The following is a 288,358-nucleotide window of genomic DNA, read 5'->3' as shown; positions in this document are numbered from 1 at the left end:
CTGGAGCTGTGAAGCATTGATGCTAACCACCATGCTACCGTGCTGCCCCTTGAGGGGCAATTTAGCATGGCCAATCAATCCACCTAACCTGCACATCTTTGGACTGTAGGAGGAAACCAGAGCACCCGGAAGAAACCAACGCAGACACGAGGAAAGCGTGCAAACTCCACACACACACAATCGCCCAAAGTCGGAATTAAACCAGGGTCCCTGGCGCTGTGAGGCACCAGTGCTAAGCACCGTGCCTCCCCTTTTGTCTTTTCTCTTGCTAACTTGGGTAGCCTTACGGGATATTGGGGCCAGTTGATGTCCTGGCATCATAATATATGCTGGCTCACCACATGGCAGGAATCAAAACCTGGCGAACCAAATGGCTCACTACCTTACTCTGTGTCTGTGTGTAGCCGCAGAGCCATTGAGAAAATCACTTCCCCATGATAAGTAAGAATTACACTTCAGAAGGTTTGCATCATTGGGCAAATGTAATTTGCCAACCATGTTGTAATTGAACTGGACTATGGACATTTAGTTCTGTCTGTTTCAAGGGAAGTTTTCAAGTTCCTGTTAGCACTCGTACTCTTAGTCACACATAATGCACGTCACCCCAATTCCTTCCAGGGAGAACCAAATCAAAAGACTTTATATAAATATTTGATCCCAGAAAACTAAATGACTGTTTTCACACAGCAACAACTTTCATTTATAAAGCACAACATAGGAAAACATCCCCAGGTACATCACAGGTGCATTATAAAACAAAGTATGACACCGAGCCTCATAAGCTGATATTAGGCCAGGTGACCAAAGCTTGATCATAGAGTTGGGTTTCAAAGGAAGAAAGTGAGGTAGAGCGATTTAGGGAGGGAAGTCCAGAGTTTAAGGCCCAGGTCGATTTTGAGGCACAGTCGCCAACGGTGGAGATTAAAATGGGGGATGCTCAAGAGGCCAGATTTGGAGGAGCGCTGAGATCAGAGAATTTACAGTGCATATGGAGATCATTCGGACCATCGAGTCTGCACCGGTCCTTTGAAACAGCACCCTTTCTTAAGCCCAGACTTCCACCCTAACCCAGTAAACCCATCTAACCTTTTTTGGACACTCAGGGCAATTTACAGTGGCCAATCCACCTAACCTGCACATCTTTGGACTGTGGGAGGAAACCGGAGCACCCGGAGGAAACCCCCCACAGACACGAGGAGAACGTGCAGACTCCACACCGACAATGACCCAAGCCGGGAATCGAACCTGTGACCCTGGAGATGTGAAACAACCGTGCTAACCACTGTGCTACCGTGCCACCCCTTGGAGCATTGTAGGACTGGAGGATATTACAGGTAGGGAGGGATTAGGCCACAAAGGGATTTGAACACTGAGAATTTTTCGAACGAGGAACCAATGTGGGTCAGCGAGCATGGGCGATGGGTGAGCGAGGCCTGATGTGTGTTGGGACACCAGGAGCAGAATTTTGAATGACTTCAAGTTTTGGAAGTGGGTAGCTGGCTGGGTGTGCGTTAGGATAGTCAGGCCTAGAGGCAGCAAAGGCATGAATGAGGGGTTTCAGCAGCTGAAGAGCTGAGGCAGGAGCAGAGTCCAGTGATGTTATGGAGATAGAAATAGGTGGTCTTAGACGTGGTGCTTTCCTGGGTTCAGTTATCAGTTTCTATTATGCTCGCTGATCTTAGCCAGCGTGGTGGAGAGATGGGGAATAAAACAATAGCTAACAAAAACTTTTTTTTTTTTTTGAAAATATTTTATTGAGACATTTATAATTTTAACATTTTAAACGGAGAAATCCAACACATGCAAGAACCTCGCAATAACACACCCAACTGCCCCATCCCTAAACCCTAACTAGCCATAACTTAAATTCCCTGCCTTTATCCGTCCCTTCCATGTCTTCCCTTTCCCCCGCCCCTCCCCTTTGCTGGTGGTCAATTTTCCTTGAAGAAGTCGATGAATGGCTGCCACCTCCAAGGGAACCCCTGTAACGAATCCCTTAAGGCGAACTTAATGTTCTCAAGTTTAAGAAACCATGTCACTGACCCAAACCCCTGACTTTGAAGGCCGCGAATCCCTCCATCCCAACAAAATCCGTTTCCAGGCCACCAAGGAGTCAAAGGCCAAAACCCCCCCCACCCCCACCCTGGACTCTGAGTCATCCTCCCTACGGGGCTGGTTTAGCACAGGGCTAAATCGCTGGCTTTGAAGGCAGGCCAACAGCACGGTTCAATTCCCGTACCAGCCTCCCCGAACAGGCAACGGAATGTGGCGACTAGGGGCTTTTCACAGTAATTTAGTTTGAAGTCCACTTGTGACAATAAGCGATTTTCATTCCAGGGCCTCTGACATGACATCTGAAAATCCCTGCCAGAATCCCCTCCGCCTCGAACACGCCCAGAACATGTGTATATGATTCGCAGGATTTACCCCACACCTCCTCATCTGGGCCGCAGTCATATCAGCCCTGTGCACCACCTTGAACTGGATCAGGCTAAACCTGGCACACGGCGTGGATGCATTGACTCTCCTCAGGGCCTTTGCCCAGAGCCCGACTTTCAACCACCCTCCCAGCTCTTCCTCCCACTTCCTCTTCACCTCCCCATTTGGGACCCCTTCCCACTCCATCAGTTCCTTGTATATTTCCAAGACCCTCCCCAATCTCTGTTTTAGACAATACTTTATCCTGCTGCCCTCTTAGTGGGAGGCAAGGAAAGCTCGGGACCTGCCTCCGAACAAAGTACGGTACCTGCAGGTACCAAAACCCGTTCCCACCCGGCAACTCAAACTCCTCCTCTAGCTCCTCCAGGCTCGGGAAACCCTCCTCAATGAAGAGGTCCCCAAATCTCTCCATCCCTGCCCGCTGCCACCTCCTGAAGCCCCCGTCCAGCCCCCCTGGAATCAAACGGTAGTTATCACAAATCAGTGACCATACCGACGTCCCCTCCAGTTTCATGTGCTGCCTCCATTGCCCCCACACTCTCAGGGCTGCCCCTACCATTGGGCTTGTGGAGTACGGAGCCGGTGAGAATGGCAGAGGTGTCGTGAACAAAGCCTTCAAACCCGTGCCCTTGCAAGATGCTTCCTCCACTTGCTCCCACACCGACCCCTCCCCCACTACCCATTTCCTCACCATCGATATATTAGCCGCCCAGTAGTAATTAATAAAGTTTGGATGTCATGTGAGAATACCTTTAAGAAATGGGTGTTTAAGAAATGTATCTTTACGAAATGGGTGTTTATTAGTGATGTCAGAGTGTGGGTGGAGCTGGGTTGTCTGTCAGCTTTTTACTTTCGTTTGAGGCTGTTTGCTGCAGGGTGTGTTTTAGTTTTGTTTTCAGAGCTAGATAGCTGCAGTCACAGCCAGAAAGGGTATTAGTCTCTCTCTCTGTAATCTAAAGACTGTAAATCGATCCTTTGGTGATTTAAAACTAATATCTGCTCTCAGTAGTGATTTTAACCTGATGTGCTTCTGTTTAAAGGTTTTTTTAAGTCTTATGGATGTTAAAAGGATAGCTTAAGGACTACTTAGTGTTATACTCTTTGGGGATTGTATTTGAATTAATGGTTGCTAAGATGTTCACTGTTTGTTTTAAAAAGGTTAACTTGAGTTAATAGAATAAACATAGTTTTGCTTTTAAAAAATACATTTCTGCTGTACCACACCTGTAGAGTGGGCCGTGTGCTCCCCATACCACTATCTATTAAACTTTCTGGGTCAGGTGAACTCCATGATACACTTTGGGGTTCTCTAAACCCTGGCCCATAACAGATGGGCCAAGCCCCCCTCCCCGCACCCCCGTTCAAGAAGGACCTTCTTCATCCTTGGGGCTTGACCGGCCCATATAAAACTCGAGATCGCCGCATTCATCCTCCTAAAAAATGCCTTGGGGATAAAGATTGGAAGACACTGAAACATGAACAGCAATCTCGGGAGGACTGTCATTTTTAGCTAACAAAACCTTAAATGCCTTTAATCACCCAAGGTTCTTTACCAGAGGAGAGGAATACAAAAAAACAGACTTTTAAAAACAAAAGGTTTGCGACAGTGGGGTTGGAATGTGAGTGAGAATATTTTTACGTGGATGTACTAAGCACCTGTAACCAGCCCACCAGGGTGTTGGAAGGGGAAAATAATCAATGATTTTAAAAGGAAATTGGACAGGCACTTGAAGGAAATAAACCTACAGGGATCAAGCCGGGAAATGGGGCTGACTGGATTATTCTGCAAAGTGCCGGCATGGATTAAATGGGCCGAATAGCCTCCTGTGTGGTATGCCTCAGGAAGAGACCCAGACTTTGGGTCCTGAGGTTTTGAGATCAGGGCAATCCATGTTTCAAAGCGTCTTTAATACCGTGCTGGGGTTACCAGTTCCCATCATGCTGGCTGTGTTTAGCTCAATGGGAATCTATGAATAATAGGAGGTAGTATGAATATAAGTGGCTAACTGTTGAGCTGGATGTAAAGATAAAGCTAAATTTGTTGCAGTCACTAAGGCAGAGTCCTACTGCTGTGCGTGTGGACTAATCTGCCAAGTTCATCTTTGGTGTTGTCACCAGCTATGTGATGGCCCTGTGTCGGTAGCTGACGAGACTAACTTGGCACCAGAGCAATGCCGTTAAACTTTGTGAAGTTTGCCAGGGGTAGTCAGGACAAATAACCTCTTTGCAAAACTTAACGGTGCATCCAGTGTTCCGACGCCAAGAAGTAACGCTTTGTGTGTGTGTTTACACCTTAATTTATTGCAGCAGATTGAAAATATTGGCAGCTGCGCTTGAAGTGGGAGAAACATGGCCCTTCAAAGGTGCCTGGGCTAGTCTCAAATCATTTTAATGCCCGTCATCTGCAGCAAACAGCAATTAACATTGCCTTTCTAAAAATAGTTCGAGTTACTTGACCAAAATTAAACACCGAAGATTAAAAGCATATGCAGCTGGCTGATGAATGGCTTTCTAGTTTTTGTTGAATAATGGGAAGCAGTGTGAAGACAAGTGGCTGTCTGTTCTGAGAATGTCGATGTCTTGTAAGAACACCAACTGCAACTATCAAACTGAGGTCTGGCCACTTCCTTTGGAAATAGATGAGCTCGTTTGTTTTTCCTTGAATGGATCCTTTGCATAATTTGAGCAATACTTGCATCAGGCTGAAATACGGACTGCCAGTGACTTTGAGTTAAGTTTACTGAATTCACATGAGCAATGTACAAGTCAGCACTTCATAAGAGATGAGTCACCACATGATTGCGGGTGGCGTTTTGTTAGAGTGCTGTTGGAAAATGTTCTTGTTTATGTCAACTAACACAAGACCAATGAAGAGATGGGCTAAACGAACGAGTTGTGCAGATCACCTCGACCAAGTCCCATAAAAGGTTCCAGATAGAAAATGAAAAGCTGTGTCTCAGTGTTGTGTTGTAATAAAGGAAGTAACCAAATAGTACTGGATGATGCACCAATATTAAATTTAGAAATCCGTGCGTTAGTAATAAATGACTGGAGAGTAGCTCATGGTTTTATTACTGCTACTATGTGAGAATTAAACTAAGTGAGATTTGCAGCTGTCTGGTTCACTTGCTTCAACTCTGAACTTTATTGGCTCGTCTAACTAATACAGAGCACAGAATTATAAAGCCAGGAGGAGGAAATTTGGCCCAAAGTGTATGTGATGACTTTGATGAAGCTTTTCATTTAGTCATGGTCTTCTTTCCCCAAAACCTCTTCATTTTGCTTTTCAAATGATTATCGAATTCCCTTTCTTCTTTACGTTGATTATAGATTTTGTGACAACCATGCTTTCTGGGAGAAAATCCCATTCCTGTGTCCCTCTGCTTTTTTCAATAACACTCCTAACTTCTTGCTTCATTCTTTTTGACGAGAGTCTTAAAATTTAGGGTTTGTCTCACCATTGGCAGTCGTTCTTTTTTCCTGTTTATCTTGCTTAACCTCTTAAAATTGTGAGCACCTTCATTTTCCCTGCTCTAATAAAAGGAGCATTAGTTTCCCATAACAGGCGCCTTTTAAACTTGGAGACATCTTAGAGGATCTCTCCTGCATCTTTTCCATGCCCTTAGCATCTTTCCTAAATCCCCCAGCGATGTCCTGGAGATTGATCTTCAATCCCTGGAGACTCCAGGCCAATTGTAGAGGGTTGGCAACCTTATCTCTAGTTTTTCTCCTATGTCCCCTAATGCCCTCCTGATCTCATCTTGTGCGGGATTCTCCAATCCCGCATCCGAGTATCCACGCCGTCGTAAACGGCGTCGCGTTTTGCGATGACATGAACGGGCCACTTCCAGCACTAATTCTGGCCTCTACAGGGGCCAGCACGGCGTGAGCTGTGTTTTGTGGGATCGGTGCATGCGCAGTTGCGCCGGCGCCAACGAGGACATGCGCAGAGACGCCAACGCACGCATGCGCAGTGGCCTATTCAACGTGCCGGCCCCGACACAAAATGGCGCAGGACTACAGGGGCCGGCGCATAGGAAAGGAGGCCCCCAGCCAGAGAAGCCGGCCCGCCGATTGGTGGGTCCCGATCGCGGGCCAGGCCACATCAAAGGCCCCCCCCCCGGGTCGGACGCCCCCTCCCCCTCCACAGGTCCCCACCCGACCCTTCAATGCCGAGGTCCCGCCGGCCCACAGCAGGTTAGAATGACGTCGGCAGGACTCGGCTCTTTTCTTACGGCCCATCCAGGTCGGAGAATCGGCGGGCCGGCCGCGTAGAGCGGCCCGTGGTCGGGGCGTCGTTGCCCGTTTGCGGGGATTCACCAGCCCAGCCCAGGGCCGGGGGAAACTCGCCCCTTTTCTTTTCAAAACATCTTGGATGGGATCCTCCGTTCCCCGGCGCTGATTCCGTAATTGGCAATCGGGCGGAGAATCCCTTTTGATGCCGAAATCGGTGGGGGGGGGGGGGGGGGGGCGGCGCCTGTTTGACACTGGTTTGGTACGCTCCGCCCCTTCCAAAACGCCGTCATCGTGGCGCGTGCCGGACACTGTCGGGACGGCCTCAGCGCGTCACCTGAAGGTCCTCCCCCGATGGGCCGAGTTCCCGACGGCGTGATTCACTTGTGGTTTCAGCCGTGAGGAACCCGGCATAGCGGCTGCGGATTGTGTCCAGCGCCTCCACAGTCCGCCGCCGGCCGTGCTGCTGGCCGGGGGGACTTCAGCGAAAGCGGGGGGGTGGCCAGGGGGGGCACTATCTGGGAGGTCGGATCCGCGCAAGGCCGGCGCCATGTTTTACGGTGCGACCTCCGCAGGTCATTGCCACGTGGCCACGGACCAGGCTATTCTCCGGCCATTTAATTTGTGGAGGCCAGGGGTTTTGCGTGGCGCAGCTGTTAGCCTCTCGCCCGTCGCAGCGTCAGTGAGGGGGCAGCGCCGATATTTTTCCCATGTAAAATGCCACAGATGCTCCGCACAGCCACAGAATCGGAGAACCTGGCCCCTAGTCCTGAGATCTACCAGCTGGTGTGTCAATGTCATTATTCACTAAACTGCTGATCACCCATCTTTCAATCCTGTCCTGGAATATTTTGTATCCCTTAGAGGAGAGGAGCCGAGAGAAGATTTGATAAAGATATACCAAATCTTGAGGGCTCTGGTCAGAGTAAATAGGGGAGATATTTTCCCCAGTGGTGGAAGAATTGAGAACCAGAGGGTGCTGGTTTAAGATCATCGGAGTGTGTCGTTGGGAAACTGTTAGAATCCATGATTAAGGAAGTAATAACAGGACATTGGAAAGTCAAAATACAATCCATCAGAGTCGACATGGTTTTGTGAAGGGTAAATTGTGTTTGACTACTTTGCTAGAGTTCTTCGAAGATGCAACAATCCAAGTGGATGATGGGGACCCTGTAGATGTAGTATATCTGGACTTCCAGATAAAATGCGTTTGATAAAGTGCCGAGCAAAAGGTTAATACACAAGCTAAGATCACATGGGATTAGGGGTAATTCATTAGCTTGGATAGAAGGCTGGATAACCAACAAAAGGCAAAGAGCCAGGATAAATGTGTCTTTTCTGGTTGGAAAGATGTAACTAGTGACGTGCCACAGCATTCAGTTCTCGGGCTCCAACTATTTACAATATATATTAATGACTTGGATGTAGATAGAAGATATAATTGCCACATTTGCAGGTGACACTATAGTAGGCGGGATAGAAAAATTGCAATGACGAAATTAGAAATCTACAAACGAATATCGATAAGTTAGGTATGGGGGGACAAAATCTGGCAGATGGAGTTTAACGGAGATAAGTGTGAGGTTATCCAATTTGCTCAGAAAAATGGAAAGGCAACTTATTATCTAAATGAAGAGAAACCTCAGAGTGCTTCGGTGCAGAGGGATCTGGGTGTCCTTGTGCATGAATAGCAGAAAACTGGCATGCAGTTACAGCAGGTAGTAAGGAAGGCAGTTGGAATTTTAGCCTTTATAGCTAAAGGAATAGAATATGAAAATAGGGGAGTGTTGCTGCAAATCTACACAGCATTGGTGAGGCCATACCTGGGGAATTGTGCACAGTTTTGATCCCCTTATTTGAGGAGGGATGTATTTATTTGAGGAGGGATGGAGTTGCATTCGAGGCAGTTCAGAGCAAGTTCACTAGATTGATTCCAGAGATGAGCGGGTATGTCTTTTGAAGAGAGATTGAGCAGTTTATGCCTACACTCGAGTTTAGAGGAATGTGAGGAGACCTAATGTGAGGGGCAGCATGGTGGTTAGCATCAATGCTTCACAGCTCCAGGGTCCCAGGTTCGATTCCTGGCTGGGTCACTATCTGTGTGGAGTCTGCACGTCCTCCCCGTGTGTGCGTGGGTTTCCTCCGGGTGCTCCGGTTTCCTCCCACAGTCCAAAGATGTGTGGGTTAGGTGGATTGGCCAGGCTAAATTGCCCTTAGTGTCTTAAAAAATAAGGTTAATGGGGGTTGTTGGGTTACTGGTATAGGGTGGATACGTGGGCTGGAGTAGAGTGATCATTGCTCGGCACAACATCGAGGGCCGAAGGGCCTGTTCTGTGCTGCACTGTTCTAATTCTAATTCTAATGGAGGTATATAAGGTGATAAAAGGTATTGACAAAATAGACATCTAGCGGATGTTGCTTCTTGAAATGAAATGAAATGAAAATCGCTTATTGTCACGAGTAGGCTTCAATGAAGTTACTGTGAAAAGCCCCTAGTCGCCACATTCCGGCGCCTGTCCGGGGAGGCTGGTACGGGAATCGAACCGTGCTGCTGGCCTGCTTGGTCTGCTTTAAAAGCCAGCGATTTAGCTGAGTGAGCTAAACCAGCCCCTCTTGTGGGGCAACCTGGAACGCGAGGTCATAGTTTCAGGATAAGGGGTAGCAGATTTAAAACCGAAATGCGAAAAAGTTACTTCTCTCAAAGGGTCGTGAATCTGTGGGATTCCTACCCCAGATATTGGTGGATGCTGGGACATTGAGTACATTTAAGGAGGAGATGACAAATTTTTAATTAGTAATGGGTTGAAAGGTTATGGAGAACGGCAGGAAAGTGGAGTTGAGGCCACGGTGAAATCAGCCACGATCGTATTGAATGGCGGAATGGGCTCCAGTGAATTGCTGACTCCTGCTCCCAGTTCTTGCGTCACATGAGGAAATTATTTTTTACAGTGTGAGTGGTTAGGGTCTGGAATACACTGCCGGTCAGAGTGGTGAAGGCCTTAGTCAATCGTAGCCTTCAAAAGAGAATTAGATAAATAATGGGGGAATATTGGTAGAGGCACAGAGAAAAGGCACCTGATGAATTACGTTTGCAGAGAGTCAGCACCGACGTCAAGGACCTCCTCACAAAACCGCGGTCATCGCCCCTTCCTCATAAGCCCACTTTCACCCCCAATCTCAGTGAACTGCTGCCCCATTTACAGTACCTTATCCATCGCCAAATGCCTTAATGTATGGTCACCGACCAATTTCATACTCCTTTTTTACCAAGGAGCCACATTTCAATCTCTCCAGCTCTCTGTTTCTGTTCATGCCGCCGCACGAAAACAACCCTGCTGTGAATGGCAAGTGAATCAATCTGCTTTAACAGCGCGCCAGTATGGTTATTGCATGGTCCACAGCGATCATGCACTCAAACTGGTCCAACAATACCGTCCCCACCATTTCTCCATTAAAATACTGAACATGCTGTCTTCTGACAAGCCAGCTTTGGAGGCAAGGAGTTAATGCTGCTTCTTCACAATTCGAGTGGACTCGACCTGGAAATTTTGCATGCCCCCTAATTTGTTTTAACTGAAATTCTAGTGACAACACTTCTTCTAATAGAGATAAGTGGGAGAATACATTTTGCATACCGAATCCTGACAGAAATGTAAATTGTGCCCACAGAGGAGCCAATGGACAATTTGGTTTGAATTCTCCCCCCCCCCCCCCGTGTTAAAATAAGAAAAGATTAAAATTGGTTTTGTTACCTCAAACAATTCATCTGTCGCTTATAATCTAATCAGGGAATGCTTTGAAGTGTCTCCAGACTTAAAGTCTAGATCTACTCTCTCTCTCTCATTTTTCACAATGAGTGCCAATTATCACCTGGTGATTTAATCATTCCCATTAATCTGAATGCACCCCTTCACCCTTTGCACCTTGCTACTTGACATTTTGCTTCACCCGTCGCGCAGGAGCTGTCTGCAGATGTCAAATGAACCTGTGATTCCATTCCTTTCAGTGAAATGCATGCTCTAATTCTGCTGTTAACAGAACCTGGACGCAGCAGGCCCAAGAAGAGAATCTCCTTTTCCTTGAACATATCTCCACTTCTTCTTAAGCCTAAAACTGTCTTTTCTCTTGGTTCTTCTTCAAGTGATGATGAGTCACATAGTAAGTAAACCTTGGAATTAAGTATCTACCTTGTTGTAATTTGTTATTTTAAGCATTTACTTACAAGTATTTCAAAGGACTGTGACATAAATGAGGCTGAAAAAAAAGTCCTGCTTAATAGGCCTGTGAACTCTGAGATACTTTATCATGGCTGGTTCTATATTTCTGGAATTGTGCTAATATTGATATATAATTGATGTTGCGATTTGCCTACACATAGAATACATTCATCCCATGACGTTCGTGTAGAATGATTTACTCTTTTGGGATCTGTTGCAAAGTACAGTCAGAACTCCAACTCATTTTAAGGGTGGAAGGTTTCTTGAACCTTGTGTTGCAAAATTATAAGTGCATTCTTCTTAAATGGTTTTGCACTTTACTTGCACGGACCACCTAGAAGAATAAGACTCAGAAACGCCCTGCCGATGTATTCCACTTTGTTCCAGCTTAATGTAATTTGGAAAATCTCATTATTCAATGTCCTTCTCGTCTGGGTGTTTCACTGGAAAATATGTCTAATGTCCGAACTCAGTTTAAGCTGCCAGCGCCTTGGTTATCACTGAATGATTAAAGTCTTGGGTGATCCAAAGTTTGGGTTGGTACCAACTGAGAGAGTACAAGGTTAAATTGAAAGATTTCCGAGCCTGAAATTAGCTCAGGTAGCCTACAATTTTCCCGTGCCATTTTCAAGAATGAAATATTCCATTTTCCGAATTAACCTTTATATATTTAAAAAAAACATTTTTGGTTCATGTCTTGGATTTTAATATGTGGGTAAAAGAATATAACAAAAATGGCGCTATCACTGTTGAGATTATAGATGATTACGAGATTAATTGCTTACATTAACACTGCAATGAAGTTACTGTGAAAAGCCCCTAGTCGCCACATTCTAGCGCCTGTTCGGATACACAGAGGGAGAATTCAGAATGTCCAATTCACGTAACAGCACATCTTTCAGGACTTGTGGGAGGAAACCGGAGCACCCGGAGGAAACCCACGCTGACACAGGGACCCTGGCGCTGTTATGCAACAGTGCTAGCCACTGTGCTACCGTTCCCACCCGTTCTAGATGGTGCTTCATTTATACTTAATTATTCTGACTTGAGGGGAATTGTGTTGAAGTTAAAGTCACTCCTGGGCGAGGAAGATGGAAATATTTTGCCAGTAGTGCCACTGTAACTGATTATTCCACAACTCCTGCTAGAAAATGGGTGCAAAGATTTGGTGGTGATGGGTTGGGGCTCAGCTGTCACGCCTTGCATGTTTGGATAGCCTGTCTCGGCTCACTGGATATTTGAACAAGAACCAACATTGTATCCCAGCAAAGAACCAGGGCCTTTGAAATGGGGGAGAAGAAAGCTGGCAGAAAAAACATATCCATATATTTTACTGGCCATTAGCTTGCACTGGCTGCCAAAAATCATAAATTAAAATCCTGGCAATGAGCCATGCTGCAGTGCCTGATGTGCTATATAATGTACCCAGAAGATTGTTTTTCAGCAATAATTTCCCAGCACTTCTCAGGGCCAGTGAATGCCTGGATAAGCAGTCCAACAGAGAAACCCTGTGCACATAAACCGAGCTTTTCTCAATTTTGTTTCAGTACAGGGAGCATTGTTTCCAAGCCCAGTAATGACCGCGCTTCAGAAACACTATTAAATTAGAGTCATTCATGAAGAGGTAATATTTCATGACTTTTAGCGAGGCTGGAAGAGCTCTCATTCCACTTGTAGAGTAGGCCATCTGTTTCGTTCAAAGGTCTAAAATGTACTGCCTGTGAGTTCACTCCTGCATGACTGGACCATTAGGTGGTTTTCCTATGATTACTTTAGTTCCTCTCTCCAAGCAGTAGTCACCCTGAAAGGGGCAACACCAGGTCCCATACCACCAAGTGGTCTATCCAGAGTACAGCAAACTATATTTGGTGAAGTAATTTGATTTGTGCAGCAGTGTTGTAATAAAACTGGGGTGATAAAACCCCTACGCCGCAGAAGGAGGCCATTCGTCCCATTGAGTCTGTACCGGCACTTGGAAATGGAACCCAACTTAAGCCCACACTTCTACCCTATCCCCATAACTCAGTAACGCCTTTTGGACACTAAAGGGCAATTCAACACGGCTAATCCACCTAACCTGCACATCTTTGGACTGTGGGAGGAAACCGGAGCACCCGGAGGAAACCCACGCAGGCATGGGGAGAACGTGCAGGCTCCACACAGTCAGTCACCCGAGGCCGGAATTGAACCCCGGTCCCTGGAGCTGTAAGGAAGCAGTGCTAAACACTGTGCAACCTGCCGCCCTGTGTCGCCAACAACACAAATTGTTGATGTGCTGGTGCTGAATTGCTGGAAGGTAGAGCTTGGGGGAGGGTCTCGAGCTTGGGCTCCGACATGATGCCTTAAAATGTTGAATAGCTTGCTAACTCTCAGACTGTAGGGTTCCACGTGGACAATGACCATTTGGGTTTGTCCTTGCAGACTTTACAAGTTGGAAGAAGAACTTGGGTAGACATTTAGGGCGGGCCTACCGACCACCACGCCGCGTGTTTTTGGCGCCGGATGCGGTGGCCCGCCAGCGGGGTCGGTAGATTGTCAATGGGATTTCCCGATGTCAGCGCCCCTAGTAGCTGGGAAACCCATGCACCGGCGTGGGTCCGGGATTTCCTGCTGGCGTGAACAGCCGGTAAATCCCGCCCTATCTTCTGCAAAGTACCTCTGAATTGGGAAAATCCTTCCCAACTCAGTCACATCTGAACTGCACAAACCCACTTCTCTGTGTTAAATTCCATCTGCTACATATCTGTCCATTTCACCCACCTCACGTTGCTTTTTAAGTGGAAGGCTACACTGACAGGGGTACGTGAAGAGGGGTGGGAGCAGACTCATCTCAAACATGAACACCGGGATCGACCAGTTGGGCCAAATGACCTGCTTTGCTGTAAATTCTATCTAACTGGAAGGCAATTCACAAACTGATGACGCCATTCTATATGTGCTGAATTGAAAAGTGCATTTGGATGGAAATGGAATGAGGATGGATTGATTGCTTCCATTTGCACATTGTTTGCTGCAAGGCCAATGTATGAGTTCCCTTGAACTTTTCCACAAAAATCACAGACCGGAGGTCGTGGAATCCGAGGTTCCCTCGAGTGACTCTCTCTGGTCACAAGCTCAGGTAATCATCCAGCTTCCTGGACAGCACAGATTCTCATCCGTCACCAGTGGCAATACGACTGTGGCGATGATAGAGGGAGCTCCGTTGGTGAATAATTATTCTGACCGAAGTGAAAATGTATAGAAGCTTACGTCACTCCTGGGCCAGGAAGAAGGAAGTATTTGGCTCATTGTGTCAGTCAATTATCAGCAGCCCCTGCTGGAAAATGTATGAGAGGTGATGAGGGCTCGTGTTGAACTCTGCAGTCCTCCTTAGCCGTGAGTCTCAGCTCACTGGGCATTTGAGCAAGGATGGACAGTGGGCGGGATTTTCTGCCCCCCCCCCCCATATTAACCAACGTCAGACGTGATTCACCATTGGCGAACGCGAATCTCCGCCCCTGCCGATATTAATGGGGTTTTGCATGCCTGCATCTTCTGCCTCCTGGGAACCTGCCACCGGGGGAGGGGGGTCGCCACATTGGCAGATCCAGGACGGGAAATTTCACCCTAAATCTCAGCGAAGACCCATCGTATCTCCTGCTGCTCACCCCTTTTCGCATCCCCAACGCCAACACCCTCATCCTGTGTGTAGCTTCTGAATGGAATGGTATTTGTAAATAGTCAATGTGTTGCACAGGGGAGATCCAAGATTGTATGGTCTTCAGGTTTTTAGCAGGTAAGGGCACCATAATGGCCATGTGGAGGTGCACCGATTTTGAGTTTTTTAACAATTTGAAATATTGGATGCTGCTATAACACATTTTGCTCGAAAGAAAAATGTGCATTTGTAAATCTCATTCTGATTTTCTTTCCAGATTTATTTGTCTTAAATGCTTAACTAGACAATCAGTATATAGAACTCAGAACCAGTACCGTATCGATTGTCAGTCAATTTCTTTGAATGGAGCTATGCTGAGTGTCCAGTGGTTCAGTCACTCTATTATTCCCCCATTATCTATATAAACGTGTCCTCTACAGTAACGCTGGGGTGTAACCACTGACTGCGTATGCAAGCATTGGTTTAGAGCTGACCATTTCAGTTGTCCCAGCTCTCGCATCTCTAAGTCTTTTTGAGTTTTAACAATCATCAAATTCCAGCATTTTTCCAATATTACTTCTTTCTCATTTTAACCATTTTTCTCCCTAGGTTTCAGATCATCTACCAGTAACTCCCTTGGCCCAAGGTAAGTGACTCAAATTCATTGTTAGTAAGTGAGGCTTAGTTTTCTTTTTAAGTAACTTATTTGGTCTGGGAAACAGGCTCAACTTCCAGCAAATCATTTCTTCTCCCGTCCTTGAACGTGCTGTCGTTTGTCGAGCATTCTTCCTGCGTGAAGAATGGAGAAAAGTCGGTCACAGAACAATCGCACCTCCGAAGGATGCCATTCAGTCCACCATTTCCATGCTGGCTCTGTGGGGGTAGCTCACTAAACCCACCCCCCTGCCTTTTCCCATAACCCTGCTCATCTTTTCTCTTCAGATAATTATCTAATTCACTGTTGATTGCCATGATTGAATCTCCTCCACATTCTCATTCAATTCAACACAGTTCAACAAACTCACCTGCGCGCGTGTTTGCACGATTTCCAGCAAGGATCCTTGGGGATCACCTTGGAATACTGGCTTCTTGGTGCCAGTATTGTACCCTGACCCAACTGAGGGCATTGAAACCAGTTGTAGTGCCTCAAGCTCTTCTGCAGTCCCACCTGATTAAATTCAGATAGAGATTGAAGCTGGCACCAATCCGTTTGTATGCTTAGTACCTAACGCCAACTGGGAACTTAGTATGGCACTACCTTACGTCAGCTTCTTACTCAACAAAAAAAAAACAAAGAACAAAGAAAAATACAGCCCAGGAACAGGCCCTTCGGCCCTCCAAGCCTGCACCGACTATGCTGCCCGTCTAAACTAAAATCTTCGACACTTCTGGGGTCCTTATCCCTCTATTCCCATCCTATTCATGTATTTGTCAAGATGCCCCTTAAACGTTACTATCGTCCCTGCTTCCATCATCTCCTCCGGCAGCAAGTTCCAGGCACCCACTACCCTCTGTAAAAAAAAAAAAAAAAAAAAAAATTTTTAAATAAATTTTTAAAAAACTTGCCTCGTACATCTCCTTTAAACCTTGCCCATCGCACATTAAACCTATGCCCCCTAGTAATTGACCCCTCTACCCTGGGAAAAAGTCTCTGACTATCCACTCTGTCTATGCCCTTCATAATTTTGTAGACCTCTATCAGGTCGCCCTTCAACCTCCGTCGTTCCAGTGAGAACAAACCACGTTTATTCAACCTCTCCTCATAGCTAATGCCCTCCATACCAGGCAGCATCCTGGTAAATCTCTTCTGCACCCTCTCTAAAGCCTCCACATCCTTCTTGTAGTGTGGCGACCAGAATTGAACACTATACTCCCAAGTGTGGCCTAACTAAGGTTCTATACAGCTGCAACATGACTTGCCAATTTTTTATACTCAATGCCCCGACCAATGAAGGCAAGCATGCCGTATGCCATCTTGACTACCTTCTCCACCTGTGTTGCCCCTTTCAGTGACCTGTGGACCTGTAAATCTAGATCTCTCTGACTGTCAATACTCTTGAGGGTTCTACCATTCACTGTATATTCCCTACCTGCATTAGACATTCCAAAATGCATCACCTCACATTTGTCCGCCTTTCCTCTTTTTTCCTCCACCCCCCTCCCCTCTACCCCTAGGTCCCCCAAACCCCCCACACCCAACGATCCACTGTTTGTTACTCTTAATAATTGGTACAGAAATTCCTGAGTAAACGTTTTAAACCCAAAACATAAACCACATTTTAAACCAGTTGCTTTTGTTTGAATTGCACAGCATTTCAGAAGAGGATTACAGCCAAATGCCGCCAAGTCCGACGCGAAAGGATTTGGAGGGGAAAGGCAGCACTAAAGTGTATCGAACTTTCAGCTACCTCAAAAACAAAATGTCCAGTGGAAAACACAAGAACAAAGTACGTACTGACCACGTGACTAACCTCACCAGTCTTTTCTGTCTTTGTCCGTATGTTAGTGACCGGTCAGATGATTAAGGCGTTCTGGGAGAACTTGGGAGGAATGCGAATGTAAACCTGAGAGCTTGGGACTCAAATACATCATTTCCTGAGGGTTAAAGTGCAGTTAGATAATGCCATAAAAAGGGCAAGTAACCACTTAGGTTTCATATACAGGCTTAGAGCACAGAGACAAAGAAATAATGAAAATATATGCAAAGCTCTGATTGGGACACGGAAAGAGAATTGGGCATCCATTTAAGGTTTATGTGTGGATGTGCTTGTGTTTGAAGTCTACTGTACTTGGACTAAATCCTTCTGGAGCAAAACAGACTATTGAGAAGAAAGAACATTACATTTTTAATTTAAAATTGCCACAGAAAGGTTAGGAGAAATATCTGTGGACTGAGGGTGTTCAACATGGAATGATTTCATAGAATCATAGAATTTACAGTGCAGAAGGAGGCCATTCGGTCCATCAAGCCTGCATCGGCCCTTGGAAAGAGCACCCTACTTAAGCCCACACCTCCACCCTATCCCAGTAACCCCACTTAACCATTTTGGACATTAAGGCCAATTTAGAATGGCCAATTCACCTAACCTGCACATCTTTGGACTGTGGGAGGAAACCGGAGCACCCAGAGGAAACCACGCAGACACGGAGGGAACATGCAGACTCCGCACAGTGAATCGGGAATCGAACCTGGCACCCTGGTGCTGTGAAGCAACAGTGCTAACCACTGTGTGATCGTGCCGATCGATTTAGACTGCCTGAGGCAGAGTGTGCAGCATTTTTAAAGGGAAATAAATTGAATTTTTGAAGTGGAGGGATATACAGGTTTAGAGAGTGCAGATCAGCGGGATTGGTTTGTGATATTCTTGGTTCGGGTGAGGTGGGCTGAATGATCACCAGTGCTATATACCTTCGGTCATCGGGACCTCAATTCAGTGTTGCTGTTGAGTTGTCAGCTTTTCCAGACACTCTTTCCCCCCCGCCCCCCCTCCGAGGACTGTGGATTGTTAACACGGAACTGATGTCATCTGAAGCAACACCATTCGTTACTTTGTGAACTTGTTGGATTTTCACAGTTCTGCGCATCTTGCAATCCCCAACTGAGTTCTAACGAACTAACAACCCTGCCAGTGGTCGTAGGAGGTGTAAATGTGCACTGAGGCATTCAGGGGACATTTTAATCAATGAGAGTGAAGCCATCATCGGGATACGTCCCGTATGTCACTTCCTGGACATGTGAAAAGGGTTACAGAATATTCACTGTAGTTGTGCAGTTTCAGGAAATACTCCAGCTGGTAATCTGATCAATTATTCCTTCTCAAACCCTCAATTTTCTTCCCTACATCCCTGGCAACACTCACTCAGAGGGGGAGGATACAGTTTCAACAGTGCTGCACATCTTCAGTCTTTTTGCTCACAGATCGCTAATGATTTGTGAGCTAAGATTGAGCGTCAGGAAGCAATTTGACTGCTGTGGGCTTCAGAGTTGAGCCCAGTCATTGCCCTAGCAGAATAGCCGTCACCTGCACTTGCGCCAGGAATTAGCGGCCAACAATTAGCAACAGGAGCCTTTCCTGTTTTTCTCTTCTCGTCCCTCGTTTCCAGCCCTTCTGTTCAATTCAACCTCATTTTGGGTTTCAAAGCACCTGTTTCATTAATCGGCACGGTGATGCTCTGGCCTGGTTGCGTGCCAGCATGACTCGGTACTGACACACTCATTGAATCAGAAAGTCACAGATCACATCCTAGTTCAAGGACTGATCTAGATGAACGCTTCAGTGTAGCATTGACAGGGAGCTGCATTGTTGGAGCTGTTGTCTTTCAGATAAGACTTGAAACAGGGGCTCCATCTGCCTTCTTGTCCAGGTGGACATACAATTTCCCAACACCATCTGATAAGGTACTTGGGGAGTTCTTCCAGATTCCTGAACGAAACGTACACATGTACTTATGCACGTTTGAATTAGGCGCAACAGTGGACCAATGGGCCCCTACGGTAACCAGGGTAGCAGAGTGGTTAGAACTGTTGTTTCATAGCGCCAGGGAGCTCCGGTTCTATTCCCGGCTTGGGTCACTGTGTGCGTCAAGTTTGCACTTTCTCCCCGTGCCTGCGTGGGTTTTCCTCCGTGTTCCTCCCACAGTCCAAAGATGTGCAGGTTAGGTGGATTGGTCACGCTAAATTGCCCCGTAGTGTTCAAATGTTAGGTGGGGTTGCTGGGTTATGGGGATCGGGTGGAGGTGTGGGCTTGGGTAGGGTGCTCTTTCAGGGGCCGGTGTAGACTCGATGGGCTGAATGGCCTCCTTCGGCACTGTAAATTTTATGATTGTGGCTGCTCTGTCATTTAATAAGATCACGGCTGATCTGACACTAACTTCAACTCCACATTCCCCCGAAAATCTTTCACCCTCTTGTTAATCTCCCGAGCTCTGCCTTAAGAATATTAAAATACTTTCCTTCCACTATCTTTTGAGCTAGAGAGTCCCAAAGACTCTCGCAGCTCGAGAGATTTTTAAAAAACCTCTCCTCTTCTCTGTCTGACCCCTTATTTTTGTTTCCTGTTGCACCATAAAACTATAGGGTATACAGCTGCGTTTTCCCTGGGTAATGATTCTTATCTGCACGGGAATAGCGAGCAGAGGACAGACACTGCTTTGGTGGGGAAAAGGGAAAATTGAAAGCAAAGTAAAGCTTGGCCAAGCCCATGTATGCTTCCCATGTTCACACGCTCCTCCAAACCTCTAAAATCTTACCATCTCGGTGTTGCCCATCACCACTGTGCTTGCTGACCCACATTGACTCCTGCTCCAGTGAAACTTCAAGTTCAAATTCCGGGATTTCAAGTCCATGCATAATCTCACTTGACCCTATCTCCATAAACTCCTTCAGCCCGACAGCCCTCCCATATCGTGTTCCTCTATGTGTGGTGTTACGGCACCCACGGTCAATTCCAACCCTACGAACCCCGGAGTCACAACCCAAAGGTTTTGGCCAATAATTAGTCACCGGGTTTGTAAATGGAAACACAATTACTGCTTATTTATACCAAGACCTAAAATGGAGTATTCAGCAAATGGTTAACTATTAATGAACTAATTCCCACTTTAAATTGCCCCCACCACCTGTAAATATACACAAACGCGCACACACACGGCAGACAAACACAAGAGGGGTGGAAAGGGGTACAAATCGTAAGTGAAAGGAAAAAGAATCTTTGTTCTAGATGATGTTTCTTTCAGCATACCGTCATTACAGCACGCTTGCAGGTTAAAGTCATTCTTTTGCAGCCTGTAATGGCCTTCACTGTAGATTCATTCACTCAGGTTCTCTGTAGTGTATAAATGCAATACTTGCAGCTTCTCTGGGGAGAGATGGCCTTCACTGCAGACTTTCTGGAGAGAGAGTTGGTCGGTTTGCATCTGCATTTTCTGCGGAGAGTCAGCAAAGTCCTGTCTCCGAGCTGCCAGAATTGAAACTGAAACCTTGGCATTCGGAAAAGCATTCCAGTGGGGTAGGATCCAATCACCTCCTGTTACCAGGCAGACCACAGCCTTCTGGGCCATTTCATTGGCCACGAGCCAATCAATCGAATTGAGTGCCAACCCTATCTCCCTCACTAGTGCTGAAATGTCTGCAGCTCAAGTTCAAAGCATAGCACAGACTAGCAAAGTTCTTCCCTATAACCTCTGCATTATTCTTCTTGAATTTAAGATGCAGGCTGCTTGCCTTAGAGAGGCATGTCCATTAATCATCCATGGATCAAAATAAGAGCGACAAAATAAAAGAAAGGGGAACTAGGGGAATAAAGAGGAAGGACCCTTACAGTGGCTCTTGCACATCCCAAATATTCATCTTTCTGTTATTTACAACCACACCTGTAAACTCTCGAATTCCCTCCATAAATCTCTCCGCCTCTCTCCCTCCTCTCGCAAAATCATTCTTAAAGCCTACCTCTTCACCAAATCTTTAGTGATTCGAACCAACACCTTCCTGTGCAGCTCCATGTTAAATCCTGTTAAATAACGCTCCTATGAAGCAACTATGTAGTTATTACTGTGTTAAAGGTGCTATATAAATGGTTTTTGTTGTTGTGCCTCCAGACATTTGGTGGTGGATTGGTGCCAGTAGGAGGCCATGTGGAGGCCGCAAACCAGTCCCTCAGCCAAAAGCACCCAAGTGATTTGTGGATGTTTTGAAAAGAAAGATAACTTTACATAATCAGATATTGATTTGCTGCACTAAATAGTACTTTTAGCTGCACCCCAGTAGCTCTATTCCCCAGTCACTATCTTCATTCAGCAGGTTGAAAGCAAATAGGTAAATGAATTCTAAAGTGGTTTTAATGTTGTCACATTAACCATTTCAGGCTAACCACAGGACACAGACGGTGAAAGGTTCAGGAATTTAGTTGGAGGTAGTTAGTTTTATTTGTCAAACGGAAGTGTCACCCAAAGTTTAGTTTTCAGTTCGATTTAGAAGTTAAGATGTACGATCATTTTTTTTTAAATGTGTGGGAGAACCTTTACGAGGCATTAAAAATGCTTTAGTTTAAAATGAAGGGAAGAGGAAATGTTGCTTTTTTTTCTCTTTAAAGATTAATGCCTCCAGACAACTTACTGACCGAGACCCTTTAAAAGGCCAGCCCTCCCCTCCTCCCGACCCCAACTTCCTCTGACTGGGTTGTACGTCATGGGCAAAATTGAGACAGTCAGCCCATTTTTTTTTTCCTGTTACCAGCATGTGAAAAGCAGACTTCTCTCCAAACTGAGTTATGTCGTGGCTTAGATTTTATGTGCCGCAGTCGAGTCCATTCAAATTGGTAGGTAACGGGTCTTGTACTGTACCGTGTGTGCGCTCGGGACGCGAGAGCTTAAAGATTCACGGCTGTTAAAGCCTCCGTGTTGGCTGCCTTTGCCTGGTTTCCTGTTTACGATCTGTTGTAATAGACTCCCATCTTCAATCTTAGTGTCTTAACTTTTCAGTGTTTTTTTTTTAAAACAAATCCTTTGCACATGTCTTAGTTTCTGTTCCTTGTTAACGCAGTTGAAGCCGTAGTGTTGTGTATATTGATAGAGATTTAAGTTTTTTGATGGAAACAGGCGAGCAGAAGAGCAAAAAGATTCTTAACTTAATCTGCAGTTTGGTTGCGTTCCAGTAAAGACGAATTTCATTTTGTTTTACGCCGAGTCCAAGAAGTTGGTGAAAACAAAAATATTCATAACATTAAATTGAATCCAAGTACTTGTTTATGAAACAGCAAAGACAGCTGTCTTGCATTAAGCTTAAGTGATGGCAGAAAGCAAGGCAATATATAGGATAATTAGCAGGGAAAAGGGGCCAGTTGGGATTCTTACTGTGCGCAGATAAATTATTGAGGCACGGGTCAGATGTAACACTGGAAATTGGTAGTGCTTTAGGAATAGTTCCGGTTTATAGAAGGAATTGGAGATCTTGGGCAAAGAGCAACGTTTAAAAGATCGCATTAACCTCAGGACGTCTCACGTAGTGGTGAGGATGAGGTGTGCCATTAATTCCTGTGTTATGCTTTTCTGTTGGAATAACTTGCTACATTGGGGAGTTTTGGCTCTACTTGGGTTTTGGTTTTGAGGTTTAAGACAGCTCAGGATGAGCGTTGCAGGAATGGGATTATTGCTCATCCTGATTCAAAGCATTGCTGTATCAACGCCCTAAAATCATGCACAGTCTGAGCTCGCTGGTGTATAGATCACTTCCCAAGTACCTCCCCTTGTGCAACATTCAGACAAGCACCCAATGGCCTGCTCGCTGGGCAAGGCAGCAATGTCTCTGCCTGTTAAACACCCAACTTTGTATGGGTCCCCTCAGTTGGCCATTGGAGGCAGTGGAAGCAAGCAAGACTAATTCCGACAGAAACCAAATATTCTGGATGCTGGAAAACTGAAGGGGGAAAAACAGAACACAGAAAATATAGTGCAGAACTGGCAGCATCTGTGAAAAAAAGAAACAGTTGATGTTTAAGGTCTGTGGCCATTGATCAGAACTTCTGATGAAAGGCCACAGACTTTAACTGTTGACGCCATTTCTCTCTCCACAGACGCTGCGTGTTTCCAGCATTTTCTGTTTATTTCCGTTTTCCATCCTCTTGGCTGACCGAATTAAAACTGAGATATATTTCAAAGTGGACCATTGTCCTCAGCAGCAATCCCCCGCCCCCACCCCTTCTACAAGGTAACTGTGGATGGGAAAGGTCACTCAGCCCATCTTAAAGTTAATTGAGCCAGGAGGACCCCCATCCCCATTACCCACATCTATTTATTTTAAAAATCCAGGATCTTGGCCTCCATTACTTGTGGCAAGTTTTGATCAATGTGTGTGAACTTCAGATATCACTTCAAACTCTGCCTTTTATTGGTTTGAACCTCTGTCCTATTGAATGCTCTTGGCAGTTTGTATCTGGAAAAGGTTGCCTTCATACACAAATTTATGCTCTGTGGGGGGGCTCCCTGTTCCATGGCACTGAAGAACATTCAACTCTCTGGACAAATTCTGTTTGTTTTCTTGCGGCTGCTAACTTGTTACAACAAACACAGCTCCACTATGCCTCTGTTGACTTTGCAAATAAACACGGGAACAGCTTCCGTAGCACATGGGTAAGGAAGAGTTTTGAGAGATGGTTTGGGGATGTTGCAGCAGATGTTTGCACAGTTAGCAAGGAGGGGGAGGAGGTTGATTGGCAGGAAGCCTGGTTTAGCCTTCGTTCAGTGTTGAGGTTACTTGTTTTCTCGGAACTCGTATGGTTAACATCCCAGGGTCCTCCACAAAGGGGAATCATGACCCAGCAGTTAGGAGAGATGGCAGAAGGAGGCTTCAGAGAAGCAGCTCGGGAGGAAGTTGCGGAGGGTAGTATCAAGTCAGCTGGGGATGCTGTGCAGAGATCAGGGGGGAGTAAGGAAGTAGGCTATAGTTAGGCTGGCTCATCGAGACAAAGGTTGGTGGGGACATATACAAGAAGTTAACAGCAGAGAACTTTTTAAAAATTTATTATTTTGTGTGATTATGGATGTTGGCAAGGCCAGCATTTGTTTCCCATCCTTAATTGCCCTTGAACTGAGTGGCTTGCTAGGCCATTGCAGGGGGAAAGTAAGAGTCAATCACATTGCTGTGGGTCTGGAGTCGCATGTAGGCCGGACCAGGTAAGGACAGAAAGATTTCCTTCTCTAAAAGGTGTCAGTGAGCCAGATGGGTTTTTATGACAATTGATAATAGTTTCATGGTCGCCATCACTGGGACTAGCTTTCAATTCCAGAGATTTATTCATTGCATTCAAATTCCACCAGCTGCAGTTGTGGGTTTACCAGGCTGTTACCTCCACCGTTTCCCATAGTACCAGCACAAGAACTAGACCTTGTGGTTTGCAGATATTTGCAGACGTAGAGTGAGTGAGGAGATTTGTAACTGGGGATTTCGAATTCAATGCAAACTGAAATGAACAGTAAGCATGATACAAGGTTCTACTCTTTTTTCCAGACTGTTTGTCTACCATCTGATGGTAACCCTTTGCAATTCAGAGAATTTGATCATCAAGCTGTCCTGTGAAAATCAACTAGTTAGAGAGTGTATACATCCCCTTGATTAATTTCCTGTCATTTCCATTTGCGCAATGTGTTTATTTACTGTACTGGACAGGCCCTGCCTTTACAGGCATTAGCGAGGTCAATGTATCAAAAATCGTGAAGTTGTAATGTGTTGGATTGATGAAAGCCAATTTAACTCACTTTCAGAATCACTAAGTGTTTTTAATTAATAACGTTTTGCAACTTTTAAAGCTGGCAAAACTCTGCTTACTTCTCTGTGGTTTGTCTCTTACTTCTGAGTCATTCTTTCACAAGGCCTGAAAACTAAAACCAAACCTCTCTGAATTTTGCCTTTCTCATATGACCTTGGGGGTTTTAAAGTCAAGGCCCAGCATCATGTAGCCGCTGCTCCTGATTTCTTGGTTCAGTTTCCCACATTGGTTGTACCCAATTGTATGGGCTGTGGGACTTTGCCCAAGGGCTGCATTCGGCAAAGCAGTGGTTGTGATCCTGGACTTGTAGTCCGGTTACATCCTGAGCTAATCTCCGGAAATGGAGTTCACATTTCACCATGGAGGTTTAAGGTTTTGAATTCTGTTAAAGAGAATCTAGGTGTGAAGATCCCAATGATAGACTAATGTCCAAGAGGGGAGGATGTCTGGCATCTTTACCTGGTCTGCCTGGCCTGTGAATGATTTGAAACCTACCCCAAAGTGGTTGATTTCTTTCACAGAATCATAGCATTTACGGTGCAGAAGGAGGCTATTCGGCCCATTGAATCTGCACCGGCCCTTGGAAAGAGCACTTAAGCCAGCACCTCCACCCAATCCCAGTAACCCCACCTAACCTTTTGGGCACTAAGGGGCAATTTAGCATGGCCGATCCACTGAACCTGTACATCTTTGGACTGCGGGAGGAAACCGGAGCAAACCCATCCAGACACGGGGCGAAAGTGCTAACTCCACACAGTCACCCAAGGCCGGAATTGAACCTGGGACCCTGGAACTGTGAGGTGGCAGTGCTAGCCACTGTGCCACCCCTTTACCGCCTCTTAAGAAGCCTAACAGACCACTCGGTTGTAGAAATCGGAAATGAGATTTTAACTGGTTTGACCACTTGAGTCTTGCTGGTAGGCGAGTTTATGTCAAACATCCGCAGAGATAATAGTAGCAGTTAATGCAGGCAGGGAATACTGTCGCAAAACATGGAACTGATGCAGTAACCACAGGGAACGGAAGTACATTTCTACTGTAATGAGAAATTTACAATCACTTTACTTGTGTCACTAATGTTACCCCTTTAATTTAGGAGAAAGAGAAAACAAAAGAGAAGGAAGGAAAGGACAAGGACAAGAAAACTGTAAACGGACACAGTTTTACTGCAATCTTAGCATTTCGTGCTCCACAATGTCACCAGTGTAACAAAGCTATCACCAGCCGAGAGGCATATCTCTGTACCAGTAAGTACCTGGTTTGCAGTTTCTTTGAGTTTTGGTGTGAGTAATTAATCTAATATGCACTTAATGTGATGTAATCATTTCCATAACCTCTTTCCAATGCTTCATGCTGATGGTGTCGTGTTTTAGTGTCGGCCCCTCACTGCTTAAAGCCCCCTCTGATCCCGCACGGCCAACCTTCACAACAATGTAATTTCAACTCGAAAGAAACTTGGAAAGCCAAATCTTTTTCCCATGAACTCTGAACCCGACGTAGAATATCCCTGGATGCGAGCCTCCGTGTCAGATACAGATACCTGATACTCAAATGGAGAATGAAAAACTCCCCACTCTCCAATGGTAGTCACTCAGAACAGGCCCAGGAACGAATAAGGACTCGAATACAAAGGAGGAGTAACAGCGACTCCTGACCCAATTATCTGCCTTAAGCAGCTGATGTAAAATTATGGGTGTTGCTCTATGTCTACATCAACTATAAGAAAGATGATGACTGCAGTCAATATAAAGGCCAATTCTGTTTCGTTTTGATGCAGGGTTCATGAGTATCATCGTTAAATGGTTGAGATTGAATTTAAAATTTCTCTTCCTTTCAAATCCCTCCATGTCCCCACCCCTTTTCCCTCCCTGCAAATGCCACGGGTAACCCCGTGGCCACTGCGCTCCTCCAATTCTGGCCTCTGATTTGTTGACCATGGTTTCAGCTGCCTCGGCCTGGAACTCTGGAATTCCCTCCCAGGTCCTCCACCTCTCTATCCTTCTGCGCCGCTCCTCAAAACCTACCTGTTTGATCACGCTTCTGATCAGCCGGCCAATTTTTATTTGGTAACACCCCTGTGAAGATTCTTGGGGTGTTTTGCTATGTGATGGGCACTAAAGTTGTTGTAAAGGGAAAAGAGAAGAAAGTAAAAGTGTGGGGGGTGAGAGTCAAGTCTGGGTCTATCATTGGGTATTCCGACCAAATGTGCTGAACTGTCTGTCTCTCCATGTGCATGCGTACATATATTGTGTATTGTGCATTGAACTGCAACCCAAGAGTGTAAATGTTCTGTGTGGCACAGTACACTGCTCTCACTCATTTTTTTTTAAGTATCTTTACTAAAATGCATTTTAAATGTAAGATATAAATAGAGGATAAGTCTGAGAGCAGCCGATGGACTGGCATTTTATTTTACACACAGGATGCTGACTCTAACCAAGGAGCAAGCTGGTGACTGATTAGTTCAGTCCAGCTGTAACAGAGTTAGTCTTGGAGATATTGTGACTCTTAATAAACTGGTGTCATTGGCTAGCATTCTGCTCTTTGTGGGTGTCTGTTGCCAGCCTTGATAGATTAACCCCTCACCCCACCACTTTTTTTAATGTGGAGATGCCGGCGTTGGACTGGGGTGGGCACAGTAAGAAGTCTAACAACACCAGGTTAAAGTCCAACAGGTTTATTTGTAATCACGCGCTTTAGGAGCGCAGCTCCTGCATCAGGTCACCTGATGAAGGAGCAAGGCTCCGAAAGCTCATAATTCAAAATAAACCTGTTGGACTTTAACATGGTGTTGTAAGACTTGAGACTTTTTTTGATTAAGATGCATACAGTGAGGGCAGTACAGTGGCACAGTGGTTAGCACTGGGACTACGGCACTGAGGACCTGGATTTTACTCCCGGCCCTGGGTCACTGTCCGTTTGCACATTCTCCCCGTGTCTGCGTGGGTTTCACCCCCACAACCCAAAGATGTGCAGGGTAGGTGGATTGGCCACGCTAAATTGCCCCTTAATTGGAAAAAACATAATTGGGTACTCTAAATTTGTTTGTTTTTTTCAAAAAAGGTGCATAATTATACAGTGTATAATTTCTCACAGGGTTATATGTACAAAGGAGTAGCTTATAGCCTCTCCTTCCCAACATGTACACTATTTCACACCCTTCGGTCCTTGCTGTACACTGCATGCCCCTCTCCTGAATTTATACTGTGGTATTTTAGACTCTTCCATTCCCCTATATTGCAGTTGTAAGGTTCTGATGGAGCTTGGGAGGCTGAATGCTGAGAGGCTACTTCCCCTCTTAGGGGGATCTAGAACTTGGAGGCACAGTTTCAGAATAAGGGGTCTCCCGAGGAGGAATTTCTTAAGAGTGTCATTAATTTTTTGAATTCTGATTGGGATCTGTCGATGAATTCGTCTCGGGGACAGTTGTGCTGCAGGAGGGAGCTGGATTCTTGATGTCGACAACTGCCATTTTCACCGCTGCTCTTTGCAACCTCTGAGCAGGATTAAGCAAATGAGCTTTGCACAGAGTCCTTTCTTGTTGTCTGTTGTAGGGAGATAATCTAGGGAGAGACATAAAGATAACATAAACACTGAACAGATACGTTGAGGACAGAATAGCACACCGGGAATCAAGAAGAAGACGATTAAAGAGCTGAAAGCTGAGGTTTATGCAAGAGACAGAGTTAAATGGAACAGTATGTTTTCATGTTTTATATACATTCTCTCTGTTTCCCCCTCCTCCTAGTCTGTGGCTTTAGTTTCCTATTTATACACCAGTGTCACTTACAGTTGTGGCATAACAAAGTTGAACACTTTGAAGCAGCATCAAAATGCAAAGAGGTTTCTGAGCAAATATCAATGATATAACACGCCAGGCTCCTGTTCCCTATTTACCCCACTGTGAGAGAAGCGTTGAATATTGTCTCCACACAAAACAAAATACTTGCATTTATGTAGAGTCCTCTATCACCACAGGACGTCCCAAAGTGCTTCACAGCCGATAAAGTACTTTTCAGGTGTCGTCATTGTTGTAATGTAGGAAACACAGTAGACAACTTGCGCACATGAAGCTGCCACAAAAAACAATGGGATAATGACCTTAAAATCTATTTTTGAGATGTTGATTATGGGATAAATATTGACTAGGGTATGAGGGTTAAAAGTAAGAAATCTTACAACACTGGTTGAAGTCCAACAGCTTTGTTTGGAATCACTAGCTTTCAGAGTGCAGCTCCTTCATCAGCTAGTGATTCCAAACAAACCTGTTGGACTTAACCTGGTGTTGTAAGACTTCTTACTCCAAAATTATGCCATGGGATCTTTTAAGCCAATCTGTGAGGGGAGACAGGGCCACAGTTGAACATCTCATCTGAAAGATGACAACCCCGGCTGTGAGGAACATTGCAAACAGCGTCTCAAATCCAATTTCCCAAAATGGGAATTTTCTGGAAACCAAACAAATAAAGTAAAATAAAGAAAGACCGTAACTTTGCCGGATGATTCGCCTCGGTGCTGCATGACTAGTTATCCCCTTTACAATTTGCTTATTCCCACGCTCCCAAGCAATCTATGACCCTAACTGACCTGGCTTGACCCAAAGTTCCAGCGGCTCAAACTGCCCAACCCAAGGTTTTGAGATGCTGTACCTGTACTAAGATTCTTGTTGAATGAAATTAGCATTATTTTCTAACGAAAATCTGATTGTGGAGTGATCACTTAGGGTCAGTGTTAAGTCCAAACTATGCAGTTAAATGATGGGGTGTTATCTTCCCATTTCCCCAGCTTCTCTCTTTACTGATATCTGCATTTAAGAATTAATGATTGTGGCTTGGATCAGCAATTAGAATTATGTGGATTTGGTGGAATGTATTCCAAATGAAAACTGCCCAACGACTAAACACAAAAACGTCTTTGTAAAGTTCCATATCCAACTCCAAGTGAAAAGAGGATACAGAGAGGAATTTTGAGGAATATAAATAAGTGATCCATATCGAGACACGGAACTGTGAAAGTTAAACTACAACCAGACAAATGGCACTGACTAAAATTGGGGAAAGACAAATTTCAGACTTTGATCCAAGATTTTTGGAGCGATCAATGCATTGAATGAATGCGGAGAGTTGAAGCCAAAATATCCTTGGCATTATATAAAAGCCCATTGGATGATGTCGGGGCCAGTGCAGGATTTTTCCAGACAAATGAGGTAGGATGAGTGGAATGAACTTTCTAATCTGTGCTGAGCTTGTGAATGGAAAACTGCGAAGATCACCATAGTTTTAATTTGAGGTACAGTGTCAAACTCCTGTGAACTGAGCAGCGCCCCTTGTGCTGTGTAATACTCTTCAGGTGCTGCCCCTTGATATTTTTCACAGCTGATTGATTCATTGAATTAATTTCCATGGTGAGTGTTTTGATCAGGTTGTGGTTTTTGTGGCAATGTCCCGAAGCTTGATTGTGAAATGTGCATGGGGCAATTCAGTTCCTCTTTCTTGTAGCGTACACGTGTCTCAGATTTGGTTGAGGCTTTGGGAATCTCTTTAATTCCATGTTGACAAGTCTACATGACATGAAGATTTGGGTGCAGGTGAGAAAGCAAGCATTTTTCCTCCGGGGAAGGGAACCGAGGTGGGGTTTGTATACATGCCAAACCCACCCCTGGGACGAAACAGTCACCAGCCTCCATCTTCATGCAGACACCCCTTATTTGACCTGCAAATGTAGAGAGCCTCTAAACCTGCCTGGACACGGGTCTTGACCAGACTGCCGTCAAAACGCCATCTCCCGGAACTTAAACTGGCCCCCACCACCTACTGAGACCTGAAGGTCAACGGCGAAATTTCATTCAGCCTCCTTTCATTGGCTTCAGTAGAGTGTCAACTCCCTGCTGTGTGCAACAACAAAAGAAGGACAGAGGCGGGATGGAGTGGGGGGAATCGGCAGGCTGGGATGGCAGAGCTATTTTTAGGTCCCAGCTCTTTTTGATTCTGACCCCAGCCTCCAAGATGGCTCCAAGATCTGCCCAAAGAGTCTGCTGATACGGAGATGATTGGGCAGAGTTTTGGCAGATGTGGAAAATGTAGGAAAATGTGAGCTTGTCCACTTTCACAGGAAAAATAGAAAAAAAAGTAGTGTTTAGATGGAGGGGAACTGTGGAGTGCTGCAGTACAGAAGGATCTGAGTGTCTTTGTACATGAAATACAAGCCACCAAGATACAGGTGTAAGTATTTAGGAGGGCAAGTAAAATGTTGGTTGTTATTGCAAAGCGATGGAAGATAAAAGTAGCGAAGTCTTGCTACAATTCTACAGGGCATTGGCTAGACCACACCTACAGTTTCCTGTGAACAGTTTTGGTCTCCTTATTTAAAGCGGGTTACACTTGCAATGACGGCAGTTCAGAGAAGGTTCACTAGGTTGATCCCTGGGATGACGTGGCTGTCTTATGAGGAAAAGTTGAGAAGGTTGGGTCTGTACTTATTGGAATTTAGTTAAATAGGAGGTGGTCTAATTGAAACTTGTAAGATTGTGCGAGGGTGTTACAGGATAGATGCATCCACTTGGGAAGGAATCCAGAACTATGGGACATAATTTCAGAATAATGGGTCTCCAACTTAAGGTATGGATGAGGAGAGATTTCTTCCGGGGGGGGGTCGCCAGCTTTTGGGATTCTCTCCCACTGAGGTCAGCAGAGGCGGTCACTGAATGCATTCAAAGCTGAGATGGACAGATTTTTGACCTTCTAGTAAGTCAAGCGTCATTGAATCTTTGCCAAACCAATTAAGTCGAGGGTTATGGGGAACAGGCAGGAAAATGGGATTGAGGACACAATCATATCAGCCATGATCTTATGGAATGGTGGATCAAGTTTGATGGGCTGAATGGTCTATTTCTGCTTCAGTTTCCAATGTGGGAGATCTTTGCAAACTACAAGACTGTAATCTGTATTAAAAATACAACTGTACTGCATGATTTGTCTTTATTCTGTGCATTTCCACTGTCTCTTTACATTCTCCTCTCTATCCCAGGCTGGGATACATCTTGTGACTGTCAGTCACCTTTCAGTCCCCTGTTCAAGTACCTAAGGCACACAGTAGAGCCTAGATTTTCTGCCCATCGTTAATTCATGGCCCAATATCTACACCAATTAGAGACGCCCAATTTCCCTGAGAGGTTCCCCAGAGAGAAATTCAGGGACATTAGGCCAGCAACGAATACATGTGATAATCTTTATTAGTGTCACAAGTAGGCTTACATTAACACTGTAGTGAAGTTACTGTGAAAAGCCCCTAGTTGTCACACTCCAACGCCTGTTCGGGTACACTGAGAGAGAATTTTGGGAGTTGTGGGAAGAAACCGGAGCACCCCGAGGAAACCCACGCAGACATGGGGAGAACGTTCAGACTCCGCACAGACTGTGACCCAAGCCGGGAATCAAGCCTGGGCCCCTGGAGCTGTGAAGCAACTGCTACCAGCTGCTCCCAACGCCACTGTTGCTCAATTTTTCATCACTGGCGAATGGAACCTCGTGTTGTGAAGGAACAATGCTAACCACTGTGCTACCGTGCCATATGGGACAGTTAATTACTGGACCAGTAATCCAGAGACCCGGACTATGTTTCAGAGTCATGAGTGCAAGTCCCGCCATTAATTGTAGCAATTCTGTGGTTTCGTGATCATTATAATCCATTTGATTCAACAATGTCCTTCATACCTGCCATCCTTAGCTGGTCTGGCTTTCCTGTGATTCTAGAGCCACACTGGTGTCGTTGACTCTGAAATGGTCCACCAACTCACTCATATGTAGGTGACGCACCACCACCTGCTCAGGAGTATATGGGGATGGGCAATAAAAGCTGGCCTGGCCAACAACGCACAGACCCCGTGCAGAGTCGCCACTTGTTAATCTGCAAACCAGCAAGAGACAACGTCTTCAGCAGAGGAGAGGAAAGAAATAACAAAAACATGGAGAAGCCAGGGTCAAGATCGAATGGATGTTGGAGCACTATCTGTGCCTGTGATTGTCCCCATTTAAATTAAGCACGTTTAGTTTTTTTTTTAAAGTCTGTTTGTTTTGGTTACTCTTTCACTACTAGTGCAATTAATTGTAATGTGAAGCTCGTGACACATTTGGTCCCGATCACATGCGATACATTCGGTGCCCAAGCAGCAAGTCGGTCCTTTTTTAAATTCTTCACAGCAGCTGTTTAACCACAGACATCAAAGAGTTCAGACTAGCTCTAGTTTGTGAACGTCTTGATGCAAGTTGTCAGCATGAAGTCTCATCCAGTGTATACATATCCCAGATTATCCTCACCACTCCTTGGTGTACAGATTACTGTTTTATAACAATAATCTTTATTGTTACATTAACAGTGCAATGAAGTTACTGTGAAAATACCCTAGTCGCCACATTCCGGTGCCTGTTCAGGTACACTGAGGGAGAATTCAGAATGTCCAATTCACCTAACAAGCACGTCTTTCGAGATATGTGGGAGGAAATCGGAGCACCCAGGGGAAACCCACGCAGACATGGGAGAACGTGCAGACGCCACACAGACAATGGCCCAAGCCGGGAATCAAGCATGGGCCCCTGGAGCTGTGAAGCAACTGCTACCAGCTGCTCCCAACGCCACTGTTGCTCAATTTTTCATCACTGGCGAATGGAATTTTCTGGTCCTTCTTCCAATTCACCTTTTCTCATTTCCCACTCCAGATTGCCCTGTGCCTCTCTTGGAAAACATTGAGATATTGTTCGGCCAGAATGGCTTTGGCTTTGCACTTTTAGTTGGTTTACAGTCCAGCTTTCCTTGTGATATGAGAATCTGTTGGGGGGTGTGGGAGATAGCGGTGAGGCGTCACCTGTCTTACTGACCGAAATAGCCGTTGCCTCTATGGAAGCAAAGGAGTTTTCTGTGTGTATGCGTGTTTAATGTAAGGCAGCCCATGTTTAATATACCTATGATGCTCTGTTCAGCCTCCCAACATTTATGACTGGAGCCACCTTCATTGAGAAGCTAAAGTGCAATTGAATAAATATGAATGAAATGAAAAATGAAAATTGCTTATTGTCACAAGTAGGCTTCAAATGAAGTTACTGTGAAAAGCCCCTAGTCGCCACGTTCCGGCGCCTGTTCGGGGAGGCTGGTACGGGAAATAGAGTTCAGGTACAAATTCTGATCCTGAATCTAATTGAATTACTGAGCTTGCGACACTGAATGACCTCCTCCTGGTCCTGGACCACAATTTTGGTCGCACTGCTCCTAGCCTGCAACGTAAGAACATTAATCATCAAAGTTTATTTTGGTACAGCAGTTTGGGTTCACGTCTACTGTGCTAGCATTGGGAGGGCAGAGGAGATTATGGATCAAAATTTAAATTTATTTTTTAATGCAGGGAGAAAATGGTTTTGCCTGTGAACCTGACAAGTTTCCCATTCTAATCTTTATCATTCTCAGAAACTCCACCCTTGTAGCAAACCTGGATTGGCTGCACAAATACCGTCTTTCCACCCGCGACCCCCCCCCCCCCCCCCCCCCCCCCCCCCCCACACACACACACACACACACAAACCACAACCCCTTGCCCCAAACCAACCACACTTAATGTGCGGTATTCTCTCAGCCCGGGGCCGGGCCGGAGAATCACGATGACCAGCGTGAAGGACCGCCAGGACGCTGCGGAGAATCGCCGCCATTGACGTCGGCACGGCGCCGGTCAGGGGCCGCTCTACGCCCCCTCCCCGGCGATTCTCCACCCGGGATGAGCCGAGCGGCCGTACCAAAAAACCCGAGTCCCGCCGGCATCATTATAACCTGGTCTTACCCAGCGGGACCTCAGTGTGGAAGGGTGCGGGCGGGGGGGGGGGGGGGGGGGCTCTTCTGTGGTCTGACCCGTGATCGGGGTCCACTGGGAGCCTCACTACTTCCACGCCATGTTGCGTCAGGGCTGGCGCAGAGAAGGGAGCCACTGCACATGCGTGCATTGGCACTGGTGCCACAGCGCATGCGCGGACCCCGCAGCGCCCAGTTGACGCCGAGATCGGCAGCTAGAGCGGCACGGGTTGCTCCAGGGCCGTGTGTCGCTCCAGTGCCGTGCTGGCCCCCTGTAGGGGCCAGAATTGCTGATCCTGAGGCCATGTTGTCGCCGTCGGGAAACGCGACGGCATTTATGACGGTGTCAACACTAAGCCTCAGGATCAGAGAATCCCGCCCAACTGTTTTCATCCATGTGCAGTGGTTCTTGAAATTTGGGTGTGTGGCGTTATGCTCAAAGTTCACGAGTTGATTTAAACAGACAGTTTACATTTTTAAATGGAATATATTCTGTATTTGCGCTTCTTTAGTTGCCTGGATCTGACATGTGAAGCTACGGTAATAGCATAAACATGAAATAATATTTTCCACAAGTTGTGGTGATCGGTCTCAAAAATTAACCAACATAAAATTAAGCCCTAGTGTGTCAGGGTGGAACATTGAAGCCTTAATTTTAATCTTGTGATTAACGTCTTAATTTGAACACTGGTTAGCAATTCTAGACTTGCATGTAAATATGGTGTTTGCTTCATTTCGGCCTAGATTTTGCTGCAAGCGTGGAGTCACACAGAGACTTTTTGCAGAATTCCCAGTGAAGAATTCAAGTAATCAGGGGTGGGCTCCCAGCCCGCCGCGTTTCCTGGCATGAGGCGGTGCGCGTTTGCCATTGAAGCTACCCCCCGCCGTCGGGAAACTAGCAGGTGGGGGTACGCTGGCGGCATTTCCAGAGAATCCCATCCCCAGCGAGCGGCTGGAGAATTCCCACCCAGGTGTCTCATCCGGTTTGGCCCGCTCTACAGGGGATCTGGGGTGTTGGTGAGGCGGCCACGGGGCAGGGAGGTTTGAAGATCCCTCATTGAGACGTACAGACAAGAGTGAAAAATTGGAGATGTAAATTACGTGTGCATCGTTACACAGGAAGTGGACTGATTGCGACATACACATGGGACTAAAGGAGAGACCAAAAAGAGAGAAGCACTCAACAAGCGATTTTTCTTTTTTTTGTTTAAATCTGCGGCACTAATTTTCTTGGGGAATCATGCTCCACACTTGTTTAAAAAAAAACATATATATATATTTTTCAGGGCCAGAAATGTTGTTGAGTAATTATCCTTTCCCACACCATTTAAAAACTCAAATCACCCTAGCTTTTCATCATTCGAAATCATACGAAACCAATGGGTAATTACCCTAAGTTTATTCCATTAGTGATTTCTCTGCAGCTTTCGATACAAACAGAAATGACACACCCAGTGGAGCCGCAATGTTGCTGACAGCAGCATCCATCTTCCTGCATTTAACTGCAAATGTGCAGACACCAGAAATTGCTGCCAGCTTCCTCCTCTCTGACTGTCTCCCTGTTATTCGTGCAGCATAATCTGGGCCAATATTTGTGCGCTCCCTTCAACTTTTGGACTTTGTGGGTTGATATCAGTGTTTCCTGCATGTAATTAGCAACCAATTTGTCTGCTTATGGCACGGTTCAAGAGACAGCAGTGTTAATTGCCTGGAAACATCTTGGAAAGGCAGAAGCTCCTTTTACTCCTGCAATGTTTCTGAGCTGACTTCAAGTTTTTTTTTAAACTGAGTTTGTTTCCTTCATGCAACCCGGTTAACAATTTTGTTTGAAAAATGATGAGTTAGATAAGAAGATACCGCAAAAATGTCGATACACGACTTTATACAAAAATCCAGCCTTATGAGCTACAAACAACAAAGTTTTTTAAAAAAGAATTTAGTTCCCTGATCTGGTCAAGTCCACAAACTGTTTAACTGCATCTCAGTTGACAATCCATCCAGTTGTGAACCAGACAGCAGAGTTTCAGTCATTCCAATTGAATGCCAGACACAAACCAGTTTGGCTTTTAATAATGCTGCCTTTTTCAATAGAGTATATATGTGAGCAGACTCGTATTTCTAAACTGCAGAGATTTTGTTTTTCCCCGTTATGTGCCCACCCAAGTCTGGGTTTACTCCACATAGGACCCTAGTCAGGTTTCAAAGGAGAGGAGTTAGCAGAAAATTGGAATCGTTTATATATTTTCAATTGGGTTTGTCGAACAGAGCATCAAAATTCCATCATTGTGTTAAAGGTCTACGGATCCAATAATTGGGTGACTGTTTAGAATGGTAGAACATGGTAGAATTACCATGACTCAAGTCCCCAGACATTGTGTTCGTGGTGCTTAGCGTTACGGCATCACTTGAAGCTTCATACTGTCTGTGTTTAGTCTGCACAGCTATCAGTCTGCGAAAGAGTGGGAAGCTGTAGTGTTTTGATTCATTGGCCTAGAATTACCTTTTTACGTATAGCAAGTGTGTATTTGTGGAGTGTGATCTTTCTTGTGCCTGAACAACCATGGTTTTGTTTTGAAGAGAGATGAATTAAGTGGCATCAATTCTTGGATTCGGAGAGCTACGGATTGTGGAAGGAAGGGAAGGTTGAGGGAGAGATGGAGCAAGTTTCTGGAAAAGAATTTGGTTGAGTAGTTTATTAATTTTGTTTTTTTAAGACAGCACGGTGGTGCATTGGTTTAGCCCTACAGCCTCACGGCACCGAGGTCCCAGGTTCGATCCCGGCTCTGGGTCACTGTCCGTGTGGAGTTTGCACATTCTCCCCGTGTTTGCGTGGGTTTCGCCCCCCACAACCCAAAGATGTGCAGAGTAGGTGGATTGGCCACACTAAATTGTCCCTTAATTGGAAAAAATGAATTGGGTGCTCTAAATGTATTCTTTTTTTTTAAATTTTGTTTTTTATCACCAGGAACATGCAAGGAAGAAATACTTGCAGCACGGTAGCACAAGTGGCTAGCACTGTGGCTTGACAGTGCCAGGGTCCAGGTTCGATTCCCCGCTGGGTCACTGTCTGTGCGGAGTCTGCACATTCTCCCCGTGTCTGCGTGGGTTTCCTCCGGGTGCTCCGGTTTCCTCCCACAGTCCAAAGATATGCAGGTTAGGTAGATTGGCCATGATAAATTGCCAAAAAGGTTAGGAGGGTTTATTGGGTTACGGGGATAGAGTGGAGGTGAGGGCTTAAGTGGGTCGGTGTAGACTTGATGGGCCGAATGGCCTCCTTCTGCACTGTATGTTCTAAGAGAGGAAGGTCTGGAGAAAGGAAAAAAATTGTAGTATTAACTATAGTGGGGGGTACAAGAAAAGTTATGGTAGAGAAAAATTGGAGGTTGGGATTTCCTCCTCTCCCCCCCCGCCCCCCCCCCCCCCCAACCCGCCCACACACATACAAAGATAAATGTTTATTTCCTGTTTAGACAGCTGAAATGCATAGAAACATTGGACACAGGAGCAAGAGTAGTCCATTTGGCCCTTCGAACCTGCCCTGCCATTCCTATGATCATAGCTGGTCATCCAACTCGGAAACCTTTTCCTGCTTACCCCCCCCCCCCCCCCCCCCCCCCCCCCCTCCCCCCCACATCCTTTGATCCCTTTAGCCCCAAGTGAAAAATCTAATTCCTTCTTGAAAACATACAATGTTTGGGCCTCAACTGTTTTCTGTGGTAGAGAATTCCACAGGCTCACCACTCCCTGGGTGAAGAAATTTACAGTGCAGAAGGAGGCCATTTGGCCCATCGAGTCTGCACCGGCCCTTGGACAAAGCACCCTACCCAAGTCCACACCTCCACCCTATCCCTGTAACCTAGTAGCCCCACCTAACCTTTTTTTTGGACACTAAGGGCAATTTAGCATGGCCAATCCACCTAAACTACACATCTTTAGACTGTGGGAGGAAACCGGAGCACCCGGAGGAAACCCACGCAGGTACAGGGAGAACGTGCAGACTCCGCACAGATAGTGACCCGAGCCGGGAATTGAACCTGGGACCCTGAAGCTGTGAAGTGACATTGCTAACCACAGTGCTACCATGCCGTCCCATCTCTATCTTAAATGGCACCTCCCCCCACCCACCCCACCCCACCCCACCCACCCACCTTGGACTGTGATCTCTGATTCTGGACTTCTCAGCCATCTGGAACATCCTTCCTGCATCTACCCTGTCTAGTCCTAGAGATCCCCTCTCATTCTTCCAAACTCCAGTGAATATAATCCGAACCGTTTCAATCTCTCCTCTTACATCAGTCCCGTCATCCCAGGAATCAGTCTGGTAAAACTTTGCTGCACTGGCTCCATAACAAGGACTTCCTTCCTCAGACCAGGAGACCAAAACTGTGCATGCTATTCCGAGGGTAGCATTGTACAATTGCAGCAAGACATCATATGTTAGCTTAGCCCAGTTGATAGACCTCAAAAGAGTTTCAGAGTTGTGATTTTAGAGCCCTATTGCAGGATTTCAGCATGAAATTTAGGCCGACAGCCTCTCATCTAAAATGCTGCCCTCCTGTGAGACACTAAATCAAGGCGCAGTCTGTTGGATCAGGTGGTTGTGAAGTTTCCCTGCCGCTATTTGAAAAGCAGTAGGGATTTCTCTTCCATCCAACGCCATCCGACTGTTGTTTGAGGGACTTTTCCTTTTTCCTTACTCTTCCATCGAATGAGGCTCTCTCTGGCAAGGCCGCCATTTGTCACCCATCCCTAATTGCCCTCGAACGGAGTTGCTTGCTCGGCCAAATTGAGAGGGCAGTGACCAGTCACTGGAGGACACGCTGGGTAAGGATGACAGATTTCCTTCCCTAAAGGGCAGATTTTTTTTTTAACGACAGTCAATGATAGTTTTGTGGTCACCACCATGGCGACACTTACATTCCATTCCAGATATTTCATTCAATGAATTCAGATTCCACCATGTGCCATGGTGATCTTTGAACCCCTGTCCACAGAGCATTAGTCTGGACTCCTGGATTGCGTGTCTAGTGACATTACCGTGACACCATTGCCTCTCCGCTAGTGACATGATTGTCTGCCACGTATCCAAAGGTCTGTGTGAAACCTTGAGATGGTTTGATGACAAAATTGGGCACTTCTATTCGTTTTATGTTTTAATTATATTTTAAAATAACATAAAAGCTGGGTGACACAGTCGCGCAGTGGTTCGCACTGCTGCGTCACAGCGCCAGGGACCCGAGTTTGATTCCCCGCTGGGTCACTGTCTGTGTGGAGTCTGCACGTTCTCACCGTGTCTGCATGGGTTTCCTCCGGGTGCTCTGGTTTCCTCCCACAGTCCAAAGATGTGCAGGTTAGGTGGCTTGGTCACGCTAAATTGCCCTAAAGTTAGGTGGGGTTGCGGGGATAGGGTGAAAGGTGGGCCTGGGTAGGGCGGCGGGAATCATTGCCGGTGGGAGATTCGACGGACCAGCCAAAGGTCCGTTGACTTCAGGTGGGATTTTGTTTCTGTCCCGCAAGGCTGTAAAATCCCGGCCATCGTTACCGCTGCAAACCTCTGGTATCTTGAAAGGAGACAGAACTAGCACTTTCGCAGTGCATGGGGACGTTCCAAAACACTCAACCACCAATGAATTAACCTCGCAGCACGGTTACTGTTGTTGTTTAGGTAAACGCAGTGGTCTCTTTATGCACAGCATAAATAGCAGTGGCTAGCTGGGTTAACCTGTATTGATTGAGGGAGGTGCGTTGCCCAAGGCACCAGAACCACCTCCAGCCCTGTCAGTAATACGAGGCCTCTTACACACATCTTGAGCTTGGTTGAAGGTGGAGATTTAAATGCCGAGGCTGCTGCTTTTTGTGTGAATGCTCTGTTGTCAGCTCTCCTGCGTGGAGATGAGGATGTGCATTCTGCAGCAGATCAGTGCTGTGGGGTGGAAATAGAAATGGCAGGAACCACAAGAGGGTGAGTTATTAGTTGTTTGCAACATTGTGCTTTAAATGGAGAAGTTGCCTTGTTCCTTGTTAAAATCGCGTTTGCCTAAAAGGGCAAGTACTGCTGCTTCCCATAAAAGTTTCAGTATCTGTTTTCCTGTGGTTAGTTCAACTCTGGTTTTTTTTTTGCTTTATGCTGTTTTTGTGTGATGCTTGGCTCGGTTTAGTGAACAATCATTATTGTGGAATGGACCTTTCCCCAGTTTGGGCATTGAGCACCATCAGCTCGTGCATCGCAAGGTTTGAAGGCACAGTACAACTCTAATTCGTCCCAGTCTCTGAAGAGTGCCTTCGCCAGCCTCATTCCGCACCCCCACCCCCCAATTCCCACACCGACAATTCGTGCAGCCAGATTGAGGAGTGCTTGAGGCACTGGCCAGATGCCGCCCTGTTGAGTTGTTTTGAAACTGACCAAATTCAAAGCAAATAAGTTGCAGTTATTTAGCCAAGGAAATGTTTCTTTCCCTTTGCCTGAACGGATTTAGGAACGAGACGTTGAGGTGGAAAGGGCAGTCTCTGACCCTCCACCCTACCCAGTCTCGCAATTTCAAGTCTGTTTCTTTGGTGACCAGTCGAAGACTTAGAACCTTTACAACATGGAAATTTGGCCCAGGCAGTCTGTGTCGCTGTTTACTCTCCACTGGAGCAAGTTGGTCTAACCACGTTGCATTCCCTCAACCCTTTTTTTCCTTCATCCATCCAACTGGGTTAGTTTAGATCACTGGGCTAAATCTCTGGCTTTTAAAGCAGACCAGCAGCACGGTTCGATTCCCGTACCAGCCTCCCCGGACAGGCGCCGGAATGTGGCGACTAGGGGCTTTTCACAGTAACTTCATTGAAGCCTACTCATGACAATAAGCGATTTTCATTTCATTTCATTTTCAACTGTCCAGTCTAATCTTGAATGTTGACATAGTTTCAGCCAGTAACTCTAGAAGTGAATTCCGCACCCCTACAATGCTCCTGGGTAAAGACATATCTCCTCTTCGTGCTAAACCTGTTGGATTTAATATCCATGGCCTCTTGTTCTAGACATAGAACATACAGTGCAGAAGGAGGCCATTCGGCCCATCGAGTCTGCACCGACCCACTTAAGCCCTCACTTCCACCCTATCCCCGTAACCCACTAACCCCTCCCAATCTTTTTGGATACTAAGGGCAATTTAGCATGGCCAATCAACCTAGCCTGCACATCTTTGGACTGTGGGAGGAAACCGGAGCACCCAGAGAAAACCCACGCAGACACTGGGAGAACGTGCAGACTCCGCACAGACAGTGACCCAGCGAGGAATTGAACCTGGGACCCTGGTGCTGTGAAGCAACTGTGCTAACCACTGTGCTACCGGTTTGCCCTGGCTCCTCGGCACTTGGAATGGGCCTACTTCGACAAAGTTGGCCCCATCATTTGAAACACTTAAATCTGGTCGTCTGCATTTTTCTAATGAAAATGGAAGCAATTTCTCTGGGATTTTTTCCCTTTTTATCCTCCTTAGAGGCAGCATCCCAGTCAATCGGCATTGCAACATGGCTAAAGCCTCTGTGTCCTTCCGATGGTGCAGATCCCAATACTTAATTTTTTAAAAAATCTTTCCAATTAAGGGCCAATTTAACATGGCCAATCCACCAACCCTGCACATCTTTGGGTTGTGGGGGTGAGACCCATGCAGACGTGAGGAGAATGTGCAAACTGCACACGGACAGTACCCAGCGCCGGGATCGAACCTGGGTCCTCAGTGGCGTGAAGCAGCAGTGCTAACCACCGTGCCACCCTGGGCAGATGCCAATACGACGCATGGTATTCAATTGAGGTTTTACGGTTTTCTTTCATTAATTATACAGACATTAGACATAATGGCCTGAGGCGGATGCACCTGCTTACTGCAACAATAACGGTTAATAAATTGATTTAATCATACAAACGTCAGTGCAGCTGTTTTGAAAGCTCCGGACGGAATATACTTTTGCACTTCTTTTGGCTTCAAGTCTGCTTGAAAGTGAGTTGTGAAAATACACGGAGTTGTGGCTTTCCAAGTAAACCTACTATAAAATGCAAAGACGCAAGATCATTTGAAAAGGTTTAGAGAGGAGCATTACATATCACAGTGGCGAAAGGGTCTCTTCTTTCTTCCTCCTCCCCCTCTCCCTCCTCCTGCTCTCCCTCCTCCTCCAACAGTGACAGCACTTGTGAATCCTGCCCGTTTCCTTTAGGGTTCCTTATCCACATGATAAGGGATGATGGCACGGTCATACCACTTAATAATAATCTGTGTTGCCACAAGTAGGCTTACATTAACACTGCAATGAAGTTACTGTGAAAAGCCCTTAGTTGCCACAGTCTGGCGCCTGTTCGGGTACACGGAGGGAAAATTCAGAATGTCCAAATTACCTAACAAGCACGTCTTTTGGGACTTGGAAGGAAACCGGAGCACCCGGAGGAAACCCACGCGGACACGGGGAGAACGTGCAGACTCCGCACAGACAGTGACCCAAGCCGGGAATTGAACCTGGGACCCTGGCGCTATGAAGCAATAATGCTAACCACTGTGCTACGGTCCAAAAGCAGCCAATGTGTCCTGGGTTGGAGTGGGGAATGTGGGGAGAGGTTGAGGTTTGGTTGGTTTTGCGCCAGATGAATAATCTGTGGAGCACTTCACAATAACACAAACCCAGGCCAGAGCGATTGAGGGAGGTGGAGAGGGTGGTAGGTGCCAAAACAATTAAGAGCAAGACAGATTGCCTGCCCGGGGGACTGATTTTGTTTAAAAAGCTTAGTTGAATCAAGAAGCTGGAAAGTGTGTACATTATGAAAAAAAAAATTGCATGCGAGTGAGCATTTAAAAAAAATTGACTCATCAAGTGACGAACGTGAGCAAAATGAAAATATCAACTAAAGACATACAGACCTTTTGTAACATGAGCATTGGCACACTTTTGCTGCCATACACCATTATGACCAGGGCTTTTTTTAAGTGGAATTTGTTCTGACTTGGCTTGCAACAAAGAGTTTCCCTGCTGAATAGCCTCCAACGTGAATAACGTGACGCAGGACAGGCGATATCGGCTCAAACGTTATCTTATTTACATTACGGAAAGTCCAAGTTGGCGCATCGTGTGAATCCCACGCTTGTGATTTTCAATGGACTCCTATTTTAAAACTGAGTTCAGCTGTGGTGTGGTGAGTTACAGGCGCACGGTAGTAGTCTTTGTCCCACAAAGGTAACAGTGTAAACCCTCAAAATTGCAAGCACAACAGTTGGACCTTGCTTCATTTCACTTTGACGGATTAGTTTTATACAATAATAACCTTTATTGTCAGAAGTAGGCTTACATTAACACTGCAATGAAGCTACTGTGAAAGGCCCCAATACAGATGTAGGATAGCAAAATAAACAAATGAGGCTCCAGAGTTGGATGATCAACTTTATCCTTGACTGTAGCTTATGTTTTCCTTTTAGTTTTGGTAAGGATGTGTTCTGATTTTCCATTTTAGAGCGTCTATATATTGCTCCTTCTGGTAAAGGATTTCTTGGCTTTACATAGCACATTTACTTTGTCTCAAGCTGGCTTCACATATAAGGAATGATTTTTAAAGGCTCTGATTGCTGTTGCCCTTGGCAACCGCAGCAAATATTTTGTTGCCTGCCCCCCCCAAGATAAATGGCCAGTTGATCTGTTCTGGGTGTTGGTTAAGGGAGGAATGTTGGCTGGGACACGAAGAGAGAGCCCTTAGCTCCTCTTCCTATTGTGCCGCGAAAATCCTCCTAAACATTTGGATGGGCAGACAATGCCGTTGTTTTAACATCTGAACCAAACCAATGAATCATGAACAAAACTGTGTACCAGTGTCGAACAAAATTTAGTTTCTTTGGGATTGACTGAAATTATTGATGTCAGTCAGGTTGTTACTGTGAAGAAACACTTTGGGAGCACTTTTTAAAAATGCTGCAGGATGGATACTCTCTTCAGATTCCTCTCCCAGTGCCTATGGGAAGAAATCTATTTGCTGCCTTCAGAACAAAATGGTCAATAAGCACGCATTACCTTTCCTCTTGCTGCATTGCTGATGGGTAAAAGCCCAATGCAGTCACCCGAGTATAATTCATTTTAATGGCACCACAAATTTGAATCCGCCTGGGGGCCATTCAAATCTGCCCTAGCTGAAGAAGCTACCCAGAAGGAAAGTCAAACCCATTGACTTGTTAGATCACTGTTCGAATCCTGCAGCAGTGCCTGACTCGAGGTGTAATAATATTGACTTTTCCCCACTGTCTCTGTGTGACTGAAGTGTATCATCCTTGGGCTCCATTCAGTAAAGCTCCTCTGCACCCTCTCTGAGGCCTTGAGATCCTCCAGGAAATACGCTGCCCAGAATTGGACACAATGCTCCACCAGAGGACTAACCTGTGATTTATGAAGGTTGAGCATAACTTCCTTGCTTTTGTACTCTATGCTTCAGTTTACAAAGCCAAATCATCCGTTTCTGAACAGCTCCATCAACTTGTCCTGATGCCATCAAGGATGTGACCGCTCAGGCCTCCCATTCCTGGAGCCTCTTGAATAGTGTATTTAATTTATGTTGCCTCTCCTCATTCTTCCCTTAATGATGAAATCTATCTGGAGTGGAAAATCCCTTGTTGTAGCAATTTTTGTAAAGTTTGCTCTTTTTTTTTTCCATCTTGACCTCCTTACACTATTGGCAGGCAGTCTGTGGAGTGTGAAAAGCTGCTTTGCCTATTTTCTGACTCCGCAGGGCAGTCGTAAAAAAGGGAAAACTGCAGTGACAGCATAAGTAGCAGAAAAATAAGAGTTGGTTATTTTTTCCATCTTATTATGATCATTCCAGTAATTCCTTTCCCCCTGATTCCCAGCAATCAGCAGCTGCCATTTGTCTAGGAATTGCACTTAAAGTTTCCACTATTCTTTCCCTGCCCATTCTCCATCCATCACCATCCGATACCTCTCCTCTAAGGGCGTTTTTCAGTCTTTTCTTTGTGCAATAATGTAGATGCAATGTAGAATTATTGAAAGCTAGAACACAGACTCGTAGACCTGGGTACTTTTCATGCCATTTCTTACAATACAAAATTATTTAGAACTTTGAAGTTAACCATCAGTTGCAAAGGAGGCATTAGGGAACTTTGCTTTGTTTGGTTGGTTGTCGAGGAGACTATTGTCCTTCAGTAAGTTGTTGACAGGGTGTCAGGGGAACAATCAAACCCTAAGTGCAAAGAGCCTTCAACAGTGGTAGTCAGCATCATGTTCACACACACACACACACACACACACACACACACCCCACCCCCACCAAAGGCTTTGAGTTTACAATGCTCATCCTTGTTTTTAAATCCCTCAAAGCCTGGCCCCCTCCCTCTGTCTGTAACTTCCTCCAGGCTTATGACACCCCATAGCTCGAAATCTGCCCTCTTGCCCCATGCCTTCCCTTCTGCCCACTAGGCTCCACCCTCTGGCATTTTCTGCCTAAGCAACACCAGCTCTGCAGCTCCGTTGCTTCGGGGCCTCCTTAAAACCCACTCCACGATTAGCTCTTGGTAAATCCTCCTAATTTCCCTTTCAATGGCTCTATCCTGGAAAGTCTAGACATAAAGGCCATATTCTCAGGTTCAGGGAAAAGTTGGGGCTGAGATAAGAAATTTCTTTGGTACAACTGTTGTTCTCAATCCCAGAGGGCTGTGGATGCTTGGATGTTAGGTATGTTCAAGAGAAACATCGATAGTTGTTTGGACACTATGGGATTTGAGGGATATGGGGATTTTCTCCTCAGAGAGTGGAGTTGAGGTAGAAAACCAGTCATGAGTTTCTTGAACGGCTAAGCAGGTTTGATGGGTTGTATGGCCCACTCCTACTACCCCCAGTGATGTGCTTTGCAGTGGTGGAGGTGATCTGCCATTGGCTGGGGGTGGGATCTCCCTGTCTGGCCGTTGCCAACGGGGTTTCCCATTGTATGCGCCCCCCCCCCCCCCCCCCCCCCCCCCCCCCCCCCCCCCCCACCCCCGCCCAAACCGGCCTATGTTCTTAAAATCTGGTGACATTGACATCATCTGAGATCACCCCTTTATACTGTAGGGTGAAATTGATGCTGGGAGTATCATAGAATTTACAGTGCAGAAGGTGGCTATTCAGCCCATCGGGTTTGTGCTGGCCCTTGGAAAGAACACCCTATTTAAGCCCACGCCTCATCATAATGGTGCAACGATGAGAAAGTTCGTCTTGGGGCAACCAACTGGTGAAGGATGTGCTGGAGCCAATCTTTACTGAGTCTTACATTTATTTAGAATTGCAAATGACACTTCCTTTATTTGTGCTCACGTGAAGCCCCAGTTAACACCCACCACCTGTATACAATTAAACACAATTAAGATGCAATTAGCAAATAAGTGCGGCACAGCTGCCATCTTTCTTGATTTTCACCATTAATCCCTTTGCAGCCATCACTTAGTAAACAAATCGCTTAATCTTTCTGACGGATTCCCACATCCTCCTTGTTCAGTTGGTTGACTGAAACATCAACTGTTCCGATCTCTAACCAAGGGAGATAACATTTAGATCACCCAAAAATAACTTATCCGTGTGTGCACTTTATAATGAAATCACAAAGGCGGTTATAAATGCAGAAGAGATCTTCACCCTGCCGATTTATTCTCGGTGTCTTTCCTACGCATAGTTTAGAAATAGTGCACAGGATGGAGAGACGTCCAACTTTGCAGAAATAATGTAATGAGGTTTGCTCGGTTTCACAATGTCCTTTTGATTGCACATATCCTTCAGTACTGGCAGCAGCTTAGGAAACTTTGCTATACATAGATGTCTCTGTGGAGCCTTTACACTGTTGCAGGCCTTGGATTAGTCCAGTGTTTGAACTGGTGGAAAACTCCCATTAGATCCAGTAACGTGTTATTTAATTGGCTCCTGTGGTTTGTAATACTGTCCCATTCTTCAGAATGAACAAGGGAAATAAACCCTCTTCCTCCTTGTTCATTTCCAGGAATGTTTTCTGTGGGCAGAACAGCCCCTCCGTTTCCCTGTGTTTTCATTGGTCAGCTATTGGGCTGTGAAAGACATCACAACTGAGATCACTTCTAATCTCTCACTTGACCAAAATCTTGTCAGCACTTTGCAGCTGCAATCAATGGGTAGGCATTGGGCTGTGCTCTGATCCAGGATGTGGCTCTTGAAGGGTATATGTACATTGACTACTGCCCTGACAGAATTTGTCATAAGATCATAAGGAATAGGAGCGGCAGTAGGCCATTCGGTCCATCGTGACTGCTTTGCCATTTTAATAACATCATGTCTGATCTAATTGTAGCCTTAACTCCACTTTCGTGCCTGACCCCCTTGACTCCCTCAGCTAACATAAATCTGTCAACTCAACCTTGAGTATGGTTAATGACCCAGCCCCCACTGCACACTAGAGGAAGAGTTCCAAAGACTCTCGACCCACTGAAAAAATAAATTCCTCCTCATCTTGATCTCAGATGGGGGGGGCTCCAGATTTTGAAACCGTGCCCCCTTGTAGATTCCCGCATGAGAGGAACCATCTCTGTGTCTATCCCGTCAAGCCCCCTCAGAATCATATATATTTCGGGGGCAGCACGGTGGTCCAGTGGTTAGCACTATTGCCTCATGGCGCCGAGGTCCCAGGTTTGATCCCGGCCCTGGGTCACTGTCTGTGTGGAGTTTGCACGTTCTCCCCGTGTCTGCGTGGGTCTCACCCCCGCAACACAAAGACGTGCAGGCTAGGTGGATTGGCCACGCTAAATTGCCGCTTAATTGGAAAAATTTATTGGGTATTCTAAATTTTTTTTTAAAGAATTGTATATATTACAATAAAATCATCCCTCGCACTTCTAAACTACAATTAGTATCGGCCCATTGGTACAAAGTAGGCCTGAAGTTGAGTTTTTTTGTGCTATAGATGGCTGTCACAAGCTTAGCATTGCGTGTACTCATGGAACTGTCATTGAGGGCAAAACAGAACTCTTCCATCAATATTTCAGCCTTTCACACTGAGTGCAGAAAAAGCAAAAAGTCACCTCGACAACATTTTATTATATGTTGAGGTCTGCAGCAATCCCACCTTTGATAATGATCTGATTAAATTTGCTGATTTTGATTGAAGGAAGGGTGTTGGCCAGGTTGGGTGAAGAGTTAACACGTGATTTTTAACATGTCGCTTGAAAGGTGGCGTCGCCCAGCCAGGCAGCAAGTCCTCTGTAATGTAATGTGTGGGCCTGGATTACGTGCTCAGTTTCTGCAATGGAGCTTCTGACCAACTTGTCTGAGCTGAGACTCGGATGTTAGTGCAAAGTGAAGGAAGTATTGAAGGGCCAAGCTTGATGATCAAATAACCTTGCCAGTTCCAGAAGGTTCCAGCCTTTGTTTTTAAACTCCATGGATCCGCAGCAGTTTATTGGGTGAATATTAAAACTTGTTTCTCACTCCCGTATCTCGAGAGAATCACGGTATTGTTGCAGCATTCAGGGAGGCCATTCTGAAGTGCAGCATTTAGTCCCGATATCCAATGCACATTCTTGTAATGTGAGCTTACAATTCATTTTAAAATGTGTTCAGGTGATTTGAATCTGCTATGATATCCATAAAATACCTACAGTGAGAAAGGAGGCCCTTCAGCCCATCTAATCCACACTGACCCTTCGAACGCATACTCTAACTAGGCCCACTCCCCCGCCCTATCCGCTGTGCATTGATCATGGCCAATGCACCTAAATAGATTGCAAACTTGACGAACATTTTAACAGATGCCATTTGGTGAAAAGACTTGGTTTCTTTGTTTGCAACACAAGAGAATGGGATTCGGCTCTTCAGCCAAATGCGAACAACTGCAGAAGGTATGAGGTCGTCAAAACGTTCTTGGGTCAGAAGTAGGTGGGCTGGAACCACAGCAGGCGAATAAAACAGCTCCAGTTCGACCCCCGGTCCATCCTGACCCAACTGATTTCCAATAGCGTGAGACTAAGGGGCATTATGATTGGGCCTCTGAGCTAGGGAAATGGGGAAACAGTCAGGGCTGCTGTTGCTCCCGATCGCTACCCAGTTTTCCTGTGCTGTAAGACAAGCGGGTGGTCAACAGATTGTCGACATGGTCTAACTTTCCTGTGATTCACTTGCCCAATTTATAACAATCGCAAGTTGTACATATACAGCACTTTTAGCATAATAGTACAGTATATCCAGGATCATGGGTAAAGCAAAAATCGACTCCATGCGCTATAAGGGGTGAACTAGGGTAGATAGTCAAATATTTGATCAAAGAGATGAAGGTAAAGAGGTTCAGGAAGGGGATTCCAAAGCTAAGAAGCTTAGCAGCTGCAGGTACAGCCACTGCTGGTGGAGCAGTTAAAATTGGAGATGTTCAAGAAGTTGGAATTAGTCGCATCCTGATATCTCAGAAGGTCTTGGGGAGATTATAGAGATGGGGAGTCGTGAGGTCATGGAGGGGTTGGAGAACAAGGAAGAGAATTTTGAGATTGAGGTGTTGCTTTGCAGGTAGAATTATTATTCATTATTCATCATCTGGGGGCATGCTTGTAAGATGCTCACTTGAGCTAGTTACCTGAAGATGGCCAATACCCATGCTAATGGTTGTTCCATCAAAAGCTTCTGCCTTCAGGAGAGAAGCCAGGGAAAGAGAGGGGTACATAAAAACTGTAAAAACATACAAAACCCTCCTCCACCATTTTTTGAACAAATCCATGTACAATCTTACTGCCGAATTCTTCACTTGTCATCTTACTCGTCAACTTCAGTTCTCCTTCCCCTTCATTTATCCATTCATTTGTAACTGCCTGGGCTTTACTGCTCAGATTTGACGTGGTTTGTACGTGTTGTTTGGAATATTCACAGTCATTATTTCTAATATTCTAGATGCGAACCAACTGATGAAATTATAGTTCTCCCTACACTGAAGCATTTGAAACTGTGATTTCCCTCTGATTTTAAGTTAATCGGTGTTCAGCTCTCACTCTTGGTGTTAAAATAGCGCCAATCAGTTAAATCTAGAGCAGCTAATGTTCAGAATTGACGAATGGTAATCGACCTGAAATCTTAACTGTTTCTCCCGCATGCCACCCCTACTGGTTCATTTCTCCCTCAAGACAGTAATTGAGTTTGTAAAGTTACCAAAGAAGGGTACTGAAGCTAAAAGCAAATTACTGTTGATGCTGGAATCTGAAACAAAAGCAAGAGAAAACTGGGTATAGGTCAGACTTATACCGTTTGGGGGGGGGGGGGGGGGGGGGGGTTGCAGGATAGAGGGCCAGCGGTAGGTGGAGATTGACAAAGATATCATGGACAAAAAGACAAAGGGGATGTAAAAAGCGGTGAACAAAGCCAAGAATGGCACTGATAGTGGCACATTAAGAGATCAGAATGCGTTAATGGCCGAACAAAGGTAAGTGTGTCAAAGGAAAACTAGGAATGGGATATTAAAGCACAGTCTAAACTGGGGCTGGTTTGGATCAGTTGGCTGGACAGCTGGTTTGTGATGGCCAACAGCACGGGTTCGATTCCTGTACCATCTGAGGTTATTCATGAAGGCCCACCTTCTCGACCTTGCCCCTCACCTGTGGTGATCCTCGGGTCTCTGTCTACAACTCCCGCTGCCTTGGGGAAGCAGGGTTATTCTCTCTCCGACCTCTTCCATCGGGCAGGAGATACAAAAGTCTGTGAATACGCACTAACAGATTCAAAAACAGTTTCTTCCCCACTGTTAGCAGACTCCTGAATGACCCTCTTGTGGACTGAACTGATCTCTCCACACACCTCCTGTACGGAGCAGCACCAGTAGTCAGCCGAAGGTCATCTGGGACAATGAAACCCACGCAAACACGTGTAGAATGTACAAACTCCACACTGAGAGTGACCCAGAGCCTGGATTGAACCTGGGACCTCGGCGCCGTGAGGCAGCAGGGCTAATCCACTGCGCCACCGTGCTGCCCTTGCCTAATGCTTTCTGATGTAGTACAATGCCATGAAAGTCTAAGGCAACCATAGACTTCAGAAGTACTATAAACACCATCATTCCGCACCCCAAACGTGTATCATTTCTATAAAGCATGCAAGGTTCAAACTTAAATTGATTAACTGTGAGTAAACTCTAGTACTCGTGACATTAAACAGATTGTGGTTGACAATTGTAACTGTATAAGCAATAAGAAAGTGTGGTTTGAGTTGGCAGTCATTGCAGGTGGCCGTGACGATGACTGTATTCTAGTCTTACTGCAGAATCCATGTCTTTGTGTTCTCCGCTGACAGAGAGCAAGGCTTCTTTCCAAGTAAGATCAGTTCTGCGTATGGCTGATGTGACGCATTGACACCCTGCACTGTCCAGAAAAATCACACGTAGGGCAACGCACAATTCCTACATTGCTAAAGTGACTAAACTTCAAACATTGGCTCAAAAGCGCTCCGGAGGTCATGCAAGGCAGTGTGTCACTTATTGTCCAATGCTCCTGTTTCATAATTTCAAATTGTCAGTACTAGAGCTGCACCATTTTTATTTAACACAAAATACACTTGAGGAAGAACAGAAGAAAAAATGGTGGTGTGCTGGGTGCACAAATTCAAATTAACATAATCTTTAAATTTCACATGCCAACCATTGCGTTTGGTGAAATGCGGGTGACAGCAGTGCAATGTTTATGTTTCAGTTAGTGAGCAATCAGGGTGAAAGGTCAAAGGCCATAACACAGGAAAACACCAAGGTCAGAACAAGTAAGGAGAAGAAGAGGTAAATCAGAAACTGATGGTTAAATGCCTGTGGATTGTTCCAGAGAGGGAGGAGCTGAGGAGGTCCTTAGTTTTGAGAAAGGAGAAAATAGAGCGTGTGCCTTCGCAGAAGGGTGTAGATTATATCACACTGAGGATGTGGGGAGGTGAGAGTAGTGTACGACAATGTGCTTTCAAGTTAAGAAATGAACATTCGAAGGGGCTTCAGTTATTTGATGTTGAAATTGTGCACCAGGTAGACCTGCTCTCTATCCTGTTTTGAATTTGAGCAAGGGAAGCGGTCCGAATTGAACACATGTGTTGTCCATTTGTACGATCAAACTTTATTAAAATATTGAAGTTACACATGTTAAAATATGTGAGTGGACAATGTGCAGAAAATGTTCCTGCCCCATTTTCAAACCCCCCCGCCCCAGAACAGGCTTGCTGGCAGTGTGAAAGCAGCTCAAAACATGGTTCACGTAAAATGCCTTGATTAAAGCTATTGATAATTACTTGGACAGTCACCTATTCGATAGTTATAGAATCACTAGTGCAAAAGGAGGCCATTCAGCCCATCGGGTCTGCACTGACCCTCTGAAAGAGCACTCTACCCAGGTCCAGTCCCTTGTCCATCCCACCCTATCCCCATAACCCCGTAACCTAACCTGTACATCGTTTGGACACTTAAGGGGCAATGTAGCATGGCCAATCCACCTAACCTACACATCTTTTTGGAACAAGAGTGACCAAGAGTTAATAAACTGTAATGTATAAACAGTAGGATTTTTTATCTGTCACTGTGCTGAAACCTCAACCCCTCTATTCAACCCTTTCTTCCCTTTGCCCACTCTCAGCAGCCATGTATTCAGCTACCCAGGCCCAATGGTCTGTGATTCCCTCCTTAAACCCCACTCTCTCTCCACTTGTTCCTACTTCAGTGCCCACCTTAAAAACCCACCTCATTGACCAAGCTTATCTGTGACCCCCTACTTGCCTGGATGCAGGTTCACTTTTGTATTTCTTGTGTCTGAAACCTCGTGGAACATCAAAGGCGAGTTCTATGTAAATACAAGTTGTGGCAGAATTTTACCAAGTTGGTGCTGGGTTCTATAAACAGAATTTTTACCGAGGTGACTCTCTTCAAACCTAGAGATGAGACATCTCGCCTTCAGATTCTAAAGGATCTCCTCGGTGTTATTGAGCCATTTCTCTCGGGTGCCTACTCATTACCAGCTTTGTAGCATTTGCTTTTTGGTTTCAGATTTTCAGTGTTTGTAAGAATCATAGAATTTACAGTGCAGAAGGAGGCCATTCAGCCCATCGAGTCTGCACCGGCTCTTGGAAAGAGCATCCTACCCAACCGGACACCTCCACCCTATCCCTATAACCCAGTAACCCCACCCAACACTAAGGGCAATTTTGGACACTAAGGGCAATTTTGGACACTAAGGGCAATTTATCATGGCCAGTCCACCTAACCTGCACATCTTTGGACTGTGGGAGGAAACCGGAGCACCCGGAAGAAACCCACGCAGACACGGGGAGGATGTGCAGACTCCACAGACAGTGACCCAAGCCGGAATCGAACCTGGGACCCTGGAACTGTGAAGCAATTGTGCTAACCACTATGCTACCATGCTGCCATGCAGTGTGAATCACTCTTGTTCTTGGCTGTCTGTGAACGTATCTGTCACCTATCCCTCAGCCTGTTTGTTCTCACTCTGCCTCACTGGCGCCAAATCCTTCTGTTCCATTTTTTTGTATTCAAGGGAATTGGGCTGGAACTTATTGCTTTAGGCCAGACCGAGTAATAATGGCAGATTTCCTTCCCTGAAGGGACATGAGTGAGCCAGATGGGTTTTTATGACGATCGACTGTAGTTTTTTTTTATTATGGCTATTTACTGAAATCGAATTTCACCATCTGCCGAGTTGGGATTCGAACCTGCGTCCCCAGAGTATTACCCTGGGTACTCTGGATTACTAGTCCAGTGACAATTCCACTGCCTCCGAAATGGGAAGGGGATTTGGGAGGGGAGATCAATTGGGGAATATGGAGTGAGGCACTGCGTAGGGTAAATGGGACCTCCTCCTGTGCAAGGATAAGCCTGATACAGTTTAAGGTGGTGCACATATGACTCGGACGAGAATGAGTGGGTTCTTTCAGGGGGTAGCAGATGAGTGTGAGAGGTGTGGGTAGGGGCCAGCGAATCACACGCACATGTTTTGGGGTTGCGAAAAATTAGGAAGATTCTGGGCGGGGGTGTTCGCGGTATTAGCCAGGATAGTTGGGGTGGAGGGCAACACGGTGGAACAGTGGTTCGCACTGCTGCCTCACAGCGTCGAGGTCCCAGGTTCAATCCCGGCTCTGAGTCACTATCCGTATAGAGTATGCACATTCTCCCTGTGTTTGCGTGGGTTTCACTCCCCACAACCCAAAGATGTGCAGGGTAGGTGGATGGGCCAGACTAAATTGCCCCTCAATTGGAAAAAATGAATTGGGTACTCTAAATTTATTTTTACAATAGGATAGTGGAGAAGGAAGTGGACCCGGACCCTTTGGTGGCGATAATTGGGTTTCAGAGAAGCCGGAGCTCATGGAGAGGAGGAAGGTCGATGTCATGACCTTCGCCTCTGATTGCATAGCGGCGAATTTTACTGGAGTAGCAGTCGGCATCGCCACCAGGGATAGTGGCCTGGTTGGGTGACCAGTACGACTTCCTGCGGTTGGAGAAGATAAAATATGAGTTAATGGGGTCTGCAGGGGGGTTTGAGAAAAGGTGGGGGATGTTTGTGACCGTGTTTGAGGAACTTCCCGGGGTGTTTATGTGTTGTAGCTGATGTGTTATGTACTCTGGGATAACACAGGCTGCAACTGGATGCAGCTTTAACCAATAGATACTCCAGACATTGAAGTTAGTACAATCTGATTTATTGACCCAGTAGCACAGTTAGCACAATTCTCCGAGTTCGACTCTCTGCTAACCCAAGTGTGGTTACTCTGTCTGACTGAACCAGACTAGCTCTTAGCCACATGCTGGAGGAGTGATACTGTACGTACACCCTGACTCACTCTGTAGATGTTCATCAGTGGAAAGAGGCGGAGTGTGAGTGCCTCGTGCCTTTTATGATGAGATACCACCCCCGAGTGTCCTGCCTGCTCATTGGTCATGTCCTGTTCTCTGTGTTCATTAGTCAGTGTCTGTATATCATTATCTGCATATCATGACAGTAACCTGTTTTGATACATGTTTGTAATAAAATACATTTTTTTTTAGTAAGACTGCCTCCTACCTCCTCCTCTATCTCTGGCTCTCCGTGTGCATTACTCTGTTTTGTTGTGCCTGGTTATGCCCCTGTGAGCTACCTTGGGACATTTTGAAGACGCGTGTATAAATGCAAACTGGCATTACAATAATCATGTCTCACTGCATTCTAATCTCTCAAACCACCACTAAATTAGACGTCAACAAAATTGTACATGATTTGCATTCGGTTTCCTGTCGTAATTTTTTCTAACAACTTTTCTTCTTTATCTTGTCAGGTTGCAATGCACAAGTTCACAAGAGCTGCAGGGATAGTCTGCCCTCCTGTAACAAGATTAAACAGAAGGTATTTATTCTCTCAATCTCTGCGGGTGGTGCGAGATTCATTTTTACTTGTTCCTGATCAGTTAGTGTTGTATTCAAGGTGGGAGATGTTGGTGCGAGGAACTGGAACACTCCTTCCACTTGAGGAATCTAATGTCACATGCTTCCAGGCGTTGCAAGGCTGATGTAGCGTAAGGTTCCAATTGTGATCTTGACACAATGGTAGCATTCCCAGCTGAGCCAGAAACTGGAGTTCAAGACCCACTCCATGGGCTTGAGCACCTGCTCTAGGTTGCACTACCGTACAGTGGGAAATGCTATATAATCCATGATATGTGAAACAGCACGAGGTGAACATAACCGTCTACATCTGGCGGCACGGTGACACAGTGGTTAACACTGCTGTCTCACCGTGTCAGAGACCCGGATTCGATTACAACCTTGCGCCTGTGTGAAATTTGTACCTTCTCCTCATGTCTGCGTGGGTTTCCTCCGGCTGCTCCAGTTTCCTCCCACAGTCCAAAGAAAGGCAGGTTGGGTGAATTGGCCACGCCCTTGGGTGGAGTTATGGGGATAGGGTGGAGGATTGGGCTTAGGTGGGTTGCTCTGTCAAATGGTCGGTACAGACTTGATGGGCCGAATGGCCTCTTTCTGCACTGTAGGGATTCCATTTTACATGGCACTATCGGAAGAAGAACAGGGGAGTTCTCCCGATGGCTTGACTGATGTTTGTTCTCCCACGAAAGCCACTGAAAAAATAATAATTCGGTCATCAATCTAATAGCTGTCATGGGGTATAATAGTAGCAATAATAATCTTTATTAGTATCACAAGTAGGCTTACATTAACACTGCAATGAAGTTACTGTGAAAATTCCTTGGCCGGCACATTCTGGCGCCTGTTCAGGTACACGGAGGGAGAATTCAGAATGTCCGATTCACCTGACAAAATCATCTTTCATCACTTGTGGGAGGAAACCGGAGCACCCGGAGGAAACCCACACCAAACCATGATAGAGCAAGTGGAGATCGATTGAGATCACGAAAAGCAAATTTAGGACAATTGTTAGGAATGCCTTCCTGCTGAGAATAATCAAAATATGGAATTAACTTCCGGGTTGGAACGGGCGGCATGGTGGCCCAGTAGTTAGCACTGCTACTTCACGACGCTGAGGACCCGGATTCGATCCCGGCCCCGGGCCACCGTCCGTGTGGAGTTTGCACATTCTCCCCGTGCCTGCGTGGGCCTCACCCCCACAACCCAAAAAGATGTGCATGGTAGGTGAATCAGCCATGCTAAATTGACCCTTAATTAGGAGGGGGGAGGAACGGAATTGCGTATTATTATTATTATTGGTAAGGCACAATTGGATGTTGTGGTAAAAAGCTGGAGGACCGTCTTCATCTGTATATCTTTTGAACTATGCCACATTTGGAATTGCGTTGGCTGCCTTGACTATTCCTATACCTTTGCCTAAATTGGGAATGCTCAAACATACCGATGGGAAACTGTAAAGTGAGTCGGTGGCAATCTGTATATTTTCTAATGTTGCGTGCAGTCTATTAATTTGCATCAAACTCTTTATTTCAGCAACAAAAAGCCCCTCAGGCCCAGGATTCTTCGACATTACCCACTGTTGTCAACATGAGAAATAAAAGTAAGCATCTTTTGATCTGCATTTATAGAGCTTACTGCTGGTAGTACCCAGGGGATATTTATATATTTCACCCAATCATGTTTTACACAGCATTGTCACGAAATCTTCATCATTTTGATAAAGGTGTAAAATGTTTATATCGTTTCCACTTGTGAAATATGCCAACAGTGTGGGTATCAGTATAGATCGGCTTTCTAGGTTATGGAGGCCAATGTTTGGAGGCCTCGCCTTGAGCTGTGTAATCCTACAGAGGGACACTGCCGGATGCAGGCCGGCCACTTATGGCTGTAGCAATTTGAAGTGAGGAATAAAAGTTACATTCAAGAATCTTAACAGCTTAAGACTAAATCAGATGTGTGATTGCTTTCTACCAGATATTTTTAAATTATTTCATGGAATGTGAGCAGCATATGCAAGACCAGCAATTGTTGCCCATCTTGGGTTGCCCCTTGAGGTGTTGGTGAGCCACCTTCTTGAACCGCTGTGGTGGCGCAGTGATATTGACACTAGACTAGAGAACTGAAGCCCAGGGTAATGCTCTGGGGACCTGGGTTCAAATCCCGCCAATGCAGATGGTGAAATTTGAATTCAATAAAATCTGGAATTAAGAAGTCTAATGATAAATGAAACCATTGCCGATTGTCGTCAAAAGCCCACCTGGTTCATTAATGCCTTGTAAGGAAAGAAATTTGCCATCCTTATCCGGTCTAGCCTATATGGGACTCCAGGTCCACAACAATGTGGTTGACTCTTAACTTCCCCCTCGAGGGAAATTAAGGATGGGCAACAAATGCTGGCCAGCCAGTGATGCCCACATCCCATCAATAAATTAAATAAAAGTCCATATGATGTAGGTACGCCCGCTGTGCTGTTAGGAAAGATGTTCCAGGATTTTGACCCAGCGACAGTGAAGGAACGGCGATTTAATCGAGCAAGTCGGCCAAAATCATTCAGAATCATTGAGCCTGCAGCATAACTCGAGCCATTGGAAAAATGGGTCTGGCAGCGACTGCCTAATGTCAGCTACCAGGATTTGGGGCCAACAATGTTCAGGAGTTCAAGGGTGAGCTGAATGATGAACCCTTGAGGGTGAGAAATGAAGAATGAGGTCAAACATGTACATTGAGTTAAGGCTGTTAGTTATCCACAATGTTGTAGGGAGACATTGGAGAACTCGAAAGGGGATGGAGAAAATAATGATTTCTCTGACTTTGTCAATTTTTTTAGTGTCAGATTTTTTTTTCTAGGGTGCTTTGATGGAAGGATAGTTGATTGTCAGAGAATTTTATTTCGATCGAATGTGATGGGTCGTTTTTTTGTATCTGAACCCCTCCCAAATACTACTAGCTGATTTGTTGAAAGAGCAGTGATTTGTGGAATCTGGTTAAGATTTTGGGAGATCTCTGATTCTTTGATATTATTGACCAATGGTTTCTGTCCTCTGGTTCACCATTGGCCTCCACGATCCATGATGTGGCTACCTTCCATGCAGGGCCCTGGCAATAATGTCCAGACCTACTTGTTATATTTCTTATTTGCTACCCTGCCCTGTTGTAATTCTGTCAACCTTGGGGTTTTCAAAAGACTGTTCTAACCACCATCTTTATTCTTAGATACCTCATAACCTGACCATATTTTCCTGCGCTGGGGACAGAACTGTCCACACCCGTTTTGAGCCTGCGATGTGGCAGAAAATCCAGAGAGAATCGAGAAATGCAATTATCTCCAGAGAGATTGTGTTTTCTGATTTTCCTCACTGGTGTCGTCACGAGATTCGCACCCTCAAAGGCCAAGAACCTCATTTAAATATATTTTAATGCTTTTAACTATGACTAACGGTCCCTGCCAAATGATCCACACCCCACCAAACCCCTCATGTCAGCAAGATTTACAACCGGTTTGGTCAAATGAAAATAATTGGGGCAGTATGGTAGCATTGTGGATAGCACAATTGCTTCACAGCTCCAGGGTCCCAGGTTCGATTCCGGCTTGGGTCACTGTCTGTGCGGAGTCTGCATGTCCTCCCCATGTCTGCGTGGGTTTCCTCCGAGTACTCCGGTTTCCTCCCACAGTCCAAAGATGTGCAGGTTAGGTGGATTGGCCATGATAAATTGCCCCATAGTGTCCAAAATTGCCCTTAGTAGTGGGTGGGGTTACTGGGTTATGGGGATAGGGTGGAGGTGTTGACCTTGGGTAGGATGCCCTTTCCAAGAGCTGGTGCAGACTCGATGGGCCGAATGGCCTCCTTCTGCACTGTAAATTTTATGAAGTCCAGGGAATCTCTCTGGGGGTACAGAAGTAAGTATAGCCCCCCCGGGGGGGGTGGGGGGAGAAGAGGAACATGCACGAGCTGTGCCAACTTACGCCAGGGGGCAATGGAAGGAGTGGGTCCTAGGGAAGCTCCCATGTTTGAGGGGGAGAGAAAAAGGTGTTGGGGGAGAGAGTGCCTGCGATACTTCCATGGTGGTGGGGTAGGAGGGAAAGCCATTGATGTCAGTAATGCAGAAATCCCGGGTGGTGATCTTGGGACCTGTGTTCAGATCCCACCATGGCAGGCAGTGAAGTTTGAATTCAATTTTTAAAAATATGAAATTAAAGTCTAATGATGACCATTGTCGATCGTTGTAAAAACCCATCTGCTTCTCTAATGTCCTTTGGGGATTGAAATCTGCCATCCTTACCTGGTCTGGGCTACATGTGACTCCAGACCCACAGCAATGTGGTTGACTCTGAACTGCCCCCTCGAGGGCAATTAGGGATGGGGAATAAACGCTGGCATAGCCAGTGACACCCACATCCCATTGAAGAATGACTAAAAATGAACCCAAGTAGTCTCCATGAATTAAAGCTTAGATATCCTGTTCCATAATGTGTTCCCTAATGTTTACACTGATCATTGAGCAGGCTAGTATTACGATTTTATTTAACTGTTGTATTTGTGTTTGTTTTATTTAGCTTTCCAACCCAAAGAACGCCCAAGGTCAGCAATAATCCTTCAAGATGACAACCTATTGACTGCCCCTAATAGGAAAATGCCCCTCTACCGATCTCTCTCCAAGAGTATGTCAATAGCCAATATCGCTGGGTAAGTTAGTTATTTGCACAGTGTAAAACTGCTGAATGGTTCTTGCAAGAGATTTGTTTTAATGCACTAGAAGTAACTTTCACTTGTCTGGCATGTTTAATGTTTAGAACATCCAAAAAGTAATTCCAGAAGTGCCAAGCGGTTAACCGGCAATGTGGTCATCCACATCCCTCTGGGGTAGAGAACTCCAAAGCTTCGCAGCTCTAAGTGACAAAAAATGTTTCCTAATTTTCTTGAAAGAGGCCGTCGCACCTGCCCTCTCGAGTGGATTCCCTAGCGCTACTCCGATAAAGAGCAGGGTAATTCTCCCCTCTTTCCTGGCCAGTATTTACCCATTCGTTGATATCACCAAGAAAAAAGATTATCCGGTTATTATCACATTGCTGCTTCAGAAGCTTGCTGTCTGCAAGTTTTCTGCTGCATTTCCTACATTAAAGCAGTGCTACACTTCAAAAGTACTTCATTGGGTGTAAAGTTCTTTGGGGACTCCTGAGGTTGTGCAAGGTGTATAAATGTAAAACTTTTCTTTCCCATCCCAGTCCTAAATGACCCCTTATCCTGAGGCACTAGCTTTCAACTCTAGGCTCTTGAACCAGGGAAATGACCTCTCAACCTCTACCTTGTCGGGCAATCTAAGAGTTTTATGCACTTTAATGAGATTCTTAGAGGTTGTAGGTCCATTCCACTCTGTCTTTCTCATAAGACGTCCCAGGAATCAGTCTAGTGAACCTTTGTTGAACCCTCTCTACGGCATGTATATCCTTTAGTGAGAAGACCAAAATTGTACCTCGTGTAAACTTGCCTTTTACTGATGCTTCTGCAAGTAATTTTTATATCTTCCACCAAATGACATGAGCTATCTTTGAACCTACATGCCAAGCTGCTCAAAAATCCACATTGATGATGCATGCGTTTAGCAGGTGGCCTTTGCCTTCCCATAAGTTGAGGCCTAACCATTTGGTAAATGATGTTGCAGCCTTTGACCTGTTGCTGGAATTGTGCACCTTGTTGCCATTCACAAGTACTGTTGTGATATCTATTGCTTATACTGGCTATCCACTCGCACCGAGCGAAATTTAGTGGGCTGGAGGAGAAGTACCAAATAAACATTTGTTCGTGGGCAGTTTGTGCACAAGCAAAGTGGGAGGTATAAAAATGAGCTGGCAAGAAAATTGTAGTTAACAAGAGTCCAACTGTAATGCTCGTAATATTTTTGGTTGAACGACAAAATGGAGGTGCCTACATGGAGAGTGTGGAAAAGCTAAACGCCCATGTTCTGGGTTGCCTCATTGCCCACCATATGGGAGCTTCAAAACAACAAGAACCACTCATACCCCAGCATTCTACAGAAAAGAGCTTTCCCTGTGACAAAGCCGGAACGTCAGGATATTGTCCTTAAAAGATAAAATGTCTTTTGTTCGAAGGGAACAGTATCAGAGTGTGACAAGGATATGGTACGATATTGCTTGTGTCCTCGAATCATGGTTCCAAAAAGTAGAAATAAAAGACCCTTCTTTGTTCCCTCGCTACACTGAAGCCATGTTTAAACCAAGGCTGTAATGAAGTAAGGAGCTGAGTGACCCTGGCGGATCCCAAACTGCTGCCCGCAAGCAAGTTATTACTAAGTTAGTGCCGCTTGATAGCACTGTTGATGACCCCTTCCATCCCTTTACTGATGATTGCGAGTAGATTGATAGGGTGGTAATTGGCTGGGTTGGATTTGTCCTGTCATTTTGTGTACAGGCACACCTGGGCAATTTTCCACTTTGCCGGGTAGATGCCAGTGTTGTAGCTGTACTGGAACAACTTGGCTAGGGGCGCAGCAAGTTCTGGAGCACAAGTCTTCAGTACTATTGCCGGAATATTGTCAGGGCCATCGCCCTTCCTGTATTCTGTGCCTTCAGCTGTTTCTTGATATCACTTGGAGTGAATCGAATTGGCTGAAGACTGACATCTATAATGCTGGGGAGCTCTGGAGGAGACCGAGATGGATCATCCACTGGGCACTTCTGGCTGAAGATTAATGCGACTGCCTCAGCCTTGTCTTTTGCACAGATGTGCTGGACTCCTCCATCATTGAGGATAGGGATATTTGTGAAGTTGTCTCCTCTTGTGAGTTGTTTAATCGTCCACCACCATTCACGACTGAATGTGGCAGGACTTGCAGAGCTTGGGTCTGATCCATTGGTTGTGGGATCGCTTAGCTCTGTCTATCACTTGCTGCTTATGTTGTTTGGCACACAAGTAGTCCTGCGTTGTAGCTTCTACCGAATCCAGTGTAACTCTTACCCAAGTTCTTCCTTTTCACATACGAGGCTGGATAGCGAGTGTGGAAAGCTGCTCAGTGGAGAGTATCATACACAGAGTTCACTCAAGTGTGTACTTGTGCATTTTAATGCAAGTGTCACTGGACAGCAATCAACAGCAGAGAAGCTGATTGATCTCCTCATCAGCTGAGTGATAATGAGGCCAGTTGTCGTGCCCCAGTTCCAGTTCTGGCTGACCTCAATCGGTGAAGCACAACCAGATATTCTAATCTGCATTGTTCAGCACTACAGTCACTGTTCCTACCTGTGAAGTAATCAGAAGACCCGGGAAAGAATTGTTTTCATGGAACTCCTTTTATATTTAAACACTTTTATAGTTCAGCTTATACCCTTTTCCTCGAGTTGAATTTATTTTTGTTTATCCCGTGCAGACCTGCTATTGACGAAAACTCCCTCACTACTTGGCGGGTTTTGTCTCAATCGACTGACTCTCTGAACCACATAAAACAGGTGACAGAGTCGATGGAATCGCTGACTGATGAAGGTAAGAGTAGTGTTTAGTGTGTCGTTCCTTATGCTATTTTAAAATTTTACGAAAGCTGTACATGAAGCTCTGGTGAAAATGTGAGGGCAAGACGAACTCCCCCTTTTACGAAATTGTAAATACTAAGTGTTGTGACAGGGGGGCGTGATTCTCTGGTTTCCCGGCCACGTGTTTCTCTGACGCGCGCCAATCGCTGGTGATGGGATTCTCTCTTCCCGCCGCTTGTCAATGGGAATTCCCAGCGCTGCGATACCCGCAGGCAAGAGTACACATGCCGGCGGGAATAGAGAATCCCAACGGCCGGAGAATTCTGGCTAGTATCTCACCAAAGGGAAGAGGATTACTAAATTCCACTACGTGTGAACCTTTGGAGACTATGCTGTGCAAATGATAGGTCAAAGCCTTCAAATAATATTCCTTTGGCTGACATTCACAAAACATCCATTTCGGGGATTACAGACACAGCCTTGAGCTGGCCCAATGAAATCTACCGTTTCAAAACATAAAAATCTAACCGTTCGGGTTAGGATCCATCTCTGAATGTCTTCGTTGAGTTATGTACAATCGCCAAGACCATAATCTATTCCTGATGCATTGTCTAATAGTCTGCAAAGACCGGAGTTGAAAGAAGCTCCATCATCAGTGCAGAAGGTATCTTGGCTAATTTAACACTTCCACATGCACAAAGTTGAAGGTGCCAGGCTACACTGATTGAACAGCACATACTGTCAATATTAATTGGGGGGGGGGGGGGGGGGGGGGGGGGGGCTCCTGTGGTGCAGTGGGTAGCAGCCTACTTCAGAGCCAGAAGCTCTGGGTTGCAGATCCTGTTAGCCATGGAAGGAATGCTCATGATGCAGTTCAACAGGCTAATAATCTGCTTGGAATTTCCCCCCAAAGGGACATAATGGAGTCTGTCTGATGATGTGCTGAAGAAAGCAGCCTATATTTGAAACACATCTACTTTATTCCTATTGATCCCCCACAGTTGGATAGTATGACAACAAATCAATGGTTTGAAAGTTGATTTACACTTGCCATTAAATAACACTTGATCTGGGGCACATTTAAAGAACACAATTCTGCACCATTTATTCGAGGAGCTCGGACGTCTTCAGCTGTGTAAAGTGGCCATTATAATGTGCCCGAATGGTATTTGAGACCTGAATTATTGCAGTGGCCATCAAAATGCAATGTCTCCATCTCAACGTTGCCGCCAGTCGGGTGTGCGTGTATGTGGTGGCGCGTAGTTCCAGTAAATGCTAGATATTGATGTTTATTGTCAGACTCTGCATTTGTACTCCACATTCCCACAGGTACAGATGTCATGGATGGGCAGCTGATGGGAGAATTTGAGTCGGATGCTAAAGAGTTGGAAGCGGACTCCTGGAGTCTGGTGGTGGACAACAGCTTTGTGTGTCAGCAGAAGAAGGAAGTGATTAAGCGGCAGGATGTTATCTATGGTAAAAGTTGACATTATTCCTATTTTAAATGGGGTGGCTTTACATTTTGCAGGAAGGCCATGAAGTCAGCATACAGGACAATTCTGAGAGTAGAGAGAGTGAGACGATGAGGTAAACAGAGAGGTTAGGTGGGAGCGATTTGGGGGAAAAAGAGAGGAATTCCAGTCTTGGGAGGTTCAAGATGAGGGCAGTGTGTTTACAAAACAACTCTTGATGCAGTGAGAATGGAGGACGGAGGAAGTGCGTGCATTTGGAGTTAGAAAGAACAAAAGAGAAGCCTTACAACACCAGGTTAAAGTCCAACAGGTTTATTTCAAATACTAGCTTTCAGAGCACTGCTCCTTCCTCAGGTGAGTACACATTGATTGAACAACCCATACTGCCAATACTTCCTCAAGTGAGTACACACTGATTGAACAGCCCATTCTGGCAATATTAATGGGGGGGGGGGGGGGGGGGGGGGGGCTCTTGTGGTGCAGTGGTTAGCAGCCTACTTCATCCACCTGAGGAAGGAGCAGTGCTCCGAAAGCTAATGTTTGAGACAAACCTGTTGGACTTTAACCTGGTGTTGTAAGACTTCTTACTGTGCTCACCCCAGTCCAACGCCAGCATCTCCACATCATGACTAACTATAGAGACTAGTAAAGCTGGAGCAGGGAAGAGATAAATGAAAAATCAGTGCAAAATGTCTCTGTATAATATGCGAGTAGCATTGTGTGTGAGGAATAGTGTTAGCGCCCAGGTATTAGTGCAGAATCCTGTGTCTGCTTGGCACCTGACTGATTGAGATTTTGCTACTACAGAGTTAATGCAGACGGAAATGCATCATCTTCGAACCCTGAAGATCATGTCAGAAATCTACAGCAAAGGGATGACAAAGGAACTGCAGTTAGAAACCTCAACAGTGGAACGTATCTTTCCCTGTTTGGAAGATCTGATCGACATTCACACGCAGTTCTTCAATCGGATTCTAGAGAAAAGGAAAGAATCCTTAGTGGCAAACAGTGACCGGAACTTCTTTATTAAAAAGATTGGCGACATCTTGATGAATCAGGTAAGAAGGGGTCACTGAGCTAAGGTGCCATAGTTTTTTTTAAATGAAAGTCAGATTTGAACCTGGCCCACGTATAAACCTACAGGGATAAGAGGTGGGGAATGGGACTGCCTAGATTGCTGTGCACCGAGTCAACATGGACTGGATGGGTAAAATGGTCCTCTTATGTACTGTAATGACTCGGACCTGCAACCTTCAGTTTTTCTCTTTGAATTTTATGAGCCTGTAGACTTGGACGGGACTGTCCTTCGTAGGGCTGTTGTTGTATTATTGGTGAATAAACCCTCGTCTACAGAACACCAAGATCAGTATCAATCAGTCAACGGCACACAGATTTAAACTTTGTGTGTGACTCGCCAGCATGCAGCCCATCAGGACCCTGTCCCCAGCAATTTAAAAAGTAAGAATGTAAGGACATATGAAATATGGACAGGAGTGGGCCATACAGGCCCTCAAGCCTTCTCACCAATCATGGCTGATCTGTCTCGGCTCCACTTCCCCATCCACTCCTCATATCCCTCGATTTCTTCAATGATCAAAAATCCAACGATCTCGGTCTTAAATATACTCAACACTGGAGCGTCCACAGCCCCCTCCGGTAGACAGTTCCTCAGATTCACAAGCCTCTGCATGAAGATATTTTCTGGTTATCCCACCACTAAATGTATTGTATTTCCCCAAGTATGTTTCTAGCTTCAGGCTCTTTAAACAAATCATTTCTTCAAAGGCTTATTTTTGACGATGTCAAGATGACAGTGGATAGATTTTGAGTCAGGACAGTTGATATGGGTTTGAGCTGCGGATCAATCATCATTGGAATGGCAGGAAAAGCTCAAGGGGCTCAACGGCCTAGCCCTGTATTTATGAGTTTAATCTTTTTTTGAAGCAATCACTTTTTTTATACTTTGTTTTCCCTAATGCACCTCTCCGCTCCCGGAAGTGCAGCTTCGTGCTAGGTCACTGATCATTGGTTGTCTCCCACTACTCCTAACCAAGTTGCCAATCTTTGAGCAAAGTCAGATAATTAATGTCGGAAGACTATTGATGTGAACGGTGACAGGCCAGCCTGATCAGCGTCTCGCACGTTATTCCCACGCACGAACCTTCGAGCAGACGCGGCTGGATAGAAACCATGAAATCCCACAGTACAGAATTGTACAGTACAAGAGGCCATTCCACCCATCATGCTGGTGCCAGGAAGAAATAACTTATCTTTTATATCGCAGCCTCAGGTCATCCCAGTGCACTTTACAGTCAATGAAGTATTTGTGCAATGTTGTCGGTTGCAATATAGAAAACGCAGCAGCCTGTTTGAGTGGGGATGCAGGAAGAAGAGGGTGTTTAGTTATGATGTGAGGCAGGCTCGATGGGTCCACTGGTCTTTTCCTGTCTGTCAATCTCATATGGATGTAGGCCATCTGTTTTAGTGATGCTGGTTGAGTAACGAATGTTGGCCAGGGGACCCGGAGAGAGCTCTCCTGTTCTTTGAACTAGTGCACTGGGATCTTTCCCATCCACCAAGATGGAATCTCACAGGGTCTCACCCAAAAGGCAGTACTTCTGACAGTGCAGTGCTCCCTCAGTACTGCACTGGGTGTGCCAGGATAGACTGTAGCCCTTGGAGTGGGATCTGAACCCATGTAGTTCTGACACCCGAGACAGGAGTACTACCCTCTGAATCGTCATTGGCACCACAAATACGCAAGCTAGTATAATCAGCTAACTTGGCAGAGATTTCACATCACAGCTGGTACCGTTCATGATCTTTTTTAAATGGACGCACACTGGGCAATGATAGAACAACCAATTAGAACAGCAATATGCCCCAGATCAGGGGATGCATTGGTTTAGGAATATGGCCTCCAGTTGACAATAACCATCTTGTCACTATAGGACTCAACCAATTGGAGTTCAACTTTGCCACAAGGGGGTTTGCATTGTTGGACATGCCACCTTTCCAACAAGACGTTAAATGGGAAAGGTTATATCCGCACCCCTCATAATCTTAAATGCCTGAGTGGTTTTTAATTATTCCAAAAGAGTGAGGCCAGCGAAAACATTTCCTTTCTCGCCCATGACAGCTCCTTGGGGCTTTACCTGTAATGATTACAGTCCCGTTGTCTTTCATGTGTAACATGATGTTTTATTTGGCAGTTCTCTGGTCCAAGCGCCGAGCGCATGAAGAAGACCTACGGGAAATTCTGTGGGCAGCACAATGAAGCGGTGAATTTTTGCAAGGAGCTCTTGGCACGAGAGAAGAAATTCCAGGCCTTTGTCAGGGTGCGTTGTCAGCTCCACTCAGCCAGGCACCTGCCTGTTGACTGTAAGTCTAAAGAGATTGAAACCTGCTAACTCCTACTTGCCCTAAAATGTTTTATTTTGTATTTCCAGAAAAAAATGAGCAGCTCCATAGTTCGAAGATTAGGAATCCAGGAATGTATATTACTGGTGACTCAAAGGATTACCAAGTACCCAGTGATTGTCCAGAGGATAATACAGCACACCAAAGGTATGCAGCCGGCCTGTGGAATGGTCCAATCCCTGTCCTATTAGGGGGAGTTCATTCATTCTAAGCGTCTCCAGTAGAAGTAGGAGCACCACAGACACAGGAACAGGTCTAGACCATTCAACCCATCAAACCTATTCGCCCAGCTGCCATTTAGAACATAGAACATTACAGCGCAGTACGGGCCCTTCGGCCCTCGATGTTGCGCCGACCCGTGAAACCATCTGAAGCCTATCTGACCTACACTATTCCATTTTCATCCATATGTCTATCCAGTGACCACTTAAATGCCCTTAAATTTGGCGAGTCTACTACTGTTGCAGGCAGGGCGTTCCACACCCCTACTACTCTCTGAGTAAAGAAACTGCCTCTGACATCTGTCCTATATCTACCACCCCTCAATTTAAAGCTATGTCCCCTCGTGTTGGTCATCACCATCCGAGGAAAGAGACTCTCACTGTCCACCCTATCTAACCCTCTGACTATCTTATATGTCTCTATTAAGTCACCTCTCAGCCTTCTCATCTCTAACGAAACAACCTCAAGTCCCTGAGCCTTTCCTCGTAAGACCTTCCCTCCATACCAGGCAAACATCCTAGTAAATCTCCTCTGAACCCTTTCCAAAGCTTCCACATCCTTCCTATAATGTGGTGACCAGAACTGCACGCAGTACTCCAGGTGCAGCCGCACCAGAATTTGTACAGCTGCAGCATGACTTCGTAGGATTGAAGAAGGAAAAGTCAGCTATGGTTCCTCCACCTGATCATTATCCAGTGACCCTAAGTCATGCCTGCCAATTCTCATGTGCGGTCCATGCATTCACGGAACTCAAACCCGGCACGCATCGCTGCAGGTGAAAATTGAAAAACGAGGCCCACAATTTGTGGTCGTACGTGATTAATATTGGACCAATAAGAACTGTCACCCATTATCTCAGTAACGTCAAAGTGTTGTATTTTTTTTAATCGATCTCATTCAGGTGGACATGATGCCTTGTGGTAATTATTTACAAGGATGAGGAACACTGGAATGGCTGGGAATTATAAATTCAGTGAGATACCAATTTTAACGCCCATCCCACCAGCATTTCAAGCTGAAGTTAGGACTCCTGAAGCAAACTCCCAAAGAAAATATGGGTTGAAATGATACAACGGGGAGGAGATCACTGTCATCTTAACTCACCCGCCCTACAGTCCCTTAACGTAAGATCTGGAATGATTCCAGGATTTTCCTTCTGTCACCCTGTGGAAATCAGTTCTAAATGAATACTTTTCGTCAGTATTCACTCAAGAAAAAGATAATATTGAGGAGGAGAATGCTGAGACCCAGGCTATTAGAATAGATGGCATTGAGGTGCGTAGGGAAGAAGTGTTGGCAATTCTGGACAAGGTGAAAATAGATAAGTCCCCGGGGCCGGATGGGATTTATCCTAGGATTCTCTGGGAAGCCAGGGAAGAGATTGCTGAGCCTTTGGCTTTGATTTTTAGGTCATCATTGGCTACAGGAATAGTGCCAGAGGACTGGAGAATAGCAAATGTGGTCCCTTTGTTCAAGAAGGGGAGTAGAGATAACCCCGGTAACTATAGGCCGGTGAGCCTAACGTCTGTGGTGGGTAAAGTCTTGGAGAGGATTATAAAAGATACGATTATATCATCTAGATAGGAATAATATGATTAGGGATAGTCAGCATGGTTTTGTGAAGGGTAGGCCATGCCTCACAAACCTTATCGAGTTCTTTGAGAAGGTGACTGAACAGGTAGACGAGGGTAGAGCAGTTGATGTGGTGTATATGGATTTCAGTAAAGCGTTTGATAAGGTTCCCCACGGTCGGGCTATTGCAGAAAATACGGAGGCTGGGGGATTGAGGGTGATTTAGAGATGTGGATCAGAAATTGGCTAGTTGAAAGAAGACAGAGAGTGGTAGTTGATGGGAAATGTTCAGAATGGAGTTCAGTTACGAGTGGCGTACCACAAGGATCTGTTCTGGGGCCGTTGCTGTTTGTCATTTTTATAAATGACCTAGAGGAGGGCGCAGAAGGATGGGTGAGTAAATTTGCAGACGACACTAAAGTCGGTGGAGTTGTAGACAGTGCGGAAGGATGTTGCAGGTTACAGAGGGACATAGATAAGCTGCAGAGCTGGGCTGAGAGGTGGCAAATGGAGTTTAATGTGGAGAAGTGTGAGGTGATTCACTTTGGAAAGAATAACAGGAATGCGGAATATTTGGCTAATGGTAAAATTCTTGGAAGTGTGGATGAGCAGAGGGATCTCGGTGTCCATGTACATAGATCCCTGAAAGTTGCCACCCAGGTTGATATGGTTGTGAAGAAGGCCTATGGCGTGTTGGCCTTTATTGGTAGAGGGATTGAGTTCCGGAGCCATGAGGTCATGATGCAGCTGTACCAAACTCTGGTACGGCCGCATTTGGAGTATTGCGTACAGTTCTGGTCGCCTCATTATAGGAAGGACGTGGAAGCTTTGGAACGGGTGCAGAGGAGATTTACCAGGATGTTGCCTGGTATGGAGGGAAAATCTTATGAGGAAAGGCTGATGGACTTGAGGTTGTTTTCGTTAGAGAGAAGAAGGTTAAGAGGTGACTTAATAGAGGCATACAAAATGATCAGAGGGTTAGATAGGGTGGACAGCGAGAGCCTTCTCCCGCGGATGGAGGTGGCTAGCACGAGGGGACATAGCCTTAAATTGAGGGGTAATAGATATAGGACAAGAGGTCAGAGGTGGGTTTTTTGCGCAAAGAGTGGTGAGGCCGTGGAATGCCCTACCTGCAACAGTAGTGAACTCGCCAACATTGAGGGCATTTAAAAATTTATTGGATAAGCATATGGATGATAAGGGCATAGTGTAGGTTAGATGGCCTTTAGTTTTTTTTTCATGTCGGTGCAACATCGAGGGCCGAAGGGCCTGTACTGCGCTGTATCGTTCTATGTTGTAGATGTTGTGAAGGAAATCTGCCTAGAACTTGATTTTCTCACATCAGGGGTGTGGGGGAAGTTGTGTGGTTTCCCCCATCAGAGGAGGCTCGAGTGGAGCATAGACATGGCGTGGACAAGTTGGGCCTGTTTTTGTGTCGCCCATCCGATATAATAGCCCAGTCGGATCGAGTGTAATTAATCTTCTCTCTTGTCGTCACAGAAAATGATGATGATCATGCTGACCTCACTAAAGCACTAGCAATGATAAAGGAGGTGATTGCAGCAGTCGATAACAAAGTAAGTGAATATGAAAAGAAAACCAGGCTCCAGGAGATCCACAGCAGAACGGAGACCAAAGCCATCATGAGGCTGAAGAGTGGCCAGATGTTTGCAAAGGAAGACTTGATCAGGAGAAAGCTGGTACACGATGGCCCCGTTACATTGAAGAGTTCAACAGGAAGACTAAAAGGTACAGCCTTCGCACCTTTTGACTCATGAAGCTAGGGGTGGCCTCTCGTGGGTGGGTGGGGTGGGGGGGGGGGGGGGGCATTGGTTGGGTTACGGTGAAGGAGCACCATCTATAGCGGTGAGATTCAGTGATGCTATATCTAGCACTCTTCCCCCCCCCCCCCCCCCGCCCCCCAAATATATCAACATGCAACCAATGGAGTAAATGAGGAGTGAGTTGCCCCATGTTGCTAGTAATTACTAGAAGACTTCAGCATTACAAGCTGGGTGTCTCCATAATTCTCATTTTACTCCCTTTGCATTTTCCAGTTGATCGGCCTTGTCATGTTTTACAATGATGTAGAGGCTGAAATCATTCATAAGGGATCGTGTAAACACGTCAGTTCATTTATTTAAACGGGATCAAGGGGAGAGATGTAATAATCATAATCTTTAGTAGCGTCACCAGTCGGCTTACATTAACACTGCAATGACGTTACTGTGAAAATCATCTGGTTGCCACACTCCAGCACCTGTTCGGGTACACTGAGGGAGAATTCAGAATGTCCAATTCACCTAACGAGCACGTCTTTCGGGATGACATGGATGTACATGGAACGAAAGCTTGACTGCATGTGCTGTGTTCTGCTCTGCTCCAGGCCAAAGTGAAACTGAGCTGGATCACTTCCCTCATGCCGCTATCCCACAAAGGAATGTTATATCACACCTCACCCTATTGATCCCAAATTTGTATGATTATCTTAATATCTTTCTAAATTTAATCGCCCTGATTCCTTTCTGCTGCTAGAACTCGCCTAGTCCCTTTATGAATCGCAACGTAGTTTCTTCTTTCTGACCCTTGCTCATGGATTGTCCTATATGGTTTTAATGGAAGAAAATGTTGCCCCCCCTGTCTCCATTTACCAACGCAATGTACCAACAAGTGGCACAATCATCACTAATTAAATTTCAGCAGTGCCCTATTTGCCAGTCTCGGAGGGGGGGGGGGGGGGGGGGGGGGGGGGTGGAAATAATGGGCATAGTGGAGCACAATGCTTTTGTGATTCCCTCTCCCTCACCATCCCATGCCCCCAAAGGTTGATCAGCCTGTTTAAGAAACAAGATGAGCAATTGTCAAAGGAATATTAACCTGCAGCAAAATGGCCCTACTCCAGAGATGGTTTGACATTTTCCAGCTCATTTATTGTGGTTCTGACTTGATGTGCTTCAACTGCCAATGACTACGACTTTACCTCTTTGCTGTTTAGAAGTCCAAGCTGTGTTGCTTTCGGATTTGCTGGTGTTTCTTCAAGAGAAGGATCAGAAATATAATTTCGCTACACTGGTGAGTTAAAATTCCTCTTGAGGAGCGATGAGTTTTGGACACTTCTTGATTCAGTTGATGGATTACTTGCTTACGTAACATTCTGCACTACACTCCGCTTATTTTAATGCTGATGGTTGAGTCCTCAACTATGATATTGATTCCAATTCAGGTCAAATAAGGAAAGACTGATAAACATTCAGATAAAGGCTGCTCTAATTTCTGCAATTGAATTGAGAATCTCATATGGCAATGCATTTGAATACCACACAAGAGCTGGACTCGTGCAGTGCCGAGGGAGTGCAGCAACGTTTCTACAAAGCAATATAAGGATGGCCATTCGTCCCTCCAGCTTGTCCCGCCATTCGGTGGTTGATTCCAACGAGGCATTAATCCCCTCGCCTGTCTTGTTTGGGTGGATGTTGGAAACTGCTGCAGGAAGTCAGCGAGGTTGGTTATTAAAGAGCGATGAAATCACAATGGGCTTCCTGATCCGAGCTAACTCAAAATAAGTAAAGCGTCAAGGAAGTCTGGGAGTGGAGTCCAACCCCAATGGCATCAAAAGGACGTATCTCTGGTTTAATACAAGGTGTTGTTGGCACTCAGTTACCTCATTTGGACAGCAGCCATTTTGGGTGTCCTCACATTGGGCACTGCTGTGGTTGTCTGTTGCTTGAAGAGACCAAGGGAAAGTAAGGCTAACAGATGTTCAACTCCTCGCATCCAGACACGTTCAGGCGTTCCGCACAAGCAATTAAAATGCAGTTATCACTGTCCATGTGGAGTTTGCACATTCTCTCCATGTTTGCGTGGGTTTCGGCCCCGCAGCCCAAAAGATAATAAAATAATAATAATAATAATCGCTTATTGTCACAAGTAGACTTCAATGAAGTTACTGTGAAAAAACCCTAGTCGCCGCACTCTGCCGCCTGTTCAGGGAAGCCGATACAGGGAATAGAACCCGCGCTGCTGACATTGTTCTGCATTACAAGCCAGCTGTTTAGCCCACTGTGCTAAACCAGCCCCTAGATGTGCGGGGTAGGTGGATTGGTCACGCTAAATTGCCCCTCAATTGGAAAAAATGGATTGGGTACCCTATATTTTGGAAAAATAAATGTAGTTGCTATTGGCGCATAAGGAAACTTCCTGGCTAATTTATGCACAGCAAGATCTCACAAGTAATGTTTTTGTTCCCAGTCGTAAAATAAGCAAACAAGAAAGCTTCGTGAAAGCTGACTCACTAATCCTTGATTATTTTCCCCCACCCTCGGCAAACACACATTTGATCATATTTTGAACTCTCTGCAATTGGCGTTCGTCCAGTAATCGACCTTTGGCTGGAGATGTTTTTCTTGCTGAGGATTTGTAATGCGATGTTGTAATCACAGGAAATAGGCTGAACTTTTAAGGCATTGCTTGTTTTATTTTGGAGTGGGAAATTCCCCTGTTGTGACTGTCTCAGAGACAGCAAGTATCGCAAACTAGTTCACACATCTACGCAAGCATTTGGACAAGCCGAGAATAGATGCAGATATTTATCAGACTCCAGTCACAGGGTTTTTGTCACAGTCACTGACCCACCCTGTCGCCCAGGCCGAGATACAGCATGAGGTGCTTCCCACAGAGCTGTGCTGGAGCAAGGGGAGGATGGAAGTGGAATTTTGGGCAATGAGCTTTGGAATTCCTTCCCTATATCTCTCCACCGTGCTTTCATAGAATCATAGAATTTACAGTGCAGAAGGAGGCCATTCAGCCCATCGAGTCTGCACCGGCCCTTGGAAAGAGCACCCTACCCAAGCCCACCGTAACCCCACCTAACCTTTTTGGACACTATCATGGCCAATCCACCTAACCTGCACATATTTTCACTGTGGGAGGAAACCGGAGCGCCCAGAGGAAACCCACGTAGACACGGGGAGAAATTGCAGACTCGCACAGACAGTGACCCAAGCCAGGAATCGAACCTGGGATGAGCCGGCTCTTTGAGGGGGGAGAAGATGTGCGTGAACATTGCGGGGGAGGCCCCGCAGACCACGTTTATATATTTTAGTCCTGTCCAAAGCTGGAGGATTACTGGAAGGAGGTTTTTAGGGTCATCTCTAAGGTGGTGCACGTGAAACTGGGTGATTCCTGATTCCTTTTTGTCATTTGTTTATGTTAACATGCAGGCCCATGTGTGGGGTTTGGTGGGAGGATGGGATCGTTGTTATTGATATGGGGATTGACATTACATTCGTTACTGATAATTGTTTATTGTTGGGAGAAAATGTGAAAAAGGAGAATAAAAAAATATTTTTTTAAAACCCTGGGGCATGTCATCACCTTAAGAGGCAGGAGAGATATATAGATTGTTGGTGATGTATCTTGGAGGCAAATGACGCACACCTTTGCCGAGAAGCATTGAAACCATTGGACGTGTGGCCATGTTTGGGTCACCACTTGTTAAGCTGCTACAGCTAAACTTCCTGTCTGTCACACTTTGAGCATAAATTTCTCAGTCTCTGAACACTGCTTAATTGTAGTTCAGAATGACATCACTGCCTTGCAGTCACCACAGTTGGAAAATGCTGATGTGAACTGTGTGGCTCCTTTGACACTTAGTCAGCCCACTTGTTTCAGACTTTGAGTCATCAAAGAATGGATCTTTATATATTATCGCCTGCCTCATTGCACCCAAGTTCTTAGGCTGTTTAACTGCTGAAGACCAATTCGGGTGAGGAAATCAGAATTGACGGATCATTTGGAATGAGCAAGTCCAGTGAGTTGGGCAACACGGTAGCACAGTGGTTAGCACTGTTGCTTCACAGCGCCAGGGTCCCGGGTTCGATTCCCGGCTTGGGTCACTGTCTGTGTGGTGTCTGCACGCTCTCCCCGTGTCTGCGTGGGTTTCCTCAGAGTGTTCCAGTTTCCTCCCACAAGTCCTGAAAGATGTGCTGTAGGTAGGTGATTTGGACATTCTGAATTCTCCCTTGGTGTACCCGAACAGGCGCCGGAATGTGGCGACGAGGGGATTTCCACTGTAACTTTATTGCAGTGTTAATGTAAGCCGACTTGTGACAATAATAAAGGTTATTATTATTATTAAGTTGAAAGGAGGACAGACTGCCAAATCTCTCTACCCCGACTACATTTGGCAGTGTTTGTTTTGTGAAGGTGGTTGGTGATTGGCACTGTTGCTGCTCAGAAATCACCCATTGGCAGTCTTGGTAAAGCAGCTGGGTATGAAATGACTTGATAGATAATCCATTGACCTCTAGCAAAGAACAAAGAAAAGTACAGCACAGGAACAGGCCCTTCGGCCCTCCAAGCCTGCGTCAACCATGCTGTCCGTCTAAACTACACTTCTGGGGTCCATATCCCTCTATTCCCATCCTATTCATGTATTTCTCAAGATGCCCCTTAAACGTCACTATCGTCCCTGCTTCCACCGCCTCCTCCGGCAGCAAGTTCCAGGCACCCACTACCCTCTGTGTTAAAAAAAAAAACTTGCCTCGTATATCTCCTTTAAACCTTGCCCCTTGCAATCTCTAATTCCTGCCATCAGAAATGATGGTGTTTCTGCACCGTTTCTTGTAACTTCTGCTGCTGTTGGATGCCTTGCTTATCAGCACTATAGCCAAGCTAGGAATAGCAAACCCGTAGGGATTTCCCTCCCAAATGTTTGTGCCACTGTCACACACACCCATTGCACTTCAACAGGTCCTTAAAATGCTTCCTTTGCCCAGCATGGGAACACTGTGACATTTGAACTCTCTGTACAGGATGTGTTTCAGCGATTTGTCATTCATCCAAACACCATGCCCTGCCCAGCACAGCCGAGCTTTCCGTGGCATTGTCACAAAGTGATTTGATTTTCCAGCACCTGTCTCCGCTTCCTGCCCTTCCACACACATCCTGGTTATAAACCTTGGTCACCACTGGGCACGAACCCGCAGCACACCAATCCCCGGCACCATGTATCACTGACCCATCAGCCTGTGCCAATTGTTCATTTCCATGTGATTTCCTCCTTCATGTTTTAGGCATGTTTTATTCCACCTCCTTTCTCCTAACCTGCCAACTTGAGTTAACAAATCCCAGCGTACAAAAAACTGCGAGACCATCGTCAATGTTTTCAGTTGGCCACCAGAAAGTATTTTTTCCCCTCCTCCCTCTTTCCCCCTCACCTCCTCCTCCCTCTTTCCCCCTCCCCCTCTCCTCTCTACCTCCCCCTCTCCTCTCTCGTTCCGCCACCCCTTCGTCTCTTTTTCCACCTCCCCCTCCTCTCTCTTTCTCTTTCCCCTTCCCCCTCTCCTGTCTCTTTCCACCTCCCCCTCTCCTCACCCCCTCCCCTCTCCTCTCCCTTTCCCCTCCCCTCTCCTCTCCCTTTCCCCTCCCCCTCTCCTCTCCCTTTCCCCTCCCCCTCTCCTCTCCCTTTCCCCCTCCCCCTCTCCTCTCCCTTTCCCCCCTCCCCCTCTCTGCCTCCCCTCTCCTTTCTCTTTCCGTCTCCCCCTCTCTCTTTCTGCCTCCCCCTCTCCTCTCCTCTTTCCCTCTCCCCTTTTCCTCCCTCTTTTCCCTCCTCCTCTCCTCTCTCTTTCCATCTTCACCTCTCCTCTCTTCCCCCTTCCCCCTCAACTCCCCGTTTTCCCCCTCAACTCCCTGTTTTCCCCCTCAATTCCCTGTTTTCCCCCTCAATTCCCTGTTTTCCCCCTCAACTCCCTGTTTTCCCCTCCACTCCCCGTTTTCCTCCTTCACTCCCCGTTTTCCCCCCTCCACCCCCCTTTTCCCCCCTCCCACCCCCCTTTTCCCCCCTCCCACCCCCCTTTTCCCCCCTCCCACCCCCCTTTCCCCCCCTCCCGTCCCCATTTCCCCCCTCCCGTCCCCCTTTCCCCCTCCAGTCCCCCTTTTCCCCGTTCCAGTCCCCCATTTCCCCCTCCAGTCACCCTTTCCCCCCCTCCAGTCCCCCATTTCCCCCTCCAGTCACCCTTTCCCCTCCTCCAGTCCCCCTTTTCCCACTTCCAGTCCCCCTTTTCCCCCCTCCAGTCCCCCTTTCCCCCCCCATCCACCCTTTCCCCCTCCAGTCCCCTTTCCCCCCTCCAGTCCCCCTTTCCCCCCCTCCAGTCCCCCTTTCCCCCCTCCAGTCCCCCTTTCCCCCCTCCAGTCCCCTTCCCCCCCTCCAGTCCCCCTTTTTCCCCCCTCCAGTCCCCCTTTTCCCCCCTCCAGTCCCCCCTTTTCCCCCCTCCAGTCCCCCCTTTCCCCCCTCCAGTCCCCCCTTTCCCCCCTCCAGTCCCCCCTTTCCCCCTTTCCCCCTCCAGTCCCCCCTTTCCCCCCTCCAGTCCTCCCTTTCCCCCCTCCAGTCCCCCTTTTCCCCCCTCCAGTCCCCCCTTTCCCCCCCTCCAGTCCCCCTTTTCCTCTCCAGTCTCCCTTTCCCCACTCCAGTCCCCCTTTTCCTCTCCAGTCCCCCTTTTCCCCCCTCCAGTCCCCCCTTTCCCCCCTCCAGTCGCCCTTTCCCCCCTCCAGTCCCCCCTTTCCCCCCTCCAGTCCCCCCTTTCCCCCTCCAGTCCCCCCTTTCCCCCCTCCAGTCCCCCCTTTCCCCCCTCCATTCCCCCCTTTCCCCCCCTCCAGTCCCCCTTTTCCTCTCCAGTCTCCCTTTCCCCCCTCCAGTCCCCCTTTTCCTCTCCAGTCTCCCTTTTCCCCCTCCAGTCCCCCTTTCCCCCCTCCAGTCCCCCTTTTCCCCCCTCCAGTCCCCCTTTTCCCCCCCTCCAGTCCCCCTTTTCCCCCCTCCAGTCCCCCTTTTCCCCCCTCCAGTCCCCCTTTTCCCCCCTCCAGTCCCCCTTTTCCTCTCCAGTCTCCCTTTCCCCCCTCCAGTCTCCAGTCCCCCTTTTCCCCCCTCAAGTCCCCCTTTTCCCCCCTCAAGTCCCCCTTTTCCCCCCTCCAGTCCCCCTTTTCCCCCCTCCAGTCCCCCTTTTCCCCCCTCCAGTCCCCCCTTTTCCCCCCTCCAGTCCCCCTTTTCCCCCCTCCAGTCCCCCCTTTTCCCCCTCCAGTCCCCCTTTTCCCCCCTCCAGTCCCCCTCCCCCCCCAGTCCCCCTTTTCCCCCCTCCAGTCCCCCTTTCCCCCCCCCTCCAGTCCCCCTTTTCCCCCCTCCAGTCCCCCCCTTTCCCCCTCCAGTCCCCCCTTTTTCCCCCTCCAGTCCCCCTTTTCCCCCCTCCAGTCCCCCTTTGCCACACCTCCATCCCCCTTGCCTCCAGTCTCCCTTTCCCCCCTCCAGTCTTCCAGTCCCCCGTTTCGACGCCTCCAGTCCCCCTTTTCCCCCCTCAAGTCCCCCTTTTCCCCTCGCATCAGTCCCCCTTTTCCCCCCTCCAGTCCCCTTTTCCCCCATCCATTCGCCCCCCCTTTTTTTCCCCCCTCCAGTCCCCCTTTTGTCCCCCCGCCAGTCCCCCTTTTCCCCCCTCCAGTCCCCTTTCGCCCCCTCCAGTCCCCCTGTTTCCCCTCCAGTCCCCCTTTCCCCCTCCAGAATACACAAACCCTATATGTCCCCCTCCAGCCCCCTTGTCCTCTCCAGTCTCCCTTTCCCCCCTCCAGTCCTCCAGTCCCCCTTTTCCCCCTCCAGTCCCCCTTTTCCCCCTCAAGTCCCCCTTTTCCCCCTCCAGTCCCCCTTTTCCCCCCTCCAGCCCCCTTTCCCCCCCCCAGTCCCCCTTTTTCCCCCTCCAGTCCCCCCTTTCCCCCCTCCAGTCCCCCTTCCCCCCCCCAGTCCCCCTTTCCTCCCCCCCTCCAGTCCCCCTTCCCCCCCCTCCAGTCCCCCTTCCCCCCCCCCTCCAGTCCCCCTTTCCCCCCTCCCTTCCCCCTTTTCCCCCCTCCAGTCCCCTTTTCCCCCCTCTAGTCCCCCTTTTCCCCCCTCCAGTCCCCCTTTTCCCCCCTCCAGTCCCCCCTCCAGTCCCCCTTTTCCCCCCTCCAGTCCCCCTTTTCCCCCCCTCCAGTCCCCCTTTCCCCCCTCCAGTCTCTCTCCCCCCCCCTCCAGTCTCCCTCCCCCCTCCAGTCTCCTTTTTCCCCCCTCCAGTCTCCCTTCCCCCCTCCAGTCTGCCTTCCCCCCCCCTCCAGTCTCCCTTCCCCCCTCTCCAGTCTCCCTTCCCCCCTCTCCAGTCTCCCTTCCCCCCCCTCCAGTCTCCCTCCCCCCCCCCCCCTCCAGTCTCCCTTTCCCCCCCTCCAGTCCCCCTTTCTCTTTCTGCCTCCCCCTTTCTTCTCTCTCTGGCCCCCTCCCCCTTTCCTCTCTATTTCCCCTTTCCTCGCTCTTTTCACCTGCCCCCCTTCCTCCCTCCCTCCCTCTCTCGCTCTCCCTTTCTCCCTCATCTCTCTCTCTCTCTCTCTCTCTTTTAGACTCAATGTTTTCCTTGGTTCCCGCCCTATCAAGCAAAACCATATTTTCATTCTTCGGTGAAGGTGTTACTTCTTTATATTTTCCTCAACCCGCTCACGCCAATCTTCTGATATTTCTTTTAGGACCAGAAGTCTACTGTGGTGCCCCTGCAGAAGCTTATTGTACGTGAGATAGCACATGAGGAAAAGGGATTGTTCCTCATCAGCGCTGCAGCCCAGGCACCGGAGATGTACGAGGTACACACCAGCTCCAAAGAGGAGAGAACCAACTGGATGCAAATCATTCAACAGACTGCAAGCACAATGTAAGTGGCTTTGTATGGTAGGGCGAGTGGTACCCAGCAGGGGGTGAAATGACCAGCTGACCACCCCCTTGCCATTCAATGCAAATTAATATTTGGGTGTCATGGTGGAGCAATTATTGAAGGTTGGCATGCAGGTGGCGAGGAAAGCTAATGAGATGCTGGCCTTCATAACAAGAAGACTTGTGTATCGGAGTAGGGATGTCTTGCTGCAGCTATACAGGGCCTTGGTGAGGCCACACCTTGAGTATTGTGTGCAGTTTTGGTCTCCTAGTTTGAGGAAGCCCATTCCTGCTATTGAGGGTGTCCAGCGAAGGTTCACCTGACTAATTCCCGGGATGGTAGGACTGACATATGAAGAAAGACTGGATCAACAGGGCTTGTGCTCACTGGAGTTTAGAAGAATGAGACTGGATCTCCTAGAAACATATAAAATCCTGATGGGACTGGACAGGCTAGGTGCGGGAAGAATGTACCCGACGTTGGAGAGTCCAGAACTAGGGGCCACAGCCTATGAATAAGGACCATTCAGGACTGAGATGAGGAAGAACTTTTCTCAGAGAGTTGTGAACTTGTGGAATTCTCCACCACAGAAAGCTATTGGGGCCGGTTCTTTGGATAGATTCAATAGGGAGCTTGACTTGGCCCTTGCGGCTAAAGGGATGAAGGAGTATGGAGAGAAAACGGGAGTGGGATACTGAATTTGCATGATTCGATATGATCATATGAATGGTGGTGCAGGCTCGAAGGACCAAATGGCCTACTCCTGCACCTATTTTCTATGTTTCAATGTTTAAACACTTTTCTTATTTGGCAACTCTTCAAAGAAAAAACGAATCCTCGCAACCTGTCCTGGTACCTGTTGGTGCTAGTAGAAATTTACATGCAAGGCTGACTGTCAAGGAGAAGAAAGCTATGTCCAAGTTGAGAGGGAGGTTCTTGGAATTGTGTTTGGGCAGCTCAAATTTCCCCTTCACCTTGTATGGCCCACAGTTTATTGTGATCACCAGTCATTGTTCTCTCATTGGCCATTGATCTGACGAAGAACATTTCCTTTAGCAGTATTTCTAGACCCATCCTTGAGATACAAAATAAGGGGTTAAGCCAGTGGGGGGGGGGGGGGGGGGCACGCACATGCAACCCATCTGGGTTCTGTGTGAGACCCACAAGACATTTTGTTGACTGTTGCCAACGTGTTGACCCATTCTGCTGATTTTTGTCCTTGTAATGTTTTCCTAGCAAATGATTGAAGTGATTCACACGAAAAGCAAGGATAAGTGAAGTGAGGTGTGTGCTGATTGCTCAAAACATTGACTGTGAGAGCCGTGTACTCCCTCTGCATCCAAAGTGCAAATATTTATTTTGTTTTTGCCATTTGAAGTTGATGACACTTCTGTCAATGATTAAGCATTTTCTATAACTTGTTATGAAATGTTAGGTGTTATTAAATGTATTTACTTTCTTTAATGGGACCAGGGCAGCACAGTGGCACCGTGGTTAGCACTGTTGCTTCAAGCTCCAGGGTCCCGGGTTCGATTCCCGGCTTGGGTCATTGTCTGTGCGGAATTTGCACGTTCTCCCCGTGTCTGCGTGGGGTTCCTCTGTGCTCCGGTTTCCTCCCACGGTCCAAAGATGTGCAGGTTAGGTGGATTGGCCATTCTAAATTGCCCTTCGTGTCCAAAAGAAAAGGTTAGGTGGGGTTCCTGCATTACAGGCACAGGGTGGAGGTGTGGTGCCCTTTCCAGGGGCCAGTGCAGACTCGATGGGCCAAATGGCCTCCTTTTGCACTGTAAATTCTATGATACTATGAAAGCGCCAGTGACCCAGGTTCGATTCCGTCCTCGGGTGACTGTGTAGAGTTTTCACTTTCTTCTCGTGGATTAGCCATTGCTAAATTGCCCCTTAGTGTCCAAAGATAAGGTGAGGTTACAGGGATAGGGCAGGGGATTGAACCTGGGTAAGGTGCTTTTTGGAGGGTCAGTGCAGACTCGATGGACCGAATGGCCTCCTTCTGCACAGCAGGGGTTCTATGGTTAGTGAACAAGCTCAATTTCAGTCTTGCTGCCCACAGCAAAGAAGGCCGCCCACTTGTGCGGCCCACTCACTAACCTAGGTTGGTCATTGCTGGGTTAGACACTTGCATTGTTTATTGTTGGCTTCAAAGGGCCAATTTTTCAATTTTGTGGCTTGGCCACAGAAAACACCCATTGGGAATTAACTAGCGTGCTGCACTAAGTTTTCTGTCTGTGATGGATAGGGAGCTCACTTGGCATTGCCCACTTCACTTCATGCAGCTGGTAAACAAGACTCCTTGGTACAATTGGTATAAAGGCCTTGCTAACAAGATATCTGCCAATATAACCCCAGTCATCAAACCAGATTCTGCCCAATTACTTTTTTTTTTTTCTAATGCCACTCGGCAGGTGACGTCTTTTACTGGTTAGAAACTTCCAATGATGCCCAAACTTTTCAAAAACCCAGCGAGAAAAAGGTAGAACTTATCACCAAGGAAGCTCGCGAAAGGCTGGAACAGTTCCAATTCCACTCTCTTCAATCTGACCAGAGCATTGTGGATGTTCATTTCATCCATTCAAAGGGTGGCATGCGGCACAGGGATAGCACTGGGACTGCGGCGCTGAGGACCCCGGTTTGGATCCCGGCCCTGGGTCACTGTCCGTGTGGAGTTTGCACATTCTCCCCATGTCTGCGTGGGTTTCACCCCCACAACCCAAAGTTGTGCAGGGTAGGTGAATTGGCCACGGTAAATTGCCCCTTAATTGGAAAAAATATATTCTAGGGTATTCTAAATTTATAAAAACAAACCACATAAAGAACCCATTAAATCCTTTACGGATTCCGACCCTCACTATCTGCCCAACCCCTAGTTTAAGAGACATTAAATATCTTTCTCCACCTCCGCTAAATATGACCCAGCGCTGTGAATATCGGGACTGTTTTTAACCCCCTTGTTCTGGTTCAACCCTCAGGGGACAGGATGAAGATGAAGGAATCCCGAGCGAGTCTGAGGAAGACAGGCGGCAGCTGGAGAGCAGAGCCAAAGAGCTGAAAGGTATTTAATTGGACACATAAAGACGCAGGCAACCACAGCAAGAAACTACAGCTGAAGGTTTCAGACCCAAGCAGTGAAGAAGGGTGGGGCCAGGGCTCGAGTTTCCGTGTTTGGAAATTCACGGAAAGACTTTAGAAGTGTTTGCACTCTGAGAGACAAAATGAGATGGAGGGGGTAATGGGCTTATTTTAAGATTATTTATGTTTGTTCGTTTGGAGATTGTTGGACAGTCATTCAAAACTGTCAACCATGTACAAGTATTCTACCACTGAATAGAGGGAGGTTCAATTCTTCTTGTCTTTTCTTTTCTCCACCTCTTCATTTTGAATGCTTGCACACTGAGGGTGAGGTTCCAGGGCAATAGCCATGCCTTGAAAATGATCCGCACATGAACTTTGATGGAAAACACCATTGAATCGCTCTGTTGGGCGGGACAGCATCATCGACAACTGTTTATTTAGCACCTTTGATGCAATGAAACATCCATAAGACATGGGAGCAGAATTAGGCCATTTGACTCATCAAGTCTGCTCCGCCATTCATTCACGGTTGATATGTTTCTCGCCCTCATTCTTATGCCTTCTCCCCATAACCCCTGAGCCCCTTATTATTCAAGAACCTATCTATCTCTGTCTTAAAGACACTCGGTGATTTGGCCTCCACAGCCTTCTGCGGCAATGAGTCCCACAGATTACCACCTTCTGATTAAAGAAATTCTTCCTCATCTCGGTTTTAAAGGCTCGTCTCTTCAGCCTGAGGCAGCGCCTTCGGGTTCTAGTTTCTCCTACTAGTGGAAACATCCTCTCCCATGTCCAGCCTATCTAGGTCTCTCCGTATTCCGTAAGTTTCAATGAGATCCCCTCTCTAAACTCCATCGAATACAGACCCAGAGTCCTCATATGACAAGTCCTTCATTCCGGGGATCATTCTTGTGAACCTCCTCTGGATCCTCTCCATGGCCAGCACATCCTTCCTGAGATACTAGGCCCAAGGTACTTGACAGGAGTGACCGTCAATCAATATCGCATTAAGACAAAGCCTAAAGGATTATCTATGTATGTTCTTTCAGAAGTTGCTGGACAAGTCATCAACAATGAGTATGCGTATCAACCTTATGAATATATGATGTATTCTATTACTTGAAGGGCAACTGAATTTTCCTTGCCAAGATAATATGGTAGTAGGGGGTGGGAGGCATGTTGCGGACGCACGTCCAACTCTTCAACTGGGATCTCGGATTAACACTTAGGAGCAGGAACCCGGTCTGCTTTTCCTCTTTCTGTCCCACAGCCAACGATTGCACATCCATTGTCAATTGGGGCTGAATTGTTACAGTAAGTTAGCATACCGTTTACAAAAATGTACATTTGTACCAGTTTTTCATTAATAAGGAAAATACAAAGGCAAATTTCCTCAAGCAAGCTTTTCTTTTTTTTTGATAGTGTCTTTACTAACAGAGTCAACTTATGATTTAATGGAAATTCTGTTTAGCTTGCAACCTGATGTCAAATATAGTGATTCAGGTTATTTGTTTCTGCTATTAGGGGATTCATTTTAATCAGGAACGGATAACTGACTCAGTCTTCATTTTTAAAAGTGTCACTTTCATGTTTGATTTTTCCCGCGAGATTTTTTTTTTGTGTGTCAAAGTGTTTTGGGGATTTTCTCCTCGCGCTCCTCCCAACGTCTGGGATGAGATTACTACAAGGATCAGCAGCCAAGTAATCCTTCTGCAGCTGTGAACTTTGACATGGTCGCTGTGTGATCACCTGTACTGGTTCCCGTTGTCTGAGGGCGTCAGAGAGGAATTTTCCTGAGTTATTTTTCTCTGTTGGCCCATTTGGAAGGTTGGGGAGGAGGAGGAGGAGGAGGGGAGAGAGAGAGAGAGAGAGAGTTGTCTCTTATCTTGTGAGGTGGTAGAACGGGTGTAATATTGATGTTTCCATCATCGAGTGTGGGCAAGTTCCCAAAGTTTGCCAATCCTTTTTGTGTATTCTGTATATTTAGCTTTGGCGCCCTTGCATTATGCCATCAGAGCCAAGTTTAACTCCCGTCTTCACCAAGAATGCAAGCACATTTTGGTGCAAGAGGTTCTGATCAATAGTGCCCTCTCCCTCAATTCCAGGGCACAAATGCAAATTGTAGGCCCCCAACTGCTAACCTGTTGGAATCTCCCGACTCAGCATCAAGTTAATTTGAACCTGGGGCTTTCAGCAAATTTTGCGGTGCTCTATGGCATTTCCCCTCCCTGATCGACTTGCTACTCTTTCACCCCCTTTCTCCCCATCCTCCTGCTGTGCCTGAGTTTAACGGGTGTTCAGTCATTCCATTTCGTTCTTTGAAACACAGAGAAGCTGCAGGAAAGAGACCAACAGATACTTTCACTCTTGGAAGAGAAGCTGAGACTGTACAAGGAAATTGCGGAGACCAGCGGGCACGAAGAAGCTTCTCGGAGTCTGATTGCCAGGTCCTTCTTCAGAGCCAATTCAGAGGATGCCCCAAAGGGAGAGTCGCTGCTCAAAGACGCAATGAAAGAAGGTCAGTTTAAAACAAAACTGCGGTCAAACTGCGATCGGTCATGTATTCCTGGAGCTGGAAATGCAGTATTTTATTCAGTCTGAACAAAAAGGTCAAATTCTGGATCAGATCACCCATTGGCATGTTGGGGCAGCAAATCAAGGGAAGGTTTTATAAAGAACTTGAGTTAAATTCATATTTGGAAAATGGATAGAAATCGCAGTCAAGAAGCCAATGAGTGGCCTGCATGTGTAGACTAAATACGGCAATGGTCTTCTGTTCAAAACATTACCGGGTAGTTAACCACCACTAACCAGTCTATAGACAGAGTTGGCAGCTTGCAAGATAGAAATGGCAGAGCGCCAGATAAATTTAAAGGACTTTCAATAAATCGTTATTGACCCAGTCCTGGAAGCTGGCAATTCTCAATCCCGTGAGAAAAATCTTATTTTTATATGATTTTGTTTTTGCACATCTGACTCATGCCAAGCCATTCTGTTTCCTAACCAACTTCGAAATGATCTTAAACCAACAAACAGTGACAAGTTATTACTTTAAATGGTGATGTGCGGCCAGCCAAATGAGTGGAACCTCGCTCCCAAATTAGAATAAGCAACTGAAAATTTCCTTCACATTGAGATTTATTTTTCATGAGTGGGATGTGGGTATTTCTGGCAAGGCCAGCATTTGTTATTCATCCTTTGTTGCCCTTGGGAAGATGGTGGGCCACCCTGTTGAACCACGGAAGACGGCATTGTGAAGGTAGGAGGAAGGCAAGATCCCAAGTGGAGGAAACTACCAATGTTAAAATGGTAAACGCGTTGGGGTTTTATGACGCAGTTTCCCTGAATCCCATTATGTAACAATGCCAGGGCAAGGCTTTGTTCACCTGTAGTGTAAACTCTGGTGAGTTGCAATGCTCTGGTTACTGCTTAGAGCCACAGAATAATACTGTGCAGAAGAGGCCCTACAGCCCATCGAGTCTGCACCGACACGTGAAAAATATCTGACCTGCCTGCCTAATCCCGTTTGCCAACACTCGGCCCATAGCCTTGAATGGAAGAGGTGCTCATCCAGGTATTTTTTAAAGGATGTGAGGCAACTTGCCTCTACCACCCTCCCAGGCAGTCTATTTCAGACCGTCACCACCCTCTGGGTAAAATAGTTTTTCCTCAAATCCCTCCTAAACCTCCTGCCCTTCACTTTGAACTTGTGTCCCCTCGTAACTGATCCTTCAACTAAGAGGAATAGCTGCTCCCTATCCACCCTGACAATGCCCCTCATAATCTAGCGAAAGCAACCCAAACCTATCCAAACTCTCTTTATAGCTTAAATGTTTCTTTCCAGGCAACACCCTGGTGAATCGCCTCTGCACCCCCTCCAGTGCAATCACGTACTTCCTATGGCAGCCAGAATTGCACACACAAATCCAGCTATGGCCTCACCAAAGTTGGATACAACTCCTGCATGACCTCCCTGCTTTGTAATCCATGTCACCCTATTAATCAGCCCTTCTGCCTTCAGAGATCTAAATTCCCCTGCAGCCCATGTGCCTTTGCCGCCTTCATAAGTCTCCCATGTGGGATCTTGTCAAAGGCTTTGCTAAAATCCATGTAAACTACATCAAGTGCACTGCCGTCATCTACACACCCAGTCACATGCTCAAATAAATTCAACAAATTTGTTAGGCATGACCTCCCTCTAACAAAGCCGTGCTGACTATTCGTGATCAAACCGTGCCTCTCCAAGTGGAGATAGATTCTTTCCTTTGGAATCTTCTCCAGTGGTTTCCCAACCACTGACGTGAGAATCGCAGGTTTGTAGTTCCCTGGCTTATCTCTACAACCTTTCTTAAATAGTGGGACCATATTAGCCGTACTCCAGTCCTCTGGCACCTCTCGCGACCCAGACAGAAATTACAAATTTGGGTCAGAACCCCTACAATCTCTTCCCTCGCTTCCCACAACATCCTGGGACATATTTCATCCAGGCCTGGGGATTTGTCCACTTTTAAGCTTGCCAACACCTCCAATACCTTGTCATTCCCTATGGCAATTTGCTCAAGAACCTCAGTCTTTCTCCCAAGTTCTATATCTACCTCCTCATTCCCTTGGGTGAAGTATCCGTTCAACACCCTACCAATGTCTTATGGCTCCACCCACAGATTTCCTGTTGGTCCCAAATGGACCCTACTGTTTCCCTGGTTACCCTCTTCCCATTAATATACTAGTAGAATATCTTGGGATTTTCCCTACTTTTACCAGCCAGAGCTTTCTCATATCACCTAATTGCTTTCTTACGCTTGATCCTGAACTTTCTGTACTCCACTAATGTCTCCGTTGATTTGCTTCCCTTGTACCTGCTCCCATGGCTCAGAGGATGAATAAACTACCCAGTGAGCTAGGCAGATCACTGAGGCCCCAGGTTCAATCCTTGGCCTGTGTTCATTGTGGGGTAAAAGCTGGGGCAGTCTCGTGGATTTCGGGGCCCCTGCACGTGTGGGAGTCGGTGGTGGCAGGGAGAGTCCTACTGTCCTACAGTCGGAATTTTCCAGCCGTTCGAGCTGGCGGGATCTTCCAGTCCTGCCGACGGCCCACCCCCGCCACTGCCTTCATGGCAGGGAGGAAACTCTGTTAACAACGGCGGGAACAGAAGATCGTGCCACTAGCCAATGGCGGACCGCATCCCCTGCCGTTAAACATACGCTGGGTTGCCTCAACAATCACACACTATGTTCCTGATCCCTAATTGGATAAGCCTGCTGGAAAGTGCACGTGCCGCGGTTAAAACACAAAAGCAGGTTAATACTTGGGAAAGGTGACTGCAGAATAGTAGTTCAGCAAGAATGGTCATTCCTTCACTGCCACTTGCTTGAAATCCTGAATGCGAACCTGTCAGCACCCACACCACACGGATTGTAATGGTTCGAGAAGGGAGCTCAACGCTCTTGTGTTCCTCAGTTTAGTTCTTTCAGGATGGTGAAGTTTGTCGTGTTAACAAAGAACAGCAAGCTGTGTTTAATAATCAAAGCTAATTTATTACACTACACTGAATTAGATTCAGGCATTTTACTCAGGAATTAGTTCAGTAAAGATTACACTAACCTACACTATTAACTATACTATTAGTTCAACTATCTCACAACTACACTGTCTTGCTCTCTCCCACTCTCTCCATCTATCTTCCAGAAGTCAAGGAGGCATGTGATATTTATGTGGTTGCTCTATAGCACCATCTAGTGACTGGAGTAATAACATTACATTAACCCTTTATGTGCTTTACAATATCCACATATTGTGACAAACGCCACCTTCTCGAGGACAACCAGGGGTGGGCAATAGATGCTGCTCTTGCTGATAAATGTCCCATGTTCCAAGAATAAATTAGACAAAAGCCTGTGTCTTCGGTGGAAGACAGGAAATAAAAACTGATCAGCTCATTCATTAGCTCATTCATCTTTCGGACAGGCAGCAGCCGGTCTATGGAGATAGGAGATCAACAGCACTCTGCTTTCGTCTTGCTGCCTTTTTAAAACTATTATCTGACCAGAAAGTGTGGTCACTTTTGTGACAACAAACTGCCGGCCATATCCTGGAAACCGCAGGCAGGAGATTTGCTTTGGTTGAAATCAATCGAATCACAAAGCACAATCTGAAAGCATGTAAATGAACTGAGAAGATGCAGACAGATGAGAATAGTTCATGCCCAAACGTTTTACTCGTCCATGTGCGATGTTGATGTCTGTTTCTCTGGTTCACTGTGAATTCATTCTGCTCATCTGAGTGAAGAATAGGAATATTTTGTAGTAGTTTCAGCTTCCGGCACTGAGTCTGCGTGTTTCACACAGTAATTCGGGTTGAGAAAGACCATTCCAACCACCTTGGTTTCATCCATCCAGAAGATCCTGGGCTGGATTCACCGCCCCGCCGTGCCACATTTCTGCCCTGACCCGCCGGCGGAATTCTCCGTTACGCTGGCCGGTAAATGCGTTTTCCCATTGTGGGGCAGCCCCACGCCGTCGGGAAACCCCCAGGTGCCGGCAATACGGAGACTCACGTCGCCGGAGAATCCCGCCGCTTAATTTCCACTCCTCCCATTCCAGCATCCGATTACTTGTTAAACGATTCCAGGGCTTCCACCCACAATCCCCCCACCCCCCCACCAAAACTATCAAAAGGTCCATTCCCAGTGGTGTTCCTGTAAAGAATATCATTGGGCGGCACAGTGGTAAGCACTGCTGCCTCAAGGCGCCGAAGACCCGGGTTTGATCCCAGCCCCAGGTCACTGTCCGTGTGGCGTTTGCACATTCTCCCCATGTCCGCGTGGGTCTCGCGCCCCACAACTCAAATCTGTGCAGGGTAGGTGGATCAGCCACGCAAAATTGCCCCTTAATTGGAAAAGAATTGTTTTCTTTTAAATAAAAAGTAAAAATTAAAAAGAATATCCTTGCACTAGTTCCATGTTTCCCTTTTATTAATGTGAACCCCGTGTCCCTTTTCCTATACTTGTATTTTAGACTGATGGACTTCATTACTTGCTGTTTGCTATCTTGTGTGACTCTAGAAGATCACATCTCTTATCTCCTTTCAAACCTATGTTTCTCTGCTGTTTGCCCATAACTCAAGGGCAGCACGGTAGCATTGTGGATAGCACAATCGCTTCACAGCTCCAGGGTCCCAGGTTCGATTCCGGCTTGGGTCACTGTCTGTGTGGAGTCTGCACATCCTCCCCGTGTGTGCGTGGGTTTCCTCCGGGTGCTCCGGTTTCCTCCCACAGTCCAAAGATGTGCAAGTTAGGTGGATTGGACATGATAAATTGCCCTTAGTGTCCACAATTGCCCTTAGTGTTGGGTGGGGTTACTGGGCTATGGGGATAGGGTGGAGGTGTTAACCTTGGGTAGGGTGCTCTTTCCAAGAGCCGGTGCAGACCCGATGGGCCAAATGGTCTCCTTCTGCACTGTAAATTCTATGAATTAGGAATCCGATCTTGCACGGGTTAGATGTCAAGTTAAGCAGCCTCTGCAGGATGGTGGCGCAGTGGTTAGCACTGCTGCCTCACGACGCCGAGGTCCCAGGTTTGATCCCGGCTCTGGGTCACTATCCGTATGGAGTTTGCACATTCTCCCGTGTCTGTGTGGGTTTCACCCCCACAACCCAAAGATGTGCAGGTTAGGTGGATTGGCCACGCTAAATTGCCCCTTAATTGGAAAAAATTAATTGGGTACTCTTAATTTATTTTTATTTATTTATTTTTTTAAAGTTAAGCAGCCTCTGTGTCGCCACATCAAGTATCCCCAGGTCTGGTGGCACAGGTTAGATGCAAAATAAAAGATCCTTCCACAAAACTTGCCTCAAGCACAGGTGAGCAATGTCCCACAGCAGCCGTTTGCGGCCCTGCCGCTCCCTTGCAGCGAGATTGCAAATTTAATGCTGCTGCAAACGGGTGTTATTTTGACATTGGCCCTTGTCTGCTGGGTGGTGCATTGATTCAGCCCAAACTCATTTTACACTGGGGCCCTTGCAGAAACGGGAACCATTCACCAATCCTGTCTGGATTGGCTTTGAACCAAGTTCGCAAAGTGAAAGATCAATGCCGAACCCAAGACACTAGGAAGTGCATGTCCTTTGAATAGTCCTTCCGGGCAGTGACTTAAGGTCAGGTGGACAAATTATCATTTGAAACAATTCTTTATTTTGGATGGTCAATGCTGGTGATGATGTGTCTGTGTTCTCGGGTTGTACATACATGGATTGTAAGGGGCAGCACGGTGGTGCAGTGGTTAGCACTGCTGCCTCATGGCGCTGAGGACCCAGGTTCGATCCCGACCCCGGGTTACTGACCGGGTAGCGTTTGCACATTCTCAGTTAGTACCACGTTTGAGACACAGAATTCCGGATTTGATTCCCACTCCAAGACTGGAACACAACGATGCAGTACTGAGGGCGTGCCGCAGTGTTGTAGGCACGGTGATTTGGATGATCCTGCCCGTCTGCCTGCTTGGGTGGCTGTAAGAGCTCCTACGGCACTATTTCGAGGAAGGGCAGGGGTGTTATCCCTGGTGTCTTGGCCGATATTTGTCCCTCAGTCAACATGGCAAAAAGAAAGTTATCTGCTCATTACCACATTACTGTTTGTGGGAGCTTGCTGTGCACAAATGGGATGTCCGGTGTCTGTGAAAACTGTTTTCTAAATGCAAATCTTACTTTCTGGGAGTTGGAGCAGTTTCAGGGTGGAAGACGGTCAACAAATGTTTTGTGGGTTGCGCTCCGAATCCAGATGGGCCGCAGATTGCCCGCCAGTGTCATGTTATACTATGCAAGAAATTGTAACAAAATCTTAGAAGTGGGATTATTGTGAGGTTTTCTGGTCTATCCAACATCCAGTAGGTATGTCTGTTTGGCAGCACTGTCATTTTCTTGTGTTCCTTCTCTCCTAATTTGTTCTAAATTCCGTGCGAGTGTTGACTGAACTCTCTTTATCCAGTCGAGACTCTGCAGAACGCCCTGTCTTCGAGCTTTGGAGGCGCTATCGGACAGCAGACAGCCGGCATGTCGGAGCAGGAGGGAATCACAGGGCACATCTCCTTACCCAGGAGGGCCGAGACCTTTGGCGGCTTTGACAGCCATCAGATGAGCGCCACTAAAAGTAAGTGCGTTTTAGGTCAAGGGCCTTGTTCCTTTTCAAAGCGGGTATTGACTCTACCAGCAAGAGACGGTAAAGTGAAATGGCAATCTTGCTCTCAGACCCTTGCAATGCGCCAACTGAGCTAGTCTTGGTACTGCTACAGCGGTGCCTTGCTTAGGGAACAAGAGAACATAACAGCCCTGGTCATCATTAAATGGCCCCTGCTAGAATATGTACTTGTGTGAATAACAGGTGAGAACATGATCAAGCTTGGCTCTGACCTCTTTCATAATTGGATTGCTTGTTGATTCTCAGTGCCTGGACCTTGGCTCTCACAATAAGAATGACAACTGGGGCAGAAATGAAGGGAGGAAAGAAAGAGTGTTCAATTCGAGATAGCCAGGCGGTGTAGGTTAGAATTGGAGCCCAATCCTTTCACACATCTTCAAATCTTTATTTACAGAGACGCACGTTACAAGCGTATACCTCCAAACCCAGCCGCCACAGTTTTAGTCGGCTACACGATGAACCTCCAGTTCATGGCCACCACCTGAATACAATTAAACACTCGGTTACTGTCCGTTTAACAAGAGTGTCAGAGCCATGGTGTGGAACTGTGCCGGGCACAAGTTAACTCCTTCACTTAAGAAAATCAGATGGGAGTAAAGTGATCATGATGTGTGCTGGGATTCACAAAACACACAACTCAGATGTGGGGTGTTCCCCTCTCAGAGTTTGGTTTTGAGATGTTGCTCTCGGGCTGCTGCACCTCGTCCCTTGCTTTTTCTGACTTAGTGATTTTAAAACAAAATATATTAACATGTCTTATTTTGTTAACAACTGTGGCCTTACATTTATTAGAATGAATTACTTTGCACGATTAGAGAAAGCCGGCTACAAATCTTATCTGAATCCTCGTTCACCACTTAAATTCCTTCGCCTCGCCTTCCTCCATCATCACAAGCCTTCCAGCTGCACCCTACACACATCTGCCTCCGGTGCACCTCACTCCACCATCGGCAGAAACATCCTGCACTCTGGAATTCTCTTGGCAAACTTTTGTTCGCTCTCTGCCCACTTCAAAAGTCTTCCCAAAATTTGCCTCTTTGTGCCTTTGGCTGCTTGCCTAAGGGGGAAGATGGATAGCTTGCTACACAAGAGAAAGAAGGAGAAGGTTATGCCTTTGGGGTGTGGTGGACATACGCTGCTGTAGGCCCAATGGTCAGTTCTGTGCTACACATTCTACATCATTCCAGTAGCTTGCTCAACATCTTCCTCTGTGAAGCATTTTCACAATGTTTTGCCTGTGAGCAAGTTCTTGGAGCTAAACTGTGACATCTTTTCTTCTAGACGGAGAGAAAGATGAAGTGGAAGATGGGCAAGACCTTCGCAGAACTGAGTCAGACAGCGTTTTAAAGAAGGTAAACAATCCTCACTAAATGAAATGAAATGAAAATCGCTTATTGTCACGAGTAGGCTTCAAATGAAGTTACTGTGAAAAGCCCCTAGTCGCCACATTCCGGCGCCTGTTCGGGGAGGCTGTTACGGGAATCGAACCGTGCTGCTGGCCGCTTGGTCTGCTTTCAAAGCCAGTGATTTAGCCCTGTGCTAAACAGCCACTAAGACATCATGCTGACTAGACGTCCTTTAAATTTTGTGCTGCACCTTCAGCGGTAGGTTTAAAGTTGTTCTGTTCAGGTGGTCAACATTCCTCCCGCAGCCAGGCCAGCCAACAGAAGGAACACCCACCCTGGAGGTTCATTAACATTGGGCCAGATTCTCTGGCATCCCCCGCGGCGTGTTTCCCGGCGAGGGGGGGTCTTCTGGTCCCGCCTCTGGCGATGGGATTTCCCGTTGAATCCACGCAGTGCCGCTGGGAAACCAGAGTTCACCGTCGGTGGCACAGGAAAATACCGCTGGCGCAAACAGCCAGAAGATCGCCCATTGCGCCTTACCACACTGCCCAGGCAAACGGCCTTTTGTTCATCATCTGGTTTTTTTTTTAATGTTCATAGAAAAGTAAAATGAGCACTTGTTTTTTCTCTCCTGGATTGCTGATGGTATTTTCCTCGCGATTAACCTCCCATTCCTGAAGACACCCGGGCAGTCCTGCAGTGTTGGTAACCCTATCTGACAAACAACTCTGATTGTGGGAAGTGTCGGTCTAGCCTTTGTGGTTAATGTGCCCTCTAGTGGCCATGTTCGTGAACTGAATCTTGCCACACACACAAGGGCCAAAAGAGAGGAATCGACAAATTCCAAACAACGATCCTTTCCACATTTATTTTGAATCTAGAATTATTAATGATATTGTCCCTGCTTTGACTTCATCATATAATCTTATAATGTAAACTGGATTGAATCCTGTGGTGAGAAGGTTGCCCTCGGAGGGGAAATTGAGCCTTTGTTCACTCGAGTTTAGCAAAGTGAGAGGTAATCTCATTGTAGTGTTTAAAACTTTTTAAAGGACGTGACTGGTGATGAGCCGAGAGGCTGCTCCCCGACTGGGGAATCTAGAACTCAGAGTCATAGTCTCAGGGCTAAGTGTCGATCATTTAGGAATGAATGAGGAGAGATTTCTGCACTCAAAGGATTATGTGCAGAATCCATAGAATCCCTACAGTGTAGAAGGAGGCCATTCGGCCCATCGAGTCTGTACCGACCCTCCGAAAGAGCACTCTACCTCAGCCCCCGCCCTATCCCTGTAACCTCACCTAACCAGATCTTTGGACAGTAAGGGGCAATTTAGCATGGTCAAACTACATAACCACATCTTTATACTCTGGAGGAAACCCAAGCAGACACGAGCAGAATGTGCAAACTCTACACAGACAGTCATCTGAGCCCCTGGCCCCACGAGGCAGCAGTGCTAACCATTACGTTACCCTACTGCCCATCTTTGGAATTCTCAATCCCAGAGGGCAGCGGGTGTTCAGCCGTTGAGTATCCAGGAGACTGATAAGAGTTTTGGACGCTGCGGGAATTGGGGATGAGGATAGAGTGGGGCAGTGGAGTTGTGGTTGAAGATCTGGTGCGGCAGAGCAGGCTCGCAAGGCTGAATAGTCTCCTGCTTCTGTTTCGCACGTTCTTCTTGATGGCCAATGTCCAATGATGTCACCCTGCTCTCTACGTTCTGTCACCTTTGGCACAAACAGATGGCAAGTGAGGAGGATCATTAAAAGCGTTCAGCACTTGTTAGAAAATAATCCACTGCTGAAAAGTGTTTTACTTTTTAATCCTTCAATCAAAAACCCAAATGGCTTTTGTCGGTTAACGATCAGACCAGTCTCTCTCGAACCACAACCTCCGTCAGAAGACAAGTTATTTTTTTCTGTCAGGTTTTCAAGTGGCGACTGACTGCCAAGATCAGAACCAGAGTTGAGAGCCAGATTGTAATTCGACAGGAGGTGTAAAATGTCAGTGTTAGTCGTAAGATCCCTGTACGTGTCAATTTGTGTACAACTCAAGCTGCCAATATTAACACTTCCAGGTGTCCTGATTTAGGATTGTTCCACTAATTGGGCAACAGAGTCATAAAAACTGAAAGTGCTGGAAATATTCGGGCAGCATCTTTGCAGAGAGAAACAGGGTTAACCTTTTGGATTTTGTCTCCAAAATGGATGGCTTGAGTGGGCAAAACAGTGGCAAATGGAACACAATCCGATAAAGAGTGAGGTAATGCATTTGAGGAGGGCAAAGTGAGGGGGTACGCAGTAAACAGGAGGATATTGAGAGGGGTTGAGGAAGTGAGACCTTGAGGTGCCTGTCCATAGGTCTCTGATAGTGGCAGGACAGGTTTTCAAAGTGGTCAAGAAAGCATATGGAAAGGGCAGCACGGTGGCGCAGTGGATAGCACTGGGACTGCGGCGCTGAGGACCTTGGTTCGAATCCCAACCCTGGGTCACTGTCCATGTGCAGTTCTGAAACGTTCAACTCATTTAGAAGGCATCCAGATGTGCATCTGAGGTTAGGGTTGGGGTTGCTGTACCTGCAAGACGACAGACCAGATGCTGGAAAGTGGGATCAAAATGAGCTAGTTTCTTTGTTTCTGCCCTGTTTCTGGCCGGCGCATCCATGATGGGCTGAATGGCCTCTTTCTGTGCCGTAACCTGGACCGTTTCTACGGTCGGAAAAACGTTCTCAAATCTGTATTTTCCTTTTTTTTTAAATAGGGACTGACCACGAACCTGCTGCTGCCAATGAGAAAGAATGAGGTAAGACTGATTATTAATGACTGGTTGATTTGGACAAACACTGAAAATTGAAGACTGCAAATAATGAACGTGTTTATCTGAGGTTTGCGGAATGTAATTCAGGGCAGCACGGTAGCATTGTGGAAGCACAATCGCTTCACAGCTCCAGGGTCCCAGGTTCGATTCCCGGTTTGGGTCACTGTCTGTGCGGAGTCTGCACATCCTCCCCGTGTGTGCGTGGGTTTCCTCCGGGTGCTCCGGTTTCCTCCCACAGTCCAAAGATGTGCGGGTTAGGTGGATTGGCCATGATAAATTGCCCTTAGTGTCCAAAATTGCCCTTAGTGTTGGGTGGGGTTACTGAGTTATGGGGATAGGGTGGAGGTGTTGACCTTGGGTAGGGGGTAGGGTGCTCTTTCCAAGAGCCGGTGCAGACTCGATGGGCCGAATGGCCTCCTGCACTGTAAATTCTATGTAATCTATGTAAATTCTATGTAATAATGTCACAGTACCCAAAACAGAGAGCCTAGTAATAATTCCCCCTTCCTGTAACTAATTTTTACTCCCCAGCTCCCTGATGGTATTGGAGCTCTGGGTTCCACAGATATAAACTGCACTTCAGTAACTCACTGAGGTCTGCAAAGTCTCCACACGTCAGCTCAGACTACACCTGTCCAATCAATTCACTACCCAACATCGAGTCACCAGATGATTACGGGTCACAAAGTGCAAGCCAAGTCGGATTTCTCTTTAAAACTAGTTTGATTTTATCGAGTTGGATTTTCCATCGTCGCAGTGGGGGTAGGAGGTGGAAAAATTCTTGCCACTGCCCCACCCTCCTTGGGCAATATGCCAGGAAAGATGGGAAGTAGGGGGTGTTGGCTGTGCATGTGGGCTGCAGCTGGGCCAGTCGACCTGGGATATAATACAGATTTAAGACTTTCAATCAGGTGTCATTATGTTCCCAACTTGTCCTGGGAATTTTCTGAACCCAGAATTTGGGAGAGGTTTGTATTTAAAGTGCCCAATTCTTTTCTTTCCCTCCATTAAGGGGCAATTTAGCGTAGCCAATTCACCTAACCTGCACATCTTTTGGGTTGTGGGAGTGAAACCCACGCAGACACGGGAAGAATGTGCAAACTCCACACGGGCAGTGACCCGGGGCCAGGATCAAACCCGGATCCTCGGTGCCATGAGGCAGCAGTGCTAACCACTGCGCCACCGTGCTGCCCTAGGATTGTACCTTTGATGTTTTAATTCTCTTCTCTACTCCCACTTTGACTTTGCTCACCTACACTGGGCCGAATCCTCTGGTCCCGCCTGCCCAGGGACCAGAAATTGCCACTCAAGGCCACAGCGGCTGTCCAGTGCCGAGGCAGGCTGTTTCAAATGCATCCCAATTAGAATGAAAAAAGTAATGCAATTTAACCCTCACCCTTCACACTCCTCGCCCTCAGCCTTCATGCATTTTGAGGCTTGGCTAAGTATCCGGAAATCCATTAGATTATTGAATCACCTCTGCCCCAGTGAAAACATTGCTTGATTGACAGCTTGGACTCTCTAAGTATAATATTTACTTACTCAAGTTAAAGATGAATCAAGTGCTTGCAGCTTCACTCATTCACCATTTAAAGGGTCTGGTCTGTTGACACTTACATTGACCTGTAGTAAAAATGTTTTTTTTAAGAAAGTGGAAAGTTATCAATGTATGACTTTTAAAAAGTTTTTTTTTACGCATCCTATTGTCACTCTCAGATTCATTAGATCTATACCATGTATAGTGGGTGAATAGACAACAAAGTGCCAATGCTTAGCATGGGGCATGAGGGGCTATAGGGGATGGTTAGCAGATATCCCTTGGCATGAGGGGCCATAGGATGTGGGTGGTGAACATACCTTTGCTTGGGGGGGAGGCATGAGGTGGACCTTTTGAACTTGCCTTTCAAAAGGTTTCCTCGTGCAGACTATGGGTATTGACATCTCTGAGCGGCCATGAAGAATAACTCTTTGAAAAGCTAAGCAGACTGTGAAAATTGAAAAAGACTAGGACAAACCTATCCCCACAATGGAGCTGGCCAGGTCAGGAATGCAGGGTGTGTGTGGGTTCATCACCCGAACTGACCCACACCTTTAAAAGGAGCTTCCAGGGCAGCACGGTGGCGCAGTGGGTTAGCCCTGCTGCCTCATGGCGCCGAGGTCCCAGGTTCGATCCCGGCTCTGGGTCACTGTCCGTATGGAGTTTGCACATTCTCCCCGTGTCTGCGTGGGTTTCGCTCCCACAACCCAAAGATGTGCAGGCTAGGTGGATTGGCCGCGCGAAATTTCCCCTTAATTGGAAAAAATCAATTGGGTACTCTAAATGTATTAAAAAAAAAAAAAAAAAAATTTTTTTTTTAAAAAAGGAGCTTCCAAAATTCAGAAACCCCAGGAATGGGGTCATGAACTAGGTCCCGGCTGCCATTTTCACCCCTCCACAGTGTCCCCCCAACTCCGTGAAAATCCAGCCCACAATGTTTGCTGCTTTTTATATTAATAACAGTTGAGTATTGGTTTCCTGGGGTGCATGTCTTCAAATCCTGGCTGAGACGCAATGCAAACCAGCAGGCGGATTTCAGGCGGTCATGGTTTTTTTCCAGGATCTCCTGGAAGCATCCTTGGCAAATCCAGGAAGGTTATATCGAGGCTATTGTGTCAGAACTTCCAGCAGCTGCACAAGACCAGTCTTGCAGCCGATAGAAATACCCCAGTTACAGTAATGAAAAGCGGATTTGAGTTCTTTTACATTTAAAGCTGGTTTTGCAGATTTTTAATAACTGTATTAATTTGAGAGCAAGACTGGGCCAAGTTTTTGTTCGGGTTAGTTGGGGATATAATCTAATTAATCTGATACCTAGTCCCAATTAGTATCGTTTAGGTGACGAACATTCAGGTTTTTTATGTTTCAGCACTTTGCCTAACTTTTATAAAACATGACGTACCTTTGAAGCTAAAAGTTTTGGATGTATAAGGATGATGGGAAGAGAAATCATGTTCAGTCCTATAGTTTACAACCATTCATGTTCCTGCCCCAACCCTTGGGTGTCTGCTTTGCACTTTGGTTCAGTGTAGGTATAGGTTCTTGTTCCTGCTTCACCTTATGCAACTTGTTTCTGTTACAGTATGTGCTGCAGAAGGTGTTGACCCTACAGCAGTTGCTGCTTGGTTTACAGGTACGTCCACCAAGCAAATCCCATTTGCCGTAATCTCTGAAGCTACCAGAATGACTGAACCATGGCTGTGTTGCATTACAATGTGCATATTCCCCCTTAATTGTCTTTTTCCTGTGTCCCAAAAACTTGACCACAAAAGCATCCGGACTGGTCTTCTCTCTCTTTCTTTCACACACACACAGTCCCACTGGTGCCAAGCTCCCTTGGTATTGGCCATTATGAGCACTTGCTGCCCATCCCTAATTGCTGATATGGTGGTGGTGGTGAGCTGCCTTCTTGAACCCCTGTTGAGCTGCTTTGAGTGTTGTTGGAGCTGCACTCATCCAGGCACAGGAAGAGTATCCCATCACAATCTTGACTTGTGCCTTATAGAACATAGAACAGTACAGCACAGAACAGGCCCTTCGGCCCTCGATGTTGTGCCGAACAATGATCACCCCACTTAAACCCACGTAACCCGTATACCCATAACCCAACAACCCCCCCATTAACCTTACACTACGGGCAATTTAGCATGGCCAATCCACCTAACCCGCACATCTTTTGGACTGTGGGAGGAAACCGGAGCACCCGGAGGAAACCCACGCACACACGGGGAGGACGTACAGACTCCACACAGACAGTGACCCAGCCGGGAATCGAAGCTGGGACCCTGGAGCTGTGAAGCATTGATGCTAACCACCATGCTACCGTGATGCCTTGTAGATGGTGGGCAGGCTTTGGAGAGTCGAGAGGCAAGATACTCATTGTGGACTTCCTAGTCTCTAACCTGCTCTTGTTACACAATAACAGTCACATAATACAGTCACGTTGCTGGTAAATGACACCCCTCCCAGAATGTTGATGCTGAGCAATTCAGCAATGGTAATGCCATCAAATGTCATGGGGTGATGGTTCGATTCGCCCGTGTCGGTGATGACCATTTCTTTGCGCTGGTGTGACACAAATTATACTGGACATTGACAAGCAAAATCTGATTGTTGTCCAGCTGTTGCTGATTGCAGGCATGAACAGCTTCATTATTCGAGGAGTTAAGCATGGGACTGAACACACACTCATCAGTAAACGTCCCCACTTCTGACCTTTTGATGGAGCGGAAGCTCTTGATAAACCAGAATGGTCTTCGTCAATTGTCCATCTATGCCCACTAGTCATCAGAAGCAAGAGATGCATGCTGATTTCCCCTCCTTAATGCAGGGGTACTGAGGTCAACAACTAGTGCCCCATCTGGGGCTGGTTAGCTCACTGGGCTAAATAGCTGGCTTTTCAAGCAGGCCAGCAGCACGGTTCGATTCCCATACCAGCCTCCCCGGACAGGCGCCGGAATGTGGCGACTAGGGGCTTTTCACAGTAACTTCATTGAAGCCTACTCATGACAATAAGCGATTTTCATTTCATTTCATTTCAGACCATAAACAAACAGGGGACCCTCCTGAAGCGTAGTTCTAACATCACATTAGGTGATGCATTTATCCCTTGAATCAGCAAGGGAATTTGCTCCGTGGTTATAGAAATAAATGAGGAGTGTGTGGTCGTTCCCCAGTAGCCAATTGAGAAGCTTCTCCCGAGGAACTGAACAATAATTGGAGGAAGGTGAAACCTGTTTTGTGTTCCAACAGTGCCCTCTAGTGTCCAGTTTTAATAAACTATGTTATTTCAGTTCACCTCTCTCAGGGTTGGGGTTGTACATTGACAGACCAAATGTAAAGGCAAATCTACTGAAGGTTTTGTTTTGAGAAATTCAGAGGGACTAAGCCCCATGGTAGCTGTAATGGAGACTATAACTTTACAGCATTGTTGTAAAACCCCATCTGGTTCACAAACACCCTTTAATAATCTTTATTGTCGCAAGTAGCCTTACATTAACACTGGCAGCACGGTAGCATTGTGGATAGCACAATTGCTTCACAGCTCCAGGGTCTCAGGTTCGATTCCGGCTTGGGTCACTGTCTGTGCGGAGTCTGCACATCCTCCCCGTGTGGGCGTGGGTTTCCTCCGGGTGCTCCGGTTTCCTCCCACAGTCCAAAGATGTGCAGGTTAGGTGGATTGGCCATGATAAATTGCCCTTCATGTCCAAAATTGCCCTTAGTGTTGGGTGGGGTTACTGGGTTATGGGGATAGGGTGGAGGTGTTGACCTTGGGTAGGGTGCTCTTTCCAAGAGCCGGTGCAGACTCGATGGGCCGTACTGTAAATTCTATGATAAGTTCCTGCAATTAAGTTACTGTGAAAAGCCCTTAATCACCACACTCCAGCGCCTGTTCGGGTACACAGAGGGAGAATTCAGAATGTCCAAATTACCTAACAATGCGTCTTTACCCAGCGTTTGGCCAATGCATGCCAGATCCGCAATAATGACTCTTAGCAGGGCAGCACGGTGGCCTAGTGGTTAGCACAACCGCCTCACGGCGCTGAGGTCCCAGGTTCGATCCCGGCTCTGGGTCACTGTCCGTGTGGAGTTTGCACATTTTCCCCGTGTCTGCGTGGGTTTCGCCCCCACAACCCAAAAATGTGCAGAGTAGGTGGATTGGACACGCTAAATTGCCCCTTAATTGGAAAAAATAATTGGGTAATCTAAAATTTAAAAAAAAAATAAAATAAAAATAATGTCTCTTAGCAGCCCTCCGAAATGGCTCAGCACGCCAGTCAATTTTGCAAGAACGCTTTGAAAATCATGTGGAATAAGAGTAATTAATGGGTAAATTTGAAGTGATTGTGCACAACACAACAGGTCAACACAACACATTGTTCCCAACTGTGAGCACTGTCACAAGATTCACCAAATGTGTGTGAATATGTTTTACCCCCAGCTGTGATATGCTCTGAAGCACCTTCCCGCCCGCCCCGAATAAAACAAAACAATTTCTGATGCTTGCTGTACATAACGATGGTTTTCTTTCTGGCCCCGTGCAGGCTGTCGTGGTGCAACAAGATTCATTCATTGAGGATCAGAAGCAAGCGTTGAGTGATAGGAGCGAGCGTTTGACGCGGCCGTCCCTGCGGACCAACTCACTGATTGAGCAGGAGAAGCAGCGGAGTTTGGAGAAACACCGCCAGGAGCTGACGAACCTGAAGCGGCAGCAGGCGCAGCACCTGGAGGAGAAGAGGAAATGGGAAAGGGAGCGGGAGGTGAGGGAGAAGGAACTCGGCGAGCGGGAGGCCAGGGTGGCCCTGCACGACACCGAGACAGCCAGGTTGCAGATGGAAGTGGAGAAACAGAGGGAGGAGCTTCAGCTGAGGAAAGAGGAGTACCAGCAGGACTTGGAGAGGCTGAGGACCACGCAGAAGCAGTTGGACAAGGAGAAAGAGCAGCTAAAGAAGAAAGAGGAGCTGCTAACCCACCAAAGACAGGATCGCCTTTCACACTCGGACTCCCTCAGTTCACAGGTACAGACTTCCCCCCATGGTAAATCGCACGGTACATAAGAACTAGGAGCAGGAGTAGGCCATCTGGCCCCTCGAGCCTGCTCTGCCATTCAATGAGATCATGGCTGTTCTTTTGTGGACTCAGCTCCACTTCCCGGCCCGAACACCATAACCCTTAATCCCTTTATTCTCCAAAAAACTATCTCTCTTTATCTTAAAAACATTCAATGAAGGAGCCTCTGCTGCTTCACTGGGCAAGGAATTCCATAGATTCACAACTCTTTGGGTGAAGAAGTTACTCCTAAACTCGGTCCTAAATCTACTTCCCCTTATTTTGAGGCTTATGTCTCCCTTCTTGTTAGTTGGCTGCGTGGAGGTCTTGTCACTCGGTAGATAATGGCACTGACTAAAGCCTAAAACTCGGGGCTGCAGTGTTCCCCCCCCCCCCCAGGACCTGTTGGCCCTGGATTGCTGCAGTTCTTGATGTGGTTCAAACAGGTCTACTAATCCTTCTAACCATTCCCCACTACCCTCAGTGGGGAAAACAGTGCGTATGTTGATCCAAAATAGGCAAATAGTTTGGCTGCTTGAGACCTGCAGAAATTCATCCACATGTTAATTGTTCCAAACAAACGATTGGACACAACATACACATTGTCGTCCCATACTTGGCTGAATCCATTGAACTTGGTCAAGGGTTGGCAAAAGCCAAAATTTAAAGACCGCCCTTTATCTTGTTATGGAGAAAGTTTCCTTGTGCATACTGATGATATCCAGTGTTCGCTCTCGCTCTCTCTCTCTCTCTCCACCAACAAACACAATTCCCAAAAGACTCTCTGTTTTCAGACCATTTCTAAGATTGAATATTGGGATAAACTGAAGCCCCTCTATTCAGACCCCATCAACATAGTATCTAGAGTCCAGAAATAGGCACCTCACCCTAACTGCTCCATGCTGATGTTTCTGCTCCACATGAGGCTCCTCTCACCCTGTATCAGCTCGCCCCATCAACATATCCCTTTCCCCTCGTGTGTGTCTCGCTTTCCCTTCAATGCAGTTGTCTCAGCTACTCCTTGTGGAAGCATGTTCCACATTCTAACCTCTGCCCCCCAACTCTACTCGCTCACCCCAGTGCTTGCTTCGATGGAACCAGATGGCGCATGACCTCTGTGTCCGATTTGCCCCTGGGTCAACCTCCTATCAAATCCATTACTAAGATCACTTACATCCACCTCTCGTAATCTTGTGCACTCTGCACCCTCAGTCACTCCTGTTCAAACCATTATCCAGACTTTAATTAACACCGAACTAGATTATAGCAAAGCACTCCTCACCAGCCCCCATCTCCATTCTGCCCAAATTCCCAACTGGCTTAAAATCCTCACTTCTGTCCCACACAAAACCTTGTTCACGGCCTCCAGTGCACTGCTTTACATGTCCTTCCATTGCCTGACGCCTGACGCAGTATTACGGTGGCTGAGAGGACATTTGATGAGGACTCGAATACTGAGGTAGTATGGGCTGAGTTAAGAAACAGGAAAGGAGAGGTCACCCTGTTAGGGCTTTTCTATAGGCCTCCGAAAAGTTCCAGAGATGTAGAGGAAAGGATTGCAAAGATGATTCTGGTTAGGAGCGAAAATAACACGGTAGTTGTTATGGGGGACTTTAACTTTCCAAATATTGACTGGAAACACTATAGTTCGAGTACTTTAGATGGATCCGTTTTTGTCCAATGTGTGCAGGAGGGTTTCCTGATGCAGTATGTAGATAGGCCAACGAGAGGCGAGGCCGTATTGGATTTGGTACTGGGTAATGAACCAGGCCAGGTGTTAGATTTGGAGGTAGGTGAGCATTTTGGTGATAGTGACCACAATTCGATTACATTTACTTTAGCGATGGAAAGGGATAGGTATAAACCGCAGGGCAAGAGTTATTGCTGGGGGAAAGGCAATTATGATGCGATAAGGCAAGACTTAGGATGCATCGCCTGGAGAGGAAAACTGCAGGGGGTGGACACAATGGAAATGTGGAGCATGTTCAAGGAACAGCTACTGCGTGTCCTTGATAAGTATGTACCTGTTAGGCAGGGAGGAAGTGGTCGAGTGAGGGAACCATGGGTTACTAAAGCAGTTGAAACACTTGTCAAAGGAAGAAGGAGGCTTATGTGAAGATGAGACGTGATGGTTCAGTTGGGTCGCTTGAGAGTTACAAGTTAGCTAGGAAGGCTCTAAAGAGAGAGATAAGAAGAGCCAAGCAAGGACATGAGAAGTCTTTGGCAGGTAAGATCAAGGATAACCCTAAAGCTTTCTATAGGTATGTCAGGAATAAAAGAATGACTAAGGTAAGAGTGGGGCCAGTCAAGGACAGTAGTGGGAAGTTGTGCGTAGAGTCCGAGGAGATAGGAGAGGTGCTAAATTAGTATTTTTCGTCAGTATTCACACAGGAAAAAGACAAAGTTGTCGAGGAGAGTACTGAGATACAGGCTACTAGACTAGAAGGGCTTGAGGTTCACAAGGAGGAGGTGTTAGCGATTCTGGAAAGTGTGAAAATAGATAAGTCCCCTGGGCCGGATGGGATTTATCCTAGGATTCTCTGGGAAGCTAGGGAGGAGATTGCTGAGCCTTTGGCTTTGATCTTTAAGTCATCTTTGTCTACAGGAATAGTGCCAGAGGACTGGAGGATAGCAAATGTTGTCCCCTTGTACAAGAAGGGGAGTAGAGATAACCCTGGTAACTATATACCAGTGAGCCTTACTTCTGTTGTGGGAAAAGTCTTGGAAAGGTTTATAAGAGATAGGATGTATAATCATGTGGAAAGGAATAATTTGATTAGAGATAGTCAACATGGTTTTGTGAAGGGTAGGTCGTGCCTCACAAACCTCATTGAGTTCTTCGAGAAGATGACCAAACAGGTGGATGAGGATAAAGTAGTTGATGTGGTGTATATGGAATTCAGTAAAGTGTTTGATAAGGTTCCCCACGGTAGGCTATTGCAGAAAATACAGAGGCATGGGATTCAGGGTGATTTAGCAGTTGGATCAGAAATTGGCTAGCTGATAGAAGACAAAGAGTGGTGGTTGATGGGAAATGCTCTGACTGGCGTCCAGTTACTAGTGGTGTGCCACAAGGATCTGTTTTGGGGCCGTTGCTGTTTGTCATTTTTATAAATGACCTGGAGGAGGGCATAGAAGGATGGGTGAGTAAATTTGCAGATGACACTAAAGTCGGTGGAGTTGTGGACAGTGCAGAAGGATGTTACAAGTTACAGAGGGACATACAGCTGCAGAGCTGGGCTGACAGGTGGCAAATGGAGTTTAATGCAGAAAAGTGTGAGGTGATTCATTTTGGAAGGAATAACAGGAAGGCAGAGTACTGGGCTAATGGTAAGATTCTTGGTAGTGTGGATGAGCAGAGAGATCTCGGTGTCCATGTCCATAGATCCCTGAAAGTTGCCACCCAGGTTGAGAGGGTTGTTAAGAAGGCGTACGGTGTGTTAGCTTTTATTGGTAGAGGAATTGAGTTTCGGAGCCATGAGGTCATGTTGCAGTTGTACAAAACTCTGGTGCGGCCGCTTTTGGAGTATTGTGTGCAGTTCTGGTCGCCACATTATAGGAAGGATGTGGAAGCATTGGAACGGGTACAGAGGAGATTTACAAGAATGTTGCCTGGTATGGAGAGAAGATCATATGAGGAAAGGCTGAAGGACTTGAAGCTGTTTTCGTTAGAGAGAAGAAGGTTAAGAGGGGACTTAATTGAGGCATACAAGATGATCAGAGGATTAGATAGGGTGGACATCGAGAGCCTTTTTCCTCGGATGGTGATGTCCAGCACGAGGGGACATAGCTTTAAATTGAGGGGAGATAGATATAGGACAGATGTCAGAGGTAAGTTCTTTACTCAGAGAGTAGTAAGGGCGTGGAATGCCCTGCCTGCAACAATAGTGGACTCGCCAACACTAAACGCATTCAAATGGTCATTGGATAGGCATATGGACGATAAGGGAATAGTGTGGAGGGACTTTAGAAGGATTTCACAGGACGGTGCAACATCGTGGGCCGAAGGGCCTGTACTGCGCTGTAATGTTCTATGCTCTACCTTCTCCAGCCCTGTGTCTGCCCAGGCCAATTGGTCTGATCTTCGGTGATTTATTATGGCTGAGTACAGCAGTGGGGTGTGTACATTAACTAACTCCTTGCAGTTGTCACAGGAGCTTTTTAACATGTTGCTCCCCATAGGCTGTACAAAACATTGCACCTTAGCCAATCCGCTTTAATGTTGTGCATTGGTGTGACACCAAAATATTTCAGGGTCACAGCTAACACTTGAAATAGTACAACATTTTCACTTCTCACTGTAAGTACTGTCCAAGTGGTGCAACTGTCCAATAACACTGGCCATATTCCCCAGCGCTTCCAACAATCTTGTCTTTTACTTTGGTTTCTAGCTCGCTTGATGGATAAAACTACTTGTCTGATGTATCTAAGCCAGAGAGGCTATCAAGTCCCAGGTTGAATTCCTAGTCTGTGCTGAGGTCACCTTTTTTAAAGCGGGGCTACAATAGTATTCCCAATTTCTGAAGAAGGAAGGTGGAAATTCGGCTAACATTCCTGAGTCACCCAGCATCCAGTGAGATGTTTTTGGTGATTGAAGAAACTGATGAGGTAGATAGAGAAAACCACTGGTCGCAATCCAGACAAGGGAACATTACTTCAAAGTCAGCATGCATCTCATTTCACAAAGGGTAGCGGGGATCTGAAACCCTTCCACAAAGAACTGGGCGACCTAAAACTTCAAATCTAAACTTTTTTTTTTTTTAATTTAGATTAGCCAATTATTTTTTCCAATTAAGGGGCAATTTAACGTGGCCAATCCACCTACTCTGCACATTTTTGGGTTGTGGGGGTGAAACGCACGCAGACATGGGGAGAATGTGCAAACTCCACACGGACAGTGACCCAGAGCCGGGATCGAACCTGGGACCTCAGCGCCGTGAGGCGGTTGTGCTAACCACTAGGCCACCGTGCTGCCCAATTCAAATCTAAACTTGATGCATTTCTATTAGGCAAGGGTATTAAGGGTGATGGAGCAAAGTGGGTAAATGGAATTTGGTGCAGAATTATTTGCAGCTAAATGGCCGCTTCCTGATTCTGAATGCTGCTATCGGGCTCGCATGGTTGAGAAGAATCACATTGTTTTGTAGCCTGGAGACATTCGCTGTATAAACTTGTGTGAAGAATGGTATGGATGAGGAGGGCAACCAATAAAAAGAGGCATCCAGTGACTCGGCAGAGGGGGTCATTGTCCAGTGACCTGGCAGAGAGGGTCATTGTCCAGTGACCCGGCAGAGAGGGTCATTGTCCAGTGACCCGGCAGAGGGAGTCATTGCCCAGTGACCCGGCAGAGGGAGTCATTGCCTAGTGACCCGGCAGAGGGGGTCATTGTCCAGTGACCTGGCAGAGGGAGTCATTGCCTAGTGACCTGGCAGAGGGGGTCATTGCCCAGTGACCCGGCAGAGGGGGTCATTGTCCAGTGACCCGGCAGAGGGGGTCATTGTCCAGTGACCCGGCAGAGGGGGTCATTGTCCAGTGACCCGGCAGAGGGGGTCATTGTCCAGTGACCCGGCAGAGGGGGGTCATTGTCCAGTGACCCGGCAGAGGGGGTCATTGTCCAGCAACCCGGCAGAGAGGGTCATTGTCCAGTGACCCGGCAGAGAGGGCCATTGTCCAGTGATCCGGCAGAGGGGGTCATTGTCCAGTGACCCGGCAGAGGGGGTCATTGTCCAGTGACCCGGCAGAGGGGGTCATTGTCCAGTGACCCGGCAGAGGGGGTCATTGTCCAGTGACCCGGCAGAGGTGGTCATTGTCCAGTGACCCGGCAGAGGGGGTCATTGTCCAGTGACCCGGCAGAGGGGGTCATTGTCCAGTGACCCGGCAGAGGGGGTCATTGTCCAGTGACCCGGCAGAGGGGGTCATTGTCCAGTGACCCGGCAGAGGGGGTCATTACCTACAAGGCAGGAAGAGCAGAAACTGATGTAGAGGGGAAAACAGTTGTGCTCATTTAAATTTGTGTAATTTCCAACTTTTTCCTTTCCACTCCCCACAGGCTTCAGATCGCGAGGTTTCAACAAGCATGGGTGCTTTGACCGACGGAACCCCGAGCTTAACAAAACACCTCAGTTCTAATTCATTAAACCAGGAACGTTTGGACGTGCACCTTAAGAAGGAGGACACGGAGACTTCTTCCAGTCCTCCTTGGCAAGACTCCACACAAAGCAATGCCAAGAACCTCACGGGTCAGCCGCGAAACACCACAAACAACCCGCTCCCACCACGGTTACTCAAGCTTGCCAAACCAAAGGAGAAGAAGTCCAAACACCGCAAGGGCAAAGGTCACCGGTCTGGAAACCTGCCATCCGAGTACAGTTCAGGTATGTGATAGCCAGCAGTTGGAGTTGGACCAGAGGGATGTTGCATTAGCTCTTGCGAGATTGAATATTGAAACAGGAACGGATGTGTTGCAATGTTTCGGCCACTTATCGTTTCAAACCCTGCTGAGAATGGCAGTCTCAGCTGGAGCAGCGTGAGGCGCTCACCATCTTTCGGGGGATTTAGGGGTCGTGGGCAGCAAGGAAGTGGGGTTACCAACTGTAGTGACTCGAGACATACACTGGAGGCTTCCAGTAGTTAACAGAGCGGTTTATTGATGAAGGCAAAGGCAGTTAAGTAACAGGCAAAGAACACAATACAACAGATCTTAATACCAGCTCCCCAGTCCACACTCCCCGGGGTCCTGTTCCAAGGGCCCCACGTAAACTCCCTAGTGGCTGAGGTTCGCATGCTCCCATGCACTCAGCCCTGAGCTGATCACGTGGTCCGTGGAACCCGTCTACTAAAGGGGGCCACGCTACCAAATCTCCCCCCCCCAGTCCCTTTTTACAACTACCCCAAAAACTATATACAGATGCTACAATTTCTGTGAGACAATAGGGGAAAGAATTCACCAAAAAGTCAATCGGTCTGAAGACCTCTGGGAGGGGGGGGGGTCCGCTCTACTCCGCCGGTGGTCGACGTGCTTTCTGACGGTCTTCCTGTTCACATAAACCACAAAAGACACCACGGCCCGTCCTTCTAACCAAGGTGGATCTGAAGCAAGATCACGGACCAAAACCCAAGTCTCCCACCCGGAACGACCTGTCGCCTCTTTGCCCTGACCGTGATGGCCCCGAACCAGTCATGTGGTTCCTGCCCCTCCACCCTCCTTAAAGGGGCCGCACGACCGTACCAACCTGCTAGGATTAATCTAGAATCTCCAGGAATTGAACATTAATCTTCAGGATACTGCTGCGAGCAAACACACAGGAAAATAAACTTTATCTTTTCACTTCTACTTGTTAGGTGATAAAAATTGATTTTAGAAACTGCTTAACTGGTGAGGGTTGTGGTCACAGTTGTTGCACGAATACAAGTCTTTATAAAATATCTAGAAATGTTTATAAAATGTAACATTTGTTTCTGTTGTGTGTTTTCAGATGTCTTACCGGCAGCAGACAGCTCCACGCTGCATCAGAAAGTACCAGATAAAAAGCACCCTGCGAATGAACTACTGGGGAATGAAGAGGTTTTCTACTGCTGAACTTTCCTGCATTAGAGGCTGTTTGGTCATTGACTGAGGGGATGGGGAGAGGCATAGAGAGAGGACTGGGACCCCCTCGAGCACTCCTCTTAAGGTTGTGTGGGTGTCAACAATTTGTGTGACCAGATGTGTGTCATCTGCACTGCCTTCCCCATTGCTCTGTGATGACGATATTGATGGAACTGCATGCGTAAATAATATATATATAAAATATATATATTTAGTTGGTACATCGATCTCTCTCTCTCGCTCTGTATAACAAAAGAATAGATTGAGAAACATTGACCAAAGGGACAAAAAAAAAAACCTGGCAGAATTTTTGCTGGGGACGTTTTGACCAAAATTGTAAGCAGAGCTTTGAGACTCTATGGGAAACTGATGCAGATTAAATTGGAATGGGGAAACAAAATTGTTCAGTATTTCATGAAGTGGTGCAGTCTTCCGAGCCATGGCAATTTCTCTAGGTGCTTTGTGCTGTGTGCATTAGCGTTGTTCTAATACAGGAGGCATTGAACTTGAGTCGAGCCACTGCTCTTGTGCGATGCGGCATTGCACCTCAGAGTTGGCCCATCATCCGAAGCGTTGTCGCCAGTACCTCAAACCCTCAGGTGCTTTATCCTGGCCGATTGGGAAGGGTGACATCTGGAATTGGAACGTTTTTGAGTGTTTTCTATTTTACAAGTTCCAGCACAGGATGAGCATTTGATCAAAAGACTTTCCGGAAAAGCTAATAGCAACAATCTGCTTCCTTCTTGCATTAATTCTGGCTTTGGCTGTTAGCTTGGAGGTGGTTGGTTGTTTGGAGGGGGTGGGGTGGGGGCAACATTCCCTGGCATTTTTAAACCTACCCCTCCAAAATTATCCAGCCATTCTCCCAGTGACTGAACAAAACACTGAGTGAAATAGGAAAAGCGAGGGTGAATAATGCAGGGCTAGAGAGACTGATTTGCCAGCTAGGTGGGTCGCTTCAAATTTCTGGCGGTGGTGTGTGAGGTTAATTCTCCCCATGTGCATCATCAACCTACATTGTAAATAAAATTGCAGTGAGTGCAATGATTTTTAATTTGTGCATTTCTCCCATTTGAGGGAGGGACAGGTTCACCCTGAGATTTTTTTTTTCCTTCAAACATGTTAATATTTAAATCTTGAGGGGAAGGAATTGTCAAATATCGGTGTAAAATTAAATTCTGAATGTATGATGTTTTCTTAAAGCAGAAACTGTAAAGGAACAAAGTTGGAATTAATGCACGATGGTTTATACTTGATTTTTTTTTTTCTGATGCTTTAATTTCCATTCTGCTAGGATTGGGATATTTTTAATTGTCTATGGTTAGATCATCTCATTATTTTTAAAGTTGATAGTGTCTTCTTTTGGCTGGCCTGCTTATGATTTGATGGGGAAAGGTGAGCTGGAGGAGTGTACAAGGTACCTACCAGACCCTGGGTTCAGATTCAGCGCGGTCAGAGTCTCCAGCATCAGCGTTAAAAAGAGTTGCGCGCGGAATGAGTTTAGGCAGTCTCGGACTAATCACAGCACAAAACTGCCTGTAATTTGGCACTATATAGGGAATCTCACTGGGTGGGGTGTTGACATGGTTAACTGGTATTAGAAAATGGGAAAATGTCACATTGGCAGCTTGGGGGGTGGGGTGGGGTGGGGGGGGGAAGCTAAAGATGTAACGCAAAGAAAGCCTGACTCTCACCTGCATGTCCTTGATGCTAGCACCAGTCTCCTGAAATGGAGTATTCCACTCCACAACACGAAAGCCCCTCACCTCAATGAGCACAAGCTTGCACATCACCACTGAACACCTACAATTTTCCAAATACACCTCGTCACGGGACACTGGACAGTTTCTTCAACACCCTCTGCTTTGTTAACGTTTGATGGAAGCTTGAGGACACATTGGATAAGGGAAGCCCCTGTTCGGGACATAGGAGGAAGTTACTGTAGAGGGATCACAATCACCCGTTTACCTTTAACCTCGTATGCCTCTGCCTTAGTGCAAGGTACCATGACGTTGAAGGAGGGAAGCGCCCTGCTGAAAATAGAGACTCGAGTGAGGCAAGGTGGAGCCCGTGGGGGAGGCCAGCTGATCAGGTTTCTGCTGTGTCGCAGATGGCTTGTGGATTGCTAAGCAATAGGTGGCCCCTTTTAGGTCAGGAACACATAGGCCGATCAGCTTGTTAAGCCTATTCTGCGATACAATTGGAACATGGCTAGTCTGTATCTTAACTCCACCTGAGCCACTTTGGTTCCTGACAAAAGTCAGAGATGGCTTTGACCCATGGTTCACTCCAGGGGATACAAGGCCAGCTTGAAAAGGGTATTGTCTCTCAGCATGGTGTGATGCCGTGAAGCACTTTAAAAGAACAAAAACATTTTTTCAAAATCTGTACACTGTCGTAAGCTTTCTTACCGCCGAGGACAGCCGCGATTGCGGGGCCTGTGCTGTTCATCGATTCCAAGCGCACATGTCAAGGAATTATACCGAGTAGATGTTCATGTTAAGATGACGTTTCGGTTACGTTTTTAAATTTCCTCCTGCCTGAGGGGAATGGGGACCCATTTTACCAAATCGCAGAATCCACATTCATGGAGAATACAACCACTGTGCCTGTGTTAAAGCTTCTACCAGATCCTGTGGTCTAGTTTCGATTTTGCAATCTGAACAGCTGCTATTAATTTTGTAATTTTTTTTTTAAAGGGGGTCTCCCCCCCCCCCCCCCCCCCCCCAAACCTAGGTTTTTGGCACCTACTTTAATTTACTTGCAATGGATGTGGTCATTAGCCTTTATTTCTGATATTGCTCATGGTAGGGGATGGTGAGTCCATCTGTCTGGGGCAGTAATGGGTTCTGTCTGTGTGACCCACCCCCTTTCCCTGACACCATCAAAACAACAACTCCAGAAATCTCAATAAGGGCTATAGCAATGTTTTTCAAGAAACCCATTCACGGCAGGTTTTTGTGGATTCCCCGCCCCCTCAAAAAAAAGATTGAAGCGTCATCCTTCTTAAGAAGGTGGGAGAATTTCCTGTCTACAGGATTGACTGATTTAGTTCATGGGTAATATTTTTATTTGTGAATAGGTACCTATGGATGCAATTATATCAGTCTTATTTCAAGATGGTGCCTTTTCAAATTACATCATTCTCCTTGTCCAGTTCAGCACGCTCAAACATTTCGTTGCCCCCATTTGTTGCTGCCATAACTTTGGACAGTGTTCTGTAGGAGTGGGAGATTAGTTACGAGCTCATCTCTGTCGAAAACTGCAGCCCCGCTGTTGACTATTCTGACCTTTGACAATCTTTGCATCATTATTGTGCACCGGCTAACTGGTTCTTCATGAAGGCCCCGCCTTCTCAAACCTGCCCCTCGCCTGAGGTATTGGGGCCCTCGGGTTAAACCACCACCAGTCAGCTCTCCCCCCTCAAAGGGGAAAGCAGCCTCTGGTCATCTGGGACGACTATGGCAACTTTCCCTTTTTACACTGGCTAACTCGTTCATTTTAAATTCCTGTCTGTATTCATTCAGCACAGGTAATCCGTCTGTGTTTTTGACTCTTGAAATAGCACAAACAGAAATGGTTAACACGTTAACCATTAGAGAGAGCACGCAGAGGAATTTAACCAGAAACTTTTTTTTTTTTGGCATTTTTTTAATCGACAGAGACATTTTTATTTGAAGTTTGAAAACCTTTTCTTTTTTTTTTTGACTTCTGTCATCTTGTGATGCCCGTGAACAAGGATTTTACACTGGCTGAATGATTTTTTTTTTTAACGAGTGTTTAATGTCCCTCTCTCTCTCCCTCTGTATTGTGAGTTTGGTACATGCATACCAATACCCCTGCCTCCTCGCCAGCACATGGATCATTGCCCAGTTCCGAAAGGGGCTCCTGGATACTGAAGACTTAATTGAGCGAGATTTTAACTCGCTCGAATCCCATTCGCTTACACAGAGTTAAATCCGGACCTGTTATGTTTCCAGAAAAGGTGACATTCCCTGCGAACCCGACTCTCGAGAGACCCGTTGGATTTTGAAACTCCCCGGACCTTTCCTGAAGCAGCCTTCCCGACTTAGGCGGGCAGAGCATTCACCAGTGCTAGTAAACGGTCTCCGCACTTTCGGCCTACCCTCCAGCCCCACTCCCAGTTTCTCCACACTGTTCCAAACCGCTTGATTCAGCCGCGCCTGCCTTGTACTGAAAACATTTATGCACTAACTGAATCGTGGACGTGCTCAGGATGCCTCTGAAGCATTTTTATATACCTCTGCTTTCAAAAATAATATTCCTGAGGATAAACAAAAAATCTACTTGTACCAAGGTACACTTTGTATTTTTCTCGATTTTGTGTACAAAAAAAATAATTATAAGGGTGAAAGCCTAATTATTTTATCTATGATGTAATTAATGTATAAAAATGGAAACTGTAAACATAGTTACATTTCTGTAATGTTTCCGTGATCGCTGGTAGCTTTTTTTGTAATTAAACTTTTATTTATCATTTTTCCAGTAATAGATTATAAGCCAATGTAAATTTCATTCCCCTCCCCCCCACAATAAACATTTACACAGTAGATTTACTTGGAGGAGTTTGTGCCTTTTTGACTAATTCCACTTTCTTCACGGGGGACAAGGAACGACGCTTGGCACCAGATGGCAGTGATGAGCCGCATGCACCTATCGGGAAGGGAAGGATTCTGCTCTCATCGCAACTCACATAACATAAGAAATAGAAACAGTAATATAGACCACGTGGCCAATTGAGCCTGTCCACCATTCAATACGATAATGGCCAATCTCCTGCCTCATTTTCCCACCCGTTCCCCACCTCCCTTAATTCCCAGCCTGAAATATATTTAATGACAATTCCCTGGGATAGAGAAATCCAATGGTTCGCAACACTTTCCAGTGAAGCAATTTCTCCTCATCTCGGTCCGAAATTTTCGGCCCCTTATCCCGAGATTGCCTCCGCGTTTTAGGTTACTCGCCCAGTGGAAATAATCTCTCAGCATCCACCCTATCGAACCCCCTTCCGAATTTTGTAGATTTCAATAAAATGCCTTTATTTCTTTTAAACTCCAGAGGATGTAGGCCCAATTTACTGAGCAACTCATCATAAGGCGACCCCTTCATCCCAGGGAACAATTTAGCGAATGTTTGCTGTACCGTCTCCAATTCAAGTATTATCTTTCTTAAATATGAAGACCATATTTCAGAGGGTCGTGCGGACTCGATGCGCCAAATACCACCTCCTGCACAGTAGGAATTCTATGATTAGGTGAGATTCACACTGTTTCCCTTGAAGAGTTGAACCAACAATGCATTGATTCCTTGTGCTGACTTTATCTGACCATGACTCACCTCCACCCTGTCTCCCAGGTCACACCCACTGTGCTATTGTTTCTCTTCACCCCACTCTAGCTCTGGCATTGCTGGCTAAACCGGCTTGTATATCTCTCAACCACATTCCTAAATCATCCAGCCTTCAAAAGTCCTCTCGGAATGACACCAGATGTTAACAGTGCCTTGTCAATTGATTATTTGAAGGTGAAATTTATTTATTTATTAAATTTAGAGTACCCAATTATTTTTTCCAATTAAGGGGCAATTTAGCATGGCCAATCCACCTATCCGGCATATCTTTTGGGTTGTGGGGGGCGAAACTCACGCAGACACGGGGAGAATGTGCAAACTCCACATGGACACTGACCAAGGGCCAGGATTCGAACCCGAGTCCTCAGTGTCGTAGGCAACAATGCTAACCACTGTGCCACCGTGCTGCCCCTGAATTGAAATATTTTAAGATGTTTTAGAGATTTTTAAAAAATCTTGCACGAGCATATAGAACTTTCCACCGCTTCAGAACAGCCCAAGGCGTTTTGCAGTCAACACAGTATTTTTGAAGTGAGGTTGGTCATTGTTGTAATGCACACAACAAACTCCCGTGAACATAATTGCAATGATGTTTAATATGTTTATTAAAACAATTTTCATACTAAGCAAAACAACACAAAGCAATCTAACAGAAATGCACAATAGAAGAGAAAAAGTAAATACACACAACCCGTAATTAACTTTAACGTAGAAACTAACTTAAACCCTCTAACAGGTCACTGTGACTAACTTCTTAAAGAAGGAAAAGAATGATTGTCACCTTAGGTAGAATCCCTCCAGCGACGGCCTGAAGGCGTACTTGACCTTCCCCAATTCCAGAAATGGAATGAGGTCACCCAATGAAGCCGAGGTACTCGGTGGAGTAGGAGACCTCCGTCCAAGCAGAATTCGCCTCCGGGCTACCAACAAGGCCAAAGCAAAGACATCCACCTTCATCCCAGACTGCAGCACCGGTGAATCCAGCACCCCAAATATGGCCACCAGTGGACATGGATCCAACATGCAGTATCTCCAACATGGTGTCAAAGAAAGAAGCCAGGGCGCAGTGGGCTCTGAGAACCCAGGTTCAAATCCTGACCCTGGGTCACTGTCCGTGTGGAGTTTGTACATTCTCCAAGTTCTGCGTGGGTCTCACCCCACAACCCAAAGATGTGTAGGGTAGGTGGATTGGCCATGCTAAATTGACCCTTAATTGGAAACATTAAAAGAAAGCCTAGAAGTCTAACCACTTAGGACAGGACAAGAACATATGTGTATGGTTGGCTGGCCCATGAGAGCGGCGCTCACACTTATCCTCAACACCGGGGGAAAAAACACTCATCCTAGCCCTGGTCCTCACAAAATCTTGAATTGAATCAGACTCCGCCAAGCGCATGAAGATGTGGAGTTGACCCTGTGAAGGGCCTCATTCCACACCTCCCCATTAAGAAAGGGACCCGATTCACCCTCCCATTTCATCCTCACACCACTCAATGGAGCAGAATCCATTGCAAGGATGTGGCCACATATGTCTGAAATAGACCCCCCAATCAATCAGGCCGAGCCAGAGACAGAATCTTCATCATCAGTGTGGTGAATGTAATTCACACTCTATTGTATTGTATTGTGTCCTTGTGGGCTCTCTGTATGTGAGCCGTTGCACGGCTCTGCCCATAGGGGGAGATGAGGAGCTTGTACAGGGCTCCACCCATGGCCCCTCCCACTACCAGAAGTATAAAGTGCTGCAGCCGTGTGCACCTGCCCTCAGTTCTTCTGGTCGCAGGCAGGCTCAGTTGTAAGGCTATTAAAATTTCTGTTTACTTCCAATTGTGTTTCGAGTGAATTGATGGTCACATCAATCAGGGAGGAGGGTGGCGCGAAAGGAAAGGAGGGAAAAGCTTTGCAGGAACATGGTGAATGTGAAAGTGCTTGAACAGCCTGGAACCAGGCAGTTGGAATTTCTCAGCGAAACAAGCAAACCTCCCCTCCACAAACAAGTCCCCAAACCTCTCCAGACCCTTCCCCTCCCAAGTCTTAAATGTCGAGTTCAAACCAGCTGATAGGAAAAAATGATTATTGCTAATAGGCGAGTTTGAATGCAGCCGAAACTGCTTCCAAATTCTCAGGGAGGAGACGGCCACTGGATTAGAGGAAATTCTCACCGGGGGAAAAGGGCAATGGTGCTGTAACAATTGCACAAAGGCGAGAAGTAGCGCTGGAGCTCAGTTCCCTTTGTCCCCAATGGAACTGGGATTGCTAAACCACAGCAATATCTTCGGAATATCAGCTGCCCAATAGTAAAACCAACAAATTGGGGAGGGCCAGTCACCCTGACCTCCTGTCTCGTTGGAGCAGAAGGCTGTAGATTCTGAGAGTCTAATCACCCACATGAAAGAAGACACCAATTTGTTGACCTTAAGAAGAAAGGATTTGGGTAGAAAAATGGGAAGACACTGAAAGAGAAAAAAAAGTCTTAGGAGCACTTTTATTTTAAAAGTCTGAACCCTACCTGCCAAGGATAGGGAGAGGTTGTTCCAGCTCTGGAAGTCTGTTTTCATGCTGCTGATCTGACTGGTGTAGTTTAATTTATGAAGCGATGTCCAGTAGTGGGCCACCCGGATCCCCAAATAACGAAAGCTGGGCTTGGCCAGGCGAAAAGGTAACGTCCCCAGTTGGGCTCTTCCCCCAGGGGGGCTGACAGGGAAACATTCTCTCTTGTCTAAGTTCAACCTGCAACCAGAAAAGGAGCCAAACTTGCAAAGCAACTGCATTATGGAGGGTACTGGGTCCGTAATATAGAGAAGTAGGTCATTGCATAAAGGGACACACGATGCTCGACCCCTCTCCGATGTATCTCCCCTCCGCTTAACCGAGGACCTCAACCCTACAACAAGCTGCTCCGTTGTCAAAACAAATGAGAGCGGGGACAATGGCCAGCTCTCCTCCTGCCCCTGTGCAGTGGAAAATAACCAGAGTTCAGGACATTCGTACAAACCTTTGCAGTGGGGGCTTTATATAATCGATGAATCCAAGAAATAAACTTGTAGCCAAAACCAAACCTCCCTAGATCACAAACATATATTCCCGCTGCACTCTCAAATGTCTTTTCGGTACCCAGAGAAACACCAGAGGGCACCGAGGAGGGGAAAAGGGCATTTAACAGGCGACATATATTGCCCGACAATTGTCAACCCTTCACAAAGCCCAGGTGGTCCTCCAAGATTATATTTGGGAGGCAGGGCTCCATCGAAGCACCAGCACCTCAGAAAGTAGCTTGACGTCCGTGATCAAAAGTGAAACCGGATGGTACACCCACACTCTCTAGGGTCCTTGTCCTTCTTGAGGATCAAAGAGATAGAGGCCTGAGCGAGCGTAGAATGTCTCCAAGATAGGGAGTCATTCAACATGTCGAGCATTAAAGGCACAAGCTGCTCCGAGAACCTCTTATAGAATTCAATTGAAAAGCCATCCGGACCATGGGCTTTGCCAGATTGCATCAACCCAATACATTTTTTTAATTTCATCAAGGTGTAACAGGGATTTGAACTCATCGCTCTTCTCCACCTCAACACTTGGGATGGGTAGGCCGTCCAAAAAGTCAGACATAACTGATCCATCCACAGGAGGCTCCGATCTGTAAAGATCGCTGTAAAAAGATTCAAAAGCTGCATTAACCTGAGGAGAAGTAGAAACAAGGTTACAGCTGAAATTGAGTATCTGTGTGATCTCCCAGAAGGCCGTTTGCTGCTTCAGCAAAGGTGACTGGCCTTCCCCTCGTATTCGTAAAATGTGCCCCTTGATTGTCTCAACTTACCGCCCTGCTGGTCAATAATACTTCAAACTCTGCAGTTTTTTGCCAATAACTCCGGGGTAGGGTGAAGTGAGTATTGGTGGTCCACCTCAAAAATGGAGTTCACCAGTCTCTGCTGCTCCCACCCTTGCCGTCCTCACCAAATATGCTTTGTAGCAGATAATTCCCCCCCCCCCCCCCGACTTAAGAACCGCCTTAAGGGTTTCCCACTACGTGAAGGTGAGATTGACTCCGTTTCGTTAAATTTTATGTAGTCCTCCATGGCTGAGGACATACGCTCAACAACATTTCTTATCCGTTCATAGTGTTGTGTCTAACCTCCATGGTGAACGTTGGGTGGGGCCAGGCTCTAGCTCCAAACCAACAAAATACGGGACATGGTCCAAAATACCAATCGCTGAGTACTCAGCAGCCATCACTGGAGGGAGGAGAGACCGACCTAGAAGAAAAAAAAATCAACCCTGAAAATACCTGATGAACGTGCACAAAAAAGTGAAAAATCTTGATCGGCTGGGCACCAAAGATCTACCCAGTGCCCCGCACCCTGCCCCGCACCCCCATCTGCTCTATGAAAGACAATAAAGCCCTGACCACCCACTGTGGATCGAGAAATCTAGGCTTGGAACCATCCTATCTGGGGTCCAAGACACAGTTCAGGCCCCCACCTAAAATAAACTGATGCGAGTCGAAATTCAGGGGGAGCCCAGCAGGGTATTAATAAAATTTGTATCAGCCTAGTTGGGCCGTAAATATTAACCATAACAGCCGGGACGCTCACCAGACAGACATAGACAATAACAAATCTATTGTTGGGGTTCGCCAAATCCTAGCAGCAGAGAACTGAACCCTTTTATTAACTAAAATCAATGCACCCCTGGCCTACCATTGAAACCCGAATGAAAAACCTGCCCTACCCATCCCTTGTGCACCCTAGTTTGGTCACTGACCCGCAAATGGGCCTGAGGCAAAAACACCACACCGGAGTTTAAACTCCGAAGTGAGTAAATGGCGTCAATATTCTCACTGGGCCATTCAAACCCTTAACATTCCAGGTGGCCAAGCAAATTGGAGGTCTCCCACCGCAGCCCCCCCAGCCCCCTCAATTTCCACCAAGATAAATTACCCAAGATATACTTAAAAGGTACAACAAGCAGATCCACCCAAGCTGGCCACCCAACCAAGTCAAATGGCTGGACAAAGAAAAATCTACAGACACTGTCAGCAAATTACCCCCACTCCCCAACACCATCACCCTTGAATAACACCACACCCAAGTACAAATAAAAATGCAAGCGAGGCAAACAAAAACTGCTGACGTCTACGTCTGACAAACCCAGACAAAACAAGAACTCTAAGCTCATTATCTAACAAACGACTACAGTGAGCTGCAGCAAGCACTTCAAAACCGCTCCCATCAGCTAACTCTCAAGTTAGCAGGGAGGCTCCCGACTGGATATAAAGAAAAATGGTGAGAAACAAGAAAATACCAAAACCCCATGCATTTGCACTCCAAAAGGAAGCTATATATTATCACAAAAAACAGAACCCCACATAGTACAAAAGCCCAAATCTTAAACAAGAACTATAAAAACCCCACCCCAACAAGAACAAGAAAACAAGAACAAACATGAAACCCCAACAATGTAACAATTCAACCCACGCGTCGACAAAACCTAAGACTCAATTTGTGTTTTTTAATGGAAGAGTCTGCCTCTCCTGACGTGGCGAATGGGCTCGGTCAAATTCAGGCGGGGATGTGAATCCACCCTCGCCCACTATCTGACCAAACATGTCTGAGAAATACTCCGTGGGCATTGCGCCTTCCATTCCCTCTGGCAGCCCCTCAATCCGAATATTTTCTCTCCTATTTTCTAGGTCATTTATCTTGGCCCTCAACGATTTATTCGCTTCGATCACTGAAAACAGCGGGGCAATCCGATCGCTGTGAGCAGACTGGGCCACCTCGATATTTTTGATCGTTGGTCCCTGGGCATCCACAGTCTGATTAGGTTTCCCCAGAGCGTTCGAACGAGCACCAAGACCTCTTCAATTATTTCCCTGAGGTCTTCCAACACAGTTCGTTGGTGCTTTTCAAATTCCTTCGCCAAGGTTTTACAAAGCACCTCGGCCATTAGTAGAGTGGACGGAACATCAGAAACTGACTCCGCCATTTTACCTGCCGATGAACACTAAGAGGCTTCAGACTCTGTTGATGAGCTCCTGCACTCAGCCTTCTTTCCCTTGAACCTTTTGAGCACTTCAGTCAAACAAGACCTTTATTACAATAGCTATGTGGGTTTTCAAGAGTAAACAATCCATGGTACAAGGAAAAGGGTGCAGTCATTGAGTGGGAGCCACCTCCTGCACACCTTTCGTCTACATTACGCCACTGGAAGACATCTTCCTGGTTTTCTCTGCTCATTTGCGAAGAGGTTTTATTTCTTTAGCCCACCAATTGCGCAAATCGACTGGCAAAACAGCCGATTCTTGACTGAAAACATTTTCTCTTTTCCTGCCTCTGACTCCCAGATGTTCCCGGGTCACGGTCACGTAGAAAAAAAATCTGAATTGTTTTTTTTCTCTATTTCGCTGAAAAAATGTCCTCATCGCCACCTTTGTTTTTTAATACTGTTGTTTGTGGAGGCTTGCTTACAGGATAACAAAGGACAACCAGGTTGCTGCACCGTAGGTTACTTAACCAGTTGTCAGTTTATTGCAGAGATGTTTATTGCAGAGATTGCGGGTGGCATGGTAGCAAAGTGGTTAGCACTCCTGCTTCAAAGCACCAGGGTCCCAGGTTCGATTCCCGCTTGGGTCACTGTCTGTGCGGAGTCTGCATGTTCTCCCTGTGTCTGCGTGAGTTTCCTCCGGGTGCTCCGGTTTCCTCCCACAAGTCCCAAAAGACATGCTTGTTTGGTGAATTAGGGGTTGTTTAGCACAGGGCTAAATAGCTGGCTTTGAAAGCAGACCAAGGCAGGCCAGCAGCACGGTTCGATTCCTGTAACAGCCTCCCCGAATAGGCGCCGGAATGAAGCGACTAGGGGCTTTTCACAGTAACTTCATTTGAAGCCTACTTGTGACAATAAGCAATTTTCATTCATTTCATTTCATTTCATTCAATTGGACATTCGGAATTCTCCCTCAGTGTACCCGAACAGGCGCCGGAGTGTGGCGACTAGGGGATTTTCACAGTAATTTCATTGCAGTGTAAGCCTACTTGTGACACTCATAAAGATTATTATTATTATGTTGCTTGTTCACAGTCTATGGTGGAAAAGAGGGAAAATCTCCCAAGTGCCTCAGGTGATGTCACCACGTACTCAGGTGACATACTATATAGAAGGGCATTGGTGACACCACATAACAGTGGCTGTAGTGAACTGCTCTCAGGGCAGCAAGATCCCAAGTGATCCTCGCTGAATTGGACAATTACTACTTCTGACAGAAATGTGGGGTGCTACCATTGACTCCTGGTCCTGGGGTAAGCCAAGAGAGTATGAGGTGAAGGCGGAACCAGAGAATGGTTACAGCACAGAAGGAAGCCATTCAACCGTGCGTGCCCATTGCCGGCTCTTTGCAAGAGAAACCCTGTTGGTCCCAGTCTCCCAGAGAATCGTAGAATTGTTATAAGTGGAGGAGGCCATTCAGCCCACAGCTGCCAGTCCTGCTTGCCGTCCAATTACCCTGCAGGAATGTACATAGATGTACAGAGGAAGGGACGGGGCCTGGCTGTGGTACGTCCTGTGATGGAATAGCCCGTTGACCTGCCCCGTACATGAGGATTGGCCACCTGTGCGGTGCAGGAGAGCGACATTGCAACTGGAATTGTACCATACTAAGAGCCTGAGGCCCTCAGCAGAGTGCAGTGCACAGGGAGGAAATAAAGATGGGAGTTTGATTTAATAAGTCTGTTTTTGCGCTAACTGGCAGGTGATTAACCTCTTTTTATTTTCCATTGATGTTTCTTGCTTAGTCACCAGCGTTTACTGAAAATCACAAACAGCGGAAGCTTTGAGTGCTGATGGTTCAGTGACTAATCTCCCCAGCGACTGATGCTTTGAAATCTGATAGTTGGGCCGGTTGATTGTTGGGGAGAATTAAAGGCTCACATCGCTGGTTAAACATTGGACGCACAGTACCAACTGCATCAATAGGTGAGTTTACAAATTGTTTGTGCTGAGATTTTGACAAAACGATGAGGACAAATCAAGTCAACAAAGAGGATGCGTAGTAATCATTTCATTGCAAACCATCCTGGTTTCCTTTTTATGTTGGGGGTTTCAGTCCTTTCGTTGGCAGCGAAATCCAGGTCATTAATCCTCTGACAACGCATGCCGCTCCCTCAGCACCAACACTCCGACAGTGCGGCGCTCTCCCGGTACTGAGGGAGCGCCGCACTGTCGGAGGGTCAGTACTGAGGGAGCGCCGCACTGTCGGAGTGTTGGTACTGAGGGAGCATTGCACTGTCGGAGTGTTGGTTCTGAGGGAGCGCCGCACTGTCGGAGTGTTGGTACTGAGGGAGTGCCACACTGTCGGACTGTTGGTACTGAGGGAGCGCCGCACTGTTGGAGGGACAACACTGAGGGAGCACCGCACTGTCAGAGGGTCAGTTCTGAGGGAGTGCCGCACTATCAGAGGGTCAGTCCTGAGGGAGTGCCGCACTGTCGGAGGGTCAGCACTGAGGGAGCGCCGCACTATTGGAGTGTTGGTACTGAAGGGGTGCACACTGTCGGAGGGTCAGCACTGAGGGACCACCGCAGTGTCAGAGTATTAGTACTGACAGAGTGGCGCACTGTTGGAGTGTTGGTCCTGAGGGAGCGCCGCACTGTCGGACTGTTGTTACCGAGGGAGCATCGCACTGTCGGAGTGTTGGTACTGAGGGAGTGCTGCACTGTCTGAGTGTTGGTACTGAGGGAGCACCGCACTGTCTGAGTGTTGGTACTGAGGGAGCGCCGCACTGTCGGACTGTTGGTACTGAGGGAGCGGCGCACTGTCGGAGTGTTGGTACTGAGGGAGCCCCGCACTGTCTGAGTGTTATACTGAGGGAGCGCCGCACTCACTGAGTGTTGGTACTGAGGGAGCGCCGCACTGTCGGAGTGTTGGTACTGAGGGGGCGCCGCACTGTCGGAGTATTGGTACTGAGGGAGCATTGCACTGTCGGAGTGTTGGTACTGAGGGAACGCCGCACTGTCGGAGTGTTGGTACTGAGGGAGCCCCGCACTGTCTGAGTGTTGGTACTGAGGGAGCGCCGCACTGTCGGAGTGTTGGTACTGAGAGGGCGCCGCACTGTCGGAGTGTTGGTACTGAGGGAGCATTGCACTGTCGGAGTGTTGGTACTGAGGGAACGCCGCACTGTTTGAGTGTTGGTACTGTGGGGGCGCCGCACTGTCGAACTGTTGGTACTGAGGGAGCCCCGCACTGTCTGAGTGTTGGTACTGAGGGAGCGCCGCACTCACTGAGTGTTGGTACTGAGGGAGCGCCGCACTGTCGGAGTGTTGGTACTGAGGGGGCGCCGCACTGTCGGAGTGTTGGTACTGAGGGAGCATTGCACTGTCGGAGTGTTGGTACTGAGGGAACGCCGCACTGTTTGAGTGTTGGTACTGAGGGAGCCCCGCACTGTCTGAGTGTTGGTACTGAGGGAGCGCCGCACTGTCTGAGTGTTGGCACTGAGGGGGCGCCGCACTGTCGGAGTATTGGTACTGAGGGAGCATTGCACTGTCGGAGTGTTGGTACTGAGGGAACGCCGCACTGTCGGAGTGTTGGTACTGAGGGAGCCCCGCACTGTCTGAGTGTTGGTACTGAGGGAGCGCCGCACTGTCGGACTGTTGGTACTGAGGGAGCGGCGCACTGTCGGAGTGTTGGTACTGAGGGAGCCCCGCACTGTCTGAGTGTTATACTGAGGGAGCGCCGCACTCACTGAGTGTTGGTACTGAGGGAGCGCCGCACTGTCGGAGTGTTGGTACTGAGGGGGCGCCGCACTGTCGGAGTATTGGTACTGAGGGAGCCCCGCACTGTCTGAGTGTTGGTACTGAGGGAGCGCCGCACTGTCGGAGTGTTGGTACTGAGGGGGCGCCGCACTGTCGGAGTGTTGGTACTGAGGGAGCATTGCACTGTCGGAGTGTTGGTACTGAGGGAATGCCGCACTGTTTGAGTGTTGGTACTGTGGGGGCGCCGCACTGTCGAACTGTTGGTACTGAGGGAGCCCCGCACTGTCTGAGTGTTGGTACTGAGGGAGCGCCGCACTCACTGAGTGTTGGTACTGAGGGAGCGCCGCACTGTCGGAGTGTTGGTACTGAGGGGGCGCCGCACTGTCGGAGTGTTGGTACTGAGGGAGCATTGCACTGTCGGAGTGTTGGTACTGAGGGAACGCCGCACTGTTTGAGTGTTGGTACTGTGGGGGCGCCGCATCGTCGAACTGTTGGTACTGAGGGAGCCCCGCACTGTCTGAGTGTTGGTACTGAGGGAGCGCCGCACTGTCTGAGTGTTGGCACTGAGGGGGTGCCGCACTGTCGGAGTGTTGGTACTGACAAAGCGCCGCACTTTCGGACTGTTGGTACTGAGGGAGCCCCGCACTGTCTGAGTGTTGGTACTGAGGGAGCGCCGCACTGTCTGAGTGTTGGTACTGAGGGAGCGCCGCACTGTCGGAGTGTTGGTACTGAGGGGGCGCCGCACTGTCGGAGTGTTGGTACTGTGGGGGCGCCGCACTCACTGAGTGTTGGTACTGAGGGAACGCCGCACTGTTTGAGTGTTGGTACTGTGGGGGCGCCGCACTGTCGAACTGTTGGTACTGACAAAGTGCCGCACTTTCGGAGTGTTGGTACTGAGGGAGCGCCGCACTGTCGGAGTGTTGGTACTGACAAAGCGCCGCACTTTCGGAGTGTTGGTACTGAGGGAACGCCGCACTGTTTGAGTGTTGGTACTGTGGGGGCGCCGCACTGTCGAACTGTTGGTACTGAGGGAGCATTGCACTTTCGGAGTGTTGGTACTGAGGGAGCGCCGCACTTCGACAGTGCAGCACTCCCTCAGTACCAACACTCCAAAGGTGCGGAGCTCCCGCAGTACCAGCACTCCAACAGTGCGGCACTCTGTCAGTACCAACTCTCCGACAGTGCGGCTCCCCCTCAATACCAACACTCAGACAGTGCGGGGCTCCCTCAGTACCAACACTCCGACAGTGCGGTGCTCCCGACGTACCAACACTTCAACAGTGCGGCACTCCCTGAGTAACAATACTCCGACAGTGCGGCGTTCCCTCAGTGCTGACCCTCCGACAGTGCAGCGCTCCCTCAGTGCTGACCCTCCTACACTGCGGCACTCCCTCAGTACTGACCGTCTGACAGTGCAGTACTCCCTCAGTACTGACCCTCTGACAGCGTGGTGCTCCCTCAGTGCTGTCCCTCCAACAATACGGCAATCACTCAGTGCTGTCCTTCCGAAAGTGCGGCACTCCCTCAGTGCTGTCCCTCCGAAAGTGCGGTGCTCCCTCAGTGCTGACCCTTCAACAGTGCAGTGCTCCCTCAGTGCTGACCCTCCGACAGTGCGGTGCTCCCTCAGTGCTGACCCTTCAACAGTGCAGTGCTCCCTCAGTGCTGACCCTCCGACAGTGCGGTGCTCCCTCAGGGCTGACCCTTCAACAGTGCAGTGCTCCCTCAGTGCTGACCCTCCGACAGTGCAGTGCTCCCTCAGTGCTGACCCTCCGACAGTGCAGTGCTCCCTCAGTGCTGACCCTCCGACAGTGCGGTGCTCCCTCAGTGCTGACCCTTCAACAGTGCAGTGCTCCCTCAGTGCTGACCCTCCGACAGTGCAGTGCTCCCTCAGTGCTGACCCTCCAACACTGCGGCACTCCCTCAGTGCTGACCCTCCAACAGTGCGGGGCTCACTCAGTGATGACCCTCCAACAGTGCGGCACTCCCTCAGTGCAGACCCCCTGACAGTGCGGTGCTCAAGCAGCACTGACCCTCTGACAGTGTGGTTCATTCAGTGCTGACCCTCTGACAATGTGGTGCTCCCTCCGTGCTGACCTTCTGACAGTGCGGCGCTCCCTCGGTACCGACCCTGCGCCAATGCAGCAATCCGTGAGAAAGTAAAATGTGAGAACAATGATTATGCAACCCTGCCCCAGCCCCACACCCAGGTTGATGGGAACCCCACAGGATGCAGTATCCAGACGGATATTAAATCAGAATTCCAAGCTGGAACTATAGTCTCCACTCACTGGATCTATCTGGAGAGGGGGCCAAATTCTGCAACTTCTGCTCGAGAGGTGGGAATGCTGGCTCACCTGACCGGCTAAGTACTTCAAACATTTTCTGGGTTTTTTTCTGATCTTGAACATTCACCAGGTTTTTTTTTGTTTTTAACCCAACGATGTCATGAAGCCATTTCACCCGAAGCCCATTAATGAAGGCCTCTCTCACCCCTGGGGAAACTGCATGTCTCCCAATCATTAGTCCTGGTCTCTGGCATTCTCACGACCATTTCTGGAATTGAACGAGTGTGAATCTTTACTTGGATGAAAATCACTAGATGTAAACAAGTAAATCTAGATCTAGTAGTGCATAGTTTATCTGAGATGTAACGAATAACTATCATACCACAGACACAGGGTTAGCAGAATGCTGGGCCAACTCCAGCAAGTTAAAACAAGGCTCTGGTAAATCGCAATTATATCTTAAACAATTTTTCATCTCTTTCCTTCCAAGCCCGAAGATATGTTACATCAAAGAGCAATTTAAAAAAAAAAACACCTGGACCTGTTGAAAACAACAGAATTCTTGATCGCGGCAGCTCTGGTTGTGGACAAGACAAGGCCGTTCGCAAATCTGCCCTTTTCTTTTGACCTGTTTGTCGCACTCTTCAAGATATAATTCAGAAATTATATTTTCCATTCCAGATGCCCATTTTCAACATCAAACTGAAGAGAGGCTGGGGAAGTGGCCATGTCGCTGGATGTGTAACCCAGAGAACCAGTCGAATCCCCTGGGTTCAAATCCCACCCTGGCAGCCAATGGAACGTAAATTTGATTTAAAAATCGGGAATTCAATACCGGTCCCAATAATGGCGACCATGAAACTATCGGCCATTGTTGTTAAAAACCCATTTGGTTCACTAATTCCCTGGAGGGAAGGAAGTCTCTAGTCCCCTCTACCGCGACTACATTTAGGGCCGGGTATCCTTGAAGAGGGAGCACGCGGTATCCACCAGCACCATCGAGGCCTTCCATGACCAGTCGGCACCGTGAGGACTGAGGTGAATTATCAACCCTCTTAGTCATACTGTAATTTGATATTTTAAGGTTAATTTATTCATTGTTTAATACAGTATCCTTTAAGGGGTTGCCCATTTAATTTGTCCCTCAGTTTGTTTGATTTATTTTAATCAGTTAATTGTTTTAGCCAAAAACAGGAGAAATCTGCCACCCTTGCCTGATCTGGCCTACATGTGACTTCAGATGCACAGCAATGTGGTTGACTCTTAACTGAACTCTGACATGGCCTGGCAAGGTATTTAGTAATCATGAAAGGGCAACTGTCACTCTGATGAAGAGAACCGCAGAGGATATACGGACTTACTGAACCCCTAAATCAAACCTGTAGTTTCAAAGATGGCTGAGGATGTAAATTATGTCACTGGTTCAGTTGCTGGTGGGTGATACTAAGAGAGACAGACAATGGAATCATACCCATTCTCCAGACAAGGAAACATCAAAAGCTTGGAAGCTACACAGAAACTAACGTCCATCTCCTGTGGAGATAACGGGAGCTGGTTGTCATCCCAGCAGGAATGATATTCTGCGAGCAACGACACAGATCGATTTGTAGATTTTGTGCCTCCCTGGGACATACAAAGACTGGGATAAAAGCCAGCTGTAAAACCTGGTCATTGTCAACTAGCGCTGGGTATGTCAGCCTGTCAGACCGGAGGAAAGACAGGAGCAGACATTTGCAAGTTCTGAAGGTAACTCTATCTGATTGCTGATGTAAGGCAAGTTAGCAAAGCTACACCTAAAAAGAAATCAGGGCAGCTTCTCAGGCAAACTGTTTCAAGTCCGTTAGCGTACCATCAGCCTTCCCACCCAAGATGCTCCGTCCCTGAAAGGCTGAGTTCCCGATGGCGTGGGCCACGAGTGGTCTCAGCGGTCTGGAACCTGGAATACCAGCTGTTTCCAGCGCTGCACACCCATTCCGGATCCGTGCCGCTGGCTGGAGAGCTTCTGCTTAGGCTGGGGGGACTGGTGGGGGTTGGCCAGGGTGTGGGCTGTGGCGTCGCGGTGGACGGGTTAGGATTGTGAGCACTGCCGCCGCCATGTTTTCCGGCACGACCGGTGCTGGCTGTCAGCCCTGCACACGCACGGCCCGGGACCCGGTCATTCTCCGGCCATTTTCCACGCGATCCACGGGAGTTTCACATGGTGCCGGTGCTAGCCCCTCACCGTTACCGGAATCGGTGAGGGGTTCGTGCCGATTTTCCTGTCGTGATCTACCCGCAGATTCTCTGTGGATGCCGGCACTTAGCCACTGGAATGGAGAATTCCGCCCAGGCGCTTTGGAATTCCATTGTGGGTAAGTCCATTGAGAGTGCCAATCTGCCGGAGATAGCCACTCTGAGAAAGTTACGGGCTAATTACGTTTCCTTTGTTACAAGCTCTAATAATTTCTTGTTTAATGAACTGCCAAATGACAAAACTACTGTTAGGGGGCCCGTAAACTATTCCCACCAGTGTTGCCTGCCTCCTACTATTCCTAATTTCTACCCACAGCGATTCTACATCATGGTCATCTGAGGCTAGATCCTTTCTGGGCGATTTCCACAGTAACTTCATTGCAGTGTTGATGTAAGCCTACTTGTGACAATAATAAAGATTATTATTATTATTTCTCACTAATGACCTTATGCCGTTCTTTACTATTAAGGCTGCCCCTCCTCTTTTGCCATTCTGTCTGTCTTTCCAAAATATGAAGTAGCCTGGAATATTTATTTCCCAATGATGATCATCTTGTAATCATGGCCGGGATTCACCCCTACCTGGCGGGGCGGGGGGGGGGGGGGGGGGGGGGGGGGGGGGGGGGGGGGGGGGTCCCAGTGTGTCAGAGTGGCGTGAACCACTCCGGCGTCGGGCCGCCCCAAAGTTGCGGAATTCTCCGCACCTTTAGGAGCCAGGCCCTCACATTGAGGGGCTAGGCCCACTCCGGAATGGTTCCCACTCCGCCGGCTGGCGTGAACGGCCTTTGGTGCCACGCCAGCCAGGGCCGAAAGGATTTCGCCGGCCGGTGTAAGTCCGCGCAGCTGCTGACGTCAACCCGGCGCATGCGCAGGGGAGGGGGTCTCTTCCGGAAGAAAAAGAGTGCCCCACGGCACAGGCCCGTCCGCCGATCGGTGGGCCCCGATAGCGGGCCAGGCCACCGTGGGGGCACCCCCCGGGGTCAGATTGCCCCGCGCCCCCCCAGGACCCCGGAGCCCGCCCGCACTGCCAATCCCGCCGGTCAGGTAGGTGGTTTAATCCACGCCGGCGGGAGAGGCCTGTCAGCGGAGGGACTTCGGCCCATCGCAGGTAAGTTCCTCTCCAGCAAGGAGCAAGGAGATGTTGTTTACCCTGGAAACAGGCATTCAGCACAACCTGCAGAGCTCCCGCTCATAGCTACCCCTCCAACTCTCCTGCCTTCCTTTCATCCTCTTCACTCCCACCATTTGATAGCATTCTTCACCATACTGCCATGGTCAGCCCACTCATCCACCTTGCAGTCCTTCCCCTCAGCCACACAGGTAGCAGCCACCTCATGCCTGTCTCCTCCATCACCGCATGTTGGTTCCCCTGTCTCTGACCGCTGACCAATTCTAAGGCTCTGCCCAATGTAAAGGTTGTGACTGCCTCCTGGACATAAGTGCCCAGAAACTCTCGCCCTCCCTGATGCCCCGCAATGTCTGTGGTGCACGATTAACCGCCACTGAAGCGAGATTGTAGTCCAATTGAAGGCTTTAATGAACAAGTAGTTACCCCAGCAGCTCCGGTACAGAATGACTGCTGTGGGTGAAACACAGACTCTTATGCTCCGCCTGCTGGGCGGAACCAGCAGGCAGGTTCTATCACTCATACTACAGTATAAGGTACATCCCACCCAGGTACCGCTATACCCCTAATATAGCCTTCACAGTCTGCAAAGCAACTTTGAGCCAAAGTTGCCTCACACTTCCTGCAGAAATGGTTGTCTGAGATTGCACTGCATACCACAGATTCCAACAAGCTACAGTCACAGAACATCGCCAGACCTGCCATTTCTGGCCAAACATGTTTATTTAATTGGTCAATTAGTTCATCATTTATGCAGATAAAGTAACAGGAAATTGCACGCACGTAGCTTGGAGACAAAGGGGAAAACTCATCAACTACTGGCCGGTGAGAGGAAAAAGTAGAAAAGGCAACATCTCCTTGGCCCTCTGCATTGAATTTCCACCTGAACTAAGATCCTGAGACTATGCACTGTCCACTTCTCACACTGGCATCATCCCCTCTCCATGCATCCCCTTACTCTGTGCAGTTTTAAAAACCTCTGATGAGTGACTGGGCAGCTTAACTTCCTGATACAGGAATTAACACCCATTGAACCAGCTGATTGACAGATAACTGCCACTACCAGGCAGCTACCACAAGGCTATTTTACTCACTTTATTTATTAATAAGGCTGCCCTGTGATTATCCCTCTCTCCAGTCACTCCATCTGGACCTGTAAAGACTTAATTACCTGCGAAAACTCTCATTCAAAGAATCGTCTTGCACCATTAACTGTCTATATATGCGTTTCTGGAACCCACCTCTTCATTCGCTTGAGGAAGGAGCTGCGCTCCGAAAGCTAGTGATTCAAAACAAATCTGTTGGACTTTAACCTGCTGTTGTAAGACTTCTTACTGTGCCCACCCCAGTCCAACGCCGGCATCTCCACATCTTATTTATTACTGGAATGTGTGCATTGCTGGCTAGGCCAGCATTTATTGCCCATCCCTAACTGCCCTTCAGAAGATGGTGGTGAGCTGCCTTCTTGAACTGCTAAGGCTCATGTAGTGTGGGTAAATCCACAGGATGTTGGAGGGGGAGTTGCAGGATTTTGGCTCAACAACAGTGAAGGGACGGCGATGTAGTTCCAGGTCAGGCTGGTGTGCGGTTTCGAGGGAAACGTGCAGGTAATGTCTGTTGCGCTTATGCTTCCAGATGATACTGGTCATGAGTTTGGAAGGTGCTTTCAAATGAGTCTTGGTGAGTTACAGCACTGCATCTTGTTGAGAATATTCCATCATACTCCTGACTTGTGCCTTCTGGATGGTGGACAGGCTTTAGGGATTTAGGAGGTGTGTCACTCTCCACAGAATTCCCAGCCCCTAATCTGCTCTTGTAGCCACACTGCTTATATGGTAGCACAGTGGGTAGCACTGTTGCTTCACAGCTCCAGGGTCCCAGGTTCGATTCCCGGTTTGGGTCACTGGCTGTGTGGAGTCGGCACATTCTCCTGTGTCTGCGTGGGTTTCCTCCGGGTGCTCCGGTTTCCTCCCACATGTCCCGAAAGACGTGCTGTTAGGTAATTTGGACATTCGAATCTCTCTCTGTGTATCTGAACAGGCGCCGGAATGTGGCGACTAGGGGCTTTTCTCAGTAACTTCATTGCAGTGTTAATGTAAGCCTACTTGTGACAATAAAGATTATTATTATAAATAAAGATTATTATTATATAGCTAGTCCAGTTCAGTTTCTGGTCAATGGTAACACCCAGGCTGTTGATGGTGGGGGATTCAGTGATGGTAATGCCCTTGAACGTCAAGGGGAGATGGTTAGAGTCTCTCTTTTTGAAGATGGCCATTGGCTGGCACTTGTGTGATGTGAATGTTACTTGCAACTTATTAGCCCAACCTGGATATTGTCCATGTCTTGTTGCCTTTGGACACGGACAAATCATTTTGCAAATTGTTTGCAGTTTTAAAGTTCTATGTCAGAACCCGACTCTTAATCTAAATTGAAACTTGAGAAAAAACTTACCAAAGCTGAACCAAATGCTGAACTATACGCTTCGTCGACATATCACTCTTGTTATGGGCCAGGGTTTAGAGAACCCCAAAGTGTATCATGGAGTTCACCTGACCCACAACTTTTACTAGATTGTGGTATGGAGAGCATACTGCCCACTCTACAGGTGTGGTACAGCAGAAACGGAAAAAGTATTTTTTAAAGCAAAACAATGTTTATTCTATTAACTCAAGTTAACCTTTTTAAAACAAACACTGAACATCTTAGCAACCATTAATTCAAATACAACCCCCAAAGAATACAACACTAAGTAATCCTTAATAACTTCCCAAACAACATCCAGAAGACAGAAGAAACACCTCTTAACAGAAGCACATTAGGACTTCCGGTTGCGGCAATGAGCGAGTGAGCCGCACATTCGGGGGCTCTCACTCCGGCAGGGCTTAAGGACCTGATTCCACGAGATAGCGGGACTGTGGAGCGGCAAAAGGATGGCCAAGGAGGTGCGGAGGAGCGGGCAGCGCTGAATGGAATCGCGGGAGAGTAGGAAGCAACGAAAACGGGAGAGGAAGGGACAAAGGCAAGATGCAGGGGAAGCTGACCCGGGAACCGGAGCACCCGGAGGAAACAGTCACAGAACATCGCCAGACCTGCCATTTCTGGCCAAACATATTCATTTAATTGATCAATTAGTTCATCATTTATGCAGATAAAGTAACAGGAAATTGCACGCACGTAGCTTGGAGACAAAGGGGAAAACTCATCAACTACTGGCCGGTGAGAGAAAAAAGTAGAAAAAGCAACATCTCCTTGGCCCTCTGCATTGAATTTCCACCTGAATTAAGATCCTGAGACTACGCATTCTGTCCACGTCTCACACTGGCATCATCCCCTCTCCATGCATCCCCTTACTCTGTGCAGTTTGAAAAACCTCTGATGAGTGACTGGGCAGCTTAACTTCCTGGTACAGGAATTAACACCCATTGAACCAGCTGATTGACAGATAACTGCCACTACCAGGCAGCTACCACAAGGCTATTTTACTCACTTTATTTATTAATAAGGCTGCCCTGTGATTATCCCTCTCTCCAGTCACTCCATCTGGACCTGTAAAGACTTAATTACCTGCGAAAACTCTCATTCAAAGAATCGTCTTGCACCATTAACTGTCTATATATGCGTTTCTGGAACCCACCTCTTCATTCACCTGAGGAAGGAGCTGCGCTCCGAAAGCTAGTGATTCAAAACAAATCTGTTGGACTTTAACCTGCTGTTGTAAGACTTCTTACTGTGCCCACACCAGTCCAACGCCGGCATCTCCACATCTTATTTATTACCGGAATGTGTGCATTGCTGGCTAGGCCAGCATTTATTGCCCATCCCTAACTGCCCTTCAGAAGATGGTGGTGAGCTGCCTTCTTGAACTGCTAAGGCTCATGTAGTGTGGGTAAACCCACAGGATGTTGGAGGGGGAGTTGCAGGATTTTGGCTCAACAACAGTGAAGGGACGGCGATGTAGTTCCAGGTCAGGCTGGTGTGTGGTTTCGAGGGAAACGTGCAGGTAATGTCTGTTGCGCTTATGCTTCCAGGTGATACTGGTCATGAGTTTGGAAGGTGCTTTCAAATGAGTCTTGGTGAGTTGCAGCACTGCATCTTGTTGAGAATATTCCATCATACTCCTGACTTGTGCCTTCTGGATGGTGGACAGGCTTTAGGGATTTAGGAGGTGTGTCACTCTCCACAGAATTCCCAGCCCCTAATCTGCTCTTGTAGCCACAGTGCTTATATGGTAGCACAGTGGGTAGCACTGTTGCTTCACAGCTCCAGGGTCCCAGGTTCGATTCCCGGTTTGGGTCACTGGCTGTGTGGAGTCGGCACATTCTCCCGTGTCTGCATGGGTTTCCTCCGGGTGCTCCGGTTTCCTCCCACATGTCCCGAAAGACGTGCTGTTAGGTAATTTGGACATTCGAATCTCTCTCTGTGTATCTGAACAGGCTTTTCTTTTCTCAGTAACTTCATTGCAGTGTTAATGTAAGCCTACTTGTGACAATAAAGATTATTATTATAAATAAAGATTATTATTATATAGCTAGTCCAGTTCAGTTTCTGGTCAATGGTAACACCCAGGTGGTGGGGGATTCAGTGATGGTAATGCCCTTGAACGTCAAGGGGAGATGGTTAGAGTCTCTCTTTTTGGAGATGGCCATTGGCTGGCACTTGTGTGATGTGAATGTTACTTGCAACTTATTAGCCCAACCTGGATATTGTCCATGTCTTGTTGCCTTTGGACACGGACAAATCATTTTGCAAACTGTTTGCAGTTTTAAAGTTCTATGTCAGAACCCGACTCTTAATCTAAATTGAAACTTGAGAAAAAACTTACCAAAGCTGAGCCAAATGCTGAACTATACGCTTCGTCGACATATCACTCTTGTTATGGGCCAGGGTTTAGAGAACCCCAAAGTGTATCATGGAGTTCACCTGACCCACAACTTTTACTAGATTGTGGTATGGAGAGCACACGGCCCACTCTACAGGTGTGGTACAGCAGAAACGGAAAAAGTATTTTTTAAAGCAAAACAATGTTTATTCTATTAACTCAAGTTAACCTTTTTAAAACAAACAGTGGACATCTTAGCAACCATTAATTCAAATACAACCCCCAAAGAATACAACACTAAGTAATCCTTAATAACTTCCCAAACAACATCCAGAAGACAGAAGAAACACCTCTTAACAGAAGCACATTAGGACTTCCGGTTGCTGTAATGAGCGAGTGAGCCGCACATTCGGGGGCTCTCACTCCGGCGGGGCTTAAGGACCTGATTCCCCGAGATAGCGGGACTGTGGAGCGGCAAAAGGATGGCCACGGAGGTGCGGAGGAGCGGGCAGCGTTGAATGGAATCGCGGGAGAGTAGGAAGCAACGAAAACGGGAGAGGAAGGGACAAAGGCAAGATGCAGGGGAAGCTGACCCGGGACCCAAGATGGCGGACCTGCGGACCTCGGACCCAGCAATCCAGCAAGCGCTGGAAAATATGCTGCAGGTCATTAAAAGCAGCTTTGAGTCGTTGACGCGGGATATCTTGGACCCACTTCAGAAGGCAGTGGATCAGCTGAACCAGAGGCTGGATGCCAAGGACGAAAATGTTAAGGAGCTGGGAGAGGCAGTGGAGGAGCAGGCGGTTGTGCCCTTTTAACTGGCCTATTTAGTCCCCTGACATTCCAGGTGATCAGCCTGGTTGGGGGGCACAACCCCCCCCCCCCCCCCCCCCCCCCCCCACCCCCACGCCGGTCAGCCACAACCTTTTTCGGGCCCGCCCCCGGCCCGTGCGCTGCGCCATTCTTGGCTCGCCTCTTGGCCGCCTCCACCCCCGACCTCCTTTCCATTACCTACTTCAGCTCCCTCCCACGTCAGCAGAATAACACCCCCCCCTCCCCCACCTAGCAACATCCCCCGGTAGCCCCGCCCCTGCCATCCATTGGCTGTATTCTCTCCCCCCCCCACCTGACTCCCTTGACTAGCCAATCTGCTAGCTCGGTGACTCATCACTCCGGCGTCCACGTGTCTCATTCCCATTGTTTCCCCGACCTTATCCCCACTCCCCAGCATACCATCCCCACTCCAAACCACTGGAGCAATCTCACTAACACAGGAAGGTCAAACAAAATGTAAACCTCAACCCGCCCCGCGAGGCTGCTCCAGGTACAATACAGTTCCCGCCACGTACACAGAAAAGTGTTAATCCACGTCCCTTTCCGAGCATCAGTAAGGTAACCCCGCAATACCCCATTACCCCTACAACCCCCACCCGAAACAAACCTAACAAACCATAAACATAAATAAAACGAAAGCCCCCAACCCACATCTTTAATCCCCAATGCTGCCCGGCCACCCCTTTGTTGCAGTACCGGCTCCAGTGCACTCAGCGAGCCCAACAAAAGGTACCCATCACAGCAGAGAGACCCAGGAAAATAAAATAAAAGCAACAAAAACAGGAAAAAGATCCTACGAGAGGGGGGGGGGGGAGAACTCCCCCCCCCCCCTCCCCCCCAGGCAAAAAATTGCCCACACAAAAACAGAAGAAAGAAAACCCCAAATACCCCACATGGCACCTTTAAAACAGTAAACAGTCTAGGCACAATCGGCGTCCCTTCAAACTGTAGTTCTCGGACCCTAGTTTGCGTCCATGGAACCTCTTTTCGGGACCAGCCCCTGATCCATCGCTTCTTCGGGCTCAGGGAAGTAGTGATGTTGACCCTGATGCGTAACCCAAAGACGGACCGGGAACAGCAGCCCAAACTTCACATGCTTCTTGAACAACACCTCCTTAACTTGTTTAAAGGCTGCTCGCCGCCTAGCCACCTCCTGGCTTAGCTCCTGGTATATACGAAGAACACTGTTATTCCACGTGCTGCTCTTGGCGCTCTTTGCCCACCGCAGCACCCGCTCCTTTTCCAAACCTGTGGAACCTAATCACCATCAGACGGGGGGGAACCCCCCCGGACGCATCTGTCTCGCCTGCACTCTGTGTGCCCCCTCCAGCTCCGGCGGTCACGGAAAGGCTTCAGGCCCCCATCAGCTGCATCAACAGGTCCGCCACAAACGCTGTGGCATCCGCTCACTCAGCCCCCTCCGGGAGGCCAATGATCCTCAAATTTTGGCTGCGGGCTCTATTTTCCAACTCCTCTACTCTGTCCAGCAGTCTTCTCTGCCTCTCCTTCAACCCATCGACTTCTAGCGCCGCAATCGTCTGCACATCCTCCTGCTCCTCCCACACTCTGACATCACTGATAAACACCCATTTCTTCAAGTACTCTCACATGACACTCTGGCATATTTACCTCTCTGTGTGTCCACTTACTCCATCTCAATGGTGCCCCGATGTCATCCAAAGGACAGCAGCTCCAAAATATCAAAACACCTTTAGTGCTGAAGTCTAAATACCATTCAATCGACGGTTTCCAATAGTGAATGATGTCAGTCCAGGGGTCATTGGCCAGGTGGTCGAAGAAGTGTCTCCCTTTCCCCGTGACACTATCAAGGTTGAAGTCAAAGGTCTTGCAAGCCATGGTAAACATCCTCACCTATCATTGGCATATCAAAGTGCTTTGTCTTGCATTGTTTATACTAGTCTATCTAATTGATTTTTAAGTACACTTTATTGGCACGAATTCTGTTGGCAAAGCTCCCACACTGAATTGTGCTAGCTTTTAATTTTTTTGCTGCTAATGTTTTGCAAAGATTGCAAGTATCTTGCAAAATGTTCTGGCTACAGTGCCATTGACATCTTTGAAGCTCACTGTTCAGGTAAATGTGACATAGCAAACCTCTGGTTCGCATTTTGTTCAAATGGTGGCTTAATGGAGATCGGCTGCAGAGGTCAGAGTTCTGGGTATCAGTGGTTGCCAGAGGAATTTATAATCAGGGTTCCAGAAGTTTCAATATCAGAGCTCGAGGGCATGTGGGTCAAAGTTCTAGACAGAAAATCACAGAAGGTGTAAGAGACCTCATCCAGCATCAAGACAAGATGGACTCAACATCAGGGCACAAAGAATCAAGGGACAGGAATGGAGGGGGGGAGACCAAATCAGGAAACATGAGTTTAAGTCAGAGAGGTTGGAGATAAGAAGGTCCCAAGATCAAGGTCAAAGGACTTGTGAACATAGCCAGGAAACCCACAAACAAGGATAATACATAGTTTTGCAGGAAACAGTGTGAAACGTTACTGAATTTTTGATGAGGACATTAAATGAAGATCATGATTACAGAATGATTAATAGCACAGAGCGACCTGCCCAATCTTTGGGACAACTTGATGGGTCAAAAGACTTTATTCATCCTTCTGTGACCTTCATGACCTTCTGTCATTAAGCGATTCGATTTTGTGCAAATCAACAACAAAATGGCTGGCCAGTGGCACCATCTTGTGTCAGGAGTTTGCAGCCCCAGTCTCGCTACACCGGTTCTCCAATCAAAGAAAAAATCAACGCAGGGAGATGCCAAGTTACATCCAGGCAGTTCTACACAGCGGAGCGAAATAGTCAGAAAGTCACTCACTCAAACTGGCTGGTACGGGGAAGCCATCCATAAACATTGCCCATAGGTGCATTGTGGGGCTAGAAGCATGCGGGGAGATAAGTGTCTGAGGGGATGAAAAATACGAGAGTGATTAAGATATAAATGATCCTAACCCTAAACTTACTTTATTAATAATAATAATAATAATAATAATAATAATCTTTATTAGTGTCACAAGTAGGCTTACATTAACATTGCAATGAAGTTACTGTGAAAGCCCCTAGACGCCACACTCCGGCACCTGTTTGGGTACACTGAGGGAGAATTCAGAATGTCCAATTCACCTAACAACACATCTTCTGGGTCTTGTGGGAGGAAACCAGAGCCCACCAGAAGGAAACGCACGCAGACATGGCGCGAACGTGCAGACTCCGCACAGGCAGTGACCCAAGAAGCCGGGAACCGAAGTCGGGTTCCTGGTGCTGTGAAGCAACAGTGCTAACCACTGAGCTACCATGCTGCCCTTGAGTCAAGAAAGCCTTAAGGAAAAGGTGACAAAATCTGCAAAGCCTGATGCGACCATCAATTCACTCGAGACAAGAGTAGAAGTAAACCGTGGCTTTAATCAACTTTGAACAGTGCCTGCCTGCAACTGAACCAATATTGAGAACCGTCTACAGGTCGACTGCTCTTTATACCTCCCTTCAAGTGGAGGAGCCATGGGCAGAGCCCATATATGCCCCAACATGTTCCCCTATGGATAATGCCATACAATGGCCCATAGGAGAAGCCCACAAGGGCAACAGCATAGCACAGATACAAATACAAGGGCAACAGCACAGATACAAATACACTGGTGGATTATTGGCATAATACATTCACCACAAAGCCCGAGTTACATTAATCATTTATTGAGGGAATGAGATCAGTTACTGCATATACATTCCACCCAGAGTTGTCGAATGATTCCTATTAAACTTCATTGTGCTGTGTTACATGATTGATGTTGCCAGTAGAGATTTTATGAACTATTAATCGTGCTTTCTTATTACCAGGGCAATAAATACCTTGAGGCTGGGACTTAATCTATCCTCATTAAGGTGGGGGGCACAAATGGAGACTGTTTACATGGTAACTCAAATCTATTTTGCTCAACAATAAGCTGTATCATATTTTCAAAAACAAAATCTAAAATTTTAGCAACCCACAAATCATAACATTGAAACACTTGCCCTTATGAAACAGAGCAGCTTCTAACTTGCCATATGCACCATAGCAACAGGTTCACCAGCAATATTATCCAAATGTCATATAATTCAGGGCATTAATTTTTTTTAAATTATAGATTCTTGGGATAACTGAGGCTGAATTTGAGAGGCTGAGTGGTTTACTTGGAAATTACCAATTGGGCGGCAGGGTAGCACAGTGGTTAACACTGTTGCTTCACGGCGGCAGGGTCCCAAGTACGATCTCTGGCTTGGGTCACTGTCTGTGCGGAGTCTGCACGTTCTCCCCATGTCTGCGTGGGTTTCCTCCGGGTGCTCCGGTTTCCTCCCACAAGTCCTGAAAGATGTGCTGTTAAGCCATTTGGACTCTTGGTCTGACAGCACATGGATTGCAACAATTCGAGAAGGTGGCTCACCACCACCTTCGCAAGGGGTAACTAGGAATGGGCAATAGATGTTGGCCTTTCCAGCACTTCACGAGAATAAATAGTGAAAAAACATGAAATGCCCCGAATTACATGTCATTTTTAAAATATGGCTGGTAAATCTGATGCTGTGTTGCACACAGTAAATTGGGGGGGGGGGGGGGGGGGGGGTTCTGTTTTATAAGGACAAGGCTTTCACTTCTGACTTGTGGGTCATTAAAATTTTAGATTTTAATGTCTGCAAAGACTTCTCCTAACTCATGTGCAATCTGTGCAGTCACATGGCCCTGTTTGAGGATGTGCCGAGAGTTTATCCAACATGCTGATTAACATTTTTTTCTCAAACATCACCATCAAAAGCAAATCATCCGGCAATTGACTTTCTGCTGGTGAGATCTCGCTGAGAGTGCTAACATATCTGTCATCTCAGATCAAGGTAATTCATTGCATTTGAAGCACTTTCGGGATATTTCTGGGAATTGACTACATACATACAAATTCGTCTTGGTTTAGTGAACGTGTGATGAGAGTTCAAACTGACAGATGGGCTTGCCTTCATCCATGGCCAGTTTCTCCAATCAAAGTGCAATTGTTGCCCCACTGCTAATTGAGGGCACAGCACCCAGGACACTCATCAACACATAGTTACACCGAACCAACAGCTGAATCCAGGCTTAACGTCTGACTCGCAACATTGATATTAAAGCAGAGACGAGCTTTTAAGCAGTTTTAACTCATGTCTATGGAGCAAGGCTATGCAGCAGAGGGTGGCTCCTATGGGCACTGGAGTAGCATCGTAGGTACTGAAGGGGAAAGGATCATCGTACCACAGGCTCTCAGTCAGTATGAGGCGGATGGCTGGAGGGCCAATCTATCCTTTAATCCGCTTTTGAAGTCATCGACTCTCATGGGCACCAGGCCCAGAACCTCAGTCAAATGCTAATCTTCATGTGAGAGTCTGCAGGCTATTTGGCAGTGGATGCCATCACACCTCACACACACCTCACACACACTCTTTTCAATTGGAGCTGACACTGAGTGGACATACGTAGCCCACAAATATGGGTGGCACAGTAGCTTGTGGAGATTAGGGTTCGGTCAGCATAAAATGGGCTTTGCAACTCTCTCAAATTTGTTTTCTTGGCGACGCACAGCGCCCTACTCACTCATTAAATAAAGCTCAGAGTCCACCAATGCGGTTGACTCTTAACTGCCCCTCAAGGGCAATTCGGGATGGGCAATAAATGCTGGCACAGCCTGCGACGCCCACATCGCATAAACAAATTTTTTAAAAATGTAAAAATTAAAAAAGCAGGGTAGCATGGTGGTTAGCATAAATGCTTCACAGCTCCAGGGTCCCAGGTTCGATTCCCGGCTGGGTCACTGTCTGTGTGGAGTCTGCACGTCCTCCCCCTGTGTGCGTGGGTTTCCTCCGGGTGCTCCGGTTTCCTCCCACAGTCCAAAGATGTGCGGGTTAGGTGGATTGGCCATGCTAAATTGCCCGTAGTGTCCTAATAAAAGTAAGGTTAAGGGGGGGTTGGGTTACGGGTATAGGGTGGATACGTGGGTTTGAGTAGGGTGATCATGGCTCGGCACAACATTGAGGGCCGAAGGGCCTGTTCTGTGCTGTACTGTTCTATGTTCTATGTTCTATGTGGTAAAAAGATCAAAGGAGAGAGTATGGATTAAAATCTGTGGTCACTGGGAAAGGAAAACTTTCAACAAGGTTTCCTCTGCTCTTTACTTTGGTGAAGCCCTAAATGTGTTCAAAAAATATATTCAAAATTTAAACCGCATTAGTTTAAATTATCCGCTCAGCAACCGCACTATGACACAAATTTTAAAATAGCAAAATTAGGAAAAAGGAGGGGTGTCCGAGGGGAGCATTTGAATCAAACGGTAATAGTAGAGTGATATTAGTTATCGAGGAAGGATATTAAAGTGGGCAGTATAAACAGGGACCAAAGCTAATTAAAATGCATTTTTTGAGGCAGAGACAGACTGAGAAGGTCGATAGCTGGGATTGATCTAAAAATGAAAGGAGGGCTTATTAGGTTGAAAGGTTTTTTCACAGGGTTACATATTGTCATTTTCTTTCAAAGGGATGATCAGGTCGTAGGTCGCTACTTCAGTAACTCACACAAGTGGCGTTCCCCCTTGTGGGACTCTGGGCAATTAACATTGGCTGGCTATTTATTTATGCAGATCGTCGTATGTTCATCATAGAATTTACAGAGCAGAAGGAGGCCATTCGGCCCATCGAGTCTGCACCGGCTCTTGGAAAGAGAACCCTACCCAAGGTCAACACCCCCACGCTATCCCCATAACCCAGTAACCCCACCCAACACTAAGGGCAATTTTGGACACTAAGGGCAATTTATCATGGCCAATCCACCTAACCTGCACATCTTTGGACTGTGGGAGGAAACCGGAGCACCCGGAGGAAACCCACGCACACACGGGGAGGATGTGCAGACTCCGCACAGACAGTGACCCAAGCTGGAATCGAACCTGGGACCCTGGAGCTGTGAAGCAATTGTGCTATCCACAATTCTACTGTGCTGCCGTGTTCTTACACTATTAACACAAGCAGACATCTAGCATGTGATGCAAGATGTATATTTCTTGATTTTGGCTCGGAGGCCGTTGAGGTATAGGAAAACCTGAGGACCACCCTGTACTCGTTTTGGTAACTAAGATTGACAGGAGCTCAACCTCAGGCCCACCCGTTGCTGTAGTTCACCGCATTGAAACAAAAGGGCCTAACAATTACTCAGCATGCACTGGAACAATTTCTTACATCTGAAAAACTGCTTGCTTGGCACTGATTGAATCAGACAGATTAATCCTTCGGACGGATGTTAGTGACTTCTGAGTTCGCAAGAGGGTGAGGTCATATCGTGGTGGAAATAAAAAGTTGGCTTAACATGCGGCCAAAAGTTAGGAGCACACAGGTATACTGCTGGCCACGTTGTGTGGCGGAGTAACGTGGGCTCCTTTCTTCTGCAGCTTCTCTGTCGTGTAAGAGGGGCAGATTGGTACGAGTTGAGTTCACGATCAATGCTGGGAAAGGGAAAATGCTGGAAAATCTCAGCAAGTCTGGCAGCATCCGTAGGGAGAGAAAAGAGCTAACGTTTCAAGTCCAATGACTCTTTGTCAAAGCTAATAGACAGAGAGAGTGGGAAATATTTATACTGTGGAGTAGGAATGAAAGATGAGTCATAGCCACAGAAACCCAGGGAAACTAGGTGCTAATGGCCACAGAAACCAAGGGGAAAGAGTGCTAATGGCAGTCCCCAGAGAGGACAAAAGATGTGAAAGGTCAAACAGCAGGGAAACTAACATCAGCCGCCTGGCTGAACTCGTTCTATCTCTCAACAACTTCTCCTTTAACTCATCTCTCTTTCTCCAAATCAAAGGTGTAGCAATGGGTACCCGCATGGGTCCTAGCTACGCTTGCCTTTTTATGCGGTGTGTGGAACATTCCTTGTTCCAGGCCTATCCGGGCCCCCTGCCACCTCTCTTCCATCAGTGCTGGGACGTTCTCCTTCACGCAAAGAGCAATTTCTACCTGTACTGGTGCCTGTGGAGGAGAATAAAAACACTCCGGAGTCACTCAAGAGGCACTGTGACAAGGGATTATAGGCCTCGAGGGAAGGGTGGGTTCCTCGGACTGAATGGCCTCCCTCTTCTTTTTTTTTTCTAAAAATTTAGATTACCCAATTATTTTTTCCAATTAAGGAGCAATTTAGCGTGGCCAATCCACCTACTCTGCACATTTTTGGGTTGTGGAGACACGGGGAGAATGTGCAAACTCCACACAGACAGTGACCCAGAGCCGGGATCGAACCTGGGACCTCAGCGCCGTGAGGCGGTTGTGCTAACCACTAGGCCACCGTGCTGCCCTATGGCCTCCCTCTTCTGTAAATATTTTGGAAATTGTGCATTTCATAGAATCTGCACCGGCTCCTGGAAAGAGCACCCTACCCAAGGTTAACACCTCCACCCTATCCCCATAACCCAGTAACCCCACCCAACCCAACACTAAGGGCAATTTTGGACACCAAGGGCAATTTATCATGTCCAATCCACCTAACTTGCACATCTTTGGACTGTGGGAGGAAACCGGAGCACCCGGAGGAAACCCACGCACACACAGGGAGGATGTGCAGAATCCGCACAGACAGTGACCCAAGCCGGAATCGAACCTGGGACCCTGGAGCTGTGAAGCGATTGTGCTATCCACAATGCTACCGGGCTGCCCACTAACCTGGTGCATTCCCCATGGCAACACCTCTACCAATCAGAGTCCCCACTTGCCAACCAATCAGCTCCCTCTTCCCATACTGTATAATATTACAGTAAGAAGTCTTACAACACCAGGTTAAAGTCCAACAGGTTTGTTTCAAACACGAGCTTTCGGAGCACGGCTCCTTCTTCAGGTGAATGGAAAGGCTTGTTCCAGAAATGTTTATATAGACACAGTCAGAGATGCCCCGGAATGCGAGCACCTGCAGGCAATCAAATCATCAAAGATGCAGAGAGAGAGGTAACTCCAGGTTAAAGAGGTGTGAATTGTCCCAAGCCAGTTCAGTCGGTAGGCCTCTGCAAGTCCAGGCTTGTTGGTGGGGGCCGAATGTAATGCGACATGAATCCCAGATCCAGGTTGAGTCCGCATTCATGCGTGCGGAACTTAGCTATAAGTTTTTGCTCAGCAATTTTGCGTTGTCGCGTCTCCTGAAGGCCTCCTTGTAGAATGCTGACCCGGAGATCAGAGGCTGAATGTCCTTGACTGCTGAAGTGTTCCCCAACTGGAAGGGAACAGTCCTGCCTGTTGATAGTCGCACGATGCCCGTTTATTCGTTGTCGCAGTGTCTGCATGGTCTCGCCAATGTACCACGCTTCGGGACATCCTTTCCTGCAGCGTATGAGGTAGACTACATTGGTCGAGTCGCACGAGTATGCGCCGCGTACCTGGTGGGTGGTGTTTCCACGTGTAATGGTGGTGTCCATGTCGATGATCTGGCATGTCTTGCAGAGATTACCCTGGCAGGGTTTTGTGGTGTTGTGGTTGCTGTTCTGAAGGCTGGGTAATTTGCTGCAAACAATGGTTTGTTTGAGGTTGCGCGGTTGTTTGAAGGCCAGTAGTGGGGGTGTGGGGATGACCTTGGCAAGATGTCCATCCTCGCTGATGATGTGTTGGAGGCTGCGAAGAAGATGTCGTAGTTTCTCCGCCCCAGGAAAGTACTGGACGACGAAGGGTACTCTGTCAGTGGTGTCCCGTGTTTGTCTTCTGAGGAGGTCGGTGCGGTTTTTTGCTGTGGCGCGGTGGAACTGTCGATCAATGAGTCGAGCGCCATATCCCGTTCGTACGAGGGCATCTTTCAGCATCTGTAGGTGTCTGTTGCGCTCCTCCTTGTCTGAGCAGATCCTGTGTATACGGAGGGCTTGTCCATAGGGGATGGCTTCTTTAATGTGTTTCGGGTGAAAGCTGGAGAAGTGGAGCATCGTGAGATTATCTGTGGGCTTGCGGTAAAGCGAGGTGCTGAGGTGACCGTCCTTGATGGAGACGAGTGTGTCCAAGAATGGAACTGAATTTGGAGAATAGTCCATGGTGAGTTTGATGGTGGGATGGAACTTATTGATGTCATCGTGTAGTCGTTTCAGTGATGTCTCGCCGTGGGTCCAAAGGAAAAAAATGTCATCGATGTATCTGGTGTATAGCATCGGTTGAAAGTCCTGTGTGGTGAGGAAGTCCTGTTCAAACTTGTGCATGAAGATGTTGGCATATTGAGGTGCAAATTTGGTCCCCATGGCTGTTCCGTGCGTCTGGATGAAGAATTTGTTGTCGAAGGTGAAGACGTTGTGGTCTAGAATGAAACGGATGAGTTGCAGAATTGCGTCTGGAGATTGGCAGTTGTCGGTGTTGAGGACTGAGGCTGTTGCAGCAATGCCGTCGTCATGGGGGATGCTGGTGTAGAGTGCCGAGACATCCATTGTGACGAGGAATGTTCCTGGTTCAACTGGTCCATGGGTGCTGAGTTTCTGTAGGAAGTCCGTCGTGTCGCGACAGAAGCTGGGTGTACCTTGTACGATGGGTTTCAAGATGCCCTCGATGTGGCCAGAGAGGTTCTCACACAGGGTCCCATTGCCTGAAACGATAGGACGGCCTGGTGTGTTGGCCTTGTGTATTTTCGGGAGGCAGTAGAGATCTCCAATGCGGGGATTACGTGGGATGAGAGCACGTAGGGTGTTCTGAAGGTCTGGATCTAAGGTCTTGATCAGTCTGCTGAGTTGGCGGATGTGTTCCTTGGTTGGATCTGCGGGTAACTGCCTGTAGTGTTCCTGGTTGTCGAGTTGTCGGTATACTTCTTTGCAGTAGTCTGTTCTGTTCAGTATGACGGTGGCCCCTCCTTTGTCTGCTGGTTTGATGACGATGTTGCGGTTGGTCTTGAGAGTGCGGATGGCGTTGCGTTGTGCTTGGGTGACGTTTGAGGCTGCCTTGTGATTGCGAGTGATGAATCTGGCATTGACACGACTTCTGACGGCTTGAGCATACATGTCGAGTCTAGGGCCCCTCCGGTAGGCCGCTGCCCTAGACTCGACATGTATGCTCAAGCCGTCAGAAGTCGTGTCAATGCCAGATTCATCACTCGCAATCACAAGGCAGCCTCAAACGTCACCCAAGCACAACGCAACGCCATCCGCACTCTCAAGACCAACCGCAACATCGTCATCAAACCAGCAGACAAAGGAGGGGCCACCGTCATACTGAACAGAACAGACTACTGCAAAGAAGTATACCGACAACTCGACAACCAGGAACACTACAGGCAGTTACCCGCAGATCCAACCAAGGAACACATCCGCCAACTCAGCAGACTGATCAAGACCTTAGATCCAGACCTTCGGAACACCCTACGTGCTCTCATCCCACGTAATCCCCGCATTGGAGATCTCTACTGCCTCCCGAAAATACACAAGGCCAACACACCAGGCCGTCCTATCGTTTCAGGCAATGGGACCCTGTGTGAGAACCTCTCTGGCCACATCGAGGGCATCTTGAAACCCATCGTACAAGGTACACCCAGCTTCTGTCGCGACACGACGGACTTCCTACAGAAACTCAGCACCCATGGACCAGTTGAACCAGGAACATTCCTCGTCACAATGGATGTCTCGGCACTCTACACCAGCATCCCCCATGACGACGGCATTGCTGCAACAGCCTCAGTCCTCAACACCGACAACTGCCAATCTCCAGACGCAATTCTGCAACTCATCCGTTTCATTCTAGACCACAACGTCTTCACCTTCGACAACAAATTCTTCATCCAGACGCACGGAACAGCCATGGGGACCAAATTTGCACCTCAATATGCCAACATCTTCATGCACAAGTTTGAACAGGACTTCCTCACCACACAGGACTTTCAACCGATGCTATACACCAGATACATCGATGACATTTTTTTCCTTTGGACCCACGGCGAGACATCACTGAAACGACTACACGATGACATCAATAAGTTCCATCCCACCATCAAACTCACCATGGACTATTCTCCAAATTCAGTTCCATTCTTGGACACACTCGTCTCCATCAAGGACGGTCACCTCAGCACCTCGCTTTACCGCAAGCCCACAGATAATCTCACGATGCTCCACTTCTCCAGCTTTCACCCGAAACACATTAAAGAAGCCATCCCCTATGGACAAGCCCTCCGTATACACAGGATCTGCTCAGACAAGGAGGAGCGCAACAGACACCTACAGATGCTGAAAGATGCCCTCGTACGAACGGGATATGGCGCTCGACTCATTGATCGACAGTTCCACCGCGCCACAGCAAAAAAACCGCACCGACCTCCTCAGAAGACAAACACGGGACACCACTGACAGAGTACCCTTCGTCGTCCAGTACTTTCCTGGGGCGGAGAAACTACGACATCTTCTTCGCAGCCTCCAACACATCATCAGCGAGGATGGACATCTTGCCAAGGTCATCCCCACACCCCCACTACTGGCCTTCAAACAACCGCGCAACCTCAAACAAACCATTGTTTGCAGCAAATTACCCAGCCTTCAGAACAGCAACCACAACACCACAAAACCCTGCCAGGGTAATCTCTGCAAGACATGCCAGATCATCGACATGGACACCACCATTACACGTGGAAACACCACCCACCAGGTACGCGGCGCATACTCGTGCGACTCGACCAATGTAGTCTACCTCATACGCTGCAGGAAAGGATGTCCCGAAGCGTGGTACATTGGCGAGACCATGCAGACACTGCGACAACGAATAAACGGGCATCGTGCGACTATCAACAGGCAGGACTGTTCCCTTCCAGTTGGGGAACACTTCAGCAGTCAAGGACATTCAGCCTCTGATCTCCGGGTCAGCATTCTACAAGGAGGCCTTCAGGAGACGCGACAACGCAAAATTGCTGAGCAAAAACTTATAGCTAAGTTCCGCACGCATGAATGCGGACTCAACCGGGATCTGGGATTCATGTCGCATTACATTCGGCCCCCACCAACAAGCCTGGACTTGCAGAGGCCTACCGACTGAACTGGCTTGGGACAATTCACACCTCTTTAACCTGGAGTTACCTCTCTCTCTGCATCTTTGATGATTTGATTGCCTGCAGGTGCTCGCATTCCGGGGCATCTCTGACTGTGTCTATATAAACATTTCTGGAACAAGCCTTTCCATTCACCTGAAGAAGGAGCCGTGCTCCGAAAGCTCGTGTTTGAAACAAACCTGTTGGACTTTAACCTGGTGTTGTAAGACTTCTTACTGTGCTCACCCCAGTCCAACGCCGGCATCTCCACATCATGTATAATATTATGCCTCCCTTGGATTTTTTTATCCTTGCGAATTGTCCTGAGTCCAAGATGAAAAGCTGCAACAAAAACACCATTTCAGTACTGCCAAATGACCTTCAAAATTGTTCTTTGCCACTACAACGTGCATTTATAGAGTGCCTGTTAAAGCAAAACATCCCCAGCTGATTCACAGGAGTGATTAACAAACAAAAGCTGAACCTGAGCCACTGAAGGAGATATTAGGCCTGGTGAACAGAGGCTCAGTTAGGAAGGCAGGACTTCAGCACAAAATGAGAGAAAGGTTTAGAAGTGCAGGGAGAAAACTCCAGGATTCAGGGCCTAAGGAGCTGAAAGCACAGCTAACGATAGAGGGAGCAAAATGCAGGAAATGCAAGTGGCCAGAATTGGAGAAGTGCTGAGATCTTTGTGGGGCTGGAGATAGGGCCAGGGAGAGGCTCTAATGAGATCAGGAACTGAGTGACTGGCAGAACCCAAACTGGGCGTCAGTGACAAGGTTATTGCTGAGAAAGTGTTGCTTGATAACTCTGTCAACAACACCTTCCATCACTTTGCTGATGATCACGAGTAGATTGATTGAGCAGTAATTAGCTGTGTTAGATCTGGTCTACATTTTGTGGGAAATTTTCCACATTATCAGATAGATACCAGTATGGGGCTGGTTTAGCTCACTGGGCTAAATCGCTGGCTTTGAAAGCAGACCAAGACAGGCCAGCAGCACGGTTCAATTCCCGTACCAGCCTCCCCGAACATTTGCCGGAATGTGGCGACTAGGGGCTTTTCACAGTAACTTCATTGAAGCCTACTCGTAACAATAAGCAATTTTCATCAGGGGCTGGTTTAGCACACTGGGCTAAATCGCTGGCTTTGAAAATAGACCCAGGCAGGCCAGCAGCGCAGGTTCAATTCCCGTACCAGCCTCCCCGAACAGGCGCTGGAATGTGGGGACTAGGGGCTTTTCACAGTAACTTCACTGAAGCCTACTTGTGACAATAAGCGATTTTCATTTCATTTGTAGCTGCACTGGAACAGCTTGGTTAAGGGCCCAGTTAGTCCTGGAGCACATGGGCTGGATTCTCGGCCGGCGTAATGCTCTGTTTTGCCGGCAGCCCGGGGGTTTCCCAACGGTGTGGGCCGGCATAACGGAGCATCCCGCCGGCGGGGTAAAACAGAAATGTGGCGCGGCAGAGCGGAGAATCCAGCCCCATGTCTTCAGAACAACTTTCTCATTCATTCACAGGGTAAGGGGGTCGCTGGTTAGACCAGCATTTATTGTCCACCCCTAATCGCCCTTGAAAAGATGGCGGCAAGCTGCCTTCTAAAACTGCTACAGTCCACTTAGTATGGTGCACCCACAGTGCTGTTAGGGAGAGAATTCCAGGATTTTCACCCGGCAACAGTGAACCGACTGTAATATTTTTCCAAGATCTGCCTGGGCTGCAGACGCTGAAGGGAAAAGCGGGAGATGGAGAAAGGCAGCGGCTGGATGTAAGAGGTGACTGTGAGGTGCCTGTGTGAAATATGGAAGAACTGGAGCAGTCAAGGGCAGGCGGGGTGGGCAAAGGCAATGGCCTTTGATCCCATGGAACAGGAGAGTGCAGGTGCATTAGCCTCTGGGCTGTGACCCAACAGAAGAGGATAGTTATTGAGGAGACAGCAGGCACTTCAAACAATTGCCGGAATTTCATCAAAACCCTCAGACTTTGCAGTGTCCAACACCTCCAGCCATTCCCTTGTATTATGTGGAGTGAAACAAATTGGCTGAAGTTTGGCATCTATGATGTTGGAGATCTCAGGAACAGGTCCAGATGGATCACCCATTCAACACTCACTGGCTCACGGTGGTTTCAAATGCTCCAGCCTCATCCTTTGTTGATGTGCTGGGCTGGACTCACCCACCGTTGAGGATAAGGATATTCTAGAAGTCTCTCCTCCTCTTAGTTGTTTAATTGTCCATCACCATTAATCTGTTCTGCTGGAGTGGAACAGGGCATACCCTGGTGCCTGGGCATTGTCTGTAAGGTATGATTCCTTGAGCATGGCTATTTGAGTCTGTTGCTTGACTAGCCTGTGGGACAGCTCTCCCAATTTTGACACAAGTGCCCAGATGTTTGTAAGATTTCATTCTTTTATCAACTTTTCTGTAGCAGTTAGATACAATTTAGTGCCTCATTCGTCCATTTCAGAGGGCAGTTGTCACCCTCATTGCTGTGGGTCTGGAGTCACATGTAGGTCGGACCAGTTAAGGACAGCAAATAAGACCATATGCCATAGGAGCAGAATTAGGCCATTTGGCCCATCGAGTCTGCTCCGCCATTCAATCATGGCTGATATTTTTCTCATCACCATTCTCCTGCCTTCTCCTCCTAACTCCTGATTTCCTTATTAATCAAGAAACTATCTATCTCTGTCTTAAAGACACTCAGTGATTTGGTCTCCACAGCCTTCTGCAGCAAAGAGTTCCACAGATTCACCACCCTCTGGCTGAAGAAATTCCTCATCTCAGTTTTAAAGATCGTCCTTTCAGTCTGAGACTGTGGCCTCAGGTTCTAGTTTTGCCTACTCGTGGAAACATCCTCTCCACCTCCGCTCTATCCAGGCCTCTCAATATCCTGTAAGTTTCAATAAGATCCCCCTCATCCTTCTAAACTCCAACGAGTACAGACCCAGAGTCCTCAACCGTTCCCCATACAAGCTCTTCATTCCAGGGATCATTCTTGTGAACCTCCTCTGGACCCTTTCCAAGGCCAGCACATCCTTCCTTAGATACGGGGCTCAAAACAGCTCTCAATACTCCAAATGGGGTCTGACCAGAGCCTGATATCGCCTTAGGAGAAACCCATACTCTTGTATTCTAGCCTACTCAACTTCAGAGAGTTCCTTCTCAAAAGGGTATTAGTGAACCAAATGGATTTTATTGACAATCAGCGGTTTAATGGTCATCATTGCTGAGACTAACTTCTGATTCCAGATTTGTTCATTGAATTTGAATTCCAGCTGGTGGAAATTGAACTGATGTCCCACATTATTCTGAGTTTTGGATCATTGGTCCAGCGACATTACCACTAGCTCAGTCTCCTCATAGCATTATACATTCTGATAATATTAATCAAGGCCATTGGGCCCCTGGACTTTTTTTAATCAAATAAGACGGGCACGAGGATCTTTTCAGATTTTGTCTCCTGATTTTTCATCTCTCCTAGGAGACCACAAGGCTTTCGGGTGGGTTGGGATTTCACATACTGTAACAGACAAGTTGGGTGGGTCAAGCTCGATCGATCAGAATGTGCTACCCAACAATATTCATGAGTTCTTAACTGCAAATACACTGAAGTTATAATCCTTGAATGGAGCCTCATTAGGGATGAGTCAGGCACAATTCTGTAAATCTATGGATCAATTTCCAGATCTGGGTTCTCCTGTGAAATGAAATGAAAATCGCTTATTGGCACAAGTAGGCTTCAAACGAAGTTACTGTGGCAAGCCCCTAGTCACCACATTGTCCGGGAGGCTGGTACGGGAATTGAACCATGCTGCTGGCCTGCCTTGGTCTGCTTTCAAAGCCAGTGATTTAGCCCTGTGCTAAACCAGCCCCTGTGGTGAGGCACAACTTAATCTCCTAGGGTGATTTGCATGTCTTCGATAATGCCCTGTGGTAACGTGTGCCAGATTGTAACCAGGAAAATTTCTCCTTCCATCTTCTTCCTTTATGCTTCACAACAGAGACCTCAAGATTTCAATTTATTTCTTGTTTGAATTTTATTTTATAATTAAAAAACGCAACAACACACTACACAGAAATCATCTTTATTGAGTTACTTGTTCCACAGTAATTCCAAACTGGTATTTGAAAGAGGCATTTCAAAAGATTAATCTATTTCTGATGTAGCTGCTAGTAACAAAGTTTCGGAAAGTTGTGCGCAATTTGTTCTCCTGAAGTGTTGAAAATAACTTGCCAAGTTCTCTCGAGGAGATCGACAGGTCCTTCCCGAATAAAAAAGTCCCTTTAATAAATGGTAGCAGTTCCCTTGAAAGCTGGCTTTGTGCAAATGAACAGATTTCTAGATAAACAGTACTGCTTTCTCCACAGCCAGCTTGGCCAATGTTGCCAAGTGTGCCCTCAGGCAATTTCCAAAGTTGCCAGGGCAACGTCAAGTTCAACGGTTTAATTCAATCTCCCCCCCCACCCCCCACAAATCTCCTCCTTCACTTCCTCTAAGCTTCTAAATGACATATCATTCAAACTCCCAGTAACAATAACAATGGCAGTCCAGCTCATCAGCCAGCCCGGCACAGCTTTTGCAGTCTGCTGCTCCATCGTAGGCCAAAGGAAGCCGTTGTCCAAGATGCTGACAGCTTGCTGTGAAAATACCCTGTAAAGCAGAACAGAGGGTCACATTACTCTTAAGGTAGCAGGGCAGGTAGATAACATGGTTAAAAAGGCATATACAGGGCAGCACGGTGGCGCGGTGGTTAGCATTGCTGCCTAACGTCGCCGAGGTCCCAGGTTCGATCCCGGCTCTGGGTCACTGTCTGGGTGGAGTTTGCACATTCTCCCCGTGTTTGCGTGGGTTTCACCCCCACAACCCAAAGATGTGCAGGCTGGGTGGATTGGCCAGGCTAAATTGCCCCTTAATTGGACAAAATTAATTTGGTACTCTAAATTTATTTTTTAAAAAGGCTTATACCATACATGTTTTTATTAGCCGAGGCATAGAGTTTGAGAGAAGGGAGGATATGCTGGAACAGAATGTTGGTTAGACGACAGCTAAAGTACTGTGTGCAGTCCAGTAATACACATTACAGAAGGGATGTGATAGCTCTGGGAAGGGTTCAGAGGAGATTTACCAGGATGTTGCATGGGCTGGAAAGTTTTAGTTATGAAGATTGTACTTGTTTTCCTTGGAGCAAAGGAGACTGAGGGGGGGGGGGGGGGGGGGGAACCATGATTGAGATGTATAAAATTATGAGGGGCATAGATAGAGCAGACAGGAAGAAACTCACCCCCTTGAGGGATCAATGATCAGGGGGCTGAGATTTAAGGTGAGGGGCAGGAAATTCAGAGGGGATGTGAGGGGAAACCTTTTTCACCCAGAGGGTGGTGGGAGTCTGGAACTCTCTGCCTGAAAGGGTGGTGGAGGCAGAGACCCTCATGACATTTAAGAAGTATTTAGGCAGGGGGGGGGGGGGGGGGGCAGCACAGTGGCGCAGTGGTTAGCACTGCTGCCTCACAACGCTGAGGTCCCAGGGTCGATCCCGATTCTGGGTCACTGTCTGTGTGGAGTTTGCACATTCTCCTCACGTTTTCTTGGGTTCGCCCCTCCCCACAACCCAAAGATGTGCAGGGTAGGTGGATTGGCCATGCTAAATCGCCCCTTAATTGGAAAAAATGAATTGGGTACTCTAGGGGTTGGTTTAGCTCACTGGGCTAAATCGCTGGCTTTGAAAGCAGACCAAGCAGGCCAGCAGCACGGTTCAATTCCCGTACCAGCCTCCCCAAACAGGCGCCGGAATGTGGCGACTAGGGGCTTTTCACAGTAGCTTCATTGAAGCCTACTCGTGACAATAAGCGATTTTCATTTCATTTCATTTATTTTTTAAAAAAAAGAAGTATTTAGATGTGCACTTGTGATGCCAAAGCATGCAAGGTTATGGACCGAGTGCTGGGAAATGGGATTAGAATAGTTAGGTGGTTGTTTTGACTAGCGTAGATGCAATGGGCCGAAGGGCCATTTCTGTGCTGCTGACCGCTATGACTGCAACTATTTCATTGTTTGTGACTTGTAACAGGAGAGCGAAACAGTGATGGGTTTTCAAGGGTTTGGCGTTGAATGAAGCCCTTGGCACATCCAGTGGCGCGATCAAAGCGTTTTACAATCCGGTTACTAATGTTACCATTAGGAACAGATGCCATTATTGGTGTGAGGTGGTAACGCATTGGCATTGTCACTGAACTAGTAATACAGAGGCCCGGGGTAATGCTCTGGGGTTCGAATCATGGTGAAATTTGAATTTAAAAAAAATCCGGCATTATAAGTCTAATAGTGACCATGAAACCATCGCCATTAAACCCATCTGGTTCACTAATTTAGGGAAGGAAATCTGCCACCCTTACCTGATCTGGCCTACATATAACTCCAGATCCACAGCAATGTGGTTGCCTCTCACATGGCCTGTGAAGTGGCCTCGCAAGCCATTTAATTCAAGGGCAATTAGGGAAGGCCCAGCCAGCGATGCCCACATCCCATGAATGATTTTTATTTTTAAATGACTGGTGTTGGTGGGAGGGTGATGATATATATTTTACTCACACTGTTGACATACAGCAATGCTGATGCACCAGTAGACGCTTTGTAGGGAAGGAGAAAGGGTGAAACAGGTTCAGATCCAATTATCTTAAGCATCGTGTTTGCACAATGATCTGATTTGGTCCTGTTTAACCAGATCAGCCATGGTTTTATAGAGTGGCGGGGCAGTCTCAAAGGGCCAAATGGCTTACTCCTGCTTCTAAGTCCCATGCTCCAATTTCGGTGGCACTATATTTCAGTCAAGAGCTACCAGGAACTTTCTAAATATTCTTTTCGTCCTCCTCTTGCCTCACTAACCGGATTCCAAACCCAAGCCCCAACCTCCAATCTCTCCTGAAGTCACCGGTTTACGTTAGGGAACAGTCGCGTGGCCAGCCTCCAACACCTTCTCCAAGTGATCATTCACTTTATTCAACAGCAAATGTTGGAAACCCTTCATTTTGCAGCTGAACTGGGGAAAATCAGTAGATTTTCTTTTGAGTCATTTGTCCACCAATAACCCCCCCTCCCCACCTAACAAAACCAGTTGAAACTGGGACTGGGGATGGCCTCAATGGCTCCGTACTACACCGGCAACTTCACCCACAAGACCACCGAGGGAACATACATCACCAAGGGGGCTGGTTTAGCACAGGGCTAAATCGCTGGCTTTGAAAGCAGGGCAGGCCAGCAGTGCAGGTTCAATTCCTGTACCAGCCTCCCGAAACAGGTGCCGGAACGTGGCGACTAGGGGCTTTTCATAGTAACTTAATTTGAAGCCTATTTGTGACAATAAGCGATTTTAATTTTTTTTAATTTTCAAGAATAGAGGGAAAGAAAACAGGATTTTTTAAAATTTAAAGTACCCAATTCATTTTTTCCAATTAAGGGGCAATTTAGCGTGGCCAATCCACCTAGCCTGCACACCTTTGGGTTGTGGGGGCAAAACCCACGCAAACACGGGGAGAATGATCAAACTTCACACGGAGAGTGACCCAGAGCCGGGATCGAACCTGGGGCCTCGGTGCCGTGAGGTTGCAGCACTAACTACTGCGCCACTATGCTGCCCAGAAAACAGGATTTTTAATCAAATGTTTACAAGAGGTTTATAACACCAGGAGGTTATTCAGTCCCTTGTCCCTTTGCTACAATCTAAAACGGTTCTAATCCCTCCCCAACACCCTGTATCTGTCCGTTTCAGCCATGTGTGTGCACTGACAGCATGTACTGCATTGACCGGTGTTTTCCGACCACTGGATAGAAGACAGGTACAGTTGATAAATTAAACCAAACCATTCCTCACATCTCCGGGGAGAACTGGCTTCTGAACAATGCTCCCATCGAAGATTCATGCCTGCTCAAGGAACACCACCTCATCATCCATAAGACTGTAAGACCATAAGACACAGGAGCAAAATTAGGCTCATATGTTTCTCATCCCCATTCTCCTGCCTTCTCTTCATAACCCCTGACTCCCTTATTAGTCAAGAACCTATCTATCGCTGTCTTAAAGACACTCAGTGATTTGGCCTCCACAGCCTTCTGCGGTAAAGAATTCCACAGATTCACCGCCCTCTGGCTGAAATAAATCCTCCTCTTCTCAGTTTTAAAGGATCATTCTTTCAGTCTGAGGCTGTGCCCTCAGCTTTCAAGTTTTTCTTACTAGTGGAAACATCCTCTCCACGTCCAGTCTATCCAGGCCTCTCAGTATCTCTTCAATGAATCCCCCACTCAAGCTTCAGCGAGTACAGACCCAGAGTCCTTAACTGCTCCTCTTATAACAATTAGGCACTTTACAGCCTTCTGGACTTTCAACAAATTTCAGACCATGAACTCTGTTTTTTTTATTCTTTTTTTTGTGCCACATGCTGTCTTCATGTTGTTTTTTATGTTTTAGCTTTCAGACAGAGCTGTTCATTATTCTGGCTTTTGCACTCACTCTGGACAAATGCTTTGTTTCTTTATTACAACCACCATTACCATACCCTTTGCCCTTTGTTCCATGACATTTCTGTCATTAATCTCTCCCACCCTCTACCCTGTCCCAGTTTCCCTTTTGTGCTTCCTCCACAGCCACCATCTCCCACCACACCGCACTCACCATAAAACACATCGCATTTCTACCTTCCTTCAGTTCGGAAGCACAGTCAAATTCAATTCTGCCTCAAACTCTGGGCATGATTCAGTGACCCCCATTGCCCCCGGCACGAATCCAGGCACAATGGGTGAATCACACGCAAGCCCCAGGTCGGGCCCGGAGCCTGGCAGGCAGATCGCAAGACAGCCGGCTCACTCCGCCGGCAAGATCTGGATCTTGTCCACCGAAGGCAAGATCCAGGTCTGAATATTTAAATTAACCATACGGTTCACTTAAATACCTGGACGCTGGATTCACCCAGTGTCTGGGATTCAACGGTCGCGCCTGGGAGAACTTGCCAGGGCGCCGTTTAGTACTGGTCCACACAAACGTGGACCAGGCATAACAGCACCTCGAGGAGTCCCCAGACCAATGGAGACCCCCCCGGGAGCTTGGGGACAGGGCAAGGTGGCACACGGGCACCAGGGTACCGGGTGGCACTGCCAGGGTTCCAGGATGCCAGTGTTCAGGCCAGAAGGGGCCATGCCTAGTAGAGGAGATTGAAGGGGGTTCCTGGGGGAGGTGAGGGGACGGTGCCAAAAGAGGAGGGGAGGGAATATTGGGGCTGCCAGACAAAATGGCACCTCGATCTGCTTGGACACTTTCTTGCTGGTGAGCTTAAGTGTGCCTTTGGTGGGGAGAAACTCCCCGAGGCTAAAAAACAGCCGTTGGATAACCCTCCAGCCGCCAAGAAACATGCCGCTAAATGCACCATGCAGCAGACTTCAACTTGAGTCTGCTGAATCGTGCCCTCTGTCTCTCTCTCTCTCTCTCCACTGATGCTGCCAGACTTACTGCGTATTTCTAGCATTTTGCTTTTATTACTCTCATTGGACTCGTTGGCTTGTAAACGCACAATGTACGGAAGAAAAGAACTGAGGTTTCAACAACTGTACAATTGTAAAGTCGCATGTGCTGAATAGTTTAAGAAGTATCCAAACACATTTGAAATTGGCTTTGGGAGTTTTGAAAACAGATGCCACGGGCTAGGTGTCTGACTCGTGTATAAATAGGTTTCTAGAGAACTCTCCATTGACTTGGCAGTTAAAATGTCCAATATTCTTGCTTTTGATTGCAATCCAACAGCCCCTGTTGAAAGCGTGCATAGCAGGATTGGACTCAGTGCCTGCTACTATTTAACTGTCTACTGTTTGGAGAGGGATGCAAAGGACAGCAGAGCATGAGGCACAGAAAGGAGAAAAATGCTCCTTATTTCACCTCTTACTAAATGAAACCAGAGCGGAAGGCAATAAATCTCTTTGACTGTCAACCAGGCTGATAAAGTGGAGTACTTTCATCGGAGGAACTTATGACGCGAGGAAAACTGGCAAATAAACTGTAACAGCAGTCAGACTCAGGGAAAAACAGCCACATCAAAATCTCACAACTATTGTGGGAGGACAACTCTGTTGAGTTTCGTAACTCCTCCAATATCTCAGCTCACTGGTATCACCTTCTTTCCACTGGCTTCTGAGCTATTTTGAGAGAGACTGGGAAGCAGGCTTCACTTTGGCATTCAGGGCCTCCAGGAGCCAGACAAGTAGGGTGGCAGAGTCGGGCGGCACCGTGGCTAGCACTGCTGCCTTGCGGCACCAAGGACCCGGGTTCGATCCCGGCCCCGGGTCACTGTCCATGAGGAGTTTGCACATTCGTCCCGTGTCTGCATGGGTCTCAGCTCCACAACCCAAAAGGATGTGCAGGGTAGGTGAATTGGCTAAATAGTCCCTTAAATGGGGAAAAAAAGGAATTGGGTACTTTAATTTTTTTTTTAAAAGTAGGGTGGCAGAATCTAAGAACACAAGAGATAGGAGTAGGAGTGGGCTATTCAGATCTTTGTGTCCACTCCACCATTCAATGAGATCATGGCTGGCCTTCGACATTAACACCATGTTCCTGCACTATCCATTATCCTTTGAGGATTTTAATATGTAGAAATCTATTCATCTCTGTCCCAAAGCAATTCAATGAATGAGCCTTCACAGCCAAATCAAACAAGAAAATTGCATGAGCAGTCAAACAAAAATACTGTAATGAAAAGTACACAAGTAGGGTTTCTCTTTGCCCAGCATTGATGACATACATTCTCCCTAAAGGGACTCAATCCACTTAAACAAAAACTAAGAACAATTTGGGGGCAAGTTGGGAAAAAGTAATCTGGGGAACCCTCATGTGTTGGGGTATAACTTGACACCAGGATCAACTAGGATAACCCTTGATGTCTTTTATCAGTTGATGCAGGACTGCATGGATTCGGATGTGAAAAATACCCACCCCTAACGTTGTTGTCCAACCCTCCAAGCAGAACCAAGGGCACAATTCAACTAATTGGGAACAAAGTCGCACAGCGAGCGCGTTTAGCCATGTGTTTCCCGACACTCGCAGCGACTCACGTTGTCTAAGGGGCCTCAGGGCAGCACGGTAGCACAGTGGTCAGCACTGTTGCTTCACAGCGCCAAGGGCCTGGGTTCGATTCCCGGCTTGGGTCACTGTCTGGGCAGAGTCTGCACGTTCTCCCCGTGTCTGAATGGGTCTCAGCTCCACAACCCAAAAGGATGTGCAGGGTAGGTGACAATAATAAAGATTATCAGTGGAGAACACGCAGCCGAGGCCACACAGCCCCACTTTGTGCAGTGAGCTCCACTCGCTGCAACACCACAGTGTAGCGAAAGATCAAGACGCCATTTAAAAATGGCGTCCCGATCTGCTAGGTCCCCAAGGCGACTCCTGACCACTCGCTCACCCCCAACGCACTACGTGATCCTGTGGGAGACTACCAAGAGTACCGTTCCAGGTGGTCCCCATTTGTGGGGACCAATACTGAGTGGCGCTTTCCCGAGATCACAGAGGCGAAGGGGATAGATCCCAAACCCTCAGGTACTTCGGGAATCTGCGCATTAGAGTGAGACTAGCTGTCTCGCTCTAATATGCAGATTTGCCAAAAAGTAATCCCGCCCACAATGAGCGGGATTTACATCACAACGTTTTGCCAGATCGCACTGCATCTCGCAAGGCGTTGCGAGCTGGGTAGATCCCGGGGTCTCGTGGAGTCGGCCACGCTGCACCGAGCTTCTTTTCGGGCGCGTGGCCATTGGATCGCGCCCCAAGAAGATAATCAACCCATGACCTTCTAATCAGTGCCACCAATCAAGTCAGGTCAATGTGAGAGAGTCAATTTAAGAACAAGGAAATACTTGAGAATACATTAGACATATTTCCCAGTATAGAAAGCATTGAGAATTTTAAGTTTAGCATTTTATAACTTGCTGCAGTGTTAAAAGGACAGGAAATTTCAAGGTCAATAATCCCGAGGCTCCCTCTCCAGAGATACGCTTGGAGAATAGGAAGGTGTTTTTTTATTTTATTGGACACCTTGATCCAAGTTAAAGTCACTGAATTCAAGAAAGGTTGGGGGTCAAAGCCGTTTTTTTAAAAAAAGCTTACAAATAAACGAAAATATAGCATTATGGAGGAGGACGGTGCAACAGTTACAAGTTACAATTAAAGGTCAAAGTTTCACTTGTCTGCATAGGTACAGATACTTTCTCTGGTCTTGAATTGGAGAAAAAGCCTTCCTGTCTGGGTCAACCATTCTTTAAGGTATTTATAGACTAATTGCACCTCTCAAGGGTATTGTTATCTGATAGTTCTTCCTTTCACCTGGCTCAGAACCCGAACATGGCCCTTTCCGGCAGCCTTTGGAAAACAAGTCAACCGACGACAGGAAAAGTACAAAGGAGTCTTTGCCAGTGAGCGGAAGATCACCTGAATGCGATTGCTAACAGAACCACAGAAGTTTTCCTGGGCTTAACAACACAAATACAGAAGACACCATAGTGCTCTGCCTGTGCAAGAGTCCTTTCAATGGGGGTTCTGGGGAACTAGGTGCTGCAGTGGTTTCCACCTTGGCATAGCTTGGTAACGCCAAAATGCAGAAGTATAGCCGTAACTTGACAGTCCAGTGCTGGAATGCGGGCGGTCCCTCATAGGGGCTCAGGTAACATGCATTTGCTCTAGCACCCAGAGTCTCTCTCCCCTCTCCCCCCTAAAGAATCATGAGCGGATACTCTTTAAATTATATTCTTTCTGTTATCTTAAGCAAGCCTGGACCTTTCTCTCCTGCCTGTTGCCTACAACAAGTGTGCAACATAAATTAGACTAGTGAACACATCTAGTTCCTTGCGGAGTTTTTTTTACCCTGTGGTAGAGGCATTGATCCATTACGCTCCCAAATGCAAAACGGTTCTTTTATGAGCTCATCTATGCAAAATGCTGCAAAAATTGGCATATTAGTTATACTTGCAAAGAATAAAGACACAAAATCTAATCCAAGGATAGCTACATTACTATTAGTACTTCCTGGTGTAGTCCCATGTTATTCACTTAATGACATTTAGAAACGCACTGGTCTTTGATATGTTAATTAATGCAAGTTTATGTTTTCATTACTGGAGGCAAAAAGTGAGAAAAAAAAAAGTAATTTGGTGCAGAAGTCTAATGCCAAAATTAAACAAATTTTCTGCATAATTGCTACTTTGAACCAGAATGGTAAAGATTGCCTGCCTAGTGTGATATATGGTGACACAGGCTTGAGACACTGTTAGTGCTCCTTTGTCAGAGAATGAGGGACGGCCATCTGATTAGGAAGGATGTCGCTGCCAAGAACGACATTGTCCTCAAACAACACCCACCCACAGCTTACCTGTCAGCGGCAATAATTGTTTAGTGATCAGGAGCCAGAACGACAACCAATTTTGCTTCCTCCTGAAAACAGATCTGGAAACAGATTACAGTTTTCGTACTGTCCCACAGTTGAGATGACCTGATTCAACACAGGGAGGGAAACTGAGAGCAAATCCTCCACATTGGATAGAATATTTGCTAACTGAAACATTACAGGTGTGAGGTATGGGTTAATAAACCCGCCCTCCTTTCTCGTCCCCCTGTATCCAACAACTTTGAATAATAGCACAGAGAACACAGAATCCTTTGTAGGGCTGACCAGGCAGTCTTATGTAGCAATGTGGAGCAGCACAGATTTAATATGACCTGTCTGGTACACAAAGCCTGGCAGGTTTGCATTGTTCCCTGATCACAGAGCACAATCAGGTCTGCTGTGGTGGAGACCAACTTGCCAGGGGACTTGAGAAACCGATGGTTTACAGCGGTTCTGAAAGCCATCTTCTGCCTGAGTCTTGGCGTTTGCCGAGTCCATCAGAGAGGCTTCATTCAGTTCAACTAAACTAGGTCTGCGTATTGTCCCCAGCCTTGGTACAGCTGGTCATTTTCTGAAGATACTTTGACTCTCAGAATAAAATCAACCTGCATTCTTAAATCTCTCTTTCCTCTTTGTTCTAGTGATGTAAAGAGCTCATTTAATACTCATTACTTAAAGCTCCATTACTGCTGGGCAAGGGTGCATATGCAATGTGTAATGCAGCACAAAGACAACTGCACTATGAAGACTCAGATCCAAATTGCCAGACTGCACACAGTTAGACAAGTAGAGCTCTCAATTTCACCAACAGCTTTGTTTCACTGAGCCTGTGGTAGACAGAAGTTGGGGGGCGGGGGAGAGAGAGAGAAAATCAGCCAGGGGTATCCATTCAGTCGCTCCCACAACAAATGCGCAGGCCTGTGGGCGATGGATGAGGAGGGCATTGAATGACCCACACACCCACCCAACTCCACACCAACCCCGTGTAAGCTCACACATGAATAATGACATTTTACGGGTGAAATTGAAAGGTACATCTTCAGGAGAGAAGATGAAACTTCAAAAAAGTTATTAAATATTCATTTGCATATATTAGGTATTATGAATAAAATATTAAGTTAAAAATTATACCTGTAAAATGTAGATCACTAGTTTTAGGCCATTTTAAACTTAGCACAATTCATAGCTCTTTCTCAAGGAGCAGAACTATTCAAAGTCTAAAACTTATTTAAAACAAAACGACTATTCCAGTTTGGCACAGATTTAGCTGACATTGGGTTTATGGATTTCATTCCAAGTTCCCAGCTACTTCCATCGTTCCTATTTTGGATGCTACTTCCATGATTAGGGAACTAAGTAATTAGGGACTAACAATGGCATAATCATTGTCTGCCATCTGATCTTTGATCTCTCAGTGATTTTCAATTAGTTCTTACAGGGCAGGCACTTTTTGCCTTAATTTGTTGAATCACTCTTTCTCGTTAATTTTTGCTTCTCCGGCAGTTGTCAGTCACATGCTGGGTTACAATTCCCACGATGCAGGCCGTCTTCTAAGAACTCACGCAAATGACCAAGATTCACACGTGGAGCCAGACAGAAAATCCCAGCAAGGTCTTCAGTTGGGAAGAGCACTGTAGCTAAATTTGACCTCACACCTGTCGTCAGTGGTTTGCACACAGGCTGGTTCCAGGAGGGGCGCCCACAGGAGTGAACCTAAACAGGAACTGGAGTAAGAATTAAGCCTGGGTGGGCAGCACGGTGGCGCAGTGGGTTAGCCCTGTTGCCTCATGGCGCCGAGGTCCCAGGTTCGATCCCGGCTCCGGGTCACTGTCAGTGTGGAGTTTGCACATTCTCTCAGTGTTTGCGTGGGTTTCGCTCCCACAACCCGAAAGATATGCAGGTTAGGCGGATTGGCCACGCTAAATTGCCCATTCATTGATGGAAAAAATGAATTAGGTACTCTAAATTTATTTTTAAAAAATTAAGCCTGGGCTCTGCTGGGGCCAATCGCAATTCCCCAACTGCTGAGCTGGCTGAAAGCACCAGTCCAAAGCAGATTCTAGGGTATGAATCCCAGCATCTATGAGCCTGCACAAATTTAGCTACCGTGCTCGTCCCGACTGAAGACCTTGCTGGGATTTTCTGTCTGGCTCCACGCGTGAAACTTGGTCATTTGCGTGAGTTCTTGGAAGACGGCCTGCATCGTGGGAACTGTAACCCAGCATGTGACTGACTGTTTGATGGGGGACTGAAAGAAGCTATGAGCTGACAAAGGGAAGAATTTGCTGATGATCATTCAATCATTGGACACGTGACATGTCGAGTAAATCACATTTGTTATTTCCTTTAAGATCTTATCCGAATTCTAGTGGAATGAGACAAAATTGTTGCATAATACAAATTGGGGCACTCGCACGATGGTTTGGCCTGTTCAAAAATCACGGCTGCCGAGGTAATTGTGAAAGGAGAATCTGGAAATGTCAGATGTTGGCTGAGGGCACATCCCATAATGAAGGAAAAATTATTACATGTAGCAAATATGTATAAGGTGCGATCGAACGGCCTCGTTGCTCGACTTGGTGACACGATGAGGCCGTTAAATCTCGCGAGAGGCCTCTTGAAAGGTTTGTGGTACTCAGAACACCTCACGAGATCTAACGAGATTGTGCGAGATCCAGGTGCCATTAGGCTTATTTAAATATGTCTATGCCCGATTGCCTCTAGGGCAGGGATAGAACACCCCTGCCTGGTACACCTTGCCATGGTGCCGTTTAGCACAGGACCACAGAAACATTGACCGACCAGGCGTAAGGGCACCTGGGGTGTTCCCCAGGCAATCGGAGACCCCCGGGTGGTACCCTGGCACTCCAGCTGCCACCCAGGCACTTCCATTCTGGCATTGCCTTGGTGGCACTGCCAGATTTGCTGGGGCACTGCCAGCGTGCCTGCCTGGCAGTGTCAAGGTGCCAGAGTGCCCATGCCAGGGATCGGCCCAATTTCAAGAAATTATTCACAGGATGTGGGTGTTGGACATCCCAAATTGTCCCTTGAGAAGGTGGTAGTGGCCCCCTTTTCTAAACTGCTGCCGTCCGTGAGGTGTAGGTATACCCACAGTGCTATTAGGGAGAGAGTTCTAAGATTTTGACCCAGCGACAGTGAAGGAACAGCGATATATTTCCAAACCAGGATGGTGTGTGACTTGGAGGGGGACCTCCAGATGATGGTGTTTACAAAATCACAGACTCTTTGCAGAAGGAGGCCATTTGGCCCATCAAGTCTACATTAGTTCCTTGAAAGAGCATTCTACCTAATCCCATTCCCCTGCCTTTTCCCTGTAACATTGCGCATTCTTTCTTTTCAGGAAGCCATCCAATTCCCTTTTGAATACCTTAATCAAACCTGCATCCACCACCCTGGCAGGATGTGCGTTACAAATTTCAACCACCCACTGGATGTAAAAATCATTCCTTCAACCTTTGTCCATTATTTTGAATCTGTGCCCTTTGATTCTTTTTTTTTTTTTAAATTTAGATTACCCAATTATTTTTTCTATTAAGGGGCAATTTAGCGTGGCCAATCCACCTACTCTGCACATTTTTGGGTTGTGGGGACGAAACCCACGCAGACACGGGGAGAACGTGCAAACTCCACACGGACAGTGACCCAGAGCCGGGATCGAACCTGGGACCTCAGCGGCGGGAGGCGGTTGTGCTAACCACTAGGCCACCGTGCTGCCCTTGCCCTTTGATTCTTGATGTAGGGGCAAGAGGTTTAGAGGGGATGTAAGGGGAAACCTTTCACCCAGGGGCTGGTAGGAGTCTGGAACTCTCTGCCTGAAAGGTTGGTGGAGGCAGAGACCCTCATAACATTCAAGAAGTATTTAGATGCGTGCGTACGACACCTAGGCATACAAGGCTATGGCCAAATGCTAGAAAATGGGATTAGAATACTTAGGTAGCTGTTTTTGACTGGTTGAAGGGTCTTTTCTATGCTGTAGACCTCTACTACTCTATATACCGCTGAGAGGAAACAGTCTCTTACTATTTACCCTGTCCAGACCCCTCAGGATCTTGAATATCTCCATCAAGCCTCTTCTCAGCCTTCTTTACTCCAAGGAACAGCGACTCAACTTCAACAATCCATTCCCATGGATCTGCTGCCCTCGACCTTCTGGAAGGGAGATATTGCAGGTTTGGAAGGTACTGTGGAAGCAGCTTAGTGAGTTGCTGCAGAACAATTTGCCACTGTGCATTGGGGATGGAGGGAGTGAATCTTTAAGGTGGCGGATGGGGCATCAATCGAGCGGCTGCTTTGCTCTGGAAGCATCAATTATTTGAGTTCTCATGAATGTTCACCAGCAACTTAAGCTCTGAAGCGACCCCACTGCCTTTCCTCCGTCAAGTTCGCGACACAAAGTCAAACCTTGGCAAAATGATATTCTTTTGCCTCGAGTGATGCACAGCCTTGAGAGGATAAAAATAAACTGTACTAATAAGAAGGAAACAAAATACAGTTTGAACTGTACCCCCACCTCTTGAGGTGTCCATTATTAGTATAGTAATAACGATATTCTTATCCTGAAAAGGTATATTAATAAAGATATAAAGAATGGTTTCAAGAGAAACCTTCTGATTTTAAAAACATGTTGAAGGGATATGGGGAACGGGAAGGGAGGTGGATTGGATTAGATTTTTTGTCACATGTACCGAGGTACAGTAAAAAATATTGCTTTGCATACAGTTCAGCCACAGTACAAGGTACAGTGACTGAGGGGAGCTCAGTGAATAGGCCCAGTAATACTAAAAGGAAAAAACGGGAAGTAAAAACTTAAATGGAAAGCAAAGCAGCAGGTTATTGCATGAAGATATGGGTTCAACGATAAGGAAAATTAGGAGAAAAGTTCAAAGGAAAAATAACTTAGGAGAAGTTACTGATAGAGGTGTTAAGACTCAAAACGGAGGTATAAAAACCAACATAAGAGTACTTTACCTGAATGTTCGTAGTATTCAGAATAAGGTAAATGCGTTGATGGTGCAAATCATCGTGAATGACTAGGATTTAGTGGCCATTACTGAAACATGGTTAAAGGATGGTCACGACTGGGAGTTAAATATCCGAGGGTATTAAACTATTCGGAAGGACAGAGTGGATGGTTACGGAGGTGGTGTAACTCTGTTATTTAAGGATCACATCCGGGCAGTAGTGAGGAATGACATGGTGCTATGGAGGATAAGATTGAATCCATATGGGTGGAAATCAGGAATAGTAAGACGAAAAGGTCACTGAAAGTAGTAGTCTATAGGCCATCAAAGAGTAACGTGACGGTGGGATGGGCAATAAACAAATAAATAACTGATGCATGTAGAAATGGTACAGCAGTTATCATGGAGGATTTTAATCTATGTCGATTGGTTAAACCAGGTCGGCCAAGGCAGCCTTGAGGAAGAGTTTAGAGAATGTATCCTCGATAGTTTCTTAGAACAATATGTAATGGAACCTACGAGGGAACAAGCAATCCTATATCTGGTCCTGTGTAATGAGACAGGATTGATTAATGATCTCATAGTTAGGGATCCTCTCGGAAGGAGTGATCACAATATGGTGGAATTTAATATACAGATGGAGGGTGAGAAATATTAAAACATGCTGCTGTGAAGAGGGACCTGGGTGTCCTAGTGCATGAGTCGCAAAAAGTTCATTTACAGGTGCAACAGGTGATTAAGAAGGCAAATGGAGTTTGTCCTTCATTGCTAGAGGGATGGAGTTTAAGACTGGAGAGGTTATGCTGCAAGTGTATAAGGTGTTAGTGAGGCCACACTTGGAATATTGTGTTCAGTTTTGGTCTCTTTGCCTGAGAAATGATGTGCTGGTGCTGGAGGGTGTGCAGAGGAGATTCACTAGGTTAATCCCAGAGTTGAAGGTGTTGGATTATGAGGAGAGGTTGAGTACACTGGGACTGTACTCGTTAGAATTTAGAAGGATGCGGGATGGATCATACAGAAAAATATAAAATTATGAAGGGAATAGATAGGATAGATGCGGGGAGGTTGTTTTCATTGGCGGGTGAAAGCAGAACTAGGGGGCATAGCCTCAAAATAAGGGGAAGTAGATTTAGGACTGAGCTCAGGAGGAACGTCTTCACCCAAAGGTTGTGAATTTATGGAATTCCCTGCCCAGTGAAGCAGGTGAGGCTCCTTCATTGAATATTTTCAAGATAAAGATGGATAGTTTTCTGAAGAAGAAAGGAATAAAGGGTTATGGTGTTCGGGCGGGAAAATGTAAATGAGTTCACAAAAGATCAGCCATGATCTCATTAACTGGCGGAGCAGGCTCGATGGCCTACTCCTGCACCTAGTTCTTATGCTGAAATAGGGTTGCATCAAAAGGTATCCTGTGGGATAATGACTCCCTGATCACATAATTTCACACTGCGCAAACTCACAAACAACCTAGGCCTGCCACCTTCGGATTTGAAGGGCACCCTGGAACGGCAAAGTGTCTCAAACATTTGGGCATCAGGTGGAGCTGACCATTTAATGCTGCTTCTATGCAGCACCCACAGGAGTGACATTCTCCACTAACAGGCTGCTGCTGTCAAATCAAAAAGACGATCTGACTATCACACAAATGAGTCATGTGGTATTTGAATTTTAGCATCAGTGTGATGCTAGGTATGTGCAGACAGAAAGAATATGTGCACACATTGCGCCTGTTTCAGCTAAACAAAATGAATAAGTGGCACCCATTCAATGGCTCATTCCTCAGGGCAATCCCTTGACCAAAGAGTCAAGCTGCTGGGCTTAAATTTCAAACAATGCATGACACTTAACTGTCAGTCGCCATCAACTGGTGCATTCTCCATGGCAACACCTCTATCAATCAGAGTCCACTTATCAACCAATCAGTACTCTCATATAGTACAAATGTGCTGCTTTTCCTTACATTTGGTAGTCTTGGGAATTGTCCTGATGAGTGCAAAGTGAACATCTTCGACAAAAAAATGTTTTTTTCCAGCAATACTCAAGTAACAGAGCTCATTGTAACACACTGACTTTTAACTTCCCCATAATTGACTAGAGGAAATTTCTGCTCATCTAATATTGGATGTTGGTTAAGCAGCTGATAGTAATAATAATCTTTATTAATGTCACAAGTAGGCTTACATAAAACACGGCAAAGAAATTACTGTGATTTCAGATGATTTTCACAATGATTTCAGATGATGTCACCAAGGGGCAAAAGTAGATGGGGAAAGGGTGGAGGTTGAGGATAGATCCTTTCGAGGACACAGGTGATGGTACAGAAGCGAGAAGCCATTTCAGGTGAGTTTCTGCTCATGATAAAATAAATAATAAAACCAGATAAGTGTAGTCCCACCCAGCATCAGAAATATAAAAGAGACACAATAAATTCTTCTAAACCCCCCCCCCCCCCACTAGAGTGGTGAGAACATTGATCATGTTAATGGAGGGACTGGCTGTATCGACCAACAGACGAGGGAGAGGAATAGGACACATTGGTGAGGGATAAAAATATGGTTGAGAGGTTATAAGACCAAGGAGCAGAATTAGGCCATTCAGCTCGCTCGAGTCTGCTCCACCATTTAATCATGGCTGGTATGATTCTCATCCCCATTCTCCTGCCTTCTCCCCATAACCCCTGACCCCCTTATTAGTCAAGAACCTATCTATCGCTGTCTTAAAGACACTCAGTGATTTGGCCTCCACAGCCTTCTGCGGCAAAGAGTTCCACAGATTCACCACCCTCTGGCTGAAAAAAATTCATCCTCATCTCTGTTTTAAAGGATCGTTCCTTCAGTCTGAGGCTGTGCCCTCAGGTTCTAGTTTTTCCTACAGGTGGAAACATCCTCTCCACGTCCACTCTATCCAGGCCTCTCAGTAAGCTTCAATGAATCCCCCTCATCCTTCAACGAGTACAGACCCGGAGTCCTTAACTGCTCCGCTTATAACAAGCTCTTCACTTCAGGGATCATTTTTGTGACCCTCCTCTGGACCCTTTCCGAGGCCAGCACATCCTTCCCTAGATATGGGCCCAAAACTGCTCACAATACTCCAAATGGAGTCTGACCAGAGCCTTACACAGCCTCCCAAGTACATCCCTGCTCTTGTATTCTAGCCCTCTCGACATGAATGCTAACATTGTATTTGCCTTCCCAACTGCCGACTGAACCTGCAGGACTCCTATATGGATTATAAACACATGCAAACACTTGTTTGGCTAAATGTTCACCTGTAGTGCTGTAAAATTACACGTGGCGCAAACTTTCTAATCAAAACATAGAAAAGTTTCAGCATTCAGTTTTATTTTTCCAATTTTTTCTCCTGATCAATGAGCAACAACAGCAGTCCTTAGTACTTTATGCAACTGGCTGTTCTCCCTGCGTCAACATGATATTCGTTCTTGGAAGGCGCTGGTAGTCCTGAGCCTGTGCTAAAAATTCACAGGCTTCAATTGTAATGTCCTACCACATGGTCGAATGTCATGCCGACGATGTCCGGTAAAGAATCACATTAAGACTGGCCTCTTGGGTAATGTACCGATGCCTGTACTTTTTTTTTTGAAGTCAGCAGCTTCAGGAGAGGATGCCTGAAAACTATGGAGGGAGGAAATTAAGATAGATTTGGGCGCCAGCACATTGAAGGAGAATGCTATGGAGTATTAGTGTCAGCCAGGGCTCAGTGGGTGGCATTCTCACAAGAGACAGAGGTTGTGTCTCCCCTTCCAAAGACTTGAGGACAAAAATCTAGACTCACGCTCCAGTCCGGCAATGAGGGAATTTCACAGTGCTGGAGCAATCATTTTTTGAATGAGAGTTCCCAGGCTGTCTCAGATAGATGGCTATTATGGGTTCTGTTTATTCATTCATTCATTCAGAGGATGTGAGCATTACTGGAATAACCGACATTTATTGTCCATCCTTAATTTCCCTCGAGAAGGACTGAAGGGGCTTGACAGGATAGAAACCAAGAGAATGTTTCCTCTGGTTGGGGAACCTAGAACACATGAGCACATTCTCAGGCTATGGGGTTGATTATTTAGGACTGAGACGAAGAGGAATTTCTTCAGTCAGAGAGCAGTACTTTATTCAATTAGATCATAGAATTTACAGAGGCCATTCAGCCCATCTGGGTCTGCACCGGCTCTTGGAAAGAGCACCCTACATAAGCCCACCGTATCCCCGTAATCCGGTGACCTCAGCTAACCTTTTTGTTTTGGACACCAAGGGCAATTTATCATGGCCAATCCACCCAACCTGTGTAGTTACCTCTGTATATGTTAATACATGATTAGTTAATGTGCAGTCAGATGATCACTAGGTAGAAACACTAACAGGAACTATATAAGGGGTTTCCCGCTCTTTCTTAGTTCGTGTGTGTGTATTGCAGCTAGAGGATACAAGTGATCAGAGTTCAGTGTATTATATTAATTGTTAATTTAATCTAATCTTAGTTAATTGTATTACTAGTCAAAATATTAAAGTAAAAGAACTCACAAGTATATTATTTTGTTACTCAATAAATTATTTGTCATCAACTGGAAGACTTTAATTATTTATCATCAAGTTATATACAACTCGGCAAGACAATTATATATATATATAAATCTCTGTAATAGAACAGCCTGGGTGGGAACCCATATTCACAGTGGGCAGTCAGCGGCATGCGTAGCTGCATTGCTGCCTGGCAGGCTGCAGCAATGGTGTTCTGTGCCTGTCCATCCCGGTCCCATATGCCCCCCCCCCCCGCCCCCGGGTCGGCCCCCACAACGCCACCCAGTCGTAGCAGAAGTCCCCCCCCCGCCACCCAGTCATGGCAGAAGTCCCCCCCAGCTGGCGCCCCCCCCCCCCCAGTCGGCCCCCACTACGCCACCCAGTCGTGGCACAAGTCCCCCCCCCCCAGCTGCCCCCCCCCCCCGCCACCCGCCACCCAGTCGTTGCAGATGTCCCCCCCCCCCCCGCCACCCAGTCGTTGCAGAAGCCCCCCCCCCCCCCCCCCCCAGTCGTTGCAGAAGTCCCCCCCCCCCCCCCCCCCACCCCCCCACCCGGCCAGTGGCATAACTGTCAGCACACTACGGTGATGTTGGACACTTTCTGTACCCCCTCATCAGTGACGCCACCTGTTTCGCGATGTTTAAAAGCACAAGTGTCCCTCGCCATCAGTAACCCCCCCAGTGGAGGCAGAGGATCGCGGAGGCCCCGGAGAATACCGGGTCAGATATGCAAACCACGTTTACTGTCCGTGCAGAGTAGAGCATTGAAGCCACTGGCGAGGCACCGGCGCTGACCACTATTTCGGCGTCAAAGCCGATTCTCCGCCCAATCGCCTTTCCCGATTCCGGCATCGGAGAATCCCACTCAATGTTTTGGCCTCAACTGCCTCTGTGGTAGTGAATTCCACGGGCTTATCACTCGGGTGGTAACATTTCTCCTTATTTCAATCCGAAATGGTTTACCCCGTATCCTTAGGCTGTGACCCCTAGTTCTGGGCCCCTCCACCATCGGGAACATCCTTCCAGCATCCAGTCCCATTAGAACTTCATAGGTTTCTATGAGGTCATACCTCATTCTTCTAAAAAAGACGAGTTACCTCTGGTGCCTGCCTGACCACTATTTATTCCACACTGAACATCACGGAAAGAGGTCGTCTGTTAGTTAACATAAGGGGATCAGGGGTTATGGGGAGAAGGCAGGGGAATGGGGATGAGAAAATATCAGCCATGATTGAATGGCGGAGCAGACTCGATGGGCCGAGCGGCCTAATTCTGCTCCTATGGCTTGTATTACAGCTTTAAGAACTTATTGAACAAAAATTGGCAGCATTTCAACCAACAAACAGGCATCAACAAATTGGCTGTGAAGTGCTTTGGGACGAATGGGATCAAGGACTATGGGGAGAAACCAGGGTTAGGCTGTTGAGTTGGATGGTCACCCATGATCGTGATAAATGGCAGAGCAGGCTCGAAGGGCCAAAAGGCCTCCTCCTGCTCCTATCTTCTTTGTGTCTCGTGGTTTCAAAAGGCAATATGTCAATGCTAGTCACTCGGTATCACAGAGCTTGAATATTGTTGAAGTTTTTCATCTTGCACTCATCAGGCCAAATACGAGAATTGCCAAACTTCAAACAATCACAATTTGTTCTACTACAAATGAAAAAGGGGGCTGATCAATTGCTCATGGCAATACCTCAGCCAATCAGAGTTGACTTGTGAACCAATCAGCACCCTTTTATCCTGTAGTGGAACAAATTGTGATGGTTTGAAATTTGGCATTCTTGTATTTGACCCGAATGAAAAGCTTCTGCGACATGTCTATTTTTTTTTCAACCATGCAAATGCTTCATTTTATTTCATGCCCCTTCTGCCCGACACCCACCTAGCTCTCCCTTCCTTCCACTCGGTGTCAAGTCGATGAGGGTCAGGCGGGAAATTGCTTCCAGGTGCTGACAAAGGCGGTGGGGATGAGGGAGTAGGGCACTGTGGTGACGCTGTTCCAGGTGTCTGAGCTCGGGTCGTAGCAGTCCAGGCTCTTGCAGCGCTGGGTTCCGAAGTAGCCGCCCACCACGTAGAGCTTGTTGCCGGAGGCCACGGCGTGGCAGCTCATGCGCTTGGCCGTCATGTCGCCCACCCGCGTCCACTGGTTGGTGTCACAGTCGAAGCGGTAGGCCGAGGCTGCCGTGAACTCGGTGTCGCCGCCCATGATGAAGATCTGGCTGCCTAGGGCGGCGGCGGCCGTGTAGCGCCAGGGGTGTGGGCAGGTGGCCGGCATGGCCCAGCGGTCCTCCAGCGGCTCGTAGCGCTGCACCCGGGCCAGCCGCTCGGCCTGGGGGGGGCCGGCCGCAGCGGCGGAGGTGCCGCCGAAGACGTAAAGCCGGCGCTGGGCGCTCACCACCGCCGCGTTGCTGACGCCGTGGGGCAGCGGGGCCACCATGGCCCAGGCGTTGGCAGACGGCTGGTAGCGCTCCACCTGGGTGAGGCAGGCGGAGGGTGAGGCGGGCGGGCAGGCCCCGTGGCCGCCCAGCGCAAACACGCCGCCCCTCAGCTCCGCGGAGCCATGGCCGTAGCGGGCGACCAGCATTGGCGCCACTTTGGACCAATCTCCAGCCGCCGCGTCATAGACCCAGACGTCTCGCGAGACCCCGTTCTCCGGGCCCCGCCCCCCACTGACGTAGACACGGCGGCCCAGTGCGCAGGCACTGAACTCCTTGCGCGGGCTGGGCAGCGTAGCCTTGGCCACGATGCGCCCCTCCCCCCGGTCCAGCTCGTACACTTGGTCGCACAGGAAGGTCCGGCCGCCCAGGATCAGCAGCGTGTGGCCGGCCCGCCGAGGCCGCGCTAGGGTCGGACTCTCCGTCGGTGGTCCTGCTTCCTGGCAACGGCGGGCCTCCTCCACTAGCCGCCGGCTGAGCGGGTCATCCTGCAGCCAGTGCTCGGCCGCGGCCCACTCCTCCAGGTAGGCGGCAGGCAGCAGGGCCAGGCGCACGTGGCGCAGCAGGCCGGCCAGGCAGCCCCGCCGCCCAGCCGGGTCGTGGCGCACCCAGCGCAGGACGGCCCTGTGCACCGTGCGCTCGTCCTCGGCCTCCAGCTCGTCGCAGGCCAGCAGCTCGGCCAGGGTGGCGGCGGGCAGGCCGCACAGCTCCTCGGCCCGGCCGGCTGCCAGCTGGTCGAAGTGGGCCAAGCAGGCGGCCCGGGCCTGCTGGCGGAGGCGGCGGCACTGGTGTGCGTCGGAGAGGAGCAGCAGGCCCAGGCAGTTGGAGGGCCGCAGCCGCTTCTCCAGGAAGGCGGCCGCCGCCTCGCGGATGTCGGGGAACTGCAGCATGTCGCCGGCCTGCAGCAGCCACTCGGCGTTCTCCTCGCTGATGGCCAGCCGCGCCGAGTAGGCGTAGTCGAGCAGCAGCTCCAGCGCCTCAGGGTGCACGCTGTCCCGCAGGTCCACCTCCCGCTCGCTGCTCTCCCGCAGTCCACCGCTGAACATGGCCTCGAAGTAGCGGCTGCAGGCGGCCAGCACCACCCGGTGGCACAGGAAGGAGCGCCGGCCGGCCCACAGGGTCACGTCGGTGAAGAGGCGCTGCCTCCGGAGACTGTCGAGCTGGGCCAGGACACTCTCCGGGTGGGAAGCTTTGTGGAACAGGGAGATGTTGCTGCTGGAGGAGACGCCGCTGCTGCCCCGGTTCCTCCGACTCTCATGCTCGCTCACCGACATGGTCAAGATTACTCTGCAAAACACAAAACAAAAGGACATATGCTTTAGGGCTTGTTGTGAAAAATCGGAAGAATATGACATTTGAAACATCAAAGTAACAAAAAGAGTGTCTGAGAATCAAAGGGAGCAGCCCCGCAAAGGGTTAACAGCAGCAGCCTGTTTTGAAAGCAGACAACTTCACAAGCAGGGAAGAGAAAAGATAGGAGCTTCATTATAATCTACAAATTAGAAAAGTCCTTGGATTGACTTAAACTCTTAAAAGTTATATGAAAGGAAAGAGTATTTCACAAATCTTGAAGCAATGGAATTTATTAAACAATTAAGAAAGACAGCCAGAATTTATAAAGTGTAAAGATAAGGAACAACTGCCAAGTATGAAAAGTTACTGATACCCCTAATAAAGTGAAACAACTGATTTACAAATTAAGAAAAACTAAAAGGCGACAAGGCCACACTAAAGCTTATATCATTTTGAAGTTAAAACCTTGTAGAAGATGAATAAGGCAGATAAAGTTGGAGTCGGAAGGAATAACCCTAATATGGCATTAGCTTAACCCGAAAATGACCCGAGTCAAATCTAAGAAAACTCATTAAGAGACACATAAATCCAAATGAAATGCTAACTAAGACACAAACAGATTAATTACATGTCAAGAAAAGCGAGAAAAGTTACAATCAGGAATGGCGAGCTGGTGAGGAGGTAACTGTGAGAGTTTGGCTCAAGTTAGAATCAGAGCATGATGGGAAATGGATTGAGAGTTTGGTCAAGTTAAATCAGAGCTTGATGGGTAATGGAATGTCAGGTTTGTATACCAGCTTTGTGAAATGAATTGTTCCTGTGAGAAGGCGTTATCACAACCTTGATTGTCTGTGAGAATCTGTGGTGGGAACGAAACACAGCCGGGGGAAGATTCACTCCTTAGGACTTTTTGATAAAGAATGACTATGCTATGAAACTAACTATTACTAATCTTGGGAAGAAAATAATTACTTAAAGGAGGGGTGTAATGAGCTAATTGTATCACTAATGATTGAAAGCTTGATGGGTTTTGTAAGAATATATAGTCAACTGTAACTAAGAGAAGTTTGCTTTTTCATTTGCTGTAACTCAGTTACACTTGTGCTACAGCCCCGCGGTAAATAAACGGCTCTTTGAACTTATCTGGTGTTCGACTGATGATTACCTCTGGACTGCAAAATTTAGTATTATCAACTGCACAGGGTAGCGCCATGCTTCTGAATCACTAAAATTTAATGTTCAAACTGTCCAGCAGACAGGCAACAGGATGCCAGGTGCAGAGATTAGGTGGCCCCAAATTGCTATAAAAACTGGGGGAGATGAACAGAGTTTTCAGACTATCTTTCTCGGTGATGGGACAAGCAACATCGACAGACCGAGCAGCCCAGAGAATCGAACAGAAGACCAAAAGTTAAAGAACACTGATTGTCAAGATAGACTTGAAAGTCTGCAACTGGTCCGAACAGGAAAATACCTTTTTTTAACCTTTCTGTAAAAGTAGTTATTCTCTTTTAATTTGAAAATAAAGTTAAGTTCAAATTTATAACCTGAAAAAGTGGTTACTAGTATTTTCTTTAAAGTTTACTTTACTTCACTTAGCAAACTGGACCCATGTGTAAGTTACTGAGTGGTAAGTAAATAAAAGTCTTCTGCGAAGATAGGGGTTATACCGGGGGATAACTTGAAATATTAGTTTGACCTGAATAGCACCCCCCTTACTGCGTAGGAGTCAGGGAGTGAGAATCCCTGCTCACCATTTAGAATAAACCAGCCCTTTTTGGTATAGGGGGAATTCCAAGAATAGTGGTGAGGCAAAAACTACAGGTTTCATTAGAGTATATATCTCACCGAAAATCAGTAGGAACCAGGAGCAAGAATACCTAAAACATGTTTCTGCATCGTTCTTTCATGGGACATGGCTCAGATTGGCCTGGTGTCTCCAGGAACTGAAGACCAATCTACGGGGCAGTGCTGTGTGCAACCCTGGTGAAAAATCATCGGGATATCAATTTTTTTTTAGTCATTTTCTTTGATCGATTCTCTTCAACAGATTTTAAAATGGTGTGTTGTGTGGGGGTGGAGGCAGTCAAGCATCAATCAATTAGGGCAATGAGTCTTTTTGCTTTCCAATTGATGTCGGAAGGCAGTGCATCACAAAGTTGCCCAATGAATGTCTGGAGCGTGGGTGCAAGTCATGCGATGAAACCTCCAGGAATATATGACCAGAGGCTGACCAGAACCCCCACCCCCCTCTGGTGGCTGATGGTGGTGATTTAACCAAATGTCAGGTGAGGGGGCAAGGTTTAGAAGGCAGAGCCTTCCCGAATAAACTCAGCCGGTACGGGAACTGAACCCACGTTCTTGATCTTGCTCTGCATCACGATCCAGCCAATTGAGCTATAATCAATCACTTTTGCATCCCTAAATGTAGCAGGCATGGGGTAAATGGTGTGGTTGTGTTAATATCCCTTAGACCAGTAATCTAGAAGCTCAGGGTAAGATTTGGGGACATGGGTTCAAAACCCACCACAGCAGTTGGTGGAATCTAAACTCAATTAGCATAATGTTGAATACAAAAATAATCACAGGAATGTTGACCATTAAACCATCATTTTCCTGTTGATACCCACCTTGTTCACTAAAGTCCGGAGGGAAATCCGTCATCCTTGTGGTGAATGTGATTCACACTATATATAGTTGCCAATATCAATCCATGTATATATGTTCGTTATCTATCCTTTGTAAGATCAATGCTGTATATAGTAGCCAATATAACTCCGTGTATATATGTTCACTATCCACCATTGTAAGTGCAGTTGCACTATCCGACCACCAGGGGGAGTCGCTCTGGGAGTACGCGAGAGTTTGTACTGGGCTCCTCCCTTGGCTCCGCCCAGGACTCCTCCCCCTGGGACCGATGTATAAAGATCAGTGCCTTAGAACCAGCCTGCAGTCATCTGGAGTTCAATGACGAATAGGCTGGCTCTGTTGTAAGTGTATGTTGTAAGCCTCTGTTCAGATCTAACTACACATGTTCGCTGAATTGATGGTTCCATCAATCCTTACCCTGGTCTGACCTACATTGGACTCCAGACCCACAGCCACGTGGTTAACTCTAACTGTTCTTGGAAATGGCCAAGCAAGCCACTTAGTTCAAGGGCAATTAGGAATGCCCACACCCCAAGAAAGAAATGCAAAACATGTTTTTGGGTTTCAAGAAAACAGTTCTGTTAATTTTGCACATCTCAGAAAATTATCCTGGAACAAGTCTAATAAACACACCTGATGTTTAAGGGCCAGAGCAAACAGGCAAAAGAAAACACAAGCGTCAAGATTGGAAAACCTAAAAGAACAATCCTGGAAAAGGGCAGCTATTGGGGCAGCCTTTGTTTCTCAAAACAGCTCCTCCTTTAAAACACCGACGCGCATCCGTTCTGTTTGGAATGCATTCTACTGTAATGCCAGCTTGAACCTTGTTAAAACGGCTGCTTGCCACCCGAGGACAAATCACAATTACAGATCCAACTATTTTTCATAGTCAGCAACAACTCGATGCAAGTTTGAAAAGGATGTGAAATCGCAACTACTCAAGGTAGAATCAATCTTTCCTGTCTGTTTTCTCCTCTTGCCTCATGAAGATGCTTGCTTATGTTAAGGTTTGGTTCCATGGTTACTGACACCGCAAGCTAAATCTGGCTATTCTTAGAACCGTAGAATTGCTAGAGTGCAGAAAGATGCCATTCGGCCCATCGAGTCTGCACCAACACGCCGAAAGAGCACCCTACCTAGGCCCACTCCCACACCCTATCGCCATAACCCCACCTAACCTACACATCCTTGGACACATCCATGGCCAGTCCTAACCGACACATCTTTGGACTGTGGGATGAAACTTGAAAAACTGAAGTCGTGTGGCGTTCAGGGTGTACTAGCTAGATGGATAAAGAACTGGCTGGGCAACAGGAGACAGAGAGTAGTGGTGGAAGGGAGTGTCTCAAAACGGAGAAGGGTGACTAGTGGTGTTCCACAGGGATCCGTGCTCGGACCACTGTTGTTTGTGATATACATAAATGACCTGGAGGAAGGTATAGGTGGTCTGATTAGCAAGTTTGCAGATGATACGAAGATTGGTGGAGGAGGGCTGTCAGAGAATACAGCAAAATATAGATAGATTGGAGAGTTGGGCAGAGAAATGGCAGATGGAGTTCAATCCAGGCAAATGCGAGGTGATGCATTTTGGACGATCTAATTCAAGAGCGGACTATATGGTCAATGGAAGAGTCCTGGGGAAAATTGATGTACAGAGAGGTCTGGGAGTTCAGGTCCATTGTACCCTGAAGGTGGCAACGCAGGTCGATAGAGTGGTCAAGAAGGCATACAGCATGCTTGCCTTCATTGGACAGGGTATTAAGTACAAGAGTCGGCAGGTCATGTTACAGTTGTATAGGACTTTGGTTCGGCCACATTTGGAATATTGCGTGCAGTTCTGGTCACCACTTTACCAGAAGGATGTGGATGCTTTAGAGAGGGTGCAGAGGAGGTTCACCAGGATGTTGCCTGGTATGGAGGGTGCTAGCTATGCAGAAAGGTTGAGTAGATTAGGATTGTTTTCGTTGGAAAGACGGAGGTTGAGGGGGGACCTGATTGAGGTCTACAAAATTATGAGAAGTATGGACAGGGTGGATAGCAACAAGCTATTTGCAATAGTGGGTGTGTCATTTACAAGGGGTCACGATTTCAAGGTGAGAGGGGGAAGGTTTAAGGGAGATGTGCATAGGAAGTTTTTTTACGCAGAGGGTGGTGGGTGCCTGGAACGCTTTGCCAGCAGAGGTGGTAGAGGCGGGCATGATAGCATCATTTAAGATGCATCTAGACAGATATATGAACGGGCGGGGAACAGAGGGAAGTAGATCCTTGGAAAATAGGCGACAGGTTTAGATAAAGGATCTGGATCGGCGCAGGCTGGGAGGGCCAAAGGTCCTGTTCCTGTGCTGTAATTTTCTTTGTTCTTTGCTCACCCAGAGGAAACCCACGCAGACTTGGGGAGGAAGTGCAAACTCCACACGGACAGTCACCCCAGGCCGGAATTGAACCCGGGTCCCTGGAACTGAGGCAGCAGTGCTAACCACTGTGCCACCATGCCACTCTTCAACACCTAGCCAATGTGTTGGAGGCCTCGCTGACAGACGTATGTGAACATCAGAGTATGTGGATATCAGATACAGACAGAAGAGATGTGTGTGTGGTGTGCGCCACAACTGAATAACCTGCCGGTGCACCCTATCTCAGTTTGTCTTGGCCATACTGATAGCTATTGATCCGTGCGTGGCTTAATATCCGTTAGCACTTTCGAGCCAGGTGGTGGGATCGAGAAAGATTAGAAAGAAATGTCAGCATTTGAAGCATGAGAGAACTTTAGATTTCTTTGAAGAGTTCCATCAGAATCCTTGAACAACTTTTCTCCTTTTAGATGCGGTTTCATTTTTGGACTCTCAGTCCACCACACGTCTAACTTTGATCCAAACACAATCACAAGACAGACCGCTAAAGTAGCATCCCTGTCAAAAGAGGATTCGTCTCCTCAAGAAAGGTCGGAGGTAGCTTATCAGAATTGAACATGCCAACGATGCTATCCTGACTTGTCCGGCAATTTCATAGAAATGAAAATCGCTTATTGGCACAAGTAGGCTTCAAATGAAGTTACTGTGAAAAGCCCCTTAGTCGCCACATTCCGGCGCCTGTTCGGGGAGGCTGGTACGGGAATTGAACCGTGCTGCTGGCCTGCCTTGGTCTGCTTTAAAAGCCAGCTCTTTAGCCCCGTGCTAAACCAGCCCCAGCTGGCAACCAGCTAAACCAGAAATGAAGGACATTCTGCAATCCCGAGAGGTCCAAATTTGGGAATGTTTAGCCGTTTCACATTGAGCTCAAATTTGCATTGAAAACCTGTCTGCTTTACAGCATTTAGCACAAAATAATCGAATATGATGACTTGTAGTAAACGGCGCGATAGGAATTGAATACAAACATACTCGCAATTGATCATCATTACGACTTCTCACGCCAATCTGCTACAATGGCAAAAATTCTCATTTTCAGCAGAGTGGTGCAGCGGGAAAAAAGGGATGGAAGCCACCGTCCCCAAAGGCTGCTTTTGTCCCCAAAGCCACTTGAGCAGAGGTTAAGGGGTGGGTCCTGCGACTTCATGCTACCAATGGTGACCACCAGGAGCAAAAGCCTGATAATAATATTTAAATCTATTCAAATTGGAATCAAAATCAGGCTTCCCATGACTTCATTGGTGGGTAGGGGGGGAAATGGACAATTGCAACGGGAAATCCCAACAGCGTCAAAGCGGTTTTGGGACTCCCGCAGTATTCTCCACCCCTGCCGTCGTTCCCCACCCCCCCCCCCCCAAAAAAAACAAGAGCGGAAAATCCGCCCCATAATTTTCATCTCTGAAAAGACATCCTACGGACTCAAAATGTCAACTCGGTTTCTCTCTCCACAGATGCTGCCGGACCTGCTGAGCTTTTCCAGCACGCACCCTCAGTATTTTGCTTTTGTTGTGGTCAAGTGAACGTTTGGGTAGCTGCTGCTGTGTCTCTCACAAGCACATCCACATTCAGGTGTCTCTGTCTATGATCCTCTGCAGCTGGTGGCTAGACGGACTCAACAACTCTCCCACCTTTGATATCAACCTTTTGGGGAGACTACGGACGATTGCTATGTTGTGTATTTGCAGCGTCAGTGAAGTCCGACTTCACAAGTTCCCTAGCTGGAGCTCAATTTTAAAAGAAAATACTTTGATTTATCTAGCACCCTGACACTTTATGGAGAGGCTTCAAAGTGCCTCACCCAATGAATCAGCCTTTGAGGTGCAGTGATTACTATTTAGGCAAATGCCACAACAAACCTGCATCAGCAACATCTCAAAACTGTGGCAAGATAAGTGGGCCGTTTGTTTTCTGGTTCATGTGTTAAGGAAGAATTGTTGTCTACCATACTCCATGCTCTGTGGAGGTCTTGCAGCCAAAATAGTAGTTCCCTGCCACTGAATCGGAAGCTCCGAGTCCAACATGAGGGCTTGTTGACCATGGAAGAATTGTCCAATGCAGTTCAAAGGGCTGATAATCAGCTCATGAATCCTTACACCTCTTCCCGCACTATTCCAAAAGTGTAAAAAGCAGTATGGGTGTGAAGATATGCTTAAAAAAAACAAGTTTTTCATGGCTTTTTAAAAAAAAAAGTCCACACGAATATGCAAACAGGGCCTTGTTTTCTCAAATGATCTCACAGGAGGTGGGGGACACTGACAAGGCCAATATTTATGGTCCATCCCTGCAGAGATGGTGGTGGGCCTTGAAGCACTAGTTCTTGTGGTGATGGTGCTTCCAGAAGGGATTTTGGCTCAGTCACAATGAAGGAACATTCAAAATATGGTGTAAGGGCGGTGTGTGAGTTGGAGGTGATGGTGTTCCCCTGCTCTTGCTCCTCTTAACCCTTACTGGTTGTGGAGCTGAGAGGGGTCAGTTAAGCAGATTCAATGAGTGGCTACAATGCACCTGGTAAGTACAATGTATGGAAGTGGTGGTGGGCATCTAGATCTAGGTACATGGGGGGGGGGGGGTTTGGATATCAAGTCTCATCAAATGGATGACACCTCCAACAATGAGCTATCTGTCAGCATAACTTTATAACATCAGCATCCAAATAATGAGCTGAAACTCTGCATCTTTTCACTCAGGCAGGTGTCTCGTCAATCAAGCCAAACACGCACATTTCTGGAGGAGCTCGGTGACGCCAGTTTTTTTGGCTTGAGGGAATGCATTGGGTATGTGGTGGGTACGTGACCAAACTTTCCAGTCTGAGGATTTAAGCCTGATGACAACGTGCATATTTCGTCCTCTTGCCCTCTTCAGGATGTAATTGGCAGGAGGAAACTTTTGCTACATGCTTACGGTTAGGGTCTCACAGGCGTTGCCCCTCCGCAGTGGATCTTCCCAAGAACATTCCAGCCATCTACTGCTCTTTGGGACATCACACAACAAGAGCCACCAAATGTCTGACTCAAAGTGAATTTCCCAGCACAAGCCAGAGACAGGAAATGTTTTCTTCGTAAATCTGCACTTTATCTGACATTTGAAAAGTTCGACAATTCCCGTTCCAATAATTTAATGCATAATCCCATCCCAATAGCTTCCTCCTTTAACAGAAGATTTAATAGCAAAGCATTTGGAAAACAGTGACCTGGTCGGACAGAGTCGGCGTGAATTTACAAAAGGGAAATAATGATTGACAAATCTACTGGAATTCTTCAAGGAGTGGAGCTGATGAGGCTTATTTGAACTCTTTCGGCAAAGTCCCACATAACAGATTAGCGTGTAAAATTAAACCACATGGTATTAGGTGTAGTGTAAGGACCCTGCCTGATGATTCCCTTATTTTCCCTTCCTTTATTTTTTCTGTTACCATTTTAATCTATGGATGCTTAATAAACATATATCTTTCCAGTCAAGCATCAGAGAGAATGAGTAAACCAAGAAGTTACAACATAGTATATGGTGCTGCTCATTTTGGAGAACAAGACCAGAGTTCATGGGAACCCAAGAGATGATGTGGGTCATGGTTCGATTGATTGGGTGGCCAATGAATTTGCCAAAATGCCATATTCTGCCCAGTAACAGGTGATGATTGGATCCTGCCTGAGTGGGATGATGTCTAGAGACCCATGGAGGTTGGTTTTCAATCTTGGCCACTCAAGGGAATGATCTCTCCCTCCCTCTCTCTCTAAATCAAAGACTATTTTCCCTTTAACTTATGGTTTTCAACCCTCCCCTCTGTGCATGTCTGTCATATGGGTGTGTGTATACAGGGTGGGGGGCAAGTTAAGGTGGGGGGGATTGGCATTAGACAATAGTTAACCAGTTGTATTGAGAATCATCATAGAATTTACAGTGCAGAAGGAGGCCATTTGGCCCATCAAGTCTGCAATGGCCCTTGGAAAGAGCACCCTACCCAAGCCCAAACCTCCCCTCTATCCCCGGAACCCAGTAACCCCACCTAACCTTTTGGACACTCGGGCAATTTAGCATGGCCAATCCACCTAACCTGCACATCTTTGGACTGGGAGGAAGAGGTGCACCCGGAGGAAACCCACACAGACACGGGGGGGGGGGGGGGGGGGGGGGGGGGGGGGGGGGGTGCAAACTCCACGCAGACACTCATCCAAGGCCGGAATTGAACTTGGGATCCTGAAGCTGTGAGGCAGCAGTGCTAACCACTGTGCCACCCATTTGCTGCATATTTTATTGTAGTTCTTGTTCGAAATATAAAGTAATTTACAAACCTGGTCATTAATGGACAACAATGGGCCAAAAACGTCTGGGGATTTTCGAAGAATTATTGGTGAGTTCAACTGTGTTGCACATCCGGGTCAAGTGGGGCTGGAATTGGCCATGCACTAGCCCAGTGTGAGGTAACAGTAGTGTATTGAGATGGATAGAAAACTGGTTGGCCAACGGGAAACTGGTTGGCCAACGGGAAACAGAGTAAGAATAAACGGGTCTTTTTGCAAATGGCAGGCAGTGACTAGTGGGGATCAGTGCTCGGAACCTAGCCACAATATATATGAATAATTTAGATGGGGCAACTATCTCCAAATCTGCAGATGAAACATAAAAGGGGAGTTGTGAGGAGGATGCAGAGATGCTTCGGTGTGATTTAGACAAGTTGAGTCAGGGGTGAGCGTGAGTAAATGTATTACAGATGCAGAATAATGTGGATAAATGTGAGGTTATCCACTTTGGTAACAAAAATCACAAAGGCAGATTATTACCTGAACACCTACACATTGGAAGAGGGGAACGTGAAATGAGACTTGTATGCCCTTGTACACCAGTCACTGAAAGAAGCATTCAGCTGCAGTAGGAACTAAAGAAGGCAAATGGTATGTTCACAGCGAGAGGATTTGAGTACAGGAGCAGGGATGTCTTGCTGCAATTACACAGGGCCTTGTGAGACCACACCTATAATATCATGTGCAGTTTTGGTCTCCTTGGGCAAAATTCTCCGATGTCCGTCGCAATGCCCGGGACCGGCGGGCAAAAACGGCGCTGATGACTCAGGCGTCGGGGCCCGCTAAACTGCGCGTATTCTCCGGTCCCGAAAGGGCCAGCAGCGGAGTAACGTTTTACGCGTCGGTTTCACCCGCTGCGGAAGTGGCGCGTCGGTTGACGTCGGGCGACATCATCAACGCCGCCCGGCGAGACATAACATAAATAGTGCCCCCCCCCCCACCCGCAAGAACTCCAATCATGGCTGGGCGCCGCTCAGCCCCGAGGTTCCAGGACCGCGACCCACAGGTGCTCCTGGACGCTGTTGAAGAGGAGGGAGGAGCTTTATCCTGGAGATGGCCGCAGGGTCGCCCCACGCCTCAGAAAGCACCTGTGGAGGGATGTGGCAGAGGCCGTCAGTGCTGTGGGTTTTACCCCGAGGACAGGCACCCAGTGCCACAAGAAGATAAATGACCTCGTCAGGGCAGCCAGGGCGAGTCCCCCTCCCCGTGACCTTGACACTGACCTTGACATTCACCCTGCCCTTGACCTTGACCTTGACCCTTCCCTTGACCTTCGCCCCGCCCTTGACCTTCACCCCGCCCTTGACCTTCACCCCGCCCTTGACCTTCACCCCGCCCTTGACCTTCACCCCGCCCTTGACCTTCACCCGGACCTTGACCTTCACCCGGACCTTGACCTTCACCCGGACCTTGACCTTCACCCGGACCTTGACCTTCACCCCGCCCTTGACCTTCACCCGGACCTCGACACCGACCTTGACCTTCACCCCCGACCTTGACCTTCAGCCTGACCTTGATACCGACCTTGATCTTGACACGGACCTTGACCTTGACCCTAATTTGGTCACTAACCCTAATGCGTCGTGACCTCTGCCAGGGGATATGGGGTGGTGACTCATATGGACCGACCCGAGGACATTGTGCTGATTATTCCTGCACTGCTGCCGAGTCCTTGGAGTGGGGCCCGTGGCGCTTCACCTCTGACACCGGCTGGTGTCAGTCACCTTCCTAGTCCAGGGAACAGGTTGTCCCAACTCTCCTGCGTGGCATTCAGCAGTGTCTCGAGCTCTACAGCTGCGAATGTCGGTGCCACTCTTTATGGTACGATCTTCCTGGCTGCAATGAAAGTGTGTGGGGAGAGGAATGCTTATATGCAGCTGAAACTTTTCAAGCTCTCGGGTGCCAATCAGGACAGCAGCAAATTCAATGTTTGCTTTGGTTAGAATTGTACTAGTTCCACTGGGCACCGGTGCTGGCCCCTTTGCACGTCCTGAAAGGCTCCGACACTGGCGCTGCTATCAGGACAGCACAGCAACACCAATTCAGTCCCAGCATCTGCTCTTAGTCTCCAGGACGAAGATTTCAGGCCAATTTATATTAATGACAAGGGAAGTGAATGCACTTTTGCCATAATTGTGGACGACACATTAATAGGTGTGATGGCACAAGTCTACAGAGGAATATGGACAGATTAAGTGAGTTGGCAAAAACATGGCAGACGGAATATAAATAAGGAAAACGTGAAGTTCTGCACTATGGTAGGAAGAATAAAGGAGCTGAATATTATTAACATGGAGAAAGAGTGCTGAAAGCTGCAGAACCGTTGGATTTGGGGGTCTCCAAGCATAAATGAAAAAAAGCTAGCATGCAGTTCACTAGATAATTAGGAAGGCAAATGGAATATTGGTCTCACGTCTAACACTGTTGTTTTTACCTCTGCTACCCACCCGCCCCCCCCCCCCTCCAACAGGACAAGCGTTCTTACAACAGGGAGTGTCAGAGGATTGGAGGGGGCATTGCGGATGAGAGACCGCTTACCACGCATGAGGAAAGGGCCCTGGAACTGGCAGGCGGACCTGAGGACCGGGAGGTTTCCGAGGCAGAGGTCGGGGGCCTGCCAGCAAGTGAGCCACCGACGGCCCTTCCCCCCTCTCCCATATCCCCCCTCCCCATATCCCCCGATCTCCGCCCGAGTGTCTAACCATGCTGCTGTCTTGTGTATTGCAGGACCAAACATCGAGGCACCCGTCCCTGCGGATGCCGACCGCCCGCAGGATGCCCCAGGGCAGCCACGGGAGAGGGAGCGACCCAGCCTCTCTGGCCTGCCACGCCTCCAGCCCCCCCCCCCCCCCCCCCCCCAGGGTGGGAGAGGCATGCAGCTAAACACAGACAACGCAGCGATGAAGGGAGCTGCCAGAGGCCCCCGTCGCACCCGAGCCTGGACACCCCTACCCAGGACACTGCCACCCATGAGACGGGACTCACTGAGCGGATGGGTGAACACCAGGGGACCATGGACTCGGACTCGGAGGATGCGCACATCACAACGCCACAGCTGTCTCCAACACCCTCCACCATCGCAGAGACACTCACCCCTAACTACGACTTGAAGATGGAGTTCCGCATGAAGCCCGAATGCCTCCGCATCAGCCCGCAAACTCCGAACTCTGCAGAACTTTCCCAACTCTGGCTGACTTGCCTTGAAGGGTTCCTAGCATCTACAACCACCCCCCCACCGGGGCACAGAAGCTGCACGTCCTCCACTCCAGTGTGGGTATTGACGCTTACGCCATAATCAAAGAGGAAACGGATTTTGATGACGCTATACAAAAGCTAAAAGGACAATTCATCAAACCGATCAACAGGGTATTCGCTCGACATCTGCTGGCCACCAGAAAGCAGGTCCCCGGTGAGTCTCTAGACCAATACGCCCGGGCCCTCTATTCCCTGGGGAGAGGTTGCGCCTGTGTAACGGTGTCCGCTACAGAGCGCATGGAGCTACTCATCAGAGACGCTTACGTGGCTGGGATGCTGTCTCCCGTGATCCGCCAGCGGATGCTGGAAAGAGACGAACTCAGTTTAACGGAGACGCTGACTCTCTCCGCCTCCCTGGAGGTCGCAGATCTAAGCGCTCGCACCTATGACCCTGGCCAGGCCGCCTCCTGGCACGCTTCCCACCAGCCACCCACCGCTCCCGGCCTCCCTCAGGCTTGTGCCACGGGGCGCCCCGATAAATCCGCAGGGCCCCGCTGCTACTTTTGTGTGTACGCAAAACACCCTCGCTCGCGCTGCCCAGCCCGCTCCGCCCTCTGTAAGAGCTGCGGGAAGAAGGGCCACTACTCCACGGTCTGCCAGGCCAAAACGCTGGCTGCAGCGCTTCTGGAAGCTGCACAGCACTCTCCCCCCCTCCCCCAGGCCTCTGCAAACGGCCTGTGTGCCTCTCTCTCTCCCCCAGGGCCCCTCCAGCCGCTCCCGACTCGCGCCCCGCCGGCCAACAAGCGCACCACCCCGGCCCCTCCAGGCCTCTGCCTGCCCGCCGCCCACGTTTCTCCCCCCCCGCCCCCGGGCCCCGGCGCCCGACCGGCCCGCCTCTCCGGGCCCTCCCGGTCCCTGCCTGCCCGCAGCGCGACTCTGCCCCCCCCGCCCCCGGCCCGCGCGCCTTACCTCCTCCCGCAGCTGATGCGCCTAACCGGCGTCCTGGAGCCGGCTTCCGCATCCCCACAGCTGATGCATGTTACTCACCTCCTGGAGCCGGACTGCGCGTCCCCACAGCTGCTACACCCGGCTCGCCTCACCGCTCACAGCGCCGGCAACGCTAGCTCCGCCACCAGCGGCCACAAGGGCTTCCTGGGCGCCGCCATCTTGGGGTGCCGAACCCACATGCGGGTCCTGGGCGCCGCCATCTTGGGGCCCCGACCCCACGTGCGGATACTGGGCGCCGCCATCTTGGGGAACAGACCTCACATGTGGATCCTGGCCACCGACTTCCAGATCTGCCACGCAAGGTCCCTCCAGCATCGAATCGGACAGCGATGACGGATTTTCTCCACGGCTCGCGGCCGTTCACCTCACATATGGATCCTGGCCACCGTCTTCCAGATCTGCCACGCAAGGTCCCTCCAGCATCGACTCGGATGGCGACGACGGATTTTCTCCACGGCTCATGGCCGTTCAACTCGACCAGTCTCATCCACGCACGCTCGCCAAAACGACTACGCTGATCCACCTCAACGGCCACGAGACGGACTGCCTGCTGGACTCCGGGAGCACGGAAAGCTTCGTTCACCCTGACACGGTAAGACGCTGTGCGCTCCCTGTCCATCCTGTAACACGCAAAATCGGTTTAGCCTCAGGTTCGCACTCCGTCCACATCACCGGGTGCTGCATCGCGGCCCTTACGGTCCAAGGGAAGGTTTTTAAAAATTATAAATTCTTTGTCCTCCTTGACCTTTGCGCACTGGCACTCCTAGGACTGGACTTCCAGTGCAACCTGCAGAGCTTGACTTTTCAATTCGGCGGCCCTATACCCCCTCTCACTGTCTGCAGCCTCGCGTCCCTCAAAGTGGACCCTCCCTCCCTGTTTGCTAACCTCACCCCCGATTGCAAACCCATCGCCACACGGAGCAGACGGTACAGCGCCCAGGACCGATCCTTCATCAGGTCCGAGGTCCAGAGGTTGCTGACGGAAGGGGTCATCGAGGCCAGCAACAGTCCCTGGCGAGCCCAAGTGCTGGTGGTCCGGACGGGGGAGAAAAACCGGATGGTCATCGATTACAGCCAAACCATCAATCGGTTTACGCAACTGGACGCGTATCCTCTTCCCCGTATTTCTACCATGGTAAACGAGATCGCGACATACAAGGTCTTCTCCACTGTGGACCTTAAGTCCGCTTACCACCAGCTCCCCATCCGCGCGAGTGACCGACTGTACACCACGTTCGAGGGTGACGTGCGCCTCTACCACTTCCTTAGGGTTCCATTTGGTGTCAGGAATGGGGTCTCGGTCTTCCAACGGGAGATGGACCGAATGGTCGACAAGTACGGATTACAGGCTACCTTCCCGTACCTTGATAATGTCACCATCTGCGGCCACGACCAGCAGGACCATGATGCCAACCTCCAGAAATTCCTCCAAACCGCAAAACTCCTTAACCTCACGTACAATAAGGATAAATGCGTGTTTAGCACCGACCGCCTAGCCATCCTCGGCTACGTAGTGCGTAACGGAGTGATAGGCCCCGACCCCGAACGCATGCGCCCCCTGATGGAACTCCCTCTCCCCAATACCCCCAAATCCCTCAAACGCTGACTGGGGTTTTTCGCATACTACGCCCAATGGGTTCCCAACTACGCGGACAAGGCCCGTCCCCTCATGCAAACCACGACCTTCCCGCCGTCGACGGAGGCCTGCCAGGCCTTTAGCCGCATCAAAGCGGACATCGCAAAGGCCACGATGGGTGCCATCGACGAGGCCCTCCCCTTCCAGGTCGAGAGCGACGCATCAGAAGTAGCTCTGGCGGCCACCCTGAACCAAGCGGGCAGACCCGTGGCCTTCTTCTCCAGAACTCTCCAGGCTTCCGAACTCCGCCACCCATCTGTGGAAAAGGAAGCCCAGGCCATAGTCGAAGCCGTGCGACATTGGAGGCACTATTTGGCCGGCAGGAGGTTTACCCTCCTCACAGACCAACGGTCAGTAGCCTTCATGTTTGATAATGCACAAAGGGGCAAGATCAAAAATGACAAGATTTTACGGTGGCGGATCGAGTTGTCCACGTACAACTATGATATCTTGTATCGTCCTGGGAAGCTCAATGAGCCTCCTGATGCCCTGTCCAGCGGTACCTGCGCCAGCGCGCAGATAGACCGCCTCCGCTCCCTCCACGCAGACCTCTGCCATCCAGGGGTGACCCGCCTACACCACTTCATTAAGACCCGCAACCTGCCCTACTCCATCGAGGAATTCAGGTCAGTAACCCGTGGCTGCCACATCTGCGCAGAGTGCAAACCCGCACTTCTACCGCCCCGAGCGCGCACACCTGATCAAAGCATCCCACCCCTTCGAACGTCTTAGCATTGACTTCAAGGGGCCCCTTCCCTCTAACAACCGCAACATTTACTTCCTGGCGGTTATCGACGAACACTCCCGCTTCCCCTTCGCCATTCCCTGTCCCGACATGACCACATCGACCGTCATTAAGGCCCTACTCTCCATCTTCTCACGGTTCGGCTACCCCGCGTACATTCACAGCGATCGGGGGTCCTCATTTATGAGCGACGAGCTGCGTCAATTCCTGCTCGACAGGGGCATCGCCTCTAGCAGGACGACCAGCTATAACCCCCGGGGTAACGGACAGGTCGAGCGGGAGAATGGTACCATCTGGAAGACCATACTACTGGCCCTCCGGTCTAGAAATCTCCCTATTTCCCGATGGCAAGAGGTGCTCCCCGATGCACTGCACTCTATCCGCTCACTCCTCTGTACTGCAACTAATCAGACACCTCATGAGCGTCTTCTTGTTTTCCCCAGGAAGTCGTCCTCCGGATCCCCTCTCCCGACGTGGCTGGTCACCCCCGGCCCCATCTTGCTCCGGAAGCATGTGCGGGTGCACAAGTCCGACCCGTTGGTGGAGCATGTCCAGTTACTCCACGCTAACCCGCAGTATGCGTATGTGGAGTACCCCGACGGTCGGCAGGACACGGTCTCCCTCCGGGACCTGGCACCCGCCGGCGTGCGCCCCGCCCCCCACCACAGACCCCCCCCCTCCCCTTTTTCACCCCAGCACCCCACTCAGCTTCCCCATCCCTCATCCATGGCGTCTCCGCGGCCAGCTCAGGTGACGGAGACCATTCAAGGTCCATCGCTCCCGGACTCCAGGATGTCAGCAGGACCATCAGCCGATCCGACGACAACTCCTCCACTACGGCGCTCGGCCAGGACGTCAAGGACCACCAAAAGACTGATTGAATCCCTCTAGAGTTCTACAGCCCCATGGACTTTCTTTTGTAAATATTGTTATGTCTGGGCCAGTGGCAAGCCCCCAAATTCGATAAGGGTACGGAGAGAAAATTATTCTCCCGACGGCTACTCATACCATCAGTTCTCCCCCCCCCCCCCCCCCCCCCCCCGGGTCTCGTTCACACCCCCCCCCCCCCCCCCCCCCGCCTTCCTTCTCCGTAAGGGGTGAATGTGATGATATGATCTGCATACTCGTCTGCCATTGGGCCAGAACGTCGGCTTACCATTGGCCCTGGTCGGTCATGTGCCTCTCGACCGATTGGCCGAGAGGCTGAGTTAACCACGCCTCTATTAACGAGGTATAAATGCTCCAATGCCTGACGATCGTCCCTTTCCACTGTAGACGATCGCAGAGCTGTGTTCTAGTTAATTAAAGCCAGACTTTGGTAAATCACTCGCCTCGCGTGCAATCGATGGTACATCATGTAGCCAGCTTGCCCGCATCCCATGAATGAAGACAAAAAAAAAGAAAAATTCAAACAAGTGTAAGGGCAACGAGAAGTAAAAACATTGGTTTGATCCTCACCCACTTACCAGCCTAAGGGTCAGTGAGGTCTATTCTAGTGTCCTATCACCAGCCTAGTTGAGACCCCGTTTACTTCAATCCAGGTCAGGGATTTAACAATGCAGTAGATTTACTGAGTCATTTATTTGAAATATAGAATCAAGTGCATCCTTGTGGTATAATACTATCTGAACGAATGTTTGAAAGCTTTTTGAGTCCTACTATCCATACCAGAAGGGATGTGATGAACTAAACAGCATAGAATCATAGAGTAGTTACAACACAAAATGAGGCCATGTCTTTCCCGAAATGTTTCTTACAAATATCTTGATCCATACCAGGGTAATGAGGTACTAGGGATGAAAAATGGTCATTGGCTAGTTGGGCAATTTCACAATAACTTCTAATGGGGGGTATTTCACCCCCCCACCCCACACCCAATCCCAACCTTAAGCTCTTCCCCAACATCGCATTGATGTTATGATGATAAATTGATGGCCATGTTTCAGAGGGCCTGACAATTTGTCACCCACCTTGGCCCACCCCCAGTCTTCTTACCAAAGTGACTACCGGCAAAGGGTTAAAATCGAAGCAAATGTTTGTTCCTGGATCAACACATAACTGAACTGATGCCAGGTAGAAAGACAAGTCAGAACACCCAGTACAATAAGCTACACTTTCATTCATGACATTCAAGCACCAACTTAGTAATTTTAATTAGAGATTGTCACAGTGATCCACCATGTAATCAACACACAGGTCAATTCAGCAGCAGTCCCAAAATTAGTCACCAATTAACTGACTGTGCCTTGGTGGAATACTGTTTCACAGATAGCACTGCCCAAAATGACCATTCATCTTTCAGGAGCCTGGCAGCTCAGATATAAATTTGGCACAGCCTCTCGAATCAGACCGTGGGAATATTGGGCTTTCAGCTTCTTACCCCCTTTAATTTCTGCATTTCCAAACGATGAGTCTTGAGCGTGACATCTTGTGGTGCAGTGGGTAGCGTCTCTACCGCTGGGCCAGAAGCTCCGGATTCCGACTTCAACTTCATGACTCCACGGAAGGAGAGTTCATAATGTGGCCAAACAGGCCTGTAAACCCTTCCAATGGCAGGCGGGAAGTGCAGGAGAGTTTCCTGGTCAGCCATACTGCAGAAGGCAGTGGTAAACCACAGCAGGGCTTTACCAAGCATAATCACGGACCAATCCAAATGAAAGTCAATGGTTGCCAATACCCTCATCAAGGAATGGTACTCGGAGGAGGAAGATACTCTTTGATGTGTTGGGTATGCGAGGACTGCGTTTACCATAGCAGTCAGAGAGACAGGCTACCAACACTTGTAGAATTACAACTCTATTTTATTTAACTATGAGCTGTTAAACATACTTACACTGTGGGTTGACACTATGTTAAGTTGACTGGAGACCCGAGGCTAACCTGACCAGACTATACTGCTAGCACATGGTAGATGTTCGTGTTGCTGATCACGAGCTCTGGCTGTCTCAGAGGCTGGATCCCGAGAGAGCAGGTAAACTAGTGCCCTCTGGCTTTATAGTGGCCGTGTCCTGTCTGGTGATTGGCTGCTGTGTTCTGTGTGTTGATTGGTCATTCAGTGTGTCAGTCAGTGTCTGTCTGTGCACCATCATATACTTGTGTGTATATTCTGACACTCTTGACCAGAAATAAATTGCAAGGCATTTTGATGAGAGTTAGTTTTCCTCAGTAAGTGACCTTTTCTTGGTCCTGGACTTTTCCGTAGATTCCCTGCAGTGCAGGCGGCCATTTGGCCTATCGGACTCTGCACCGACTCTCTGAAAGAGCACTCTACCTAGGCCCATTCCCCCGCCCTATCAACGTAACCCCACCTGACTTGCTCATCTTTGGACTGTGGGGGGGGGGGGGGGGGACCAGAGCACCCGAAGGAAACTCACGCAGCCGGGGGGGGGGGGGGGGGGGGGAGAACGTGCAAACGCCACACAGTCAGTCACCCCAGGCTGGAATCGAACCTGGGTCACTGTTACAGTGAGGCGGCCGTTGTCATTGGAGTTTTCTCCCCACAATTTTCCTGTGCAGCTGCCACTCCACTCCCAGTTCTCTGGTTGATAAATGCACCGCCTAGTGTGATACGGAGCCACAGGAGACGTTTTTAATTATCAGCCTCTGCGGAGTTAGTTAGGTACTCCCAACAGCAGCAGCTCCACAGGTGCTACATTTAGCATCAACACTTGCAGAGAGGACTAAAATTGTTGCCCCATGAGAAAGTGTAGGTGTGTGATGTCAGGTATTTTTTTTTTTTTAAATTTAGAATATCCAATTCATTTTTTCCAATTAAGGGGCAATTTAACGTGGCCAATCCACCTAACCTGCACATCTTTGGGTTGTGGGGGTGAAACCCACGCAGACACGGGGAGAATGTGCAAACTCCTCACAGACAGTGACCCAGGGCCGGGATTCGAACCCGGGTCCTCAGCGCCGTAGGCAGCAATGCTAATCACTGTGCCACCGTGCCGCCCGTGATGTCAGGTATAGCGGGTTGGGTTTGAGATCCATCTCCGAGGTTAAACAGCTACTTCCCATTGAAGTTCATCCATGAAGAATGGAATATGAATGGGATGCGACAGCAAGTATATGCCAGCACCTTTGGAACTGAATGTGAGAATGGCATAGCACCTGCTGGGGGCTTCCTATCACCGTTTAAGTATAAGCAAAATGTTGCAAAATGACTTTTCTGAGTCACGATACACTGCATCAAGGAAGCATGGAATGAATAATTCACACCAACATTTAGAATGACTGGTTTCGGAGCGCAGCTCCTTCATCGGGCGAGTCACTCACCTGAGGAAGGAGCAGTGCTCCGAAAGCAAGTGATTCTAAACAAACCTGTCGGACTTTAACCTGGTGTTGTAAGACTTCTTACTGTGCCCACCCCAGTCCAGGAGTTGTGAGGTGAGGGTGGAGAGGGGAGGTGCACCTCCTCAAAACCAGCATTGGTGGTGGAAGGGTAGCAACGACAAGCAGGCTCTTTGAAACAATCATATGCGAGGGGAAAATAGCATTACTGCTGAGCTAACCAGTTAGAATGAACATCCAGTACATGCAAGTAAAAATGTTCAACCCGAATTTCGTCCCTAGTCGGATGCACTTGCTCTCACTGCATAGCCATCAACAACAAAGTATGATTCGATTTCCTCCACCCACTCCCCTTCCCTCGCCCCAGTCTGTAGCCTATAGGAGCAATAGATCAATCATAATGCGCCCGCCGTTACCTTGTCAACTGCAATTCAGGGGAAATAAAATGCCCTAGCTAAAAGTAATCGATTATAATCCGGTTAAACAGTGGATGAGAAAGCTGGGCACTAGCCTGAGTTGGCAGAACCCAATTTCAGACGGTGGGCACCTGCACTCAATCCCTCACAGAAACATCTGTGGAACCTGCCTGAAACAGGGGTTAGGCTCCTTGGCCACGCTCAGGATGGGCCGAATGCCCATTCTCGTAGCCCCATGCGGCGACAGAGTCCTGGAGGGTATTTTCTGGTCTAACCCAGGGGTCAACAACGTGCATCATTGGAGTTGCACAAAACTCTTCAACACCTCATTTGCAGCTCCCAAACCTTTCCACTTGAATCGCAATAACATGAAAAAAAAACCTTTAAAAATGAAGTTATGGACAGATAGTCGCATTTTGACTGGTGGGACAAAAATACATCATTGCGCTCTAAGCAAATCTGCTTGGCAGGCACAGCTACAGCATAATTATGGATAATGCCTCTGGTCTGTGAAATGGGTTTAATGGTTGCGACCATTATTGTTTTGAATAAAGCTTAAGCAATAAATTCAAATGTGCTATTTGTTGTCACGAGACTCAATAGCCCCCCCCCCCCCTCCCCCCCCCCCAAAAAAGGCCTCAATTCTACTTTTTCTTTACTCCTTTATGGGATGTGGGCGTCGCTGGTTAGGCCAGCATTTATTGCCCAACCCTAGTTTCCCTTCAGAAGGTGGTGGTCAGTTGCCTTCTTGAACCGCTGCAGTCCTTAAGGTGTAGGTACACCCACTGTGCTGTTAGGGAGGAAGTTTCAGGATTTTGCCCCAGCGACAGTGAAGGAGCAGCGATATATTTCCAAGTCAGGGTGGTGAGTGACTTGGAGAGGAAACCTCCAGGTGGTGGGGTTCCCAGATATCTGCTGCTCTTGTCCTTCCAGGTGGCAGTGGCCGTGGGTTTAGAAGGTGCTGTCTATGGAAGCAGCTGAAGATGGTTGGGCCTAGGACACTAACTGAGACCATCCTGCAGTGATGTCCTGGAGATGAGATGATTGACTTCCAACTACCACAACCATCTTCGTTTGTGCCAGGTATGACTTCAAGCAGCAGAGAGTTTCCCCCCCGATTCCCACCGACACCTATCTTATGTTAAGGTATGTTTTGAAGGTGCTTTTGACAACATTATAGTTTCAAATGTCAAAAAAACTCAATAATTCATGGTTAGTTTCATTCCAATATGATGTTTTTTTTCTATTGCTAAATTCAACACATGTATTTTACATATTATATGTACAAATTAGGTGTTCTACCAGAGGCAGTTGGCAATTTGCCAAGTATTTGGTTTAGAACTACAGAATGTTCGTTGTGACTCCCAATAGTTTTTATTGTAGGCAATTATTTATTCATTTTTTATAAAAAGGTTCTTAAGGGGTAAAAATGGTTGCCAATCCTTGGCCTAATCAGTGGTCCTTAGAAGGGGCCACCTCAAGATGTGAATCTTTCTTTTGTACCAGCCCAAATGTGAAGCCAGGAAGACCAGCGGGTGACTCCCAGGCTGCAGTTGACCCGCCCTCTTCTGCGTTATTACCTTTCCCCCATCCCCTCAACAAGACAATGGGCCATCTCCAAAATCAGCAAGGTGCAATAGAAAACGAAAATGGCGTCCGTAGCTCACAGATTAACTGCAGAAAAAGCTCAAATGGACTAGAGTGCAATTTCTAACCCAAGGGCGTTAAAATTCACCAAGGCATTGGATCAGAGTTGAGTGGTCCGGTTGGATTTGGAGGAGAACAGCAAACACTGTAAAACTTATAACAAAGCTTTTAAGTCAGTGATTGGACACCTGATAATATTCTGAAATATTCTGAATTTTATAGCATTTTATCATATCAGTCAAACATTTCACACACAATGAAGAGTGTTGACTACCGTTATGTAGGCAAGCATGACAACCACTTTATAGAAAAGCCAAGATCCCCCAAGCAGCAATGAGATAAGTGGCCATTTTTTATGCTTGTGAAGGGACAAATATTAGCCCAAGTACTGGGACAACTCACTGCTCTTCTCGGATTTGTGCTTTGGGATCTTTGCCATCCCCCAGAACAGGTAGACTCGGGTCTAACAACAGACAATGCAACTTTTTAAGTTCTGCAGTGGAGACATTCCAGGTCATTTGCTTAGTTCCCTGATTAGGGCTAGAACTGACATCTGACTAACTTTGAGGCAAAGTTTTTTTTAAAATAAATTTAGAGTACCCAATTATTTTTCCAATTAAGGGGCAATTTAGCGTGGCCAATCTACCTAACCTGCACATCTTTGGGTTGTGCGGGTGAAACCCATGCAGACACGGGGGGAATGTGCAAACTCCACACGGACAGTGACCCAGGGCCGGGATTCGAACCCAGGTCCTCAGTGCCGTAGGCAGCAATGCTAACCACTGTGCCACCGTGCTGCCCACTTTGAGGCAAAGTTGATATCTATCCAAGGAAGGCACAGATGCCAGAAAGAGTTGGGGAGTTTGGAAGCTTGTGGATGAGAAGCTAGCCAAATTGAGGAAGTCAGAAGGATATTACGCATGGTCCAACTGGCTTGGTGCCAAATAGATTCAGGCTTGAGAGATAGGGCACGATTCTCCCAAAAGGGAACAAAGTCCCCGAGCGAGCGTGTTTAACCACTTGTTTCCTGGCACTCCCAGGCTATCACTGCCAGGATGCCAAGCTGGCACCAGCAGTGACAGGGCACCACCCTACCCAAAGGGCAAGCAGCTGGCGCCTCTGATCCTCTTGGAGACCCCCATGAGTGTCGTTCCGTCTGGTTCCCATTTCTGGGGACCAGTGCTGAACGGCGCTCGCCCGAATTCTCTGAGACGAAAGGGTTGAATCCCAAAGCCTCAGGCACCTCGGGAATCTGCCTCACTCTAATGTGCAGATTTGCTAAAAGGTGATCCTGCCCTCCATATGTTTTGGGCATGTCCGAGGCTTCGGGAATGTTGGCAGGGATTTGTGTGGGCTGGTAACATGCTGGTTGTCCAGACGATGCCTTTGCAATCGATTCACCCACTTGCTAACAGAGCTAATGTTGATTTGTGCTAAATAAACCTTATATACATCGTGGGTCTCGGTACCTGTTTATGGATCACAACACCATCACGCAGTCAGTCTAAATGCATCCCAGCAAACTCCCTCCATACCTCTCATGCTAAAGAAGAACATGGACCTTTTTGTCAGAGCCATCTTTGTCGGCAGTGTCATTTAAAGGTTAAATCAGGGGCTGCATTTTACATCTCAATTTCCTATCACATGACAACAAATAGTTTCCTTTGCAGGTGAATGATAAAATACTGACGTAGGGACCCTGGGAAGTCCCCACCAGATAGCAGATCACCATGAGGCAAAACCGAGGAATCTGGGACTGAGACACTGGGGATCGCAAAGGGAGGAATTCATGTTCCATTTCCCAACATCTTGATGTACACATAATTCATGGTGGCTTTTGGTTTTGCTGAAAGTTTTAGAAATTAAAATGTAGAAACTGGTCACGGGGCCGTATTGATAGTTTTGTGGTGCCCTAATGTTTACAAAAAGTCTGTTTCCAATTATGAAATAAGACCATAAGACATAGGAGCAGAATTAGGCCACTCGGCCCATCGAGTCTGCTCCGCCATTCAATCATGGCTAATATTTTTTTCATCCCCATTCTCCTGCCTTCTCCCCTTAACCCCTGATTCCCTTATTAATCAAGAACCTAGCTATCTCTGTCTTAAAGACACTCAGTGATTTGACCTCCACAGCCTTATGCGGCAAAGAGTTCCACAGATTCACCATCCTCTAGCTGAAGAAATTCCTCCTCATCTCTGTTTTAAAGGATCGTCCCTTTCGCCTGAGATTGTGTCCTCTGGTTCTAGTTTTTCCCACAAGTGGAAACATCCTCTCCACGTCCACTCTGTCCAGGCCTCGGGGTATCCTGTAAGTTTCAATATGATCCCCTGTTGCACGTTTTGCTATGGGTGTAAAACGCGTTTATTGGAGTGTATTAACTTGCCTCTGTTAAAGGCCGGGTGCTTAACACTACTAGGCTCTGTATATGTATTTTTCAGCTCAGGAGTCGCCAGATGCCGTATAGACACCTCACAAATATTCCAAGGTCAGGTTCAAAGTAATACAACGATACACCGATTAGTAAGTTCCAAACGATCAATATTTATTATACAATTATAATAAATACGCATGCACACACTAAGGGACTAAGCTATGACTAAACTAAGCAATCAGAATACTTAACTAAACAGGAACAGGCAAGGTCAGGGAGCGAGGCCTTCGTCCCGGTCTTGATCTGCAACCTTCAGAAAGCGTGCTGGTCACTGGGGGTCTAGCGGGCTTGGTTCGCGTAGCGAGCGTCGTATTGGCACTTACGGTTCGGCGGCTGGTGCTCAACGGCTGGAGTCAGGATACACGTTCAAGGTCTTGGTCAAAGCCGGAGCACGAAACAACAGACAGGACCATGTGTGGGGTCTATCTTTTATAGGACCCCAATGTCCGTGCCTCTTTTGGGGCAGGCTTTACCTTCAGGTATCGATTGGACCGAATTCTAATCGATATCTTTTGAATCCCCCCCTCAATGTGAGGGTCTCTTCTTGATGGAGGGGGCGGTTTCTATAGTGGATACTTCTGGTGCTGCTCTGTCTGGACATCCACTTAAAGTATCTATTCAAACCTGAATGTTGCCATTGTGTGTGCCCAGATCTGGATTGCCTCATTAATATGCAAAGCGTTTTGCCATTAACACCTTTGGTTTGAGATCTTCCACCTGGCCAGAAACTAGTTTTGCTGCTTGCAAAATGCTAATCAGTCTTTGCAGACTGCTGTCTTGGCTAAACTGCTTTTCCCTGCAGTCTTAGCAATTTTCCATCTTGTCAGTCCAGTGTCCATTTTAGGTGGCTACAGTGGCTACACCCCCCTCATCCTTCTGAACTCCAACGAGTACAGAACCAGAGACCTCAACTGTTCCTCATACGACAAGCACTTCATTCCAGGGATCATTCTTGAGAACTTCCTCTGGACCCTTTCCAAGTCCAAAACATCCTTCCTTAGATACAGGGTGCAAAACTGCTCACAATACTCCAAATGGGGTCTGACCAGAGCCTTATACAGCCTCAGAAGTACATCCCTGCCCTTTTATTCGAGCCCTCTTGACATGAATGCAAACATTGCATTTGCCTTCCTAACTGCCGACTGATGATTTCAATTTATATAAGTGTATGGGAAATAATTGAATGACCACATAGCCTCGTAACTGATGTTCAAACAAAAATCCTTTTCAGAATCAAAGACACACAACGATCAGAGAAACTTAGAATCATCTTGGAATAGCAGTTCTCAAGGATGGAGTTCCAAAACACTGCACCAGCCCTGGATGTTGGCCAGTGAATGCGCTGGCCCAGGGCCACAGCTGCACTTATCAGTGGAATATTCTGATGCTCTCCAGCTCTGATTGGAAATAACCTATTTCATCAAGAACAGGACAAAGCTTCTTTGTGTCTGCAAGCTATTCTACTCGGTAACATTATCAAAGTACTACATGGTAAATGTACCTTCTGTACCTATTCCAACGTAGCCTCAATAGCCAAGTAATGCGAGATACTTGCTGGAAGGGAATGTCCGATCATGTATTAAATCTCCTCTCCCCTGTGACTCAGCTGTTTCCTGCCCTAAGCAGTTGAGCTGAACAAACAACAATATTCATTCATATAGTGCCGTTAAACATAGTAAAATATCCAAGGCACCTCACAGGTTTGTTCCTGATGTTACCATTTGAAGTGGGGCTGAAGAGGTTTGGGTAAATGCGATTAGGACTATTTGCTTATCTAGGGGTTAACATTGACATGATCGACTCCGGGGGGGGGGGCCTCCACGGCATCCAGGCCCGTGATCGGGGGCTACCGATCGGCGGTGCCTGCGATCTGGAGGGGGCTTACCTTCTTCCACGTGGGCCTGCTGTGTCGCTCCGGCATGTTGCACGGCGCCGGTGCTGAGACAGCCACCACACGCTTTCGCACGCCTGTGCGCTGACTCGCACCGGCAGTGCAGGGCGCCAAAGCAACGTGGGGCACTCTTGCGCCATGCTGGTCCCCTCAGGACCGCTGAATCGCTGGGCAAGGAGGCGTGCACCACTCCGGTGTTTACGCCGGCGTCAACACTTGGCTGGGATTTTGGAGAATCCCGGCCATGGACTTCTTAAGTGGCCCCATTGACCAGAGTCCCGTGCCGGGTGCGTTTAGATGGGTGTTTCCCAGCGCTCACAGTGTTGAGAAAGATCAGGCTATCGAACAAGACTCTGTTGCAATCGGAGGCCTCAGTGGGAACGCCCCTCCAGGGCCGCACTTAGTCCCTTTTCCTGCACTAATGACCTCCGCTCACCAGACCTCCTCGGTGCAGGAGGAGATCGGGATGCCATTTTTAAATGGCTAACCATGGGCAGGTTTGTCCGTCTCGCCGCACCCGTTTTCTGGTGCAGCGCCCTCGCCCCATAGGCAGCGGTATCCTCCGTCCCAGCAGCCGGCCAATGGTGTCTCCATTGTGGGCAACCCCACCCCATCGGGAAATCCGTGGACGTGTGAGCGCTGCCAGCGAAGCGGAGGATCCCGCCGATGGAAAATCCTGCTCCTGATCTCTCGACCCTCCCCTTCCGCCCGCGTGATGCCTGGACCCCCCAACTCACCCATCAGGGAGGGGGCCTCTCACAGATAGGATACCCCGGGCCCAATCCCCAGTGTGGGCACAATGTCAGCCTGGCAATGCCACCTGGTCACCCTGGTGGCAATGCCAGGATGCCAAGCAGACAGTGTCAGGGTGCCACCCCACTGAGAGGGCAACCACCCAGGGGCCTCTCATCCCATGGGAGACCTCCCCCAAGTGCCGTGTGATCCCCATTTGTGGGAACCAGTACTGAATGGCGCTCGCCTGAGGGGTGGGATTTACCGGCTGTTTTAAGCTGGTGGTAAATTTTGGTCTCACGCCGGTGCACAGTTTTTCCGGCAACAAGGGGGAAACACGGGAAATCCTGTTGACAACGCCAGGACCAGTAGATCACGCTGGTGGGCAAATCCCGCCCAGGGTCTCCGAGGTGAAGGGGTTAGATCCCAACGCCTCGGGTAGATCAGGCGAGCTGCATATCAGAGTGAGGCTAGCTGCAGATTTGGCAAATACTGACCCTGCCCTCAATGGGTGGGATTCAGATCACGCCGTATTGCGAGATCCCTTAGATCTTGAGAGGTCTGGTGAGCCAGGTAGATCCCCGACGAGGCCTCTCCCGGCATCTACAGGCTACATCGTGCCCCTGTTTGGATTCAGCCAACAGATTGCATCCTAGGAGTACATCAAGATGTTAACAAATGGAACACAAGTTCCTCATTTGAGATCCCCAGCGTCTCAGTCCCAGATTCACTTGTTGTGCCTCACGGTGATCTGCTATATGGGTGAAGACTTGCCAGTCCCTCTACTTCAGATGACCAAAAGCTTACATAGAACATACAGTGCAGAAGGAGGCCATTTGGCCCATCGAATCTGCACCGACTCACCCATGCCCTCACTTCCACCCTATCCCCGCAACCCAATAACCCCTCCTAACGCAGACACGGGGTGCAGACTCTGCACAGACAGTGACCTAGCAGGGAATCGAACCTGGAACCCTGGCGCTGTGAAGCCACAGGTAGTTTTTAAAGGAGTGTCTTAAAGGAAGACAGGAAGATAGCGAGGCAGAAAGATTTAGGGGTGGAATTCCAGAGATTAGAGTACCAGTCGGCTGAAAGCATGGTCATCAATGGTGGAGCGGCTAAAATCGGGACATGCAAGAGGCCAAAACTGAAGAGCTCAGAAAACAGAGCAGAAGATACAGAGCAGATTTAATCCCTGCCTTGTGCTGCATTAACTAATCGCAGCTGGGACAATACATGGGAGTGGCAGAATTAAGCTTGTACTGTATTAAGTGAGGCATTTGCGCACACACGGATTCCTACTCCTGATTAATAAATCGGGATCATTGCCTGAAGATAATGGAGTTGGCATTTACCTTCAAGGGTAGCAGGTGAGGTTTTTGGGTTGTACCTCAAGTTGTATTCCACCCCAAATGGAAGGGTGAGAACTCATGACAAAAAATTGAAAAAGAGAGAGTGAGATATTATGTATGAGGTACTGTTCACCACTCATGTCCTCTTCTCTAACCCATGAAGCATTGAAATGCAAATCCTTAGTTCTCAACTTCAAATCCCTGCTGGTTGCACCCCACCTCATCTCTGAAGTTTTACGTGACCCTTTCAAGCCAAACCTCTGGTTTTCTGTATATTTGCTCCCTTCAGCTCACAGTGGCTGAGAGCACCTTTAGTTAGTAAGTTGCTGCTAACTTTCTCTAAGCCCCTCTGCCTTGCTTTTCCTCCAACTTTAAAAGTCTTTAAAAAACTCAATTTTCCCTTAACTTTTTGGTCACTTTGAAAATCTCCCACCAGCATTTTACATCCTTGGAACATTTAGGCGCTATATAAACGCGAACGGTGTGTCTACTGTTAATGTTGTGACGCTCGAAGCTTCGAAGGTGCTTGGAATAATTTGGAGCGTGTACACAGGTTCGCTGTGAGGTCACTGCTCAGACTCTCTTCATTGAGCGAGTTAACATGTACTCCAGATCTGGCTTCAGTGAAATCAGCCGTACCAAGATAGAATCAAACTCCCCTCGACAGGAAAGCCATAGCAATCAAGTCAGCCAATCATTTATCATACGTCAAAATCAATTCTTGCCTTGCTTCCCAGCAAGCTTGGATTCCCAGTTAGTTAAGCAGAGGAGTGGGCCGAGACAGAGTTCTCTTTCAGAGCGCCGGTGCAGACTCGATGGGCCAAAAGGCTTCCTTCTGCATTGCGGGAATTCTATGGTATTGGTGGGATAGTACTGTGGAAGAATGAGCACAAAGTGCTGAATAGACTCCTTAATCTATACTGTCTGTAATCCCTGCAACACAGCTTCTGGTAACTAATAGCGTCTGATTGTGGATCTTAGTTCCTATTTATTCAGGTGAATAAAGTGTGACCCAATTATTCGGATTGACTGAATATTGGCTAGTTTTCCAATCATGGGGAGGTTGAATCGATGTGAGTGAAGCTGAATCCACTGCAGTAGCAGTTTGTCTCGGGTACCAGCATGCTGAAGCATTGGCGCCGTTATAAACCTGCTCAAACTTTGCACGTTCCATGCATTCAACCTCCTCCCATCTTTGTCTGTGCAGTAGCAAAGGCTCCAGCATGCTTTGCTCACCCCAACCTCTTGCCCCCTCAGCAAACCCCCTGGGAGTGCAGTGGGTTGGGGAGGAGAGAAAACAGAATCAAAACAGGAGCTTTGCGCGACTATTATGCAATTTAAAGTTGAGCAACTTGGGCCCAATGGACTTGGCCCAGAGATGTGTAATGAGACACTGCTTTCCCCTATCTCCCTGGATAGTTCTGCCAATTTGCAACAGGTGGCTTGTCTTTGATTTCAGTCGCATTTGTTTTTTAAATTTAAAAAATAGTGGCCACATTAAGAGGATATCATGGAAACCTACAGCACAGAAATAGGTCACTCAGCCATTCAGGCCTGTGTCAGTGCCCACTTATTTTGTGTAACTCTGTAAGTTCCTTATCCTCATGTACCGGTCCAACTCCCTTTTGAAATTATTGACGGGATCAACTTCCACCACCTTCACAGATAGAATGCACCAGTTCCCAATAACACGGAGTGCAAACCTTTCACAGTCTTTTGCCTCTAGATCTTGCGCAACTATGTTTAGTCTGTTTACTCACTTTCCATAGAGAAAAGCTTTTCTCCATGTAGTTCATCCAAATCTCTCATCATCTTGGAAACCTCCGTTCGATCAACTCTTCACCACCTTCACTGATCCAAGGCTAACGGTCCTAGCTTTTCCAACTTTTCATCATAACTGAAGACCCCCATCCTCTCATAACATGTCCTTGCTGGGGTTCCACCCACTGAGCCAGGAAAACAGGCCTTTTTGAAGCTCTGGTGCCCCCAAGCTGTCCCTGGCGGCATGGTAGGACAGTGGTTAGCACTGCTGCTTCACAGCGCCAGGGACCCGGGTTCGATCCCTGGCTGCGTCACTGTCAGTGCGGAGTCTGCACGTTCTCCCCGTGTCTGCGTGGGTTTCCTCCGGGTGCTCCGGTTTCCTCCCACAAGTCCCGAAAGGCATGCTGTTAGGTGAATTAGACATTATGAATTCTCCCTCAGTGTACCCAAACAGGCGCCAGAATGTGGCAACTAGGGGCTTTTCACGGTAACTTCATTGCAGTGTCAACGTAAGCCTACTTGTGACACTAATAAAGATTTTAAAAGTAGCTGTCAACATTGTCTACAGCAATTCTACTTCTTCCCATTCTGCTAATTGAGGCATTTAAGATATTTATGTATTTTTAATTGGTCCGGTGGATAAAAGTAAACTGTTTCCTCCAGTGGGCAAGTCCAGAACAAGGGGGATATAACCTGAGAAACGGAGTTGAGTTAGGGAGGCATGTGGCGCAGTTGTTAGCACTCGGACTGCGGAGCCGAGGACCCGGGTTTGATCCTCGCCCTGGGTCACCGTCCGTGTGGGAGTTTGCACATTCTCCCCGTGTCTGCGTGGGTTTCACCCCCATAACCCAAAGATGTGCCGGTTAGGTAGATTGGCCACGCTAAATTGCCCCTTAATTGGAAGAAGAAAAATTAATTGGCGACTCTAAATTTATTTATTTTTAATTAAGTTGAGTTGTTTTGAGATGATGCCAGAAAGCCATTCTTCAAATGAAGAATAGTGAAACTCTGGGACTCCTTCCTCCAATTAGCTGTTGAGATGAGTTCATTTGAAAACTTCCAAAGTGCTACTAACCGATCATTAGATAGGGGCAAGGAGGGATGTGAAACTGAGGCAGTAGATGGTGTTGAGATACAATTGGCTATGATGTAATTGAGTGGCAGAACCTCCTTGACTGAATGGCTCCTATTCCACTAGGGCCACAACTGTCAGTCATCACTTCACTCAAACCCTTTCTTTTTTCTTAAATTTAGAGTACCCGATTCACTTTTCTACTTAAGGGGCAATTTTAGCACATCTTTGGGTTGTGGGGGCGAAACCCACACAAACATGGGGAGAATGTGCAAACTCCACACGAACAGTGACCCAGAGCCAGGATCGAACTTGGGACCTCAGCGCCCTGAGGCAGCAATGCTAATCACTGTGCCACCGTGCTGCCCCCAAACTCTTTCTTCTTATTGCCTTTGCCCCCCCCCCCCCAACCTCTAATAACCTCCATAAAATCTACTTCTTTGATTTCACCCCAGCTCACTTCCCCTCACATCTCTTCCAAATTTTCCCACTTGGAACTATTTTGCCATAGGAGGCGGTGATGTAGTGGTATTGTCATCAGAGTAGCACTCCAGAGACCCGGGATAGCTCGGTGGCACAGTGGCAGCACAGTTGCTTCACAGCTCCAGGTCCCAGGTTCGATTTACGGCTTGGGTCACTGTCTGTGCGGAGTATGCACGTTCTCCCCATGTCTGCGTGGATTTCCTCCGGGTGCTCCAGTTTCCTCCCACAGTCCAAAGACATGCAGGTTAGATTGGTTGGCCATGCTAAATTGCCCTTAGTGTCCAAAAAGATTGGGTGGGGTTACGCGGAGAAGGTGGAGGTGTGCGCTTGGATAGGGTGCTCTTTCCAAGGGCCGGTGCAGACTCGATGGGCTGAATTGCCTCCTTCTGCACTGTAAATTCTATAATGCCCTGGGAACCAGGTTCAAATCCCACCGTGGCAGATGGTGAAATTTGAATTCGATACAAATCTGGAATTAAAAGTCTAATGGTGACCGTGAAACCATTGTCAATTGTTGTAAAAACCCATCTGGTTCATTAACATTCTTTAGGGAAGGAACTCTGCCATCCTTACCCGGTCTGGCCTACATTTGACTCCAGACCCACAGCAATGTGTTTGACTCTGAAATGGCTTAGCAAGCCACTCAGTCCAAGGGCCATTAGGGATGGGCAATAAATTCTGGTCCAGCCCGGATCCCCGAACGAATAAAGGAAATAGGTGGAGTTGCTTGTTTGCTATTTGTTGATGGTGGCACATTATTATTTTTTTTAAAAGTATTTTTATTGAACTTTTAACATTTTATACAAATCAAAACAAAACAAAAATAAAACATGTATCAACGTCCAAACTCTGATCAACAACGATAACAACCCCCCTCTAAAAAAAAATTTGGAACACCCCTCTCCCCCCAACTCACCCACATCCCCCATTAACAGCTAACAGTGACCAGATCCTTAAAGTGCAATATGAACGGCCGCCACTTACGACAAAACCTGTCGATCGACCTCCTTACAGTGAACCTGACCTTCTCGAGGTACAAAAGCATCATCAAATCACCCAGCCACAATGCGGCACTGGGTGGTGCCATCTGCCTCCAACTCAGCAAAATTGGCCACCAAGTCAGTAACGAGGTGAAAGCCACAGCATCCGTCCCCACCCCAGTCGTCCTCAATTCCGGCTGGTCCGACACCCCAAATATTGCTACTAATGAACAGGGCTCCAGATCCACGTTCGGGATTGCTGATTGACTCTTCCCTTCTCTCCCCCCCCCCAAAAAATCCCTAATTGGGATAGGGCCAGAGCATGTGTGTATAGATCACAGGCCCTTTTGAGCAGTGCTCACACCTATCCTCAGTCCCCTCAAGAAATCGAATAATTCTGGTCTGGGGAGGTGTGCCCTGAACACTACCTTGAGCTGCATCATACTTAGCCTCGTGCAGGATGACTTAACGTTGGCCCAAAATGGGACCCAGCTCCTCCCCCCACCTGGCCTTCACCTCCTCAACCGAAACCTGCTCCCCCCCCTCCCCCCACCATGATCCGCCCGTATATCATGGATAAGCTGCCCTCCTCCGACCCCACACTGGAGAGTACCCTTGTCAGCAAAGTGGATGGCGTAGCCTCCTGAAACATGGAAAAATCTCACCGAACCCAATACGTACCGCACCTGAATATCCCCCCCACCCACCCCACAAACGTCCTGCTTTCTCTTCCAGCTCCTCCCAGTTAGCAAACCAACCCTCTAAATACAGGTCCTTTATTCTCTCCGACCTCTTGCCTTTCCACCCCCCCCTCCCCCAAATGTGACATCCAATTTCATCGGTTCAAACAGATGTGGTGGTACATTGTTACACTATCTTGATCCAAAGTGTATCTATCTGCCTCTGCATACCCTCAATATGTGCTCAATGGGATTTCAGTTGGTGAGCTGAAAACCAACAAAACCAGTCAGTGTGGGATTTCAAAATTTCCCTGGGCGCCTCACAGATTGGAAGGGTGAAGTTGACTGTTGTTAAACCTGCAAGTAGTCAGGATGGCCTCTCTCCAGAGTAAAAACAGTGTTTGCATTAAGACGAAATGAACTTGCAAAGTGAATATGTATCCAATCAATGGCTTAAGATACTGATGAAGGCCCATTGCATTATTTCAAAAGCAGCACATTTTGGCTGTAATTAGCTTAAGCCTCTTATTCATCAAGATTACAACCAACGCCAAAGTGCAACTTTGAGCTGAGTCAATGGAATGCTCTGCACTCAAAATGTGTCTTAGATTGAATCTCACTGCCCTCAATTTACAAAATGTAAGTGGAGAATCAATTTAAATGCTCCTGGTTTAAATCAGCCAGCTGGTGCAGTCCTGGGCCAAACAATGAGGACGTGCCAGCTACATCCCTGTACCTTCACAAGTTAGCCTCACTCAGTAGAGATGTCACAATCGGCTTTGGCGACCCCTCAGTTAAAGAGAAAGAGGAAAAGATGATTCAGTCAGGCTTCCCGCTCCCGATCACTATTAGACCATAAGAGTGACTTCCGGTGGAGTAATTTCAGGGGAAGATGCACAAGAGGAGGCTCCCACTGGAGAACTGAACTTTTTGCCCTTATCCTTGGCGCCACAGGTTGTTTATTCCTCGGAAACTTATGATAGTTATCAGTTCTCTCTTTACGGAAATGTCCAGAAAAAACAAGGATACGAAAACTTTGAGCAGAAACTCACTGGCAGAGTCTGAAGACACTCGGGGTTCAACGGCAAGTAAGATGGCGGAGACAGTTTCTTTCTCTCCGACCACTTCACTAAAGGCCGAGGTTCTCATTACAATCTTGGCGAAAGAGTTTGAGACGCACCGAAAAATCGTGTCGGAGGATCGTAAAGATCAATTGAAGAGGCCTCGGCCCCCATTCGAGAGGCTCTGGGAAAAGCTAATGAGATTGTCCAAGTCCAGGGAGTCACGATCAATAGTACGGAGGTGGCTTTGTCGGACCACAGTGATCGGATTGCCGCGCTGCAGTCCGATCTGACTCCGATGGCTGAAACTAATAAATTGCTAAGAGCCAAGTTGAATGACCTGGAAAACAGGTCCAGGAGGCAGAACATTTGGATTATGGAATTGCTGGAGGGGATAGGGGCATACCCCCTTGGACATATTCCTCAAAATGGTAGGTGAAGGTGTATTTGCAGCCGGCCAGAATTAGATCGGGCTCATCACTCACTTCAGCCGAAGTCTCATCTAAAGATCCACCGCATGCGGTGATCGTGAGATTCCACAGTTTTAAAGAAAAACAAGAGGGTTCTGTGGTGGGCGAGGGAAGCCTACTCCATTGGGTTGTATCAGGACACGGGTGCAATGGTGGCAAAGAAAAGAGCCACATTTAGTAGAGTGAAGGCCGCCCTGTACAGGAGTGGAGTCAGGTTCAGGATGGTCTATCCAGCTCGTCTTCGAGTAACATTCGACGAAAAAGACTGCTTCTGAAATACCGGGTGATGCAGAGCCTTTTGTTAAAAGGCACAGGTTGTGTGCTGTGTGATTTGGTTTATGGCTTTGCCAATGGCCTGTATTGATGTATTTCTTGTTGGGTTGTTTTCGTATTGTTTTTGATTAGATTTCAGGTTCTCTACTATGTGGGGTTATGTTCTTTATACCAATATATGGTTTCCTTTCTTTTTTCAATGTTGTTGTTCGACACGATATTGGGGGCGCGATCTAACCGAATTGCAACAGAGTCCAGTGTTGAGTGCGTTTAGCCGGGTGTTTCCTGGCGCCCGCAGAGCCAAGAAAGGCCACCACTATCTTAAGGGACATTGTTGCAATCCGGGGCCTCAGTGGGGAACTCTCCGCCGAAGTGCACATAGTCCCTGCACGGAGGAGCTCCGCTCGCCAGACTGCTCAATGCAGGAGGAGATCGGAACACCATTTCTGACGTCCCAACAGATCTCCTAATCTCTCTATGCAGCCCCCAGACAGCATAAAGCCCCAATGCACCTATAATGGGGTCTTTGGGTCCTCTGCGCCCCATCTCACATGGGCAGAGCACATTGGGGCCGTTACCCAAATTGGGGAAAAATGCCACCAAAGGGCACCTTAGCAGTGCCAGGCCGACACCCAGGTGGTAATGTCAAGGTGCCAGTCTGGTACTGCCAAAGTGCCTGGGTGGCACCAGCAGTGCCATGGTGCCATCCTTCCCAGAGGGCAACCATCTGGTGCCCCTGGGAAACCCACCAAGTGCCATTTCATCTGGTCCCCATTTGTGGTACGGAACAGCGCTTGCCTAAGGTCTCCAAGGCAAAGGGGTTAGATCCCAGCGCCTCAGTAGGTCAGGCGAGCTGCAGTGTAGACTGAGACTAGCTGCCTCACTCGAATATGCAGATTTGCCAAATACTGATTCCTCCCACAATGGGTGGGATTCAGATCACAGCGTCACATGGTCACTATGGGCCACGCCGCGACAGCACGGCCAGGAGATCACGCCCTTAGTCGCTGGTGGGGCGTGCAAGTTAAATGGGGTTTTGGAAGTTTTTTTATTTTATCTATTTTTACTCTTCTCCAGTTGGGAGTCTCCCTGCTAACTAGGGAGTTAGCAAAAGCGAGTGATTTTGGAGGGTTCGCCACAGCTCATTTTAGTGCCTATTTTAGAAAATGAGCTTACGGTTTTTGTTTTGTTTGATTTTGTTAAATGTAGGTTTTAGAATTCGGTTTCAGTTTTTGTTCGTCTCGCTCTTATTTCCTTTTGGGTGTGGTCACATTTAATTGCTTTGGCATTGTTGGGGGGAGGAGTGAGGGGGTGGGGGTAGCTTGCTGACATGTGTCTGTTGGTTTTCCTTTGTCCAGTCTTTTGATGTGTTGGCCACCTTGGGTGAATCTTTTAACTTGACCTTTTCAGTGTCCCTCGGTTAATCTCTCTTGGAAGTGGCTGCCTCTGCATTAAGGTTGGGGGCGGTGGTAGGCGATCTTCAATCCGCTTGGTCACCTGGAACATTAGGGGATTGAATGGCCTTGTGAAAAAGTCAAGGGTCTTTGCCCATCACAAGGGTGTAAACTCCAATATAGTTTTTTTGCAGGAGACCCACTTGAGTGTCAGGGATCAGATCAGGCAGCGAAGGGGTGGGTAGGCCAGGCTTTTCATCCTGGGTTTGATGGCAGGGCCAGGGATTCTTTTTATAATCTTTATTGCCACAAGTAGGCTCACGTTAACACTGCAATGAAGTTACTGTGAAAAGCCCCTAGTCGCCACATTTCGGCCCCTGTTCGGGTACACAGAGGGGGAATTCAGAATGTCCAAATTACCTAACAGCGCGTCTATCGGGACTTGTGGGAGGAAACGGGAGCACCCGGAGGAAACCCTCCCAGACACGGGGAGAACGTGGAGATTCCACACAGACAGTGGCTCAAGCCGGGAATCAAACCTGGGACCCTGGAGCTGTGAAGATACATTGCTACCCACTGTGCTACCGTGCTGCACTAATTAACAAGAGAGTTCAGTTTTCCTCCTCTTCTAGGATTATAGCTGACCCCAATGGTTGATAAGTTATTGTTCGTGGCTCCCTGTACAACACCCCAGTTGTCATGGTCAACATTTACGCCCCCAACTGAGATGATACAAATTTTATTAACTCCCTCCACAACCTGTACTCAAATCAGCTTATTTAAGGTGGGGACTAAGGCCAGTCGTCTGCTGGTTCATCAACTTAAGGTAGGCTGCCTCCCGGGAGATCACTCAGATCCTGGATTTGGGCGGTAACCTCGTTTCCGCCCCTCCCCAGGTCAGTGCAGCTTTTACTGGACTTACTGGACGGCCTACCCATCCCAATGGTTGAGGTGGAGCAATGAGTTGGATTCCCCGTTATGCCCAGACAAGATTTTAAAATGTATCGGGCTGATGCAGTCTGGCAAGGCCCCTGGTCCAGATGATATTTCGATTGAATTTTACAGGGAGTTCTCAGAGCAGCATGTACCTTCATTATTGGACTATCCCAGGGGTTGATGCCCCCGACCCTCCAAACTTCTATTTTCCGGCTTCTTAGGAGAGATAAAGAGCCGACAGAGAGTGGTTCATACCGTTCTACATCACTTTTGAATGCAGCGTCAAGCTACTCTCCAAGGTGTTGGTGCTACGGTTGGAGCCTTACATCTCAAATATAATTTTGGAGGATAAAAAAGGCTTTATGAAAGGCCGGCAATTGTCGGCCAATATACGTCGCCTGTTAAATGTCATCCTCCCTGCACCCCTCCCTCCCCCCTCCCCTGTACCCAAACCGGAGGGGATTTCTTGATTCTGAAAAGGTAGTTGACAGAGTAGAATGGGAGTATTCATCTGAGATTCTTAAAAGGTTTGAATTTGGTCATAAATTTGCTTCCTGGATTTGCATCCATTTTCCTGCCCTTTTCCGGTAACTCTTGATTCCCTTAATGATCAAGAATCTATCTCAGCCTTAAATATAGACAAGGACTCTGCCCCCACAGCTCTCTGTTGCAAGGACTTCCAAAGACTCACAATCTCTGAGAAGATATTTCTCCTCAAAGTCTTAAATTGCCACCCCTTCATTCTGGGACTATGCCCTCTGGTCCTAGACTCTCCAATGAGGGGGAACATCCTCTCAGCATTTATCATGTCAAGCCTCTTAAGAGTCCTTAATGTTTCCACGAGGTCACCTCACATTCTTCAAAATTCCAATGTGTAGAGTCCCAACCTGTTTAACACCATACCGGGGGTCATCCTAGTGAACCTTCTCTGAACAGGATACCTTTCCTTAAATAAGTGGACCACAACTGCTCCCAGTATTCCCGATATGGTCTCCCCAGTACTTTGTACACTTCTCTACTCTAATGCTCAAACTCCCATTCCATTAGCTGGAAACTGTGTCTATGCAGACATTGGAGATGCCTTGGATTCGGCTTGACCTGGTTTTCAAATTCTTCATTGGCCTCACCCCCTCCTCGAATCCTACCGTCCTCCGTAATATTCGCACTCACCTAATTCTGGCCCCTTTTGTATTCCCAATTTTAACCAGTCTACCTTTGGTGGTCAAATCTTCAGTCGCCTCGGCCCCAAGCTCTGAAATTCCTGCCTAGCACCTTCCCATATCCATTTCTTCATTAAAAACTACCTCTTTGACCAAGCTTTTGATCATCTGACCTAATATCTCCTTATGGATGTCACACTTTATTTTATAATGTTCCCATGAAGCACACACATTAGGATATTGTGTTACGCTAAAGGGGCTATACAAATATAGGTTGCTGTTGTTGTTGCTGGTACCAACATAGCAAGATAACTTGCCCCACATTGTTCTGGATTCCACATGACATATGAAAACTTAGGTGAGGTCCAGCGAAATGGAGCCAGCAAGAACAATCTCTAAGAAATGGCGATGCCGGCGTTGGACTGGGGAGCGCACAGTAAGAAGTCTTCCAACACCAGGTTCATTCACCTGAGGAAGGAGCTGTGCTCCGAAAGCTAGTGATTTGAAACAAACCTGTTGGACTTTTAACCTGCTGTTGTAAGACTTCTTACAATCTCCAAGAAGAGGAAGGAGGAACATTAGCCAAGGAAAAAAAGTATTCTAGATGCAATCTCAGTCAGGTCCCTCAACCCTGAGCAATGATGGTTTACAATCCAACTGCAATCTAGATGGTCGACATATTTCAGTCAGCCCAGCTTACAGCATCTTCCCTATCTCTCCAGTATCATCGGCAGACAGCAAGAATATTTTAGTTACAGATATCAGCATCACAACTAGGAATCATAGTTCCTGATAAGAATAAAAAAAGTAGGGGAGGACTGCAAGTAACAAAGATATTCTTGCATTCCTGTCGTTTCCTATATCTTTCGAAACATCTCAAAGAACTTTGCATAGGCCGACCTGTTTTGAAGAGCAACATAGGCTAAGGCAGCTGCTATTTTTCACCTCACCAGATTGCACAGAAGGCAAGGAAATTATTGTTTATTCTGCTTCAGTTGTGCGGGCAATATCAGGTAGAGCAGGCATTGTCAAACTCAGGGGCGTGACCCGCAGGCGGGTGTCGGGAAAGTCACGGAGCCGTCCGTCGCGGCACTCCCGATCGCACAAATTTGCGTGCAACAGCCGGCTGTTAATAACGCCGGCCGCAAGCGACCTTCAAAATGGCCGCAAACGTAAAAAAATGCGGCCGCATTACTCATGCATGCCCGATCATCATGCGGCCGCACTTTTTTTCTGAAAAAACGGTCGCAGCTTCTCATTTTACAAGTTCGGGGGTTTATTCATTTTATTCATTTACTTTTTATTTTTTTCATTTATGTTATTCATTTTATTTTTATTACAAGTTCAGGGGGGGGGGGTTTATTTGATAAAGTTTTACAGGAAAAAATGTAGAGCTTTGGACAGATGGAGACTCCATACTTTCCGACACTGGAAGGCTTTACCTTCATCCAACAGGTTCCATAGGTAAACCTATAAGTAAACCAGGGGCTGGTTTAGCACACTGGGCTAAATCGCTGGCTTTTAAAGCAGACCAAGGCAGGCCAGCAGCACGGTTCAATTCCCGCACCAGCCTCCCCGGACAGGTGCCGGAATGTGGCGACTAGGGGCTTTTCACAGTAACTTCACTGAAGCCTACTCGTGACAATAAGCAATTTTCATTTCATTTCATTTCATTGGAGGAGCGTGTACAAGGGCCAAAGGGACCCAAAACCATTTCCTCCATTTTTGTCAGCAGCAAACAAGGTAAGAGAAAATGGTGGGTCGCGCAGGTCGGCCGGCGTGGGTCACGAACGTCGGCCAGTTGGTAAAAATAGGTCCCCCGGAAAAAATGTTTGAAGCACACTGAGGTAGAGTATCAGGAAGGCTCACTGCCCGTTTTCAAACAATGACATAGAATCTTTCAGATCCAACTGAATAGGCAACCATCATTTCATCATCAGCAGCTCTGACTGCAGCGCTGAAGCCTGGACTAAATGTGCTGAACTCCTCAACTCTGGATACACAACATTCAGACACAAAAGAGAGGTTGTTACAGGCTGACCATTATCAGGATTTTAAAATGTCTTTTCTTTTTTTTTAAATAATAAATTTAGAGTACCCAATTTTTTTCCAATTAAGGGGCAATTTAGCATGATCAATCCACCTAACCTGCACATCTTTGGGTTGTGTGGGTGAAACCCAAGCAGACATGGGGAGAATGTGCAAACTCCACACAGTGACCCAGGGCCGGATTCGAACCCGGGTCCTCAGCGCCACAGTCCCAGTGCGCCACATGCAGCCCTGGATATTTTTTATTTTAAATTATAGAAAATTAACTGGTCCCCCATGTAACTCACTCATCTACCTTATTGAAAGGTAATGAGTAAATTAACTTATGGAGAGTCAATCTCTACACAAAGTACTTTAGGGATTATTTATACTATTCTCAGGAGATAAGACCATATTTCGAGGAGTTTCAAAAATGCTTTATTAATATTTTTACTGTGGGCGGCACGGTGACGCAGTGGTTAGCACTGCTGCCTCCAGCGCCGAGGACCCGGGTTCGATCCCGACCCTGGGTCACTGTCTGTGTGGAGTTTGCACGTTCTCCCCGTGTCTGTGTGGGTTTCACCCCCACAACCTAAAGATGTGCAGGGTAGGTGGATTGGCCACGCTAAATTGCCCCTTAATTGGACAAAAAAAAAATTGGCTACTCTTAAATTTTTTTTAAACTAATTTTTTAGCGAAACGACAGCATTCAGTGGCTTTTCTCCCTCTGTCCTATTCTGAAGATGCTGGCTCGCTGCCCTCCCCCACATGTCAGCTTTAAGTTTCAAATTCTTTACATGGGAGCAGAGTAGATTGACTGACTGTCAGCTGACTAATCATTGGAGTCCCAGCCCGCTCCTCACCAAACGACCCCATACAGTATACCATTAATTCGCCAGCAGAGCTCACTAAACAAGGATGGGGAAAAGAGCAAGATATTCCCCGAATGATTTCCCACCCTCACCCCCTGTTTCACTCCCCCCAGCCAATTGACAAGAGGAGGGGAGCAAATCATGTGTGGAGCAGTACAGCAGTGATCCCTCTGCCGATCGCCACTCTTCCCCCCTCCTCTATACTTGCCAACATTAAAAAAGAAATAAATCACACTAAATTCAGAAGTTACGCCAGAGAGCTTTACAGGAGTGGGAAGATTTAACCAACAAAAACAAATAATCAATCCTGGGGTCACCACAGACTCAGCTCTTCCGCAATTGCAACTCCCCCCCAATACACTGTCAATGAATTGATTTGGAAAAAAGAACAAAAATCATATGAATTAAAGTTGCACTATCGAAGGCGGCATCAGGCGGTAAACCCCGAAGCCACAGACAAGCTTCAAATCATTCAAAAATAAACAAAGAAAAAGACACAGCGGGTTTAACTGCTGCATATTACCCCCCTCAGCCCAAATAAAAACATCCCACGGATGGACTGGGATCACACCGCTCGATTGAGCCGACAGGTTAAACATCAAATCGCTGCTTGCCCATCAGAGAGCTCAGTGATGTCAATTTCCAGCCAGCAGGGTAACTGACATGGGTGGTTCCACTCCCACCGGCCCCCTCCCAAACCAAAACAATCCTTTTAGATTCACCTTGAATTAAAATGAAGTGACTCGGTGTATTTTTTTTAATGCTCTTATTAAATTTGGTACGAAAGCTGTTACTTACGTTTGGGTGGGATGGTCATGTCCCCTAGTGCGGGAGTCCCATCGAAATGTATCTTTGTGGCACACACTGGATACAATGGGAGGAGGAGGCGGGGCCTCGCCTGTCAACAAAGCCAAGGAGAAGGGCTGAGGTAAGGAGCCTGGATGATGATTGATGGATAGGTAGACCAATCGGTAGGATTGCCTGCTGAGACATTGTCCAATGGGAGGCGGTGTGGGCCACATGACGACCCACACCCCCTACACCAAATTTAAACCCGATCATGATCAGGAAGGGGGGGCTAACAGAGAAACAGGAGGAGTCATTCAGTCCCTCCAGGCTGTTCCGTTGTTTGACTGGAGCATGGCTGATCTGTAACTTACCTTCCATTTAATTCACATTCCTCAAAAGGGGAGGGAGGAGGGGCGGGGTGATGCTTCTTAAGCCAGGGTTTGAGATGTAGTCATTGTTGTAATGTAGGAAATGCAGCAGCCAAATTACACACAGCAAGATCCCACATGCATGAGAATGACTTAGACTTAGAACAGTACAGCACAGCACAGAATGAGCGGCACAGTAGCACAGTGGTTAGCATTGTTGCTTCACAACTCCAGGGTTCCAGGTTTGATTCCCGGCTCGGATCATTGTCTGTGCGGTCTGCACGTTTTCTCTGTGTGTGCATGGGTTTCCTCCGGATGCTCTGGCTTCCTCACACAACTCCAGAAAGACGTGCTTGTTAGGTGAATTGGACATTCTGAATTCTCCCTCCGTGTACCCGAACAGACACCGGAGTGTGGCGACTAGGAGCTTTTCACAGTAACTTCATTGCAGTGTTAATTTAGAACAAAGAAAATACAGCACAGAACAGGCCCTTCGGCTCATGATGTTGTGCCGAACTTTTGTCCCAGATTAAGAACAAATCAATTTACACTCCAGCATTCTACCGTAATCCATGTACCTATCCAATAGCCGCTTGAAGGTCCCTAATGTTTCCGACTCAACTACTTCCACAGGCAGTGCATTCCATGCCCCCACTACTCTCTGGGTAAATAACCTACCTCTGACAACCCCCCTTTATCTTGCACCATTCACCTTAAATTTATGTCCCCTTGTAATGGTTTGTTCCACCCGGGGGAAAAGTCTCTGACTGTCTACTCTATTGCCGTGATCACCTTATAAACCTCTATCAAGTCGCCCCTCATCCTTCTCCGTTCTAATGAGAAAAGGCCTAGCATCCTCAATCTTTCCTCGTAAGACCTACTCTCCATTCCAGGCAACATCCTAGTAAATCTCCTTTGCACCTTTTCCAAAGCTTCCACATCCTTCCTAAAATGAGGCGACCAGAATTGCACACAGTACTCCAAATGTGGCCTTAACAAGGTTTTGTACAGCTGCATCATCACCTCACGGCTCTTAAATTCAATCCCTCCGCTGATTAACTCTAGCACACCATAGGCCTTCTGCACAGCTCTATCCACTTGAGTGGCAACTTTCAAAGATCTATGAACATAGACCCCAAGATCTCTCTGCTCCTCCAAATTGCCAAGAACCCTACCGTTAAACCTGCATTACGCATTCATATTTGTCTTTCCAAAATGGACAACCTCACACTTTTCAGGGTTAAACTCCATCTGCCACTTCTCAGCTCAGCTCTGCATCCTATCTATGTCTCTTTGCAGCTGACAACAGTCCTCCTCACTATCCACAACTCCACCAATCTTCGTATCGTCTGCACATTTACTGACCCACCCTTCAACTCCCTCATCCAAGTCATTCATGAAAATCACAAACAGCAGAGGACCCAGAACTGCTCCCTGCGGTACGCCACTGGTAACTGGGCTCCACGCTGAATATTTGCCATCCACCACCACTCTCTGACTTCTATTGGTTAGCCAGTTTGTTATCCAACTGGCCAAATTCCCCACTATCCCATGCCTCCTTACTTTCTGCATAAGCCTACCATGGGGAACCTAATCAAATGCCTTACTAAAATCCATGTACACTACATCCACTGCTTTACCTTCATCCACGTGCTTGGTCACCTCCTCAAAGAATTCAATAAGATTTGTGAGGCAAGACTTACCCCTCATCACAAATCCATGCTGACTATCCCTAACATAAAGATTATTTGATGACCAGATTATCTGCTTTTGTGATGTTGACTGACAGATAAATAATTACCAGGACACCAAGGATAATGCTCCTGATCTTCTTCCAAATAGTATCATGAGAGTTTTTACTTCCACCTGTTCAAGGGATTGGCAAGGAAGGGATCCTTCTGGAAGTAATTTTGTTCTGACCAACTGAGGGGGGCTGAATAAAGAAAGGGAACCGGTTCATCCCTCCTCACCCGAGGGCATAACTAATTTAGGGTATCCGTTCCAAATTGTAACAAAGTGGGGCTTGTGCTGAGATCGTTCCCACAAGGGGACAGAGGGTAACACATCTGGAGACCTTGCCCAGGGACCAGTCATAACAGTTTACAGATATATTACAAATCTATCCTGTTCTTTCATCATCCTTGGGTCAAAATTCTGGAACTCTACCTAACAAAATTGCTGGAGCATCTTCACCACATGCACATTGCAGTGCTTCAAAAGGGCGACTCACAATCACCTCCTCATGGCCAATTAGGGATGGGCAATAAATGCTGGCGTTGTTGACAATGCCCATATTCCAAAAGAAAAAGTTAATATTTCAGGTGGATTGGTTTTCTCCTCATGTTGTTCTTTGACCCGCAGTGTATTTCCAGCACTTTATTTTCAGTTCAAATACCCAATAGCTGGACTATTTCGCTTTAGTTTAGAAAGAAAACAGCTACTGAAAGCCGTCAGCAAGAAGCACTCTTGCTCCTGAGTCAGAAGGTTGTGGGTTTGCGACTTCAGCACAAAAATTTAAGCTGATGCTGCGTTGCAACAATGAGGAATGTTGGAGGTGCTGCTTTTCTAATGAGATGTTAAACTAAGGTTACATCTACTCTCAGTGGAGATGTGCAGTGGGTAGCGACTCTGCCTCTAAGCTAGAGGATCTGGGTCTGAGCCCCACCCCAGGTCTTGTCAACCAAGGAAGGTGTGTTCATAATGCAGCCAAGCAGGTTGTGAAACTTTTCAACACACATCAATGCCCGTCGGTAAGATCGGGAGAGATTCCTGGTCAACCACACAATGGAAAAATAAGTTGGAGCCTCTACCATCACTTACCATAGTTTCAGGCTACAATACGCATGTTGCCACGGCAACCAGACTCCCGGAGTGAACAGTAACGTACTGCCACCCAATCTACTCTCTCAGATGGGCAAACAAAATCCCATGGCACTATTCCGAAGAACGAGGGTTTTTCTCCCTTGTGTCCTGGCTAACATTTACCCCTCAATGAGGGCGGCTCGGTGAGGCAGTGCTGAGCACTGTTGCCTCACAGCGCTGAGGACCTGGGTTCCATCCTGGCCCCGGGTCACTGTCCGTGTGGAGTTTGCACATTCTCCCTGTGTCTGCGTGGGACTCACCCCCACAACCCAAAAAACGATGTGCGGGACTGGGCATGCTAGATTGACCCTTAAGTGGGGGGAAAAAAAGAATTGGGTACTCTAAATTCTTTTTTTCAAGATCACTCAATCAATCAGACTCAAAACAAATTGTCATTATCACATTGCTGTGTGTGGGATCTTGCTGTGTGCAAATTGGCTGCTGCATTGTAACAGTGATTACAAATCGCAAGTGCTTCATTGGCTGTGAAGTACTTTGGGTCAACCTGAGGTAATGAAAGATGCTATATAAATGCAAAACTTTATTCCACAATGCACTCTCTCACACACACAGTTACTGCACTAGTTAATGTGTTCAAATAAAATTCCCTTGCGTTTTTTTTTACTCAGTCCATACCTATTAAGCTGTAAAGAGTTAAGTTAAATAAAGCACAAATAGATTTTTTGTGAACAATTTGACTAATGCAGCGCCAGGGGAATTAAACCCCCATCCCTTCCTGCTTTCATTTGTTTGGGGTTTCTGGATAGCCCAGTCAAACTGGGCAGCTGGGTCTGTACTTCAGAAACATAATAAGTTATTAAAATGGAGTCATTAAACTAGCAGCGCCGAATGTGAATCAAAAACCTCAGGAACAAAAGTGGTGGCAATAGCGTATGCCTGTTCTCTGCTGGCAGTGTCTCTGGGTCCCAGAATCCTGTGTTTAAGCTTCTTGAGCTTATTAGCAGGCCTCAATATTATATTTTGTTGCGTTCATTTTATGTAATTATTTGTAATTTCTCCTCACTGAGGACTGCACTCTCCTTCCTGGAACTTTGAATTCATTTTTACGACGTTGGAATGAATTACATTAAAATATATTTTTAAATTCTATGATTGCATTGTCTTCTCGGCACAACATCGAGGGTCGAAGGGCCTGTTCTGTGCTGTACTGTTCTATGTTTCTATTGTGGCTACTATGTTTTGATAGTTTCAAACTTTTTTTTAAAATATAATTTTTATTGGAATTTTTTACAGAAAATATAAAACACAACCGTTACACCAAAGACTGGAGATAGATGGGTAACTGTAAGGGGGATTGGGAAGAAGCAGTCAGTGCAGGGACCCCCTGCGGTCGTTCCCCTGAGTAACAAGTATACCGTTTTGGATACTTGTGGGGGGGACGACTTACCAGGGGTAAGCCATGGGGTACGGGCCTCTGGCACGGAGTCTGTCCCTGTTGCTCAGAAGGGAAGGGGGGAAAGGAGTAGAACATTAGTAATTGGGGACTCAATAGTCAGGGGCACAGATAGGAGATTTTGTGGGAGCGAGAGAGACTCACGTTTGGTATGTTGCCTCCCAGGTGCAAGGGTACGTGATGTCTCGGATCGTGTTTTCCGGGTCCTTAAGGGGGAGGGGGAGCAGCCCCAAGTCGTAGTCCACATTGGCACTAACGACATAGGTAGGAAAGGGGACAAGGATGTCAGGCAGGCCTTTAGGGAGCTAGGATGGAAGCTCAGAGCGAGAACAAACAGAGTTGTTATCTCTGGGTTGTTGCCCGTGCCACGTGATAGTGAGATGAGGAATAGGGAGAGAGAGCAATTAAACACGTGGCTACAGGGATGGTGCAGGCGGGAGGGATTCAGATTTCTGGATAACTGGGGCTCTTTCTGGGGAAGGTGGGACCTCTATAGACAGGATGGTCTACATCTGAACCTGAGGGGCACCAATATCCTGGGGGGGAGATTTGTTAGTACTCTTTGGGGGGGTTTAAACTAATTCAGCAGGGGCATGGGAACCTGGATTGTAGTTTTGGGGTGCGAGAGATTGAGAGTAGAGAGGTTAGGAGCACAGTTTTGACTTCGCAGGAGGGCGGCAGTGTTCAGGTCTGTGGTTTGAAGTGTGTCTATTTCAATGCCAGGAGTATACGAAATAAGGTAGGGGAACTGGCAGCATGGGTTGGTACCTGGGACTTCGATGTTGTGGCCATTTCAGAGACATGGATAGAGCAGGGACAGGAATGGTTGTTGCAGGTTCCGGGGTTTAGGTGCTTTAGTAAGGTCAGAGAAGGGGGCAAAAGAGGGGGAGGTGTGGCGCTGCTAGTCAAGGACAGTATTACGGTGGTAGAAAGGATGCAAGATGGGGACTCTTCTTCCGAGGTAGTATGGGCTGAGGTTAGAAACAGGAAAGGAGAGGTCACCCTGTTGGGAGTTTTCTATAGGCCACCTAATAGTTCTAGAGATGTAGAGGAAAGGATGGCGAAGATGATTCTGGAAAAGAGCGAAAGTAACAGGGTAGTTGTTATGGGAGACTTTAACTTTCCTAATATTGACTGGAAAAGATATAGTTCGAGTACATTGGATGGGTCGTTCTTTGTACAATGTGTGCAGGAGGGTTTTCTGACACAATATGTTGACAGGCCAACAAGAGGTGAGGCCACTTTGGATTTGGTTTTGGGTAATGAACCAGGCCAGGTGTTAGATCTGGAGGTAGGTGAACACTTTGGAGACAGTGACCACAATTCGGTGACCTTTACGTTAGTGATGGAAAGGGATAAGTATACCCCGCAGAGCAAGAGTTATAGCTGGGGGAAGGGCAATTATGATGCCATTAGACATGACTTAGGATGTGTTGGTTGGAGAAGTAGGCTGCAAGGGTTGGGCACACTGGATATGTGGAGCTTGTTCAAGGAACAGCTATTGCATGTTCTTGATAAGTACGTACCAGTCAGGCAGGGAGGAAGGGGTCGAGCGAGGGAACCGTGGTTTACCAAAGAAGTGGAATCTCTTGTTAAGAGGAAGAAGGAGGCCTATGTGAAGATGAGGCGTGAAGTTTCAGTTGGGGCGCTTGATAGTTACAAGGAAGCGAGGAAGGATCTAAAGAGAGAGCTGAGACGAGCAAGGAGGGGACATGAGAAGTCTTTGGCAGGTAGGATCAAGGAAAACCCAAAAGCTTTCTATAGGTATGTCAGGAATAAAAGAATGACTAAGGTAAGAGTAGGGCCAGTCAAGGACAGTGGTGGGAAGTTGTGTGTGGAGGCTGAGGAGATAAGCGAGATACTAAATGAATACTTTTCGTCAGTATTCACTCAAGAAAAAGATAATATTGTGGAGGAGAATGCTGAGACCCAGGCTATTAGAATAGATGGCATTGAGGTGCGTAGGGAAGAAGTGTTGGCAATTCTGGACAAGGTGAAAATAGATAAGTCCCCGGGGCCGGATGGGATTTATCCTAGGATTCTCTGGGAAGCCAGGGAAGAGATTGCTGAGCCTTTGGCTTTGATTTTTAGGTCATCATTGGCTACAGGAATAGTGCCAGAGGACTGGAGGATAGCAAATGTGGTCCCTTTGTTCAAGAAGGGGAGTAGAGATAACCCCGGTAACTATAGGCCGGTGAGCCTAACGTCTGTGGTGGGTAAAGTCTTGGAGAGGATTATAAAAGATACGATTTATAATCATCTAGATAGGAATAATATGATTAGGGATAGTCAGCATGGTTTTGTGAAGGGTAGGTCATGCCTCACAAACCTTATCGAGTTCTTTGAGAAGGTGACTGAACAGGTAGACGAGGGTAGAGCAGTTGATGTGGTGTATATGGACTTCAGTAAAGCGTTTGATAAGGTTCCCCACGGTCGGCTATTGCAGAAAATACGGAGGCTGGGGATTGAGGGTGATTTAGAGATGTGGATCAGAAATTGGCTAGTTGAAAGAAGACAGAGAGTGGTAGTTGATGGGAAATGTTCAGAATGGAGTTCAGTTACGAGTGGCGTACCACAAGGATCTGTTCTGGGGCCGTTGCTGTTTGTCATTTTTATAAATGACCTAGAGGAGGGCGCAGAAGGATGGGTGAGTAAATTTGCAGACGACACTAAAGTCGGTGGAGTTGTAGACAGTGCGGAAGGATGTTGCAGGTTACAGAGGGACATAGATAAGCTGCAGAGCTGGGCTGAGAGGTGGCAAATGGAGTTTAATGTGGAGAAGTGTGAGGTGATTCACTTTGGAAAGAATAACAGGAATGCGGAATATTTGGCTAATGGTAAAATTCTTGGTAGTGTGGATGAGCAGAGGGATCTCGGTGTCCATGTACATAGATCCCTGAAAGTTGCCACCCAGGTTGATAGGGTTGTGAAGAAGGCCTATGGTGTGTTGGCCTTTATTGGTAGAGGGATTGAGTTCCGGAGCCATGAGGTCATGATGCAGCTGTACCAAACTCTGGTACGGCCGCATTTGGAGTATTGCGTACAGTTCTGGTCGCCTCATTATAGGAAGGACGTGGAAGCTTTGGAACGGGTGCAGAGGAGATTTACCAGGATGTTGCCTGGTATGGAGGGAAAATCTTATGAGGAAAGGCTGATGGACTTGAGGTTGTTTTCGTTAGAGAGAAGAAGGTTAAGAGGTGACTTAATAGAGGCATACAAAATGATCAGAGGGTTAGATAGGGTGGACAGCGAGAGCCTTCTCCCGCGGATGGAGGTGGCTAGCACGAGGGGACATAGCCTTAAATTGAGGGGTAATAGATATAGGACAGAGGTCAGAGGTGGGTTTTTTACGCAAAGAGTGGTGAGGCCGTGGAATGCCCTACCTGCAACAGTAGTGAACTCGCCAACATTGAGGGCATTTAAAAATTTATTGGATAAGCATATGGATGATAAGGGCATAGTGTAGGTTAGATGGCCTTTAGTTTTTTTTTCCATGTCGGTGCAACATCGAGGGCCGAAGGGCCTGTACTGCGCTGTATCGTTCTATGTTCTATAACGACAAACAATGAAATGCAACAAAATAACCCATAATAACTGTAACACCCCCAGACTGTATCGACGCATGTATCACATCCCCCACCCCCCCAACCCCAATGAACAACAAAAGAACTTAAAAATAAATTTAAATTAAATAAACAAACATAGTCATCGTCCGCCCCCCCCCCCCCCCCCCCCCACCTTTTCCCTCCCCCTTCCCCCCCACACCCCCGGGTTGCTGCTGTTACTGTCCCCGTACCCTATCGTTGAGCCAGAAAGTTGAGAAAAGGTTGCCACCGCCTAAAGAACCCTTGTACCGACCCTCTCAGGGCGAATTTGACCTTCTCTAGCTTAATGAAACCCGCCATGTCATTGATCCAGGTCTCCACGCTTGGGTGCCTCGCATCCTTCCATTGTAGCAAGATCCTTCGTCGGGCTACTAGGGACGCAAAGGCCAGCACACCGGCCTCTTTCGCCTCCTTCACTCCCGGCTCCACCCCAACCCCAAAAATCGTGAGTCCCCAACCTGGCTTGACCCTGGATCCCACCACCCTCAACACCGTCCTCGCCACCCCCTTCCAGAACTCCTCCAGTGCCGGGCATGCCCAGAACATATGGGCATGGTTCGCTGGACTCCCCGCGCACCTGACACACCTGTCGTCACCCCCAAAGAACCTACTCATCCTCGTCCCAGTCATGTGGGCCCGGTGCAGCACCTTGAATTGGATGAGGCTAAGCGCGCACATGAGGAGGAAGAATTAACCCTCTCCAGGGCATCAGCCCATGTCCCGTCTTCGAACTGTTCCCCCAGTTCCCCCTCCCACTTAGCTTTCAGCTCCTCTACTGACGCCGCCTCCGCCTCCTGCATAACCTTGTAGATATCAGATATCTTCCCCTCTCCGACCCAGACCCCCGAAAGCACCCTGTCGCTCACCCCCCTCGCGGGGAGCGCAGGGAATCCCTCCACCTGCCGTCTAGCAAATGCCTTTACCTGCAGATACCTGAACATGTTCCCCGGGGGAGCCCAAATTTCTCCTCCAGCTCCCCCAGGCTCGCAAGCCTCCCATCAATAAACAGGTCCCTCAGCTGTCTGATGCCCGCTCTGTGCCAACCCTGAAATCCCCCATCAATGTTCCCCAGGACGAACCTTTGGTTCCCCCTTAACGGAGCCTCCATCGAGCCCTCCACTTCTCCCCTATGTCGCCTCCACTGCCCCCAAATCCTGAGGGTAGCCGCCACCACCGGACTCGTGGTATACCTCGTAGGAGGGAGCGGCCACGGCGCCGTTACCAGGGCCCCCAGGCTTGTATCTCCACAGGACGCCCTCTCCATCCATTTCCATGCTGCCATCTCCCCCTCCATTACCCACTTGCGCACCATCGACACATTGGCCGCCCAATAATACCCCGAGGGATTGGGTAACGCCAGCCCCACCCCCCCATCTCTACCCCGCTCCAAGAAGACCCTCTTCACCCTCGGGGTTCCATGCGCCCAAACAAAGCTCATGATGCTACTAGTCACCCTTCTAAAAAAGGCCCTAGGGATAAAGATGGGCAAACACTGAAAAAGGAACAAGAACCTCGGGAGAACTGTCATTTTGACGGACCTAGTTTCAAACATTTAATCACCATTCGCAGAAACCAGTTGATGCTGTAGGTCGCTTTGTTTGATTCATGTACCGAACCCCCCTCTCCTATTGCACAGAGCCGTCCTTTTAAATACTTGAGTCAGTGCTATTTCATTTCTATACCAAACAACAAGTAATTAAACACTATTTCAACATAGCTGAAAGCAATCTACAATTAGGCCGGTGATGATATTTCGTACCCAACCCTATTACTCACAAAAGCGAAGGAAACTCATTATAGCTGTTAACACGAGTTGCATGTTTTTGCACAACAGCGCAAATTAGCAAGTCAAGGTCCAGGTGACTTATAGCAATGATTAGAGAGATAAGCGAGACTTATCATTAGGGTAAGGCGTACATTAAGATATACTTTTATCTGTACAGATGAAAGCGATACCTCCCGGTGTTGGCAGAATAAAACATGTTCAGGTTAACGAGTGCAGTGAGTAACTGAGTTCCACGGACCAGAGAATCACAGGTTCCAGTCCCTGATTTCCAGTTAGTTTCAGCCAGCTCATCAGCCCTGAGTCCCCTGACAGAAAGACTTGCATTTATATAGCACCTTTCCTGACCACTGGACCTGCTTCACAGCCAATGGGATACTTTTTGCCATATGGTGCTGTTGTAATGTCGGAAAGCTGACAGTAAGATCCCACAATATGAGAATGACTAGATATCTTTTTTAGTGACGTTGATTAAGGGATAAATATTGGCCAGGGCACTAAGGATAACTCTTCTTCAATAAACTGCAGTGGGATCTTTTTCATCCACCTTGAGAGGGCCAACAGTGCCTCACATATACTTTAAACATTTCCAACAGTGCAGAACCCTTCCATTGCTGCATTGGAGTGTCAGCCTTGACTGTTGTTTCAAATGCTGGAATGGGACTTGAATGCCACCCCACCACCTCACTAAGCAGCAACTCACTGGACAGTCTTAAGCCTGGGAGAGGAAAGCCATCTGGCCCCCTGATCCCAAAGTTTGTGTGTGGATGTGATGTGACACCAGATTAAGACAATGTTTTTAATTTCTGTTAGATAGAATCGTAGAATCCCGACAGTGCAGAACGAGGTCATTTTGCCCATCAGGTCTACACCGACCCTCTGAAAGAGCACCCTATCTAGGCCCACCCCCATGCCCTTTGTAACCCCTTTGGACACAAAGGGACAATTTAGCATAAACCTAACCTTAACCACCTGAGCTGCACATCTTTGGACTGTGGAAGAAAACCAGAGCCCCCGGAGGAAACACGTGGCAGACACGAGGAGAATGCGCAACCTCCACACAGACAGTCATCCAAAGTTGGATTTGAACCCGGCTCCCTGTAAGGCAGCAGTGCTAACCACTGTGCCACCCTGTTGGTTGAAGGAATGTGGAGAAATGGTGGAAAAATGAAGATGAGCCGTGATCAATGGCCTGAGGGCCTGCATGTTCTTCCCCTGTTTCAGTGTTCCTGGGATTGGGACCAGCTTTGATGCCAGCTCTACAGTTAACTAGCCTGCTGATGCTTCCTTGCTTGCTTCACCCATGGGCGGCACGGTAGCACAATGGTTAGCACTGTTGCTTCACAGCACCAGGGTCCCAGGTTCGTTTCCCAGCTTGGGTCACTGTCTGTGTGGAGTCTGCACATTCTCCCTGTGTCTGCGTGGGTTTCCTCCGGGTGCCCCAGTTTCCTCCCACAAGTCCCGAAAGACACACTGACAGGTAATTTGGACATACTGAATTTTCGTTCTGTGTACCCGAACAGGCGCCGGAATGTGGTGACTAGGGGCTTTTCATAGTAACTTCATTACAGTGTTAATGTAAGCCTACTTGTTTATTATTAATTAAGAGTAGTCACTTGGGCTGTGTTGCATGAACATTCCCATGTCCATGGAGTCCTTGCCCATTGTGAGATGGTATCTTCAGGGAGGGGTATGGGAAAGAAACTGGATGGAAGATAGAATGCAAAATAATGATAAGAACATTCTCAAAATGAAATATGAACCATCATCTCTCTAATAATTTATGAGCTGTCCATTTCCCTCCATTTTCCAAGGGAATGGAGATTGCTGCTAGTTTTTTAGTATTTATTCGTTCAAGGGATGTAGGTGTTGCTGGCCATGTCAACATTTATTGCCCATCCCTAACTGACCTTGAGATGGTGGTGAGCTGCCTTCTTGAACCGTTGCAGTTTATGTGCTGTAAGTACACCCACAGTGCTGTTCGGGAGAGAGGTCCAGGATTTTGACCCAGCGACAGTGAAGGAACAGTTAAGACATGGGCAGCAGAGCTTTAGATGTATGAGAGTATCATAGATTTTTTTTTTTTTTTTAATAAATTTAGAGTAGCCAATTATTTTTTTCCAATTAAGTGGCAATTTAGCGTGGCCAATCCACCTAACCTGCACATCTTTGGGTTGTGGGGGTGAAACCCACGCAGACATGGGGAGAATGTGCAAACTCCACACGGACAGTGACCCAGGGCCGGGATTCGAACCCGGGTCCTCAGCGCCGCAGTCCCAGTGCTAACCACTGCGCCACATGCTGCCCTGAGAGTATCATAGATTATCATAGAATTTACAGTGCAGAAGGAGGCCATTCGGCCCATCGAGTCTGCACCGGCTCTTGGAAAGAGCACCCTACCCAAGGTCCACACCTCCACCCTATCCCATAACCCAGTAACCCCACCCAACACTAAGGGCAATTTTGTACACTAAGGGCAATTTATCATGGCCAATCCACCTAACCTGCACATCTTTGGACTGTGGGAGGAAACCGGAGCACCCGGAGGAAACCCACGCACACATGGGGAGGATGTGCAGACTCCGCACAGACAGTGACCCAAGTAGGAATCGAACCTGGGACCCTGGAGCTGTGAAGCAATTGTGCTATCCACAATGCTACCGTGCTGCCCAGTAGGCAGGAGTGTATTGGAATAGTTGCATCTAGAGGCAACAAAGGCACGACGAGGGTTTCAGCAGCAGGTGAGCTCAGATAGGGGCAAAGTAAGGAGGTGGAAATAGGTCGTCTTAGTGATAGCAGGAATATGAAGATCAAAGCTCATCTCAGACTCGAATTTGACACCTGGGTCATGAACAGACTGCGTTAATCTGATATCGGGAGAGGGATGGGAGTCACTGGGCGCAGTCCAACAGCCACGCTGAGCCCTCAGAGCTGCTCGACGTGGCGCTACATGGCCGATTAAAGCCTGGAGACCCGGCTTCCGGGATCTACCCGGCTCGCAATGCCTCGTGAGGTCTAACGTGGTCTCATGGATCATTGCGATGTAAATTCTGCCCGTTTTGGGCGGGGTCACTTTTTAGCAAATCTGTATACTAAAACAAGACAGCTAGTCTCACTCTAATATGCAGTTTCCTGAGGTATCTGAGACATTGGGATTCAGTCCCTTCACCTCAGAGACCTCGGGCCAGCACCATTCAGTACTGGTTCCCACAAATAGGGACGAGACGGAACGGCACTAATAGGAGTCCCCCAAGGGATCGGAGGCCCCCAGGTGCGTGCCCCTTGGGCAGGGTGGTACCCTGGCAGTGCTGCAGCCACCTGGGCATCCTGACACTGCCATTGTGGCAGTACCACTTGGCTGCCTGCTGGGCATTGCCAAGGTACCATGCTGGCATTTGATTGGGCTGGGGGTGAACTGTGCTGGTGTTGGGGGGGTCCGGGAACCCTCCCATTGTGCTTTGGGGGTGTTGGGGTTACGTCAGAGGCTTCGTACGGAGCACCTCGATGTGTAAAGCGGGGCCACGTGCGGCCTCAGCCACGCATTCCCTGCTGAGGCCGTTCATTTAATGCAAGTGACGTTGTACACCCATGTGTTTCTCGGCACTGCGAGCACCGGGAAACATACAGCCTAAACTCAGTCGCTATGGGGCTTTGTTCCCATTTAGTTAAATTGCCTCCAGTATATCGGGAATGGACCTTGCAGGAAAGACCAAAAGCAATGGTTTCATTCTTCCCGATATTCAATTGGAGGAAATTTCTGTTCATTCTGAGTAATTAATTTTGGCCGTCGTTTTGGACAGGAACACAAGTACCAAATCAGCTTGCCGTAATCTGTCTATAAATGGCTGACCTCTCACCTTGAACTCATCCAAAACTCTGCTGCCATTAATCTCATTCACACCATGTCCCGTCCAACTATCACCCCTGTGCTCACTGACCTACATTGGCTTCCGACCCATAAAATTCTGATCGTTGTTTTCAAATCCTGGATGGATTTGCTCCTTCCTACCTCAGTGATGACTTCCAACCCTCCAATGTTTCTGTGTTTCTCCAATTCTGGCTTCTTGTGCATCCCTGATTTTCATCGCCTTGCCTTAGGCACTGAACTTTGGAACACCTTCCCTCTTTATTTACTGACCTCTATCTTCTTTTTTTTAAACACTTCTTAAAACCTAACAAAGCTTTTTTTTTCTTTTAAAAAAAATTTAGAGTACCCAATTCATTTTTTCCAATTAAGGGGCAATTTAGCGCGGCCAATCCACCTACCCTGCACATCTTTGGGTTGTGGGGGCGAAACCCACGCAAACACGGGTAGAATGTGCAAACTCCACACGAACAGTGACCCAGAGCCAGGATCAAACCTGGGAACTCGGCACCATGAGGCAGCAGTGCTAACCACTGCTCCACTAGGCTGCCCCTCCTAACAAAGCTATTTGTCACCCATTCTAATATCTCTTTATCTGTCTCGGTGTCAAATGTTGTTCGATAACACTCCCCTGAAGCACAATGGGGCATTTGGCTACGTTAAAGGCATTATTTAAATCCAAGTTGTTGCCATGAACACAGCTGAAAAGTGTGTTTCTGACTAACGGGCCACATAAAATACAACCATTTCTGGAGTGTAAAGTGGGGACTGGAACAAGGGGTAATGAGGGATGTTGAGTATACATAAGTGTGCGTGCATGTGTGTTCATCTATGTGTGTGTGTGTGTGTGTCAGTGTGCTTGACGGGGTGTTTGTCTGTGCGTGTGTCTGTTTGTATGAATACATGAATGCGGAAAGGCTGGAATATAAAAAGACTGGATAATCTACAGCAACAACTGCCTCCAAGTTACAATGGTGACACCTACTGTACAAACACTCTATTGTCCTGTGCTCCAAATGATCTAGTTTAAAATGTGGACTCATGGGGTTTTGGGAGGCAAATAAAAAATATACTAGATTAATATGGAGCGATATGATTAAAAGCAAAAAAATGAGGTTGAGTTAGTGGTTAGGCATGATCCAATTGAATAACAGAACGGGTTTGAGGGGCTGAATGGTCTACTCCTGTGTCAGTGGGAAATGAGGGAGTGTACTTTACATATTGGGGGGACTTTTATGAATTAATGTTCTTAGTTTTTTTAGTTAGCACAAAGGATGTGGTTGTTGGAGGTCAATTATTTCAGTCCCAGGACGTCACGGCAGGTGTTCCTCAGGATAGTGTCCTAGGCCTAACTAGCTTAAGCCATTTCATCGATGGCCTTCCCTCCATCATAAGATCAGAAGTGGGGATGTTTGTTGATGACTGCACAATGTTCAGCACCAATCGCATCTCCTCAGATACTGAGGCAGTCCATGTTAAAATGCAGCAGGCCTGGACAACATTTCAACTTGGGTTGACAAATGGCAAATAACATTTATGCCACACAAGTGCCAGGCTATAACCATGTCTAACAAGAGAAAATCTAACCATTGCCCCATGTCATTCAATGGCATGATCAGAACTGAATCCCCAACGATCAACATTCTGGAGGTTTCCATTGACCAACTTAACTGGATCCGCCAAAAATTACTGTGACTACAAGAGCAAGTTAGAGGCTGGGAATACGGTAGAGTCGATGTGGCTGAAGTGAGAGTGATAGAGGAGGTTGTTGAAACATTTGATCGGCTAAAAATCAATAAAGGAAGTATTAGAAAGATTTTTAAAATTTGTTCAAGAGGCGTGGGCATCGCATTCTGGGCCAGCATTAATTGCCCATCGCTAATTGCCCTTGAGAGGACAGTTAACAGTTAATCATATTGCTGTGGGTCTGGAGTCACATGTAGACCAGACCAGTTAAAGACGACAGATTTCTTTCCCTAAAGGACATTAGTGAACCTGATGGTTTTTACGACAATCGGCAATGGCTTCATTGTCATCATTAGACTTTTAATTCCAGATTTTTATTGAATTTAAATTTTGCCATCTGCAGCGGCAGGATATGAACCTAGGTCCCCAGAGCATTATTCTGGGTCTCTGGTTTTACCGGTCCAGTGACAATACCAATATGTCACCGTCTCTCCTTAACTGTACTTAAAGTGATAAATCGCGACAAAATGCAATGAATCTGAGGATACTGAGGACAGTAAGGGAGGAAATTAAAAGTAAAGTGAACTGGTCATAGTCCCAGATGACCATAGGCTGCTTTCCCCTTTGAGGGGAAGAGCTGACTGGTGGTGATTTAACCTGAGGATCACCATACCTCAGGCGAGGGGCAAGGTTGAGAAGGCGGGGCCTTCCTGAATAACCTCAGCTGGTACTGGAATTGAGCCTGCGCTGTTGGCCTCTCTCTGCATCACATACCAGCCATCCATGCAACTGAGCTCAACCGGCCCCCACCAGAGGAAATTAAAGAGGCATTGGCTATCATCGTGCAATCCTCCTTAGATACAAGGATGGTGTCTGGAAACTGGAGAATTTCAAATACAAAGATACGAGTTAATAAGAATATAATAATCGCTTATTATCACAAGTAGGCTTCAATGAAGTTACTGTGAAAAGCCCCTAGTTGCCACATTCCGGCACCTGTTCAGGGAGGCTGGTACAGGAAGTGAACCCGCGCTGCTGGCCTTGTTCTGCATTACAAGCCAGATGTTTAGCCCACTGTGCTAAACCAACCCCTGTTAGGAACAGGAGTAGGCCACTCGCCCCCTCGAGCCTGCAATAAGATCGTGGCTGATCTGACTGTAACCTGACTGTAACATCCCACCTTGCCCTGATAACCTTGCTAATCAAGAATCTATCTCCCACTGTTTTGAAAACATTCAAATGATCTGCTTCCACTGCCTTTTGAGGAAGGGATTTCAAAGACTCACGAACCTATGAGAGAGAAAAACTGCTTCTCAGATTTGTCTTAAATGGGCGGCCCCTTATTTCTAAGCAGTTACCCCTAGTTCTAGATTCTTGATAAGAGGAAACATCCTCATCACATCCACCCTGTCAATACCCCTCAGGATCTTATACGTTTCAAGTTATCTCTTTCTCTTCTAAACTCCAGTGGTACAAACCTAACCTGTTCAATGTTTCCTTAGAAGAGAACCCCCCCCCCCCATTCCTGATATTAGTTGAGAGTAAACCTTCTCCGAATTGCTTCTAATGCATTTACATCCTTCCTTAAATAAGGATACCATCACCAATCCCACAGTACTCCAGATGTGTATCCACCAGTGTCTTGTACAACTGAGGCAAAACCTCTCTACTTGCATATTCAATTTTCTTTGCAATAAATGGTAATGTTCTATTAGCTCTCCTAATGATAAGGGGCAAAGATAAGCCTAGCAGCTACAGACCAGTCAGTTTAACTTTGGTGATGGAATAACTTTAAGGAACAATAATTCAGGACAAAATTAACAGTCATTGGATAAGTCTGGATTCATTAAGAAAGGCCAGTGCGGATCTGTTAAAGTTCAATTGTGATTAACTAACATGATTGAGTTTTTTGATGAGGTATCAGAAAAAGTAGATTCAATACTGTTTGATGTGGTGTGCACGAACTTCCTAAAGACACTTGATAAAGTGTCATATAAGAGTTCATGTAATAAAAAGGGAAATGGCTGCCATGGATTCAAAGTTGGCTGAGGGACAGGATAAAGATCAGTGGTGAACAGTTGTTTTCCAGACTCCAGCGAAGTATACGGCGGGTTTCTTACTTTAGGAGGGCTTTAGATATATGAGAGTGGTTCCAGCAATGAACGTCTTTAGTTATATGAATGGATTCGAGAAGCTGGGGCTGATCTCCTTCAGAAGAGAAGATTGCGAGGAGATTTGACAGACATGTTCAAAATCATGAGAGATCTAGGGCATGATATAACGGCCGCGTTGCGCCCGAACAGGGATGCAGCGGAGCTGGTAGATCCCTCTTCTGGGATCTACCCGGCTCACCATGCCTCACGTGATCTCACCGAATCAGGCAAGGTGCAGACTCCGCACAGACAGTGACCCAAGCCGGGAATCAAACCTGGGACCCCATTGTGGGAGGGATCAGTATTTGGCAAATCTGCATGTTCGAGTGAGTGAGACAGCTAGTTCCGGCAAGTGGAGCTCCTCAGTGGAGGAAGGACTAAGTGTGGCCTCGGCGGGGTAATCAATGCTGAGACCCCGGATTGCAACAAAGTCCTGTTAGACGGCGTGGTGGTTCTTGGGAAAGTGCTGGGAAACGCCTGGCTAATCGCGCTCGACACGGGACTGTTGCAATTCGGTTAGATCGCGACCCGGAGTGTGAGTAGATAGGGAGAAACTGTAGACTTACAAACCAAGGTGACGTGCATGGACAGGTTGGCGGGCTGGGAATTGGACTAGCAGATTTGCTCTTGGAGTGAGCTGACATAGTGGTGATGGGCCAAATGACCTCCGCCTGCATCCTGGTCATTGTATAAAATCAACTTGAGGTAATTCACACATTCCTGTTTCTATAGCACGGTAGCACAGTGGTCACAGCTCCAGGGTCCCAGGTTCGATTCCTGGCTTGGGTCACTGTCTGTGCCGAGTCTGCACGTTCTCCCCGTGTCTACGTGGGTTTCCTCCGGGTGCTCCGGTTTCCTCCCACAGTCCAAAGACGTGCAGCTTAGGTGGATTGGCCAAAATAAATCGCCCTTAGTGTCCGAAAAGGTTGGGTAGGGTTACTGGGTTATGGGGATAGGGTTGAGGTGTGGGCTTAAGTAGGGTGCCCTTTCCAAGGGCCTGTCCAGACTCGATTGGCTGAATGGCCTCTTTCTGTACTGCAAATTCTATGATTCTATATTTCTTGGCAGATTGAACAATACGTTTTCATCGTCCTGATTAACTTTGTAGGGACAAAGAATTTGCACCAGTTTGTATCGTTAACTGAACATTTCACTCTGTGCAGTTTTATATGAGTTATTTTAACTCCATACCCGTCCCCGTGTTGCCTTTCCGCCTTCCGGCCACGGGCGGCGCTGTTGGAACGCCAGCGCGCCTGAGCGCCCCGAGTCGCTTCTTGTGGCCGCGGTGACTCGCCGCCGCCTCCTGTGACGTTCGAGCAGGAGCGGCCAATGGGGCGCTGGGGCGGTTGCCAGAGTAGCCAATCGGAGATCGCCCGGTGAAGCCCCTCCCCCAAAGGCGGCGGCTAGCGGACCAATCGGCGTGAGGTGGGAGGACGGGACGGGAAGGCACGGCACGTGGCAGCGGGTGCCCGGTGAGAGAGAGGGGGGAGAGCGCCACCGAACTGAGGTAACCCGGAGCCGGGCTGAGGGGCCTGGGGTAGCCCAGGTTATCTGGCCAAACACCCGCTGCTGTCTGTGGGATCTTGCTGTGTGCGAATCGCATTGTTTGCAGCCTGGGTAAACTGTCAGGCTTTGATGGCCCACAAGGCGCTACATAAATGCAGGTTACTGCATCCTCCTCGTGTCTGCCCGAGTCTCACCCCCACCCACCGCCCAATGATGCCTGGGGTAGCTGTGCTAAATTGCCCCTTAATTGGACTAATTTTTTTAATTTTAAAAATGATAATGTAAGCTGTGATTTAATTTATTCAGTTTGTGCAGTTAGTCCACAGACAAAATTGCTCACAGATCACGAGGAGAAATGTTAATGTGTTTGAGGTGTTTTTGTTTGAATCCCTACAGTGCAACATGAGACCATTCGGCCCATCGGGTCTGCACTGACCCGTTGACACACCCATGCCCACCCCGCTGCATTCCCAGAACCTCACCTGCACATCTCCAGCAAATTTAAGGGGCGATTTAGGGTAGCCAATCCACCTAACCCGCACATCTTTGGACTGAGGGAGGAAACCGGAACTCCCGGAGGAAACTCACGTAGACACGGGGAGAAAGTGCAAACTCCATGCAGAGTGACCCAAGGCCGGAATTGAACCTGGGTCCCTAGTTCTGTGAGGCAGCAGTGCTAACCACTCTGCAGTCCTAATCATTGGCCTGTATTCTCTGTTCTTTAATTAAAGCCATAGGAACCTTCCGTCTGACCAGGCAGGGGAGCCCCACTTCAAACACAACGGCCAGAATGGTAAATCATACCAGGTTCCAGAGACTTAACCATACGGCAAGAAGGAACAATTTAAATAGATAATTCAGAGTATTTATTAACTGTTTAAAAAGTTAACATGTTAGGAAGATTTAAAAAAAAAACAAAGTGTCAATTCACTGTAAGAGAAGAATGCTGAACTTTAAACAATTGAACAAACTTCTCACCACCCTCCTCAGACCAGGGCGTGAAGTGCAGACCTGGAAACCATGCAAAACAACACCTCTCTGTAAACATTTCTCTCTCACCACCTCTCTGCCAAAATAGTTTCTGAGGACTCCTTTGTTTATTCCTCGAAGACAATGAAAGTCCACCTTAGTCAAGTGTTGAAAAATTAGTCTATAATTTGTCAATAATGAAATTGGATTTTAGCTTACACAAGACTTCTTAAGATGTGTCTCTTATCTTTAGTTAGCCTAAGTGTCGACCAATAATTGATTAATATAGCTGCTTGTCATTTAAAGATAAAACACCTTGAATAGCAGCCTATTCACTCCTAACATCAAGGTTAAACTTAAAGTCACGTTAGCTTTTTTTCTGACCACCTGAGAAGGGCACATCTTAAAATTCTCATTGCCTTTTTAGAATCTGTATAAATAATCGAGTGTTAATGTGTTTATAATTATAAAAGTTATAAACTTGTGTTCCAAAATGCATTTCAAGCCTTCCTTGCATATCAATTAGTGAATTACTTATTCTTTAATTGTCTCACAATTAAGGCCGTCTACCGCCATCTACTTAACTAATCTGGATGGTTTCTAATAATGCAGGTAAATTGCTTTGTCAATTTAGTACAAAATATTTAACCTATCAATTCAAACTATAAAATGATAGTTTTGAAATCGATAATTTTAGTGTGACTATTTGGAGCACTTTGGAGCTTCTTTAATAAACTCTGAACATATCCTTCCCTGACTTGAGGGCTGAGGCATTGTGAATCCTGATTATGGGTGGAATGCTCGCCCCTTTAGTCTTTCCAATCCACTCCACCCCAATGGGTGGTGCATTTCAAATCAAGATCTCGCTGGACGATGAACTGCCAAGTGTCAGGATTCTGTTAAATTATTGCTGTGACCCTCCCCATGATAAAGGACTTTCTATTGTCTTTGCAGGTTCCAAGAATGCCAAGTGTGGCTGGCAAGAGAGTGGATTCCCCTGTCTCCAAGGACTCATCTTCTAGGCGACTGCTCCAAGGGTCTTCCAGCTCAACCCAGTTCCTCCACTGCACGTCCGGCGAGACTCTTAGTCCCAGTGGACGGACTGCGAAGCGCAAGAAGAAGCCTAGCCGGCGGCATGCGCGCTTTCTGGAAAGGAAGGCCTTTTTGGAAAAGAAAGGGATCCTGAAACTGAGTCGGTTCAAAAAGATGGAAGGACCATTTGACCAAGCAAGTGGCCCGAGTGCCAGTAACCTAAACCACACTACTCATTCCTGGGACACCGAGCGGCCGAGCGCTTCTGATGAGAATATAAATCGCTCCATCTTGCCTGGTGCTTCCCAGCCTGAAGCTGAAAGCAGCCACTTTACTTTCTTTCTAAAGTCCACAAAACCGAGCAGCAGAGCTCGCTCTGTACAAAGGACAGCCCCACTGACTCGTGTGGACTCTGCCTCTTGCCTGGCAAGCCCACCACACTTCTGTTCCAAGCCTGCCAAATATTTGGCGATTGATTGTGAGATGGTGGGCACGGGCCCCTGTGGCCGTGTTAACGAGGTAGCCAGGTGCAGCATTGTTAACTATCAGGGCGATGTCATCTACGACAAGTATGTGAAACCAGGGCACCCCATCACCGACTACCGGACCAGGTGGAGTGGCATCCGAAAGCAGCACATGGTGAACGCAATTGGATTTGATGTTGCACAGAAGGAGGTGGGTTAACTGAACATTTAAAAATGTCTTAAAAATCTTGAGTGCAATTTATAGCACACTTCCCTCTGAGTCAGGATGTTATGGGTTCAATATTCTCTCCATCCAGGCTGACACCCCTTGCCTGGTACGGAGTGCTGCACAGCAAGAGATGGCATCGTTCAGCTGAAGCATGAATCGAAGATCCCGCCTGCTTTCTTGGGCGGATGTAAGTGTTCCCATAATGCTCTTTCACAGAGGGGAGTGGAAGTGCTCCCCCGTGTCCTGGCCAATGTTTAACCTTCAACTGGCATCACTAAAATAGATTTATCTACTCATTACTATGTTGTTGCTTGTGAGATCTTGCTGTGTGCAAATTGGCTGCCACATTTAGTACATTGCAACAGCTGCCACCATTTAAAAGTACCCTTTTAAAGAGCATTTTGGGATGTCCTGAGGTTTTGAAAGTGCAATGTAAAAGCAAGTCTAATCACACCAATGACCACCTTTGATATTCCCCGTTTTATGGATTCCTTTCATATTAAAGAAGTGAATAATGGCAATTCTCAATGAGCACAACAGTGGTTCTCAGTTTGGGGGTCTGTGACCTCCAGGAGATAAGTGACGTAGGGCCAATCGTGCAGTTGACAATCACCTAGGGCATTGTGATCAAGACTAAACAAGTGAGTGGTGATTGCAGACATGCTCCCATCTCCCACTCCCATCCCCTGTCTAATGTTTTCTGTGATCTGTTCTTTCCTGCTTGTGTCCGGGTTCCTGACAAGGATAGACTGGTCCAGCAGTCTGAATCATACACACTCTTTTCACTGTTATCTGGCAGTAAGTCTGGAGCTCTGGTGCAAGGTAAATAAATAGGAGCGGATTGACTATCTGACGGTGATTGCCACTCAGAAAATTCGGCCCAGAATGTTGCAAATACTCAGGAGCATCTGTGGGAAGTGCGCGAGAAACAGCTATAACCTTTCCGAAAGGTTACTGAGGACAGTGTAAGGGTTTGTTCAAAGAAAACAACAGATCCCAGTGTGGCAATACCCTCAAACTGAGCAGGCGGCATCATTATAATTACATCTGACATCGAGTTAAACTAAGACAAATGATCATGGTGTTGATCAGACACTAACACTGGACATGGTTTGCGAGAGGAGTTTGTAATTTGAGGCATTTATTGTGACTTCTCTCGTAGATGGGTCAGGGATTGGAGTACATCTTCAGTAAAGGATGAGGAAATGATTTGAGGCTAGGCCTGGTTTGGATAGTTGGGTAGGTCTGTGGGCTGTGGTTGAAGTCGGGTCAGAGATGTGCTGCAATGGAGACGCTGTTGCCATTTTTATATTCAAGAAACTAAACACAGCCTTTCCCTGTGGTCAGTAGCACAATCATTGAAATCGGAAATAGAAACAGGAAATGCTGGATAAACTCAGCAGGCCTGGCGGCATCTGTGGAGGGCGAAACAAAGTTAATGTTTTGGGCCTAAAAGATCCTTCTACAGAGCTTTGAAATTGAAATATGGACTATGTTGCAGGGTGTAAAGACACTATAAAGACATGTTCAAATGGAAATAATTTAAAATCTGATTTATTCTTGATATCACTCACAATATCTATTTATTCATATCTCTTGAGAAGATGAGCTGTAATCCATGTAGTAAAGGGATTCCCATAGTGCTGTTGGGTAGGGAATTTAAAAATAATAATTCATGGGATGTGGGCATTGCTCGCTCCAGCATCCCTAATTGCCCCTGAACTGAATTGCCTGCTGGAACATTTCAAAGGGCATTTGAGAGTCAACTGCATGTTGTGGATCTGGTGTCACATGTGGACCAGATCAGGCCCTTCCCCAAAGGGCATTAGTGAACCGTGTGGTATTTTATGACAGTGGTCTCATTGACTTTTAATTCCTGATTCTATATTTTTTAATTGGATTCAGATTTCACCATCTGCCATGGTGGGATTTGATCCAAGGTCCCCAGAGCATTACTCTCGGTTACTAGTCCGGTTATAATACCACTACACAACCGCCTCTCCTGATGACACCGGAACAGCCATTGTATGTCCAAGTTTGAATGTTTAATGACTTGGGAAGGAGATAGTAAATCTGAAAGATTATTAACCGTTTTAAATTTCTGCTTCAATTTAGATCATGAAGATCTTGAAGGGTAAGATTGTTGTGGGCCATGCTTTGCACAATGACTTTAAAGCACTGAAGTATTTCCATCCGAGATCTCTGACACGGGACACAAGTAAGGTCCCAATGTTGAAGAGGAAGGCTGGTTTTCCTGACCGAGAATCCGTGTCTCTGAAGAATCTGGCCAAACAGCTTCTGGGTAAAAACATCCAGGTGAGTATGTGAACCAACTGATTCCTTTGCTCTGGGTGTTATATCTGGCACAAAGGAAGATGGTTGTGGTGGTTGGAGGTCAATCATCTCAGTCCGAGGACATCACTGCTGGAGTTCCTCAAGGTAGTACTTGAGGCACAACTATCCTCGGATGCTTCATCAAAGACCTTCCTTCCAGGATAAGGTCAGAAGTGGGGATGTTTGCTAATATTTGCTGATGACTGCACAATGTACACCATTCCTGACACCTCGGATACAGACCATGGTGACAATATTTAAAAGCCATTTGAACAGATACATGGATAGGAAAGGTTTCGAAAGATATGGGCTAAATGCAGGCAAATAGGGTTAGCTTAGATGGGCTTTTGATTGGCATGGACCAGTTTGGGCCAAAGGGCCTGTTTCCGTGCCGTTGATTCTATGATTCTAGGAGTTCATGTTCAAAAGCAGCAAAACCTGGACAATATTCATACTTGAGCTGACAAGTAGATTGGCCATGCTAAATTGTTCCTTAGTGTCCGAAAGGTTGGGTGGGGTTACTGGGTTACGGAGATAGGGTGGAGCCTTGGGCTGAAGTAGGGTACTCTTTCCAAGGGCCGGTGCAGACTCAATGGGCCAAATGGCCTCCTTCTGCACTGTAAATCCTGTGAACATTGACGCCACAAAAGTGCTCGGCAATGACCATCTACAAAAAGGAAGAATCTAGGTTCGATTTCTATTTATTGTCACTTGTGACATGTACTGAGATACAGTGAAAGTATTGTTCTACGTACAAATCTGGCAGATTGCTCCATACAGGAAAATATCAAACATAAATAAATACATGAAGGTACATGAACGTAGACGGTGGGTGAAGTATACAGTGTATATAGTGCTACAGTGGGTGAAGTATATAGTGCTGCAGTTGTAGAGAAGGTGCGTAAAAGGACCAGTTCAGTCTATAAGATCAGTTCAGATTATAAGAGGGCCATTCAGGAGTGCGGTAACGGCGGGGAAGAAGCTGTTTTTGAATCTATTGGTACGTTAAACTGTTTTTGAATCTATTGGTGTGTGTTCTCAAAATTTTGTATCTTCTGCCCGATAGGCCGAAAGAAGACGTTGGAAGAAAGAATAGTCTGGGTTGGGGGGGTGTCTTTGATTATGCTGCCCACTTTCTCAAGACAGCGGGAGGTGCAGACAGAGTCAATGGATGGGAGGCGGTTTTGCATGATGGACTGGGCCGTGTTCATGACTCTGTAGTTTCTTGTGGTCTTGGTCCGAGCAGTTGCCACACCAGGCTGTGATGCAGCCAGATAGGATGCATTCTATGATACATCTATAGAAATTGGTAAGAGTCATTGTGGACATGTCTAATTTCCTGAGGACGTGTAGGTGCTGTTGTGCTTTCTTGGTCGTAGCGCCAACATGGGTGGACCAGGACAGATTGTTGGTGATGTTAACACCTCGTAGTTTGAAGCTGTCACCATCTCCACCTCCGCGTCATTGATGCAGACAGCAGTGTGGACGACACTTTGCGCCTGAAGTCAATGACCAGCTCCTTTGTTTTGCTGACATTGAGAAGCGATTATAGCCATTGCACTCCTCCACGAGGTTTTCTATCTCCCTCTTGTATTTTGACTCGTCATTTGAGATCACGAAAATGACGAGAATATCATCAACCCTAATTTGCATTCATTTCAATCTCATTAACGAGATTGAAGTCAAATGCAGCGCTCTCCTGGGAGTTTTTTTTTATTTTTTTAATTAATTTTAAATTTAGTGTATCAATTCATTTTTCCAATTAAGGGGCAATTTAGCGTGGCCAATCCACCTACGCTGCACATTTTTGGGTTGTGGGGGCGAAACCCACGCAAACACGGGGAGAATGTGCAAACTCCACACGGGCAGTGACCCAGAGCCGGGATCGAACCTGGGACCTTGGCGCCGTGAGGCAGCAGTGCTAACCCACTGCGCCACCGTGCTGCCTCTCTCCTGGGAGTTAATCCGATTCCCCAGCGGGAGGTCAGGCGGACGTCGTTTAGTACTCCTTTTCAAAAGCACGATACTAGCGCAAAGACTTCTGAGGAGATGAGTAGCCATTTCCATTTTCTGGCTTACAGCTCAACAGCACCAGAGCTGCTGCCCCAGTGGGGTTGGGGGGGGGGGGAATTACCCCCTCGGGTTGGGCTTGGTTGGGGAGCAGAAACCCCTGGACCGGGGGAGTTAGGCGCTTTGCGTCTGTGAGTCCTTCAAGCCATCTTTAAATATTGTGGAGACCCATAACAGGGCAAGCACGGCTGCAGCCCGTCTCCTACCAAACTCTCCCAGGACAGAGCCCTGCTGCAGCTTCTTTCCTGAAATTCAATTTCACTCCCTTGAACTGTGAGCAGCCTCTAGCTTCACAGCTGAAGGCTGTTTCAAGTGAGGAATCAGCCTTGTTAGTTGTGAGAGCATCTGTACTAAGTGAGGTTTGCCAGCACAACTGGCTCATTGGCTGGCACTCTGAGAGAAGACAGGACAGTCATGGTAAGTGGTGGAGGAGGCTTGTGGGATTTAAGGGTCCCGGGATGGAAGCTCTAGCATTGTCAGTCTCTCTTCTTCTACAAATCCTTCCAGATAAAACTATGTTTGTTGGTGTTGATCCCGTGGAGCCTGGCCTCGCTGTGCTTGTGGCAGCCGAGGCAAGCAGATGCTGCAGAAGGTAGCAACAATTTTGTGGTTTATTGCTACATCTAGGTGTGTCCCCAGCATGCACATCCGAGGTGGAGGCAGCCTGTTGCATTCTGCGCCCTGCGGTCTTTGATGCTGTTGGCAGACATCCTCTGGAGGACCTGGAGCCAGAGGGCCCTGACCAACTTAGCAATGTCACTGGCATCACCATGCCATCCTGTTCTGCCTGCTTCCGTTGAGATGTGCCTGTGGCCGGGGGGGGGGGGGGGGGGGGATTCTGAAGAACTGTAGACCGCTGTAGTCTCCTTGGTGGTAGACCCCGGGTTGGCTTCCAGCGCTTGCTTCCTGACTACACCTGTAGGGCCCTGGGGAACTCCATGGGATGGAGGAGCAGCTCAAATGAGCTCCAGAGGCCTGAGTCATCTGGTGCTGCTGTCTTGGAGGCACCCATTGTCTGCACCATGGTGTCGACGCCCTCAGCAATGCTTCTTAGTGACTGGGCCAGGCTCTGCCGTGCCTCGGCAATCTCCCTCTGCGTCTGGGACATGTCCCTCACCGACTAGAACATGATGTTGAGGCCCTCGGCCATGGTCGTCACAGACTGAGCCATGTCTTAAGCACCACCACTCAATGTCATTCTCCAGGATTTCCACTGCGGTCTCCACCCGAACAGTATTGGCCTCGATGCCACGCATTGCCGGCATCATCTCCTGTGCCTGAAGCCTTTGGGATTCCTCAAATTGACATTGCAGTCGCTGGAGTGTCGTTTACACCCCCTCCTGAACCTCACGGCTGTTTCCTATTCTCTGTGTCAACTCTGAGAGAACCAGCTGTGTCCTGGGACCCAGCAAACCTCCGACTGCCGTCTCCCTTGAATGGTCCTGCCATCACCTGATGTGCATCAGATCACCGGATTGTGCCCCAGAACCTGTCCACTGGTGTCTCGCCATCGAGGTGGTTGTCTCTGCGCTGGTGGAAGGTGTGGGTGACAGCTGTGACACCTCACTGGGGATCTCCAATGATCTCTCCTCCGAGGTGTTCTCTTAGGGGGGTGGGGGGGGTGTGTGTGGAGGTGGCGTGGTATATTACTCCAGATGGCCTGGCCTCATCAGATGGAGATCCATTGCTAGACAATGGATATGGGATCAGTGAGAGGGATGGATCATTTTGTCAAGTCATCTGGGTGAAGGGGCAGTGGATCCTCACCACTCTGGTGCAAGCCAACCTTGCTCTTGGTGACTGCTCTCTCCTTGTAAACCCCACGATTTCCAGGCCTGTTCCTCATGGGTGGTGCGGCCTCGAATCTTTGGGATTCCTCCCCCTGTTTTGGCCCTTTCCCATTCACAAAGAGAGGACGTTGTGAGCCACGCGCTTGATGGTTCAGGCAGGTCTATAGCAGGTAGGCACCACAACCTGGACACGAGGATGTGCTGGTGGGTGCCAGGGTGAGGAACAAACTTGAAGATCGGATGTGGGGAGTTTGTGCGGGAGGGGTGGCAAGTGGAACTGATGCCAGGAGAGGTGATAACTTGCCTTTGCAGTTCGGTGGAGGTCGTTGGTCTTCCCAGTTGTGCTGCCCACCCTCACAGACGCCGCGACTGCCTCCTAGGTGGCATTGCTGACCCTGCTGCTAGTCCTCCGAGCCCCTTGTGGGAACAGGGTGCCCCGCTTCTCATCCACATCGTCGAGAAGTCTTATGCGGTTGCCATCCCCAAAAGGAGGAGCAGGTCTGCGTGCTGACGGCTTGTGTATTAACAGGGAGTGAGTGGTGTGGGAGCTCTTAAAAGCAGCTCCTTGTTAGCGGCGAGCAGCTGAGGCGCGAATCACACGATGAGGGAACCAATAATATCAAGATTTTTGTGGGGGCTCATTCTGTTGAATATGGGCTGCGATCTCGCCGGCGCGGCCATTGTGAAACTCCCTGTCAAACGTGCCCTAAAATCGGCCTTTAACTTTGATCCGCTGTATCACGCCCATATTGTACAACCTTCAATCTACCAGCCTTTATGCTCTAACTGGTTCCCATAGCTGCTGTAATTATAGAGTTGCATCATGTGGTGCATTACACATGAAACTAGTTAGTTCATGCCCGACATAATCAGGAACTGAAACTCAGCTGATATATAACCGCCTGGTTACTGCAGAAACAAATGACGCAGAAGCAGATTTGTTTACTGGGGTTAGCTATTGGCCCAGGGTGTTGGAAACTAGAATCAACCAACTTGCCAAAAGGAGGAAGAAGAGGTGACCCCAGCCTTGTAGCTGAAAGGATTAAAAGTGTACACAAGTTACATCGGGTGGCTTCTGGTGCTGCCATTAGTGAGTCCACCGTGGCTCCGTCGGGAGCACTCGTGTGTCTGAGCCTGAAATGCAATGGTTCATACCCCATTCCAGGACTTGAGCACAAATTCTCTGCTGACAGGGATTGTGGTACAGTTACAGTGAGGGATGAGGGGATGATTGAAGCTGGGCCTGTTAGGAGTAGTGAGGTGGGACTGTGGGCGAGCTCGGGTCAGAGGTGGGGTTCTATCTTGGCGGTGCCCAAATTTCTTTGCGGATAGGGGAGGGGAAAGAGATGGAAAGTTAAACTGGGACCCTATGTAGCTATTGAGGAGGAATCAATAGCCTTTACTCAACAGTGACTGCACTTTAGTCAGCAACTGGCCGTGATGTGGACACAGTTTGAATCATGATCCAAAGGCAAATTATGTTGGGTTTTTTGTACAGTTTCATATGGCATAGCGCATGCCTCCTTCATACTGCAGTCATCGATGGATGTTCCCAGCTAGCTGGGGGGATTCAGTCAAGTAGGAAGCCATGGTTTATCGCCATTCTGATGTGTTGTGTGCTCCAACTCTGCTACACCCCCAGTCCAGCATATTATAACTGACTTCTGTTCTTTGTTTGAGGGATGTAGCGGCGCTAGGCCAGCATCTATTGCCCAACTCTAGTTGCCCTTGAGAAGGGCATCCTTAGTTGCCCTTTTCCGCTGCAGACCCTCCAGTGTAGGTACACCCACGGTGGTGTTGGGGAGGGAGTTCCGGGATTTTGACCAAGCGGCAGTGAACTCATTAATGCAGCAGCACCTGAAGCCGCCCTATGTAATGTTTGTGAACTTTTAGTCTTTTCCCGTGGTACAAAGCTGGGGTTGCCTCTTCTTCCTTTAGGCAGGATAAGCTTTGGGGAGTCGGGAGCTGAGTTACCGCAGGATTCCTAGCTTTTGACCTGCTACAGTATTTATGTGGCTTATCCAGTTCAGTTTCTGGTCTGGGGTAACACCACAGGATGTTGATAGTGGGGGCAGAACAATAGTTGGGATGGTGGGGTGTCATTGATTAGGGGAAAGGATCCGGCATGATTCCCATTCCTGATGATGACTGCTGCTGACATCTGTACAGATGTGGGTGTCTGGTGAAAGCGGGGTAGGATTGGCTGTGATGCCCCTCGCGGTTGACGTGTCTATCGCCACGTGCTCTCCAGCCCCGTGCATGCAACTTTGGCACTTGGGCAGGGTGATTTGAGGGGTGGGGGGGTTTTATTTGGTAGCTGCAGAACTATGCCCTGCGGGGCAGATGTTGAAGAATTTTGGTTCGGATCGGAGGTGGAGGTAGGACAATATTTTCCTCTTCTTTATTGACCATGATTTCCTTTTGTTGTGACAGGTTGGCAGAGATGGACACTGTTCAGTTGAGGATGCCTGTGCCTCCATGGAGTTGTATCGACTGGTGGAAATTCAGTGGGAGAAGAAACAATACAATCGGCTGTCGGCAACGGAACGCGAACACACAGCTTCTGAAACAAACTCTGAAATCGATCGCTACATGGGCGACCAGTATTGGCCTGCTGATTTGCACGAGATTAGTAAATGATCAGACAAACTATTAATCTACATCAGGAGCAGAGATGAACACTATTGGAACAGTCTAAACTCCAGTGGCTGTGATGCATTCTTATGGTTCAATTGTTCTTGGGTCTTCCCTCTCCATCTGAACGACAAAACAAATATTTAATCTCTCACTAACTTTTACCAATGAAATAGGTCTGGTGGGAAGAATGCAGTGCTAAAGGTTTGAGATCTGCTAATGAATCAGCATAGATGCATGATCTTCCTGCACTGAGCGGCTTGGTACTGCGCCAAATAGTGGTGTTTGCCACCAAAATGCTATAAGGAGTGTGAGTGTTGCTATTCCCTGGGGACCTGGGTGAAAATAGAGTCCTGGGGCATCCCAGTCCTTTTGTCGGTGGTCAAGTGTCAAAAGTACCAAACTGTACTCTGTGAGAGCAGGGTAGCCGTTGTCGGAAATGGAGGGATGTTCAATAGTGGGTGCTGTCCTGTGGTCAGGATGGAGGCAAATAGTCGGGGCACAATCGAGGGAGAGCTGCAGTCAGTATCCACCCTTTGCCACATCTAACCTGGTAGTGCTTGGTGCTAACTCATTTCACTTGCCTTGACATTTAAATTTGTGGATGATTTGTCTATTAGGATAACGGTTGTGTTCGTACATGGAACAATTACAGATTGCTCCTTTTTTCCAAAAAACGTTAATGTGATCAATTTCTTTTCTCCCTTCCACCTGAATATGGTGACTCTATCTGCTAACTCTTGCTGGGACACAATGCAGGTGTTACTAACCTCCCTCCGGTTGCTATCTCCTCAGGAGTCCAGCCCTTACACTTATCTTCGAGGCCCCAAACAGGAAGATCACCAGAGCTGAACAGCAGGTGGTGGTCCTTCTCCGCGAGGCCTGTATTGGAAGGAGTTGCAGGTTAAATGAAGGCAGAACGTTTGTTTCTTTCCCCTGTGACATCATCAGTGAGGCAGTGATTTGTGGGAGCCATTCCCCATTGATGATGTCACATGAGGGAGGGGTTCTTGACAAAATGTCTGCTCCGAGGCTGTCTAGACAGTATAATTCAGACTAACAAAAGCATGATGGAGATGGCAGTAAGTGTACCGCGCCAGTTCACCTCGGCTAATGAAGTGCTTTGTTCAAGTTTTGGGAAGGGTTGGCGAGAAAGGCTCTGTTTGGATTCTATTTATGATCGTAAATTAAATCCGTCATCTTGTGGATTAATGATAGAAATTCCCTGGCTCATTTTAGCCCCCTCCCCGCTAAATTCTCTAATCCCGGTCTTCTCTCTCGATTTTCGCCTTGTGTTAACTAATTTCCTGTCTAACTCACTGTCTTTATAACTGGTTCATGTTCTCGTGTATTCCATGTTCCAGCTTTGCTTTGTCTAGTTTATGTATCTGCATTATACCAAAGAGCTATGGGCTCAAGTGGAAAACTGAAGGAAAAATAATTGCACTACAACTTTAAGTAATTTTGCGACAAAATGGCCCCTTGGTCTGAAAACCTTGTTGAATGTTGTGAAACATTGCCCACTTAGTGGGAGTTTGCTGTGATTATATGCTGGGTGTTGGGAGACCCCGCCCTTTCACTGGGCTGGGGAAGAAATACGGCGGAGTGAAACCTGCTCTCTTGCTGCTTTAAATGGCTTGTTGAGTTTGGATGTGGACCCCAAAATATGCCGCAGCACTCCCTGTCCCAATTTCCTTTCCTCCTTTTGTAAAGGTCTGGTCCCCCACTAGAACGGGGATTCCTCTTGTGCATCACCCTGTCCGTTTTATTTCTTGTGCAATCCTTTTTTTGTGATACCCTTTTACCGAGGAAGCGTACGCTCCGAGGCCACTCTTCAGCTGAGGCCTGACTTCACCACCTGCCTCCAATGAAGATGAGATGCCGTTGCGGTATTTGAAGAACAGGGGCGAAGAAAAGCAGTTTAATTAATTGACCATTTATTGTGAGGCTATTCGCTGTGCACAAAATGGCTGCTCTGCTTCCCGACAACATAGCCGTTGAATGGCAAATAATTCATTGCATGCTGAGAGTTTCAAAGCATTGCTGAGATGTTACCTCAATGGAAAGTTTTTTTGGGTGTCAGCTGTGGCCCGACCATTGAGTAGTACTTGTGTCTCTAAAGGGGGAATTAAGCCCATATTCCTCTGACTCAGACTTGATCCAATGGCACTTTGCTAAAAAGGAGGTGGATACATTACTTTGGTGTCCTGGCCCAGATTTATTCCTTAACCAGCAACTAAAAACAGCTGAACTGGTCATTATCACACTGCTGCTTGTAGGATCCTGTTGTGCAGAAACTTGCTTTAGCACACAGGGCTAAATCGCTGGCTTTGAAAGCAGACCAAGGCAGGCCAGCAGCACGGTTCAATTCCCGTACCAGCCTCCCCGAACAGGCACCAGAATGTGGCGACTCGGGGCTTTTCACAGTAACTTCATTGAAGCCTACTTGTGACAATAAGCGATTTTCATTTCATTTCATTTCATGTCCTACGTTGCACTACACTTCAAACATACTTCATTAGCTGAGTTCATGGAACCTGCTACAGCAATGCTTTACCCACTGCCTGTGCATCTTTGATTTTGTACTTCTATGTGTTTTTGTTGGGTTTTTTTCTCAATTGGCGGGACAGCTGGTTCGTGATGCAGCGCGACGCCAGCAGCGTGGGTTCAATTCCCGAACCGGCTGAGGTTACTCATGAAGGCCCGACGTTCTCAAACTTGCCCCTCGCTTGAGGTGTGGTGATCCTCAGGTTAAATCGCCACAAGTCAGCTCTCCCCCTCAAAGGGGAAAGCAGCTATGGTCATCTGGGATTATGGCAACTTTACTTTTACTTCAGTGCGGTCTACATTTTTCTTTCCGTTCTAAACATTAGTTGAAGATTTACAAAACTGGTTTGGAACGCATTGTAATTCTTTCAAAACAAGTCCTTCAGGCAGGAGGAACTATCAACCATAGTTGGATGATCGATAAGAATTTCTAGTAGTTTCTGTTGTAGTTTGCATGTTTTATTTGTTCTGAGAGGTACATAGATATTGCTATCTATATTTGACGTGCCGTTTACCTTTTCTTTGCGTTTTATTTTTGGTTCGTTGCTTTGCAGCATTGTCAAATCATGATGGTTTGGTCTGAAGCAGAGCAACCCGGAAGATCCCAAATTGGCATGGGGGGGGGGGGGGGGGGTTGGGAGACACTATAATGCTACCATTGATCAAGCACCCCATGGTGAAAAAAGGTGTAAAACTCATCAACCAGTGTTACCGCTCCTCTTTGCTACTCCCTTGACAACAACAAACCCCCCCCCCCCACGACGACCCTTCAACCCGACCAATGTGTGGGGACGTTTGGGTTTGCAGTGAGAAGTGAGGCTTTCCACTGATGAATAGCTTGATGACAAGTTGCCTTATTTGTGAGAAAGCAGGGCTCCCGCAACCGACACTCAAGTCAATTGGTGCCTTCAGGAGAGCAAGGGAATGAGTTCCATTGTATGTGTTTGCAATTGCTTTTCACAAATAACCGAAAGTAGATGAGGAAGACCACTTGGCCCATCATAGATTGCTCACCCACAAAGGACCACACAGTCACCATCATTGCGTTTCACAGGTTTTGTTCATGGGACATCACTTCTGTTGCTCCCCCAGTCGTGACAAGAGTTCCTGGTGTAAATCCTAATCTTGCTGTTCACTACTTTCAACCAGCGTCCGCCTGTCACATTCAACCAGTCTGATTGGAGGGCTGAAAGATTTGTAACCTTCTGGATGAATTTGCCGCGTGGTTTGTTGGACAATAAATTATTTTCAAACAATCGGCCATTGTCTTTATTATTCTGTCAGACATGTTGGTTTCAACCGCATGTGGTCTTCGCTACACCAGCCGGGTCTTGGGATGTCCGATAGAACCCTGGACACAACAAACACACTTCGGTGCAGCAAGCTGCCACTGAAGGCAGGGTGAAACCCACATCCTATTGTGGGTATTATAACCCGCTATTAGCATCCATCAGATGTGGCAACACATGGAATGATGAAATGGGGATATTAGAACTTTTGGGTCTTAATTTGTGACTACAGTGGATAGCACTGTTGCTTCAAGCATCAGGGTCCCAGGTTCGATTACCGGCTTGGGTCACTGTCTGCGCGGAGTCTGCATGTTCTCCCTGTGTCTACGTGAGTTTCCTCCCACAAGTCCCGAAAGACATGCTGTTAGGTAATTTGGACATTCTGAATTCCCCCTCTGTACCCGAACAGGTGCTGGAATGTGGCGACTCGGGGCTTTTCACAGTAACTAAGAATAACTAATAATAATAACCTTTTATTGTCACAGGTATGAAGTTACCTGTGAAAAGCCCCTAGTCGCCACATTCCGGTGCCTGTTCGGGTAAGCTGGTATGGGAATTGAACCCTCGCTGCTGGCCTTGTTTTGCATCACAAACCAGCTGTCTAGCCCACTGAGCTAAACCAGCCTTCATTGCGGTGTTAATGTAAGCCTATTTGTGACAAAGATTATTTTTATTATTACAGGCAGTGCAAAGCAAACTACAGTGACGTGGTAAATTCCTATATCAAACCACATAACTCTGTATTTCACAATGAATGAGTTTGAGGTACCGAAGGCTGTTGTGTAGGCAAACAAAACAGGCCAGTTCCCCGAGTATTTGTCTATACCTGAATTGAGATGGGTGTTTTGAATACTGGCATGTCCTGCTGTTAACATAGAACATACAGTGCAGAAGGAGGCCAATCGGCCCATTGAGTCTGCACCGACCCATTTAAGCACTCACTTCCACCCTATCCCCGTGACCCAATAACTCCTAACCTTTTTGGTCACTAAGGGCAATTTATCATGGCCAATCCACCTAACCTGCACATCTTTGGACTGGGCCCAAACCAAGGTAGACAACGTTATTGACTTGCAGTCCGTTTGCATTTTCTGCTGCAGGCTCCTTGGTTTGGGCCCAGTTTTGGACTTTTCTGAGTCTACCTTGGTTTGGGCCCAGTTGGCTATCCCAGGGAATGCAGATTTGAGGGATTTGCAGATAGGGTCCAGAATTGCTTGGCACTCCCAGACTGTTGGTGGCCAAGTGGAACAGGCAGTGGCAAACTAGCGTTGGACTGAGCAGTGAGACCTTGTAAGAGATCTACCATGCGGAATTAGTGAGGAACGTGCGACACTAAAACTCAGTAGAAATTTGAGTTAAAACTTCTCGGATGCAAACAATAATTGTTTATTGCCTCTATTTTATTATAATTGAGAGTCACTTAAATCTTATTCTCTAAAAAGTCTGGCTAGCAAAAAGGACTTGAAGAGAAGCAACTTGTACACAATTTAACTTTTAAAATAATACAGAAATGGTTTCTTGCTTATGGCACAACAGCGTGCATTTACTTCAAGAGTTAGAGTGGAAAAGTGAAAAATAGAGATAGCGAATAGTTCAGATCAAAGTATAGAATGATCGGGATAAAGATGGCCGTACGGACATTCACAGTTACAGGAAATCATCAGTCTTTAGCCATCTATCTACACCTCTAAGTCATCCTAATTGATTTGGGTTAGAATCAAATGAGTTTGATTTGATGGTTAGCTGTCAATCTTTAATGTGCAACATTAGCTTTAAATGTTTCATGTGAATACTTGTGCATGTTATGGAATGCAATTCTGTGCTGTTATCACGAGCAGCTTAAACTGGACTTCTGCTGACTTAGCTGTTATCTGTGTTGTGAACAATGGTGCCTTCATATTACGATGGTGTTGCTATGTCCCTGATCTGATAAATGGTACAGCACAAGTAGAGTGTCAAACTGTCTTGCAAATGTATTTGTTAGCTCAGTAAAAGTGTTGCTTTAATGTATAATGGAATTATGCTGTTTTGTGTCTCTATGTTTTGAGATGGCCTGAGATTATGAGTGAATGTAAAATGGGTATTTAAAGACTGAGGCTTAATATTTACACTAAATAGCTATCTTTTACCTATCAGGTGTATTAGAAAATAGTTGGTTTCTACAGGCCTGTTCTTGAGTTGCGGTCAGGCTGGGTGGTATTGTGACCTGATTTTCATACTCCGCCCCATCTTGAATTTTCCCCGGAGTTGATGGACCTGTTACGGGATCTCTGTTTGATTTCATGGCAAATCAAACTAGCCACCACTGGTAGGTTTTATTTTGGTTTTAGAAGTTGAGAACTTATTTGAAACTCAATGACTTTTGGGATCCCAAAAGCATCAGCTTCTCCATCCCCCACCCCTTCCTCCATTGGCCTAAATCTCTGGCTCCAGGGATAAAAATGAAATCAACTTGGCTTCATCAACAATTGCAGAATCAGGATTCGGATCTCTTCATTTTGCTTGTGGAGCTAAAGCTGGTAAACTGATTATGTTCTACGACTCTTGGGGGGGGGGGGGGGGTCAGAGGTCAGAGCCAAGTGCTCCCAGGGCAGATGTATAATCACTGCCCAACAAAATGCTTCAGTAGTTAAGGGGCAACACGGTAGCATGGTGGTTAGCATAAATGCTTCACAGCTCCAGGGTCCCAGGTTCGATTCCCGGCTGGGTCACTGTCTGTGCGGAGTCTGCACGTCCTCCCCGTGTGAGCGTGGGTTTCCTCCGGGTGCTCTGGTTTCCTCCCACAGTCCAAAGATGTGCGGGTTAGGTGGATTGGCTATGCTAAATTGCCTGTAGTGTCCCTAAAAAGTAAAGGTAAGGGGGGAGGGGGGTTGTTGGGTTAGGGGTATAGGGTGGATACGTGGGTTTGAGTAGGGTGATCATTGTTCGGCACAACATTGAGGGCCGAAGGGCCTGTTCGGTGCTGTACTGTTCTACTTCTACTTCTAGTGTCCCCCATTGTGTGATATCTGTAAAATGGAAACGCCACCACAGTCCCAGAGGATGCTCTCTCCTTTGAGAGCTGACTGGTGGTGATTTAACTTAAGGATCACCACACCTCTGGTGAGGGGCAAAGTTGAGAAGGTGGAGCCTTCATGAATAACCTCAGCTGGTATGTGAATTGAACCAGTACTGGTGTCGCTCCGCATCATGAACAGGCCGTCCAGCCAACACAGCTCACCGACTCCCCATTTTGTGGCATCTGACGCTCTGTGTGAATGCCAATTTACAGTAGGTAACTGGCTGGTATTATGTGATAGTCACTGTGTTTTCATGTCTGGGGCATGGAATCAAATCCAGTAAATATCATGCAGTCTTATCTTTTCACTGATTACATGTGCCAATTGTGAAGTGTTTTTATGCTGAAGGTCATCGCCAGCTGGTAATTGGATTAAAGTTTCATTGAGTGGATACATTGAGCCAGTGACGAAGACTTCTGAGGCAAGTGAATTCAGGTTGGACTTGATTGCAGATCCCAGAGGTGAAGATCTAGTTTAAGAACATATAGGGATACCTGATCAGTCATTTACAAAATCGTGGCTGACCTTGTACCTAAAGCTCAGTTGCTCACCTGCTCCATATCCCTTAATGCTCTTGACAAATAATCAATTGGTCTGAGCCTTGAGAGTAACATGACTGCTGGCACCTTCTGGGAAGAGGTCTAGATTCATCCTATCCTTTGTGTCAAAGTGTGCTTCCTGATTTCAAACCTAAATGGCCTAGATATAACTTTTAAGATTATGCTGCTTTGTACTGGATTCTCTCACCAAAGGACTTAAATTTATCTTTATCCACCACCAAAATCTCTTTATTGAATTAAACACCTCCCGTAGATTGTCCTTCCATCCTTGACACGTAGAACAGCGTAGCCATCTCCCGCTTCCAATTTCTAATGGGTTTTTGGTTATTCCTTAAGGCAGTAGTGTGCAAACAACCTGGGGAATGTTTAAATCACAGTGTTGTAAATTATGAAGTTGGAAGTTGGTAAATTGGTTAGTTTGTAGGATAGCACTGAGTGATGATGGAGGCTATTGGTTGTGTAAACTAGTTAATTACTAGGGCAGCTCGGTAGCACAGTGATTAGCACTGTTGTTTCACCACCAGGGACTCTGGTTCAATTCCCGGCTTGGGTCACTGTCTGTGCAGAGTCTGCACGTTCTCCCCGTGTCTGCGTGGGTTTCCTCCGGGTGCTCCGGTTTCCTTCCACAAGTCTCAAAGATGTGCTTGTTAGGTGAATTGGACATTCTGAAGTCTCCCTCTATGTACCCGAACAGGTGCCGTAGTGTGGCAACTTGGGGATTTTCACAGTAACATCATTGCAGTGTTAATGTAAGCCTACTTGTGACACTAATAAAGATTATTGTTCTAATTAGTGTTGATAATTGCTAATGTTGATAACTAGTGTTAACAAAGGGCATTTTCAGGCTGGAGGATGTCAGATCACATTGGATTATTACTGCTTGACAAGGTACGAGGCAGTTTCAGCATTTTGCTTCGAAAAGCCTATTCAGCAGGCAGCACTGATTGCTACCATTAAATGGTTAAACGTGGCCATTGCAAGCATGTCAACAGCTGGTTCTAGTCCAATAAATGTCATTGTCATTGGCCTTGTCCTTTTTAATCTATTGAGGACAATTTGTACAGATAGTAAAGGAAGATAAGTTGTTACCCGCGTTATATTTGCTTAGCCCAGAGATGAAGATCCTTTGCGTTTGGCTCCACTATGAGCTCAACCTCTTCCTCACTGCTGCGTCCTCCCTGATCCATCTCTGCCTCCATCTCTCCTCCTTGATTGCCAAAACTATAATCTGCGCTTTTATCACCTTGTGACTTCTCCATCAATCCCTTTGCAGGGCGCTCTGATTTGACCATTCAATAAAGACAAATCCTCCAGAATGCTGTCCGAACTCGTTTCAATCTGCTTCCTCATTACCCCACCCCTCGCCAAGATTGCTACTTTCTCCATAAGCACACCCTGGTCTCCTGCCCATCTCACTTGTTTCTTCCAGTCCTGTTCCTGCACTCCCAGTAGTCAACACTGGCCCACTTCTACATCGCTCCTGAATCGTAAGTAAATCATACACATTACAAACATGGAAGACATCCCGAAATGAATAGCTGCAGAATAGTGAATCACATATACCCAGGGATGAGCTACAGGTTAGAATCTATTCATAAATAGTTTAGATGGAGTCAGGAGGCTGGAATTGAATATGTGGGTGGGTTGCAGGGTCCCAGGTTCGATTCCTGCTTGGGTCACTGTGTGGAGTCTGCACGTTCTCCCTGTGTCTGTGGGTTTCCTCTGGGTGCTCTGGTTTCCTCCCACAGGTCACGTAAGACGTGCTGTTCGGTGAATTGGACATTCTGAATTCTTCCTCCGTGTACCCGAACAGGTGCTGGGATGTGGTGACTAGGGGCTTTTCACAGTAACTTCATTGCAATGTTAATGTAAGCCTACTTGTGACAATAAAGATTATTATTATTATGTGGAGGAATAAGTGTGGGAGAAAAGAGATTCCTTCTTCACATAGTTCACTTTGAGATTAAATTTGTTTGTTCAAATGATCAGATTCAATTTTTAAGACACAGAAATCTCACTTTTGCTATGTAAGAATCATGGAACCCCAACAATGCAGGAGGCCATTCAGCTCATCGAGTGTGCACCGACCCTTTGAAAGTCCACTCTACCTCAGCCCAATCCTCCGCCCTATCCACCAACGTTTCCGCCAACGTGAGGTGATTCCAATGGGAAATCCTGTTGTCAAGCGGTGGGAAATGAAATGCCGTTGCCAGAGAACGGCGCATGGCCGAGAAGCGCACGGCTGGGGAACTGAGAATCCAGCCCACCGTTTGAAATAATCGTGGAAATCAGGCTGGACCTCGGAGTTTGTGCGCGATGCCTATGCACAGGGGGTAAGAGTGGACTGAATTGAGAGCAGGGCCCACTTGGGTGGGTTGTGGCAAAGTACTCATTTAAGGAAGATGGAATTTTGAAGGGGCGGCCCAATAGCACAGTGGTTAGCACTGTTGCTTCACAGCTCCAGGGCCCAGGTTTAATTCCTGGCTTAGGTCACTGTCTGTGTTGAGTCTGCACATCCTCCCCGTGTCTATGTGGGTTTCCTCCGGGTGCCCCGGTTTCCTCCCAGTCCAAAGATATGCAGGTTAGGTGAATTGGCCATGATAAATTGGCCTAGGTGTCCAAAAAAGGTTAGGTGGGGTTCCTGGGTTGTGGGGATGGGGTGGAGGTGTGGGCTTAGGTAGGATGCTCTTTCCAAGGACCTGTGCAGACTCGATGGGCCGAATGGCCTGTACTGTAAATTCTATGATTTAAAGCCAGTAGATGGAGGGAGGCAGCCAATTATTCCTGCCTGTCCCACCCTCAACAATAGACTGGAAACAACAGGAAACCCAATTGTGATGTTCCTGACCATTGACCCAGCTGATATGAGCTAACTCCTAGGAACATAGGAAGTAAGGAATAAAGGGATAGGAGAAGGCCACTCAACCCTTCACATGTATTCTGCCATTCAATTGCATCATAACTCCATCGCCGCCTCAGTTTTACACCTGTTAGAGCCCTCACTTAGCAAAATGATTTCTCTCAGTTTTGAGACCCCCAGCAGAGAGAGTTCCAGGTTTCCACCGCCACTTGTGTGAAGAAGTGTTTTTCCTGACATCACTCCAGAATGGTTTATTTCCCATGTTAAGGTTATCCTCCCTTGTCCCAGACTCCTTCGTCAGAGCTCTGCACAGAACTTTGGACCCAGCCCAGTGATTGAAATTCTTTGCTATTTTTAGCGCCTAGGTTACCACATTGTGTGCGAGTCAGCTGGTAAAAATGCACGCAAGGTGGAATTTTGACTTGCTGTTGTGTTAATCAGTGAACTGGTATTAGCATACAATGTGACTTTAGTCCCTGGGTTGTGTGAGTCAGTAGCAGAACCATGTGGTGGTGCATTTAACGAACAACATGTCAAGGGAGCAGGAGGTTAGAGATGCATAGTCAGAAAAAGCAAATAAGCTACACATGTAACAGGAAAGCGGTTTGAAATTGTCTTTCTTTAGGGAAGAATTTTAAAAGAAATTTAAAATGTTGCAAATACAGAGCAGGTTTGTTGGTTCACCAGACTAATTCCCGGGATGGTAGGACTGACATATGAAGAAAGACTGGATCGACTGGGCTTGTACTCACTGAAGTTTAGAAGAATGACAGGGGAGCTCCTGGAAACATATAAAGTCCTGATGGAACTGGACAGGCTAGATGCGGGAAGAATGTTCCCGATGTTGGGGACGTCCAGAATTAGGGGCCACAGCCCAAGAATAAAGGATAAGCCATTCAGGACGGAGATGAGGAGGAACTTATTTTCTGAGAGTTGTGAACATCACAGAATCATAGCATTTACAGGGCAGAAGGAGGCCATTCGGGCCATCGAGTCTGCACAGGCTCTTGGAAAGAGCACCCTACTTAAGCCCTTAACTCCACCTTATCCCAGTAAACCCACCTAACCTTTTTGGACACTAAGGGCAGTTTAGCATAGCCAATCCACCTAACCTGCACATCTTTGGACTGTGGAAGGAAACCGGAGCACTCGGAGGAAACGTACGCGGAAAATGTGCAGACTCCGCGCAGACAGTGACCCAAGCCGTGAATCGAATCTGGACCCTGGAGCTGTGAAGCAACTGTGCTAACCACTGGCCTATGGTGCTGCCCCAAATTGAATACTGCACCATATTTAATGGTGGTGCAGGCCCGAAGGGCTGAATGGCCTACTCCTGCAACTGTTTTCAATGTCCTTGGCAGCAGAAAGTCAGGTTTTTCTTTTAGAGCAATAGAACCCCAAATAACTGAGTTAAAGGATGTCCAAATGCACCTTCGTTCCTGGCATCCACTATGCTCAAGGGTGTGTGGCTGTGTGAGAGGGCGTCACTTATTTCTGTGGGGCAAGGCTAAGGGGTGGGGGATCAGTAGGGTAAAGCTGGCTGGATTCAGTGGGAGGAGGGAGGGTAATGGGGCGAGTTAGCTGGCTTGTAATGCAGAACAAGGCCAGCAGTGCGGGTTCAATTCCCGTATCGGCCCCCCCGAACAGGTGTCGGAATGTGGCGACTAGGGGCTTTTCCCAGTAACTTTATACTTACATAGAACATAGAATTGTACAGCACAGTACAGGCCCTTCGGCCCACGATGTTGTGCCGATCAAGTCTGAAACTAAGGTCAAATCAACCTACTCCCTAATCATTCTAGTGCACTCCATATGTCTATCCAATAACCGCTTGAAAGTTCCAAAAGTGTCCGACTCCACTACCATAGCTGGGAGTGCGTTCCACGCCCCAACCACTCTCTGAGTAAAGAACCTACCTCTGACATCCCTCCTATATCTTCCACCATGAACCTTATAGTTATGCCCCCTTGTGACAGCCACATCCACCTGAGGAAAAAGTCACTGAACATCCACTCTATCTATCCCTCTCATCATCTTGTACACCTCAATTAAGTCACCTCTCTCCTCCTTCACTCCAAAGAGAAAAGCCCTAGCTCCCTCAACCTTTCCTCATAAGACCTACCCTCCAATCCAGGCAGCATCCTGATAAATCTCCTTTGCAACCTTCCCAATGCTTCCACGTCCTCCCTATAAGGAGGTGACCAGAACTGCACACAATACTGCAGTTTATTGTGACAATAAAAATATAATGCTGGCTGGCTCCAATGACTCTCAATGACTGTGTTAGAGGCGAGTGCCTGTGAGGTCAGTTTGGGGGATCAGTTTCCTGGGGTAAGATTGTAATGCCCCCCCCCCCCAGACTAAATTGTGCATTGAAAAAAAATTAGCAAAACATTTTCTTGCGCTGGAATTCTGTGTGCCTGATTTGTGGCATCGCAACAACATGCAAACAAAAGAGTGTAGCCAAGGGTGCTCTGGAGGTGTGGCTGGACCTGGACACTTGCTGTTGCTCCAGTGTAATTGCCCTGTCACACAGAGAGCATGATGTGGAGATGCCGGCGTTGGACTGGGGTGGGCACAGTAAGAAGTCTTACAACACCAGGTTAAAGTCCAACAGGTTTGTTTCAAATCACCAGCTTTCGGAGCACTGCTCCTTCCTCAGGTGAATGAAGAGGTATGTCCAGGAACATACATATAGACAATGTAGCATTGTGGATAGCACAATCGCTTCACAGCTCCAGGGTCCCAGGTTCGATTCCGGCTTGGGTCACTGTCTGTGCGGAGTCTGCACATCCTCCCCGTGTGTGCGTGGGTTTCCTCCGGGTGCTCCGGTTTCCTCCCACAGTCCAAAGATGTGCAGGTTAGGTGGATTGGCCATGATAAATTGCCCTTAGTGTCCAAAATTGCCCTTAGTGTTGGGTGGGGTTACAGGGTTATGGGGATAGGGTGGAGTTGTTGACCTTGGCTTGCTCTTTCCAAGAGCCGGTGCAGACTCGATGGGCTGAATGGCCTCCTTCTGCACTGTAAATTCTATGATACACTATGATGATGCTTTGAATGCGAGCATTTGCAGGTAATTAAGTGTTTACAGATCCAGAGAGAAGGGTAATCCCAGGTTAGAGGTGTGAATTGTCTCAAGCCAGGCAAATTGGTAGGATTTTGCAAGCCTAACATCGGCAACTACGACATCTTCGCAGCCTTCAACACATCATCGATGAAGATAAACATCTTGCCAAGGTCATCCCCACACCCCCACTACTTGCCTTCAAACAACTGCGCAACCTCAAACAATCCATTGTTTGCAGCAAACTACCCAGCCTTCAGAACAGTGACCACGACTCCACACAACCCTGCCATGGCAATCTCTGCAAAACGTGCCAGATCATCGACATGGATACCACCGTTACACGTGAGAACACCACCCACCAGGTACGTGTGACTCGGCCAACGTTGTCAACCTCATACGCTGCAGGAAAGGATGTCCCGAAGTACATTGGCGAGACCATGCAGACGCTGTGACAATGAATAAACGGACATTGCATGACAATCACCAGGCAGGAATGTTCCCTTCCAGTCGGGGAACACTTCAACAGTCAAGGGCATTCAGCCTCTAATCTCTGGGTAAGCGACAACGCAGAATCGCTGAGCAAAAACCTATGGCCAAGTTCCGCACACATGAGTGCGGCCTCAACCGGAACCTGGGATTCATGTTGCATTACATTCATCCTCCACCATCTGGCCTGGGCTTGCAAAATCCTACCAACTGTCCTGGCTCGAGACAATTCACACCTCTTTAACCTGGGGTTACCCCTATCTCTGCATCTGTAAAGATTCAATTACCTGCAAATGCTCGGATCCTAAGCATTGTCTGGTATCTTTGACTTTGTCTATATATATGTTTCTGGAACAAACCTCTTCATTCACCTGAGGAAGGAGCAGTGCTCCGAAAGCTAGTGTTTGAAACAAACCAGTTGGACTTTAACCTGGTGTTAACATAGAACATAGAGAAATACAGCACAGAACAGGCCCTTCAGCCCACGATGTTGTGCCGAACTTTTGTCCTAGGTTAATCATAGTGTCCAAAATTCTATGATAATCTAAGGGCAATTTATCGTGGCCAATCCACCCAACCTGCACATCTTTGGACTGTGGGAGCAAAACGGAGCACCTGGAGGGAACCCACGCGCACACGGGAAGGATGTGCAGACTCCGCACAGACAGTGACCCAAGCCGCGAATCGAACCTGGGATGCTGGAGCTGTGAAGCAATTGCGCTATCCACAATGCTACCGTGCTGCCCTTAAGAACAAATTAATCTACACTCCATTATTCTACCATAATCCATGTACCTATCCAATAGCCGCTTGAAGGTCCCTAATGTTTCTGACTCAACTACCTCCACAGGCAGTGCATTCCATGCCCCCACTACTCTCTGGATAAAGAACCTACCTCTGACATCACCCCTATATCTTCCAATATTCACCTTAAATTTATGTCCCCTTGTGATGGTTTGTTCCACCTGGAGAAAAAGTCTCTGACTGTCTACTCTATCTATTCCCCATATCATCTTATAAACCTCTATCAAGTCACCCCTCATCCTTCTCCGTTCTAATGAGAAAAGGCCTAGCACCCTCAACCTTTCCTCGTAAAACCTCTCCATTCCAGGCAACATCCTGGTAAATCTCCTTTGCATCTTTTCCAAAGCTTCCACATCCTTCTGAAAGTGAGGTGACCAGAACTGCACACAGTACTCCAAATGTGGCCTGACCAAGGTTTTGTACAGCTGCATCATCACCTCATGGCTCTTAAATTCAATCCCTCTGCTAATGAACACTAGCACACCATAGGCCTTCTTCACAGCTCTATCCACTTGAGTGGCAACTTTCAAAGATCTATGAACATAGACCCCAAGATCTCTCTGCTCCTCTACATTGCCAAGAACTCTACCGTTAACCCTGCATTCCGCATTCATATTTGTCCTTCGAAAATGGACAACCTCACACTTGTCAGGGTTAAACTCCATCTGCCACTTCTCAGCCCAGCTCTGCATCCTACCCATGTCTCTTTGCAGCCGGCAACAGCCCTCCTCACTATCCACAACTCCACCAATCTTCATATCATCTGCAAATTTACTGACCCACCCTTCAACTCCCTCATCCAAGTCATTAATGAAAATCACAAACAGCAGAGGACCCAGAACTGATCCCTGCGGTACGCCACTGGTAACTGGGCTCCAGGCTGAATATTTGCCAACCACCACCACTCTCTCTGACTTCTATTGGTTAGCCAGTTTGTTATCCAACTGGCCAAATTACCTACTATCCCATGCCTCCTTACTTTCTGCATAAGCCTACCATGGGGAACCTTATCAAATGCCTTACTAAAATCCATGTACACTACATCCACTGCTTTACCTTCATCCACATGCTTGGTCACCTCCTCAAATAAGTCAATAAGACTTGTAAGGCAAGACCTACCCCTCACAAATCCGTGCTGACTATCCCTAATCAAGCAGTGTCTTTCCTGATGCTCAGAAATCCTATCCCTCAGTACCCTTTCCATTTGCCTACCACCGAAGTAAGACTAACTGGCCTGTAATTCCCAGGGTTATCCCTATTCCCTTTTTTGAACAGGGGCACAACATTCGCCACTCTCCAATCCCCTGGTACCACCCCTGTTGACAGTGAGGATGAAAAGATCATTGCCAACGGCTCTGCAATTTCATTTCTTGCTTCCCATAGAATCCTTGGATATATCTCGTCAGGCCCGGGGGACTTGTCTTTCCTCAAGTTTTTCAAAACACCCAACACACCTTCCTTCCTGACAAGTATCTCCTCGAGCTTATCAGTCTGTTTCACACTGTCCTCTCCAACAAGATGGCCCCTCTCGTTTGTAAATACTGAAGAAAAGTACTCGTTCAAGACCTCTCCTAACTCTTCAGACTCAATACACAATCTCCCGCTACTGTCCTTGATCGGACCTACCCTCGCTCTAGTCATTCTCATATTTCTCACATATGTGTAAAAGGCCTTGGGGTTTTCCTTGATCCTACACGCCAAATATTTTTCATGCCCTCTCCTAGCTCTCCTAATCCCTTTCTTCAGTTCCCTCCTGGCTATCTTGTATCCCTCCAGCGCCCTGTCTGAACCTTGTTTCCTCAGCCTTACATAAGTCTCCTTCTTCCTCTTAACAAGACAGTCAACCTCTCTTGTCAACCATGGTTCCCTCACTTGACCATCTCTTCCCTGCCTGACAGGGACATACATATCAAAGACACGTAGTACCTGTTCCTTGAACAAGTTCTACATTTCACTTGTGTCCTTCCCTGACAGCCTATGTTCCCAACTTACGCAATTCAATTCCTGTCTGTCAGCATTGTATTTACCTTTCCGCCAATTGTAAACCTTGCCTGTTGCACACACCTATCCCTCTCCATTACTAAAGTGAAAGTCACAGAATTGTGGTCACTATCTCCAAAATGCTCCTCAACTTACAAATCTATCAGTTGCCCTGGTTCATTACCAAGTACCAAATCCAATATGGCCTCCCCTCTGGTCGGACAATCTACATACTGTGTTAGAAAAGCTCCTGAACACACTGCACAAACACCACCCCATCCAAACTATTTGATCTAAAGAGTTTCCACTCAATGTTTGGGAAGTTTTTTTTAAATTTAGAGTACCCAATTATTTTTTCCAATTAAGGGGCAATTTAGCGTGGCCAATCCACCTACCCTGCACATCTTTGGGTTGTGGGGGTGAAACCCACGCAGATACGGGGAGAATGTGCAAACTCCACACGGACAGTGACCCAGGGCCGGGATTCGAACCCAGGTCCTCAGCGCCATAGGCAGCAATGCTAACCACTGCACCACCGTGCTGCCCATATTTGGGAAGTTGAAGTCACCCATGACTACTACCCTGTGACTTCTGCACCTTTCCAAAATCTGTTTCCCAATCTGTTCCTCCACATCTCTGCTGCTATTGGGGGGCCTATAGAAAACTCCCAACAAGGTGACTGCTCCTTTCCTATTTCTGAATTCAACCCATACTACCTCAGTAGGCAGATCCTCCTCGAACTGCCTTTCTGCAGCTGTTATACTATCTCTAATTAACAATGCCACCCCACCACCTCTTTTACCATCCTCGCTAATCTTGTTGAAACATCTATAACCAGGGACCTCCAACAACTATTTCTGCCCCTCTTCTATCCAAGTTTCCGTGATGGCCACCACATCGTAGTCCCAATTACCGATCCATGCCTTAAGTTCACCCACCTTATTCCTGATGCTTCGTGTGTTGAAGTATACACACTTCAACCCATCCCCTTGCCTGCAAGTACTCTCCTTTGTCAGTGTTACCTTCCCCACTGCATCACTACATGCTTTGGCGTCCCGAATATCGGCTTCCTTAGTTGCTGGACTACAAATCCGGTTCCCATTCCCCTGCCAAATTAGTTTAAACCCTCCCGAAGAGTACTAGAAAACCTCCCTCGCAGGATATTGGTGCACCTCTGGTTCAGATGCAACCCGTCCTGCTTGTACAGGTCCCACCTTCCCCAGAATGCACTCCAATTATCCAAATACCTGAAGCCCTCCCTCCTACGCCATTCCTGCAGCCACGTGTTCAACTGCGCTCTCTCCCTATTCCTAGCCTCGCTATCACGTGGCACCGGCAACAAACCAGAGATGACAACTCTGCCTGTCCTGGCCTTTAACTTCCAGCCTAACTCCCTAAACTTGTTTATTACCACCACACCCCTTTCCCTACCTGCGTCGTTGGTACCAATGTACACCACAACTTCTGGCTGCTCACCCTCCCCCTTCAGGATCCTGAAGACACGATCCGAGACATCCCTGGCACCTGGGAGGCAACATACCTTCCGGGAGTCTCGCTCGTGACCACATAATTTCCTATCTATTCCCCTAACCATTGAATCGCCCATTACTATTGCTTTTCTATTCTCCCCCCTTCCCTTCTGAGCACCAGAGCCAGACTCAGTGCCAGAGACCTGGCCGCTAGGGCCTTCCCCCGGTAGGTCATCCCCCCCAACAGCATTCTAAATGGTATACTTGTTTTGAAGGGGAACGGCCACGAGGGATCCCTGCACTGTCTGCCTGTTCGTTTTCTTTCCCCTGACTGTAACCCAACTACTCTTGTCCAGTACCTTGGGTGTGGCTACCTCCCTTTAACTCTTCTCCCGGATGATCCGAAGTTCATCCAGCTCCAGCTCCAGTTCCCTAACACGGTCTCTGAGGAGCTGGAGTTGGGTGCACTTCCCGCAGGTATAGTCAGCGGGGACACCGGTGGTATCCCTCACCACCCACATCCTACAGAAGCATGCAACTGCCCTAGCCTCCATCCCCTCTTACTTTACAGAAAATAGCTGCCCTGTAGACCAACTGGACCTCCGACTCTGCTCCCAGTCAGTTGCACTCTGTAAACTTCTGGCTCCCTTCTCGCTCTTTGTGGAAATGAAATGAAAGGACCTTGCTCCCTCCTCACCTAACTCCCTCAGTCACCAAACTCTCACTACTGTATAACACTCAAATGCACCAAGTTCAGCACTCCCTCAGTCACCAAACTCTCACTATAACACTCAAATGCTCCAAGTTCAGCACTCCCTCAGTCACCAAACTCTCACTACAGCACTCAAATGCACCAAGTTCAGGACTCCAGTGCAAACAAAGATGTTGTAAGACTTCTTACTGGTATCACACAAGAGAGCAGGAAGCCAGCTCTTGTTGAAATTGCGTTTCTGTTTGTGTGTGTTTTCTGTCTCTAATTTTTGCCCTGTGGTTGCAGGCAGGTACTTGGTACGAAGGTGGCGCCAGCGAACTCCAGTAGCTGGATGAGGAAGTGTATAAAAGAGGAAGGAAAACGTTGCTGTTTCACTCACTCTGAGTTGGCCGCTGTTGATTGCGGGGGGCGGTGGGGGAAAGCGAGAGAGGAGCTGGAAAGATGGTAGACCCGACCAAGTACGTTGCCATTGACTGTGAGATGGTGGGACTCGGCCCCAATGGCTGTGAGAGTGCCCTGGCCAGTTGTAGCATTGTGGACTACAGCGGGTCAGTGATCTATGACAAATTTATTAAGCCGGATGGGACGATAACTGATTTCAGGACCCGAGTGAGCGGGATTCGCCCGTTAGACATGGACACTGCGCTGCCTTATCGTATCGCCAGGGAGGAGGTAAGCTGCAATTTGTGTGTGTGTGTGTGTGTGTGTGTTGTTTTTGCAGCTTCATTGAAACCGGTTCACTTGTCTGGATGATGTGACTCTGCAAACCAGACTTGCCCAGTAGCTTCTCCTTCCTTCCAGGGAAATCACTCCCGGATAGGTGAGCATCTGGGGAACCCCTATTATTGGAAGAGCCAGCCAAGACTCACTCACACACCAGTTTTGCTGACATTCTTAGAAAAGAGGAAACTTGGGGAATTGTAGCCACGTTAACACTGATGTTTGGGTTTCGGAAGCTTCCGGGTTTGAAGCTGGAATAAATTGCTGCATGGGAGGGGGGGGGGGGGGAAGAGAAGGCAAGACTTATTCAAAACATTCTGGTGACACAGAACTGATCCTCACACCCAGAGAGGATCCAGGACAGATGGGCTGGCGAGGCAGATTTTATTGTCTCAAAGTGATGGGAGGGGAGCACGGGGAGGGGGGATAAAAGTAATGGGGACAGAAGCCAATATGCCCATTGCATCTCCAGGGCGATTACAGGGAACCGCTCACTGACACTCCCACCAAAGGCGATAGAAAATAGGAATGTTTTCCCTTTTGTTTACATAAACCCCTGAGACGCGAGAGGGGAAGTTTCACTTTCACATTCCCCAGGCGCGGAGGCCAGACCCTGGCAGGCATCTGGTGATGTTCTGAGACTCGTTATACCCTTTCGTTTTCCTAGAAGGAAATAGATTTGAATTGGGTTTGAGGGAAAGGCACAGGTTGAAGCTGATGACAACAAACAACTGGTAACTTGGAACCCGAAACTTATGGCTCCTTGTGGGGGGGGGGGGGGTCTCAACTCCCCAATATATTGAGTAAAATGGCACACAATTGTAAAATCATAGAATTTATGCCGCAGAAGGAGGTCATTCAGCCCATCGAGTGTGCACCGGTCCCTTGGAAAGAGCACCCCACTTAAGCCCACACCTTCATCCTATCCCCGAAACCCAGTGACCACCCCCCACCTAACCTTTTGGACACTGAAGGTCAATTTAGCATGGCCAATCCAGCTAATTTGCACATCTTTGGACTGTGGGAGGAAACCGGAGCATCCGGAGGAAACCCATGCAGACAAGGGGAGAACAACGTACAAACTCCACACAGACAGTGACCCAAGGCGGGATTTGAACCCGGGTCCCTGGAGCTGTGCAGCAACAGTGCTAAACCACTCTGCCACCATGCCGCCCACCTGCTTGTTGAGGTGGAAAAACAGACTTAGGTGAAAGATGCGTAAACCTGAGAAATGCAGATAACCTTTGGGGAGCGGAGTAGTATTTGGGTCCCGGAGGGTAATTTTGGACATGTGGAGCCATTTCTGGTCATTATCCCAGATGACTGACGAAATCCTGACTTTAGAGAGGGTGCGGAGGAAGGGGGAGGGAGACAAATTGAGCTTTGAGACTTCTAATAGACCCATGGGCAGCACAGAAGGAGAACATTCAGCCCATCGAGTAATAGTAAGCTGAGCATCTGGGAATTGTGTAGAACCCCCCCCCCATCAAGCAGCATGACTTGCATTGAATGTACACAGTAAATATTATATGTATCACAATTGTATTGAAGCACCTCATAGTGCTTTTGATCTAGGTAGACAACTTAAATAAAAGCAAATTACTGCGGATGCTGGAATCTGAAAGGAAAGGGACAATGCTGGAAAATCTCAGCAGGTCTGGCAGCATCTGTAGGGAGAGAAAAGAGCTAACGTTTCGAGTCTGGTGACTCTGTCAAAGCTGACTTAGACAACTTAAATATCTTTGTACCATTTGGAATGACCATTTTTAAATGTCTGTAATGTTTCTTTGACTGTATTGAAGTGCCTCAAGAGTGCAACATGATGTATGTAGAGAACCTGACTATTATTGCACTTTGTGTGATGCCCATTTTGGGATGTTTGTACTGTTTTTGTTTTCAGATATTTTACGAATAAAGTATATTTTTGCAAAAAAAAAAATAGCTTGGCCCATCAAGCCTTCACGGGCTCATTTCAAGAGCAATCCAGTTCGTCACACTTCCCCCACTCTTTTCCCCATTAGCCCATCCATTTTTTGAGCATATCTTGTATGGGAGAAAAGAAAAAGTTTGGAGTGGGGAAAACCTTACTGAAAGTTTATATCAATAAACTGAGCTCTAATAATTTGTTCAACAAGTGAAGTGAGCAAGGTCAAAGGCTTGGGGGAGGGGAGCAGAACAGTCCATTTGAGTGGATTCTTCACATCCAAGGTCCAGCCTTCTCGTCAAGGTTCTTTGACCATTATTTCACGTAAAGTTTGATGGGGCAAAACAATTTACGGCAAATATGTGTTTTCTCTTTTACGGGATACGGGCGTCGCTGGCTAGGCAAGTATTTATTGCCCATCTCTAATTGTCCCTTGAGAATGTGGTGGTGAGCTGCCTTTTTAAACCGCCACAGTCTATGTGGTGTAGGTACCCCCACAGTGCTGTTAGGGAGGGGATTTCATGATTTGTTTTGGGAAATTAAATTTTTTCACATTTTATACAAAAGACACAAACACTTTTTACAAAAGCGGGAAAAACCCCTTAACCCAGCTCTGTACCTGAAGGTACCTACACATCCTCGTTCACGAGCCAACCTTCTCCTTTTAACTGCTCCAAGCTGGCAAATCACCCCTCCAAAAATAGATCCCCCACCTTCACCAACCCTCTCCCCTTCCATGCACCAAATGTGCCATCCAGCTTTGCCGGCTCGAATAGGTGGTTAGCACAAATTGGAGCCAGCTGTGAAGCTGGCAATTGTTGGCGGAGTTGCCTCCAGATTTTTAGCCTGGCCCCCACCACCGGATTTGTGGAGGATTTCGCCAGCACCACCGGAAGTGGCGCTGTTACCATTGCCCCCAGGCTTGTCCTCCTGACTGATTCCGACTCCGTCCAGCCCAAAAGTGCTCCCAGATCCCACACCACCCAGCATCTCCTCCGCGTTGACTGTCCAATAATAGTACAACAAATTTGGCAACGCCAGGCTCTCTGCCTGTTTTGGCCTCTGAAGCACCTGCCCTCCAAGTCCTCGGGACCTTGCCTACCCAAATAAACCCAGTAATAAGTCAGTCCACCTCTCGGAAAAATGACTTGGGCAGAATCACCGGGAGGCACTGTATTAAAAATGGGAATCTCGGCAAAATATTCACCTTAACTGACTGGACTCGACCTGCCAGTGATAATGGGAGACAATCCCACCTCTGCAGGTCCGCCTTGATCTTCCCCACCAAGCTCATGTAATTCAGACTCTGAAGCCGTCCCCAATCTCCCTGCCAATAGAAATGACAATCCCTTTAATCCAGTTCTCACCCCAGTGCCCCATCACAAAGTATTCGCTCTTCCCTATGTTCAGCTTGTAGCCCAAGAGAGTCCCAAAGCGTCACAGAATCCCCATAATACTCCCAACAGATCCTTCCAGGTCCTTAACGTATAATAGCAAATCTTCGGCAAATAACAATACCCTAACAATCCCATTCCATTCCTTCGAGGCCCTCAACGCCAATGAGGCAGTGATGAGCCATCAATTGCACGAGAGACGAGTTGCTTTACAAAAGTTAGGCTTTAATAAACTAGAACTTAGCCCTGCGGTTGTCTACAATAAAATGGACGACCGCCGGGCGTTTGACTATTTATACCTCGGCAAGGAGGCGTGGTTAACTCAGCCTCTCGACCAATTGGAGAGCTGTCACATGACTGGTCTCAACCAATCGGTCGAGAGGCACATGACCGACCAGGGCCAATGGTAAGCCGGTGTTCTGCCCCAATGGCAGACAGCTATGCAAATCATATCACCACAGGCAGCAAACAGCAAAGGAGACATCGGACGCCCCTGCCTCGTACCCTGATGCAGCCCGAAAACCCTTGGTCATTGGCCACACTGTTAATACAGACACTAGCAAACAGAGCTGCATACAATATCTGCATTCAGGGCACAAACCCCAGACCCAACCCAAATTTTTCCAATACCATAAACAGGTATGTACTCCCCCTCCATCCAGTCAAACACCTTCTCTGCATCCAGAGATACAATGACCTCCAGAACCGGACCGTCTGCAGGGGTAAGCACCACATTAAGCAACTGGTGCACATTTGCTGACAGCCTCCGTGCCATCATGAATCCCCTCTGATATTCCCCTACCACCTCCGGAAGGCACGGCTCTAGTCTTAATGCCAACACCTTGGCCAGCAATATGAGATCTACGTGCAGCATGGAAATCGGACGGTACGACCCACACTCCGTGGGGTCCTTGGTCCTTCTTCAGGAGGAGCGAGATGGAGGCGTGATCCAATGTCCCTGGGAGGGCACCACGCTCAAAGGAGTCTCTGAACATGCCCAACAATAAAGGGCCCAACTGATCCACAAACATTTTATAAAACTCCACCGGGAACCCACCCGGCCCCGATGCTTTTCCTGCCTGCATCTGTTCAGCGCTAACCAGATTTCCTCAAAACCTAGCGGGTATTCCAACTCCTCCTGCAGCTCCTCCCCCTATGTTGGGGAAACTCCAGATCCCCCCAAAATATTACTATCCCTTATTCATTATCCTGGCAGCTCTGACCTATATAACTCCTCGTAGAAGGCCCTGAACACCCCATACACCTTCTCCGGGGCCTACCCTCCTGATCTCTAACCTGAACAATTTCCCTGTCTGTCTCCGGTGACCTCAGTTCATGAGCCAAGAGCCGATTCGTCTTCTCCCCATATTCGTTTACTGCCCCTTTTGCCCTCCTTCGTGGCCGCACGGCCATGTCTGTGGACATCAAGTCAGATTGCACGCCCAAAGTTCTGGGCTTGGGTCACTCGCAAACCTGAGATCCATACATCAGATCTGATTCAGCAGTTTCTGTCGCCCCTCCATGGCCTCCGTGTTCACATGTGCATTAAACCCCCAAGGGTGAGGCAAAGAAAAACTGCCCCGCCTCCTCCCCCCAAGTTGGCAGATTATCTGCCGCCTCCACTAACCCCCTCCCAATAACACTCTCTAGACCCATCGACTAACTGGGCCAACAAGTCACAGCTCCACCCCCCACACCACATCCGTTAACTAGCTTAACTCCTAGCACTAGTAATGTCTGCCACCCCAAGGTCCAACCCCAAAAACAACCAGAATAAAGGTCTGTGATCCACTCCTCCCCCACCCCACTGCCATGACCCCATCTCCCATGTTCAAGTCCCAACATAACACCATGTTGATCCTTCCTTCCAATTATTATACCAAAAAACCCCTCTTTCTACCATCCCCCGTGGACCTAATCACCTAAAGAGAAATTAAGGAACAGCCTCCAGGCGCCGAGGACCCGTGTTCGATCCCAGCCCCGGGTCACTGTCCGTGTGGAGTTTGCACATTCTCCCCTGTGTCTGCATGGGTCTCACCCCGATTGGCCACGCTAAATTGCCTTTGTTGGAAATTTATTTAAAAAAAGAGAAAGAAAAAAAACAAAGAACCCCACCTGTCGTCCAGAACGCACGACAAGGCCACAAGGAGAACAACAAACATAACCCACAATATTTACAATTGCCCCAGCTCAACCTGTACCAAAAGGAAAGAAAAGAAGCCCACCATCCCTCCTCAAACCATTTCCATTCCTTGCCCCTTGACAAAGGCCTTGGCCTGCTCCAGCGAGTCAAAACAATGGTCCTTTCAACCCAACGTGATTGTCAGGTTCGCTGATACACCACTCCGAACCCCACACCCTTGTCATACAACACAGCCTTCACCCTATTAAAGGCTGCCCTCCGCCTCGCCATGTCCTGGTACATGCGCACAATATTTCCCTCCCAGTCGATATTCCAACACTTCTTGGCCCACACCAGGACTCACACCTTCCTCTGGTAGTTGTGAAACCGCATGATTACTGCGTGCGGTGGCTGGTTTGACTTTGGCTTCTGTCGGGAAGCCCGGTGCATCCTGTCAAACTCTAGCGGAGCGAACACCTTGAGCGGTCCCCACGCCCGCTGGAAAATGGGTGAGAATCACTCCAGACTTCTTCTTTGAAAGTGATTCTCCATTTTCCAGGGGGCTAGCAGGGCCCCGGCGTTCATCTCTCGGCTCTAGGACGGGTTCAACAGCCAGACCTCAGAACATGAGGACTTCTGCTTCTGATTGCTTATTTGTGGGCCTTTCTAGACATACAGCAGGCATCGGTGTGCGGAGGTCAGGTTTGAGCTTGACCATGATAACCACATCATCCCACGCTCTGTGATCTGCCAAGACATACTGACCAAGCTTACCAGCGATCACTAGCCAATGGGATGCACAATGGCACGTGACCAACTCCAGTTAAATTATACACCCAAAAGGCACCGTCACGATGGACTGAGACTTTGCCCTTCTGTACTTTATGATTCTAGTGATATGGCACCTTCAGGAGAGGAGGGGAGAAAGTTATTGGAAAAGCGGAGGGAAGGAAAATGGAATTTACAGTTCTATGGGAATTTAATATTTGGAAAAATGATGGAGTTTCAATGGAGTTTGTGGCTCATCACCCAGGTTAAATAGAGCAGGGGGTGAAATCAGAAATAATGAGTTGGGTGACTACTCCTAGTGTTGGTTTTGAAAGCCTGTAGTGTTACGGTAACAGAGCAGACCCCCAATTTATATTCGGAAGCTGGATGAGAACCCCACACAATTTTTCAATTTGTTAATTGTGAGGAAAGGATACTTCACCCCCAGACGCGATTTCATTGACAAATAGGGATTTTTTTGTATTGAAGCAAACTTTATTATAAACACTGCATTGACCTCATCAACATCCAAGTGATAAAAAAGCTCTTCAATTAACGGTTAATCAGTTATTTTTTTAAAAGAAGGTCAAAGAGCTTACTTTATGTCTACTTCTAAAATTTCAATGAAGCAAAATCCACACACAGGTCAAATGCCACTTATGAATGAAGTTAACACTTAGTGGCTTACAGATTTATTCACAAAAGTCCTTGGAGAGAAGCCATCAGAAGTCAGTCTGAGAAACACAACCCCTTTCCTCAGAACCCAGAGCAGAACTCGGAAAATGGAACTGAAAACAGATCCAGGGCAGGCCTGAAAACAAAACTGAAACCAGACCCAGTCCCTCCCACAAGTGACATCACAGCCTGCCTTGCTGTTAACCCATTAATCACAGCTTTAACAGATAATCTCGATGCCTTAACTTAAGATATTTTAATAACATTACTGCAACAGACACATTCAATATATCTAAAAATTTCCTACATTCATCACCGTAGCTTGTAAGAAAACATCAGATGGAGGAGTTCCATACTCTTTTTTGGGATGAATGGGAAAATGAGATTCGGTGACTGATGAGGTGATAGAACTTTGGTGTCCACAGACAGTTTGCAAACTAACAGAAAAACTCAAATTGGAGGCATTCCGGCCTCGGGTGACTGTCTGTGTGGAGTTTGCATTTTCTCCCCGTGTCTGCGTGGGTTTCCTCCGGGTGCTCCAGTTTCCTCCCACAGTCCAAAGATGTGCAGGTTAGGTGGATTGGCCATGCTAAATTGCTGCTTTGTGTCCACAAAGATAGACGGGGTTGCTGGGTTACAGGGATAGGGAGAGGCGTGGGCTTAGGTAGGGTGCTCTTTCCAGGGTCTGGGGCAGACTCGATGGGCCCAATGGCCTCCTTCTGTACTGTAAATTCTATGATTCTTTTATAGAGGGACCAGAGATTACGGAAAAACAGACTTAATAACATGCAATGAGAAATTTTGCCCATCAGAAAAGACTGAAGAGGCTAAGATTGCTTTTTTTCAGTAAAGGGAAGACTGAGGGGTGTCTTGATGTAATGTTTTTTAAGATTATGGAAGGGCTTGATAGGGTAAATGTTGGGAAAATGTTCTCACTTGTGGGTACGAACAGAACTAGGGGGTCATAAGACACCAATAAATCCAATAGGGAATTCAGAGAGAGGTGAGAATGTGGAACGTGCTCCCCAGGGAGGTGGACGATGTTAAAAGTACCGACACCTTTTAGGTGAAACTGGATAAACACAAGGTGGAGAAAATAATAGAACAATCTTCTGATGGGGTTGATGAAGAGCAGGTGGGGGGTAAGTGTCAACATGGACACGTTGGACTGAATGGGCAGTTTGATCTTTATGACCAGCCAACAGCTTGATGTCCACTTTCATTGACACAAGTTGAGATACTAAACTGAGCTCTTCCCAAGTGTACCCCTCGCTCCACCAACAATCTGCCTCTTCGGATGGGCATAAAAGATTCTGAACAATATCTACAGAAGAACAATAAATCATCCACCATCAAAAAAAAAACAAGTAAAGCTGGAAAAATAGGTTAGATGATTGGGATGGTGAAAAGAATTGACAGTTAGAACAAAGAACAATACAGCACAGGAACAGGCTCTTCGGCCCTACAAGCCTGTGCTGATCACGTGTCCTATCTAAACCAACTGCCTATATCGTTGTATACCCCATCTGTTCATGTGTCTATCCAGATAAGCCTTAAAGGTCGCTAATGTATCTGCCTCAACCATCTCACTTGGCAGTGCATTCCAGACCACCACCATCCTCTGTGTAAAAAAACTTCCCTCGCACATCTCCACTGAACCTTTCCCCCCTCACCTTGAACTTGTGCTCCCTTTTAATTGTCATTTCCGCCCTGGGAAAAAGCCTCCAACTGTTCACCCTATCTATACCCCTCAATTTTATAAACTTCTATCAGGTCGCCCCTCAGCCTCCATCTCTCTAGGGAGAACAATCCCAGTTTATTCAATCTCTCCTCAAAGCTAATACGCTCCATACCAGGCAACATCCTGGTGAACCTTTTCTGTACTCTCTCCAAAGCCTCCACGTCCTTCTGGTAGTGTGGTGACCAGAATTGGATACAGCATATCCTGTTGTATTCTCTGACAATCTTCATCACTATCCGCAACTCCTGCCATCTTAGAATCATCTGCAAACTTGCCGATCAGACCCGTTACGTTTTCTTCCAAGTAATTTATATATATTACAAACAGCAGAGGTCCCAGAACTGATTCCTGCGGAACACCACTAGTTACAGACCTCCATTCGTAAAAACATCCTTCCACTGCTACCCTCTGTCTATATGACCAAGCCAGTTCGAAGAAATCTATTTCCTCTGGTCAGGATATCCAGGACAAATAGGCCATGGTTTTCAGGGAGACACTTCTTCACATCAAACGTTCGTAGAAATGTCAATCTCTATCCCCCCAGTAAAGCGGTTGATGTTGTCACTTGGCAATTTCAAAACTGCGATCGATAGATTTTTGTTAGGCTGAGGTGGCAAGGGTTACAGAATGATGGCGCATAAACGGAGTTCAGATATCTCTCAGCCATGACAACAGGTTCGAGGGGCTGAATGGCCTCCTCCAGTTCGAATGTTCCCATAAGCCACTCAGCAGGTCAAGCAGCACCGGTGGTAAGAGAAACGGGGATATAACATTACAGATTGAGGCCCCTTCGTCACAACTGGGGGTCTCCTGAAGCCCAGGCAAACAGGGGACCCTGATCAACCCCGATCAAAAGGATTAATCAGTCATTTACACCTGCTGTGTGCAAATCGGCTATCGCAACTGCATACATGGCAACAGTGACGATAATTTGAACATACATCATTGGTTATGAAAAGCTTTGAGCTGACCTGTGGTTGTATAAATGCACATTCGTCTAATGAACTGTTGAACAATTCCTTTCAGATTTTGAAGATTATACAAGGGAAAATTGTCGTGGGCCATGATCCTAGATCGGACTTTCGATGCCTGAAAACTGACATCTCAGATTATTCCATACGGGACACATCGTCGTGCAAGTTACTGATCGTAAAGGCAAACCTGAAGACTGACAGGCGGGCCTCATTAAAAGCCCTCTGCCAGATGTTACTGGGGAAAAGGATACAGGTAAATGGGCTTTGTGTGACAGACACTCGGATACACTGAACAACCTTCCTCTGATTTTTTAAATTCTGTTTGCTTCAAATTCTCTAAGCCACTGTACTGTCTTGTCGGGGCTGGTTTAGCACAGGACTAAATCGCTGGCTTTGAAAGCAGACCAAGGCAGGCCAGCAGCACGATTCAATTCCCGTACCAGCCTCCCCGAACAGGTGCCGGAATGTGGCGACTAGGGGCTTTTCACAGTAACTTAATTTGAAGCCTACTTGTGACAATAAGCGATTTTCATTTCATTCTACGTTAGCTCACCCATTCCTGGAATCATAAACTCCTGTTCCTAGAATCATAAAACTCCCTAGATCTGTCCCTTCCTCCTACCCAAACCTGGTGTTGCTTCATTTCAACAAACCACTAACTTCCTATTCTAATGCCTACTTGTGTTTTGTGAAAGGAAGCCTTAGTCGTTACCCTGGGTTCCTCATTAATAAAAGAGCAAATTTGTATTTTACCTTTTCCTCATGGAATGCTCTGAGCCATGTCTAGAGAGTAAATTCTACACCAGCATTCTGCCAACAGCTTGACACTCTCCCTTTCTCTGTCTTGCTCTCTCTCCTCTCTCATTCTTGGAATCTCTCTCTCTCTTATTCTCGCCTTTATCACTCCCTTTCTCCTCTCTCTCACCTTTTATCTCTCAAGATCTCCTCTTGATTTCTCTTGCTCACCTTCTCATCTCTCTCCTCTCATCCTTTCTCTCTTCATCTCTCTGTCTCGTTCTTTCTGTTCACTCTCTTTCCACTGGTACGAATATATATATATATAATTATGTACATAGCTACTTTAATGGATTGTATGCGAGTTAGGAATGGTTAATCACTCTGCACACATTTATGCTGGAATTGCTCTCTGAAGATTCACATCGATTCTTTAGTATGTAAATTGCGGAAGGGTTTAAAAGAAAAGATAAAAAGAGGCTCGATATTTTGAAATAGCGACAAAATATAGTGAAGACGCATTATTGGTCAGTCAGCATCTAAAATAAAATTAGCAAACATTTCTGTTGGAATCTTTGCCAGAAGTTATATTTATGTTTTCATGGGATGTGGGCATTATTGCCCATCCCTAATTGCCCTCGAACTGAGTGGCTTGCTAGGTCACTTCCGAGGGGCAGTAGAGAGTCAACCATATTGCCGTGGGTCTGGAGTCACATGTAGGCCAGACCAGGTAAGGACGGCAGATTTCTTTCCCCAAAGGACATTGGTGAACCAGATGGGTTTTTTTTTTAATAAACAATTTTATTGAGGTAGTTTTTGGCTTTATAAACAGTTACAGACATCATCAGAAAGAAAGCAAAAAAGGCAAAAATGTGCAAACATCCACGTACTTTCAATACTTCCATCGTAACATATTGCACAAGCCCGCTCCTCTCCCACCGGTACTACCCGCCATATTTTCCCTCCTACTCTACGCTACCCCCCCCCCCCCCCCCCCCCCCCCCCCCCCCCCCACCCCCTGCTGACGCTCACTCTCCCGCAAAGAAGTCAATAAATGGTTGCCACCTCCGGGCGAACCCCTGCACAGATCCCCTCAAGGCGAACTTAATTTTTTTCATACCCAGGAAACTCGACATGTCCGCAAGCCACCACTCAGTCTTCGGGGGCTTTGAGTCCCTCCACGCCAATAGTATTCGTCGCCGGGCTATCAGGGAAGCAAAGGCCAAAACATCGGCCTCTTTCTCCCCCTGGACGCCCGGGTCTTCCGAAACCCCCAAAATTGCCACCCCTGGAATCATCACCGCCCTTGTTTTTAGCACCCGGGACATGACCCCCGCAAAACCCTCCCAGTACCCCCTCAGCTTAGGGCATGCCCAAAACATGTGAATGTGGTTCGCTGGTCCTCCCGCGCACCTAGCGCATTTGTCCTCTATCCCGAAGAATTTGCTCATCCGAGCCACCGTCATATGGGCCCGGTGAACGACCTTAAATTGAATCAGCCCGAGCCTAGCACATGTCGCGGTCGAATTTACCCTACTCAGGGCCTCTGCCCACAGCCCATCCTCAATTTCCCCGCCTAGCTCCTCCTCCCATTTAAGTTTCAGTTCCTCTGTCTGGGACCCTCCCTCCCTCATGAGCACCTTATAAATACCCGAGACTCTACTCTCCCCTTCTTCCCTCCTAGAGACTATTCTGTCTAGGATCCCCATCAGATGGGTTTTTAACAACAATCGATGATACGTTTTGGGCTCACAGTTATTGAGACAAGTTTTCAATTCAAGATTTGAATCTATCTCCCGAGAGCCTAGATTGCTAGTCCAGTGACATTACCACTGTGCTACCAACCCTTCAGTGGAGAATAGACACAGAGTAAATCTCTCTCCCAGTACTACCTCATCAAGCACAGCCACGTAAGATTTTTTTTAAAATTAAGAGTACCCAATTTTCTTTCCAATTAAGGGGCAATTTAGCGTGGCCAATCCACCTACCTTTCACGTCTTTGGCTTGTTGGGGTGAGAGCCATGCAGACACGCGGAGAATGTGCAAACACCACACAGTGACCCAGGGCCGGGATCAAACCCGGGTCCTCAGCGCCTTAGGCAGCAGTGCTAACCACCGCGCCATCGTGCCGCCCCCACAGCCAAGTAAGATAAACGCTGGGTGAGATTTTATGTCCCTTCCTGCCAGGGGGGGGGGCAGCACGGTAGCACAGTGGTTAGCACCGTTGCTTCACAGCGCCAGGGACCCGGGTTCAATTCCTGGATTGGGTCACTGTCTGTGCGGGAGTCTGCACGTTCGCCCCGTGTCTGCGTGAGTTTCCTCCGGGCACTCCCGTTTCCTCTCACAAGTTCCGAAAGACGTGCTTGTTAGGTGAATTGGACATTCTGAATTCTCCCACTGTGTACCTGAACAGGTGCCAGACTGTGGCGACTAGGGGCTTTTCACAGTAACTTAACTGCAGTGTTAATGTGAGCCTACTTGTGACAAGAATAAAGATTATGATTATTTTCCAATGCGGCTGAAGTTGGCCAGGTTCCCGGGCAGCGGGATGGGTGAGCCATACGTACTTTATCCTTGGGCATCTCCTGACGGTTCACTCCTTCTTTTCTTTAACAGGACAGCTACAGAGGACACTCATCCGTTGAAGATGCCAAGGCGGCTATGGAACTTTTTAAACTCGTGGACATAACGTGGGAACTTTTCCTCAAACAGGGAAAGAAAGTGGAGATAGTGAATCGATTTGAGAATCGATTTTAGTGAATAAAACACCATTGCCAGATTAGGAAGAGGAACGTTGCTTTTCCTATGTCACACGAACAAGGAATGGTATCTGCTGGTGAATGAGTATCACAAAACTGCACTGCATTATTTTATTTTTCTCCCCAACCTCCGTTTTCTCCGGGCTATTTACTAAATTGCAGTCCCACAGGTTTTGGTCTGATTGACCTGTCACCCCAAGATGGTGAGGGTGTCGCGGTCGATCCCATCCTTTCCTCCTCTCTGCAGTCTCACAGATTCTCCAGGAGCCACTGGGTGGCGATCTGGAACGGGAATCTTGCCCAGCTACTTATCCACCTCCCCACCCCATCTGTCCTTAGCTCAGGGATTTGGGACAATTGCAATGAATCTACTGTCGTCCTGGGTGATTTCAGCCAGCTAAACATGGATCTTGGTGGCAGAAGAGGGTGGGGCACCTGTGATCCTTCAGTCTGACCAGTGTAGCACTGAATTCTCTCATTGATTGCAAGTTATTAGATCCTTTTTTAAAGACTTGTTTGTGTGTGGTTGTGTGAGTATATATGTATGTGTGTGTGTGTGTTTGTGTATCTATATATGTGTGAGTGTGTGTGTATATGTTGTGTGTGAGAGAGAGCCTGAAAATGTGTGTGTGTGTGTGTGTTTTGTGCTTCTCAGGAAATGGGAGGAGAATGTCAATCCTGGCAAACAACACATTTAACCATCTCAGGCATCTTCTGTCAGCGACAGGACCTCCCACACCAAGGGTAACTCTGTTTAAACTTAACGGGTGGGATTTTCCTGTTTGCCAGCCGCGATTCCGGCACGGCGCGCCCCGGCCGGCAGCGGGATCCTCCGTTCCCGCAGCCGGCACAATGGGGTTCCCCATTGTGCCCCCCCCCTCCTCCCCCGAGCCGTCGGGAAACCCGCGGGCGTGGTTGCGCTGCCGGCGGAGCGGAGGACTCCGCCGATGGAGAATCCCGCTGAACCTCTTCCATTTGAAGCATTTTGCACTCTCCTATGCTGGATTGTCTCCGCGCTCGCTGTGAAACGGTGCATTTACTAACTCGGCTGAATTCTCTGGCCATGCCACGTGAGATACAGAACCAGCTGAATTATTCCTGCCCTCCAGGCCGGTGATTCTGTTCCGTTCGAGCCTCCTCTCATCTTTCCTCATCTGAACCTGTTCCCTCACTTCAACCGCCCCTGGTGTAGCGAGGTCCACATTCTCAGCACTCTCTGGCTATTTAACATTCTCCTGAGTTCCCTGTTGGATTTCTTGGGGGGCCTCTGGTCACCAGAGGAAACATGCTCTGTGTCTCCACTCTCTCAAAATCTTTCAGAATTTATAGACCTCTATTAGGTGACCCTTCTTTTTTTTACAAAAGGAAAGCGACGCAGCTAGCCAGTCCTGCCCTGATAGGTAAGCCCTCACGAGTATTCCAATAGCTCAATGCTCTAAACTCATGTCCCAGCCTGAAAATTTGTTGTTGAATGAATACAATACTCCATCTGCTGGAAGGCACAAGTACTGCACCTTGATACTTCAAACGTCTTCCCAGGGTAATTTGAGGTGTCTGGACTGCCAGTGCGGACCGTTGCCTAGTTTGGGGCAGGCTCGTGTAGCTGCCTCTTTAAACTTGGCCTCACCGGGTGGAGAAGAAGCTGCGAAAGGACAGCTTGGAGCACCTGTTCCTTATTAAAACGGTACAGAGAATGTGAGAAGTTGAGATCAGGCAATGTCCAATTTGAAATCCGTCAAAAACGAAAGTAAATTGGGCAGCACGGTGGCGCAGTGGATAGCACTGCTGCCTCACGGCACCGAGGTCCCAGGTTCGATCCCGGCTCTGGGTCACTGTCCGTGTGGAGTTTGCACATTCTCCCCGTGTTTACGTGGGTTTCGCCCCCCCCCACAACCCAAAAGATGTGCAGGGTAGGTGGATTGGCCACGCTAAATTGCCACTTAATTGGAAAAAATGAATTGGGTACTTTAACTTTATTTTTTAAAAAAAGAAAGTAAATTGGATCGGGGAAAAAAAAGTTTAAAAAAAAGACGGTAATGTGTTTTGGAATAATCCTACCTGGGCGAGTAACAAAGGCAGAAACTATTGTGTTCAAAGTGGAGTGGGAGACTATGATGGGAGCTAAGGTACTGGAGACTTCCAGGGGTCAAATGGTCATTTTCTCATTCTTTGTCTTCCTTTCTGAAACAAACTGTGACTCGGATGAAGCGTTTCAGGACTGTTATTGCATGTCTGTATTGTACTGTGATTGCAGCCCCAGATTAAACAACGTTTGAGTAATATCTGTGCCCCCCCCCCCAACCCTCAACTCCTGTCGTCTGGCCCGTTGTAAGATAGAGGAGCAGGAGTCGATCATTTGAACCCACCCCTTTCAAGCCTGCTCCGCCACACAAGATTACGGCGGATTCTTCCACCTCAACCCCACCTTCCCGCATGATCTCCCTTATCCCTTCATTCCCGTCCTACCAAAGAAAGTCACATCAATAACGGAGCACCGGCAGTTCTCTGGGTAGAAAATACCAAAGATTCACATTTTGCCTTTTCCAACTATTGATGTTAGGCTAACTAGCCTATAGTTCACAGTTTTCACCCTGCCTCCTTTCTTAAAGAGCAGGGTTGTATTTGCTACGTACCAATCCTTGGGAACAGTTCTAGAATCTTAGGAATTCTGCAGGATGGAAACCAATACTTCCACTATGTCTGCAGATCCCTTCAGGATGAAACTTGTCAGGTCCCAGTGAATCTGTTGCCACTTTAGTCGAATTAATAACTCTGCTATTATTTAACTTATTTCTTTAGGTGCCTCAGTCTGAAACACAAGAGCCCCATTATTTCTGGAATGCCTTCCACCCCACTCTTTTATTGGAACTTGGCTGATTGCAAATTGGCTACTGCATTTTCCTGCAAAGTAGCAATGATTGCATTTCAAACCTAACTCCTGCACATTAGGGACATGAGAGGCACAATAGAGAACCTATTATAGATAGAGATAGAGAACCTAGTGGAGTGGTGCAGCGACAACAATCTCTCCCTCAATGCTAGCAAAACTAAACAGCTGGTCATTGACCTCAGGAAGCAAAGTACTGTACACACCCCTGTCAGCATCAACGGGGCCAAGGTGGAGATGGTTAACAGTTTCAAATTCCTAGGGGTGTACAGCTCCAAAAATCTGTCCTGGTCCAGCCACGTCGACGCTACCACCAAGAAAGCACAACAGTGCCTATACTTCCTCAGGAAACTAAGGGAATTCAGCATGTCCACATTAACCCTTACCAACTTTTACAGATGCACCATAGAAAGCATCCTATCTGGCTGCATCACAGCCTGGTATGGCAACTGCTCGGCCCAGGACCACAAGAAACTTCAGAGAGTCGTGAACACCGCCCAGTCCATCGCACAAACTTGCCTCCCATCCATGGACTCCATTTACACCTCCCGCTGCCTGGGGAAAGCGGGCAGCATAATCAAGGATTCCTCCCACCAGGCTTACTCACTTTTCCAACTTCTTCCATCGGGCAGGAGATACAGAAGTCTGAGAACACGCACAAACAGACTCAAAAACAGCTTCTTCCCCACTGTTACCAGACTCCTAAATGACCCTCTGATGGACTGACCTCATTAACACTACACCCCTGTAAGCTTCATCCAATGCCGGTGCTTATGTAGTTATATTTATGTACCTTGTGTTGCCCTATTATGTATTTTCTTTTCTTCCCATGTACTTAATGATCTGTTAAGCAGCTCGCAGAAAAATACCTTTCACTGTACCTCGGTACACGTGACAATAAACAAATCCAAATCCAATCCACAATATCGAAGCAGGTTTTGTGTTCTCTTCCCCAAGGAGTGAGTGGAATTCCACCAAGTGAGGCTGAAGCTGTCCATTGTGCCCATTTGCATTGCCCTGGGTGTTGTGACAAGGTGACCCCATTCCTCTGCCCACGTAGCCCTCCCTGCATGTGGAAGAGACCAGATTCCTCCCTTAACCCAACACCATCAACATAGAAGGACTTTTATCTTGACTGCTGCTTGCGTGACAGCTGTGTTCGCCTCCGTAGTGGCTGCACTTCCAAACAAAAATGTGAACTGCTTGATTGTAACAATGCTTTGTAATGTCTCAAGGATGATAAGGTTTGATATAAATGCAAATTCTTTCTTTAAGGTGCTGCTGACAAGATTTTTTTAACTTGGGATGGAGGGCACGTCACAATCTAATGAGAATCCGCCTCCTCTCCCTCGGTGAACCGGGCACGGCAGCACAGTGGCTAGCACTGTTGCTTCACAGCGCCAGGGTCCCAGGTTCGATTCCCAGCTTGGGTCACTGTCTGTGCAGAGTCTGCACGTTCTCCCCCCCCGTGTCTGCGTGGGTTTCCCCCCGGGTGTTTCCCCCCGACAAGTCCCGAAAAACGTGCTGTCAGGTGAATTGGACATTCTGAATTCTCCCCCCGTGTACCCGAACAGGCGCCCGAGTGTGGCGACTGGGGGCTTTTCACAGTAACTTCATTGCAGTGTTAATGTCAGCCTACTTGTGATAATAATAAAGATTATTATTAACAGCACAGGCTAGCTTTGGACTTTGAGCTGTGTCCCACCTGAATCACTATGGTGCCATGAGGGAGGCTACTTGTGCAACACTCTAGTCTCATTTAAACTCACTGGGCGCGTAAATGTGCGGCCAGTGCCACGTAAATGACGTC

At 47.5% G+C, this 288,358-nt stretch overlaps 4 protein-coding genes across 6 annotated transcripts in view; 3 read left to right on the top strand and 1 right to left on the bottom strand.

Annotated features, from left to right (window-relative positions):
• The window catches only part of LOC119974459 (A-kinase anchor protein 13-like), a 293,182-nt gene extending 177,109 nt beyond the window's left edge, over window positions 1-116,073 (top strand). The window contains 24 exon segments of the mRNA XM_038813369.1: window positions 10,711-10,830; window positions 15,136-15,172; window positions 16,838-16,973; window positions 25,885-26,035; window positions 55,905-55,972; window positions 57,541-57,607; window positions 60,563-60,692; window positions 63,391-63,503; window positions 64,790-64,966; window positions 65,770-66,020; window positions 68,175-68,300; window positions 68,412-68,529; window positions 71,677-71,925; window positions 73,172-73,248; window positions 80,704-80,885; window positions 83,870-83,952; window positions 86,302-86,490; window positions 92,953-93,114; window positions 94,444-94,514; window positions 97,266-97,307; window positions 100,442-100,492; window positions 103,404-103,877; window positions 109,958-110,282; window positions 111,384-116,073. Coding sequence (XP_038669297.1) covers window positions 10,711-10,830; window positions 15,136-15,172; window positions 16,838-16,973; window positions 25,885-26,035; window positions 55,905-55,972; window positions 57,541-57,607; window positions 60,563-60,692; window positions 63,391-63,503; window positions 64,790-64,966; window positions 65,770-66,020; window positions 68,175-68,300; window positions 68,412-68,529; window positions 71,677-71,925; window positions 73,172-73,248; window positions 80,704-80,885; window positions 83,870-83,952; window positions 86,302-86,490; window positions 92,953-93,114; window positions 94,444-94,514; window positions 97,266-97,307; window positions 100,442-100,492; window positions 103,404-103,877; window positions 109,958-110,282; window positions 111,384-111,487 — 3,503 coding nt within the window. The 3' untranslated portion in view covers window positions 111,488-116,073.
• Window positions 116,074-155,006: 38,933 nt separating this feature from the next.
• LOC119974172 (kelch-like protein 25) lies at window positions 155,007-251,801 on the bottom strand. The gene is made up of 4 exons (XM_038812877.1): window positions 251,787-251,801; window positions 220,262-220,361; window positions 175,744-177,583; window positions 155,007-155,586 (listed from the first exon to the last, which is right to left on the bottom strand). The coding sequence occupies exon 3, from the start codon at window positions 177,568-177,570 to the stop codon at window positions 175,786-175,788; it is 1,785 nt and encodes a 594-aa protein (XP_038668805.1). The 5' UTR covers window positions 177,571-177,583; window positions 220,262-220,361; window positions 251,787-251,801; the 3' UTR covers window positions 155,007-155,586; window positions 175,744-175,785.
• On the top strand, window positions 239,360-254,819 carry LOC119974173 (apoptosis-enhancing nuclease-like). 3 transcript variants are annotated; one of them, XM_038812879.1, is made up of 4 exons: window positions 239,360-239,495; window positions 241,418-242,170; window positions 244,304-244,504; window positions 250,816-254,819. In XM_038812879.1, exons 2-4 carry the CDS (start codon window positions 241,427-241,429, stop codon window positions 251,020-251,022), a joined length of 1,152 nt encoding a protein of 383 aa, XP_038668807.1. In that variant the 5' UTR covers window positions 239,360-239,495; window positions 241,418-241,426; the 3' UTR covers window positions 251,023-254,819. The 3 variants fall into 3 exon arrangements, with proteins under 3 accessions (XP_038668807.1, XP_038668808.1, XP_038668806.1); XM_038812880.1 differs by having other exon boundaries at window positions 239,387-239,460; XM_038812878.1 differs by lacking the exon at window positions 239,360-239,495 and adding an exon at window positions 240,265-240,287.
• On the top strand, window positions 251,053-283,757 carry LOC119974175 (interferon-stimulated gene 20 kDa protein-like). The gene is made up of 4 exons (XM_038812881.1): window positions 251,053-252,098; window positions 270,135-270,521; window positions 280,220-280,420; window positions 283,519-283,757. Exons 2-4 carry the CDS (start codon window positions 270,291-270,293, stop codon window positions 283,657-283,659), a joined length of 573 nt encoding a protein of 190 aa, XP_038668809.1. The 5' UTR covers window positions 251,053-252,098; window positions 270,135-270,290; the 3' UTR covers window positions 283,660-283,757.
• The last annotated feature ends 4,601 nt before the right edge of the window (window positions 283,758-288,358 follow it).

This window comes from Scyliorhinus canicula, chromosome 12, assembly GCF_902713615.1.
Source record: "Scyliorhinus canicula chromosome 12, sScyCan1.1, whole genome shotgun sequence".
Taxonomy (NCBI): Eukaryota; Metazoa; Chordata; class Chondrichthyes; order Carcharhiniformes; family Scyliorhinidae; genus Scyliorhinus; species Scyliorhinus canicula.
Note: the sequence above shows the minus strand (reverse complement) of the source record. Positions and strands in the feature narration are given on the sequence as shown.

Excerpts from the sequence above, each read along its gene's own strand:
- LOC119974173 (XM_038812878.1), top strand. Across the intron at positions 242,171-244,303 it reads TTGATGTTGCACAGAAGGAG|ATCATGAAGATCTTGAAGGG; the intron begins GTGGGTTAACTG and ends GCTTCAATTTAG. Across the intron at positions 244,505-250,815 it reads TTCTGGGTAAAAACATCCAG|GTTGGCAGAGATGGACACTG; the intron begins GTGAGTATGTGA and ends TTGTTGTGACAG.
- LOC119974175 (XM_038812881.1), top strand. The coding sequence starts at position 270,291 with ATGGTAGACCCGACCAAGTACGTTGCCATTGACTGTGAGATGGTGGGA. Across the intron at positions 270,522-280,219 it reads ATCGTATCGCCAGGGAGGAG|ATTTTGAAGATTATACAAGG; the intron begins GTAAGCTGCAAT and ends AATTCCTTTCAG. Across the intron at positions 280,421-283,518 it reads TACTGGGGAAAAGGATACAG|GACAGCTACAGAGGACACTC; the intron begins GTAAATGGGCTT and ends TTTCTTTAACAG.
- LOC119974172 (XM_038812877.1), bottom strand. The coding sequence starts at position 177,570 with ATGTCGGTGAGCGAGCATGAGAGTCGGAGGAACCGGGGCAGCAGCGGC.